We start from the raw sequence: 281,146 nt of genomic DNA on the forward strand, positions 1-281,146 counted from the left end.
CCTGGTTCACATCACCTCAGCTGCTCGCGCTTTGTGTGTGTGTTCTTAGTTTCGGGTGATAATACACTGATTACAATATAGTTCTGAACATTATATTTAATAATCTAATTTAATATCTGCATACCCAATACCCTGCATACACAATGTCCCTTTAACAACATTTAGGCCTAACCTACTTTAACTGTGTTAACAGTGTGGTATTAGTACTTTTCCATTAGTAATTTGCTTTACCACTGGTAGATATAGGCCTTCCATGTAAATAGCCCAAATTAGCTTCATTGTATTGTTACACATTTGTAGAGAAACAAGTGAAACCAGAATAGAAACTGTGTGTGTAGTCTATTATAGAAAGCCACATTACCGTTTTATTCTATATAGATATTGGATGTTATTTAGATGTAACCGCCGGCAATAATTTTTCCAACGGATTGCCTCTTTTGTAGTTTAACTCATGTCACTCTGTGGAAGAAACAAACACCTCCAGAAAATAGAATATATGTGAATTAAATCGAGGCTGACAGTGAACGGTTTCCCTAACTTCTAGTGTGTACGGGCCGATCGATGTGACTTGAACGCGGCGTATGACCTCATACGATAAGGGGGAGGGGAGGCTGCAGCTGCGCTCTGCAACTACAATACCCACAATTCCGTCCGCGCGTCAACAGCAACAGCTAGGATGTTGCGATATCGCGGGCAGCCAAAGATTGCTGTGGTTGCAGAGATTAGGCTGCTGGGTTGAAACCTCTGCCTAATGTTTTGGTAGATGTCATATTATATGGTTTCTCATTTCAAGTCGCAACAGACGGTGGCTTCAGTTTCCTGAAGACTCTGCGCTTTATATGTGTTGATAAAAGGCTGCATCGCGCTAATGCGCTAGCTTACTAAAAATCACAGCTTTAATGTAAATGGGAGCAATTAAATAGCTGGACAGGCAGCTATGTGCCGTCTAACGGTTGCTTCACTTGACTGAGGATGGAAAGATTTTTTTGGGGAACGCTATCACACGAGTTAGACGTCGGATACATCGCACCCGGAGACATTATCTTCAGAGGATAACCTGGATAACCTTACACGAAATGTCATAGCGCGTAAGTAGCTAGCACTGAGCTAGCTTGGTAATGGCTACACGAGATGGAGAAGGACCTTGTGTTATCAGCAGCAGCAGCCGACCGTGAACAGCTGGATGGATAGCTAAAGAAATACTTTCTCCAGAGATGCTTTAGCCTCCTGGGTGGTGTTAACTCACTTACATAACAGCTAGTCGCAACCGCTCTAGCTATCACCAACTGGCCTGTGTTGGCAAGCAAATGGGAAATTTGCCACCAAAAAAAATCTGTGTTGTCTCAACATCATAAGTGACAAAAAAGGCATCACTGCATGTTTTAAAAGGTTGCAAATAGACTTGCTTGAAGCGTCGAATTCTCCAGGTTTACAATCTGACCTGCGTTATATATCAGTGCAATAATCCACTGCACAGGAACCAAGCACTTTATCCGCGCGTGTGTGAGATTGAAGCCGCAAAATACTCCTGGTCAATTCGCCAACATGAGGAAGTTCTTCGATTCTCGTCGGGAGTTGGTGAGCTCTGGGCCCGGTTCTGGAGGAGGAGGTGGCAGCTCAGGGTCCAGTCATGCTGGCGGAAATTTCATCGGCAGAGCCTTCACTATCGGTCGGCACCAAGTTACTGTTGAGGAGATCATTGCTGAAGGTGAGAAGGATTTGTTTGTTTTTGGCCCCCCTTTATATAGTTTCATGAGTATGATGTATGCCCTGCAAGCCACATGCATGAGTCACGTGACCGAGCAGGGATGTATAGCCTTATTCCATCCCTACAGGAATTATGCAGCTTTGCATCTATGTTTCTTGGATACATGAATACTCAACAAAAATAAAAGAGGCCCACTGCTTTCTGTTAGCTGTGCTCTGACTAACAGTTTCCTGTTAGCTGTTTTATGATTCACAAGTGTGATTCATGGAGTTGGAGACCTACCTGGTGCCGGACAGCGGTTATTCGATGCCTTTTTAATATTAATAAATGAAGATTTGGTGTACAATGAAAGTGGTGGTAGATTACTGATGCTGAATTGGAGGCCTGTACACATTTCATGCTATTCATCATTTTAAACAATCTTTTTGTTATTCTTACATTTCTATTTGTAGTGTTTTGAACATTATGTGTACCAAGAGCATCTAGTACAGTATAAATATTGAATAAGACAATTTTGCAGTGATGTTCTTACCTCTGGATATTCCCTAACTCTGACTTTTGATTGAACATAAGCTACTAATCTTATTACCCACAAAGGCTGCGGTAATTACGTCTCCTATTACAGTATTATCATTGGTATTGATGCAAACCCTCAGCCTGCAATCATGTTCATGGGTATCTCTTGCCGATTTATAGTGCTACTGTGCCACACCATAGCATTTCACCCGTGTCAAGTTGAGGATGCAGTATAAGCCGCGATGCTTGCCTGAAATTGATGACTCTGTCACAACTAAACTCTGCAAAGTGAATTTGCGGTCTGAGCTATACCAGATGGTTTGGCCTTCATGTAAAACCCTGCAGCAATGACATGACTAATACATAACGCTATAAGGCTGCGCCATTTGTTCCTGATTGTATTGACGTACAGCTACATGGACACAGATTGCAACAGTTGTGGCATTAATTGGGTGTAAAAATGAGTGTGTCAGCTATATTTCCAAAAAGGAAAACTTGTGAGAATGTTGTGATGCTTTCATCTTTCAAATGTTGTATTGACTGTGATGTAATCTTGTAATAATCTTGTAGTGTGATATGTCTAGCATCTCTTTTTCGATCCTGCAGGTGGTTTCGCAATCGTGTTCCTCGTGCGAACAAATCAAGGGGTGCGCTGCGCCTTGAAGAGGATGTATGTCAACAACGAGCATGATCTGCAGGTGTGCAAATGCGAGATTCAAATAATGGTGAGTGGCTGAGGTTCAATATTTCTGCTTGTTCTCCCTCCTAAGCTCATGTGATTATTCTAAGGGACATCACATACTGTGTGAAGGCCACTACTAAACAAAGTGAAACTTAAAATTGTGCCTGAACTTTCCAATAAATCCACACATGCAAGTTCTCTATTCTCTCAAAGTGACTCAGTCCCTTCCAGCATGGACTTGCATACTCATCTCTTTTAAGGAATGAGTCGCTTCCTGTTTCCCTTTGTACTCCTGCTGTATTTGTGTTTGATCTCTCTCAAAGTAGCCGAGTGCTAGATTCAAGGCCGCCACGTGTTTCGTCTATGAACCTGAAGCCGGTTGATAGATAGATAGATGGGGTGACCGTGGCTAAGTGGAGAGCAGGGCCGCCTTTCAATCAGAGTGTCAAAGGTTCAATCCCCGGCTCCTGCTCTACTAGTCTCATGTCAATGTGTCCTTGAGCAAGACACTTAACCCCAAAATTGCTCCCGTAGCTGCGTCTACGGTGTGTAGATAGATCCTGAATTGTAAGTCGCTTTGGATAAAAGCATCTGCTAAATGACTGTAATGTAATGTAATGTCTCAAGACTGACTAAGAAGTGCTGAGAACACACCGAGCCTGCAGCAGCGTATTTATTCATCTGGTTCTTGGTGTGCTTTGTTTTTGTTTTCATAGTATTGTCTTGCATGTTGTGCTCTCCCCCTGCAAGCTATTGTGGAATGAGTTGTAGGTGGTTATTTGTATGAATATCATGTTATTTTTTTGAAGCATTCATTGTTGAGATTGGTAAAACGTTTTAGTTTTTCCACTATGGGGTCTTTGCCAAATTCCTGTCTGTTTGCTTGTATAACATAACATTGAACTGAATGTCTTCCTGCTATAAATTTAATGTAGATATGGATCACATGCTGATAAAATGGAAGACTACCCCTGTATTGCCTGACCTCTTGACGTGTATGTGTATAATAGACATGCATGTCATGGTAGCTTATCACAATATGTAGATATTCTATCAAAAGAGTTGGTTTTTGAAGCATTTTGTGTTGCAGGATTCCTACGTTCAGTTAGCTCAAACAAAGAATGTTTCTTCTCTGTCTGAAGTACCACTCAGGAAGGAAGGGAGGCAGCAATGGATGGTCATTTACAAAAACATGGCTGATTGTATAAACATTCAACAGAATCACATGCGGTACTTTCTAACAACTAAGGTCCTTGTTTTGCTTTTGAAACCAGCACTGACGGGCCCGAACATTTGGTTTAAAGAGGATCTCTGGTGTGTCATTCCTCTTCATCACATGACATGTTTTCTTTACCTCTCTATCCAATTTTCTCTCTCTCTCTCTCTCTCTCTCTCTCTCTCGCTCTCTCGCTCTCTTACACACATATGCACATGACAGACAGACAGACAGACAGACAGACAGACAGACAGACAGACAGACAGACGGACGGTGCTTCACCTCAGGCGCAGTACTTGACATTTTTTCATTACCTAATGGGTTGCTGATTTTCAGCTTTCTCTTCCAGCTCCCTCTGCAGGTTATGGCCTCAAACTGCATCACTAAACAATAACCAGATAGAATTAAATAATTTATGGTATTAAAACTTGTCGTATGTCAGATTTAATTTTGCCACTTCTGTGGAATCTTTACAGAATAATAAATGCAAAGTAGAAAATCATGTCGGTGTAAAATGCTTCCATTTGCTTCACCGGTCACGTTGCAACAGCTTTGCAGACGTTGTGCTTTTTGGTTCACACTTGATGAACAGCCGTTTGTTGACGCTCTTGAACGTGTGTTTGTGTCCTTGTAGAAAGACCTCGTCGGTCACAAGAATATCGTCGGTTACCTGGACTCCAGTATTACGGCTATGGGATCGAGGGATGTATGGGAGGTCCTCATACTCATGGACTACTGCAAGGGTTAGTGCTGAAAGGCCAATGAGCTTGAATTATTAAAGGAATTTGGAGTTTGGGTAACAGTTTCAGAATGATATGAACAATATCGGCGTTTTGAAAGAATAACACACCCAAGTTCAGGCTCATTCATACACCGGTGACGCCGTGTCCCTGTTCTTTGTGTGTAACTGGATATTGTTTTGCAGGGGGCCAGGTGGTCAATCTGATGAATCAGAGGCTGCAGACCGGCTTCACTGAGGCGGAGGTGCTGCAGATCTTCTGTGACACCTGCGATGCTGTTTCTCGCCTACACCAGCGCAAGACACCCATCATCCACAGAGACCTTAAGGTGACACAATTTTACCGTTGTTCTCCTGTGAAATGCTCTGCAGTGTGTAGGACAGGACAGGACAGGACAGTAAAGGCAGCAGTATTCATCATTGTCTGCAGTGTACATGTTGCAGGAGGCAGGAAACCCCTGTGTTTGGTTTGGCAGAATGGATCAAGTACTGCGCCACCTCCTAACGGGGTCCTTTTCATGTATGACCCCCATGTTGCTCTATGTGACTGTGTGTGAGTCTCATCTCTCTCCTACATATCTTCAGGTGGAGAACATCCTCCTGCACGACAAGGGTCATTATGTGCTGTGTGACTTTGGCAGCGCCACCAACAAGTTCCAGAGCCCGCAGACTGAAGGAGTGGCCGTCGTGGAGGAAGAGATCAAGAAGTTTGTGCCTCTTAGATATTTGCCGCTCTCATTCATAAGCACTCCTTTTAGTTATGGCTGCACAGAAACTTTTTTCATTCATGAGCAGATTTATTATCATTTTATAGACTAATTGAATCGTTCAACTCATACTTCAAATAGACTGCAGGGTTCTGCACAGCACTGTTAGGCTTTGTTTGATGCAAACTTACATTTGTAATGTATAAATTCTCTGCTTTCAATGGTATTCATGTGTGTCTATGAGCACATAATAATGTGTAGGCCAGTCAGTTTTTTAACTCATTTTGTCCTGTTTTATACTCACTGATCTATTCTTGTTTCTTTTCAGGTACACCACTTTATCATATCGTGCTCCTGAGATGGTGAACCTCTACAATAACAAAATCATCACCACAAAAGCTGATGTCTGGGTGAGTGAGGAGGACAGACTTCTGTGATAGTCATGACCCAGGTGCAGAAGTGCTAATGAAGCAGTAACACATGCATTGTGTGTGTGTGTATATATATATACAGTGCTGTGAAAAAGTATTTGCCCCCTTCCTGGTTTCTTATTGTTTTGCGTATTTGTCACACTTAAATGTTTCAGATCATCACATTTTTTTTAATATTAGACAAAGATAACCTGAGTAAATACAAAATGCAGTTTTTAAATGATGATTTAATTTATTAAGGGAGAAAAGCTATCCAAACCTACTTGGCCCTATGTGAAAAAGTAATTTCCCCCCCTTGATAAATCATGGATCAACTGTGATTTTTTGGAAAGCTGAGTTCAATTTCACTATCCACACCCAGGCTTGATTACTGACAGACCTGTTGAATCAAGAAATCACTTAAATAGAACCTGTCTGACAAAGTGAAGTCGGCTAAAAGATCTCAAAAAGCAACACATCATGCCGCGATGTAAAGAAATTCAAGAACAGATGAGAAACAAGGTAACTGACATGAATCAGTCTGGAAAGACCCCAGAACAACATCTAAAGAACTGCAGGCCTCACTCGCCTCAGTTAAGATCAGTGTTCATGATTCAACAATAAGAAAGAGACTGGGCACAAATAGCACCCATGGGAGAATTCCAAGGCGAAAGCCACTGCTGACCAAAAAGAACACAAAGGCTCGTCTCACATTTGCCAAAAAACATCTTGATGATCCCCGAGACTTTTGGGCAAATATTTTGTGGACTGACGAGACAAAAGTTGAACTTTTTGGAAGGTGTGTGTCCCGTTACATCTGGCGTAAAACTGACACAGCATTTCATAAAAACAACATCATACCAACAGTCAAACATGCTGGTGGTATTGTGATGGTCTGGGGCTGCTTTGCAGCTTCAGGACCTGGACAACTTGCCATAATTGATGGAACCATGAATTCTGCTCTCTACCAGAAGATCCTGAATGAGAATGTCCGGCCATCGGTTCGTGACCTCAAGCTCAAGCACACTTGTGTTGTGCAGCAGGACAATGATCCAAAACACACCAGCAAGTCCACCTCTGAATGGCTCAACAAAAGCAAAATGAAGGTTTTGGAGTGGCCTAGTCAAAGTCTGGACTTAAATCTGATTGAGATGCTGTGGCATGACCTTCAACAAGCCGTTTCTGATCGAAAACCATCCAATGTGGCTGAATTAAAACAATTCTGCAAAGAAGAGTGGGCCAAAATTCTTCCACAGCGATGTGAACGACTCATTGCCAGTTATCGCAAACGCTTGATTGCAATTGTTGCTGCCAAGGGTGGCAAAACCAGTTATTAGGTTTAGGGGGCAATTACTTTTTCACATAGGGCCAAGTAGGTTTGGATAGCTTTTCTCCATTAATAAATTAAATCATCATTTAAAAACTGCATTTTGTATTTACTCGGGTTATCTTTGTCTAATATCAAAATTTGTTTGATGATCTGAAACATTTAAGTGTGACAAATATGCGAAACAATAAGAAACCAGGAAGGGGGCAAATACTTTTTCACAGCACTGTATATACATCTTTTAAAACACCGTAGCCTCCATTGATGTAAAACATGATCACTGTATTGATTTTGGTCTACCTTGTGAACCTAAAAGTTGCTAACTGAATACATAGTTTTTAACATTACATCCGCTGGTATTTAGAGAGGAAAAGCTATTTGTTGTGTGACTTTCTGTGTGTTGTTGATATTCTTTATTAACCACCTCCTCCTGTGTTTGTTTGGTGTGACGGGGCGATCATGTGATGTCTTCTCCAGGCGCTGGGCTGTTTGCTCTACAAAGTGTGCTTCTTCACTCTGCCCTTTGGTGAAAGCCAGGTGGCCATCTGTGACGGCAGCTTCACCATTCCAGACAACTCGCGCTACTCTTATGATCTTCACTGCCTCATTCGTTAGTCCTCCTTAAACATTAATTCATGTTTTCACAAAGGTGTGCACTTGTGTGTGAATACTGACATTTATAATTCCACACTTTCTGAGTCACGCTGTCTTGTTTCTTCATGGTGTTTTTTTTCAGGGTACATGCTGGAGCCTGACCCAGACAAAAGGCCAGATATCTACCAGGTGTCCTTTTTTGCTTTTAAACTAGCTCAGCGGACCTGTCCTGTCCAGAATGTGAAGGTCAGTGTCTCTCAGCACCAGCGTCAGCTGAAATATTTGGAAATGCTTTGCTTTCCCTCATCAGCAATCGATTTTCATGTGGTATCAGTGGAATCTGCTACGGGCTGTCTGCCTGACCAACCAGTTGTCACATCTGCACTAACTCATCAGTTACAAACTGAAAAAATGCTCGTCAGCACTGATGATATTCTTTGTTATTGCCAACTGCAGGAAGTTTTCATTGTCATTGTTTCTGTACCGTCATTGATAATGCTGTCTTAAGGAAATTCCATTTCTTAAAAGATTTTTCTTTCCATAAACCAGAATTCTACAATTCCTTCTAAACTTCCTGAGCCAATCAAAGCGAGTGAGGCTGCAGCAGCAAAGAAGAACCAGGCTAAACCCAGGCAAGCATGACCCGCTTTACATGGTGTCACCATTAAAGTTGTTGTAACACGACATTTTGTGGAAGAAATTAGACACAGTCAGTATTGATACTCATTAAAAAATTTTGCCGTGATTACCAAGAAGGCCGACATGCTCCCTGTGTTGCCAGACTGACTGATCCAATTCCCACCACTGAAACCTCCATCACCCCTCGCCAGAGGCCCAAAGCAGCCCATACCCAGCCCGCGGCTGGCATCTTACCCATCCAGCCGGCTGCTCTCACCCCTCGCAAGCGGGCTAATCTCCCAGGTGGTGCAGCTCAGCCTGTGGGTACGTGCAGCGCTCCGACCTTATTCTCATATCCGTTGTAGGGAAAAGAAACTGAGCTCTTGAATAAAGATACAGGAATCCCTCTAATCTTTTGTGCACACACGAGTACCGCAATTCTCAACAGGAACAGATGCAAGTTAAGACTTGTGTAATTTAAAGCAGTCTAACCACAGTGATTATGTAATGATTTTCTCCACACTCTGATGCGCTGCTTCTGTGGATATCAGTTGCTGTACCTGTTACAAATCACTTTGATGTCTTTTATCAGCATTTAACAGATTGAAATGCTCTGATAACCTTTTAATGTTGCTTGATTTATACATTGTTGTGCATCTGTATGAGATGTTTCTCTGCGTTTCCTGAGTAATTTGTAGTCTGTGCTCTTTTTAACATCCCACAGGAGTCAGCTTAAACCTCTCTCAGCCAGCTGCAGCTCTGCAGTCACAGAAGGCACAGACTTCCGTTCTGCCACTTGTCCAGTCACAAAACAATGCAATTCCGGCTGTGGCTCCACAGAAGCAGGTACATACGGACCAATTACACTGACCAGACTAAATACAAATAAATACAGGACCTGGAGCACTAATTTAGTTACGGTGGTTTGTAACTTAATGAGTGACATCCGATTCTGTCATACATCTTTGTGTGACAGCCGTTGCAGCCAGCCGCAGCTACAGCAACAGCAGCAGTCGTGTCACCAGTGACCAAGGCTGACATCCAACAGCAAGCACAGCCAACAGTCCAGCAGCAGACCACACCTCCCTCTGTGGTCAGCGCCACCTCCCAGCAGGCAGCTCAGACTCCATCGAGCCCGGCTCCACCTCAACGCCCGGCTCGGCGCAAGCAGGCTCAGCAGCCAGCGGCTCAGCCTTCACCGAGCAAACCGGCCTCCGGTCAGACGCCCATATCTCAGCAGCAGCAGCAGATGACTCAGCCATCAGCGGCCCAGGCTCAGCCCGCCTCCACTGAGATCAGCCAAAAAGCTGCTGAGACGGTAAGTAGCCTTCTGCTCACCGTCCAGCTTCAACCAGTGCTGAACGTCTTCATCTCTGGAGAGCTGTCAGAATTGATTTTTCCCTTTTTTATTTGACAGTAATGGTTTAAGTGGCATGGCCTGGTGGTTTCTTCATCCACCTATCCATCTATTGTTTACATTGTTCCTTAGGTATCAAAATATTGTAATAATATTAACATTCCAAGTAATTTAGTTCCTTTTCTGTTTCTTTGTTCTGAGACTTTTTGCCTCCAATATATGTGGCTGTGATTGAAATAAAAAAAGTTAATAACATGGCTTGTGGATTTGTGTCTAAGATGTAAACACATGTCTTGATCTCCTGTGTTTTTGCTGTCCCTCCATCAGACTCCTCCTGCTTCTCCAAAGACAACTGAAGAGCGAAGCCACCAACGCACACCGAGTGACACCACAGCGAGCAGCGTTACTGGAGTTCCAGTGAGCGACTCCTTACTGCAGCCTCAAGGAGCTGACGGAGACGCTGCCCTCAACCAGTAAGTACTGCCATAAACCTAAAGAACAGCTCAAATTCAAGTGACCAGGTGTTTTTTTTTTTTATAATATTCTGTGCGTATTTTTACCCGTAGATCACTTGCATCTCAACCAAGCACCGCCCAGCTTGTTGAGCTTGGTGTTGGTGACGCAGATCAGGACCAAAACAAAGATAGTTCCACTGTTCTTGCATCCGGCGATGCCATCAACACCCCAACACAACCCACGTGGAACCCTTTTGACGATGACAACTTTTCCAACCTCACTGTAGAGGAATTCAGAATGGAGGACAAAAAGCCTACTGGTACTGTTATGAGTACTACCGTGTATAGTACCATGAATATGTGTCGTATTTTTTATATGTTTAAACTGTTAATAACTGAATTTCCTTCTTTTTTTTTTTTTTCAGACCTACCTTCAGAAATAGAGCCATCATCCTCAGAGGAGTTGATACCAGGCCTGCAGGCCTCAACTGTGGATGATACACCCCAAGATACTGGTATGTCACATTGTTTCCCTTTAGGTTGTCTACAAATATATTTAATAAAAAGCTATTTTTTCTTTAAATTGTTATGTAATGGTAATGTGTATTTGGATTTATTTAAGTCATTATACAATAAGTGTGAGAAAGCTTGAAACACCTAATGAAAGCAGGTAACCACAGTCTGGTGCAAACAAATACATAATAGGAATTTAATCTTGTTAAACTGTGGAAAACAATATTTTGTTTAACTTTAAACCAATTAGATGCTAGTTGTGGAAGCATTTGATGATTGGTCTTTACAAACATTTGTTCAAATTTCCATATCTTGTCCTCGACAGTACTGAGCGCTTGTTACCACAATTCTTTGGCTCAGACTGAGATTTACAGTAAAGATATCTTCATTAGTTGTTCCCCACTTCAATGCTCACTGTTGTACTGATGCCACATAATGCATTTTACTATGCGAGTCTGAAGGAATATAATGTAATGTGAACCTGTTAATGCACCTGATCCATTACTCTGATGGCTTTAAGAGGCTTTCAAAAGCAAGCTGCCAATTGTGCATCACGTAAATAAAATAAAAGGGTTTGGTCAGAACGAAGGAAACGCAACATTTTAATGACATTACTCTAATGACGTTAATGTAAAGAGTTCTGATGCTACTGCTGCTGTACTTAGCAAATGTAGCAAATGTTTTCTTTAACAAGAAGGAAAAGTTCAATAATTGATTTGCTCATATACTGTCTTAGGTAGCACTGTTGCTTAGAGTCTCATTCAGTCTAGAAATATTCAAGAGAGCGCTAATAAAGTTTGTTGGAGTGATAAAAACGCACTCAAGGAATTGCTGTGTTTATGTAGACGTGTGAATTAATTGGAAAACTGGATTTAAGGCACCCATAGTTTTTCTTTGTAATACCGGCTACAGATAACAAAGACACACTTGGTATTAATAGTTAGAATTGGCCTAAAATATGAAATACTTAAGCCAAGTTTGAACCATTTGTAATAAAATCTGCTTCCTGCCCTAATGCATTTTTAGACTCATTGTTGGACTTCGTAATGGATTTTAAGTCTTTGTTTCGTAGTTGAAAGACCATCAACTATTCTTGATGTGGATTCAGGAGCCTCACTGTTGGTTGTCCCGGATCCTTTTGGTATCCTCGACCTGTCAGATGCACCAGGTAAATACCTCTCTCCGTGGATCCATATTACACACAAATACGCATTTGTATAATCAAATTACTTATATATAAAATATATTGTCCAATTAAAATCATGATACATAGTATTTAATTCAATGTTTTAAAAACGTATGTGTTGATTATCCTCATTAATTGTTAGTAAAATGAATAAATGATGCTATAACATGGTCGTAACATCAGGTACATGATCAACAGCCAGTCTGGCTCCAAACCAGACCTGGTCTTTGAACACCCTCCTTTAGCCCGTAGTCATCTGTCTGTCCACTACACTGGCAGTATTTCACTTTGAGCCTTTTACTTTTTCGCATCAGCTGATATTGTTATTGCACTTTGCTAAAGTACGTCTCCTTTATTGTGTCTTAATTCTTCATTGCCTTCAGAGAAGCTGATTGAAGGACTCAAATCTCCAGACACATCTTCGCTCATGCTTCCCGACCTCTTGTCATTGTCCGATCCCTTCGGGGGCTCCGTGGAAGATTCTGCAAAAGGTGTGTGTGTGTGTGTGTGTGTGTGTGTGTGTGTGTGTGTGTACATATTTGTAACTAGTAGCAGTGACCTAAGTCAGAGGCTTAGTGCATGGTTCTTAGAATCACTACTGAACTAAGCGTTACCCTGTTTTCTGTCCACCTGGCTTCTCTTGACCGGCTGCAGACCCTCTCACCACAGACGACTCTCTCCTGGGCTCTCTGCTCTCTGGTCCGTCCGCCCCTCCAGCAGCGAGCAGTGCCGCCTCCTCCGTCTCTTCTGCTCCCACCTCCGCCGCCTCTGCTTTGGATGATTTCAGTCTGTTGTCTGGAGACTGTGCACAGCCTGTAGCAGGTAAGGACTTAGCCACCGATAGCAAGCTAAGGGTCTAAAGACAGCAAAGGAAAGCTAATTAGTTGTTGTAGTTCAAGCTCTGTGGCTCTTGTGTTTTATCAAATCAAGTTCTCCAGTGATCTGGACAGATAGCGAATGGTATTCCAATGAATCAATGCAAAGATAGAAGGTGCCATCATGAAACCCAAAAATATACGAATACGAATTTCTCCCTTTTTGGTTTCTGATTTTTATTTTTCCTCGAATGAGAACACCTGATCTACAGAGCTGATATTCATGCTCTGATAGGCAAACAAATGAATTTCATTTGAGCTGGACAACACTAGAGGGCAGAAAAACTCCAAAGTAAACTTCAGAAACTACATCAACTTTCAAACTCCTTGAGATGTTGAAGTTGTAATTACTTAGATTACTTTATTATTTTGTGCAGCAAGCTGGAATTTGTAAAACACTGGGTGTCAGCAGGAGATTTTTCATCATCTTAACAAATTCACCTTGACAAACGTATGACATAACTTCATACATTTTCAACATTAAATGCAAGTAAATACAATTATAAACTTCATCCACTCACTATAATGGTTTTCCTGTGTACAATAGAGGGATGGTAATAGTTAATAACTTATTTTTTTTTTAAATAGCAGAGTGCTTCTTTTAATGGAATACCCACAATGTGTGTCCCACATTGAGAGCTCCACAGCTGTGGTTCAGCGTTAGCTTCTTGGCTGGTGAACGAAGGCATTTGACTGCTGTTGACAGCGCCAGCTCTGAATCAGTGTGCACCAGCTGCATGATCCTAATTACTGCTGATCTCTCCTCCTAATATCTCATCAAACTGGAGAGCTTCCGATGTGGTTTTGCAGTAACTGCTGATTTTTATGAAAATGTTTATCATGGTGATGAAGGTGTTGAGTGTTATTGTTGTTGGCCTAAACTATTTATGGATGAAGCGTCTACTCTGCAATGCTTTAATATAATTAATCGTCTTTTTAATCAACCACAATGCTCTTTTTTCCAAACTTTTCACTCCTAACTTTTTCTGTCACAATTGTTTTTTTGTTTTGTTTTTTCAACGACCCACCTTTCTTCTTTCGTCTGCAGACTCGTCTCTCCTGATCTCAGACTTTGAGCCCCAGCAGCCCACAGCAGAGGGAGGCACAGAGGACGAGTTTGATCCGATTCCCGTCACAGGCCGCAAGAACTCCCAAGGTAAGTCTTTACGTTCTCCACCCCGGAGGTGCAGGTGGGTCACGTTGGTCTTTAGGATTAAAGACACAGTGTTTGGCTCTTTACTGGGGTTTTCCCCCAGTCGCATGCTGATTTGCTAAGTAATGAATAAAGTTGTAAAACCTACTGATAACAGGATCAGGTGCCTGCACTGTTTTTGCATCCTCAGAATGTTTTTAAACCAGTAGAGGTAAATGGGTAAATTCTGCCCTCTCTCTTTTTCTCTCTCCCTCTCTTCCCCTCCTTGACTGCTCTGTGTGCTTATCGTGACTCCTGCTCTCCCCCCCCCCTCTGTTTGCCTGTATTCGTCTCGCCGGCCAGTTTCAGGAGGCCACTCGCGCAGTAACAGTGGCGGCTCTGAATCCAGCCTGCCCAGCTTGGCCCGCCCCATGCTGCTGGTGGACCAGCTCATCGACTTGTAGACGCCCCCCCCCCCCCCCCCCCCCCCCCCCCCCCCCCCGTAGAGGCTATAACACTGGATTATAGACTGGCATAGCATAACAGCAATCAACACTGTTGTCATAGCTAGCTTCCTGCCCGCCCCCCGGCTGTCATCTCCATTCTAGTTCCGACAGTAGAAACGTCCTTCGCCTTTCAGTGCTTCTTCATACCTGTCCTCTCCGCCGCATCAACTGCATTATCTGGCTTCTCTTCACTTTTCATCTCTCACCCTCTCACTCACATCTCTTTGTTGTAGTCTCATGTATCGTCCATTGGTTTAAAAAGTGGCCAATACACTAACATCATCCTCTCCAAACATTAACCAGTACATCTCTCTCCGTCAATCAGGATGTAGTATTACAATCCAGTTTGTTTGAGCAATATTGCATTATGTCTAATAGCGAAACAATAGAAGATCATTGTTGTAATGTGCAATAGGCATATAGTTATAAGTGGTTGTAGTTATTATCGTGCACAAGTGAAATTGTTGTTGTTTGCCTTTTTGAATTCTCCCCAGATTTATTTGCACATTTTAAAGTAGGAACCATGGAAAAGTTGAATGACCGTATTGGTTGAAATACGGTCAGTTTATTTCTTCTTTAAAAGGGAAACTTAGTCATGTAGCCTGATTTGCACAGTAGCATAAATGTTACCTGATCTATCTTTAACAGTTTAAAGCCTCATAGATTAGACTGAAAAACCCAAATCTGGAAACAAACTGGCCATAACCACCATACTCCATTGTGATAAACGGTGAAGTGCCATATAATAATCTGTAAATAAACTGCTGACTGGTGCAGAAAGTATATCAGCTAAACTCAAAATATTTAAATGTCTAACAGACAAACTGAACTTTTTTAAATGAGGACCCGTTCTCATTTGCTGTTATTTTGATCGTGTTTTTGATTTCATCCTTGAGGCGAGCAATAGGTTGTTTTGGAATTAAATGACAAATCAGAGTCATTTAACAGTGTTTATAGCAGTGTGCCATATCAATAGAAAATGCATGAAATCATGACAATAATTTGAATAATAAGCCGTAATAGGATATAGTAGAAATGCAGTAGTGTTTGTCTAGAGCTAGACCATTAACGGCTGTTCAGGTAAAAAACAAAATTGGCACCAACAGAAACAGTCTAATATGGCATTTTAAAAATGATTTTCACTCACTTGCACTTTTTGTTTGAATATCAATGCAAGCATTCATTCCGCATTGTGCAATCCTTCCTACATTCCTGCCATTTTTTCACTCCTAATTTATGTAAATAGATATCTGCGACCCCTGCAGGCTCTTATCCAGACCAGAGAATTGGTTATTCTTCCCGTGTAAATATTAAGTCATTGTCATGAAGCTTTACTTGTGGAAAACATATTGCTTTACTTGTTAAATCTCTCGTATATCCATATATATATATATATATAGATATATATATATATATCTATATATATATATATGGATATATATATATATATATATGACATTGTTTTCCTGTTAATAAATGTTAATATGAATAGAGTGTTAGAGAATGAATGTAAAAAATGAATATTAGTCTTTAATAAAAAATATCTATGATTCTGACACCATAATCACTGAATAATATTGAAGAATACTATATATATATATATATATATATATATAATTTCATTCCTCTTTGTGGAATTGTGTGTTGGGAAAGTTTCTTTTTCTTGGTTATATCTATTCAACTATTGTCAGTAAATTAAAATCCTAGTCTTTGTTCAACCTGGAGATTAGGCTGAATCCCATGTCTTATTCCACCTCCTCTACCTTTGTGAAAAGAAAGTGAGCCTGTGTTTCGTTTGTTTACACGGACAGATGAAGGATTATATTTTTATTCAAAACCCTTTTCCGGAAGGCGGGAGCTTAACCTCTGAATCCTAGTCCCGTTTCATTGCTAAACTAGAACTTTTTCTGAAACGTGTACTCTGTAAAGCTTTGTCTTTTGCTTTACCTGCTTTGGTGATCACAGAATTCATATCAAAAAGCATGGCAGTGTTGTTGAATGTTATGTTCATGTGTGTCGGTACACAGTGTTATGATAAGTATGTATGTGTGTGTGGAGTCAGAGTTGTTGGATGTGTTTTCCAGTAGCCCACTTGTGTTGTTGTTTGCTGCAAATATGGCGACGGTTGCGTTGTCATTAAAATCTCTTCTGAAAGCACAGCCCCCCCCCCCCCCCAAATTCTCTCAGGAAGTCAGAGCTACATCTGAGAGTTAGATACGTTTTGGCCTACTGCTCCCCAAGTCTGCGCTCCATATTGCAGTTTAGTTTGTCTGAGAGGTAAATGTGTGAGGGGCTCTGTGAAGTGTGAGAAGGTTGAATCTGGAGACACAACACTGAGCATTCAGTCAGCTGTGCAGGGTTTAAAAAGATCAGCTCCAATCAGCAATATGTACGTTTCTGTAGGATCAAACTAAATGATTTGGCATGCATGATAAAAGGGAAGACCGCCTCCACTACTTTTTTTTTCATTTTGTCATTTTAGGAAGTGATTGTTTTTGTGAGATCTACTTAAAATAGTCCCTTCAAATCTTAATGGGTTCCCACTTGCTAGTTAGATATATTACACTAAGACAATGCAGTTACCTTTTTGAATGACTGAAGTCCTGCAGTATAAGATAAATCACCTCAAAACGGAATGTTAGAATTCAGAATCTAAAATAGTGCCAAAATCAGTACATTTGTTGTTTTTTGACGATAAAAGATCACAATAATGAATTTAAACCTCTTTTTTTCTGTCCTAATTCAATGTTATTCCTTTACCCCTCAGATTTTGAGGGTTTTTTTGTGTGTAGAACTCATGATTTCAATTTTTGGTCTTTGAAAAAAAAATGGCGAAAACTTGAGGAGTTGCTGGTTTCAAAGCAACTTCCTCGTAGGTGTATTTACTGTAGGTGCTGCATGGTTAACTAAAGGCTCACAAAAGTTTTTATCTTTACGATCCTTCCTCTGAACAACATTTGGCGTTCCTGTTTGAACCTATGCAACTTCCGAGCTTTCTCCCCGTAGCCGCCAGTGTGCTGTTGTAACCGGTGAAGCCATCAGGTAGTGAGATTAGTCCTCGGTGTGAAACAGAAGCCCCTCCTTTTCTCCGTTGTTTTGCCACAAATGAAAGCCCTCGATTATCTGATACTATTGAGTGTTTTGAGAGCTTCTCGTCTTTACGGCCCAAAACCTGCATCAGAGCTGTGGTATCGTGTGCTCCTTCTATTTTTGTGAGATGATTAAAGAATTATAAAGGGATGGCAAATAAAATACAAATGTGAATGTCAACGTGTTGAGTGTTGATTGTAAGGTTTTCTTTGTTGTCCAGGATATTGGTTGATGTAACTCAACAAAAGTACACAGTACTTACGTTAAATTACTGGGTTTATGGTGTTTAAGGAATCATTTCAGCACTGTAAGTATTTTGCACATTTTGAACTTTGCTTCAGACATCGTCTGATCTTTAAACTGTTGTACTCCACCTTTTTTACACAGTCTGTTTACAGGTCTTGGGGAGTAGCTACTGTATTTGTATGTGAAAAAAACGTTAAAGCCTTTTGTGGCACCAGAGAGCTGCACAAAGCTGCACAAACTCAGGCTGAAAATGACACAAATTTGCATTATTAGCCGCAACTAGCGTAACACCTGAATCTCAGCTGAACTGTCGGCTGTTTGAGTTGCATTGTGGGTAATGTAGGCCCCAGGTTTTGTCAAGGAAGAAGACAATATCTCTGGTTCTGCTAAGTACATTTTTATCTTTTTTTTTTTGTTTTCAGAAGAGTCCATCGTGAGTCTGATGACGTTAAAGGAGTGCTATGATAATTTGATGTTGTGCTCTTTTAATCTCCTCTCATCAGACTTGTGTGCAAATGTATCTGCATTAAGTACTTTGGGTGACATGCTAAGGGCTTAAATTATCTTGTAAATGATTTGTTTATTTTAAGCATAATCTAGTAAGGCAGATTTAATTGTGTGATGCACTAATCAAATTCTTATTCTGCTCATATAGCAGGTTAATTCCACTCAGGTAAGACCTTCATGCCCCATTAAAATGTCGATCCATCTTTGTTTACCTTCCGAGAGGCTATCATGTTAAACTAAATAGAGTAGAGTCAACAGTCAGGGATACACCTGTAACTCAGTGGGTTAGGATCATTTGTGACAAATCAGACAATATTATCTTATTGCAGATAGTTTGTCTCCAGCAAGCACTGACACGTTTTCTTTTCAACTATTAAATGTCCCATTCAATACATGTTCACAAATCTTTAATAATTCAAAAGGTATTTATCAAACATGTTTATGTAAAAAATATATATTGACCGATATATAGTTATTGGAATTCTGAAATATCTATCGCCCTCAAACATTTTTTACATCACCCATTTGAGCTTTCAAATACAGGATATGTATATTTAAAGAACATTAGAACATGTTGCACCTTTGCCATTTTTACTTGCACACATGTAAATAATACAAATGAAATACCTGATCATACATTTCTGTGGTTAATATCATAGATGGCAAAATATTTTTATTTCATATGATATGTATAAGATTCAGAAGTCAGTAAATCTTTCATGTATCTTCATATCTGAACATTCTCCCATCTTTTCCACATACAGACCTGCAGAGGGAGCTCAACAGTAACGCACTGCCAGCTGCTCAGGCTGTGGCTTCTGTGCAGCTCACTGAGGAGCATCAAAGGCTGAGGACTGCTGCATTTGTCTATGATAAACACATGTTGCCGTCAGATGAGAGCACCATTCAGCACCATACAATACCAGCTTCTTCCACTAGCCTGCCGTTCATACCTGTCAACCACGTATCCCAGTTCCAGGCCCCAGTCAGCCCAGTCCCCTCTGATGTCTTCCAGCTGGCCCCGTTTAAAACGCCAGGAACAGAAAGCAAGATGCCGCTCGGCAGCTCCTCCTCTTCTACATCTCAAAAACCCGCTGACGCCTCTGATGTGTTCCTCCAGGCACCGTTTGGAAAGAGGCAGGAAACCACCAAAGCTGATCCCGCTAACGCTCACATATTTAAGTCTGGTACACCGCAGGTTCAAACCAGCAGACAGTGTCACCTGGTCACAGGACCCTCTCCTCCTGGTCCTCAGTGTCTCGGTATCCGGGCCCCTCCTCTGCACGTGGAGGCGCCTCTGCTCCAGCAGCCGGTGGCGGTGCACCGGGTCGTCTCCAGGATCGGTCAGCAGGCCGCCGTGGGGTCGGTAGCGGTGGGGCCTCTGCATTCCTGGACCATCGGAGGAAGACCTCTGGACGACCCGTTCACTGGTGCGCCTTTCCAGCCAAGATGCTCTCGGGGGAAACCTTGATTATATAATCATCTCTGAAAATATGCCAAGTCCAAGTTTTTTTTTTTTTTTTTGTGAGCCAGAGTAGAGTTCAGTCGCAGTATTACCCAAATGTCTAATGTAGTTTAACTCTTGTCATTACAGTATTAAAACGAGTAAATTATCATTTTACCGATTATGTTCTTGTTTAAGATTAATGTTCTACCTCAGTCATGTGATTTGCTTTCAGTTTGAGCAGCACAACAGTGCATCAATCAGCACATAAACATTGTGAACTTGGACTGAGAAGTTTCTAAGATGGTGTTGAAGGATTGGTCCTGGACTGGATTTTAAACTGAATTTAGGATATCAAAAAGGGTTTCGTCAATCTGTCATTTTGGGTGACCGTGGCTAAAAGGAGAGCAGGGCCGCCTTTCAATCAGAGGGTCAGCGGTTCAATCCCCTGCTCTGCTAGTCTCATGTCAATGTGTCCTTGAGCAAGACACTTAACCCCAAAATTGCTCCCGTAGCTGCTGCGCCTACGGTAGATAGATACTGAATTGTAAGTTGCTTTGGATAAAAGCGTCTGCTAAATGACTGTAATGTAATGTAATGTAATTTTGACCAGCTAAAAAACTGTTTTATTCAAATAATGTGTAAAGGCATTTAGTGTGTTTTACTTAACTGTTTGCTGTCATATTTAACGGCCTCTGTTCAAATCTTTGTATTTCAAACAGTGTTCGCAAGTTCTAAACTTTTCTTGTTTACCCATTTGTTTACACTTGTATTACGGATTGTGCCTTTTAATACCAGTTGTGTTGTTTTTCCAAAATGGCGGCCTTTGTTCAATATTCAGCATAAGTGCTGCAAAACATACCAAACATTCTGCTGCAAGCCAAAGAAATCATTGGAAATGAATTGTAATGATGTGAAACATTTTTCTCACAGTTGAAGGACAAAACGTATTCATACAGTTATTACTTTCATATTAAGGAATGAAAACACTGTAGGCGAGTTACGCAAAATCCAAACTGGCTGGTCTCTGAGAGCTGTACTGGAACCTACGATCTGGAAGGACTTTAATGAATTTATGCTCAATTTAACTGCTTAATAATTGTATGCAGGTGCACCAGTGTTAACGGTCCTTTATAGTTCTCTTGAAATGATTTCTTACCTGCTAATATTTGTCTCTGGTCGTGGTATTTTAAATGAAACATATCATGCCTGTGCTTCAAATGTAATGACGTACAGCAGAAGGTTACGGGTCAGAAGGGATTATCAAGAAAATACCAACATCACCTCCACCGAGCAAACTTTGTAGTAAGTGTCTCACAAAGTGATACGATTTCAAATGATGCTTCTAGTTTTGCTTCATACTTTGTCACAGATGAGGACTTTTTGTAAACCATGCTGCCTTGCTAAGTATTTGTATCTTCCTATATTTGGCTATTAATACCAGACCATAGAAAGTGTTATCAGTGGAAAGTAAACTGATTTTATTAAAGGTTTGGAAACATAACGACATCCTGGTCTTTCTGCTTGTGCCTCATTGTTGATGTTTAATATTCAGGGATCCAGGTTTTAATGGCTGTACCTGAGATGGGACACGATAGACATGTTAGAATTTTAGCTACTTTTTAAGAAGAGATCAGCATGGCCTTGATGAGGCTAAGATGTTTCATGTCTTAAGTGTGTTGATAGACTTGCTGATGTTTACTTTAAGGGGATGATGAGTCCCTATTCCTCTGTATGCACCAGGAGGTTGTTGCTCCACTGCTGCAGTCTAAATCTGGGGCAGGGAGGCCAAAAGTATCGTCTTTCCAGGAAAGGTTTTTATTTTATCTTCATTTTTATTTTACCGCATTATACTGATTAAACAAAATGCAAAGCTAAAATGGAAAAAACACGGTAAACCCAGGTGTCCGCTATGTTAAGTTATCTTTATGTCAGATTGAGGCCCCAATAAACCTCTAAAACATGCAAACTACAGTTTAAACCTCTGTCTAGTTGAGGAGGAGAAAGGTAAGCTGAGCTTGTGTGAAAGATGAGCTGCTCGTTTTGATTTAACAAAAAGAATCTATGAAGAGCACATGGAAAAAGAGGAGAGTGAACCAGGTCGTGAGCTGATTTCATCAGAGTAAACATGTCAGGATTTGTATACGTAGATGGAAATAGATAAGTCTGAGGCTCTCCTGTAAATTAGTTCAAGGCTGTGTGTAAGCGGCACTGTGAGTTGCTTAACTGTGGATCTGGTTAGCGCTGTGACGTCACTGATTGCCATTATTTGTGCAGCCAAGGTAGACCGTGCCACTGGCCAAGTTGCACAGAACAAATTTTGTCGAGCAAGGTTGATTCGATCATTCAGTATATTGATATTATTTTGCCTAGTTGTCCTTTTGGATATGAAAGAATTTAATGTTGTGTTTTATGTTTGACAGTCAGAAAGACAAACAGGAAAAAAGGATTAGAAAACAAATACTTTTAAGTAAACTAAACTTTATGCAAGGAGGTGAAATCCAACATTTTGTTGACAGCAGCTCTCTTCACTGTTTGCAGATGGACTTGATAAAATGTTAAGCAGCGTAAATACCTCCTCCAGATCATGGCATCATAGTTGTTTTTTTGATTTTATTGTCTGCCTCAAATCCGACTGCCTCTGCTTCTGGCAGTTTTCTCAGACACACCTCCATGAGCTCACTGCCCACAGGACTGCAAGTCCGTCTGCATGCATCTGTGAAAGCATTTACAAATGAAGAAAGAGCTAAGAAACTAAGGAAAGCACATGGAAAAGATATATTATGATTTATTTTAGTAGATCTGAGTGGAATAAGACTCCTTTGGCTTGTTGCATAATTCTAATCTCTGAAAATCAAGTTACATTTTTATTATTTTGAGAGGTGATACACAATTTACCCAAAATGGAAACTATTTACTCCAAGCTGTTCTGAGTTGTAAATAAAGTAAACTATTTCAGGTTATTCCTCATTCTGTTAATCCATCCACTTTCTAGCTTTATGCACATTTCCTGCAGTGCCAGCCAGGAAAGCAGAGCAGCCCAGATGTGCTTTTTTTTTTCCTCCAGCAAATTATTCCAGATTTTCCATAAGCATCTAGTGGTGACCAAAATATCTTTGTATGGAGACATGTGGTGGCATCTTTACCAGGTGTAACAACCATCGCAACCGCAGCTCGACTCCTCTTGTCAAAGATGTGAAGATCACTAGTAGCAAATCTCCTGAGAGACAATTTAGTGCTTTCTCCTGTAGTGACTGTTGATAGGTCCCCAAAAATTTTTCTGAAACCATGCAGGCATAAAAGCAAACTGTATTTAATTGCCTGGTCATATACAGGGACCTGATTTAAAACAAGGCTTATATATACTGTATCATCTTTCATTGTTAGGACAAAGTTCATCACTTGTTTTTAAAGTTAAAAGCCCTGCACACCCACACAGATGTTTTCAATTCTGGCTGATTAGACTTCTGCTCAGGTTGGATTTACACTGAGAATAATATGATGTCACCAAAGAGTTTAAACAGCAATAAAAGTCCCACTCTGTCCGAAATTACTCATTATTTACTATATATAGTGCACTATATTTATCCTTATTGAGGGTGTGAATTCTGAGCGTAAACATGTAAAGTCCAGACATCACAAAGTCCCACAGCACACATGATGACTGGTCAGAGCAGGAAAAGCACAGGTGCAACTAGTGACATTAACAATGCCTCCGTTCTTTTCAAGTCTCCCTGTAAGTCATAAAAGCGACTGTGATTTGTTGATTGTGTTAAGAGGTACAGTGTTGAACATTTAGGAGATCTATTGGCATAATATAGAATTAATAAGTATGTGTCTTCAGGGTATAATTACCTGAAACACTGGCTCTAGATAGGGACTTTCGCATTTTCATGTTTCGCGTCGGCCACCGTAATTCTACCAACAACCGCTTTGCACGCACACGGGAGAACAGTGGGTTCTCGGTGTGTGGTTTTCACCGTACACTCGTGTGAGTGGGTTGCGATCTGCAGCCTCCCTGCTAGATTCCGCCAAATCCTACACACTAGACCTTTTCCACGAGCAGCTTCCTGCTCATCAAACTAGCTGTTAGCTGTCTGGAGCTAATGCATCATTCGAAGTACCAGTTAAAACTTTATTTCATTCACTGATTAATTACAGTGTGGTGGACTGCCTAGGAGAAGTTAAGTTGTTGTTTCGCATGCAGACTAATTTTGTGAATCCTGTTTTCATGTTACTAAGTCATGTCTTACAACATTTTTGGTCAAACTCTTGTTTATAGAATCTCAATGTTTTCCAAATTACTGTTTTCACAGTTTCACAACTGCTTGCAGTAAAAGCCTTCATCCTAAGTGTGTCCAGCTGGGTGCATGTCAGTGAGTGAGGGCAGAAGATCACCTGCTGAGGTGAACCTTGGGTGTAGAGCATTTAAAGTTGTGAGTAAATCCTAAACTGTCACCACTAACCAGCAGATTGAGCTCGAGTTCTGATAAAGCGTTTTACTTTTCATTTCAAACGCATCAAATAACCACACTCAAAAACTACAGACTGTCATTCTGTTAAATCATTCTCAGGGTTGTTTTCCAGAGGTCACTTTTGTCAGAAACATAAAAGGCACCCAACAGTGAGCCAAATATGTAACTCATGTGTTTTAAGAGCTTCTTGCAGACATCTTTACTGATGAGCGTCTCTGGTTTCTAACTTACTGATTTTAGGAGAACTATGTTTTGAATATCATGCATTGGGCTTGTCTCTCTGTAGGGGTCTCTTGTCAGATGTGTATGAATTAATCTTCAAGGAATACACTCATTCCCTTTCTTGCTAAGAGTTAGATGAGAGGATTGATACCACTCTCATGTCTACATGCCGTAAAGGTTATACAAGATGTCCCTATCAGCACCTCTAAAACTCAATAATTAACACACTAAACATTGTTTGTTTGTTCCATACACAAAAATAAATGTAAAAACAAGTTGTGGTTTGACAGGAAGTGACACACTGTGACTGTTTAAACAAATCCCCTGCTGGTGCTATATCTACCATATAAATGTGACAGTGGTATCAATCTTCTTGTCCAACTTTCGGCAAGAAAGCAAAAGTGTATATATCCCAAAATGTCAGTTACGTTATTCCATAACTGCCTTTCCTACTTTTACCTAAAATTGTCCTAGTCCATGGAAATCAGACATGTAATGCAATATCATATATCTTTCTGTGATTTAATTAATATTTATTTACAAAATAAACATTTTCCAAGACGACACTTGCCAACTAGATGTTCACGTATAAAAAACGACGCAGTTACTGAGCCATTGTATTTTATGCTTTTTGAACTCAATGATTATTGCTTTTCACTGCACAAAGCAGTGAAAGATTCATTTCAGATCGAAAGAAAAGTGTCTGTTTTGATATTAGGAAGAAGTGTTCTTAAAAAATGAATACATTGCTTAGCTCCAATAGCATTTAATAGCCAAAGCTGTGCTCACTACGCTAAATATTCACGTCAGAGTTCATGCGCGTGTTGAGGAAAACAGACTCTGCAGGAGTTGAATAAGCAGCTGCAGCCTCAAAAGGCAACGTTATACACTCCCTCTGTTTGGACAGAGGCACAGTGAGCGGATTCCTTCAAGTTTCCATCCTGAGCTTGGATCCTTCCCCTCAACTCTTTTGTTTTTACAATGTTCAATAGTTCTCATGATCGGGGCGTGGAGGAGGCCGTGACGGTGGAGGGGCTCTACATGGGGGTGGACCCTGAGGTGGCGGCGGTAGGGAGCCAGTTGGGGATGGGGGCGCAAAGACCGAGCTCATGTTAGAAGGGGGCAGTGCTCTGTTTGGAGGTGGTGTGTACACGGGAGGGGTGGTGGAGGATGGGGGAGGAGTGGACGGCAGAGGGGGGAGCGTTGAAGTTGGCGAGGGGGGCAAATGGAAGACATGGCTGCCCTCTGAAGGCCGCCGCCGGTAACTGTGGGGCAAAGTGTAGACTGGCGTGGAGGGATGGTTGTAGATGGGATAGCGAGGAGCAGGGTGGGATTTGCTCCGGGTGAAGTTTATGCACTTGCCCTGTGATGAAGAAAAACAAAAAGGAATCACAGGTCATTTTGTTTATTAACTTAACTGTGAGATGTAAATAAAAGTGAATCTGTAAAGACAAGAAACTGCACTGCTGAAGCTACTCTGGCAACGCGATTGGCAGGCTTGGAAGGGTACAGCTTGCAACAGATGGAAAAAGGAAATTCCTTTGTTAGTGGATGTCATGGAAAGGAAACGCCATTCCTGCCAGCCCAGCAGAGCTGACGCTGGAGGAGGCTTGCTGAATTTACTCTAAATGACTTCTGCAGACAAGAGCATTCCTCCATACAATACTGCAGTTGTTTTTTACCTTTTGTCTGCTCACTTTGCCACTTGGGATTTTGCTTGCTTGAAATCCCTTTGATGCAGCTTCGACTGCTTAAAAATGTTTAGTCCATGGAATAAGTGTGTCTAATGTTGTGCAGATGAGATTTCCACTTGGTTTCTACTCTGTTCTTTGATCCGTTGCTCTTTTATCCCTCATTTGCAGAGGTCATGAATTTGGCAAATCCGCACACGTTTGCCTGCAAAACGTTACTTGGTTCACAATGTTATTGATTGCTTTGTTTTCTTACAGCTGTACAGAGATGAAGCTGTTTTTCATTATCGCACAGAGGAAGTCTCACCTTGTCTCCAGGATGAGGTCGCATCACAGACACTCTGTCGTAGCCTTTTCTCAGGAATACACACAAAGCATCCAGTTTTCCCTGTGGAGAGGTGATCCCAGATGACGGCACAAATAACCCAGTATGTTATACCAGTGACCACTTATAACAACCAGACTATTAACATAACTCCAGTGCGGTGGTCAGCAGTGCAGCAAAAACGATCCTTCTAAAAGCTGAGTTAACGAACAAGCAAGAGTTTGTGTGTTTATTTGTGGCTCTACCAGATTGTATATGCTCCACTTTGTGCTCCAGATGTCTCTCTTTGATTCTTGGATAGGAAGCTTTATATAATGGAGCGACAGATAAACAAAGAATGTGTTTAATTAGAAATAACACCCGCTCAACACATTCCATATTCAGGGGTGAGCTCAGTTCATGTCTGGTTCTTATTACCGTCCATTCAGCTGACTAATATGTCAGGAAACACATTTTATTAACTATGTCCTGGTCACATGTCATTCACAGAAACACTAAAAGATCATATTTTTAGATTATGGTGATGGACGCGTCACCGTAAGGAAGATGTCTGTTTTAAAACATCTGGTATTTATATAATTCTGTATATTGCATATGTTAACAATATATGATCCATGTCATGAAATACATTTGCTGGCAGTTATGCATCTCTATGACAACTGAGCAAACCGAGGATGACCATAAGATGGGGTTGAAAGCCCTGGAAAAAGCTTTGATTATGAAATATCTTAAATAAAAAGTTGTTTTTTTTAAGAAGAATTTGAATGTCAAATAATGATAAAAAAAAAACTTTTAAAATAAGCATTATATGATTTGATAACAAATTACAGAATCAAGCACATGATGAGAATGTTATGCACCAAACCCCAGCAGTCCTGAGGGAATAACACAACTAGAAAGTGAATCACTGGAGCACCTTGATGGGAGAGTACCACTTCTGTTGGCGGATGGATTTGTGCGCGTTGTAATAAGGCCGCGGTGGATCAAACTCCTCTGCGGGCATCACAACTCGAGCGTTTTTAGCTTTTTCCAGTTTGGCTCCCTCTTCAGTGGAGCCTTTGTCTCCCCATCGGACCTGAACAGAAACAAAAGCTTTCAGTGCTGCTATCAGTGACAAATGGATTGCATTCCTTTAGAGTTTAAAATAAGTTCAAAATAGTAATATGGCTAAACATCTGCATCTTAGCAGTCATTGTGAGTATGTTAGCCTGCTGACTTTTAGCATTTAGCTATCTCACAGAGCCGCTCTTAGACTTGGAGACAATCCTCAATTGTTATTTTAATATTCCAAGACAAATCAAATCAGCTGATTATGTTAGCTCCAGGAGAATCTGTCTTTTTACCAATGCATCTGCATTAAATGGCTGCAACTTACTGCTTTATCTGTACATGTAACAATTACTCTTTCCTTGAATATCCAGATGTTCATAGCATGTCTACAGTTTAATTAAACCCAGTCCTCTGAAATCCACAAGAAATCTGAAGTTTGCTCCCTTGGCCCAAAATTTAATTGCGTCAATTTACGTTCCCAAGTTTCAGATCTAATATTTTTCCTAAATTTCTTTTGAACCTGTTTTATAGCATAACCCCTAAAAATGCAGCAAGAGACCCACTGCTGCAGAAGTCTGCCTCCCCAAATGTAAGAAAGTTTCATCAAAAGCATTTTTTTCAAGTTATAATTATAGTCAAAGAACCCCTGAAAAAGATTCAGTAAATGTCAAGAACAATCCATCACATCCAGAGTGAAACCAGGTCTGTCAAAGCAACCTTGGAAGTTCATAACTCAGATTAACTTCCTTGCAGCTGCCACAGAGAAGCCATGAAGGCTTTAACTTGGCAGAGAAAGTACTTAAATGAAGTCGTGCATATTTTCCGTTGCTCTGTTTGGAAGCGGTGCTGCTTCGAGTTAACAGCAGAGATTCCTCTGTGCCAGTCTGTGAAGCACTTCACACTGAGAAGGCGACTTCTGTCTCCTTACCTTTTTTCCTTCTTTTCCTCACATGAATTGAGAGGACTCTTTCCTTTTTACCACCTCAAGCTGCAAAATCCAAGCCTTTGCACAAGATTTAAGGCACCTTCATATTGTCTGAGCAGGCTCAAGCTTGCTAACGGAGTACACATCCTAGCCTCCGAGCATTTGGTAAATCTGTCGTCCTTGCAGTTTACTGGCCAGATGGCCTCATGTTGACTCTCATTGGCTCACTGAAGTAGTCACAACGACAAAGTGACTCAGTCCCTTCCAGCATGGACTTGCATACTCATCTCTTTTAAGGAATGAGTCGCTTCCTGTTTCCCTTTGTACTCCTGCTGTATTTGTGTTTGATCTCTCTCAAAGTAGCCGAGTGCTAGATTCAAGGCCGCCACGTGTTTCGTCTATGAACCTGAAGCCGGTTGATAGATAGATAGATGGGGTGACCGTGGCTAAGTGGAGAGCAGGGCCGCCTTTCAATCAGAGTGTCAAAGGTTCGATCCCCGGCTCCTGCTCCGCTAGTCTCATGTCAATGTGTCCTTGAGCAAGACACTTAACCCCAAAAATTGCTCTCGTAGCTGCGTCTACGGTGTGTAGATAGATACTGAATTGTAAGTCGCTTTGGATAAAAGCATCTGCTAAATGACTGTACTGTAATATGTAGATAAAGATGTGCAGTAGATTACTAAAGCATGTAAAGAAGCATGACACACTGGTTTGATGTTGATTCTATGTAAGAAAGACCTTGTGATAGCAACTGTGCAACATACACACTGTGAAAATAATTATTTGATTAAGATTTATATTATTCATTTTTGTTTCTTCATTTGTAAGTATCTGGAAAACATGTTGAGTAAGTAAGTTTCACTACATATTAATTGATTTGTTATCTGGGTTGCCGTTCTCTCCTCCTACCTCCATTCTCTTGATGCCTCCGACTCCACGTCCTCCGTAGTACGATGCGTCCACTGTGGGCCACCTCTTCTTGGGAAAACCGTCTTCATCATCCTAAAGAAGAAGGAAACGGTATTACTTTTAATAAGACTAAAGCAAATAGATTATACCATAGCTGATGAGCAAATCTGTTGTGCTGCACAAACAATGTAATGATTAGTGTAAAGGAATGAATGTGGGTGCAGAAAAGTGAAAGAAAAAATAAAACTGCCTACAGAGTAGTCCTCTATTACTGGAGGAGGTGGCTCATGGATGACCTGCAAGCATGAGAAAAAAAATAAAAAGTGTATTGATGTGTCCTAATGTAAACACATTTGTATGTTCTTCACTCAGGGAGGATCAAAGATGGCCGTCGTACCACGGTGCAGCAGAGAGGCCAAAACCACCACAGCAGAATGATGGTGAGCAGGAGCAGCAGGATGAGCAAAGCTATGGCCACAAAGGTCCCATCAGACTGGAGGAGAAATAGATACGGGACATCACCAAGGTGAGTCCTTAGCTCAGCAAACCTGCACACAACTTCACTGAACCTCATGTTGCTTTGTGAAAACATGTTTTGCTTTTGTGTGTTTTAAATCTTTAAATCATTTTCATATTTGTTTTTATATTGATGCAATTTTCACTTGTCAACCAAAACTAGATGGAAATGTGTTTTTTAGATGACTAGTCATCATATAGATTGCCGCTTCCATGACATTTCAACACCATTTATTAGGGTGAAATACTTGCAGAGGACATTATAGAGTGCTTTTCAAATGATATAACATGATAATGAAATGAGTCAGAGGGTCAAACTGCTCCAGTTGCAGACATGTGGGGTAGGAGCAGTTTCTTTAAACACAAACTGAAAGAAACAGCTTACCCATATAAGACATTTTTTGGGGGGTTATGCAATGATTCCATATGGCCAACAATACAATACTTGTAGCAGGAGTTACAAGGTAACAGATTTATAAGTGGAAGTTCAGATTGAAGTTCATAGAGTACATTTAGTCGTGAGCTGATGTGTGAGTTCAGCTTTTTACTGCCATCTTTCTTTACATTGTACTTACACAAGTGATTGCAGTAATTGTGACGGAGCTCGATATGAAGCTCAGGCCATTGTTCATGCTGACGTGGAGGGTGGCAGACCTGTAGAGAATGGTAGGAGAGTTGGCACATTCAGCACTCAGTCTATTACGACCCAGACACCCCCGTCTGTGGACAGCAACAGCAGTCACTTACGTTCCCTCTTTTTCCAGAACAGGAGCTGGGCACAAAAGGTAGGTATCTCTCACCACCAATGGTCTTTTCACTGTGGAAATAGAATTACATAATAACTTATATCACACTATTCTGTAATGATGTGATTTGACAGTATAGAAATTAAAAGATAAGTTGGGATCATTGGTGAAAGAGAAAATTGTCAAAGTGAAGCAAAGGTAAAACTTGATTTTTCTCTACAAGTCCTGAAACTTCAGGAGATTCAAGCTTCAAAATATTCTTTTTGTTATTAAATCCCTGGACTTCCTCTCCTTATGGAAAATGAAGCAAATGAGGGAGGGCTGTGGTTTATTTACCCTGGCTGAGTGAGTGTCTAGTGTGTGCAAAGACAGTGCTCCTCCCTGATGAGATCCACATTCCCCTTCAGACATCTGAGAAGCTTTGAGCAATAAACCAGCTGATTTTAAAGAAGGGGAAGTTGGTGTTGATGGTTTTTGGGGGGAAGGACGGGCATTTAAGTCATTGTGAACCACAAAGAGCTGCTCTCCCTCCACCCATCTCCATCTACACGGCCAAAACAAACTTGGAACAATGATGTTAATGGCTGCTGAGTGAAATCCCCAATCTATTCTGTCTATAAATAGTTTGGATTCACACACCTACACAACATTGTTGTCTTCTGTCGTTGGCTTCACAATACAACGTGGACAACAGAGGATGATGCATAGTTATTCACATATTTATTCCATTCCTCTATGGTTATGTTTCCTTTGGACAGAGCCAGACTCACTGTTTAACCCTCTTTGTGGACGTTGTGCTTGTGGTGCCAGAACTCCACAACAAGCTCTCGCATTTTACATTTTATGGCCTTTTTAAAGTTGATGTGGTAAACTTATTTGTTATTTTACATCTTTACACATCCAGCATACATATAGCAACATTAGCATTAATCTGAAGTCCTGTGTCTCACGAACTGATACGTTTTATCCAATATTAACTCTCCTTTTAGCTCTATTTTGGTCTCCACCAACCAAGTATACACAAAAAAATACATCCTAAAAAAGATTTTAAATTTGAATTAAGATTTGTTTTCATTCTAGTTAAACCTTGGTGTATGTACTTACTCAAAGTAACTGTGTCATTGATGCGAAAGCTGCAGAGAACTTTCTGTACGTCTCGGGCGTGAAGGAAACCGTTTCCTCTAACAACCACCTGGAAAGATTCTGAAGTGGGATTAAATGCACCATATTTTATATTTTATAATCATATAATTTTCCTTGCAGTAGGTTATGCATTGTGTATTTCTGAAGAATGTTAGATATAATGTATTTAATATGCTTGTATGTAAACTAAATATGATATAATATAAATAATGCAGTGTTAATGTTTTCTTCTGTGCCGCTTCACCTCCTTCACAGATGCTGGAGGGCTCTACAGCCAGGATCTCAATGCATGATCGCTTCAGGATCTGTAAGGGAAAATAACATGAAAAGCTGAACAAAAGGTACACTAGATCAAAAATATTAAATGAGGTATTTAATCATCTTTCTGTGATACTTGTGTCTTGCGCACCGAGTCAATGACTCCTTGTAGCGCATCAAATCCATCATTCACCGGGAAGACATGGTCCTTACTGTCAGCTATCGTTGAAAGCTGACAAGACATACGCCTGAATGATTAACTGGTTGTCTTGTAGTTTGGATTGATTCATTCATCAGTTGGTTAACTGGTTTATTGGTTGAATGATTGATGTACCTGGGTTTCATTGAAGTCTTTTACTCCCACACAGTACACAGTGGCGCCCAACTGGCGTGCTCTGCTGGCCTGAGAAATTGAACAAACAAGCAACAAATAAGCTTCAGTGAAATGATGAATGATCAGTTAATCACAACGGAGAGAAAAGTGCAGTTGCACTGCCCTTTTATGAGCCGAGACTTTAAAGCTTTTTCTACTTGTGGACACGCCTCCGTCAGTGATGTTTGCTGCTGATGTTACGATGTCATTGACAGCTGCTGGAACACATCTGCTGTGACATCACAGAGTCATGCGGCCACAAGCACAGCATTCCTTTTAAGCTTTTAACCCAAAGACGGCAACATCTCTGCCGTATGTAATTCAATGTGGATTTACCCTTTAAGAGCTCTAGTATTATATTATTTTCAAGTAACAATGTGAGGGGGAAACATAAGCAATACGATGCATTATTACATGATGACTATAACGTTACATTATGAATAGTTATTACTGGCATTTAGGAAGACTGGGTTTGAAAAAAGTGAGACTAGTGCATTAATATAATGGTTCATTTAGGTTAATACTATAAGTGGTTTTCAAGTCACCTCTCTTTGTGCCAGGTCAAACTGATTTTCCCTCAGTTCACCGTCTGTCAGGGCGATGATAACACTTGCTGTTCGGAAACCTGAAAGCCCGTCAAAGCTGTTTGAATAATGATACAAATTCTTCTCATCCAGTGAAATCCATTTTTATAGTATTTTTCAAAATGATTTGAACATAATTGTCATTTGATGGAAAAATCGCTGTGTTTTTGTTATTTCTGTCTTAATGATTGTACCACATGAGTTCTGATGAAGGGATTAAAAAAAAAAGTCCACTGGTAGAAGGAATGATTAGGTGCTAAAAAGAAAAATGTTCTGCTCACCATCTCCAGTCCCGTAGTATATTTGCTCGCTGGCCTGAGAGAGAAGTTTAGAGGCGTCAGTAACTATAAATTTAAATGGGCCTCATTTAAAAAGTCTAAAAAGTCAGATGCCATACTGTTGGGTAAGTAGGATCATTTTCCCATTGACTTAATAACAGATGGCTTACTCTTTGAAAACCTCTGTGCATGAAGGTGTCTCCACCTGGCTGCACCATGCTTAGCTCCTCCAGTCCAGCCCGAATCTTCTCTCTGATCAGTGACGTAGTCCAGAGAATAAAAATGTATATTGATTGAAATAGAAAGAGATGGCACAGATGATTAAATTCAACTAAATACGAGAAAACGCAACAGATGTGCGAATAAAATCGTTACGCCGTTTGAGTGAGGCTGCGCATGTATGCACCTGTCTTCTGTTAGTGCCATGAGAATCCTTCCTTCTGTTGAAAACACAATGAAAGACATCCGTAGCTGAGGACTGGGAAAAAAGAAGAGGAGACGACTCATGTATTACATTTTATAATTTTCTCTCTAAATTTGATGTTTCTGTGTGGACCTACCTGATAAACTTGTGAGCCAGGTGGTCAACAAAGTAATAAATCTCATTCCAGTAATGTTGCACACTGCCAGACCTGAAAGAGAGGAATTTTCTAAAATGTAATAAGTGTAAGTGTAGCAGTCCTAAATGACCTCAAGGTTCTACGTTTCTATGTCATGCAGTGTGTTTAATTTCATGACCCCTGTCGATCACGTTGAACACAATCAGTGGTAACGAGATAAAACCACACTGCACTTTGCATCTAGTTCATACTGTAAACATTGGAGCATGAATTGCAGTTAAAGGACTTGCAAGAAACAGAAGATGTCAAAATTGATGAAGCTGAAACTAACTGTTGTTTTCACAGACTGTGTAATACTCCTCATGAATCTTACATTCACTTTTGAGATTGTGATGTGACCTGATCAAGGACTGCATGATTATTGTCATTATTAAGAGACCGAAACTGGCTATACTGCTTGAATTAAATGATTTAAGCGATTAATTGACTGCCAAAATTGTTGCCAATTAATGACTGTTGATAGATTAAATTATTTCAGTCTGATCAAAAGTACTGCACATTTAGCTTCAGGTTATAAACAATGTACAATGTTCCATTCAAAAATGTTTATTTAGCCAAACTGTGGTCCTTTGTAAACCTCTGAAATCAAAATCGAATGGTTTGTTAATCTGTAGCTGCTTTTTGCACATTTATTTTGCTGTTGTCAATGTCCCGAACTATCAGCATATTAAATGTTCTGTAGACGTAATTGTATGAGCCCACCTACATCGTCATCACAGTGAAACTTCACATAGAGAAGCCAGTGAGTTGTAAGCCTTTGTATTTCCTTCTGAGTTCTGAAGCTTTATATTTCCACAGCTTCTCATGTGGCTTCGCTGCTCATTTTCAAAATGCCCAACAAAAAGTGAAAAGTGCCACGTCATTGATCTTAGCTTTATGTCAAATAGTGATTTTTAAATCAGGTGCACACTAAGACACAACAATCAGAAGAAGAAGAACGCAGCTTTTGAAGCGGAAGTCAGAAATCAAAAAGAATTGTGCGGCAAATATGCATAACCTCTTCTCCCTCTCTTATGTTTTCATTTATCCTGTGATGTGAGTTCCAGTGCAGAGACAGCCAATAACTCTGGATCTTTGGAACATCTGGATCTAATGGAGAAAAGGTTCTGCAGACTGAAGCACAGAGAGCTGAAGTCGGGACTAAATGTGGGCTCCTGTCAGTGAAACTTGGCCACACTTTGACAACAGGAATCCCTGCACCGCACTTTATCATTGAAGTGAATGCATCAGCACTTTGCAAATGAGTCATCGTTGTGTAAACACAGTTTTCGTCAAATCGTACTACTCCTAAGTTATAACTTTTGTTTTTGCCCACAGAACAACAACACGAAGACACATGACTTGACATGACCTGTTGAGGAGCTTCACATCATGACAGTTTAATGCACAGCGTAATTTAACCCTTATGTCTGCACTCTAGTCTGTAGAAATCTGCTCTTATGTTTGGAAAATAAAATGACACAGCCAACTAATTGATTGATTCATTGACAGAAAATTAATCTACTACTGTTTTGATAAGCACTTCATTGTTTTAAGTCATTTTCATGCCAAAGTGAAAACCAATCTCTGGTTCCAGCTTTTCCAATGTGAGTATTTTCTGCTTTTCTGTTTTTGTATGACTTTTAAACAGATTATTTTTAGTTTTGAACTGTTGGTCGGACAAAACAAGACTTTGATAGGCATGTTTCACTATTATCTGACAATGTATAGACAAAATCACTAATCAATAAATCCATAACGAAAGTAGTTTGTTGCAGGGCAGAATGACAAATATTTACAATGTTATTGATTAGTTTATTCCTCAGTTAAATAATTAAAAATTGGAAAATGCTGAAGCTATAAAATGTTGTGGCAGAAAAATTCCATATCCTGAGCCACAAGAAATCATCAGATCTGATGACTGAATGAGTGTTTCAGCATTAGTTAAAACACAATAGCACATTTTTCATGCCCATTGAATGTCTCTGGAGATAATTTTGAATGATGTTTATCTTCAAAACAATGCACCAAAACCTGAGTAAAAGTAGCAGCACTCACTTGTCCAAAACAAAGTACAGGTCGAATCCTCCATAGCAGGACGACCCTGCCTCCCTCCTGTCATGGATCTGTCCGGCACTGCCGGCCACCAGCACCACCACCAGCATGCCCAGCTCCACACCGAGCAGGACCTGCCTGCACCAGCACTGGGACATCACCCCAGGTTTAAGAGAAAGCACCAGCTCAACCAAAGAGAAGGTAAACATTAATGCTCTCCAGTTGGAGTTTTTCGGCCACTTTCCCCACTCACAACACACCGGTGTAGTCAGCCATGCTGTGCAGACAACTCTCCAAGGCATGAACCGCTCCTCTCTGGGTCAGCGTCCCATCTCCTCAGCAGCAGTTGTGTGCTGAGGAGGAGTGAAGCTGGTTGGAGTCTTTGGCTCCCTCTCTCTCTCTCCACACTAAATCATTTTAGCGCACGCTGCCCCGTGAGCTCACATCAACAAAATTGAAAAGAAAAAGTGTTAGTGGGTGATTCTATGTGTTTGACTGAATGACCCTGCAGCCTTCACCAGATAGTTTTTCTTGCTAAAATTTTTTGTTTATTTTTGTTCTTTCACTTTTCTTGCAGGTTTACTCAATTCAACGCCTAACCATCAGTGCCACTTAGTGGTTAACACATGCAACATGCAAGTCACTGTACTGGTCCTTCAGTTCAGTTTATTTGAAAGCAAAAACTTTACCTCACTGAAAACTGGAATGATAACAAGATGTATCTCTTTTTTGTTGGAACGGCTGATACAAGATTACCATCTAATGTCAAGCACAGGAAAACCTTTAGGTAATCACAAAAGAAAAGAAATGCTACACAGGGATGTATACACATGGAGGAGAAGAATAATACAAATATGATTTGAATTAATTTATGTACAATTTCCAGGTTGATTGAGAATCAGAAAAGAAAAAAAGAATGTCTTAATGGATTGACCTGAGAAAGGGGATTGACAATATCTGGATCATATATTCAGAACTTATTAAAATACATTTAAAACTCTAAACTGCATCCACAGAATTTCTCCATTACAGGAAAAATTTGCTTTCAAGCAGGAGAAAAGAAAGTTAAATTATCAACTGTGAGAGCCAAGAAGCACTATGGACATGTTACAGCCTAACATGTTGAAGAAAAGTCGGCGGTACTGTAGGTGGATTTTGTTACCTTTGGACAGAGTCGGCTAGCTGTTTCCCCTGCTTCCAGGGTTTACACTAATCTACGCTAATCCCTTGCTGACTGCAGCTTCATATGTACATAACGTACAAATCAGAGAGCGGTATCAATCCTCTCCTTTTAGTCTGCAGTAAATCGTAAGCGTGTTCCTTTTTTTGTCATTCTTCATTTAGAAGTTCAGACAATTCATTACTGCAGAGTTCAACTTTCAGTTAAACACGCCCAAATATAATAGAGTATTTTTGCAACTATACACTTTTTTTGAATAATCTCAGTATCATAATAAAGGTATATTTATGAGATTTCTGAAAGAAACGCATTGGTCTATTTGACCAGCTCATGTCTGTATTGAAGGCCAATGCCTTAGGATGAGTGAACATTTCGAACTATTTCTTTTAAGTATTAAAAATAAAGTTTTGTGTCTACTTTTATGTATGCCTGAAATATACCGGCCATTTTTAGACCTGAATGTTGCATCAGACTTAAGAAGACTCAGTTAAAAACTGATGATGATCTCAAAGCAACATTAACAGCTTCAATAGAGAGAACTGTTGACACCAAACCAACTAAACTGAAGTGACAGTTGTTTGGCCTTTCACCCAAATTAAAAAAACATGGCATAGTCCTTTCTGTCTGTGCCAACATAAAGCAGTTTATAGAGGGAACTGAATTTTAGCTTGCCATCACTGCATGACACTATGCAGCAGTAAAATACCTCAGATGGAGAGCAGAAAACAGGATTTATTTAAAAACTAATTTATTTGCTAAAAAAATGGGCAAACTACATGAATCAATCAAGGAAGGAATGAGCTTTGGGGAGGACATTAAAGTCATCACACTCAGTAAGTTGATTATTTCCTCTCTTAAACTGGACTTTAGCTTGTTCCTCAATCAGCTCCTGCACTAGTGTGTGTGTGTGTGTGTGTGTGTGTGTGTGTGTGTGTGTGTGTGTGTGTGTGTGTGTGTGTGTGTGTGGTTTGGACCTTGGAACCTGCAGGTGGTGCATCCGGTCAAGAATCAACACTTATTGAGAACGTCTTTGAAGCAACTCTCTAGCAGCCTGGTATTTAATACGAGTTGGCATAGCTGCTCTTTTAAAGTATTTGCAGGAATTCCCAAATGAATACTGTTTTTAAATAAATTGTCTTTACGTAAAGTATATGGAGCTAGACGTTGACGCTTTTCTCTTATTTCTTAATCTTAGCTGTTAATTTTGCTCCAAAATGATCCTCTAGTGTCCACCAGAACTAAAACATAAAGAAATAAACACTCGGTTCAACACTCGGGCTACTCACACATTATGTAAGCGTGCATAACCCATCTGCCTGCAGGTGAAGCACCCCTCTGGCTTCAGATGCATGGATGTGTGCTTCGCTGTGGACTGTGCGCGCTCTGCTCTCCGTCCTGTATGGCAGCGAATCACTACAGCAGAATGGAGACGCTGAGATTCTGAAATCACACCGCCGCATTCGAGGAACTTTTTTTTTTGCGCTATTTTCTCTTCTTACTATATCACCAACTTTACCGCTCGTAGATATTTAATCACAATTAGCCTGATGGAAGTCGCTCCAACATTTCTGTTGCTGCTGTGCAGTCTGCGCGTTTCTCTGGCGGCTGATTGGGAGTTGGTGGACACTAATTTTACCTACCTCGGTGATGCAATCGACTACAAAGATCCTTGCAAAGCTGGTACTGTGAATCTTGACCTACTCTATGAAGTTATTGATCTTTTGCATTTCATTTCTGGTGTATATTGAGACAATATCCATGGCCCCCTAGGCCCTCATCCTGTGAGCTAACACATTTATTAAGTTAAATATGAAGACACTTGATAATTTAGTATTTACATGCTAAAAACTGCAACAACAAAATAACCTACACATGTACATCTAAGTTAGTTAATTGACATAATGAAATGCATTTGATATTACAACAAAATAAATAAATACTTTCACAGTCAAGCTTGTGTTACTGTACATTTTACTACTATTAACTTGCTCTCTTCTTTTTATGTGGGGCTCTGTTTAATCTTGGCTAAAAGTAAAACAAAGGCATTTTGATAATGGTTGAAACAAATCCCTTTAATTCAACAGCTCTTAAGTAATGTTCAAAGTCAAGGTGGTGGTGGAAGAAGTAAAACCGCACTGGGAAATACTCCATTACAAGTAATGGCATGCAATTTTACTTAAGCAGAAGTACAAAAGTATTATCAGCTAAATGTACTTAAATATCATAAATAAAAGTTCTCACTAGGGGACAGAATGGCCCCTTTTGTAATGCTATATTATATCATTAGGTTATTATTACAAATGCATGTAGGTGCATTCTTCAGTTTTTCTAATGTTTTTGTGGTAATTTTATCTCCAGCAAAGCATCCTATTTTATGAGCATAATATTGATGTTGTGTTGCAATAACTACGAGCGTTCTCAGTGTAAAGAGTATACAAGTTGTTTTTCTCCATCACCGAACATGCCAAACAATTACTTCGGTTATTGGGGGGCCTCCAGCTGCTTGGAGTCCCTTTTCACTTGTGACTTCTGAAACTTCCAAAACACACCACTCTTCTTCTCAGAGGCAGTTGCCTGGAGACTAGAGGTCATTGAGGCCGTGCCAGCGCAGTCCTCGGCTGGATGCCGGTGAAATCCCTCTGGCTTCAGGGCATGGGGTGCACACTGCAGGGGTGACAGTCATTTACAGTCACCCTTTGCATGAGTGAATTCACTTCAAAGGCTGACACAGGGCCTGCTACGTCTTTTCACTTGGACTTTCAAAGGTTGTTACATCACATGGCTAAATGAGGTATTTAATGGGAACGACTCTGGTGAGCTGTTGTGCTCGACTAGTACAACGTGAGATCCTGATTTATACAGGAGGAAACTAAATGTTTAAGCCATAGTGGTAACAGAAACCAATGTGTGAGTAATGTCACCTATACGTTTCAGAACAGACATTTTAAAGCCTTGATTTAGATTTACTACCCTAACCCAGAAAAGAAATGGCTATTGAGATTCTAATATCTGAGTCTTGTGGTTCAGCTTTGTGTTTTAAGGCAGAAGTTGAAGGTTTTCCTATTCACTTCAACACGTTTTGTTGGAGCCCACAACCCAACTTTAGTCAAATTTTCTGTCCCAGACAATCGTTCCTGCTCATGGCATGTTTAAATTTCATATTGCTATTTGTTGTCTCCCAATTTAAGCTGCTAATGTTGAATTATCTGGAAGGAACCATCTTTTTCAGCTACTCCAGCTGCTAAGTTTCAACTCTTCTGCACTTTCACAGCTTTTATCTTACAAGTAAAGCACTCACAATGTAAGTTAAGTGAAAGTACAGAAGTAGTATCAGTAAAATGTACTTATACGCCTTATGCGGACTAACTCCTTTCAGAGTTGTATATATTTCAGCGGAATCACATTGTAGGAATATGATCATATTTAGTTATCATTGACTTGCCAACATTTGTTTTTGAAGTTTTTGATTTACATGTGTGAAGAGTCTGATGTGATGTATAACGGAGGAATACAGTTCATGAACATCAGTTTGACTTACATTTGTCATATTGTAACATATTTTATTATGGGAAAATATGATGAATATGATTTAAAAAATCAACTGGCCAAACTGATGCAACAGAAGTCTAAGCAGCATTTTTAATGTTGTTACCAGTTGAGGTGAAGTTAAATGTTTACATACTGCTCTATGGTTTAATCTAACAAGTCACATTTTAGAAGTAGATGTGTTTTGTGTTTAAAATCTTGATCTGAAAAGCAACTAGTAACTATAGATATCATATAAACTAACTGTACTTAAGAACAATACTTGAGTGAATGTATTTAATATCTTTCCTACATAGATATCCATACTCAGTCAATTAATGCTTCTGTAGAAAAGATGACATTATTATGTCGTTAAACGTTATCAAAATCCCCTCTGGGCCTCATTCAAGAGATGAGATCAATGTTTGGGAACGCCATGCTGCTAAACACACACAAAACCAACATGCAGCGATCCTGGAGTGCTCAGGGTTTCCTTACATAGTAGAGAAATATGTTTAGTTCATAAAGTGAAGCTGTTGAACGATGCAGTACTTCACCTTTTGAAGGTCTCCGATGTGGAAGGACTACACTCATGAGTTTATGAGTTGCTGAGCTTGAATATGAAAACACATCCCCAATTCTTGACCAATGCACTTTACTAATTTACTACTACTTGTGTAAATTTGGTCAACATAAAACTATGCAGACATCATCTATATGCCATTTTTATGAAACTCCTACAATTGTTCTTCATGTGTTTAATGTTTTTTTCCCATTTGAGTAGATTAAGTCCAGTACAGTGTGATCACAATCCTGTAAAGTATTCAGTTCACGTCTTCATTCTTTAAAATGACCCAGTAGCTGGACAGTCCTCCAATATGTTTCGGTTTGTGTGCTCAGGAGGTGTATTTGCTGATCAAACAGACACATGGAGTCTCGTTCAGACCTCTTTTCAGGACAAAGATATGCACTTACACACACAGTGAAGCATGAAGTTAGTTTTGGCTGCTGTTTGCAGGAGAGAAAAAAAACTACTGAACTTCAGAGATAAAGTTTAAAAATAAGTTGAAACTGGTTTTGTCTGTGTGGAGCAAATCATTTCACCCACTACTCAAATGGTACAATAGTTGGAGAGTGTGAAGTAATGAGCTAATGTGTCTACATTATGGTTCCAGGTTTACAGTATGAAAAAGTAGGACAAGTTTATTTTCCTCAGATCAAGGTTTCTACTTACAGAACACTTTTCTTGAAGACATAGTTTGCTTTGAAAGAAAAGATCAACGTCAATCTTGTATCTGTTCATTAAATATGTAGCTACAGCCAGCAAATGGTTAGCTTAGCTTAGCATAAAGACTGGAAACAGGGGTAAGCAGCTAGCCTGGCTCTGCCCAAAGGTAAAAAAACAAACAACAAATCAAAACTCACTAGTTCACTTTTTCTAATTTATTTTAGTTCTGCACATAACTGTCCATAAAACCACTGCATGGTTTAACACTCTGGGTTTTGTATGAATTAAACAAATTAGATAACGTGTTAATTAGAGAGCTTTAGAGATGCTGGTGTTTCTGTCTTTAAGCTAAACTAACCGTCCGCTGGCTGCAGCTTCATTTTAAAGTTTATTCATTGTACATCTTTAACATAATTTCATCTTTATGCATGTATTGTGTATCTGTGTGTTCATCTGTTTGCCCCAGCTGCCTTTTGGGGAGACATCGCCCTTGATGAAGACGACCTGCGCATGTTCAAAGAAGCACATATCAGTCCACACATCAACCACACAGACTCAGGTATCAAAGCAGGAATACTTTTGATAATCTATGAATGATTCTGACTGGCTGTCGATTGAGTTCAAACAAAGATACATTTTTTTACAGTCAACAGTTCCTCTTCCAATGAGGACGTCGGGTCTAAGAGAGCTGCAGACAGAACGAGTCTCCGTCGTCGGAGGAGAGCAGCCACCTCCAGGCCTGAGCGAGTGTGGACGGATGGCATCATCCCGTATGTGATCAGCGGGAATTTCACTGGTGAGTTCTCACTGAAAACAGGAAATCATTCATAAATTCTTACAGGGGAGTTGTTTGCTATACACACAGCCAGCATGTGTTCGTTGCCTTGTGTGGTTTTGACACGCTGAAACTGTCAACCTCTTATTCCTTTCAGGCAGTCAGAGAGCTATTTTCCGTCAGGCCATGCGTCACTGGGAGAAGCACACTTGTGTAACATTCACTGAGAGGACGACTGAAGAAAGCTACATTGTGTTCACCTACCGACCTTGTGGGTGAGTTCAGAGCTCATTAATAGTTTTTAAATCATTTATTTAGTTTAGTTTCATTTATTCATTTATCAACATATCTACACATAAATAATGCCTCAGCCTTGAGGCCAGCGTCTTTACTCACATGACAGAAAACCAAAGTGTTGTGTTAGTACTGTGCAAGGCGTCCATTCATTTCCATGCATTTTCACACAATGTGGAAGTCACAGAGCATTTTATCTCATTTCAGCTCATTGTTTTGGTTTTATGGCCCACAGCTTTATTGTTTAGTTCACTTTCACTGTTCTCATCACCGCTATTTTCAGCCACAGCAGGTAACTGTTTTTATTAAAAAAAGCTCTAAAAACAATATACACAACTTGCCCGGCACCACAGTAGACAAATAAAGTTGGCAACTAGCTGGTGATCATAGTCGAACATTTAGCAGTGAAATAGCCAAAACATTTCACTCAGGAGTTGGTGGAGGGCAAAATACAGCAAAAAAAAAGAATGACTATAAACCAGCTTTAAATCTCTCATGTTGCTCAGTGTCTGCTGGATGTGCAAAAAAGCAACTGTTTTCCATTATGCTCGTGCATACTTGATGTTTAAGGTGAACATACAAAACTCAACCCAGTTTTACGAGTCAGTTAATTGACTATCAAAGTACTCGTTTATACATGGAAGACAGTGGCTGTTTAAAGACTAGAGTTTAAACTTGCTAACACAGGGTGGTATGGTTTCTTAAATATTCACCAGCAGCAAAGAATGAATGTTTGTTCAGAATGCGCTTGGAGCTGAACAGTGTCGCCCCCTGCAGGTGTTGCTCCTATGTGGGGAGGAGAGGTGGCGGCCCTCAGGCCATCTCCATAGGAAAGAACTGTGATAAGTTTGGCATTGTGGTGCATGAACTCGGCCACGTGATCGGCTTCTGGCACGAACACACACGTCCGGACCGAGACGAGCATGTAAGCATCATCAGAGACAACATCCAACCAGGTACTGTTACTGTGATGACATGAAACAAGTGTGAAAACGTGTGTGTGTGTGTGTGTGTGTGTGTGTGTGTGTGTGTGTGTGCGCATGTGTGTGTGTGTGTGTGTGCGTGTGTGCGCTCACAGACGCTCCAGATGTTTCTACTAGCGTTTAGTCAGCTGATTCTCTGTGTGTGAATAGGACAGGAGTATAACTTCCTGAAGATGGAGCCGGGTGAGGTCGACTCACTCGGGGAGGTGTACGACTTTGGCAGCATCATGCATTATGCAAGGAATACATTTTCCAGGTTGGCATTCTGATGCTTTCTTATGCTTTTCTTTCCTAAAGTTTCTGTTAATGCGACTGCAAGGATTTCATCACTTTTATTTCCCAAGTGTTCTTTGTTTTCAGCCTTTCCCTGGTTCACATTAACAGGCCATTAAACAGCTTCACCGGGGCAGAGCATTGGTGATTCACTCCGTCCACCCTGCCTGTTCATTTTAACTGGCAACATACAGAGCTCCAGCCTGCTCCTCTAAGCAGGCCATCATCCCCACCAGCTTACATCTGACAATCAGTGATCAAACTCCTTTACACTACTAAGTTTAGAGTTTAAATTGATTAAATTTTTCACATGGTTTATGGTCATTTGACCTCCCTAACTGCCCCTAATATCACGCTGCATTAGCAGCTGACCTGGTGTTCTTCCCTTCATTCAGCTCTGCTAAACACACTCCGTAGGAAACCTCAGGGGATTTGATCCTTTTTTGTCACAGAAATGGTTTCACACTAGTTTCCTTTTCATTTTCTGTCTCGTGCATGTTGTTGCTTTTCTCTGTGCTTTGGTTTTTTACCTCCATCGCTGCTTTGCCGGTCTGGGTCATGGAGGCAAGCCAAGCTAAATAAAGGCCTGGCAGTTCAGGCTTTGTTGAACAATTTGGGCTAGAGTGGCCTTTTTCTCTGGCATTCAGGAGCGGGCTCCGCTGAGCTTGGCACCGTCGAAAGGCCCCATTCAGAGTGCTCTGTTTGCACATGCCTGTCATTCATGGGTGCATCACCATGGGAACTGTGCAAGCGTGAGCTCCAAACCCATGAGAGATTATCACGATCAATAAAGCATCAAGGTGTTGGACAAGAGTCGGACCTAGAAAAAAAAAGGTCTCCGTGTGAACTTTTGAAAAAGACATTTTCCTGCACATCAGTATAGTTAGACGATGTTTCTCCTCAAGCTACGTGTGACGTAATTGATGTTTTTATTTTTGAATTTTCTCTTCTCTGATATTGAACTGCTCACATTTGTGATCTGTCTGAAACAGAGGCATCTTCTTGGACACAATCTTGCCCCGTTATGACGTCAATGGAGCCAGGCCACCTATTGGACAGAGGACCAGGCTTAGCAAAGGCGACATTGCACAAGCCCGCAAACTCTACAAGTGTGCAAGTGAGCTACATTAAATGTGCAGAACATATATACAGTATATATATATATACATATACATTCAAATGACAACACCTTGATTTTAGACTTTTATCACTTATCAAAGTCAATTAGATATGACACATCATTAATTGCTTTAGTGAATGTGCAATAAAGCAAATGCAAACAGTTTACAATCTCCTCTGGTTTGTTCATTCTGGCACTTTAATGTCATTGCTCTGGTCTTTTGTGATATAACTGTGTGGTTGTTAAAGGGTGTGGAGACAGCCTGCAGGAAAGTGCTGGAAACTTCTCTTCTCCCGGTTTTCCAAATGGCTACTCAGCTTACGCTCACTGTGTCTGGAGGATTTCTGTCACTCCTGGAGAGAAGGTGAGTGGAAGCATTTATTCAATACTTGCAAGACAATTCACCAAATTTATAAAGTTAGTGATTTAATGAATTATTCAGCTTTCAGTTCATGACAAGCTCACATTGTTCAAATCAAGAAGTAACAACATCAGGAAAACACAGTTTGATTTAAATAGATGTTACATTTTTCTCTCCCTTTTTTTTTCTTCTGCCATTCTGCCCTCCTTGTGTCTTGTGTCTCTCAGATTGTTCTGAATTTTACTTCCATGGACCTCTTCAGGAGTCACTTGTGTTGGTACGACCACGTGGAGGTCCGAGACGGGTTCTGGAGAAAAGCTCCTCTGAAAGGTCTTTAACTGTGATTTTACAGTAGACCTCCTCTCTCTCTGCTGAGCATCATCCAAAAACGTGATGCCGTGTCATTCCTGTGTCATGTAGTCAGCACCTTGCAGTATGATCTTTTCATGTACTTTGGCAGGACGTTTTTGTGGAGACACACTTCCAGATTCAATCATCTCCACCGACAGTCAACTGTGGATTGAATTCAGAAGCAGCAGCAGCTGGGTGGGCAAAGGCTTTTCAGCTGTGTATGAAGGTACAACTTTGATAATGTGTGCATTTTAATATGCACTTTACATACGCTACATTCTCAGGTTTTTCCCAGGTTCAACATTTTCTTTTTAAATTTAGACAACTAAATGTAAAAAATATGGATATCTCTGGATGAAACAAATCACTTCTCACCTCCTGTGCAGCCATCTGTGGGGGAGAGGTGAAGCGGGACAGCGGCCAGATCCAGTCCCCCAACTATCCCGATGACTACCAGTCTAACAAAATGTGTGTGTGGAAAATCACAGTAGCAGAAGGTTTCGATGTTGGCCTCTCCTTTCAGTCGTTTGAGGTAAAATCACTTTAATGTGATTGTTTACATGTTAAGAAAACAAGGAAATATCTCCAGAAGAAATGACCAAACTGGGAGAATGTTTCACAAACCTCATATTCCCTCAGGTACCTTGGAGCTTTATTTTTTCTTTTGCTCATACTTTTGTTTCCATTGCCCAGTCCTTGAAAGGCAAGAAGACACCACTATCACTTTCACCTGCTTTGCAAACTTCATTGTCCTTGCTTCCACTGCAGATTGAGAGGCATGACAGCTGCGCCTACGACTACGTGGAGGTGAGGGACGGCGGCTCAGAGAGCAGCCCGCTGCTCGGCCGTTTCTGCGGCTACGACAAACCTGCCGACATCAAAAGCAACTCCAACCGGCTCTGGCTGAAGTTTGTGTCTGACAGCTCGGTCAACAAAGCCGGGTTTGCGGCCAGCTTTTTTAAAGGTCAGAAAGTAACATCAGTTAAAAATGGCCAGCAAAGACAAGAACTTTTGTTTTTCATTTTTATGATTTTTCATTTGCCAGAGATGGATGAGTGCTCCGGACCGAACAACGGTCACTGCGAGCAGCGCTGTGTGAACACACTGGGCAGCTACAGATGTGCATGTGACCCCGGATACGAGCTGGCAGCCGACAGACGCAGCTGTGAGAGTGAGTATAGAGCACGGCTTCACACACTAAAACCTGAGAGCTAGGTCAGCTCCAGTCTTCACTTTGCTCTGAGTGTATTTCCCAGTTTGCCATTTTGGGAAATACAATTATTCACTTTTCTGGAGGAGAGTAAGTTAAGAAGATCAATACCTCCCTGGTATATTTCTGTTCAATTTAAGACTACAGCCTGCAACTGGTTTAGCTTAGCTTAAAGACTGGAAACAGGGGGAAACAGCTTGGCTCTGTACAAATGTCATTAAATCCACCTATCAGCACCGGTTTACAGTCTTTCTGTTAAGCAAAGCAAACTACCTACATCTGACATTTGTTTCCACTTGAGTTCATTCATCTTCAGGCCCATTCAGCAGCTGAACTAAACCCAATCAACAGGCTCTGAGTTTGTTGAATCGAGTTCAAAAATGAGAAAACCTCACACTGGCCTGAGATCTGCAACTAGGGAAGTATCAACTTAGACAATAAAGTCAAAGGTAAATAGATGACAACTGAAAATTACATGTTGTCTGTTAATCCGAATTTTAACTCGTACAAGTGCTCAAACGAACACTTGGCATTATGAGAAGGCAGCCTCATCTCTTTTTGCACTGTTAAGACATGAATCCCTGGTATTCTCTCTTCTACCACGAGAGGGCAGTACTCACTGCAACTTCTTTATAAGCCCAGACAGCCTGTTACCACTGATTTGATTCATCTAAACCTACAGACAGGAATTACATTTCCCCACATTACAATTTGGTACATTTCTTGATTTTATAGAAATTAATATGATTCTGCAACCTTTGATCTCCACTGGTTTATTCCAGTACCACTATCATTATATCAGTTATTCTTGGTTATAACTTTATTTCTTAACATTTCTTTGTAATAAACAACCAACACATTAATAGGTAATCTTTTTTAAATGAGAATTCACAAATGCAAGCAAATGGGTGATGTAATTTATGTTTTCTAAATGTTTTTCTCTCACACTTCAACCACTAAAATCTGTGTTTTCTCCCACCAGCAGCTGCCTGTGGCGGGTTCATCACCAAGCTGAATGGCTCCCTCACCACCCCCGGGTGGCCCAAAGAATACCCTCCCAACAAGAACTGCGTGTGGCAGCTGGTGGCACCCATTCAGTATCGCATCACTCTGGTGTTCGATGTGTTCGAGACCGAAGGGAATGACGTAAGTTGATTAAAGTGATGTTTTTCCATATATTGTTAACCTGTTAAATCATCATCATTTCACAGGCCACGTCTTTTTCCTCTGTAGTGAGTAAAATTGTCCAGTGTTTACCATCAGGTGTGTAAATATGATTATGTGGAGGTGCGCAGTGGTTTGAGTTCCGACTCAGAGCTTCATGGGAAGTTCTGTGGAGCGGAGAAGCCCGAGGTCATCACCTCCCAACAAAACAACATGAGGATTGAGTTCAAGTCTGACAACACTGTCTCCAAGAGGGGCTTCAAGGCTCACTTCTTCTCTGGTAAGTCATGAGGAGTGAAGTGTTGAGGAAGGATATTAGTAAGTACGTAATGTCCAGGACCTTGTACAGTAAAAAAGAGCAAATCATCACCCCAATACAATAACCAGGCAGGCAGTTATCTTCTGTTTCTCACACAAGAAAGGAGGCGTGTAGTTTGACTGAAGCTTAAATTTAATTTTGCACAACTAAATAATTTAGTATCATGCTTGGTGTTTAAATCAAATAAATCAATCACATTCACATTTATTATTTTTTAACATGGCCGGTCTAGTGTTTGTGTTTTTTCTAATATTGTAAATATTATGTAATATTGTGTAAATTATATTCAACACAATAATACATTTTGCAGAAAATGACATACCTTAAATAAATGTGTTCTGCTTAATCAGACTACAGATTACTTAAGCATTTCTCTTTTTGTTATTGAAAAAATATTGATAGCCCAACTAAAACATCCGGAACGGCAAATTCTGTATTTTAACAATTGTATTTTAAAAGCCCTTCACTTTGTTCTATTGACAGGAAGGACTGAGCTTTTCAAAAATACTTACATAAGGCTCTAACCCAAGAGATGTTTTGCTGAGAGATGAGCCAGTATTGTGGGTCTTAAGCTTCTCATTCTGCAGATTCTTCCTCCTTGAGTAACACAGAAACCCTTTGTGTCTGCGCTCAGCAGCAGATAATGCTCTAGAATTGTTAATCTGATATGTTCTGCAACCTGTTGTGACACATCTGCACGTTGTGCAAAGGAATTTTTACAAAAAAAAATCTTTAAACATCTCAACAGATATAGACGAGTGCTCCAAAGAAAACGGAGGCTGCCAGCATGAATGTGTGAACACCTTCGGGAGCTACAGCTGTCAGTGTCGCAGCGGCTTCATGCTGCACGATAACAAGCACGACTGCAAGGAAGGTACTGTAGGTGTTTCTGCTGTTTTTTTTGCATGTATTTTCTCATTGAGGATGGTTTTCTTAAGAACTACTGATAGCCACTTATTACTTTTGCTGGATGCCTATTCAAAGGACAAAACCAGGAGCAAATGATGTGACCAGCTTTCATTGTGTTTTTCAGCGGGCTGTGATCATGCTGTAAACACTGTGTCAGGCACAATGAGCAGCCCCAACTGGCCTGATAAGTATCCCAGCAAGAAGGCCTGCACCTGGTCTCTGTCCACAACCCCGGGCCATCGTATCAAACTTGTATGTCAATGGGTGTTTTTTTGAAAGGCAACTTTTGGAGCTAATTCACAGCGTTTTAAAATGTCTCACAGGTTTTCAACGAGATCGACATGGAGGCCCATCTGGAGTGCACTTACGACCACCTCGAGATCTACGACGGGCGAGACTCGCGTGCCCAGAGTCTTGGGCGCTTCTGTGGCACCAAAAAGCCTTCTCCAGTCATCTCCAGTGGCAACAAAATGTTCCTGCGTTTTTTCTCTGACAACTCAGTGCAGAAGAGAGGCTTTGAGGCTTCATACAGAGCAGGTAAGCAAAGCAACCACAATGTTCTGCAGCAAAAAAAGCCTGGAAAACGAGTCAAATGGCACTTTAGTGACAGAATAGAATAACAAAAATGTGTCATTTCATCTATGGTGTTGTTTTCTGCTGTGTTTAGAAAGCTGCATTCTTTCATCATTTTTACGAGCTCCTCTTTTTGACCCTCTAATTTTGTGGCTGTGAATTCCCAGAATGTGGAGGAAGCCTAAAAGCCGAGGTCAAGACAAAAGATCTCTACTCTCATGCCCAGTTTGGAGATAACAACTACCCGGGCGGCTCCGACTGTCTGTGGGTGGTCTCTGCTGAGAAGGGTTACGGAGTGGAAATCATCTTCCAAGTGTTTGAGATCGAGGAGGAGGCCGACTGTGGGTATGATTACGTGGAGCTGTACGACGGCGCTGACATCAAGTCTCCGAGGCTGGGACGATATTGTGGATCTGGGGTAAGGCTAAAAATATCTGTCTCGTGTAGTAAACACTATTTGAATTACTCTTCAAAAACCTTCTCTTTGTCATTTTTTCCCCCACAAAGGCCCCAGAGGAAGTCTACTCAGCCGGGGATGCCATCGTTTTGAAGTTTCACTCAGATGACAGCATCAATAAAAAAGGCTTTCATGCACGCTACACCAGCACAAAGTTCCAGGACACGTTACACGCAAGCAAGTGACTCTACCCCAAAACCTAAATGGAGACTTCCCCCCTAACATTTGGTCAGACACACCCATCTCCAGGCGAGGAGTGAATGCATGGATTGATACCACAAACACCAACCCACATACTTTACATTCACATCTGTTAGACAGGGTGAGGCCATGCAGAAGAATTGCATCTTTACTCTTTTTTGTTATTTAGCTATATAGGATGAGAGGCGAGGACTAGTTTGCAGTGATTATTTTGAGTAAATCCAGCGACATCGTCTCTAATGAGCGGATTACGTCATAGGACAGTGTTGAGATATACAATGTATATGTGATATAGTTTTCTTGTTATTTTGTATCATAATGTCACCTTTTACTGTCTGCGGTTAAAAGTTCACTTCTAATGAATTTATTAATCGTAATAATAATAATAATAATAATGGAGGACAAAAGCAATTCAAAGCTCAGTTTCTTTTGCTAAAATCAGACCTCGTGTTTCATTTAATATTTTTCATTTATGTTTTTGAAGTAGATTAACATCCCCTCACATTATATTTTGAGTATTTTAAAATGGGTTTCTGTGCTTTATATTCTCTTGTGACACACAGCAGTACAGTATATTTCCCTTCTAAATGCTCATCAGTCATTTTTTATATATTGACCTGAAACATCAACTTAACACCTGCTGCAAATCTTGATTTTGCTTTACCCCCAGTGACTTTATTTCTCATCTGGCTCCAGTGATGTAGAAGTGTACTCTGGTGGGTGTCAGTACACTGTGACATCACCGGTGGGTGTGGTTACAGGTGGATCTTACAGGGTGTGGTCACAGGAGCAACTTGAAACTTTAAACCAGAGAGGACAGTGAACCACTGCTTTGTCAGCCTGGTATTAAAGGAGGACAGTCCCTCACAGGACTCAAACAACATGACTGGGGTCAAAGAAAGAACAAAGGGAGTAAGTCAGCACATACGTCCACTCATTAAAGGTGGAGGGATTTCACCTGAGGCGGGCATTTCCTTTTCATGCAGAAGTGACTGCACAGTTCTTCCTGCCTCAGGTGTGATCATGTGACCTCTTGATGGGGACAGTTACTCTTCAACAGTGATAAATAGTGCTTCAATATCTACATTATGTAATCAAATGACAAGCATGTTCTATTTATTTTTGTGTTGGATTAAGAGCACTGGGGGGAAAAAAAGGTTCAAGAAATGTTTTTATTAAAATGTTGGAGTAGTCAGGGTGCAAAACAGTTGGTACAGTCAACGCATCTTACACGACAAGTACAAAGTAGATATCCAAAACTGAAACCATTTGTTCACATGAAAAAGGCTATTAAGTCTCACTCTCTCAATCGTTCTGCTACCAAAGAAGCTTAACATCTCCCAAGGTCCCTGAATGCACCAAATACATCATTTGTATGATATGACACCATCTAAACAACTAAAGCATAATGTACATTTATTTAACAATGATAATCACAGTATAGAGCGATTAAGATATTTTATTGAATGTATTAGTGTATCATGCACAAGAACGGTTATTGAATCATTAAAAATAAAACAGTTAATATCAGATAGTTTCACTTCCTTCACTGAAGCACAGCTTCTCTGAAATGAAATGTGTGGCAGTAGATCCAGTCTACAAATCATACAATATGTGTTACTGTTACTTTCAGTGAGGGGGTTCCTGTTTTGTTTGTGATGCACAGTCTGACCACTGATCAACAGGTGGCGGTGACACACAAATATATGCTCTAATGCGACAGCAAAGTCAGGTAAGAAGAAGACTGCAAGCTGGCAAACACACAAGCACACTGGTGTCCTGCAAACATGATGGCCAATGCTCAAAGGAAAATATTTTTTGCAAATGTTTTATGAGGAAGGAAATGCATGTTACACCTCAAGGACATTTGGTGAGTAATGCTGAATTTAAATGTTACTTTTATTTGTTTGAAAACTCCACGTGGTCCCTTTATGACACACCTGTTTCTATTGGACAGATAGTTTTAATTTCTAATGTACATTGCAAAATCTACTCTAATTATTTACAATGGAAAGTACATTTTCCATTATTGTTTGGTCATTGTTTTTACCTCTTTGGTCCCTCTTCAGTTGTATTTAAATCACCTTTTTTAGTTTTGTTAAATCTTTGGAAGGAAAACTTTGAGTGGCTCATTTTCATGCACTTTATCCAGAAAGCCCAGGTTGAAGTAAGGGTACAGCGTCTTAGTGAAGGTCTCCCTGAAGGTGTAGAGGTGTGTCATGCACTCAGCGTTGTAAAAGGACACCAGGCCCCTCTTGTAGTCGAGGTACACACCGATCCGGACCAGCGGCTCATCCAGGGACAGGACGGTGGGGGGCGAAGTGCCAGCCATGTACTGAATCCCGTAAGAGAGGGAGAGAGTCCAGAAGCCGTTGGCCGGGAGGGCCTTGATGACTCCCTTCCTGGGCACCGACTCTCGGGCCACCCCCACGGTCCAGACTGTGCTGCTGTAGACTTCGATCTCCCAGTAGTGTCGCCCGTGGGTGAAGCCCTGGCTCCCGAGCAGCGACAGGGCAGCGTTAAACCTGGAGGGGTTGTCCTCCACGGTGTGGTTAAAGGTCTGGTAGCGAACACAGGTGAGGGAGGAGGTCAGGCTGAGCCAGGGGTTGGCCGTGCTGGAGTTGAATGTGATGGCTGCTGGAACTAAAAAATAAGAAAAGTAATTATCAAACATATAAATGATTCAATATCAGATGGGGCTTAAAGTGTCACTTCAAGTACCTGGATAAAGGCTTCCTTTCATGGATTTCCACACTCTGTACTGCAGGGGCCCCGCAAACCGGCCCTCGCACAGACTGGGCGGCGTAAACGTAGGTTTCTCAAACTTCAGCGAAGGCCTGCCAACGAAAGCAAAAGTCAGAACAGTAAAGAGAGAGAACGAAAGACGAAGCCCATCCAGGATAGAAAACCTTTCCCACACTCACCTCTGGAGCAGGACTTTGATGCTCTGAAACGAGACACGAGAATAAACACAGGACAAGAGAGACGCAGACCGGTGATTAGGTTTGTTGTATCTGAAATGGGAGAAAGCTTTTTTCCACATTACATCAATGTCTGAGCTCACGCTATCCACCCTGTGGGATCTCCCTGTGGCCTTGGGAAAGTCCCACAGCCGTTGCCTAGAGTATGGCCCCGTGCCTGAGCTAAACTCCTTATCCTCCAGATCAACGAGTGAGATCACTGGCCTACATCCTGTCTGCACTCACTGCTCAAGTCTTTTGTTATTAGAAAAGCAGCAACAGTGTTAACATTTCTAAAAAGTTACACTTCAAATAAATGCAAACTGACATGATCAATATGTTTGTGGCATTTTTAAGAATAGGGTACTAACTGAAACAAGAAAGCCACAATGGTCACACCCTGCTCAGTTACGTCTTGAGTGTTAATGATGGGGCCTGTTTAACATTTGGCACAGAAATACATGACTGAATGATGTATAAAACTAACTTCCGCTGTGTGATCTCTACTGTGTCATTAGGATAGAAATAGTCCTGGAAACAAATAAGTTTGAAATAAAGAGCTCAGCATTTCATAATCATCCCCAGAGCTGACTCATCATGCTGTAAATAATTTCCAGATGGACTGTATTCATCGTGCATGATGCTCGTATGAGCCGAACCTACCCGGAGCAGAGTGAAGGCGTCCTGCTCTTTCAGCTTGTCCTCTATCTCGTGGACGGCTCTCTGCAGACGGGAGATCTCCACACACAGCAGGGCTTTGTGCTCGTCCAGTCGGATCAGCTCTCTGCGCTCCTCCGTCTTCAGCTTCACCTGCAGCAGCTTCTCCTCCTGGTACAGGAACTGGTGCAGGTCGCTGAACTGGGCCTCAATGCGCTGCTTCAGGTCAGCGGTGTGCTCCTAAGTGGGTGAAGGATGAGGAACATTGTCATTGGGAGCAATCACTTACAGTTTTTGCAGAAAAATGGGAACTCTATGCCATGTTTTTTTTCTGTTGTACTGTAATAAGAAACATTATCACATCCATTTTACAGATACACCAATTCTTTTCTGGTAAAATCTGATTCTAAGACATTAAATAGTCCAGTAGCGATTGCAGTGTGTGCATTATGATATCTATGTGTGTTTTGGAATTGTTTCCTCTCACCTTCAGCTTTTTAACCTCGTCCTCAGCTTCCCTGTCACACTGCAGTGCCGTGTTGAGTTCAACTTTAAGGGAATCCATGGAGCTGTTTAGAGACGCCTGACCGGACAGAGACACAACATCACCATATACTGACCTGCTTCTCACTTCAAATACAATGTCACATCTACTTTTACTAGTTGTAATGGAGCAAAAACAATAGATGGATACGCATTCTAAACTGCATATACAAAAATAGACACCTGCCATGATGTAATTTACAATTTAGATACAATGTAGTAAACATTACAATTACCCTGTACTGTACTATGCACTAAGTACAATATGCATACTTCTTGAGATGCATAGAATTTTGGAAAATAAACATTTAAACTTCATCGACAGATCAACTGTAAGATCTTGACACTCTGCTGAATTGTTTACTCTAATCAGATGTTTAGTTAAGGCTCAACTCACCCGATACTTCTGTTCAGCCTCCTGGACACACACCATGGTATGGTTCCTGTGCTCCTGGGAGAGACCACACACCAGACACACCAGCTCCTGGTCCTCCTCACAGTAAAGCTTCAGCTCCTCTCTGTGTCTGCTGCAGCGTGGGACCGGAGCAGGAACCCTCTCCGCCACTCCAACATCTGCCAGACGAGGTCCAGTCCCGCTCTCCTCCAGACCCTGACAGTAGCTCTCCACTATGTTGGCAACGATGCGGTTGGGCCTGTAGCATTGCCCCGGGTACACCTTCCTGCACTGAGGGCAGGAGCCTGTGCCTCCCTGAATGGGGCCCCGGGGACCGGTCCAGTAACCCTCAATGCACCCCTGGCAGAAGGTGTGATCACAGGGCAAGGACACCGGCTGCTTGAAGAGATCCAGGCAGATGGAGCAGGTGAGATCTCTGCTGATTCTGTGTGCTGAGCTTTTGGTTACTTTTCCAGCTATGGGAGGCTGTCGCAGCTTTTCCATCGCTGCAGCAAAGTCTCCTTCCTTTGGTTTCCAACTTTTCTTGTCCGGCTTTATCCCTTGGTTTAGTTTTTCCAAGTTCTGCAGATAAACTGTCTGGATTTTCTTCACTTCTTTCTGATTCTTGCTCATTCCTTTGCCTTGATTGTTTTCCTTTGTTCTGACTGTACAGCTGGACCTCCACGTCCTTCCTCTCCTGCAGAGTGTGGCTGCTCTCCTTGGCCTCCAGTCTTCCTGTTGATTGTGGGGGAATGAAGTGGGTGGTGCAGAAGCAGCCACAGCCTCTCACATCCTCAGCAGATAGTGAATGGATCTCAATGGGCCCCCACTTTTCCCTCCAGACTGACGTCACATCTTAGCCAGGAAACTGAGGCGGACCATAGATATTCTATCCTTGGCATGTTTGTTTAATGAAGTCTGGCCAGTAAGTGCGAGAAAGTCCTGCTCCACTAAACTCTTAATCTGCTGTAGAGTAACTGCAGAAAAATGTAAATCCATTTTAGTGTGTTCGGGTGTGTGAGACCAACCACGAGTGTGTTTGAGAGTGTGTGTGTGAGAGAGAGAGAGAGAGAGAGAGAGAGAGAGAGAGAGAGAGAGAGTAAATTTGTGAGCAGTAACAGATTTCCTGTTTCTTTTTATGGCAGCGCTCTCTGCCCAGTAAGTAATTATTGTCGCTGAAGGGTAAACAAAACCATTAGGAAATTTACACAGAGAAAGAAAAGCGTCCTGCAGGCAGAAAGCCCCCACAAATACAAATACTGCAGTCATCCTCCGAGTTTCTTTTCCCCAATCCAGTTATTAAGACAGATAGTTACAGCTTTGTCCCTGAAGGCTGGAACATCTGTCTAGTAAATTAGAGTTTCTTTACAACACGCTAGTTGAGTGTTTTTATGTGACTTGCTTCAAAGAGAGAGAGCCTTGACGCATGCATCAGCATGTGAACAGTTAAAATATTACTGGGTGTTACATCAGGCTAATCACCTGGCCGTAAAGTCAATAGAGACACCCTGTGATTATACACTGGAACATAATCAAAAGTCAGGAGACTGAAACTAGGATTATGTAAATTTAGAAATGCATGTGCAAGAAAGAGACAGTTTAACATGTAGCACATTTAACATCTTATCTGGTGAGTGGAGTTTAATCAGATGTTTTGAGTCTCTTTGTTGAACTGAGACAGCAAACGGGTCAGCAGCTAACTTGTCAAGTTGTGGCCAATGGGGACATCTGGTGTCCAAACTGAAAAATTATACAAAGATGAATTATTATCCAGTACCAAAACATATTAATAAGACCAGTTAGTGATTGAAATCCATGCTTATAATTCTGTTTTTTCTGAATACAAAATCTTAAAATATTTGGTAATCAAGCTATCTATTTTCAAAATGCAGTGAAGTAAAAGTAGAAAGACCAATTATTGACTTAAGTGCAAATACCTAAATAAATAAAATTGTACAGTGTATGTATAGCAGGTAGACATGTAGTAGATCTAGTCGCACAGAGGCCCCGGGGCTCAGAACTCAGGGAGAAAACAGAAGAGTGCACAAGTGTTAAATAATGGAAAGCAAATGAGGAACAAACATTACACTCTCTGTGTGCATTGTGCATCATCCTCCAACCAAAACCCCTCTCCATTTAGTTTCACACAGACACAGTATAAGGCAAAGATGGTGATGAGGAGCTGATAAAGCTGTGTGTGAATCAACAGGTGGGGTTAAATCTGTGGAGAGGCGATGCAGGTGTGCAATCAGTCATCGCTCCAGTAGTAGGTCACCTCTGTCTCCTCTCCCTGTGGTTTAGAGCACCACCAGGACCATCGCAGATGTGACCTCTGAACTCAGTCACTGTCTGTGAAGAGCTGCTGGAGCTGTCTGTGGTGCTGAACATTTACAGGTATGAAACCCTGTGCAGCGGTGTGTCTTACATGTTCCTCAACCACAAAACATTGATTCATATTTTGTGTGTTTCTGAAAGCCTCAAACGAAGACTCCTGCTCCAATTGGGATGATTGACATAGCAATGAAACTGGCAAACTGTTTCTCCCCCGTAGTATTTTTATTTGATATAATTCTGTTTATCTTGCCTTGAGTTTCCCAGGTCTTTGTATATGTTCATAGCTTCTTACCTATCCTGCACAAGCTATTTACTTACCACATGTGAAAGTTGGATCACAATAAGATGACACAAGACATGTCAAATACCATCCAATCCAATCACCCTGCAGTGAATCAGGTCAGATGGGATGGATGTTGTGTGATGTCTGGAAAATATATGCAAGAAGAAAATGCCAATATAATCTGAAACTTTTATTCACTGCATTTCGTGAGTTAATTGATGGCAGACAGTGTAATTAACTTGTAACCTTCAGAGGTCCCTAATAACAAGGACCATCTTCAGAGCTGCTCAGACCTGCACACACATAATTAACACACAAGACAGATTAGGGTTGTTGAGTTAATTAAAACATTGACATGCCTTGACATTATGATTCCTCTAAACTTCATGGGTCAGTAAAATGTGAGTGGGGTGCAGCAGAGGGGAAGTGAAGTGGTTATAGTATTGCGTCCAGTGTGAAAAAAAGAAAGTTACATTAAGTAGTTGATAACTAAACTGCAAGAGAGTGAAGCACTAAACCCCTACAACTCGTAAAAATACAACAGCAGTTTCTGCTTTTCACTCAAATTAAAGTCAGATTGTTGGAGGTAAATTAGATGGTGAGCATGTTTAAAGGATTACCTGCTTAACATCAGCATGTTAGCCTTTCAGTTAGCGCATGTGTTAGCATGTGATAGTGTTTTATTGTATAGTTTTGTTTATTGGGATAGCTGTGGAGTGTTTATTTTGATACCTTTTTATTTTTGTTTGAACGTTTGGGGAAAAGCATTATATAACCACAGAGTGTAGAAAATGACAAACCTTTAATGTCCTTTTTGCTATGAGGCTGTTTATCCTCATCTACCCCATTGCAATAACACCACTCTGTTTTCTAGACACCATAAACAGGTTGCAATATTACATTTCAAGGCTGTGATCGTGTTTCATACAAAAGGAGGAGAAGCAGTGGATTATTTGTGACACAGCTGGAGACAAAGTGTGAATATGTGCACAACTGTGTGCAGCCATGCATGCAAGAAAATGCAACATTTATGAGGACAGAGAGAAAATCTGAAAAAGACACTCCCTTTCACAGACACACAAACACTTGCAGAGAAGGCACATCTGCACTGAACACACACCCTCAATTAAACCCTGAGCTGATGTGTAAGGCACAGGGGAGACTGGAGGCTCTCTGGAACGTGTGAGGCTAAAAATAACCTCCGTTTCTGCAGGAGTGAGCGACCTGTAGGAAGATGAGAGGCACAAGGACAGACTGAATACGAATACTCTAATACTTTCTCCAGTTGAGATATTAGTGGTAAACATTGGTTAATAATCTAATTTGAATTTAAAATGAATAAATTAAGGTTTACCTGCTAGACCCCACCTCACTGCATTGTGCACTAGCATGCACAATGCAGTGAGGTGTCTAGTCCAGTGTTGATTGCTTATCTAGAATAAAATGAGACCCGTCTTTCTCTCATGTCTCTCCTCCCTCTCTGTTGCTCTTCATGTCTGTTTTTTTTTTTGTCAGATTCCCCCCGGCAATAAAGCGCCCCCTCATCCTCATGACTTTCATAGAATTTGAGAAGAGGCACTTAAGCAGATGCAGAAACAATGTCGGGGCATATTTTGGGCTCAGGAGGCCGCTTCCTGCGTTCGTATTTGTTTACCTTCCAAGTTAATGTGAAACCATGGACAGAAGCAGGTGCACAGCACAGAGTGTGCTCTCACTGGGCTATAATGTTACATTTCAAAGTCAAATTAAAGTAAGTTTTTAGACTGGGTTCAGGAAATTATAAACCTAAATGCAACGTGTTTATTCAATGTTGATGAGAAGTGTTGTTTTCTATAGTTTGACAACAATTGGCAAGAAACCAACCAAAAATCCACCTAAAGTCACCATCATGTATTAGGGAGACCATCCCACAATAACTATTGTAATATTTATATATAAGCACAAAAATAACTAAAATGGTGCTAAAAAATAAATGAGTCAATTAAATGAAATATTTTTCTCATTTTAACTGAGCAGGATCACACAGACAGCCAAGTGCACTGAGCCATAAAACCAGCAAATCTATTTGGACAGTATGTGAGTATGAAACACAACAACCCTTTTTAATTTCCTCAGAGAGTCGCACTGTTGGAGCCTGTCTGAGTTTGGACGTATACACCTTCACCGCAGGTTTTAATATGTCTAGCATTTCTAATAATACGTGTCACGATGTGAACACCTCATCACCACCTCCTTCTGTCACTCTATAAATCCTTTGCCTCGTCTTCACTTGTTGAGAGCAGCTCAGGCTTTGATGCTCATTCTGTTGAGATCTGTTGAGGATCAGGACTCTCCCGCAGATCGCTAAAGCGTTGACTCTTCAGGTTTAAACGTTTGTTGATCTCTAGCTGTGATGATTGTATTTTTATAGTATTTATCCCCAGCTTGGTGTGTGAGCTCAGCCTTCTGAGCAGCTCTGCTCCTCCTTCAAATGGCTTTTTTTCTCTCTGTCTCTCTGCATGCTGCTGCAGATCACCTCAGAGTCTTTGAGGAGCGCGAGTGGAGAAGGATTGCAGCGATTTGTTCTGCACAACGGCAACACACATCCAGACGCAATGCAGGTACAAGAAACATTTATTGCTATATGCTTTGATTTATTTGTTGCAGGGATAGACTAGCATGCAGAATGATTCATCATTGTAATATTCCTGTATGTGCTTATAGTGTACCTATAGTACTTTTGAGCTGACTTACTGCAATCTTTGTACTTTCTAATTTATCAGCAGCAGAAAGTCATAACACTTGAGTGAGCATTTCAGAGAAAAAGCATTGGACCGTACATTTTAGTGAGGCATGCATTGTGGTTTCCAGTGTTGGAGAAGTAGCCTTCTTTACTTTATACTGTATTAATATATACATATTCAGTAGTTAAGTAAAAGTTCTGCATTCAAAATGTATCTTAAGTTAAAGTACAGAGATATTGTCGACTAAATTTAAATATACTATTGGGATGGTGTTACTATTATTGCATTAACATGAACAGCATTATATGCTGGCTGGTTAACTTTTACTAGTTTATATGCTGATTGATTGTCGGGTATTTAGACCACACCGCTATCATGTGTGTGGATCAAAATCTGTTTCCAATCTTGACTGATATCAGGTTGTGTGATATGTGGAATTTGTGTGTGTGTGTGTGTGTGTGTGTGTGTTTGTGTGCTCGCAACGGTAGCATATGTGATGATAAGTGGAGGATGGTCGCCCACAGCGTTCATTATGACTTAGATGATCTCAGGGAGCATCTCACTACTCATCACGAATGGTTTCAGTCCTTTGAATAATACAGCGCTCTGGATGTGAAGACCCCAAATCACCTTCTCCTTCAGATCTGTTCCACCAGTTTTTCAGAATTTTAAAATGGGTCACAGATGGTTTAGTTTGACTGATGTTCTTTTATTTGCTTGATATACTATTGGGTTTACCCTAACCCTAAGAATTAATTTTGTGACTCTGTGTGTGTGTGTGTGTGTGTGTGTGTGTGTGTGTGTGTGTGTGTGTGTGTGTGTGTGTGTGTGTACAGTATGTGTCTGTTTGTTTGTGTTCTTTTGGAGGGTCCATCAAGTATCAGTCTTAGTGTTTTATTCAAAGTCATCTTTCACCTCACAGTGGCAGCCAATTCTGATCTTTTATTGATGCGGTTTTAAGAAGTGTGAATTATTGAGCGACATTCTCAATGTTCTGTATGCTTTGGCGTCCTTTCATATTCAAAAGGGAACATGGGGGGATGGAGGAGCTCCCCAGATAGCGGCCCTATCTATTTTCTCTACAAACCCTTCCCATTGCAACCTCATAAAAGTGAAAAACACAGTCCTACAAAGACGGTTCCTGAGAAAACAAAGTAATTAAAACACAAAACACAAAAGCATAACAGTTACCATCCTTGGATTAGTAAATGGTTGATTGGTTGTGCTATTTAAATCATAAATTCAGAAATGTAAAGCTTTTTTATCACTGAAATATTAATCAGAATATAGAAACACTGAGTGTGCATCCATGGTGAGATGAGAAGATGTTATGTGTGGCGAAAATAACTGGAAAGGAGAGAGCTTGCATGTCCATTCTCATAAGTACTCATGTTACAAGAATATTAGATTGATTTTTTTTCCAAATTCTTTCTCTTTTTTTTCTGGAAACTAAGCACATTCAAAACGTCTTTGATATTTCTTAAATCTGTATAATAAACAAAAAGGCACCACTTTACAGAACTATATAAACTGATCCTTTCCTTCGTGCTAGCAGCTCTGTGAGGCTGTATTTCGGCAATGCAGTGCTGTGAGCTAAATGCTAATGTAGGCATGCTAACATGCTCATGTTGACAATGGGAACATGCTGATGCTAAGCAAGTATCATTTGTATTATGTTCACCAGCTTTGTTTAACATTTAAGTATGCTAAGATTTACTAATTAGCACTGAACAAATAAAGGCTACTACTAACTGGTTGATGGCAATGTCATTAGTTTTGCAGGTGTTTGGTTATAAATCAAAGTATTGGATTGAAATTATGAACTGATAATGGAACTAGATGAAAAGTTAAGGGATCGCCAAAGTTATTACACTTCATATGCAACACTGCACTTGATTACATGGAAATTAATACAATGGTTGTTGAGACAGTTCTCTTAAAACCATAAACAAGAACTTTATGGTGGCACACAAGGAAACATCTGTGGATCTCCAAAGTCATTAGAATTCATCCTCTGGGCACCGAGCATATCTTTGACAAATCTCATGGATATCCATTGAATAATTGTTTTGATATTTCAGTGGTGGACCCACTGGCGACAGTCCAACATTGCCATTCCTAGAGCCAAAATATATTATATATAGTCGTGAATATGATTTACACAATGGACTCAAATAAAGCAGAAAGGAGATGAGGAACATATAGCCTTCTGGTAAGTTTGGACACACATGCAAGGAATTTGGTGAACAAGGTTGGCTGCTATGACATGGAACATGTTTTAGCTGGGTTGTGTGTCTCGTTTTCCCTGCAGAGTGGCTTGCTTTCTTCTTCCATGCTGTGTTCATGTGGACCCTCTGGTGGGGAAAAGTGCAGAAGCACCATGAGGTCTGTCTTCTGTCTTTTTCTCTCTCGGAGGACAGTTTCTTTTCTGTCTCCCTCAGGCGGAAGGAAAGGCAGTGGATGGCGGCCTGCGGCCTGATGCCAATGGGACAGATCCAAACCCGGCTGGACAGACAGACGACGCCAAGTGGGAGAAACCACGGCTCACGCGTAAATCTCTGATGAAGTGTTGTCTCGTCAAGTGGATTATCGCCAGTACCACGCAGCAAGGGCCAGGTACAGGCGTTTAAAGATACACACCACCAGGATAACCAACAACAACAATACAGTATATTGAACATTTTCATAATTGTGTGTGACAGCAGGGGGAGTGGGACTCAAATAAAGCAGTAGGGGGGCAGGCCTTCAATCTCCTGCGCTACAGAATAAATTCATTTTAAAGCACCTACCCGTCTACAGTATAAATCTACTGTATGTTCTCGCCCTTTTTTTCCTCTATTCAGTGTTTACCACACAGCCCTCTCTCTTCACCAAACACCTCTTCATTTCAGAAGCTAATCAATCAGTGAATGGACCACTGCCGCTTTCTTTTCGCTTTCTTTCTCTCACAGACACACAGAAATGTTTGTATTTGTCTGACCGTTTCACCTCCTAGAAATTCTATCTAGTATTTAGCAGGCTCAATCCAGCAGCAAAAAATAACTGCTGTCCGTCCGCTGCGGATGACATGCTAGACTGCAGAGCCCTGAAGCTCCGCCCACGCTGCTGCACGCAGTTCGCTTGTTCATTCAAAGTGTGTTAATAAAGAACGTGTCACAAGTCCAAACTGAACCAAATATGGCAAAGCACTCCCCTGGTAGCATGCGATACACCTGACAAGTGTGAAGTTGATCAGATGAGCGGTTCACGAGCTATGTGAAGAACAGACAGACAGACAGAGACCCTTTGCTTTATAGTCAGATGATGAGCAGTGTCGTCCACTGACTGCCCCTACATGTCCCTTTTTCTTTGTTTATCTAAATTATTGTCATTGTCTTTCTGTGCAGGCTAACTGTGTGCGTGCGCTTGACCGGCAGGACAGACATTAATTTCTGCTATCTGTCCGAGCAAAATCTCATAATTCACTTATTTCAACTTATATTTAAAATGTTTTCTTCCCCCCTCTGATACTTTAATCAGCCTGGGTAACAAACGTAGTGATGAAAAGACAAAATGTCTCCTCTGCAGTTTCCAGAAATGACCAGCTATTGTCATTTACTGCTTCTCTCGGCCATGTGCCTCAAACAGGATGTTGATGAAAACAGTAACAGGACAAATGCTCTGAAGAATGACAAACCATCCCTTCACACAGGCAAATCATACAATTTGAATTTAACAATGAACTCCGCTGCTAATTTGGACTTTATCAAGGAAACGGTCTTGATCTTTTATTTAGAGGACTTTAAGTATATTTGCATTAGATATGTACTGAAACCTTTGTCAGCATTGCACTCTATAAGCTCAAATTCATCATTATTCTCACTTACTATTTTATTTTCCACCGAGATCATTAGTTCAAACAGTAATATTTGTTACGTTTTCAAGCAGATCTTCATCAAATTTATAACAACTTGATCTCCCTCTAGTGGTGTCTGAACATTATAGCTCCTGAGTGTCTCCTGCAGCTGCTCTCTGTACAGCAGAAGGTAGTCTGCACTCACTCACACTCAGGTGTATCTCATGCAGAACGACCCAATACAAATATATTCCTAACATTAAAAAATAATACTGGAAAATGTGGAACTGCTGTTTAGTGATGAAATCGATGTTGGGTTCCATAATGCAATGCATTATGTCATTTATACATTATTGTTTATGTAGTTAGGAAGGTGAGAATAACACAATTATCAGAGGATGTTGCACTTTAATGCTGTAAAATCTGAAAGCAAAAGTTTACTATGTATTTGTTTGCAGTTTCTTTGTTTTCAGTTTTGCTAGAGTTTGAGCTGCTGTCTGATTTGTTATCAGTAAAGGAAACAATGGTATTTTCCTCTGCTGCAGCAGTGTGTGAATTGTCCGAATATTTCAGCGGTCAGAATTTACAATACATTTTTTATTGTGACTGCTGCTGGGCCTCCTGCACTCTTTGATAACTGCATCAGAGAGGAAGCTAGCTGTCATATCATATTATAGAAAGTGAAAACATTCAAGCTCTCTGTCAAATCATATCAGCTGTTAAAATAGGAGGCCATCTGTGAGTAACCCACACATGGAAATATTGCTATAAAAATGTAATTTTGAATGGCTCTCATACCATTTAAATGTATAGTTTCTCAGGTAATTAGTGTTATCAATGCACATTTAAGTTTAAGTTTAGTGGAACCTGAACAAAACTCATATAAAAAAGCAGGTGGAATCCCCCTTTGCACAATGCAAGGTGTGTATGAAGCCTTTCCAGACAGGTAATTTCTTGCCAAAAATGAGATGCATAAAAATCAATGAAAGAGCTAAAAGCGTGCACTAAGAAAAAGGCTGAGAGCGAGCGAAGTTCAGGGTGTTTAATTGTGTGACGAGAACTCGTGTGATGGTTTTTGATAGATGGGCCCAGGCTCTGAGCTGTAATGTTGCTCTCACTGCAGTCATTAAAACCTGATGGTTAGACAGATTGCTGCAATGTCTGCATCTCTGCATGCTTAAGCCACCTCACTCTTGTCTGTATTTAAAAGAAGTACAGGGATAGATCAGCACTTAAGGTGCATTAAACAGTATAATGCTGCATTATTTTTATGGCAGGCAAGTTCCCACATGAGCTCATACATCTTGCATGTTCTGTAATGGCTGAGTGTGTTTCTGTCCGGTGAGGTAGGATCAGGCCACACATCAGATACACTGCAAAGGGTAACTACTTGCAGCATTTTATTGGCCTGGGCGAACCATCACCTCTGATTTTACACTCCGACTCATACAAGGCTAAGTTAACCATATTATTTTGGAAGTCCATTTTAGTACTGTATGTCCAGTGCAAGACAGGTGCTCTGTTAAAGTTACATCTTTAACTGGGATAGCAGCACTCCGAAAACACAAAACAAATTTAATGCTATGGATACCATTTGGTTTCATATGCTGACACGTTTTATGTCTATTTACATAAACCCTCCCCGGGCTATCGAAATGCATTTCTGGCCCGCTTTCTCTTCCTCTTCTAAGACCAGTATTTTACCTCTCAACAATTGATTTGCCCTCCACCCCCTCTTTGTACTTTAACCAAGTCCATTATGTTGTGCAGAGTCATCAGCTGTGAACTATACTCCTATTCTTCTTCACTCTCATTGTCCTCATTATCATCACAAAAACACTTGCTCGCTCTTTAACAGCAAAATGTGAAAAAGTACTTTTTAGACCACCAACACTCTGCATGCGTGTTTTGCGGAGCATTTCACAGAAGCTACAATTTGACCTCTGAAGGTGTGCTCGCCTCTGCAGCACAGATATAATTAACTTAAACGTCACAATTCTTAACTACAATGTCATAAACAGAACACCGTTTTTGCAGTTGTAGAGGTCACGGTATCTTTCAGCCCTGAGTGAATCCCGTTGAGTTATTGATTGCGTGTACGGCTGAACGACATAGTAGACACAAGCAGCGCCACACAGGGCAGGGCAGGCTCCTTCATTCTAAGTGCGGTTCATATCCCAGCCATCAGCGGATGTGGATCAATGCTTGGTTTTACAGCTTTGCATCCTTGAAATGACTGAGCAAATGAAGGCAGCTTAGATTGTCAATCAGAGACTGTTGTTAAAGAAATTCCTTCAGTAACCAACCTGAGACGCGTACGCCTGCACAAAGCTCAGGACGGAGTGAGAGGAGATGGAGAGAGTGGAGGGTGGAGCCCCTGAGTTGATGGAGTTGTGGGAGAGATCCTAAAATGAACTGGCCAGGAGGTGAAATGCCAGCGCATAGCAACAGAGATGGATCGTTTGCCAGTGGAGAAAGCTTTGGATCATTTTGGGGGATTGTCACTCTATGAATTTGATATTTCATTACACATGGTGGACTTTGAACTTGTTTTCTTAAAAGAGGATGCTCTGCGGACAATCTGTGTCGTCTAAATGGTCAGTGGTTTAAGTTGGGGGTTTCATTTAAGTGAATAGAACTGCTGATGCCTGTTAAAACGTGGCAGGAGGAAGTTAACATTAAGATTTTTAAAAGAGGCTTCTGCACAGGAGATATCTAATGCAAGGCAACAATGGAAGTGGATGGCATGGAAGTATTTGCCATTGCTGTTGTTGTTGGAATGTTTTATATCGTGCTCAAACAGTTTGGGGTTTGGGAGCCCTTGTCACTCGAAGGTAAGACATAAAGAGATGTTTGTATGTTCAAATTTTGTCTTGGTGTTTTGTGTAGCATTAGAACAATTATGTTGACCGTAAAAGTGATACTTAATTTATGAATTAAGTGCAGTCGAGCTGGCTGTAAAATATTAAAAGACAGTTCACATTTTAGAAAATATTTTTAAACAACACTCACATATATATACATAGGAAGAGTTTTTGGTTTGCTGTAATTGCTCTTTTTATTCATACTGGACATAAACATTTGCAGCAACCAAAAACTCTTTCAGTGCACATATTGGCATGTTAATGTTGTTTAAAAATAAAATAATATATATATATATATATATATATATATATATCCTTTAATAACGTGATCACTATGTTGGTAACCTGTCGACTTCAAACCAAATATTTTAACAGTTCTCTCTTCTTCCCCTCTCATTCCTTCATCCCCATCTCTTCCTGGTCTGGTCTTTTTCAACTTCCCATTTGTGTTTTTGCTCTTATAAAGATGGTGAGTACCTCCAGTGGTATTCCTCTGCGCTTTAGCATTAAGTTTAATTTCATCCCAGTAGTCTCTGTGAGCTTCTTCCCCTTCATTTTTTTAATTGAATGATGATAAGATGAATTCATGCATTCAATTCAGGTGTGACATTGTGCAAACTGCTGCGCAGCTTCATCAATGTTAATTAGTGGCACCTGTGACAATATAGCGAGTCAAAGTGTCTTAAATCATTCTTTACTTTCCATCATTTTATTTAAATGTCTTTAAGCTCTGTCTACAATAGTGACCTAAAAATGTCCACAATGGCGCAAAAGGAAGTACACTGTATGTCTGTTTGTTTTATTTCCTCCAACCGTCCTAATTTCTTCCTACCACTATTTCTCCAATTTCTTATTATTATTGTTTCCACTTTTTAAGCAAAGAATTAGGTTTAGAACACTACTTTTACTGAAAATGTGACTTTACACTTGCTGGGGACAGCCCAAAATTATGATTATTTGTGTCAAAAATCTGAATTTGTTCCATGCTATAGAGTAAACTGTTGATTATTCATTATTTAAGGAATAGAGAATGAGTTATTTTGGACAAAGCCAAAGTGTCCACAATTACAAAGGTATTTTTCCCTTAACATACTGCTCTTACCCACCTATACTGTATATCTGCTTATTTCCTCTAACCACTCTGAGCTACAATCCCCTCTTACTCATAATTTGTCTAACTTCTGTATTAAAAAATGTCCCATGATCTTTCCCTCTGTCTCATCTTCTTTTATCATGTTTAATTAATGCTGTTAATTCTTCTTACCCCCTATCTCACTCATTTCCTTGTCTCATCTTTCCTTCTTAAAACTCTCAATTTTTGGCTTCAAATTTGTGTTTTGTTTGTGTAAAGATGGTGAGCATTTTGAGTTGTGTGCTGTATATATGTTTTGCCTCCCATCTATTTGATTTTGTAGTATTTTCATCTCCCTCCTTCCTTTTGTTTTGTTTTTTTCTTTCTTTTCTTACCTCTATTTCTGTCCACTTTTCTTCCTCCCCCTCTTTCCCACCCCATCCTTGTTTTCTCTGTTTCTCACTGACAGACAGCTGTGACAGCGACTTTGAACTCTCAATGGTGCGTCACCAACCAGAGGGCCTCGATCAGCTCCAAGCCCAGACGCAGTTCACCAGGAAGGAGCTTCAGTCGCTCTACAGAGGCTTCAAAAATGTATGAAAACAATCAGTTCATCCCAATGACAGGAATAAAGGCAACTTTCTGGCACAATTAACAATTCCTTACCACCATTCTTAACAAACACACAGTCTCGTGCATATGGGTGTGTATGCGAGTATGTAGGTGTAGACATTACATGTATGCATATGTTTACGGGTTATCTTTCTCGAGACGTTTTATCGCTTGTGATTTAGATTCTTGAAGATGTAAAATCATCCAGTAATTCACAGGAGAAAAAGCAAAGATGACGAGATAGTCCAATTGTATTCAGCAGAAATATCGTCATCGATGTTGTTTTTCTCTATATTCTAGGGTACTTAGCCAAGTAGTCGACTAGCTGGTTGTTTAGATTTCTTAAGTCGATAAGTCGTTATTTCCAAGAAACTCATGAGCACAACTCTGGTAAACACAAGATTTAAAGTGATGCTTTTGTGTGATTCTTTGTGGAGAAACTCAGTTTTAACAGATCTGTCGTTAAATCATTAATCGATTCGTCAACGAAATGGTATTAGTGTTAGTCAGCCCTACTATTTTCTTTCTTGTGACCACTCAGATTTATGTTTCGACATAAGGTTGGGAATTACTGGTCTCAGCCAACAATTAAAATAATGCAGATCTAGATTTATATTTCCTGATTAAAGGTACCGTGTCCAGTTTTTGACCACAAGTGACGCTGTAGAGCAATGTTTTCAATGAGTGGGTGCCTGTGTTCTTTTTATCTTTGTGTTTTTCCAACACATGCACAAAGATGCAAATGCACAAACGCGGTACTTACGTGATATATACATATTTTTGCCGACTGCAAAGGCGGCTAATGCATATTGACAGCTTTGTGACAGCAAAGTGCCATTAAAGAATAGAAGAAGAGCTGAAGCTGATTTAAACAAAGCAGGCTTTAAACTTAAAGAGATTATGAAAAAAACAATAATAATAAAATAAACTTGCAAATGTTTTATGAGGTGTCTGATACCTTATCGATACACATGAGTTGTGGTGAGAAATGTTCAGTGTAAACAAAACTACAATTTAATCTCCCCAGGGTGCCTTGCTCTTGGTTGCAGATTGCTCTGTTCAGGGAAATCTGATGAAAAAGATTTTAAGAGATTTTTGTTTTCAAAATCTGATGTTCTCTGACTTGCTTTCTTCTCTGTTCTTGTTGTGCTGTTGTAGAACTTTTTTCTTTTCTTTGCACTACTTGCATTTTTCCTTGATTTCAACTAGCGTGTACCCATGTGCCATAAGGCTATTCATTACTATACTACTCTGGCGTAACTGCATTGTAAGGATTTATAAAGAAAGAGCACTAAAGACCTTTGCCATTTATGAATCTTTTGGATATCCTGCTCTGTTTTGCCTTCTAGTGGCCATAAACCTGCACTGCAGTCAGGCAGCAACTGTGTGCACAGCACCATACAATGATGGAATATCCGTAATGCTAACTTTAATACTCTGTTATTCTTATTATATAACTACTATTTTTATTATTATTTAGCTAATCTAATATGCCACGACTTAAATGATGTAAAAGTTGTTTTCTCTTAATAGGAATGTCCCAGTGGGCTAGTGGATGAGGAAACTTTCAAGACCATTTATTCCCAGTTCTTCCCTCAAGGAGGTACAGTATGTAACTAATACACTGGTATCATTTAAGCATTTAAAAGATAGACTTCCTTGACTCGGTCTGATTATTATTTTTTTTGTAAATCTTGCTAAATGTTTGGAATAGCAAGCTGAATGAGATGAGCAAAATAAGTCATGACTTTCAGTACAAAATGAGTAAAGTTTTTCAAGTCTATTACATATTCATTATATGTTCTCAGATGCAACCACGTATGCACATTTCTTGTTCAATGCGTTTGACATGGACAGAAGTGGCTCCATCCGGTTTGAGGTGAGTTCACCACTGACTGCATGTTTTGTGCTATAAACGCAAAGCTAATAATGAATCTTCTAAATTATTTTTCAGGACTTTGTGATAGGATTGTCTGTGTTGCTTAGAGGCTCCGTTACAGAGAAACTTCGATGGGCGTTCAACCTGTACGACATCAATAAAGACGGCTACATTACTAAAGAGGTACATTCATTACATTACATTACAGTCATTTAGCAGATGCTTTTATCCAAAGCGACTTACAATGAGTGCATTCAAAATTGGTAATCAAAAGAACTACTAGTCACCAGAAGTCATAAGTACATCTCCTTTTCCAAACAAGCATCTAAGAGCATGAAGCAGTTTTGAGAAACCGAACCAAAATCTGTTGCAGTTGTTCTTTATGTCTCTCTGGTTTCCTGCAGGAAATGATGGCAATAATGACGTCCATTTATGATATGATGGGCAGGTATACCTTACCCAGTGTACGAGACGACTCTCCATATGAGCATGTGGAGAAATTCTTCCAGGTATTTTATCTGTACTGTCGTGTTTTAGTCTCTTGTCTTTCTCTCTTAAGAGAAAAAGAAGAAAAAGAAAATCTAATTTAAAAGAGAAATGACACCAAGCCCCTTTTCAAAATCAAAACCCATCTGAAGGCCAGACCTCTTCTAAAGCCACAGTTCATCACTATGATTTCATGACACACGTTTGTACATTTTAGTAAGGTTTCATAGCTGATTAAATAGGAAACCTCTCCTTTTTATGTCTGACATTTTTCAGAAAATGGATCGAAACAGAGATGGAGTGGTGACTATTGATGAGTTCATAGAAACCTGCCAAAAGGTAATCCAATCATCAAACTGAACTGAAACATGATTCGCTGAGTTCATGCATCTTTGTGCACAAACAACACAATTTCTCTTGCATCTGCTTTCTGTTCTCAACAGGATGAAAACATAATGGCTTCCATGCAGCTCTTTGAGAACGTCATCTAGTTTCTGTAGAGGGACGTGGATTAGTAATGCTGCATATAGTGCTTCCAGCTGCAAGCATCTGGACCGGAAATAACTTAATCCATCTTGAAAAATAAAAAAAAACTCTGTTGTGCAACACATTTCACATTTTAATACAAATTGGCGAACACTGTTGCTTTTCCTGTCAAACTGTTCTATGCAGAGAGATGTGAAGAATTCACCAAATCACATGAAGAAGAAATGTTTCTTTGCATGACCATTTTGTTTTTGCACATGATCAAACCAGCTGAGCATGAGTGCTTGCCCATCATCTAAAAGCATGTGATGCAAACCACATTGAACACAAACAAGGGTTTTATTGTTGACCACTTTGAAACTTGGGCGAAAGAGAATACTTTGTTACTGTATTATACTGTAAAGAAAATACTCATGTTTCTAAGTTCTTCAGATTGTTGTGTAGACATGATGCCCATGGTCATTGTCATGTTGACCCAAAACCTGCTGAAATAAATAAATATCTTCACACATGCTGATAACTACTGAACTATCTTCTCTTATTACACAACACACAAAGCCTGGAATTGTGAAAGCAGTGAGATGTCCAATTTGAAAATGTAATGTAAAGAATAAACCCTATTATTTACCCAATGCAAATTTTAACACATCTTGCGAATGATTACATCAAATGTGATATATTTTAAGTGGTACAGCCGCAAACCAGCAATAAATTACATTTCTCTGGGACTTGCTACAGGCATACATGGAATATTCAATGTGTTAAGACATTGTACGAGGGATCCAGAACAAACTAACCCTTGTCCAAAGTGTGCCCTTTAGCAGATCCTCTTTTCCCCGTGACACAATGCAAAAATAGCTTCTTTCGGCTGAAAGTTCGGCTGAGTTTCCCCCAATTTGTAGCATTTTGACCGGTTTCGATTCTCTGAACAGTCATCACTCTTGTTCTTTATCCTCTGGGCTCTCTAACTTTTTTGTAGCATCACAGTCTTGATATTTCGTGCAAAACAAGATTACAATTCTTAAAGCCAGCTGTCACTGGCTGCTGTACTTGTTCAAGTGACCAGTTAACTTTGTTTTTTTCTGCATGATGAATAGTTCTATTTATGAGCAGAGACTGTTATTCATATTGGTACTTGTTTGTCTGGATCAAATGTCTTTAACATGTTGATGCACAAAGAGTAACAGAAAAAGTATAGAACCAAATTTTGTATCATATTTTTCTCATCAAAGGAACATTACAATGACTCAACCATCTCTTAAATTGTAAATAAGAAGGATACGTTTTTTAATAGTACAATGCATATTGAGATGCAAAGGTGCCACTCTATTGTTATTGTTAAATTGTTCTTATTCTATTTGTAATGTTCAGAAACACACTGTAATGATTTGGGTAAATTTGAATTTGCATTTTCAAGAGAAACTCAATCTGTCAATCAGAGCCTAATCACAATATTCAGTTTATGGTTGTAATTGTAAATATGATGGTGAAAATAGCCTACAGGGGAAAAAAGCAATTGTGCAAATGAATCTCCCGTTAAATTAACGATTCACTGTCTTATAATAATAACAGCTCTAGTGTCTTATGCCATGGGTCATCCTTCCAGCTAAAAGGCCACTTAAGGTTAATGAGGCGCAAGTTAAAGTTAATCACTGCTGAGCATTAGCCTCATGTATAAACATATAAGCTTTTAATTCATTTAAAAGGAAGTACAAATTACAAACATGTGATAGAAAATAATTAGCCAATGCAGACAGTAATATATTTGTTTTTGCTCCAGCCTTTGCATTATGTAAATAATGGGAGAAAACTAGGTGTTGCAACTGTATGTGAAATGCTGCCATCAGCCAAAATCATTCAACCTGTACTGTATTATTGATCTTGAACCAATAGCAAAGCAGGGTTTGTTTTGGGGAGGAGTTGTTGAGTGGATGTTGGTGTGGAAATGATGCTGTTACCAAAATGCTGCTCTTCTGAAATATAAGTTTTGTGGTTTGACCAAGGACAGCCGCTCCAGCATCACAACCTGTGTGACCGATCAGAAAGGTAAAACAACATTTCACTAATATTCTTTATTTTTATGTTATCAATTCCAAAGTATATGCTATCAACACATTTTACCTTTGTTATTTAACATTTGTAAATAATTTCCATCCACATGCATTGCAACAACACATTGCATATCCACGCATCTTTAACAATTTATAACAACATATGGAAATGTGCATTGTGTATCTGAGCCGGGGTAAACAAATGCATCACGAAAGAAAGAAATATGCATCACACACATAATGCCCAGCTAATCCCAGTGTTGACAGAGCATGTGGATAGTTCTGGAGGTCTGTTGTGTTAGTGCTGGTAAGCATGTGACTTTGGCTGTGCAGTGAGCTAAATCAAAAGCTTTAATGCCAGTTTGAACTACAGCCAATAGACTTGACAAACCTGTCTCTCTTTGTCTCTCAAATAAAAGAACAAACGTGCGTGGCAAAATTACAAAGCATTTAATAATGTGTGTGTGTTTGCAGAGTAAAGATCTCCAGTAATGACTGGCCAGCAGAGGCTGCTCTCACTGTGGGTTTGGCTGTTGCTCGTGGCAGCTCTGTGCCCAGGTGCAGACGGTAAGCGCGGAGGCATCTTCAAGGGTCGAGGAAAAGGTGATGGCGACAAAGCGCCTCCCTCTCAGGGTCGAGGCCTCTCCAAGCAGGGCATGAAGTGGGCTGGAGCAGCAACTGCCGGGATGCTGGGTGGCACAGGGACCGGGTATGGGCTGGGGTTCTTTGGCAGGCCAAAGCACGGGTCTGGGAATCATCACGGCCATAAGACGTCCTCCTCTGAGCAAGATCAACGGCTTTACCACAATGAAAGCCAAAGATTTCACAACCAGTCTCTCTGGAGAGCCTTTGTTAAGGCGGCTGCCCCGGCTCCCACGACCAATATCTTCCTCACACTTGGACATGTGGTGTCTTTCCTTATAGCTGCCTTGATAAGAGACATTTAACACATCTGATCACTGGGAAAACAATCAATCATCAAATCAAATGAAATAAAAGCTGCTTTGAACAAATTATGCTTCCTGTCCTTTATTGTTTAATTGTTTGAGTGAAGGGTACAATATTTTTTTCTGGGACTTTAGCAACCTCATTCTACAATTAAAATGTACACATCAAGCTATCTGTATACAGTAATAAGGAACTTGAGCTGGGTATCAACAACAATGTTTATATCAATATAAACATGTTTTGAATATTGGACTGCAACTAACAATTATTTTCTGAATCAATCTGCCTTTTAATAACTTGGTCTACAAAACATTAGAAAAATGTCTGTAAATAAAAGTGAATCACTTTTTACTTTATTAAATGTCTTGTTCTGTTTGAGCAACACTCCAAACAACAAAATATTCTCAAATATTTGAGAAACTGAAACCATCAAATTGGAGGATTAATTACATGTTTGCTTGAAAAATACTGATGAACTTTTCTAATTAACGATTAATTGTGGCAGTTTTGACCTTTTTTATTCAACAAAATGTATGGAATGCATCACTGTTAAAAAAAAGAAGCTTTGGTTAAATATATTCTAAAATCAAAAGAAAGGTTTTCTAACATGCTTGTTGTCAAAACAAATGGTGGCTGAGAGTTGAACTGCAAGTAACTTTACTGGTTTGGAAACGTACATCTTTGTTTCATTGTCTTTACTCTATATTTTGATGTTATTTAAATATTCAATTAGTTTAAAATAGAGAGTGAAGAAGAATACTGTGTTTGTGAAATTACATAATTTAGGCAGAGAGACTCTTATTGTGTTACTTATTTTATTTAACACATAAACATCATGACAAACCATATTAGTAACAATTAGTCACACAGATGTCTATACTCCCATAATGAGCTCAATGACACAGTTACAGAATATCCACACCCAAAGGGAGATAAGTGCACTTCACAGATATTCTACAGCCTAGATAGTATGAAAATGTAAAATTGTCATTTCAAATCGACAGGGAGCAACAACGAACAGGAAAGTTGCAGAATGTTAACAAATTAACACAGAGACTCAAAGAATAAAAGTGAAATGTGAAGAAAGACATAAATCACTATAAAACAGTGCATATGATCACTTCCAGATATACTGTCAATAATTGGACAGTATCCACTTAACTTTATTTGTTATGATGAATAATTACCAACAACAGACAGAATACACCAGTGTCAAAATAGTGGACTGAAATGATGAGTGACATGTATTGTTTCTGAATTTTTTACTTGGGTGAAACTCCCTTGAAAAGCCTGCAAACTTAATTTATGTAGCATTTTTCAAAACAGTTGCAAAGTGCTTTACATTACAAAATCCAGAGATTAATAAGTAATTCAAACAATCAGGTAGAAGAAAACAAGCTGGAACAGTAAAATAATCACAAACAAATTACAGATAACTTAAAAATGTACAGATAACTTCACAAAACACAAACTCACCATTAGGATGAAAAGGAGTGCAACATTTCCACCATGACAGCCAGGGGAGGCTAGAGTTTGTGATAAGCAGACGTAGGTATTTACAGACCCGCCAACACCTGACCTGCGACCATCTGACAGTGTCAACAGAAGATTCAGGTGATGAGAGCAAGATGCTGAGATGAAGCACAAAAGCCTGAAAATTCTTGAAAGTTAAGAGTACCATGAAAAAGAATCAAAATCTCCAAACCGCTACAGCACTATTCATGTACATGTGAACCAACACACTGTCAATTCCAGTGTTCCCAGGCAAATTTAAACTGGCGCTTCCAGTTCCAGTGTTAATCTTGATGATAGATGCGACATGAAGATACTGTGTCTGGTTAGTAAAGGTACAATTAAAAGCTTAGAATTAGTTCTGGAATGCCAACATTTAGGGTTAAAGTCTTGAATTGTCGTGGACCTCATCTGTTCAAAACCTCAACCAAACCTCAGCTTTCACCAAACTACATGTAGCACTGCACAGATTCAAAGCGTCAGGCACCATTTTCAACAAATGCACCTATTGTTGTCAACAGCTGCAGGCATGGTAGCACATCACAGGACACATGCTCAGCGACGCCTCTTTACTATCAAGGGCTATTGCATGCAATCCAGGATTTCACAGGCAACAATGAGCGAGTATCATGTAGCTGTTCTTTACTTTGAGGACACCTTCAGTCTTATTTAGATTGTGGTCATACACGTTTTTAACTGTTTATTGTGGGTTATTAAACCATTCTTCTTGGTCATTACACAACAATGTGGAGCCAATCAACACTAAAGATCATCATGTTGAGAAAACCCCATTGTGGACTGAAGGAATTTTCTTCCGCTTTCTCATTTATAACATATTTTCTTCTTCTTTTGGTCAGTGGTCCTTAGCAAAAAAAAGCAGCTCTATCCATTTGTTCCCATTGCCAAACTACATTATTGTTCTTTTATATTTAAAAGAACAATTTTTTTTATTTAAATGAAATCTGTATTTAGCATATTCAACCAATTGAAAAATCTGTGTGTTGAATTGTCCGGCACAGATAAAAAGAGTGACTAAATGTTAATAAGGATGTTTTTCTTTTGTTTTTTGGCCAGCAATAAAAACCTAAATGTGACATTCCTATTTTACACAATATCAGTCATACTGTCACAATAAATTGTCACAAAAACTGAACTAAAGTACCCTGAATCTGTTCTCTATGCATTCAGTGCATTATAATGTGGAGCACAAAAAAAGTCAAACAGAGATGCTAAATAAATTCTTGAAAGAGTTAACAGAAAAAGATTAGTGCAGCTTGTACAACACACAACTGATGATCTAACTGTATCATTTTAAAATAGCTGCTGCCTCTTAAAAATGTACTCCTTTTGTTACTATATACATCAACATTTGTTACCTGCAGCAATAATAGAGGATTGACTACATGAGACCCAGAGAGCTTGCTATGGAGATAATATACTTTAGCAGTATGTGGACGTGCAGATATAATGGAGGAAGTGGAAATTCATTTGGGGTATATGGTAAAAGGAAGACTAATTGCTCTCACTGGAGAAGGAGCATGCTGGACAGTAGCATGAGGAGGGAGGTGAAAAGTTGAATCACCCCGTAGCTCAGAGAGCTGCTGCGATTGGACTTGGACTGGATTTGTTGCTCAGCTTTTCGTTCCTGCAGAAAGCGCTCAGAGTACACCATGAACTCCTCAACACAGCGTCGGGCCTTCACTTGCTCAATTAGGGCGGGGTATCCAATCTCCTCAATGCTGACGGTGTCGCCGTCATCTTGGCCACCTCCATCCTGACTTTTAGGCGTGGTCGAGCTGGTCCTGTTCATACAGCGCTCCATGAACTTGTCGTAGGACTCTGCCCGTGGTGGAGGGTTGTAGACATAATCACGGCCGTAGTCTTTCTCGTCTGTGGATTTGGTGCCATACTTGCGGTACATGTAGTTGTTGTAGTACTGCTCTTCTTGAGGGTTGTTGAAATTGAAGTGTGGTCGAGGGAAGCGCCCTAGTCCATATCCAACAGCCATCCCGGCCACAGCACCGACGCCTGCCGCCATCATGGCTTTTTTGGCAAAACCTGAAGAACTGGGCTGGTAACCCATACCCTGGACAGAACGAGAGAAAGGAGACCCCCCTCCCATCCCTTGACCACCATAGCCACCACCATAGCCTCCTCCACCAAAGCGGGGACTGAGGATCTTATTATTTGGGTTCCAGTTGGTGTAACCACCAGCCCCTCCACCAGGGTAACCACCAACCCCTCCACCAGGGTAACCACCAGCCCCTCCACCAGGGTAACCACCAGGCTGACCCCAACCCTGTCCTGTATTTCCCCCTCTGACTGGGTAACCACCTGCAGCTGGGTAACCTCCTCCAGCTGGGTACTGGTTGGGATATCCTCCTGGGTTGCCAGCTCTGCCTGGATATTGGTTGGGATAGCCCCCAGCGGCCGGATATCCACCTGCAGCTGGATATCCACCTGCAGGGTTCTGGTTTGGATATCCTCCAGGGTTGCCAGCTCTACCTGGATATTGGTTGGGATAGCCTCTAGCAGCTGGGTAGCCTCCAGCAGGGTTCTGATTTGGATAACCTCCAGGATTGGCTCTACCGGGATACTGGTTTGGGTTACCTCCAGCTGCTGGATAACTCGGTGGGTTTTGTCTGGGAACTCCTCCTGGATTTGTGTTGCCTGCTCCTGGATAACTTCCGCCAGGAGGATATGGGTTGGGGTTGCGATTGGGACTCTGTGGCTGTCGAGGGTAGTTTCCTGGCTGAGAGGATGGCTTTGACTGCGTCCCACCCCTGTTGCCGGTAGAGGTTTTCTTACTGCTGCCACTGCTCCCTCTTTTAGCCCATGTCGATTCAGTGTTTAGGAGAAACACAATAAGAAGGGACACTAGGATCATCTCACCCACCTTTCCCATCTTTGCCCTAGAGAGAAAAGTGTGTCAAAGTAATGATCATAACAATAATTAACCATTGTAAAAAACTAATATTCCTTTCCTTGGTATTTAGGATGACACGTAAAATAGCCCAGTGCTGCATTTTCATTTGCAAATGAGTGACAATTTAGTTATAGTAATAGTTATAATATAACCATTTATATTCTTAAATAGGCCAAATAGCAAGACGTATTCAATCCAAAAACAGAATGTTACAACGATATTCAGGCGGAGCACTCACACCATTATTCCCTCATTATTTATTTAATTCAAAAATAAATAGGCCTAGATGATTTAAATCAATATAACAGCCATAACCACTGAGTAAGCGATGACCTGTTTTTATTTTTAAAACGGTGAGTAGCTACACCAAGCATTTCAGTATTATCCTGTCCATTCGCTTAGATAAACAGAACCATAACCCTTCATCACATAGTGAGCCGCTTTGATCTCTCACCTTCCCACAAAGACAAATCTAAAAGCAAACATGGCATATAACTGAATTATTTCCTACCGTGAACTGGCGGTTTGTCTATGCGCTTCGATGGTAATTCGGCGATAATGCGTTGTTGTCTCCTCTCTCTCTCTCTCTCTCTCTCTCTCTCTCTCTCTCTCTCTCTCGGCTCTGTTATGTGCTCTGGCTAGGGTGGATTATGGAGCTGGGGTGCGCTCGATTTTATGTGCAGCATGTACCCTGTGTAGGGACTAGAGGTGGGCACAGTTTGCTGTCACGCCCATGCGACGATCATTATGAAGTAAACAAAAAAATGTCAATAAAAGCAAAATGTAATATTTTAAGATGTGTTTTACCATAACACATCTGTCTGTATATATAATATTTGTAGTTATATTTTAACTATTGTGGATTTTTACTTTTTTACTTAATGTTAAACACAGCCTGGATTTAAGAAATACCTAATTAATTGTATAAAAAAAAATAAAAAAATAAAAAAATAATTTTTCTTTTTTTTTTTTTTTATATATTTTTGAGATGAGAAAAATCATGGAACTATCAGAATACATGTTACTGGTTCACATAAGATAAGGATGGAACACAGCAGAACTTGGAAAACTCAAAAGCTCGATCTTGAAAAACAGCACTTTTAGGGTATTGTTTTTTGGAAAGTATGGGTATCCAAGACTTTTAATATGCTGGGCTCTTAGAACAACTGATATAGGCTCTATATACACAGCTATACATAGATACAGTGAAACATTTATGAAATATAGAGCATTTCAAATTAGAAAACTGATCAAATACTCCAATATTTGAATAAAAAAGTATTTTTAAAATTCAAAAACACTCTATATCACTTCTATGTATCACTCATGATGTTCATTGAATCAATAGACCGAAGATTGGACCTTTTTTGAGTGTTTTAAGCTCTTTCTATGCCCTTTTTAGTTATTTAGTTTAAGGTCAAATCCTGCTTCGACTCTCTGTTCAGGGCTGTATCTCAGCCCCCCCTTCTCCGATTTTCACCATTGAGACATCCTTCGAACCGTAGGAGCCAATAGAATTGCCTGGAATTGAAAGCTAGATGATTGACAGCACTATTAGCCAATAAAGCTCAAAAAGGTCCAGCTCTGAAATCTGATTTGCTGAGCTTCCAACCCTCCCAAGAATCCGAGGAGTGTCGGAGAGACACGAATCGAACGGGTTCACACGGAGCACCAGCAGCTGGACAAACATGCGTTGGAAGTACGGAGATATTCCATTTTTTCGCTGAGATTCGACCAAAAGTAAGTACAATATTCGATGAAAGCTGTGTGACTTTTTGTGTTCGAAGCTGAATATCTCTGCGATGGTTTACCGGGGAGAGAAATGGAAACTATGTCCGTAATCTCCGTCAGGCGCTCGTGCTTTTTCATGCTGCATGTTCGTAGGTAGCACGTTGCTAACGGAGTGTAGCAGCCTTTTTCTCCGGTCTGTCCCAGTCATATCGAGTATGATTTATGATATTTTGTTATTTGTTTGCTTGGCTGATGGGAGATGTGTTTGTCTCATGTAGAAGTGACCTAGTTCATGTTGTTCCCAGGACGCTGAGGTTTCTGCAGAACTATAACATCACTATATTCGTTCTTCGTGGGTTCTCTGCCAGTTACTTTTAACACAAAACTCTCTAAGTTTTGATGTACTCTGCGTCCAAATGGGGGACCTACGGGTGTATCTGGTTCTTTACTTGTTTTGGTCTTGTTTTTTACTATGCCTCTTGTTTGCACTACCCACTATGCTGCAGTAATCCTGTAAATTCCCCCGCTCTGGTCACTAATAAAGGATTATCTAATTTTATTTTATCGTATTTTAAGAAGTCCATGCATTTTATACTCCACTTTTATGGACACATAAAAGTGTCCATAAAAGTCCATGTCCATGTCCATGCTTTGCTCCATTTTGGACCTCACCTCTACAATTTAACAGGTACCATTGACCCTCATTCTAACAACATATTTAACATACAAGGACTACGGCTGGGAATAAATAAACTACGGTAAGAAACAACCATTATTGCAAAATGTTAATTTCCTTCTTAAAACATTATTAGTTGTGTAATTAAAGTAATCTGAGAAAAAAAAAACATTATTATTGTTTTAAGAAAGTTACAGTTAATTTGCATAATGTGTTAATCGAAAATAGACAGAGCACGTGAGGAAACCTGTCTGCATATGTATCAGTCCCCTTCAAAATGAATGACGGAGTTTTTGATGTACTGTACATCAAAACGAGCGCACCCCCTGATCGTGTGCAACATTGGCAAAAATGTCCCAGTGAGGCTCCATACTGTTTCAGGGGAGGTCCAGTGAAAGGAGGGGAACACATATTACATTAGCTATCAAACAAAGATCTTATATAATAGTGTGGGATTTGGTTAGGTAGTTCAGAGGTTGGGAATGTCGCAAGAAAGAGTTATGTCAATTGTTGAATGTCTATAAGATCAAATAACACCAGGATCACATAGGCATCCAGGAATTCCAGGAATAAAGTGAATGATGAGGGTATATGTATTTTTAGTGGGTTTACACTTTCTGGAGCCCATGTAAAATAATGACGTCATTATTCACACAAATGTGCCGTTTTTATTAGTAGGCCAAATGGTGCTGACGATTGCTCGGCCCAAGGTCCGTCCGTTCCGTCCAGTTACTCAGAACAAGTGCACATCTAACGTGACATCGGCCCAGCGTCGTAGCTGCGCTCTCTACGGGAACCAGGAAGTGCGGGTTTGTTAAGCTGCTCTGTCATTGGATGATGTCGGTGAGCCGTGACGTCAACGTTGTAAACGGTCAAAGTACCCGTATGTACTCCCGAGCTCTCTTATCCGGTACTTCAGCGGAAACATGTCGGGGAGGAGAGAGCCTTGCGGAGGAACTGCGTTTTTGAAATGTTCACCTGAGACATAAACTGAACGTTTAATCTGTCGGACGAGTTAGCAAACTGCTGGGGCCACGTTACTATTTCACGGAAGCGGGCTAGTCGGGAGCGAATGGACGGATAAAGACAAGACAGCCCGGGATTGATCAGAGGAGATAGCCGACTAGCAGCAGGCAGGGGCCGGGTAGAGAGAGAGAGAGAGAGAGGGGGGGGAGACAGCGTGTGCGTGCTCAAAACAAGCCGGGTTTGCTGCTTGGAAGGGGATGTTATCCGTACTGTCGTATGGCAGACTGGTAGCCAGGGCTGTCCTGGGCGGACTCTCTCAGGCGGACAGTCGGGACTACAGCCTGATCACCGCCAGCTGTGGCTTCGGCAAAGACTTTCGAAAGGGGATCCTGAAGAAAGGGATGTGCTACGGAGACGATGCCTGCTTCATTGCGCGCAACAGGAACGCCGATGTTTTGGGTAAGCTCTTTTTGGCATAAAGAAACTGAGTGGCTTGCACGTGCATGTTGGACCCCCATCTGTGCTCAGGTGACCTTCAGTGAGCTGCACGTGTACAGACCCCTCGGATGAAAACACAACAGCCCCCACCCCCTCCAAAAAAACAGAGCCACAACTTTTACCCCCGTGCCACCGTTATATCAGCCGTATTTAGCTCACTTGAGCCCGGGTGATTGCTTCCAGAAGATCGATACCTCTTCAGCCATGTACTTACTTGCAGTAACAGCGACTGTGCCGTGTCGTTTGTGGGTTGTTTTGAGGTGAAACACCGGGACGACCTTTCACCTAGTTGAGCTCCAAATGAAGAATGCGCGGCGGTAATGCAAGATATTAAACACATGAAATTAGGAGACATAGATACGCACAATTAAAGGGGGACAGGGCTGGAAAAAGCATTTTTTTTACAACGTATCAGACTTTGCACGACAATGTCTTGCAAAGGTCAGAATGGTTGAGCATGGAGGCAGCCATGTTGCTAACAGCGTCGCTAGCCTGCTAGCTTAGCTGGGTGTAATTGCTTTGTTCTCACGTCTTACACATGGCAAGCAGAAATGGCGAGGTGGTAAAATGTGTAGTAAACTCCTCAGAAGTGGACCACAGGTGGTCATCGTGACAGTTAAACATTGTTGGGCTTTTTGCTTGATAACAGTAATCGATGCTGGTCCTCCATATTGCAGAGGGACATTTCAGGAGTGTATTTTTTGTTGTTGTTAGTTTCTTATTTGAGGGAACTTCCCCCTGTAGTTCATAGAGAGAGATAATGAAATTATAGTCAAAGTGTGTCAGTCAGTTGGATGAGTGAACAGGGTATTAATGGAGATACATGCTCTGAATCTCGCAAACAAGTGATGGACAAGAAATAATAAGGCACTATAAAAGTCTGCTTTTAAAATAAACGTTATAACGTTTTTATTTATTGTTATACGAATTTCCTCCTTGGTCTACAGCTCTGACTTTTTGAAACTCTCAATTTAAAAAAAAAAAAAAAAAGTAAATAAGGATGTTGGATGATGCAGAGCAGCATTTTAATTGAGGACTGCCGGCTCCTGAACCTTTACGCCATCCAATCCAATTAATATTCAGTATTATCAAAATAGTTGACTAATTTTCTGTCCATCAACTAATTGGTTAATCAACCAATCAGTTCAGTTCTACAGTGCCTTGAGGCTGCTTGAAATGCTAGTATTTGTTTGCAGATGGGTGAGCACCAAAACAACAACTAGATTAAAAATGTATTCCCCTTTTTGTTCACCAGGAGTTGCAGATGGCGTTGGTGGCTGGCGGGACTACGGTGTCGATCCATCCCAGTTCTCCGCCACATTAATGAGAACCTGTGAGCGTCTGGTGAAGGAGGGACGCTTCACTCCCAGTAGCCCAGTGGGTATCCTCACCTCTGGCTACTTTGAGCTCCTACAGAACAAAGTCCCCCTGCTAGGTGAGTACACACAGATGATGCCTTAGTGTACACACACACACACACAGTCAGCGGTGGAGTGAGTAATGCTTCCCCATGTGACCAGCCATACTCTGAGCAATAAAAAACAAAACACAGCTGCGGGATGATTCAAACTATGAGTGGGGGCCTCGCTAGTTATCATTGATTTAGGCTTACACCAGCTTCTTGAGTGACGTAATATCTGTGATATAACAAATTACTTAATTAGACTGTATTTTGGAACGCTGCCGCTTGGAACTTAAGACTATGGGGCCTTGTGGGGATTAACAGTTTTCCCTTTACGCAGGTGAACATTTTGTAACATACCAGTCGTCTGAAAGGTCAAGAATTCCTCTGTAACTGACACTGCAGGACGGTTGGACAACGTTTAAAACCGTCCACAAGACAAACATGTGACCAAGGTCACATTTCTTCTGAGACTCCATATCTCTGAATTACCGCGAGCATGTGCGCTAAATATTAACCTCCTCCCCTCTTGTCATGCTGTTTATCAAATGGCCTGCATTTATTTTGGGAAGCTGTTACAAGTTCTGCTCCTGACCTTCACTGCTTCACGGTTGGCGCCTAAGACTGCAGTCACTGGGGATCTGGGACAGGCACATTCCGTGACCCCGGTGTTTCTTTAACATAATCTCGATCCACCACCATGGAAGCATGAAATTCATGAGGACGGTGCACACAGAATCAGTGATGTTACTGATTTAGCAGCATTCTACGCTTCTAGAAACACACAAATTCAGCCTGTGCTTCTTCTCTGTCCTAACTGGAAAATAAATGTTTTTGCATTTTCCCACCTGTCATCAGTTTCTTTTTTGCTGATCATTCATCACTGTTTACTCTATATAATATCCATAACCTTACCCTTGCTTTTCTCTCCTCCCTGTAGGGAGCAGCACAGCCTGTATCCTGGTTCTGGATCGACGGAGTCACCGGCTACACACGTGCAACCTCGGGGACTCAGGCTTCCTGGTGGTTCGGGAAGGAGAGGTGGTTCATCGCTCAGACGAGCAGCAGCACTATTTCAACACGCCCTTCCAGCTGTCCATCGCTCCACCTGGAGCTGAAGGGGTGGTGCTCAGTGACAGGTCAGTGATGGATAGAAATTAAATGATTAATTACAGAGGCGATACTGGTAGCTTTACAAGACGCTACACAGGGATCTTTATACAAGTGGATCAGAGAAAGGTGAAAGTTAAGTCGTCCTTTTTTTAACGTTCTAGTTGCTGAGCTGCTTCAGATTAAAACCTCTGCATGTGGAATAGTTGGATCTGCATGCCATTTTGCAAAGAAAATGTTTAAAAGACATTTAAATTTTTGCTTCCAAACATTTGTTTAAATAACTACAAACATGCCTTGTCCTCTCATGTGGGCAGCAATCATAGCTGCTGTTGGAACCTTCAGACAGTGTTTGCAGGATAAACAATACTTTCTTTGATGTCACACTACTGGCCAAACTAAGCACCGCCTCCGCATAGCCGTCTTAACTACTTGATAATATGTTCTTAAATGGCCAGCATGGAAAATCCCCTCGTATCCTGTTTATAGTTTTTGTTTACATTTGAGTGATTTTATTAGTAAACATGCCATCATCTTTTATCATCGCAGCCTGATAAAATACTACACTTATCAACTATGTCATTCCAAAATCCTCAAGGCAAAGCATGAACATACGGTGAAAGGCTCTCAGTTTATAGTCTTTGGTAAGATGCCAGCAAGCAACAGGACCTCCTGCAAGGACACACTGGGCAGTCTGCTTCCGAGTGAGATGTCCGCTTTTAAACGCGTTGGCAGAGTGACCTCTGACTGCTTCATTCCATGTCGAACACTCTTGGCAGCAGCTCAGGTGCCGCATGCTCCTATTACACTTGTGACTGATCTTTCCGTGCATGTCCCTTTTTTCCTCCAGCCCCGAAGCAGCTGACAGCTCCTCCTTCGACGTGCAGCTCGGTGACATCATCCTGACGGCGACCGACGGTCTGTTTGACAACATGCCGGACTACATGATTCTCCAGGAGCTGAAAAAACTCAAGGTGTTTCTTTTGGAACATCAGTTTATTCAAGCATTCACACATACGGCATCTAGTATGTGTGGACATATTTTATGTCTTTTCAAATTTAATATTTTTCTCTTTTGATCTCTTCAGACTTCCAACTATGACAGCATCCTGCAGACTGCACAGAGTATTGCAAAGCAAGCTCACGATCTTGCCTACGACCCCAATTATATGTCTCCTTTTGCACAGTTTGCCTGTGACAATGGTCTGAATGTAAGGGGTAAGTACACTACGCTTCAGATGCTGTGTTTTTGGTAGTACACATATTTGAAGTGGGGATGTTATTCTAAAATATACGATAGACTGTGTAATTTTTGTATATGATTTTAAATGAAGAAGAGTCTTTAAAATTGTCAAATGTTTTAAAAAAGCATACTGTTTACGATATTTGACATAGATTACACAAGTTTAGGCTTATTTTTTGGCTGCATTCACACCACAGATCCTCACACACTGTGTGTTTTGTCTTGATGTGCAGGAGGGAAGCCAGATGATATCACGGTGCTGCTGTCCATTGTGGCTGAATATACAGACTGAAAGTGTGTGTCTTGAGTGTGTGTGTGTGTGTGTGTGTGTGTGTCTGTGTGCGCTCTTCTCTGTGGGGCGGATCCTCTCTTCCTGTCTGCCTGAGTCTTCCACCTGCAGCCCTCCCAAAAATGCACTGCATCCCGTGGGCTGACAGGGGGAGGCCCAACAACACAACACACACTCCTCGCTGCGGGGGCCGACGTCCACCTGTGTACATTTTTGTTTTCTTCCTCTGTTTTTGTTTTGGTGGTGCTTGAACGGTTGAGGGGAAGCAGGCAGCTAGGACATTTCATGTTGACCATGACGCAGGAGGAGCAGAGTACGACGGGCTGAGGCATGCCTTTCAGTCTCATTGTGGGGCATAAACACTTTTTAGGTAATGTGACTGAGAGATGGTCATAGACAGGGCTTTTAAAACCTGCTCGCCCTGATGTAAAAAGTGAAAAATAACAGGAGTAGGCGAAGGATTTGGATTCTTGGGAGAATATTGAGTTGAGTATTGAACCCGGCTAGCTGTGTTTCCAGTTGTTAGTCTGTTCCTCGTTGTAAATGTGTTTGAACAAAGCATAGAGATGGGCTGAGAAAGCTGAAGCTAGTAATGGATCGGATTTCTGAGAAAATGGGATTTAAAAGTTGGGTTTCAGTGTCTCGGGTTCGATGGAAGAGCCAACTAGTAATTGCTCCGATCAAAGGGAAACCATAACGCTCATTGGAGCTTACATGTGAACGTTTATCATGTTTTTTGTCACTTGGCTGTAAATATTTTTGTGTTTTTTAGGGCCTGGTTCTGGCCTTTCTGTTGTCTTTGCTTCGGTTGTTAAAGTAAAGAGCTATTTCTTTACTATTGTGGATGATGTACACAGGCATTCATAAATATTTTTTCTTGTATAGATGTTAATCTTGAAGTGAGTTTTATCAATCCTACACTTCCACTCGCTGAAATGAACAAGAAGAGAGATTGATTGCTGCAACAGTTATGTGGTAGGAAGGCTGGTGAAGTGTGTGTGTGTGTGTGTGTGTGTGTGTGTGTGTGTGTGTGTGTGTGTGTGTGTGTGTGTGTGTGTGTGTGTGTGTGTGTGTGTGTGTGTGCGCGCACGTGCGCGTGCGCGCATGTGAGAAGTCGTTAATGGAATGTGCTGTGTATGTTAATGTTGATATGTGTCGCCACACAAAGCTAAAGCTAGCATCTGGGAATGCTTAGAATTGCAATGATAGGTCAGGCACGAGTTTAAAGGAAAAGATGTATTTTTTTAATGTTATTTAGTTTTAGAAGTAAAGAGTTTAAAGTGCTGACATGACATATGTGTGATCGATGACAGTTCGAGCTATCTTAACGAGAATCAGGTTTGTGTAGGCGCGTGTCTAAATGTTTTTTTAAAATAATTGTTCTGTTCCTTATTTCCCCTTTAATTGTGTTTGCTGCTTCTCTTTTGTACTCCAGATGTCTGTACATGAATTGACATGATTCATATGAACATGGTCACAATGGTGTGTGTGTGTGTGTGTGTGTGTGTGTGTGTGTGTGTGTGTGTGTGTGTGTGTGTGTGTGTGTGTGTGTGTGTGTGTGTGTGTGTGAGAGAGAGAGAGAGTGAGAGAGAGAGAATTTGTGTAATGCATCAAACGACATTTATCAATGACACTGATAATACTGTTCTGCTCACGATAGTCTGCTCACCCGAGTGGTTTGGACAATGTCTTTACAGTTTAAAAGCAGGTGCACCAAAGACACATTTCCTTTGTGTATGTCATACACAACGCTTTGTTGTTACAAACATCATACAGCAATACTGTAAATTCCTTGTGCTCTGAATTTTGCGTGATGGCCAGAGGGGTGGGTGGAAATGTTCAGAGGGGCATTTAAATGTCTTTTCTATGCCTAAAGTTGTTTCATCAGTGCAAAAGCTGTATTATATTGTGGGGTTTAAGTTATATGTGACTGGTTGCAAAGTATAAGACAGGTTTATGAAACCAAAGAAGGAAAGCCATATATACACATAAAGGACATTATTATTATTATTATTATTATTATTATTATTATTATTATTAATAATAATAAAATATAATCTGTCTTACTGCCTGCGCTGTTAATTTTGCATGGTTTATCTCAGCTCCTGGCACCATTTACGTTTATTTTCACACAGTTTTTGTCCGTTCTTGTCTTGGTGGATTATAAATGGTGTATAAAGGTTCTGAACTTGTATTTACTTCAAAGATAGCCCTATACTTGACAGAGATGTAACTCATATGCAGAAGGAGGGGTGGTGAGATAGGTAATGGTGCTGTGAACTAACAGTATGGGGGTGAGCACAGTTTCAGCCTTAACAAATAGCTAGACCTGTAATCAAGAGGCCTTTCCTGTCATTGCAAGCTTGTGATGTCTCCGTCATGTTGCCCTTGTGTTCGATGTAAATGAAAGTCTGCCCCCGTCTTTCTCTCCTGTGAAGTTGTGCTCAAAGGTGCTTCTGCAGTCTGTATGGTATGATTGTCCTCTTTTCAGCAAGCAATGTTTGTGTGTATGAGAGAAACACCTATGTCTACAGTGTAACAATGCAGGTCTAATTTATGTAAATATGTTTTGAAATATGTACAATATTTAAATAAAGAATCTAGTATTTATACTAAATTTGCTTGAATATTTTCATGACGTCGTTTCATCTTTGTGAACAGATGTGCTGTTCACGAAAGACGCATCCAATCTTGCAAAGTGATTGACTGCTTTAATGAAGCACCAATGACAAAGTGTGCAAATACCCACAAACGTCTGTGCACTTATACTTGTCTTATTAGAAAATGGATTAAAACGGGTTTGCAGAGAGGCCACTAGTAGTGTAGAGTAGCAAAACACATTTACTCAAGTCATGTTGAAGTACCTGTACTTTACATGAGTATTTCCATTTTTTGCTATTTTATAATTCTACTCTATCATATTTCATATGGAAACGTTGTGCGTTTTACTCTATTTCATTTATTTTACATCTTTATTAACATTCAAAACATTAACTAATATTACACATTTGACCACCTAGGAGCAGTTTAAATTATCCCCCAAGCAGCGACAACAATAATGTGCTGCTTACATGTCAATGCAACAATAATCCAATCATTTAAAAATAGCCCACTCAAAGGGGGGGTCAAATTTAAATTATAAATTAATAAATCAAGTTATGAATGCAGGACTGTAACAGTTGTGGGTTGTGGTATTATTACCACGACTGCCACAGCCTAAAATAAAGCCCTGCTGAAGATTTTTTAATTATTCAATAAAGTAAATATCAGAGTCAATTTTATTGGCCAAGCAAGTGTGCATACAAGGATTTCTGTTTTTCTTTAATCTCAAAACACTCGCACTGACATAGACACAACAGCTAAAAACAAGAAAAACAAAGCGGAACTATGTACTCATAAAAATAGAATATAAATAATAAAGTATAATACTTAATGTAACTGGCTGCTTGTGTATATTAAAGGTTATTTTCACCAATCATGCGCTTCATTTCATCTTATTAGATGTCATTGCTACCTTTAAATGTATCTATTTAAACCTAAGCTTTAGTTATTTTTCTCGGCAGGAAAGATATTGCTGCATGGGATTATTCGATTATTAGTACCTCAAATATTTAAGGTTTGAGTCAAACCTAAAATCACAAAATTAAGTGAATAAAAGTAGTGGATAATGACAAATTACTCTGACATCCACCATTTGAAAACCTATCAAAGTGCATTTAAATTAGACCACAGAAAAGTATTTAATAACAGGACCTAAGCCTGAATATGTGATTTTCAGCAGTAGATGGCAGTGAAGAGTTAAAGGACATGTTTGATGTTTTGTTTACTCGTCTGTTCCAGCTCCTCTTCCTGTAGCCACCAGCTAACCTGCTGACAGCAGAGATTCTCAAGTGTCAGCTGACAGCTCTGTGATGCTAGCATGTTAGCTTCAGAGTTAGCGAGCCGACACTGCACTGATTTACGTATTTATCGACACAGCTACATTTGCTCTCGACCAATTGTATTCCTGTCTGACATGGACATTGATTATGTGAACAGGTGTATCATGAAACTAGCTCACACCGTCTGACGCAAAGTGGATTTGTATAACAGTTAGCACTAGCGAGCTAACAGCTAGGAAGCTAAATCCTCTTAGCAACCATAGCTAGCTGTGACAGGAGGGCGTCTTAATGGGGAGCTTTAAAGTGTCAGCTCGAGCTTCCAAGAGTGGTCGGTAGAGTGAGTTATGTGAACACACTGTTGAGGTAAGTGTTGATTAAATGGCAAGAATTGGGCAGGGCAATGGACTTGCCTCGCGGGACAGCAAAGAGAAGCTAACAGATAATGGGAGCTCGTATGGATCCGACCCAGAGACAGAGACACAGGTGGACAAGTACGGGTTCACAGGAGGGGCCCAGCAGCACCGCGGACAGTCGTAAGTGGAGCTTCATACGTGTTCTTGTGTTCGTTGATGTATCCACAGACTGACTCCTTTCCTTCTTGCACCTAAGTGAAGACAGGAAAAGGTGAACAAAAATAGATACTTTTGCTGTCCTGAAACCACCTCCATGAGGCTAAATCATCAGGTAACTGTTGGGAGAATCTGACACTCCAAGAAGGAAAACAAAACATAGATTATTCATTCAAATAATTGGTTTATTACCCTAATTTTTAGCTGTATGTATTTAAAGCAAATGTATGTCTTCTTGTAACCCCATGGCCTTGTCACAGGTTAGATAAGAAATAAACATATCTTTATTTTCCAATTTCAAATGTTGTCAATAAACTTGTGAGCCCCCAGATTGTGAACCACTAACATAGACCAGTATAATCCATATGAATTAGTTTGTAGTCTTTGTTCCTATGTCCTGTCTCCTCTTCTGTCTGGTACAAAGCTTTTTTTATGCAAAAGCATGTCAGTCAGCTCTTAAATTTGTTTGTTTGAATTTGTTTGACAAATTTACCAGGTATTTGTTTTAGTAGATCAGGACGGGAAAGTGTGTGCATAACAATATGACGGCTCCGATGTTTGATAAGACCGTAGTGAAGTGAGACATTGATGTGGTTTTGTGTAGGAGGTTGTAGGGAACTGAACTAGGGGAAAGTTCTCCCGCGGCTTCCTGTTTTCCTTGTCCTTCGCTGCCGATGGCAAGTGTTCAACCGAGGTTAGGTTTCCTGTGTGGACAAAGAAGAGATGAGCCACTGATCCCGCCCCCTCTCAAGACAGGATCCCCCTGTCATAAGTACAGGGAAGTGACACAGCCATTGTCTATTCGTATGAAAATAATGTTTTTTTCTCTCTGGGACATTGTCCCCCATCTCCACAGTGCTGAAGAAATCCCCATTGAGGTGCTGAGGCAACGGGAGGCAAAATGGCTGGAGATGCTCAACAGCTGGGACAAGTGGATGGCCAAAAAACACAAGAAGGTGTGCTTCATGAGCTGTAAATTAAATCTGAATGAGTGTTCACGTCTTTCTTTCTTTGTAAAGCCATTGTGTGCTTTGCAGATGTTCATTCATGGACATGGTGGCGGCAGTTTCGAAATGGACTTAACAATATAAATTCATGTCAAAAACTTGGAGAACCTTTAATCACTCCATTATCATGAGTCTTTTTTTAAATTTAATCTTTGATGATCAGTTGCATGTTGTACTGTCTTCCAATGTCTGTGGTCCTTTCTCCTGTGCTTTCTTTCTCTTGCTCTCTGCAGGCTCTTGAGTAACTATGCATGTGTTGAATAACAGGTGAAAGAGCGCTGTCAGAAGGGGATCCCTCCATCCCTGCGTGGCCGGGCCTGGCTCTACCTCACTGGGGGCAAAGGGAGAAGGGAGCAAAACCAGGGCAAATTCCAGGTCAGTCGTATGTTTGTGATCCCTGCTGACATCAAAAACAAAAATCCTTTTACTCAAACGCCTGGAGAGGGGCTGGACTCTCTCAAGTCTTAAAAACTTCACTGAGGAGTTGCGTTATAAAATTGCTTTTAAAAAGTGGATTGTGGGAAAAACTGTAAGGTTTAATCGTGCAAAAGCTGACGAAACAATGTGTTTTTAGGTACTGGACAATCAGCCAGGAGATCCTAAATGGGTAGATATTATTGAGAGGGACCTCCATCGACAGTTCCCTTTCCATGAAATGTTTGCAGCAAGAGGAGGCCATGGGTAAGCACTGCCATCCAAAGGCCTGTCGTGAGGGCCCATTGTGTTAATGTGGCAGAACATAGTTTCTGAATATAATTTACATGTGTTCATGTGTTCAGGCAGCAAGACCTGCTCCGTGTGTTGAAGGCTTATACTCTGCATCGCCCTGAAGAGGGTTACTGTCAGGCTCAGGCTCCCATCGCTGCTGTACTCCTGATGCATATGCCAGCCGAGGTAAACACACATTCAACCTTTCCAGAAGTTTGACAGTTAATACTGGGTACTCGCTACGGTTAAGAGGAATAGCGGGGCAAAGAGCTTAAAGAATGATACCTTAAACAATACTTCCCTGTATAATTGTTACATATAGATAATACTCATTATATTTTGTTTTGTTTATTTCACATTTTACCGTAATAAAAGCCTACTCTTGCTTCCTTTCTTTGTCATAGGATGCATTCTGGGTTCTTGTCCAGATTTGTGAGAAATACCTTCCTGGATACTACAGTACAGGGCTGGTAAGGGTCCAGACAGACACACTGTCACCTCATTTTGAAAAGAGGACTTTGATATCATAAGAAGAACATCTGAGTACAACCTGGAACAGGATTACATATTAACAGTGTACAGCATGTCAATTATCTATCTGAACCCTATAATATTGCTAAAAAAAGGAACCTATTGTCTGTTGTAAGCAAAAATACTCCCACAATACAGTAGCAATGCCCAAGAACACTGGGTTTCTGAAGACTGCATTTCTGCCACATTATCGTACTGAATCTTTGCATATTTATATTTTCCAGAATTATCACTGCGCAAGATTTATTGCCCACATAGATTCTGCCTCAGTGTTTAAAATTATTGAAAGCACCGACTGTTTAACCAGCCAAACGGAAGTTATAAAGATAAAACAGTTGGTTAACTTCACTTTTTAGAGTCATTACTTTTAATATGTACTGTAGCTGGTGGTGGGGGTGTTAGATTTCTCAGGCCAGCATGTCTCCAACCTGACACTGATATGCTAGCGATTGAATAACATAACATAATCAGAAAATGAGATTAAGCAAAGAGAACGTGTCTCTCTCTCGCTCTCTCTCTCTCGCTCTCTCTCTACTGATTGCTGTTCCATGTTGTCTCCACAGGAGGCGATCCAGCTGGACGGGGAGATCCTGTACGCTCTGCTGCGGCGGGTGTCTCCTGCGGCCCACCGTCACCTGAAGAAGCACAAGCTGGAGCCCATCCTGTACATGACCGAGTGGTTCATGTGCGCCTTCTCTCGAACTCTGCCGTGGGCCTCGGTGCTTCGTGTCTGGGACATGTTCCTTTGTGAGGGTGAGATACTACACTCGTAAAACAATTACTGATGTGTTATTTAACGTGCATGAAAAAACATTAAATCAAAGTGGTTTCCCCTGATCTCACAAATCCCCTTCACAGAGATTACTAAATGAGAATATCACTTATTGCTCATAGACGGCAGCTTCTTTTGATTGTATGACTTATGATCGTTTTAGAGGTAAAACACCAGAGTTAAATACACAATAACAGTATTTCATTTTCCTCCAGGCCCTGTCATATGCATATTATCCTTTTTTATCCATCTAAATTAATTGGTCTACAGCAGTTATGTGCGGCTCTCAAATGGTCAGATTAAGATATAAGTGTAATCTGATGTGATGCTCTTCTCAGGAGTGAAAATCCTCTTTCGAGTGGGCCTGGTTCTCCTAAAATCCATGTTGGGATCCCAAGAGAAACTGAAGGCCTGTCAAGGTCTCTATGAAACAATGGAGCTGCTCCGAGCCATACAGCCACAGTATATGCAAGAAGCCTTCCTGGTGCACGAGGTACAGTAATACTCTGTCATGGTTTAAGTCTGTGTTACCCATTTTATTGTTTTGACTGCAAATGCTGTCTTTCTCTTTGACTTTGCCCTCCTGTTGTTGTGTAACAACAGCCATGTTAAAATATAATGTACTGGAATACTTTAACTTCTAAACCCAGGCATTACTCTCATGTGATTCACTCTCATTCTCCCCTTACGTTTCAGATTATTGAGATAGTGGTGTCTGAGAAAGACATTGAAAAGGAACACCACGCTCAGCTGCGGCGCTGGAAGGAGACTCATGGAGATCTACACTGCAAGTCCCCTCCCAGGATGCACGGCGCTAAGGCCATCATGGCCGCCGAGCCGCCCAGTCGACAGGACCTGAGACAGAGGCCCACCATCATTGTGGACTCTCCCTTGGCACCCGGGAAGAGAGCAGCAGGCGCCAAGGAGAATGGAAAGGCTAAAGAGGAAAACCAGAAAACAATCATAGCGCCACAGGAGACTGTTAATCCTTACCATCCTCCCAGTGACCCCTCACCTCTCCTCAAACACATGACTATACAAGAGTCCAAAGAGAGTCTGAGCAGTGCAGAGCATGACACGTACCTGTAGCAGGGTAAGTGTCACCCGTTTACTAACACAAACCATTCTATAAAGCCTTTACTAACTTACTCATCACAGGTTTCAATCACAGTCCTCACATCACGGTGAAAGACCAACCTTTCCGTGATGGAGTGTGTCCGTAGTAGTCGTGACTGTGGCAGGTTTTTAGAAAACTGGCTATTTTTGCAATCAAGAAAAACAGTAATGACATTATCAAAGCTGCTCAGATTACTAAACAGTCACTGTAATACTCAACACATTCTTTGGTGTCAGTTCGTGTATGCCGGTTTTTATTTACTCTTCTTTTAACTACAGTCGTGGAAATTTTGCATAACTCATAAATGACTGAACTTGTGGGGATATACACTTGCTAACTCACTGTTAACAGCTACTGCTGCTAATTACCTCTTACATTTTAAATGTACCTCTTTAGATTCTTTCCTTTGGTATAAATGAAGTCAGATTTTTGTCTTGATGAGGTCTATTCTAGAGCACTTTACCTTTTATAGTCTTCCTCTTTGCCTATATGTTAGTCACTACGTTGCCAATGCCAGTGCAGAGATTCGTATGTTTCCTGCTCTGATAGACTCGCACTGAGACACACAGTTCATCAGTGTGTCTGTTAAGCACGGTTGCTTTTGACTGTGATGTCCAGCAGTTTGTCTTTGCTGCTGTTGAACACTTGAGGGCGCCCTGAGATCGTCTCAGACCAGCAGTAGTGTTTGTGAGAGCAAAAAAACTGACACAATGAAGGAAGAAGTATGAAGGGACATTTTTGTGCCACTAAGCCAAAGATTTGTAACGCATATTTTTACGATATATTTTGTCTGAGGTGTTCAATCATACTATGATACAGTACAGGATTTGGAGAGGATCAGGTTTATATTTATAGTTTTGAATGAGAAATGATAAAATGCCATTTTGAAGAACGCTAATACAATGCTGTTTTTTTTCTTTTTTGTTTTTTACAATCAAGCTAAAAATGAACTGAATCACTTTGTCTCTTTGCTATTTGAAATGTATGACCGTACATTATTTTCCCTACATTTTTGTGTAGATAATAGACTAAACTTTCAAAAAAAAAGAGAATTTGAGCAACAAAAGATATTAAAAGTCAAGGGAGCCATGAATCTTTGATAATAACCAAATGGTATGTGTTGATACTAATTGTATCTGAGATGTTTCAATGAAGAAATACTTTGAAAATCTCTTGATGAATTCAGAAACAATCAGCATTTAGCTCCCGGTCCAGGAAATTCCTTTATTAGCAGTTAAATGTGTAACTGCACTTTGGATTATTTGCTGTTATAACGGAAAATTGTTGAGGGTATATGTTGATTTTGAAGTATATGCTACGGGTTTATTTTAGAAACTACTGTTTATCTGCCATGTCTTCTTAAGCTTTTAATAATTAGATAAGAGATGTACTAATCTGTAGCAAGAACACATATCACAATGAACCAACATGCAGTGCAGCAGTTACATTTCTACAAAGAGCTTTCTATACTGTCATGTAGATGGTGCCACTGAGCTTCATCCAGGGATTCAAATGACTAGTTTTCCAGTCATTCTGTAGGATACAGGATATACAGAATGTGGTTTGGCTTCTAAAATACTGTATGTTTTTTTTTTTAAACATTCTGTTTCAGTATCTATCAAAACTATCCATCAGGGATGTCTTATTCCTAATCATTGCACCTACAAAGACTAAAGAGAACATTATTTAAGCCTCGAGCTTGTAAATGTGCAACGCATCCTGCTGTTTTCATCGGTATATAGGACTTTATTATAGATTATTTGATTTTAAATCAACTTTTCGTATCAAGCTGTTTTATGCTAAATTGCATTGAAATCAATAAAATTTTAAACTCTTAGCTTCTGCAAATCGTTCATGTTTTTCCATTTTATTGTGACATCAAATTCCACTTCTTTTCGCCTCATTTAATGTGAAACAAAGAAAAGCAGACAAGAGAAGTGCCACACTTGATTGGTCTGAACAAGCAGGAGGACTTCAATACACCCTGTGTTACCATTCAGCACCCTCACTCCCGCCCGCCCTCCCTCACCCACGCAGCAGCACCACTTCCTTGGACACCTGTTTCTCCGGCTCTTTCAGCTCTTTGAGGAATTTGCATCTCAAATAGGGCTGATTCCCACAGCACCATCCGAAGCGCCTCGCCCAGCCATTCGCCTTTGGTCTCTGAATGGAGTCTTCTGCATGTGTATAGGCCTTCTTCTTCTTTTTCTTCTTCTTCTTCTTCTTCCTTGACAAGGTTCGGCTGCAGTCCAAGAACATGACAGCTAAGAGCTCTCTCCTCTACATTTCAATATACCAAACCAGTGAAACCGCAACACTTTTTATTTATTTAAGTACGAGATACGTCCCTTTGGATACAAATCCATTACTATTGTTAGTGGAATTCTTTTGATCTTACCATTTTAATTAGAGAGGCTACACTTGATGGCAAAGATGAAATATTTTAATTTGTCACACCCAGCAATCAGATGAGATGTTTGGGATTTTTCATCGTCATCATGTCACATTCCCGCCTTAACAGTGGCCTTTTCTATTTATGTGACGGACTTTGTGTGCCACTTGTCTAAGGATGCATGTCATTAAAGCGTGTTTATATTTCTTTATGTTTCCTCTCATCATCTCTTTTGTGCCCTTCGCTGTCTGTAAACAATGTTTGCTTGTCACCCCCAACTCCACCCTTCACCTCAATCCAACCCCACCTCACCAGACCCCACCCTGCCCTCCACCTGTCTGTCTCTCCCTGCGCTGGTGTCAGAGAGGGTGTAATGGGAGACTGGCTTTATGGCTGGTCTGCAGAGGAGGAGGAGGAGACGTGACCCAGACGTTCCCCTATAACCGCTCTCTCAGAAAAAGAGCAGAGCAGTATTTGTAGCTTATGTAGTACACTAGCTCGTTGCTGGGGCAGTGCTATATACAAGAACATCATGGTACTCTCACAAGATTGAGGAAATGAGTGTGTTTGGTGCAGTTCTCCCAGTTTGGAGCGGCCATTTCTCCCAGTCGAAGTGACTACTGAAAATAGGTCAGCCATGTTGGTGTGGACGTGTTGCTACTAGTACTGGTGACAGGATGAAATATGATCCAGGCAGTCCAGTTTGAGTGATGATACACTACGTCTATGAGCTTTAAGACTTGTCTGATGCAGCAGTTTATTGTACTCAGAGACAGGATTTTAAAACTCTGGAAAGTTGTCGCGACTAAAATCATTCGACGATACAAAGTAATCTACCAGGAAAGTGCTCTTGCACATATTTGGTTGGCCAATGCAGTTAGTTGTCGAATGACATTGCATTATATTGCAGGAAAAATTGACCACGCTTCTGGGTGACACGATGGTTTAGGGGTTCTCATCTCATTGCATCTCTCCCGCACTCCCTTTTTTCCTGTCATCCCTCCACTATGACTAGCTAAAGTCATGGTATATCCAAAAAATATTGAACCATAATCCCAGCTGCCCCAATGCAGTGGTCTCATTGCAGCGACTGAAGAGGTTTCTCTTGAACTCAAATGATACTTTCCCTGTTCACATGGCTGCTAGGGTCTTCATGGTGCAAATTTTTAATCTGCCTCTCTAATCTATGCTGTACCTTTGCTGGTGGATTAAAATATATGCGTCTGGGTCAGTTATTTACCTGCTAGTACAGCTATAAAAAGTTTACATGTACTATTACTCTGTGATAAAATATTCTGGAGTCAAGAATGAATCACCGCAATTGTTTTTTTACTTTTTGGTACAAAAAAGTTCTGACTGCGTACTTCTATTTTTCGATTGTACAACCATTTCCAAAGCTCATGCCTCATGCACTGAATGTGTGTGTAAGCAGATACCCCACCCATGTGATGTCTGTTTATACACTGTAGCTGTTTATGGGGGGCAGGTGAGGTGGAAGATCTCATGAGAACATATGTGTGAAGCGTCTGGGAGATTAAAGTCTGGCTTCATGAGCTGCAAAGCTCCGATAAAGCTTTTTGGTAACGAGTCCTGAGGGTCTGCACCTTTATCCCCAGTCTGCAATCCCCCATAGTGCCCTCTGCCCAAAGAAGGATTAAAAGGGGTAGAGGTCAGGGGCACAGAACAAAAACCACAACTGTGACCCGTTGATAATAGTCTGAATGGTTATATTGGATTGCAGCTGCCATGCCTTTTCTGCAGTTTATGTTTGTATGCATGATGTGATTTTTGTCTAATACAATAAATGTATGTGTCTATGGGTAAAGTAGTATACATTCATGTTGTGTATACCCTGTACATGTGAGTGAACAGAGGTCTAAGACCTCATTGGTGCTCCTATTTGGGACTTTTCCATGTTTTGGGGGGAAAGGCTTTGATGAAAAATTTCAAGCAGCGGACCTGCACGTGTGTGACAGGAAGCAGAGTCCGAGTGGAAGGTGTCGGGGGTCAGACAGATGCTTGTACAAAGGACGGTGGACAGGATGTGTGTGTCCTTTTATGGTTCTCCTCGGGTTAACAGTAGCTGGACGTGTATCTCTAATGATCTCAGATCCATCAGGGTTCTTGACACTGTGTTGTGATTTGTAATGGGAAATGATACGCTGGGTATCCCCCTCATCTCCTTTACACTGTAAGACTTATTTATAGCTGCTACTTCAGATCCACATCCAAGTTATTGCTCCTGGGAAAGGGTCATTTTCTGTTTAAAAAGTAGCAAAATTGAATGCAGGCCTTAAGGCCATTGATTCTGCTAGCACTGAAATGTAATTGCAATGTTTGCAATACAATAGACTTCATGCAGTGAAGTTATGTGCAGTGCTTGGTGGCTTAAACGTTTGAACTTTTGTCTCTTTAAATCCGTACAATGGTAATCTGTTTCTTTATATTCAAAATGAGGCCTTCCTTTCATTTAAAGACTTGGACAAAGTCAGACTTTTAGTTATATTCTCTAACGTGGATTACTCCAAGTGTCTGTACTTTGGTGTTAGGCTGCTAGTTTTTCCTGTTTGCAGCTGATCCAAAATACTACAGATAATCTTCTTGCTGCTTTCCACTTGATTTCAGTATGTTTGAAGTTGAGCAGGCTCCTGGTTACACATTATACAACCACCAGACCTATCAGGTTTTCTGTTTTAGGGACCTTGTTGTGACCTCTGAACTGCTGAACCACCTTTTCCCCCTCTCCAACTGCAACCACTGTTGACTCTGCAAACTTCCTGCAAACAACTTGCTTTTATATTTGGAAGGTTCTTGATTTGTCTTTATGGTTCAATGCACATGTTTTTATATGTTCATTTGCCGAATCGTAATTCGCTTTGGCTTGTGCTTAAATATGATTTAATGGACGGCAACGGTGCAAATCTCCAAATCTTAAAACATATATCGGGTGCATGGTAGTAGCAAGGATCAATGGAGACAAAAACCTCTCACAAATAAAGGGTCTTTCTATTTATTATGTGCAAAAAATAGGTGTTTAGCTAAAGGCCTTCATAAGCGTGAAAAATATGATTTTATGATCTTTATTCCAGGAATAAATAACCAGGCCTGTTAGTTGTTGCCTATAAAAGCTCTCAGATCATAGTTTATTATCAATCAGCACATTTGAAAATACTGAGCAGTGCCTCATAACTTCAAAATGAACTTAGCAGCAACTCTTTGTGGTTAAACCATTTTAAATTTAACATATGACTCAAGTAGTTGAAGATATTTAGTCAGTGTATGTTTAACACAATTAAATTGTAAATCAGATGGCCAACAAATATCTTCACAGAATAAAGAAAATGTTTTCAGAACCTCATTTGTTGCTAATAAAAGAAGGAGAAATGTCCCGTGCTACATGATGAGTGGCGCTGCTCTCTTAAAGGGTTTTTGTGGCCTTGCCACATTTTTTTGGGATGTTTGTGTTGCATGTTTATCTCTTCGCCAGGGATGTTTGTCAGCTTGGTGATTCTGTGTTGGTGTGTTTGACCTAATCTGAATCGATCTGAAGTCACTTCCTGCCATTGTTGTGTCACATCCCCGCTGTCTCCTCTCTTCCCGTCCATCTAGTCCCCTCTCTCCCCCACCATCAGCCGGTGGCTGAGAGAGGATACATGGGAGAGGTGGGGGCAGTGGTGTGTGTGTGTGTGTGTGTGTGTGTGTGTGTGTGTGTGTGTGTGTGTGTGTGTGTGTGTGTGTGTGTGTGTGTGTGTGTGTGTGTGTGTGTGTGTGAGAGAGATAAACCTGGGTCCGACTGATATTGATGGTGAACAGGAGACGCACGAGTAGCCTGTGATAACAGTGAGAGCAATAGACGGATAAAAACACCCCAACAAAGTTAAGAATTGGAGATTTCTTGCCCATTGATTCCATCTGAAGCTTGGAATCAAACAGAGATCTGGTGCATGCATGCAGGAAGAGCTCCACAGATACTGAGCATCAAAGTTTCCAGCAAAAATAAATAGTTAAAGGATCATGTGGGTTATTACAATTTGGATCGCAGGCTGCAACAAAATAGTCACAACCTTATTTTTGCATTCATTGTGTGTGTTTTTGTGTGTGTGTTCTTGAGAGAGAGAGAGTTAAGGGATGTATGTCCTAACACACATCAGCAAATGACCTCATAACCTGTTATAATTGAGACTAATGACAAAAGCATATGGGCGTCAAGACCTTTGGTTTGAGGTTACAATAGCTTATTGTACTGCGTCCAGCGGAGTCATGGCTGTTACATAGTGTGTGAGTGTGTGTGTGAACTTCTGGGATTGTGGAGTGTGTTCTATGCACGTGTGTATGTGTGTGTGTACATGTCTCAGCCTCGAAACTAAACTGGAGGCTTGTGTTTCAAAAATCTGTGTTGTCCGGGCAGCCATAAAAATCTATAAAACGGCTCATGTTACATGTGAAGGATAAAAGACTTTATAAATCCTGCAGTAACATTTTAGAATAGTTCACACAGTTTGTAGACGACCTCCTGTTCTCCGACACCCATCAGTGTTTCACAGGATTTTGTGAATAATATCAGTCTTACATCCAGGAGGAGTGCAGGGAAGTTTCTCGCCTGCTGGACGTTCCTCACAGGAAGTGGGAAATGTGGGTGCAGGTTTCACTGCAGTGTTCTGGTGTTTAGACAGCAGAGACTTTATCTCTGTTATTCACAAGTGGTTTGGCTCATCCTATTTATTTATTTATTTATTTACATTTTGAGCATTTTCAGGGTGGGTTTGTTTCGCATTTGATATTGCCCTAAATTCAGTATCTGGTGTGCAATAAAGCATTCTGAGCCTTCAAAGAGTATGTGGCATGTATAACACAGACAAAAGTCAAACATTGCACTTCAAATTTGTATAAACTATAACAAGTTCTGAGCATTGGATTTGTAATTTGTGGTATTTTGTCCCATCCATATATGGGGGACAGAGAAATACAAATTATTATGTAAACCTTATGATACAATGCAATGCAAACAACCACTAACTATGGCCTTAAAATGACCATAACATAAATAAACCATAAATTGTAAATGTTTGGTTTTCTTAGGTCAAGCCTTACTTGGTGTATGACCAGTAGTTTATGGTGGCTAATGTTAGCAAACTTTAGCTAAATGCATATATTGATTTTAGGAAGAGATTCTACAGCCATGCTAGCAGCTCTGTGAGGCTGTACTTTAAGCTGCTCACGTCAGCATGCAAACACGCTAGCATATTGATGTTTAGCAGGCATATTGTTTTCTATGTTAAGCAGGCTCACATTTACTAACTGAGGGAAAATACACACCTAGTCTGGTGCTGGAAAAGAGAGCACACACATAACTCTAAAGTCTAGAGCATTAGAACAGCAAGAACATAAACATGACCAGTTTATAGTTACAGTGAGTTCTATGAAAGGCGATAGTTAACTCTCTGTACATCCATCAGCCTCTTTTCATTATGTCAAGCATGTTGTAAGTAATCTTAATTTACCTCGGTTGACTGCACCCGTCACCCAACTAAAAAACGTCTTTATTGGTCCTCATCCTGTGTCAGACAGGAAGTGGAAACATACACTGATACAACTATTTGTCCATGTTAACAACCACAGTTGTCGCAATGACTTGCAGCAGCAGTGTTACCTCACTGCTTCTATAAATGATAAATGCCTCTCGCTTATGTTCCCTTTGATTGAAACTCCTCAGCTGTCCTGCGTGAGAGAGACGAGGACACGCCCCGCCTTTCTCTATTTGTTATATTTTCACTGGTGACCCTGGAGTTTGAGCTATTTATACCTTTTCATGAAAACAATTTAGGATTTCCCTCTCCTGTCCTCACATTAAATTAGACAAACAATTCTATTCAGCTGCTGTACTGGCACAAGAAGACAACAACATCTTGAAAGCAGGAAGATTTATATCAACAGAGTCCTCCGGCTGCCTGACCTACAATTGGACATCCATGTATGTGTTAGCTGCTAATTCAGAATATCTGCTGCTGCCCTGGAGGAGGGACTGCAGTGCAGTGGGGTCAGCAGGGCCGTACGGTCATGAAAACATTGCGTGTGCATGCGCTGAGTGAGGTCAAGGAAGTGCACGTTATCATAAAGATACAAACTCTGCAAGAAAACTGCACCGGCTGCTTCCTGGCGTATCAAACGAGTAAGACCTGGACGCTTTTTCCACAAGTCTCTACGTAATTGTCATGACCCTGAAGAGCACAAGCCAAGTGGAAAATAATGGATGAATCTATGATTGAGGAAAAGAAGAAGCAGTTAATTAACACAATCTATTTGCAGCGCTTATTACATTATCATGATTAGATTTAGATTTGAGCCAATTTCGGCCGAAGGTCAGCTCACTTCAGTACCTTGTTACCAGACCGAATGGGGGAAATCGGCCCATTGAGTTAATGGCTACCAGAACTAGCTGTGTTTCTGGAGTTAGGACTTTTGGACTGAGAATCTATTCCTCGGCCAGTTTCAATACCCAGAAATCAAATAAGTTTACATGAGACAATTGCGCTGCACCATTCATTTAATCTGGCGCCTGTCAGCACAGACAACCTGTTCATTTGAATGAGGCCAGTCCGTCGTTGCAGCAGTAATGCCGACACAGGAGCTCCAGCAAGTTTCCAGGAAAACCGTTGAACCAGGCTCAACTTTTGCCGTAACACAACATGACGTCATGCGCACATTTCTTAGATTGTCTCACCAGTCTACCTGAAGCAGCAACACGCCCCTTATGCTGTTTTCCCTACACAAGCAATAAAACGTGTATCGTATCGTGTTGTATTCTGTTCTGTCATGCCCAATCATACCCATTCCTATTCCATGCACAAGCTTTCAGGAGACCCACAAACATGTTTCTCTCACACGGTCTGACATGCCACTAGCAAGTTGCCGGTATATCAGTTGTAGAGACTATTTAAGTTCTGTTTCGTCCATGCAAAAGGCTGTAAAACTCTAGCTGAAGCCACATTAGTCATGACTGGAATAGTAAGAAAAGGCGTGAATCTGTCGAGTCCTTGGTGGCCTTTGTGTCTTAACAAGCTGGTGTCAATAACGTCACCGTCTTTGCTGGAAAAAAAGGGAGAAGTTGAGCAGGCGGTAACGACCCCCAAATGTTGAATCTTTCCAGCCGTGCTGCTGCAAGTGTTACCTTTGGCAGCACTGAGATAATTAAAAGAACAGATCAGACTGTTGATGTGATTGGTAATGTAAATTGTGCTGGCTCAGGTGTTTGCCAGTGGCTCTGTCTATCATCAGGTCTGTCGTGCTGCTATCAGGTCAGACGTGTGATATCATGAATTTTCAGAAGAGCTCTGACTCAAGAGTTGGTCAGATTGCAAACAAAGCCCCAAGTAACCAGCTGTCTCGGTGCAGGGGGGGGGGGGGGGGGGGGGGTGCATGTGGTCTGTGGCAGCTTAACACACACATCAAACAACTGTCGGACCCCCACCAACCCTCACACACACCTAGGCAACAAGAACACACACGTCACGCTATTTTGGCACAGCGAGTGTCACCACAAAAACGGACCCATAAACTCGCAAACACAAAAGGTCACGATAAAGGATCAAAGAGATGCTCTGCAGCTCAGGCAAACCGTTGCTGTAGTGAGTGTGTTAGTGTCTTATCGTCCTTTGTGTATATTTTGAGAAGCAAGTACTCATACTTTCCGATATCCCAGAATAGGCAGTCTGTTACTGACTCATCGCTGATGGGGTGACAGTCAAATGAAGGATTGATGAGATGCCTCGGTGTGGTTAAATAAGAGTGCATGAACACGAGGAATGTGTTGGTGCCTTCATGGTGTGTGGTTTACAGCACATGGCCACACATGAGAAGACAGCACCAACAATAACAACAGTCAATTTGAGACACAGGTGGGCTGTTAGGAGGACAAACATGAGCTGAACGCAGCGGAAACCGCGTCTCTGGTATGCTAAATTAAATGATGGAGGCCCCGCAAGGAGGATCAAGCTCAGTGGAACTCGTCACTATTAAAAACCAGAAAGATGAAGAATTGGGATTTTTGTCTTGCTGTGCAACAGATACGTCTCAATCTGCAGCAAGATTATTTTCTTTTATTCCATGTTCCTTATCCTGCCATTGTAATACTGCTCTATAATGGCTAATGAGGGGATTTTGGAAAGAAAAGTGAGTGGGTGGATTGATGTTACTCATCAAGGCCTTATGTTTTATTTAGCTGTATATTCACATCCCTGTCAGTGAACACAGCTAAAAAAAGACCTCAGTCCCACCAGAGCACAGATAGGAAGCTTGCTTTATGCCTTTTTTCCTGTTCTGCCAGACGGACAAAGAGCCGAGCGAGAGAGCACAGAGTTCAGGATGAGGCACACAAACACCATCCCATCAGTTTCATTTAACGAATGCCAAAAGATTGCATCACAATAACATGCAACAACAAACGGTTCTCGGAGAGTAAATGACGTTGGTGAAAGCAGAGGAAGACGGGAATCAATCCTCATCTTCATAATCAGAGGAAGGCGGAGATGAGCGGGGAGGGCAGATGAGGGGGATGGAGGGGTGGAGGAAGGGATCAGCAGAGGAAAAGATCGTTGAGTGATACAGTAGTTGTGTCTAAAGGTTGTTGCCCGGCGCCACTGCTGCCTCTCTGCTGAGAGACGGAGCAGAGTGGAGACTGAGCCGACCCACCTGGGCCAACAAATACACCCAAGAGACAGCAGGGACAAGAAAGAGAGAAGAAGAGTGTTACTTACTCTTAATAATGCGTTCGCCACTTTGTGTTTCCCCGTCAGTAGCTTTAAAGTTGACAAAATCTCTTTATTCCATACTGTCTGACAGAATCACACTTATATTCTGTTACAACTCTTCATTAAAGCAATGCTGAAGGATGTTTAGAGTTAAATATTTAATCTATCTTATGGTGGCACCATTCAGTCATATCAAAAATGTATAGCGTCAATTTGGACACATTTCCCCCAAATTCACCCTGATATATTTGATATTTCTGGAAACGTTCCTCAATAAAAGTGAATATGAAGTTTTTGCAACTTAAAACAATGTTTGGCTGCAAGTTTAAAACGTTCACAATTGCAAATAGTGATACAAATATATCACATCACTATATTGGCCCACAGTGTTGCTTGTCTGTATGCATTTGAGTTTTACAATACAGTTTTGATAATAAAGCCAAAGCCAGGAATTTGTTTTTATATATATATATATATATATATATATATATATATATATATATATATATATATATATATATATATGCACCATATACATATTAGATCTTTTATTGTGTAGTTTATATTCATGTATGTCTTTGTTTATATTATATGCTACCCCTGCTCTAAATTAATCATTTTATTGGTTTTATCAATTTATTTTTTCAATTTAGGTGTTAATTAGTCACCTACATTTTACTATTATTAAATCTTGCCAATTTGACTTTAAAAAGTTTAAATATAATTACAATACTTTAACCAAAGAGCATTCAATATGTTTCTAAGCATTTTGTTTTTGCTTTAATGCTTGGTATGATTGTATATTTTGAATTAAAGGTCTGAGGTTAACGTTTTGTTAACCTGCAGTTAACACTCAACACATTTTGGCTCTATTTTGTGGTTTTACTCGTACGAACATGTACAGGCATGAGAAAAACAGACATTGAAATGTAAATAGTGCAGCTCATTTGTATTTCAGCAGACTGCTCCGGTGCCAGAAGGACTCTTGATTGATATTGAAATTGACTACTTCTTGGAAGTCATGCCCAGACTTGACTCATGGGCTTCTGTCCAAACATGTCTAATTAACTATCTTTCCCTAAAGTAAATCCATTGTTGCAGTTATATCTGTGGCAAGTTGGAAAAGATTTATACTTAGGACAGTTTTATCTCACCCCTGAGTTCATGTAGTCCATATATTTACAGCTTTATGCATAAAATGTGAGGGACAAAGAGGGGATATCCAAACAGCTACTAGTGTTATCGACAAAAAAATACATGTATTAAAGGGACTACCCTATGCATTATGCTGTATACAAACAAAAATGAATGGAGACAGAGGGGCGTGTACGCAGTGAGAGAGTGTGTTCTTCAGAGCAGAGAGGAGGAGGGCAGTGGGAGGGGAGGGGAGGGGAGGAGGGGCGTGCTGGGAGGGTTCAAGTCTGGGTGGGGGGTATATAAGGGTGGGCAGATTTCACATGTTGCGACAGATATCAGAGTGCTGATAACTATTGTGGATCTATCTGCACCAAACAGATTGTTCCTTTGCTTAAAAAAAAAACGGATAATAACAAAAAATGGAGATGGAGCCATCTGAAGGGCCTTATGAGTACTACGACTACGAGGAGGCAGAAAACTCCACCATGTGTGACTATTCTGAGTGGACGCCGTCGTACTCCGTCATCCCTGTGCTGTACATGCTTATTTTCATCCTCGGCCTCTCCGGAAACGGGGTGGTGATCTTCACCGTGTGGAGGGCACAGGGTAAGCGGCGTGCAGCTGACGTCTACATCGGCAACCTGGCCCTGGCTGACCTCACTTTTGTGGTCACTCTGCCCCTGTGGGCCGTTTACACCGCCATGGGCTACCACTGGCCCTTTGGGGTGGCCCTGTGTAAGATCAGCAGCTACGTGGTCCTGCTCAACATGTACGCCAGCGTCTTCTGCCTCACCTGCATGAGCTTCGACCGCTACCTGGCCATCGTCCACTCCTTGTCCAGCACCCAGCTGCGCACCCGGGGCCACATGCAAGCCTGCCTGACAGCCATCTGGCTGCTGTCTGGTGTCCTGGCTGCTCCGACTCTGGTCTTTCGCACCACCAAATATGATCCAACCAGCAACCGCACATCCTGTGCCATGGACTTCAGCCTGGTGATGACACGGAAAGATCAAGAGAGCCTGTGGATCGCTGGTCTCAGCATGTCCTCCTCAGCTCTGGGCTTTCTCCTGCCTTTCTTGGCGATGATGGTGTGCTACGGCTTCATCGGCTGCACCGTCACCCGCCACTTCAACACTCTGCGCAAAGAGGACCAACGTAAGAGGAGGCTGCTGAAGATCATCACCACGCTGGTGGTGGTGTTCGCTGCCTGCTGGATGCCCTTCCACATTGTGAAGAGCGCTGATGCCCTCTCCTACCTGGAGTTGTTTCCCGCCACCTGCAGTTTCCTGCGCTTCCTGCTGCTGGCTCACCCCTATGCAACCTGCCTGGCCTACGTCAACAGCTGCCTCAACCCCTTTCTGTATGCCTTCTTCGACCTGCGCTTCAGATCCCAGTGTCTGTGCCTGCTCAACCTCAAGAAGTCCTTGCATGCGAGTCCCGCCAGCTCCCTGTCCTCTCAGAAGACAGAGGCTCAGTCTCTGGCCACCAAGGTGTGACGACAGCTGAGGGCCCAGATGCATGCTGGGGAAGAGGTGAACAATGCAGAATAAAGCAGGTAAATCAAAACTGTACAGCGCTGGGTGCTTGCTCACGGATCAGGTCCTCGTGTCCGTTTCGGAGTGTCATCTTTGCTCCTCTCTGACTATGTGGACTACTGTGGCCATTTGCCTGAAGTCAGGCTTGTGGTTTTGGGGTCTGACCACACTCAAACTCCAGCCTCACTTTCAGGAGTAAGGGGTGTGAAACTGAACTTTTTACTACAAGGGACCAAGCATAAGCCAGACTTTTTGAAAAAGTGGAATGTATTATAAATGGAACACATGCTTGTGTGGTTCTCCTGTGGACTTTTATGCAAAATATACTGAGCTTTTGAACTCCCCAATCCTGTCGTTAAATCACTCATTTGCCCCTGCTGTTCTTGTTTTCATTTGTAAGCATACTCTGGTGTGTTATCAACCAGACTACCCCACTCTCCGACTCAAACTGTAGTATCTGCATCACAGCCAGCAGTGTTACGCATGTGTGTGTGTTTGTGTGTAGAAAGGGTGTGTCAGTTGGTAAGACGTGTTGGAGTCTGATAAGAGTGTTGTAAGGAGAGACGGGGATAGTGGGGGGGGGGGGGGGGATCCCAGACAGACAGACAGATGGCAGCTGACAAATGTTTTCAGGCTGTTAGAGGGCCCAATTAAAAGGTGACTGCTTTGACAGTCTGCGGTTGTGTGACTGTGTGTGTGTGTGTGTGTGTGTGTGTATGTGAAGGAATGAGTTTGTTTACTGATCAGAATGGCAATGAATTTGTTCCTGACAAATAAGCATTTTGTGAATACACATCATTTTGAATTGATTGTTTATGATTATGATTTGTAATAAAAAAAGTGCTTTGAAAAAACACAAACATTCTGTCTCCCTCTGTCACTTGTGATAGCTTGTTACGTCTCGCTGGAATGTATTTTCTCCTATCCAGTGAATGTGCTTCTTCCTGTTAGTGCATTGCTGAGGGCAGGCAGTCTCCCTCCTATTGTGTTTCGCAGGGCCGAAATCAAAGCATGTGTCTGGAGGAAATGCAAGTTTGACTTCTGTTTCTCTCCTCCAGCATGTTTGTTTCTTCTCCTCCTTACAATTCACTCAAACAAACAGTGAGAACAAAAGTTTCTAAATTGGATCAACCACAGGACATTTGGCTTTGTTCCAGAGAAGTTTAAGTCTTGAGGGTTAATTACCACAAAATTAGGGTTCTTTCTTCCTGTTCCAACATCTCAGTATACCCCTTAATGTGTCCCTGTGTTGTTAGTTCATCATAATTAAGCATAGCTGAATGTCTTGTTTTTAGCAAACACACACCACAGCAGCTTGCTGAGCTTTATATTAGAATTCAACAACTTTGACTGTAAAGAGCTTTTTACAGGATGTAATCAGCAACAGCAGGGAGACAGAAGGGTTGAACTAATCCTTGGTTACTAATTTGTGGTGGGACTCCACTATCTGCCCCTGTGTATTACCTTTGACAGAGACGCTTAGTTGTAATCACCTACAATTACAGTTTGCTACAGTGTGCCATTAAGTTAGGGTTTGATAAAGGTTCAGGAAATGTGACAAAAGCCGATGGACAAAAGTCATCTGCATCTTAAATTTCACAGGTGAAATCTGAAAGCTTCCTTGTCATTGTAGGAGAGAGAAATCCAGCAGCTGCAGCGACATTCACTCCGTCTCCTTCATCGCTGTCTCAGCTCTATAATCTCATCTGAGCCAAGACACAAACACAGACTTTACACAATCTTTATTTAATATATCTTGATTTAGTCTACAGAAGATGAGGAATTTCCTGGAAAGTAGATGCATGCAACAACAGTAACTTTAATAGTGGCACAATCCATGCATTGGAGAGTCTGTGCAACATGTTTTAGTGGTGAAACAGCGCACGGTACAATTTTAAATTCCATGCAGCAGCAATTTTTTACAGGACGACTAGTCACATTATCCTCCACCTGTCAGCATCAAAGTCAAAGCCTGGCATGAAAGATAATCTGGATAGATTATTGACATGGGTTTTCAAGTTTTATGAAGCTAAAGTGGATCATGTTACCAAGATTTCATGGCATGAATTTAGCTAAAGTTACACAACAAAGTGCAAGAGAAAAGGGGATTTATGGCCTTTGATTCTCTCTAGGCTGGGTGTTTGTCTGAGATGACGGTTCAGAAATGATTACACAAATGTTCTCATTCCTCTGTAATAACAGATGTGAAAATTGAGTGTGTCTTTGCTGGAAGTAGGCTTGCCGCGGGGAATACCGAAGAACAGTCTTCCTTCTTTTTTCTAAGAAATGAAAAACAACTAGAACAGCTTTCCTGAAAAATGCTTTCACCGTTAAATTATAATTGAACCTTTACAGCCATGTGATTAAAACAATGTTGTGTTGGTATTTTCTGCAAGGAGGCCACAGTAGTTCTGCCTGTGCAAAGACGAGCACCAAATCAAAAGCTTCATTAAATGTCAAAAGTTAACAAACTCAAACCACTAATTATATCCATAATAGTATCTTGTAGACACCACAGTTAACGCCTGACACAACAGTCTTACTAAATGCTTCTTACAACATAAATCTCTCTATATTTGTATATTTACATCACACTACACTATACTTAGTTCTCATTATTTGCTCTGTCTCCAGTGGAAATGAAGAAACCAGTTCACACTTTTCAAAACAAAACCACATCAGAATTTGATTTAATGTCAAATAGGTTTTCACATACAAGGAATTTGCCAAGAATAACAACAAACATAGTCATAGAAAATAAAAATACAAAGCAAGTACTGCACAAGTCAAGAATCATAATATAATAGAAAATAGAAATATGTACAATAAATAAGTATTTTAAAAAGGATATGTACAAGTTAAAGTGAAAAGAGGTGTGCTGTGTTTGAAAGGAAGAAAGTGGAATGTGCTAAATATTTACTAAAGAATCTATAAAAGTTCACAAAATAAATAATGTATGCAAGATGTGTGTAAATTAAATGCATTGAGTCAGATACAACTGGGGGGTAAGTTATTAAATATGTTTGCTTGGTTTGTTTTGTTCATTTTTTATTTCCTAAACTGACCCTTTAAGTCTGAAACAATAACAAACAGCGATATGAAACAATCCTCTCTGTCTAAGGAGGTGATCTTTAAACACAGCGCAATGCAGACTCTAAAAAAGCCAAACCCCAAATCTTCACCAGACTGGACAGTGTCCGTTTGCAGGTAATGCATATCAACTGAAACTAAAGGCAAAGGTGAGAAGGCCGAGTTTCTATAGGGGTGCTCACCTTAACTCATTCATTGTCATATCAATGGGTGACAATAGCCTTTGTGTTGTTTCAAATCAGACTTGCAGCCAGACCTCCTGTATCACAGCAGCAAATGTTCAGCTGTCATAAATCACAACCAAATAAACCAGGTCATGCAGAAAATAGACCGAGGAAGTGTGCACCCTTTTCTCCACCTTCCTCCCTCCACAATGGTGGCTGAGCAGCACAGCCAGCAGACCGGACCTGAAGCCTGATCTGACCATAGTGTGGTAGGATGAGATGCTGACCCCTGGGGCGTCTTGGAGGACCCTCAGCTTCCTGCCGCCCGGTCCCCGCAGCGCTCCTCCCTGCATCGTCCCAGGAGGACGACAGACCTCACGGACAGGATAGGAGTCAGCAGGCCAGGCAGGAAAAGAGAAGTAGGGGTTCCTGACCGGGGATATCCTGTCTTTCAGAAGCATGTCTCTGATTTTAAGGGCCCTCTGTGAGCTAGATAGAGATGCATGCTCCGTCTGGGGTCTTGGAGGACAAGGGTGCTTGCTTCCGACACTGTGTGACAAATGGGAGCTATAGAAGAAAAAAAAAGGACAATAAAGCTTAAAGCACAGAATAGTGGAAAACATGTGACTCAAACACCTGAAGTGAGAAATCAGAAGTCTCTTTCTCCCTCACTCTCTGCTCTCACTCCGTCTCTCCTGAGATGGCAGACATTTCAAAGGCGTTCACACAAGACGGCCATCGTTAGTGGAGACACGTCGTTTCCGATGGCAGAAAGGAGCGGAAGGGCCCAAGCTTTGGGTGACTCCGGATCTCGGGTTATGTGGGTCTCAGAGAAGATCATCCTCTTCACAGGGCACAAAGTGTCCCTTCATTCCCTCCTCTATCCTCTCCATTGTGCATCCTTCCCTCCCTCGGGCCTAAATGGATGCCCTGTCATCTGCAGCAGGACCGAGCCAGTTCAGAGACTCAGCTGTACTGATTGAAGCATCACAGGTAAAGATAGCTGCACATGTCAGCATGAAATTACACAAGGACAACGCCAGTCTTCATTGATTTAGGAAGTAACTGCAGTGCAGATGGCAATGTCAGACTGTGGCATTTAATCTTGCAACATATTAGACTGCAGTGATTTTTCTAGACTTGTGTTAGTGATGCAAACATAATGCAAACTGTCCTCTGTTATTGCAGTCCCATCTTGAAGGTCTCAGTAGAACAATCCACACTACATACATGATTTAATCATGTTGATGCGTTTGCACTGTGGATTGTGGCTCAAAAGACTTAGTATTAATCAAATAAAGTGCTTAACCTCAATTTCCCATCCAAAGATGTTCTAATCTAAGACATATTAAAAACTGCTTTAAATGAACAAAGAAAAAGAAAACTCTTAGTAGAAATTAATTCCCTCTACTTCCTACACATTCAAGTAGATCTTTTATGTTGAGAATATTTGCGAAGTATTCAAACTCTAGTCTACAGTAAAAATACATTTCCAGTCATTACAGCTGTACAAGGTGATGTAGCACCAAAGGTTAAGTCCTTATACTAAAACACCTATTGAAATAGAAGTAAGTGTAGGGATGTCAAACACTGGAACTCAAGCTCTAGTCTACAAAGTGACAATTTCTGTCAGAGTTCAGACAGCTGTAGCAGTTTAACCCTTTACTACACACCCACACACTGAGTCATGACATATCCTGTAGCAGTTCATACTGAAATGTTAGAATTTTACAAATAATTGTACAAGATTGTATTACTGTAAGTTACTAGAGTACATGTTAAGGAAATACTTTTAAACCACTGATGAATACACACAGAAGCACACAGAGGACCTCTCTGCATGACATTTTCCTGACAGGTGGCATGTTGAAAGGAGGCTGAGGCACAGGAACCCAAAACACCAGGCTGGTGTGAATGCTGAGTCATTAGCCATGTAGAAGATAGCAACAGAGCCCTGGAAGTATGAAGAACATCACTGTTGTTCCAGTTTTCTTTAAGCCACATTACATGGGATGAATAGTGGGTCTTTGTTTTCCCCATCAGAAAGAGAAGGAAGGAATACACGTTGTATTTTGGGGCATCCTCTCTAGCTGGTGTGTGCTGGTGAGTCAATAAAAGTGGTAACATCGCTTTCCTTTATCAATTGATGTCTGATTTATAAAGATAGTCAAATACTGACCCCTAGTGGCAATACCGGAAACATTCTGTCCCCGGAACTTTGAGATCCGAGCTGCTGCTACCTTCGGAGTTATTAAGGAGCAGGACCGGGTTAGCCGATGGCCTTCAGAAGCTAACCGAAGCTAACTCAACCCACCACAAGTCAAATTAATCTCCTTTGTTTCACAGCCTGGTCTGTGTTTAGTCCGCATGTTGTCTCGCAAACAGAAGCGGGTGTGGAAATACGTGGAGGAGGGCGGCTTGCTGAAGCTGAAGTCGTACCTGCGGAAGCACCGGGACCTGGACGTGAACTTCTCCCAGGGCAAGAGGGAGAGGAGCCCGCTGCACCTGGCCTGCTGCCTGGGAGACGACGCTGTTCTTCGGCTGCTGCTCAAACACGGAGCCGATGTTCTCCGGAAGGACCGTAAAGGAGACACGGCGCTACACATCGCGGTCAACAGGGCTCTTAAACACGGGAAATCAGGTAAGGAGAGACACGTAAAGGAGCTGTTGTTGAATTATAAACGTTGGCCGCCATTTGTCATAGCTTTACTTTTTATTTTTGTTTTCCCCACAGCGTTTGAAGACCTGGTTGAGCCGCTCAAAAACAGCTGTCCAGAGGCTTTGAATAACCCAAACAGCGCTGGAGTCACACCTCAAGATCTACTGAACTGGAGGAAACAGAAAAAGGTGAGTTAGACCTTCAGTTAAGGATCAGTGGTATGGTCAGATTCTATATTTTAGTGGCTGTTATTAAGAAATGTATGTCTGCAACTAATGACAGTTATCACTGTAGATCAATCTGTTTGTGATCATTTTGAGTAGTAATTTTGTCTGTTAAATGTCAGGAAATAGTTTTAAAAAAACAATGTTATTTAGCAGTGAAAGAGTTGGAACAGTTAGTTTATTAATCAGTTAGTTGGTCGTCAGAAAAATTATTAGCATCTAATGTTTGGATTTATAGTTTGTTTTTCCACACTTTTATTTTCTTTTGTTTAAGTAAAGTCTCTTCTCTGTCATTTGAACAAGTTATCATGGTTTTAACCTGGTATTTTGGTGCATAACGTTAACAATAAACATAGTAAATAAAAAATAAAACAGATACTACAAAAGTCAAGAATCATAAATATAAAATAGAAATGAACAATAATAAATATATCTCTGTTTTACGATGAAAAGAGCTGTGAAAATGATGGACATCTCTTCCAGGTAGCCATTGGTTTTCCATTCATTTCAGTTTGGTATAATGATCAACTCTCAGTGAGGGTTCAGAGGTTTGTTGTTTAAAGACAGATTAATCATTAAATCTCTCTCAAGCAAGTTTCAGTTCTCTGTACATTGTTTTTCATATCATGCACAAATGTATCAAAACCATCGTCTGCCTGGAAGGTCTCATTTTTGTGATGTTTATGTAATTTGGGTGATCCCTTTGCATCAGGTGTCGGCAGAGTAACATTTGATCTGTTTGTTAGTGTTGGATCATATTCACACATAATTCCCTTAAATTCCTCAGACTGCCGAAAACATGAGCCGCCCATCTGAAAGAGACCCTGAGAAGGAGTGGATGGAAAAGCTGTTTGGTGAATGCGAGGATGAATTCTGTGACACCTTTGGAGTCTATGATGGTACATTTAAAGTCATTATTAAACACAGAATTCTATTTTGACTTTCCCTTCATAATAACACTGCTGTTTTTCTTCTCACAGCTGATGATTTTCTTCCCGTTGATGATGACGAGCAAGACTTCGGGGACTGGGCTGACCGCATTAGAAAAGAATATTTTGATAAAAAGCACGCCGAAGCTCAGAGACTGGCAGCGTCGTCTTCCGGGTGGAAAAAGAAGGAGAAGAGTAAACAAGAGAGAGAGCAGGAGGCGCAGAGCCAGAAGGAGCTGCACGAGAGGCTGCAGAGGGAACATGAAGAGTATCTGGCACGAGCGGCACGCAAAGAGGAAGAGGCCCGGCAGGGTAAGAAGCGCAGGTACGATGAAAGGTGCGCTGCAACTTTTAGTGGTGGCTCCTCGTCTGGCGTCGTGAAGCTGAGCTACGGCGATATCCCCTGGCCGGCTCCTCGGGGAACAGTACAGGAGATGCTGGATGTGATGCTGCACGGTGTGGACAGGAAGGACGTGCCGGTGTTTCGTAAAATGCTCCGGAAGCAGCAAGCGCTGTGGCATCCGGATAAATTTGCTCAGCGATGCGAAGCTCGATTGGAGGAGAAGGACAAGCAACGGATCCTGGACACAGTTACAGCGCTGTCGCAGGAGCTCAACAGGCTGGCCCATAGTCTGAGGACTTAAAGTCAAGCTAATAGTATCGTATACTATGTGCTTCTCTGGACAACTCTATAATAAAACTGAATTTGTACCAAGAATGCAAAAAAAAATCCAGCACACTGTTTGACAACATTTTGGTCCTCATATTTTCTTCAGGTGAAATTCATCCAGACACACAGCACCAGGATGTAAATGTGAACGTAGCCCAGGGATTTATGCAAATTAAGGAAAATACATCAGGTGGTTTCACAAACACACCAGGGAGCAGCTGAGGGTTAAGGGCCTTGCACAAGGGTACACAAGGATGTCAATGATGCTTGAAGCTAGTCTTCTTTATCCTTATCCTGAAGTAGACCACTACTGTGCTCCTAATTTGTGGTAAAAAAAAGGAATACAATAAACTCTGCTGTTATTGTGAATATTTGCTTTTGTTCCCTGACATATGAGTGTGTACCTGCAGGATTGAAAGAATAGAGATTTTACCCACAGAGGACCAATCAACAGATTGAACACCGAGCAGTGACATGCTTCTGTTAAATGCCTCATTTATTGAAAATAAAATGAACATTATTCAGCTTTTTCAAACCCTGAGTAACCTTTGTGTTGAATCATAGTAGCAGTATTTTTTACTCCTATTGCACGCAACATAGTTAAGAGTCTAAACAAAAAGATGCTAGTACGTGTGATCAGCTGGTCTATGAAGACTTGCATTAATAATTTATCACGAGGGAAGATTTTCCCTTATAAAGCAAAAATTAACACATAATTCTGAAACACCTTAAATAAAGGATTTCACACAAAGAGCAGATGGTCGGTCCGCTTTCAGTGATGAACCAGAATTAGAAGATGCGCTGGTTGCCAGGTTTGTGAGCAGACCACCTTTTAAAAAAAAAAAAAAAAAGAAAGAAACTTGTCATTTACAAGCACACGATCAGACGAGACAAAGGAATTAACTGAAAGTTTATTCTTGGGCTAATTCCCAAAAAGAGCAAAATGTGACCGAATAACACATTTACGACATAAATAAAATGAGGCTAGAATAAATTATATAAAATAATGTGCAGTGAATGGTGGAATACAAAATATTTTTTTACATCTGTTCACATTTTTTTTACACAGTGTCCTTGTCTTGTGTGCTTTATTGTGTTAAGCACATGTTGACTCGAAACTCAAACCACTGCTGTTTGTACAGCAGGGCGTGAGAGCTGAAGATTAAGTGTCTACAGAGTACAAATTAACGTCAAACAAACATTTTTCGACAGATATCGTATAAATTGTTTTTCTCCTCTCTAGCTGTCAGATAAAACCTCTTTCACGCGTGTCATTTTGTGATTCAAGAATCAACGATTATTACGGAGGATGCGACACTATCTGGCAACCCGGAGACGCAATCTGTCAATTGCCGGCGCGACGTAGTGAGAATAAAGGCCGTAGCCTATTTCTGACTGTCTTTTTATAACGTGTGATGCTACCTTCAGCCCCACTTGTCTACATGGAGGGTTGAAGGATTTATTTTATAGTTCGCCTGTTGCTCGTTTCTTTGCGGCCCCGCGTTGCGTCGTCGCCGTGTGGTTTTATTGCGTCGTAATGTCAGGTGTTCAAGGTAAAGAGCCCACAGAATGACTCGATGTACAATTTGCATGAGGGACGTTTCTGTCTTTGTTTTCATATTGTTTATTGTATAGAATATTAGACGGGCATTTTGGACGGAGACAAAGCGGAGCGACACCCGGACCCAGAATGAGGGAAATGCCCCTTCATTATTAATAGACAATAACTAATCCTCGACGGGATGTTGATTGGTTAACGGGTTTAAAGCCACGCACCGACTCGTCGCATTGTGTGATGTCCTACATTCGCTCGTAGTCGACGGCTCGTTGTCCGGCGTCAGAAGGCTACAGACCGGTTAACAGGCGGCGGAGGAGATCTGTCTGGCTGATAAAGATGGTGTTTCGGAGTGAGGAGATGTGTTTGGCGCAATTGTTTCTGCAGTCCGGCTCTGAATATGACTGCATCAGTGAGCTCGGGGAGCTGGGGCTGGTCGAGTTTCGAGATGTAAGTAGAAATGATGCACAAACACTCTTTTTTTTATTTTTTTTAAATTTAGCCTATCTATTCTCCCACCGGTTTAAAAGTATGTGGGCTTATGTATTATCTGTATTGTTTTAATAGAGAATAAATTAATTCTACCTTACATGTGCTTTTCTCTCTGGGTGCATGCTTGAGGGATGGGGGTGAATGTTGGAACGGCCTCCTATAAATATACCCAAATGTTCTTCGACTTTATCCATCCAGCTGAATGTCTGCATTATGACCGACTTTCCATGTTAAACGTGTACAATGGTTTAAAGTCAAATTGCTCCACATTTGCACTTGACTTGGGGAGAGTATTATTACAGTATTTAAAGTATGATGAACAAGAATTAACAATACTAAAACTGGACTAAAACTTTGTAAAGATGCCATGTTGAACCTTGTTATTGCACATGCACGGACTGATGCAGTATAGCTTGCAGCTCACCTGACCTGTGATGCTTCCTCTGGTTTCAGCTCAACCCAAGTGTCAGCTCATTCCAGCGGCGCTTCGTCAGCGAAATCAAGAGATGTGATGAGATGGAGAGGATTCTGGGTAAGAGAGCACCTGGGGTGGTTCATGTGGGTGTAGCCTTATTGAGCACACATATATCATCAGGGGATGTAAGCAACTTTTTTTATTTGTGGACAGGCTACCTGCTGAGGGAGATTCAAAAGACTAATATAGCCGTTCCAGAGGAGGATGAGAGCCCGCTTGCTCCTCCCCCCAGACAAGTCCTTGAGATCACGGTGAGTGTCTTCAGCCACATTTTACTGTAAAAGTACCCTCTTTGTACACTTTTCATCGTGCATATATACTGTATCATCTTGCTTCCGCTCTGATTCTTGCATGTTTTTATAACTGCACCCATCCAATTTTTTTTTATCTGATATTCTAAAATTGTGTTTTTTAAACATTATATATTTTACTTTTTTGTGTCTGGCTAATGTAACAATGCAGGTTTTGTTTTAATAGTTCAAACCCCCCATCAATCAATCTTTATCTACAGTGATAATATATATATTTTTTTACTGTCTTCTGATGCCGGTCACATTTACTGTTGCTTCTCGTCTGCCTAAGTTAACTGAAGAAGTCAACTTGCTGCTGAATGCAGGCTTAAGCTGGTGTTCAATGTGTGGTGACGTGCAGGAGCAGCTTCAGAGGCTGGAGATGGAGCTCAGCGAGGTGGCCCGAAACAAAGAGAAGCTGCAGAGGAACCTCCTGGAGCTCACCGAGTACACACACATGCTGAAGATCACACGGACCTTCATACACAGCCGCTCCAGAGTAAGTCTCCAACCGTCTCTCACGTACCGCTTTTGTTCCAGTCCCACTCTGTGTGCATCTCAAGGCAATATGCTTCCTCTCACCAGCAGTGCGTTGTTTTCTTCCCACGGATGTGTTTTGTTTGCCGGCGTCACAGAAGTGAAGCTAGAGCCGACTTTAATTAAAGACACGGTCTCAGTGCAGCCATTACAAGCAGCCCCTGACTCACCCAGGCTGCTGTGTTAAAAAGGAATACAGCAAAGAGCAACAATGGTGTCTATGTGAGACAGGCCTTTGTGAGAATAAACAGCACTTTCCAGTGTGTGAACACCACATAGGCTTTGTCTTAATAATCCTTATGAGCAGTTAATGTAAGCTGAATGAAACATGTTCCCTTTTATAATTAGCATGAGGCTCTTGGTCCCCAGTATGAAGAGTTCCCCACGATGGAGACGGACACGGTGACGGGGTGCACTGGTATGCAAAGACTCGGAGCCAAGCTGGGGTGAGCTACAATACGTGTCATTTACATCCACACGACAGGACGGCATAATGTGTTCTACCATTAAGAAATGAACTTTAAACCTAATCTGATCTCCTCTGGCTGTAGGTTTGTTTCTGGTCTCATCCAGCGGGTGAAGGTGGAGGCCTTTGAGCGCATGTTGTGGAGAGTGTGTAAGGGTTACACCATCCTCAGCTACGCAGAGGTGGACGAGAACCTCGCTGATCTCGACACTGTGAGTAAAATTGCGTACTTCAGGATTGATTTCGAGAAAGATAGTGTAACATTTGTCATAATCGATCAACAATTGCTGTTTATTATTTAACCCTTGAAAATCTGTTTCTTCTATCAGCTTCTTGCTCTGAGCAACGGGCTTACATGAACACACTTATTTGCAAAAGATAGAACTCTTTTGGTTATTTCACACGGGAGATTTCTGCATTTGTGTGTTTGTCCTCGCTTTTCTCACTGGTTTGCTGTTGGCAAGGCTCAGTTGGAAAAAGGTGAAGTCACGTATTTACTTGAGTATTTACAATCAGTTTAGAGACATTTGAATCAAAATGTGATGATAGGTGATAGGTGTGGGGTTGCTGGCTTTTTGTGCTAATGCTGCTAATGTAAATCTGATCAAACCACAATTATATATTTGGGTTATGTTTGAAGAGCCGGTGAAGCACCGATGCTTACAAATCTCCTCAATCTTATTAACAAAGAGCAATGGGGAACATATAGATATAAATAGATATCATTTGCCAACTGTTGTAGCTATAATGTAGCTATAATGTAGCTATAGCTAATTAAAGTTGAGGCTAAAATGAAAAGAAAAACTAGCTGTTCCCTGCTCTTCACAGCTGATGTCTGAATTCAGCCAAAGATCATTTGTGAGTTACTGTAAAAGAAACGTTATATAGTTATAAATATTGAAAGTTGCAAGGAAATAGAGAAATAATTGAGAGTTTTAATGTTTCTTAAGGGCTTTTGCTTAAAACTCCACGACCAGGACTTAGCTGGCATGTCAATAGAATTATGCTGCGCTAATGATAACATAAGCGATACACCCTACTTGTGTACCAGCAAAAAGAAAAGGTATTGTGGTCGGGATTCATGTAAAAGTCATTTTTCTTTATGACTTTTTGTGAAGTGATAACTTTCCTGATCTGTGTTGTTTCAGGGTGAGATCAGCAAAAATGTAGTGTTTCTAATCTCTTTCTGGGGAGACCAGATCGGACAGAAAGTACAAAAAATCTGTGATTGGTAAGAATACCATCATCACATGACTCATGAGTTTAAATTCCCGCTGTATTCTTTATCAGAGCACATGTCCGTCTCTGTTGTCCTCAGTTACCACTGCCATCTTTACCCGCACCCTGACAACGATGAGGAGCGGGCAGATGTGTTGGACAGCTTGAGGACTCGCATCCAAGACCTTAACAATGTAAGACCGATAAAGACATTTAACATGCTTGCACGTTCTCACCGAGTTTGTAGTAATTGCTGTGTTCCTCCAGGTGCTGCACCGCACTGAGGACTACCTGAGGCAGGTTCTGCAGAAGGCCTCGGAGTCAGCCTTTACCTGGGTTGTGCAGGTGAAAAAGATGAAGGCAATCTACCACATCCTGAACCTCTGCAGCTTCGACGTCACCAACAAGTGTCTGATTGCTGAGGTGTGGTGTCCCGTCAGTGACCTGGCAAACCTGCGGGGAGCGCTAGAAGAGGGCTCGGTGAGGAAAAAGAATAACTAGGGCTGACTATTTTTTGGGGGGTGACAGAAAACCGCCACTATACTTGACACAACTGAAAATAACGCTTGCTTAAAATGTAAAAGAAAACATTTTCTTTGACATCTTGAACTTATTTTCTTACATTTGATTTGACGCTCCAAAGCTTACCACAAAGCATTGATATTGCAGCCGATCAGGTTAGATTTTTTTTGGAGGCCAAAATACTGTTTGCGATTAATATTTGACTAATTGCATAGCTTTAATAGTTAATTAGATTTAGGGATCGTTATAAGAATCAGTGTTGGCCTCTTAATGGAATTGACACTGCTTATCAGCTGTTAAGCACTCAAATTGTATCACCAAGAGGCATTTTTAAGTATTTCCCATTAATACTGGCATTAGGCTTTTTGGATGACTCCCTCTTCTGAACCACTCCATCTGTCATGTGTTTTTTTTGTTCCGTTATTGGCTGTATCATTTGTTGTTGTTGTAGTGTAGTGTTTATTGTAATTTGCTGTACAGTATGTGTTGGCAATTCGTACTGCTGCATATTTGATTTTTCTCAGATAAAATGTCTCACCCAGAATGTACGAGAGAAAAACTTTCTGGTCAAAGAATCACTAAAACCTGTGAATATTTGACAAGAGACAGGAGTGAGCAAAGGGAGCTCCAAACATCATCAATGTGTCTTTTTCTGTGAATATATAACGCTGGTTACTCATTTCAGAATCGTCCTTTACATTTTTTTGTCTTTATTTTTTGAACAGAGAAAAGGTGATGCCACTGTACCGTCCTTTGTGAACCGCATCCCAAGCACTGACACTCCGCCCACCTTGTTAAGAACCAACAAGTTCACTTCTGGCTTTCAGAGCATTGTGGAGGCCTATGGGGTGGGGGACTATCGTGAGGTAAGCCCAGGTAAGAACTCCCACTGTGTCATACAAAGAATAAACTATAAAGTGTATTTTTGTTTGCTTTGGAGAAGGTCAGAGTGAGTACATTGAAGCTGTTGTCTCTCATTGGCAGCTCCCTACACCATCATCACATTCCCCTTTCTGTTTGCTGTGATGTTTGGCGACCTCGGCCACGGGATGGTAATGAGTCTCTTCGCCTTGTGGATGGTGCTGACGGAAAAAAAGCAGAAGAAGAAACGGTCTGATAATGAGGTAGGAATGAGTTGTTCCCTTTGATTGTTCCACTCATCCATAATGCAGAGACTTATGATTGTAAAATACTTTTGGCTGATAGTTGTGTGTCTGTTGATCTCAGATATGGGCGACGTTCTTCAGCGGTCGTTACATCATCCTGATGATGGGGCTTTTCTCCATCTACACCGGGCTGATTTACAATGACTGTTTCTCCAAGTCTCTCAATATATTTGGCTCTGGCTGGAGCGTCAAGGCCATGTTTACAAATCAGCAGTGGACGTGAGTTAGCAGTAAAATACTCTCACAAACATTTTTATATTTATTTTGTCTGTACATATGTGTTTTAATGATTTTTTCTTGAATTAATACATTTCTTTTTTTACATGGCAGCAATAAAACCCTCCAAACAAATGCTTTGCTCACGTTAGACCCCAACATCAGCGGTGTTTTCAGTGGACCGTACCCATTTGGCATCGATCCTGTGAGTAAATGCACTCAGACATTACTGTCAGAATGTAATTGACTCATTTTCACTGAGATGCTTTTTAATATCAGATATGGAACATGGCGGTGAACCGGCTGTCCTTCCTCAACTCCTACAAGATGAAGATGTCAGTTATTATCGGGGTAATCCACATGAGCTTTGGAGTGGTGCTGAGTGTCTTCAATCACCTGTGAGTGGCTCGAGATATAAGTCCCTGGCAGCAACCTTACATCACTTTTATTAATGTACATCCATCGGTGTCAATTAGCATGTTAACATGTATGTATATATGTGTATGTATATATATATATATATATATATATATATATATATGAGTTGTATCAGTATTCTGTGCTTTGTGATTGACTGATAGGTATCTTTATTAAAGTGCCAGCATCTTCTAAAATAGCATTACAACTGTCACTACTCTTGTTTTTATATTTGAATGACTAGACATGCTAACTAACTAACTAACCAGCATCGATTGAGTCACGGAAAAAATATGAATAATATTATCAGCATTATACTTGTTTTCCAAAGAAGTCTGATGCAGCAACCACAGCGGGAAGTAATATCTTAAGATGATATGTGAAATTTCTGTATTTTCAGTTGTTCAGTTGGTACACATTCGATTACTCCCAATTAGTTATGAGCGTTACCTCTTGCGTACAAAATGAACCATCTTTTAGTCGGTGGTTGGCATGACATGTAACCCCAGTTATTCATATTTTAGGATTTTTTTCAAGAAAACTCTGATAGTCAATGAGTGGGTACCGGACTATGTGTACTTTTTCATATTTCCATAGTACTTTCCAAGAAACTATTAAAAGTTACAGTTAATCAGCTAATCATAAATGTCTTTCATCTATCTGTAATATAAAACAATAATGTCCCCCACGAAGAAGGAAAAAAATAGAAGTAATAAATAACAATAATACATAGATATTAGTAAATTAAATGAAATAATAAATATAGCATACTGTTGAGTGAAAATAAAATAGTTGTGATATTAATAGTAAACTATAAAGGCATATAGTATAGTAGGCCTCAGGTAAAGAGGACCATAGGGAAGGAACACCATTTTTGTATTAATGCTTAAAAACAATGTATTGTTTTGATAGGCATTCAGGGGTCCAATCATTAAAGCCACTCTCTCATCACTTTCTTTATTCCCATACTTTGTTCTCTCCCTTCAGGCACTTCCGACAGAAATTTAATGTCTATCTGCTATTTCTTCCTGAGCTGCTCTTCCTACTCTGTCTCTTTGGCTACCTGGTCTTCATGATTCTCTACAAGTGGTTGGCATTCGGTGTACGAGACTCCAGCGCGGCTCCCAGCATCCTGATCCACTTCATTAACATGTTTGTCATGCAGGGGAAAGATATCACTCCTCTCTACCCAGGACAGGTACGTGTTTGACGACGTTATCTGAAACACGATCCGCTCTGGATGCATTTTGATCCTCGTTAACACATTTTCTGCTGACTTGATTCCACAGACTGGGCTGCAAGTTTTCTTAATCGTGATAGCTATACTGTCAGTACCTGTGATGCTGCTAGGAAAACCTCTTTACTTGTACTGGCTGTACCGTGGAGGCAAAGGCCTGCGCAGACGCAGAGTATGTGAGATCAGCCATATTTCAAATATATTTTATATGTTTTTGGTCATTTGTCAATAAGATCAACGCTGTTGTGTCACCTCAGGGTTATGAGAGAGTGAGGCGTGTGAGTGAGGACGACAACTCCACAGCACCGTCATATGAAGATGATGATGATGAAGAGGAGGGACTTGATGAAATGCCAAGCAGAGAAGCTCTTCCCAAAGAGGTCAGAGATCCACCAGTACCTGAATGACCTGACATTAAACCAGTCCGTCTGTGATTCATGTCTACATTTTGCCATTTGTCTGAATGGTACTTAGGACTTGTGTTTGCGAGATGCGCTGTATTTGCACATTAGAATATACTAATATTTACTGCTTTGCATGGCTGCATTTACTGAGTAGTGGTTGTGGTCATTGTATTGTTGCCGTGTATGTGCTGATTTTTGTCATGTCGCTGGTTTTGCAACAACTTGCTAATAAGACTGCAGTTGGAAACATACAGAAATGTGTGCTAATATGTGCCGCGCTTATAAATAAGTAAATAAAATGTAAGAGAGAAATTAGGCTCAGAAAATAATTTCTGAGTTATTTTATTATCATTACCCATTATCATTGTCAGAATGCTGTATTAAATCAGTATGAATAAAGTGTAATATCTAATATATTTTTTTGACCTTTTTTGCAGTTTGACTTTGGGGATGTGCTCCTGTACCAGGCCATTCACACCATAGAGTACTGCCTGGGCTGCATCTCCAACACTGCGTCATACCTGCGTCTCTGGGCTCTCAGCTTGGCTCACGCCCGTAAGTGCAGGCACAACGACTACTTTGCATTTCTGCACCTTAGATATGAATTCATTTTTGTGTGTCTTTGTGCATCCTTATGTTTGTATTGCTTTTCAGAGCTGTCAGAGGTGTTGTGGGGCATGGTGATGCGCCTGGGTCTGAGGATCACCACCAGAGTGGGGGTGGTGTTTTTAGTCCCTGTGTTCGGCCTCTTCGCCGTGCTCACCGTGTCCATCCTGCTAGTCATGGAAGGCCTATCGGCGTTCCTGCACGCTCTCCGACTCCACTGGTGAGTCTCATTGTACCTGACGATCTGAATGATCACATCACTCTTTAGTTCAGGAGTATGATAATAATACTGAGATATGAGACTTGGCATTGGATTGGATTGTAACCAGATGATTATTTTGTCGATGAATTGATAAATTATTTGGCTCTGCTTTATTCAATTTCCTGTTTGCATTCACCTTCTTTATCATTAATTAAAGAGCCTCTAATCGCTCACTTGAACACTTGATTTTCAGGGTGGAGTTTCAGAACAAATTCTACCACGGGACCGGTGTCAAGTTTGTGCCCTTCCACTTCTCCCTCCTGCCCTCGGTTTTTGAACAAGATGGCTTGCTTTAAAAAAAAACAAATGGACTCTGAGGTGTTGCATATGAGTGGAAGCAGACTTTAGAATTGGGAAGGGTGCCGGAAGCTGGAACAATTCACACTGTGATGACGACAACAAACCTTGAAGACAATGGACTGAAACTCCCTCTTGTAGCAACGTTTTTCACCATGATGATTTTTAAAATGTTAGCGGCTGTGCTGACTGCCTTACTACTGTACCCAGCAAACCTCTGAATAAACAGAGCTTTGAATATCCTCTTCTACTAATACTTTAATTGTGTAGGTGGGATATCACTCAAAACTACTTGCCACACCAGTTGGGTGAGTTTAAACATTTTATTTGCATTGTGCTGTGTAAACTGGCTTTGTATTAATTACACCATGGTATTTAAAATAAACAGTTATACAGTGCAATGTAAAGGTCCAACATGATCAAAGACCATATCAAGCATCCTGATGTAGTGCCATAGAGATTTATTTCTGATGATATGGGGATGCATTTGGGTCTTTTAAAATCCCCCTCCACACGGTGAGAGAAAACCTGTCGGCATCAAAATCCCAAGAAAAATAAAAACTTTCAACCCTTTTTTGTGAGGCATATAGTCACAAAGCACTTTGCAAAATGATTGTACAATGAAAAGTTTTCACTCATGACTGTGATGATGCCAAATGAAATAATCTTCAACTGTTAGCTGTTTGCTTATTTAATTATTATTGCATTTATTTAAGCATAACCTCCCCTGTAATCAATAGAAAAATGTGAAATACTCCAGAAAAAGTCAAGAAGCCCTCGGCCTTTCTTTGATGATACTGCTTGTTGCGTTTGTTAATGATAATTAATAATGGTATTTATTTAAATTATTGTCTGTATAAGAGTCTAATATTTTACCATTTTGATGTGTTCAATAAAGGTTTCAAGAAATGCAAGCAAGTAAAGCATTCATGTTCTGTGCGTTTTTCCCCTCCCTCATCATAATAATCATCGGTCCATCACTCTTAACTTACGCTGCTAGAATGTGAATTCTCAATGTTCCAGAGTTCTGGGAAAAACCTTAAAATATCCACATATATTTCTTTTAAATGTGAAATGTAAGGCATCTTTGGAGGTGCCCTCTGGTGGCTTTAACCTCACAGTGCAACAAGAAGCAACGTACTGTATAATGAACGCCCCTGTGAAAGAATTTGATTCTGATTTCAATCTAAAACTTGACTTTAGTTACAAACGTGTGTGTTGAATCTAAGAATATCTGACCATAATGATTATAGTTTAATCTATGAATCACGATGTCTTTGAAAATTTGGAATTAAATCTTTTGAAATCTGACTTTTCAAACTGTTTCAATTGGTAAAATCGATCTCTTAGTTGCTTTTTTTTCTCAGATGTCTGAAAGGTCTAAATTAAAAAAAAAATGCAAATCTTAAATTTTTTGTTTTTACGAATTTTAATTTAAAAAAATTGTCATGGTCTATTGTTGACATGAATATCAAACCCTTTTTCTGAGGCAATATTCATCCTCCAACTCTCCTCTCCTGCAAGGATGTAGGAAACAGCAGTGAATGTCATGTGTGCACACACACACACACACACACACACACACACACACACACACACACACACACACAGACCTGCACCCATATGCTACAATCCTGTAATAAGGACGTCATCATGATCTCTCTCTCTCTCTCTCTCTCTCTCTCTCTCTCTCTCTCTCTCTCTCTCACTCTCTCTCACTCTCTCTCTCTCTCTCTCTCTCTCTCTCACATCTACAGGCTTTACTATTACACGCAGTCAAATTGCAGGCTCAACCGTTATATAATTTCATGTAATAATGTGTCTGTTATCAGATTCTAGCTGAAGCCACGTAGATATTCTTCAAACTATCTCAGGACACTGACACAGCTTCACCAAACAGCTGCAAGCTAACAGTAGCTTTAGCAGAGGACACAGTGCAGTGCAGCGAGCTAACAGCTGTACAGCTGTTGACAGGCGGCTACCACACCGACACGGCACCGACTCTCCGTGCATCCCTGCAGAGGGTAACGTAACCGGCCGAGAGGAGCAAATGAACGAGTTGGTGAGGAGCTTGCCCTCCCCGACTCTCCCGGGGCTCCAGCTGCCGTGCTTGAACACCGGTAACCACAAAGGCTGGCTCTATAAATGGACCAACTACCTGAAGGGTTACCAGCGGCGGTGGTTCGTCCTCAGTAACGGCCTGCTGTCCTACTACAGGTAACGATTGTTGTATAACTATAAAATATAACTTTAATATAGCCGGACTCAATATGACACTCCGTAGTACACTAGTATTATACAAAAGTTTAGAATCATAATTAAATGATGTGTTGCAAATGGGATTTAAAAATGCAAAATATAACTTTTTAACGACCGAGGAGGGATTGCTCTGAATGATGCCAGTTAAGCAACCACAAAGGTTTTAGCCATAAGATGAAAAAATGCCGATTTATGAGTTGTGAATAATAAGTATGTTAATTGAACAGCTAACCTACAGTGTCCTTCGGTATCCTAACCTATTTAATGTGGATTTCATCCAAGATTAAAACGTTACCAAGCTATATAGCGTTAAATTATATGTAGGTAACAAAGATGACAAAGAAACAAACTACATACTGTAACCTATATAGCGTAATGACAATGATAAATACTAGAGGGAGAGGAGACAACAAAATAAAGGAGGAGAATAGTGACTCATCTGTTCTGTATATTACTATACATTTTAGATATGGCTGTTATCCCATGTACAAAATGTATGATTTAGAAATAACGTGTGTTTTGTATGTTAGATGTCATATAAACCATAACAGAATGCTAAACTACCTTGTAAAAGCTGTCACTATAATAATATATGGAATCTTGGAAAGGGAAAGGGACCATAATCACGTACGACTAAAGATCAACGTGTTAAGCTACAGTACATATTGTCTAAAGCCTCTGGAGAAATGTAGGCTACACTTTGTCCAAAGCATGACAGCAGAGAAAAGTCTTCACAGACTTATTGGGATGCTCTGCTATTTCAACAGTGAACTACTTTGAAATCTAACAAAAACTGAGCTGCCCCATTTTGCTCATCTTTTCTCCGACTCTTTTGTTTGTTTCCCTCAGGACTCAGGCAGAGATGGCGCACACCTGCCGGGGCACCATTCCCTTGGCCACAGCACACATCGAGGTGGGTGACACCTGTCACCTGGTGTTAACCAGTGGAGGCCGAAGCTACCATCTGAAGGCCACCTCTGAGGGAGAGTGTCAGCGATGGGTGTCAGCCCTGCAGCAAGCGAGGGCCAATTCCACTCTGCTGATGCACCACTCAGGTTAGATTGGTATCTTATATTCTGTGTAGTACGACCCATATGAGTGTCAGTGTTCATTTTGGGTGTCCAGTTCCACTAATGTGTGGTGAATGTTCACACACAGTACTGTCGGGATGCAAAGAAATTATAATGTGACTTCTAAAAATCGACAGCCCTTTGATGCAGGCAAACTAGCCTGTGTCTTTTTTTGTTAATAGAATTGTTGTTAATTTTAAGAACTCGCAGAATGTCCCAAATATGTACTTGTATACTAAACATGGTTCACCCTTGAAAGTCCAACGTAGACAAACAAATTTAGCTTTTACCTGAATGCACGCTCATGCAACCAAGACCCAGTTACCTAAATGCATATTTTATTTATTTATTATGTAAACAACAAGCCACAAGAGGGCAGTGTTGTTCCATGTGTTCACAGTCAGCTGGGGCACCGTTAACCTTCTTATATAAAGTCTATGGTGTTAACGCAATATTTGCATTTAATCATGTCATTTTAATTTACTTTGCCTTATAATATCCACTTTTTACCTCAGGACACTATCACACAATATGATATGATATATTTGTATAGACATCTGGCTGTTATTTGTTAAAAAGAGAAAAAAAAGGAGCACCAGTATGTACAGTGGATTTTTTCCTCTCTCTTTCTCTCCTTCTCTTCTGCACAAATGTGCACAAACGCACATGCAGCTGCCACCTCCCTCCCATCCCGTCTCCTTTCTCCCTCCTTGTCTCCTTCAGTATGACGACAGTGAGAGCTGAATGAAATGACCTTCCTTTAGACTCCACCTCCCGTTCTGGTTGCAGGAGGGGTAAAAAGAGAGAGGGTGTGAGGATTTTCATTGAAAATATTTTTCACCATGCACTGTGGACAATAGAGAGACACGAGTGTAGCCTTTTCAATGAGAGTCACCTTGTAAGTAACCTTTTAATTATTTTACTGAGAGCAGAATACAAATTAGGATAGAAGCTATGAGCTTGCACGCTTGCTTGCATGTGTGGGTTTGTAACTGATGCAGTGAGTGTCTGTTTATGGAGTTCATTAAGTTGGGCTGCATTTTGTTTAAATGTCTGTGTAAATAAGCCAATTGCATTTCTCACAGGACAGAATTTTCCCTAAAGTTGACAAAATGACACCGTAATTTTCAAAGTCACTGCAGAACAACAGAGCAGTATTTAATTTAATTTATTGGTCTCTTTCAAATGTGTGATTTTTCTCCGGATTATTACTGTAAATACAGCTGCTATCTGATTCATTCCTAAGGGGAGTGTTCCTTTAAGCACCCTTTACTGCTGAGTAAAAGCTTTGCACCTGCAAGATACAAATCAATGTTTTATGTTTGTCTGCCCACATTAGCATACGGAAACCATGACTGACGTGTGAGGTGTTAATGCTGTATCTACTATTGTTTAACAATGGACTGTGCCTCATTGGGAGTGATTACAGCCAAAATACTAAGCCATATTTATGGAGCAGAGCCCTATTAAAAGATCTTACAAAGCCTAACTTTCTCCCTGAGGTTTTCCACAATTCAAAAATGTTGTTTTACAGTGCTGTTACTGTTTCGTCTTGATTGTTTTGAACTATTAATTTCATTATAGATTTCAAATCTGACCACGGCCGTGCATGTGAATATCCTGCTAATCTATTCTTGAACAAACATTGTCTGACTGCTTGTGTTTTTATGCATGTGTAAGCACACACAAAGATCCTTGAGATGTGTGAGTGAGCCTTTGGTTATGGACTGAGTGGCAATAACAGCAGGGCAAATTAATTGGCTGGAAGTGGATTAGAACAGCCGTAATTAAGTGGATATTGCCAAAGTGATCTGGCACCTCACGTGTAAAAGCTATGACATAACCACTACACGAGTACCATTTTTATAATAGGTACAAGGTAGATATACAATTCAAACCTCTCTAACAACCATTTACTCCCGGGGTGAACGTTTAACAAATATCAGTGTGAATTCAAATAACTGCTTTGAGGGGGAAACAGTGTAGCTCAGGTTGTGCTCCAGCAGGTTTTCAGCATATTACAGTCAGACTTTGATTGCTTCATCTATATTGCAGAAGCTTACAGTGCATCCTCTGATTTCTAACGCCAATTCTCTCTTCCTACACTGTGTCCATATTGGCACTCCATCTATCACCTGTGGGTGTGTTTTCATGATTCAATGATGAGTCACCAATTTGTCTCAGTGTCCTGCGTGAGAAATAACCCATTAGTATACAGAGCAGACCAGTAAGCCTCTCCCCTACATGTATCTTATTATTCCATGGATGGGTTTCATGGCTGTAAGAAGAGGTGCACTTCCAGATTCTTTGCTGACTTCTATATATGGGTCATGAAACCATTACAGATGCCTGAAGGAGAAAGTCCCCTCCTCCTGAGACTTTGTAATTCCAGGTTGCTCTGATTTATTTTATTTCTTTTCCCCCTCTAATAGAGTAGTAGTAGTTTGTCTCCTGGCTTTGGTAATCACTCGCAATGCAGACTCTGGCCTAGATTCACTCAACGTGCTCGGGAGTTTTTTAGATTACACACACAATCTGTTTCTTTGAGCAGAGAAGACATGTTTTGACCTAGAAAAGTTCCATTTCCATACGACTGAGGCAGTCATTTGCATATTAAAGATGGATTTATTTGTGTTGACATTTATAACTGACTAGAGCATGAATCCAGCAATTATCTAAATTTGTACTAATGATAGTAGAACTTTTTAGGTGTCTCAAATCTTTTAAACAATGTATTTTTTCACTGCTTTAATAGACCACAGCTTGCTCTTTTACCCTCTCCAACCCACATACTCTTTATCAGGTCCATTATTACATGCGCTACTCAAAGACTCAGCATGTCTTTAAAGGTCTTTTTAAAATCCCAAGGTCTAGTACCGAATGTCTCATTGCATCTACAGTTTCTCTTTGATGTCACTGCAGCCACAAAAAGGTACATCATAGTGATTTAGCTTCAATAACCAAGTGGACCAAGTAGATATAATACAAATCTAAATTATAAGCTCTGCTTCTGAAATCTCTGAGACTGGCTCAGCTCATGCCAAAGAGGGATGGTAGAGAGAGAGAGAGAGAGAGAGAGAGAGAGAGAGAGATAGGGGAGGGAAGGGGTAGTGCGTCATCGTTTGTTCTCCCTTTTCTGCTAAAAATAGCCTAGCCTCCTGATTGCAAGGGCCTATGTTTCCAGGGCAACGGTGTTCATTCACAGCTTTCCCATCTTGTAGAGGGGAGGTGTGTGTGTGTGTGTGTGTGTGGGGGGGGGGGGGGGGGGATTAGGGTGTGAAGTGTTATTATCCTCCTCCATCCGTTCCCCACAAACATTAAGTATTAAAATAGATTTTCCAGATGTCTAATGAGACATGCACTGTTTACAGTGTACAAACATACCACCATGAACACCCAATCTTTTCAGACGTAATAACCTCTGACAATATCATCTTTGGTAAAGTATGTAATTTGTGCACTGCCTTTCTTTTTCCTTTGTCTTTGTGTGAAGATGACTCAGGAGATGAAGGCCCCGTACCTCAGGAGGACCGAGCCCTAACCCAAGGGGTGCTCAAGACTCTGGCCAGCAAGCTAGATGACCTGAGCACCTGTAATGAGCTGATAGGAAAGCACGGCGCCGCCCTCCAGCGCTCCCTCAGCGAACTCGAGGAACTGCGCGGATCCACTGACGGCACAGACAGAGTGAAAGCTGTTAACGAGCGAGCCACCCTTTTCCGCATCACCTCCAATGCTATGATCAATGTGAGTTTTGCTTGATGCTATAGCCAGTAAACCGGAGACTGATCGGTTGTCCCTTTTTAATGAGGGGATGCAGCTTGGAGGGCTCCGTCTGCTTCTTTTGACGTGTGTTTGTGTTCACACCTCAGGCTTGTCGTGATTTTCTGGACGTAGCAGAATCTCACAGCCGAAGGTGGCAAAAGACCCTGCAGTATGAGCGAGAGCAGCGTCACCATCTGGAGGAGACCATCGAACAGTTAGCCAAACAGCACAACAGTTTAGAGAGAGCTTGGAGGGAGAACCCCACATCATATACAGGTGAGATGCCTCACTCTCTTTAGTGTGAGAGGCAAAGTATAGTCTCACAGAATAAGAATATGCCCCTCTTCTGGCCAGTAGTAAAGATGCATATCTATCACATAAATGGGGCTAAGTCAGACTTATCATATCTTCATTTTTTGTGTATTTATTTATATGGGAAGTAAAAAGAAATGTCAAATATTTAAACTCCCAGTACAGTGAAAAGTGTTTTTGTTTTTTGATCAGATTGTCATATATATCTTATTAAATGTCTTCCAATTAGTGTGGTTGAGGGTCTTCTTGTGACAACTGCTTCTCTTTGTCTGCACTAAGTTATGTACGTTACATTACATAACTAAAACGATTGCAACTTAGTTGTAATCAATTCAGCATCTACTGTAAATCACAGTTACAAAGGTCAATACTGACTTAGTTGTCACTAATATTTTTTTTGTTTTCATGGCAACATAAAGCAACTCGCAGAGCTATAAATATGTCAAATCACCTTGCATCCCTTGCAAACAAGTATGAACTGATAATTAAGTTTTTTACTATTTACTATTATGTATTATAGTATGGTGTCCCTTTTATTTGGCCACCCCTTGTAAAGCAGCACTGTAATATGCTGCTGATACATGTATATTTAAAACATTCAGATAACTGTCCTGTGTTTGTTGCCGTAGGTGTGGAGCGGTCTCAGGAGGGGGACGCGAGTGATGACAATGACGAGGCAGAGTTCTTCGATGCGATGGAGGACTCCCCTGCATTCATAACCGTGACCGCTAGTGGCAACATACAGCACAAGTGAGACATCTCGATACAAACTAATCTCAGAGCTGTGTTCTCGTTCAGCTAACGAGCACCGTTACTTTGAACTGTATTTTAAATGATGTTGCTTTCTCTCAGGCGTTCGGGGAGTAATCAGAGTATGATGAGCGGAGGAATGTCCAATGACTGGACTCACAATGAGAATGTAGGTCCCAAGCATGATCAGTTGTCTCACTAGTTGTTTCTAAACACACCCATATGCACTTAAATAAAAAATGTATTCAAAATGTTATCATATTTTTTTCAGGACACCTCAGGCACGAACCACATGCAGCTACGAAGAACAAGACGCAGTCGTATTCCTGACAAGCCAAATTACTCCCTTAACCTGTGGAGCATCATGAAGAACTGTATTGGCAAAGACTTGTCCAAGATACCCATGCCTGTAAATGAAAAAAAACATACAGTACAAATTGGTTGTCATATACTTTTTGAATTCGTGTGACTTACAAGAAAACCTTTTTCTGTCTGTGTGTGATTGCAGGTAAACTTCAACGAGCCGTTGTCGATGCTGCAGCGTCTGACGGAGGATCTGGAGTACAGCGAGCTTCTGGACCGGGCCTCTCGCTGTCACTCCTCTCTGGAGCAGATGTGCCTGGTGGCTGCCTTTTCGGTCTCCTCCTACTCCACCACAGTGCATCGCACAGCCAAGCCCTTCAACCCTCTGCTGGGGGAGACTTACGAGCTGGACCGACTGGAGGAGTATGGTTATCGCTCCATCTCTGAGCAGGTGAGACAAACATTTATCCTTGCAGGTATATTTTACACACACACACACACACACACACACACACACACACACACACACACACACACGCAGATAAATTCATCCCGTAGTGAAGGACGTCTGTATTGCCTCTGCTCACACCAGCTGATACCATTCGCCATCAGGTCAGTCATCACCCACCAGCTGCTGCCCACCATGTGACGTCACAGCGAGGATGGACCCTGTGGCAGCATATCGCTATTGATAGCAAGTTTCGTGGGAAATATATTTCTGTCTTGCCATTAGGTAAGAAACAAGTGAAGTGATGCGTTAATGCCGACAATCAGTATAATAAATACCTCTACACATATGACCTGTAAATACACACAGCGTATTTGTGAGAACACAAATAATCAACCGTATTCAAGTAATGTAAAACTGTGATTTTTTTTGTTCACCATTTTGATGTTTGTGTGTCTTCCTTCTTTTCACTGTAGGAAATATTCACCTGCAGTTCCACTCAAGCGGAAACCACTACGTGTGGAGCAAAGTGACTTCAACGGTGCACAACATTATTGTGGGGAAACTTTGGATTGATCAGGTGTGCTCCTCTTTAACTGTCAAAACCACAACCTGTCTTGAGTGAAATGTGAAAAACGTATAGAATAGAACTAAGAACTAGAGACCTTCTAATAACGTGTGTGGGTTTGTGTGCGTGTGCATGTTGCTGAGGAAAGTCATTTGGGTCATCATACACTTTTAAGTCACATCTGTTTTTCTTGTTTTCCTGTCTGTTGCTGTTGGCAGTCTGGGGACATTGATATTGTTAACAACACCACCAAGGACACCTGCCGTCTCAAATTCTCCCCCTACAGCTACTTCTCCAGAGATGTCCCACGTAAAGTAAGTCTGTTGTACTGTCCATTCTGAAGAGAGTCGTTTCAGATGTTGGAAACCGACAGCTAGCATATTTGTTGATCGTCTTCATTCAGATTGCATTGCATTTACACAGTTTTACACTGCAGCTACACAAGCCAGTGTCAAGAAACACTGTTAGCGTAATATTGGTTCTCAATATGTTTAACCAATCTTGTATCCTCCATGCTCGGTGCTTAGCAGTGTATAATCTTTAAGAGATATCTTATTCCTGGAAAATTAACCTAACAGTTTATATCATCTCTTCTGTTTGATATAGTCTAATATGCACAATTGCTACATGATTCAAACACCCTCAAAATCTAAAGCCCAAATTAGAATTTAAAAATGAAGTAAAGCAGTACCCAGCTGTGAATATGTCAGTGCCTTGCAGTCGGAGCCTGCATGTAACTGATCTGTTCCCGTGTGTCATCTTCTCTGGTGTCTCTAGGTGACGGGAGTGATAGAGGACAGAGAGGGCACGGCCCATTACATTCTGTCAGGAACCTGGGATGACAAGATGGAGAGTGCCAAAATAGTGGACAGCAGCCAAGGATGCGGAGGCTCTGAAGGCAAACAAAAGACAGTTTATCAGACTCTTCAACCCAAACTGTTGTGGAAAAAATACCCTCTCCCGTATGTTTATCTTATCGAACACATTTCTAACTTGAAGATTGAATGTGTCTGATATGACACCTTGAAACACCTTCACCTCTTTGAGATCTTTCCTCTTTTTCTTTGTCTTTCTCGTTTATCTTTCACTCTTCAGAGATAATGCAGAGAACATGCACTTTTTCTCCTCCTTGGCTCTGACTCTCAACGAGCCAGAAGAGGGTATTGCGCCCACCGACAGCCGTCTGCGGCCAGACCAGCGGCTAATGGAGGCGGGTGTGTGGGATGAAGCAAACACTCAGAAGCAGCGTCTGGAGGAGTGTCAGAGGCTGGAGAGGAAAAAAAGGGAGGCGCAAGCCAATCAGGCCCTAGAGGAAGGTGAGAACAAGGAAACCCACAAGAACAAGGAGGATTAAAGTCGACTTTTTGTTACTTCAGTTGAATGTTTTAGCCTCACCGTGCAGAATGGTGTATGTGCAGTTTGGTACATCGGAAATCTATAGTTTTAAAAGATTATCTTACAAGAAGGATTTTGTGCCAAAAACTAAATTTGCATCTGACAAGAATAGAGGTTGCTGATCTTCATCGATCATTTTTACTGTAGACTTGAACTGTAAACTGTTGTTTCCCGAAGTGGAACAGTCAAAAGCTAAGCTGCACCTTTTAACTGCAAGATTACAGTTTCAGTGGGTATATATCTGAAATCCAGTAATTTGGATTTAGCTTTCCCCTGACAGAGTTCTGACTGTTTTCCTTAAAGAGTACAATAGTTAGAGAGAAAGGAGATATTAAGACTGTGATATTATAGAAAATGGTATACATTCGAGCCATGCCTTAAGAAAACATGCCGCTGTGTCTTCAGGGCAAGACACCGAGGGTTACCAGCCACTGTGGTTTGAAAAGAGGGCAGATGATACAACAGGAGAAAGTACCTACGTCTACCGGGGCGGCTACTGGGAGGCCAAAGAAAGACAGGACTGGAGCCAATGCCCTGAGATCTTCTAGGACAAAAGTTCCCTTTACACCGTGCATCAGACAGACTGAGAGGTTCCTCCTAATGTGAGGATACGCTGTGACATATGAACAGTGTGTGTGTGTGCGTGCGTGCGTGCGTGTGTGTGTGTGCGTGTGTGCGGAACTGAATGATATATGCTTTACATATGCTTTACAGAGAAAGGATTTCTGCACCAAGACACATATTTCCATTGTGTACGGGGATAACTTGGGGGAAAGGAGGGCCGTGGAAGTTTTGGTACAAGCACTGAATGTTCTCTTCAAAGTGGGAACAGCATGTTCCTCATGCTGTGCTCTGACAGAGACACCAGGCTTTTAAAGGACTGTAGCAGGACTACGCATTCCTCTGCGCTTAAAGGCTTTTTCATAGCAGAACTTCATTTATTGATCCCCCTAATTTCTGGGATTTTTTTTTATTATATTGCCCAAACTGTATCTTGAAGGATTTACAGGCATTGTCCAGTCTGACTGGCAGCTATAGCACTGGGACATGAAAACCAAAGTAGATGTCATTCTCTTTGGATGGACAACTGACTGAACACTACACCATGCTGTTTTATAGACAACTGCTACTTCTACAAGATCTTGAAATTGTTTGCATTAAAGGGACACTCCACTATTTACTAGTATGAAGATTACTACACAGCCTGTGAAAACGGTTGTGAAGGGTTTTCACAGGCTCTACTCTCTGCTGGAGTTTGAAAAGTTAACCAAGCTGGGAGGGTCTAACTAAAAACACCATTGATTTGTATTATGGGAAATGTAGGATCCAGCATTTTTGGAGCTTCACTATTAGTAAGGACTAAAAGTGAGGATGTCTTGATCTCTGCTGTATCTATTTTGACTGCTGTCTTTTAAATGTGTCTCTCACAAGTCCCCAAACTTAATGGAACAGTAAATCACTGGAGTACCACTTCAAATATCTCAAGACTGAAGACCCACTGAAGTACAAGTCTGCTTAGCCTGGGGGATATATACTTCAGCAAGGAATTCTGTTGGTGCTCAATGGTAGGTTTAGCCTTAATTATGTAATGAAGCACTAAGTCACTAACCACAACCAATCTCTGAGATTCTGTACAGATTATAGCAATCCGGCAAGCTATGTATACGTCAGGGTAATTTTTATTTTGTTCCAGTTTTATTCAAATGATCAGGGCTCATCATCTTGATAAGTAGCAACAAACGTGTTTCCCCTTATTTGGATATGCCAGCAATAATATAATTGCACACAATGTCACTTGAGAAGAAAATACTTTTTGCAGCACAAAAAGTACGTTTTTCTCCATTAGCTGAATGATAGTTATGTAAAGAAATCAGATTTATACACATCAGTCAAGGACCAGAAACACAATTAAAGAAGATTACATATGCTGGTGTTTTGTGTGTACATTGGTAGTACATTTACATACAATCACAAATATTAACTGGCCTATTTATAGTTTTCAGCTTGTTGTGTATTATAATAGGGCATGAGGCACATGTATCATTGCCTGGTTGCTTTTGGCCTGTATATAGCAAGAATATAATAGAACTAGAATTGCCTAATGTATAATCACTGTATGGAAATTTTGTTTCACTTTACTTGAACATTCACATTGTGGGCACTGCTTAAACTCTGTCTGTGTGTACATAAGCTTAAATGGAGTTGAGATTGTATACCTGTTATTGAGAGGTTAGGGAAATTCTGAATACGATATATAATATTGATGATGCAAATAAGGTGTTGTTTGAATAAAGCACAATGTTATGTTTTCCTGCAGGTAATGATACATGCTACATAATCTCAAAGGTTTCCATGGCATCATATAGCTATGCATGGTTTTAGAGTGCTTAAGCACTTCTGTAGTGGAAAGCCTCTTCACCCAGCTAGTAGTTTGTGGACACTTACTGAAACATGATGTGAACTCACCTTTTGTGCCCAAATGAGCCCATAAATGTTATATTTTTGAGCTCAAATAAAAACGTAAATCTGACACCTGCTGTTGTTTACTGTCAAACCAATGTTGTTCATGTCGTTTAACTCACAAGGGACAGATGACACAGAAGACGTCCAGAGAAGCCTGTCATGATGCCCTGAGGCAAACAATATATTTATCTTGGGACCACTGCTGTCATGAATGCAAAATAAACAACAACCAGAAAACAGAAATGTCTCAGCTGACAATAAATAAATAATATGAAATGCTAATTCAGTTTTAAGACTTGCTAAAGGAAATGTGGATATCTAAACCTTCCAAAAACTTTAACTCATCATTGCTCTCTAATACATTACAGGTTCTATTCCAGAACTATATATTAACAACATAATAATATTTGTGGTACCTTTGAAACTCCTCAAAGTTCATAACAAAGTCAAAAGCATAACAAACAGAAAACAGGCTTTAAGAGATGATGCAAAGAACAAGACAGGTTTGGTTCATCTGGGCCTTTGTATTATCTTTTGTTTGATTCATTTATTTTCCTTTATGGCAAAGTTGAGCTAAGAAAAAGTCAACTTTCTGCATTTATCTGTGGTATATGTGATGATTTAGACTTGAACTCAACTGTCACATAACCCACATCACAATGTTTATGGTGGATGTTTCAGTTACGTTTGCTATGCACCCTGATATAGCATGGTTAACAAACCCCTCATTTAGAAAGTAAAAGTATGACTTGTAAATATATATTGATTAAAGACTGTGCAGGACCACTGAGTTGAATGTGGTGGTGATATTGCACTGATGTCTCCGATTTAATTAACTGTCTTTTAATTATTTGCATTTGAAACATTAAACCCTGCTGGCTAACGTATTAACTCATCCTGAACACTTCATGCTATCCGATACGATGACAGGAAAGCAATTAATTATTGTCATTAGATGGTTCGTGACCATGTGAGGCTTCACACCCTGCCCAGCAGAGAGAGGTACGTTCAGCTTGCACTATGAACTTAACCCCGCCCACAAATAATGAGTGGCATCGTCCTTTAAATAAACCATCCAATCACACTGAAGAGCGTCCGCCGCCTCGGCTCGTCTGACAGTACGGTGACCGAGTCAGACTGACTGGTTTTGTTGTTTTTAGGCTAGTGATGCTGCCCGTGCTGTCAAGGTACACGTCGAAGAACAAGGTAAACACGACGACGCGCTCATTGTGACAACACGCCACTGACCGCAGTCGTGGTGTGACTAGCGTTCACGTTACAAACGTTAAGCTACCATCGCGTCACGCGCCAGAGTGACTGTTTGTTTAACGTTAGATAACAAACACAACGTTAGCTTAGGAGAGGGGTCGCTAGCTAACGTTAGCATGACAGGTCGAGCGCAGAAAGACGGTGTCACGTGACAGTCCGTAGCAGAGGTCGGTTAACTTTAACCTTTTTATACTGTCAAAGGAACTGTTGTGCTCGTGGTCCCCCCCCCCCCCCCCCCCGCCGTCTGTCTGCCTGCCAGCCATGATCCAGCATATGTCATTTCGCCTGAGTGGGGTAAGTTACACAACCAAAATAGAAACACGTGTCTGTGGGCGGTGCTTAAAGAAAATGCAGGTTTTACTGATCAACAAAGACTAGCTGTAATTCCGCAGAGGTGACTAACAGATGTGTCGCAGGTTGTTTTCGCGATTTTTCTGAACGCAAGGCGTGTCTGGTTTGATCATGCATTTCAAATGGAAGATGAGAGGCGCGGACTCAACATGTGTTTTCTTTGTAGAGAGGACAATGATACGAACATGATCAGCGCCGATGGCTTCTCAAAATGCGAGGCGACTCTGCAAGAGAGAGGAGGCAGGAGGAGGAGGCCACCCGCAGAGATGCTCCATCTGCTGTCAGCTGTTATTGTCTGGCTGGTGACGGGAACCACCATCTCCAGCCTCAACAAATGGATATTTGCCGTGTACAACTTCAGGTACCCTCTGCTGTTGTCGGCGCTGCACATGCTGACCGCCATAGTGGTGGACTATGGGCTGATCAAGCTGCAGGTGATCCGCCACAAAGGGGTCGGGGAACAGGACCTGACCCCCAGCGCAAAATGTAAGGTGTTCCTGTTGAGTCTGACATTTTGTGCCAGCATCGCTTTCGGCAACATGGGTCTGAACTATGTCCAGCTGTCGTTTGCACAAATGATCTACACCACCACCCCGCTCTTTACCTTGGCCATCTCCACGCTTATCCTGGGCAAGCAACATCACATCCTCAAATACACGGCCATGATGCCCATCTGCCTGGGAGCCTCCTTCAGCATCATGGGAGAAGTCCAGTTTGATCAGACTGGTTGCTTCTTTGTTTTTGCAGCGACCATGTTGAGGGGCGTCAAGTCGATTCAGCAGAGTAAGTGACACTTTCTTTTGTCTTTGCTATCGAAAGTAGCCTTTTATAAGTTAAATAAAACATTTTTTATTACTGGAAATTTCATCTCATAGCTCAGACATCAGAGGTTATTTTAGTGTGCCCCCCCCCCCCTCTACACCACAGCAGTCTGTGGTCCTGGAACTTTTTAGTGATTCACTCCTCAGTCCAGTAACACACTCAGACATTAAGGTGGAAAGTCACAGTGGCATATTTTCTGGTTTCTTAGGGAACATGATACAAACATTGATAGTTGATGAGTAAGAATGGGCGGAGTTTCACATCCTGGAGACATGTTGCTTTGTTGTGTTGTTTTTGAAAGGGTGATCGTCTGGTCAGTTTTTGTGAATGTGACCTGGGAAAGAGACGGGATTCCTTTCTTGAACTGACGTCACGTGGGCTGAGTACACAAGTATCTAGTGTCCTCATTATTTAATGTTCTGTGCTCTCAGGGAAGCATTTGTGAAAGGAATTTCTTTAAAGTTAGTCTCGGCGTCCAGAGGATTAGGTTCTATAATGTCATTAGTCTCAACAACACTGTTAGAGGGAGAAAAAAAGAAGGTTATGAGATTCTAAAAATATACAGCAGAGGCCCTGTATTTAATTGTTACATAACACTTAAGCAGATATTCGTTTTTTTGTCAGAAGGATGTAATGCTGCATACAGAGGAGCACCTCATGGTTACTGGGTCAGGCTTGTGACTATCGGGTCATTGGTTCGAATACTCCAGTAGAGCTGCTCAGTGTCAACAGTATGAGACTGCAGACATGTTTAGAAAGTGGACAATTTTCTCTGTTCAATAAGGGTAAATGCATATACAGACAAGGAAAATGAATTTCTGCATTTAAAGCAGAATTAGTAACCGAGGGCCAGCAGGTCGAACCTGCTACTCATTAGTTTTATTTTTAATCATGACTAAACATTTGAGTCCATCCTGAGGTGCCAAACTAGCCGGGGGCGACATTGTCTCAAGTTTCAACACGCTATTTTCATCGTCTTTCACATGTTGTTGTTGTTGTTGTAGTAGAAACAGTTTCCCTCCATAAGTTCACTTTTCTCTAACACACTTTGGTAGTCATATTTTGTTATAGGCCCAGACTCAATGCATTGTTATAGGTTCGGCACTCTATGTGAATACTATGAAGTGTTTCCAGTGAGTGAAGTGTGTTCAAGCTGCCTTAGCTCCTTCTGAAACATGAAAAGATTTTATAGCTCTCTACATGTCAGACATTAAGGTGTGTTCTGTTCAAGTTTCCAAGCAGGGGTTTTTCATAATTTTCTGTCAAGAGCTTGTTGTAAACTTTTGAATGAGCGGATAAGTGAATAGGATGGAGTCTGTCCTTCTTATTTAGACTAAAAAACACAGGAACCTTGTTATGTCACCTGAACAGTCTAATACTGCATATTTGAGTAGAAACAGGTCTTGTCGTTGCTGAAACAGATGTTTCTTCGAAGTAGGAAGTGCAGTAAAAGAAAAACGAGTTGTGTTCTCGACATCTCTCTTTGTTCTTTTGCTTTACGGTCATGTTTGTAACCACTGCATACATGTCTGTGTTTACTTCAGCGAGAGAACCTCAAGCCTAGTTTTATACATGACTCAAGTCTATGTCAATGAACACAAAGTCATGTTTGTAACCATCGCATACCATTCTGTTTCCTCAGGCATCTTACTCCAGGAGGAGAAAATCAACTCTGTGTTCCTGCTCTACCTGATGTCCATTCCTAGCTTCTGCATCTTGGCCGTGGCGGCTCTGGCCTTAGAGAACTGGGCTCTGCTGGAGTCTCCGTTTCACTACGACCGCCACCTGTGGGTCTTCATCCTGCTCAGCTGCCTGGGCTCCGTCATGTACAACCTGGCCAGCTGCTGCGTCATCACGCTCACCTCCGCCGTCACGCTGCACATCCTCGGCAACCTGAGCGTTGTGGGAAACCTGCTGCTGTCTCAGCTGCTCTTCGGCACCGAGCTGTCCGCCCTCAGCTGCGCCGGCGCCGTGCTGACGTTGTCCGGCATGCTCATCTATCAGAACTCCGAGTTCATCGTCAGCTTCCTGGAGGCGCGCAGGGCCAAAGCGGAAAAGTCCGAAGGGGTGGATTTTCACGCTGCGAGTGGAGAGGATGCGGACAAAGCTAGTGCATCCGAACCGACTTGTCATTATCAGCAGAGAACGTACGAGAAACAGGAAGACAAGATGGACTGAACAGACAAGAAGGAGAGAGTAAAACTTTGAAAGATAAAGTGATTCAAATCCTGGCTATGTGCGGGTGAGTGACTTTTGTGGAGTCCGCGGAGAGCTAAAGGTAGCCTTTGTTTGTCAGGGTGATGATGGATAACTTCTCTCCTTCATCTGTAAATCACCCATCCATAGCCTTTAGTGGTATATGCATGCATGAGCACACTAAACTGTTTGATACCTCACAAGGTATTCACACTGTCACTCATACTACACTGTGAAAACGTTCTCATTGACAGAGGGCTCTAAAGTGTGACGTTAAAGGCTTAGAGAGACCTCCGCCTCAAATCTGAACGGGCACAATTTGTATAAAAGATATTTATTAATGGTACTGTTACCTGACATTCACCTGGTCATGGTAAGGGACTGGGTTTTTGGCAGCTTTTTTTTTCTTTTTTTTTGGCATTTGAATCACGAAGCTTGTTAAATGAGGACGCTTAAACTTTTTTCGAGGCAGAAGTTAACAAGGAGATTTTGTCTTTTCCTCTACTGAAGCACATTCTTAAATCTGTGTATTTTGTCCTCCCCTGTGAACCTCAGTGTGACTTCCCACTTAAGGCTTAGATTTTGTTCTCGGGCGACTCCCTGAAGAATTACTCCAATTATTTCAATCTTTTACAACGGCGCGCTCACCGCAGCTTTCCTCGATAATTAGGTTCACAAGTTCTCTAAGGAGTGTCACGCAGCTATAGCTGTCTGTTCCCTGTGGAAGAGAAGAGGAACGAGAAGACTGAGATGTCCTTTAAGGTTGCTTCTTAAATCCCAGCCAATGTCCTCTGTTAGGTTCATTGTTTTAAGTTAGCCCATCATGAAAAGCTGACCTCTGCTGGACAATGTTATTTTTTTTTCTCTCAGTGTTTGAAAAACATTTTATTAATATGATTTTATTTTTTTTTGTGACAAAACACTTTTTATTCCCTTTTTTTGGTATTTTTGTGGAAGAACATATTTATTTTTGAATGACTTTAGCAGTCACTGGCTTTGTTATGCTGTAGCTTCTGGTCCTCAAGTGTCTTGTACATGCATACATGTAATATTAGTACACACTAGTCTCTCCTGTCCTCTCTTTTTAGAGGAAAGTCATAAATACTATGCAGAAGACTGCATGTCGCTGCTCCTGAAAGCGTCTCACATGATCCAGGATGTCTGTTACTGTGCACTCCTGCCTACATTTACGGTTTGCCAAATGTCTTTGAAAGCTTTTTGTGGTCCCACTGTGTCGAAATACTGACTTGATCACTTCTCACATACAGTTGAGCTCTCACAAGACAACAAAGCCATACGTCAACCGTTTGTTTTGACACTCGCCACAATTTCCATAAGAATAAGTACAAGTAGGATTTTACGCTGAAAGGTCTTACTTAACGTATCACTGATGTAATATTTCAAGGGTGCCATTTATAAAATATCATTCTCCAAAGCATCATATATGACCCCAAGGTGCTTTTCGGTCATTAAAAATAGTGCGAGAAAGGTATGAAACGGTTTTAGGTTGCAGTTTGATAAATGTTTAATAATTCTCAATTCCAGGTTAAAAGATTATGTACAGCAGATCACTTCACTCATTTTACATTATTGAATACCTCAGCTGTTAAATAGGACTTGTTATGCCCTTTTGTTTGTATATTATTAACTATTATTGGACTGAGATCAAGCAGCTTTTCAGTAACTACAATTAAACTGCAGCATGTGAACAATGGATTTTTTTCTGTGTTAGGTGGGTCACAGATGTCGACATATTTTAAAACACATTATTGATAATTATGATAATGATCAGAAGATTTCTGTTCGGTTTCATTCAAACGATCTCAAGCTGGTGGAAGTTTGGCTGCTTGTTCTCGTGGGTCACATGTTGATTGTGAGTGTGGGGCAAAAAAACTGTTGCACTTAAAAGGTACGAAGAGGCTTCGTACATACTGGTTTTAATTGTTTGTAAAACTAGTTTGGTGTAAATAGATGTTTTATGATAATAACGTATTTTATAGTCGTATATGGCTGGTTTAAACTATACTGATTTAAGAATGAAACATTTGCCTCATGCCTTATTTGGACATACTGTAGATAAGAACAGAGTGATTTTATTTGTCATTTTATCAAATGTTCTGGTTTATACTTTGAATGCCAACAGCAGGTGCAGGTGCTTCTTTTTAGGGGCAAATATATGGGTGATTCATGTACACATGATCTGCAATCGCTTGAATAAAAATAACAATGGACAAGTACATGTTTTTGGTATTTTTCTGATGCTATAAAAGGCTATTTTTACCTTTTTGTTAAAAGGTAATTTATTTTTGTTTTTAACTTAATTGTTAAGTAATTTTCAGTGCACATGTAAAACTAATATACAACGGGAATATACAACACATTGTGATGGTGAAAATCACACAGATAAAGTTGCCTTCAGAGCTGCAACTAAAGTTTATTTTCATTATCGATAAATCTGTAGATTTTGATAAAGCATTTATTCTGTAAAAATGTAGAAGACTTCCATTGAAAGTTCACAGTTAAGACTTTTAAATTGCCATTTCTTCTAAACAACTATTTTTTTAAATTATGTAAATCAGCAAATCCTTACGTTGGAAAGCTTTAACTAGTTAAATGTTTTATCTTTTTTTCTTCACAAAACACGTCAATCTACTTATCAATTAATAGTAATGGAGTCAGCATTCCCTTCCGGAAACAGTAACTGACCTTATTTTGGCCTGTAAAAGTACATGTTGTCATACATTGAGGCTCTTTTGATGTAGTTGTGAGTGTTCACCACTTGGTGGAGCAGTTGGTCTGCTTTTTGATTTGTTAGATAAAATAAGATAAGATAAAATAATCCTTTATTAGTCCCGCAGTGGGGACATTTACAGGATCACAGCAGCAAAGTGTGTGTGTGTGTGTGTGTGTGTGTGTGTGTGTGTGTGTGCGCGGTCTGTTCTCTCTTCTAAAGATTCCTCTACTTCTGTAAACACAGTGCTACTGGTCAGCCTTTTGCCTGAATAAGGCAGTGCTCCTCTCCCCCCGTTAACTCTTTGTTTTCCAGCCAAAAGAGTCGCCTGCTGCACCCTCCAAATGAAGTGTTACCAAGCAAGAATCAGGATTTTCATAAAGTTTCACACATCATCCGGGATACAGTGACAAGAGGAGGAGAAACTCTCATTAGGGTGACGGAGACTTCTCCTCCTCCTTCCCATCTTGGGTGGTTCTTGAAAGCAACCTCCACTTGCTCTCCAAACATGCATCCTTACGAAGCGCCGTGGTGTGAGGTGTGATGTCAACGCTGAGCTCTCACTGCTCCCCAGATCAGTCTCAAGGAGGATCAACGAGAGGCTGAAAACTTCTAAGAAGCTCAAAGACGTCCACCAGACACACACGTTTGCATCCTGAAAACAGGTGAGCGATTAACAGCCACAAATCAATGTTATCAATGTGTGTTTTTTCACAATTTTATCACTTAATTCTTCCTGTCTTGTGCTATTAGGCCCGACTGTGACTCCTTTTTCGCTGCGTCCAAGCACATATTTTTATGCTGTTATCAGATTCTTTTAGGAATGGTCTTGTTCCACTACATTACTATATTTGTACGTGTTTTTCCCCCTTCTGTTTCTACGCATTGCTGGTTGCTGAGATACACTACTTGAGTAAGACAAACATCTCTTTGCACGGCTGCTCGGTTTGTGTCTCTTAAGACTCACACAACTGTTTGTGTTTGAATCACTGCAATGTGATTTTATGCTCTGTGACATTTGCTCATTGTTTAGTGTAAATAACTAAAAGTGTCTGGTCTGGTGTGTTTTTGCACCATCCAGTAGATTTGCTCCTCAAACATGGAGTCAAAACCTGATGTTGGATCAGCATCGGTGACCAGCGAAGAACTGGCTGCTGTTGAGGATGAAGAGGTTCTCAACAAGATGGTGAGCTTTAAGTTAGTTTGTGTCTCTTAGCATCACTTATGTGCATCGTAGAAACAGCGCTGTAAGAAAAGCAATAATTTAAGTCTTGTGTATTTGCTGTGCTGAAGATTTTCTTTCATCACTCTTTTCTCACTTCTTGCTTTGTAAAATTAGGTAACCTTTAACCCGGTCATTAACGCTAACCAGTGGTTTGTCTTTTTTAGTTGGATAATGCAACCGAATATGAAGAGAAGCGAATGATACGTGCTGCGTTACGGGACCTGCTCAAGAAAAAGAGAGGTAAAACCTCATACTTGCTCCCCATGCAAGTTACCATAATACTATCTCCATATTCTAAATCCTTCGTCTTCTCTCATCAGATAAACGGGAGCAGGATCGGGGGTCGAGGCAGCAGGACTTGAGGCAGCAGGGCCTGAGCAAAGGAGGGAAAACAGGCGGGGCTGTCAGCATAGGCAGAGCATCCATGACCCAGCTGCCACCAGCAAACAGTGCGTTTATAAAGACCCTGTGATACTTCATGTTTCATTTAAAAGATTTGAGCTTCTTGCTGTCGGTGTGATTATCTGCATCTTTTCAGGGCCGTCAGGTCAGCCCTCTCCATCAAAAGGCAGGTGAGTCTATGATTTGTTGAATTTTGGCATGTTTGGGTTCATTAACTACATAAAGTAGATTTAAAAAAAATTTAATCCCAGACATGCCCTCATAATTTGCTTATTTTTAACGACCTTTTATTAAAACAATCTAGACTTTCCTTTTGGAATTTAAGTAGCCATATCTACAAAATGTTTCATGGTGTGAGGTGAATCCTATTTTAGTGTGGTGCCACTGCTGAAGCCTGCCAGCATCAATGTTCTAATGGGAGCTCTATTGCTGCAGAACAAATTCTTCTTGTGTGTTAAGTAATCCACCCAATAAGGAAATAAAAACATTTTTCCATATGCAAAGCATTTCCCAAATTAAAGGATGAGACAAGCCATACTTTCTGTACATGCGGTGTGTACCTCCCTGTCTTTGTCTCTTCTCCTCAGCGAGGCCAGTCCCGCTGTAGCCTCAGCTCAGAAATGTCCTCCTGCTGCAGCACCCAACGTTAAAAATGTCAAACAGATGCTTCTGGACTGGTGCAGAGCCAAAACCGAGCCATATGAGGTAAACATGCCCCGACTCTCTTTGTCTTTGAATTATTGCCCACTGGAGCTATGCATAGCTCTGCTCCTTATGGCCCTTTTTTTTGCCACTATTTCTTCTAAACTTTTGTCCACCCCTCTGGTATGAAACAGGGGGTGGACATCCGTAACTTCTCCTCAAGTTGGAAAGACGGCATAGCCTTCTGCGCCTTGGTGCACCGCTTCTTTCCCGACTCGTTTGAGTACTCAATCCTCAACCCCAACAAGCCCAGGGAAAACTTCCAGCTGGCTTTCAACACTGCAGAGTGAGCTGTCATTCCTTATATGAAGAGGCAGATGCATCTTGTCTGGAACAAACTCAAGCAGTGCAGTGCGGATTTAAAGAATGACTTCACAGTTCTGTGTCATAGCTTGTCTCAAGTTGTTTATCTGTGGCACTCACTCTCTCTGTCTGTCCGCAGGAGGCTCGCTGGCTGCCCCCCTCTGCTGGACGCTGACGACTTAGTCCGGATGAAGGAGCCCGACTGGAAGTGTGTGTATACGTACATCCAGGAGTTCTACCGCTGCCTGGTGGAGAAAGGCCTGGTCAAAACCAAAAAGCGACCCTAGAGTCTGACAGCTTTCATGATTGGCAGTGATTTTAAATTAATGCACCTATAAGCATGAGCTGAGGTCTGAGAGATAATATTGCTCACCCTTTTCAAGTAATTATTTACATTTTATCTTTATTCTTAGAGCTGATATTTAGTACTTAATGTATCTGGCTGACGCATTATGTTACTGTAAATGCAGAGTGCCTAATCTGCAGTATTTATATGGGACTTGAGGGTGTCTGTGCTCTCAGTGGACAGCTGGCTCTTACGATCAGTACATTCCACTGAGATTACACATCTGCATTAATCCCCATCAGAGCCATAGAGAATCTGGGAACAAATGTTATCATGATGCTGTTGAGAGCCTGAGAGTGTGAGTATTGCAGACAAATTTAATAAATATCCATTCCATTATACATACTGTTGTTGTCTAACTATAACTGATGATTCAACTAAATGGTGCTGTAGATACTCAAGTGATTGATTTGCCTGATACATTATTCAGCAGCTCCTAGCGTTTTATTCAAAACTATTCGGCCAGGACGTTATAAATGGGTAAGATTTGTGTTTGCCTTGGGCTTTAAATTTCAATATCGAACACAGCAGAGCACAATGTAGTGGAATTCAGTCTCTGCATTTAACCCATTTTAGCATTAGGAGTAGCAGGCAGCTACTATACAGGGTTAGGGGGTTCAGTGACTTGCTCAAGGGCCCCTCCGGAGCTCTGGCTCTCGAGTCAAGTTCCCACGCACTGAGCTACTGCTGCCCCACAAACACAAAACCTGTTTCGCACTTGGGGCATTGAGTTTAGAAGACATGGGGTGTTTACTGACAGGAAGACAAAATTTGTAGGATCCAGTGTTTGGTGAGCTGGAATATTCCTTTTATACTAATAATTCCTTAAATGATTATTATAATTTTTGTAATTTTGGCATATTGACACATTGCACAGTTCATCCATCCATTATGTCCAATCACAGCTGACATTGGGCGAAGACACCCTGGACAGGTAGCCAGAATATGGCAGGGCTGCACAGTTCATGTGCTGAATAATTTATGTCCTTTACATAAGCGCTACAACTAAAGCTACAATAATAATAATAATAATAATAATCACAGCTTATCTTTTCAAGAAATCAGGAAAATCTTAAAACTTAATAATGAAATTACTACATTTAATCAACAAATTTTTTACAGAGTCACTAATGTAACTTTAGGCCTATAAGCTTCATTGATTGCATTTCACAGATAGGTAGCTTTGCCAGACCGAAATATAAATATTGGCATGCTGATCAATTCCCCCCACCAGTGACGCACTAATGCCAGATTAATGCGTCACTGAGAGGACAGATGCTCAATTATTTCTGGCCGGATTCGCTTTGGCAGCTGATTTTTGTTTTGCTTTTCCTGCTCTGCCGCCCCCTCAGGTGCACAGAGAGGGGGGGGTGAAAGAGAGAGAAAGTGTGTGGGGGAGGGGGGGTGTTAGAGAGAGAGAGAGAGAGAGAGAGAGAGAGAGAGAGAGAGAGAGGGAGAGAGGGTGAAAGAGAGAGAGAGTGAGAGGGGGGGTGAGAGGGGGGGAGGGTGAAATAGAGAGAGAGGGGGGTGAGAGAGAGACAGCGAGAGAGGATGAAAGAGAGAGAGAGTGAGAGAGGGGGGTGAGAGGGGGGTGAAAGAGAGAGAGAGGGTGAAAGAGAGAGCATGAGAGAGAGAGAGAGAGAGAGAGAGAGAGAGAGAGAGAGAGAGAGAGAGAGAGAGAGAGGAGACGGTGAAAGAGAGAGAGGGGGAGAGAAAGAGTGAGGGAGAGAGAGAGAGAGAGAGAGTTGCAGGCGTGACGGGTCGTTGAACGGCCGGTGTTCCGGAGGTGCAGGCGGGATGCTGACCGAAAAGTGCACAGCTGTTCTGCTATAGACAGCGACGCTAGGATGAGGAACAATCAGCTGTGTTGTATCTCAGTGTAAACATCAACATGAGAGAGTCCGGACGCATCCACCGTGACCGCCTCCTGTCTTGACAGCCCCGCGGCGCGGTCCGCACCGTGACGGAGACGTCCGCTCAGGCTATACCGACAGGTCGCATCCGTCCTACAGCCTGGCTGGGTCGGAGACTATAAATCGTGGTTAGCCTTTGTGTAACATCTCCGTCGCGTTGATTGGCGTGCGAGACAGAAAGCGGACTGATGCTGTTCCCCTCCGTGAAACTGAGAGATCACCTTTGCGGTTCACCTTGGAAATGAAATAATAATTTAAAAAAAACGCCTGAACGGTAAGACGGATGTTTTCATGAGGACGTTTTCACTGCAGCTGCGTGTGTGTGTTTTAGTTTGCATGTAACATTGTGCTTTGTGGTGTTCTTCACGAGTCCAAGCTCGCACCTTTGAAGATAATGAAGCTGTCATTCAGGCTCATGGACTATGAAATGTGAAAAAGGGCCCACTTGTACTGTGCTGCTCTCAAAGTTGCCTTTTTCACTTTTAAAGTGAGTTAATTACAAACCTGCTTATCACCGTTAGTCAACGCTCTGTTTAGGACAGTGGTCACATGAGATGCTCTGTTACTAAGATATCCTAATTTGCATTTCATGAATGATTAAAAGAGGTGTATAATTTCTGTGTGCAGAGATCACATAAACAAGATGGTGGGAGGAGAGGCCCCTGTCCTCCTATCATGTCACACGTCCTCCTCCTTGTGACCTACAGAGTCTGTTGACATTGTCTGATGTGCTTCTTGATCTGCAGCAGTGTGTGTGAACTGTGCCCTGAGACAGGGATCAAAGGTGTGACACTAAGCAGTAACCCGCTTCACACTGAGATGCCATCTCATAATGAACAATTCTGTCTTTGGCTTTGTAAAAGGGTCCGAAGGCTAATTAATGTTGCTAGGCAACAAGGATATATTTGAGGAAGGAGGTACAAAGTTAGTTCCTTAGCCCAATAATTGAGTACATTTACTCCATGTGACAATTTTAACAGCAGATTCAAATTACTAATACAAAATCAAATCCACAAAATTAATTATGATGTATTAAGCTACTCAGCAATATATAAAGTTGTTACCACCTTTACCAGCTGCAACAGAAGAAATAAAGCTTGCACATTAATGCATCCATTGTTATAATCCAATGCTATATATATGATTCTGAAATGGGCCATTCTGCAGAATGAGTACTTTTACTTTGAGTATGTTTTGATGCTAAAACATACATTTACCTCAAATGCAAGACGTTTACTTGTAACAGAGATGTACTTCTTCCGTCTTTCCCTAAGCCCCATCGCCTACTCATGACAACGTCATGTGGACAGGTGCTCAATATAATGTGATGCATTCGCTCAGCTTTGCTGTTGCACCAGTGTAAGGACTCACTGACTGATTGTTGGGTGCAGTCCGATTAAAGACACGATAAAGGGCAAAGAATGCTCCCTGCAATCATTGTCTTGCTTTAATGTTTGATTTGTCTTTGAAGATAAATGTGTAATAATTATCCACATGCTGCAGGTTGATGCAGCAGAAACAGATCAGCACTGACCCTTGTGGACCCAAAGTGCAACCTGGACCCTGCGCGTGGATCGGAGTCTGTCCGGCTTCACCGCCACAGTTCGCAGTCCAGGAACCACCTCTCATCAGCCCATCAGAGGAGCCCCAGAAACAGTGTGGATTGAGCACCATGCAGGCTGCAGCTGCACCTGTAAAAGTGACAGACCAAATGCAGTCAACGCAGCCAAACTCTGGAACCACCCCAGCAACACTGGTAAGCATAAGCCGGCCAAGACCGACTGCTCTCGGAACTAAACCTGCTCCAAAATCGACCAGAATCTCAGTGGACCCCCCCAAGGAAATAGATTTAATTCCAGTTTGTATCCCAGGACCTCAGAGTGCCAATGTCCTGTCACATTCCCCGACAGAGTCCTCCTTCTGCCGTCACAGTCCTCAGAGTCCCCGCAGCCCTCAGTCTTACACCAGCCAGCCTTACCTGAGCCCTAACCCTGGCCTGCCCCATCCCAATCCCAGCCTGAACTCTAGCCTAAGCCCAAAACCCAGCCTCAGTCCTCAGCCTCAGAGGACCCCCTCCCCTGGGAGCTCCACCCAGAACCAAGTGCAGTCTGAGAAGCCAGGTGGAGAAAACAATGACTTCAGGTGAGACAATTAATAACACCTTTACATGTCACATGAGTGAAGCTGCAACATTTTCTTATTCATGAAAGTGCTCTTGAAGTTTTCAAAACAGTTTGTGTTCAGAAATAATATGATTTTAAGCGAACATTGTCAAAAACAAATAAAGGTAACTTTTTCCTGGGATAGTTTATATTACTGTTCATTGATTGATGTTCAATTTAATTTTAATTAAATTATTTTAAATTAATGGAACCAATCTCAAATCCTCTGGTGTGCTTTTGAAAAAGTCAGTACTGTAAATAAATGATTCGTACTAATTTTGCTGAAATGTGCAAAAAAAAAACATGTGGTCCTTTATGTTAATTAAATTGGGAAACAAGTCTCTATATCTATTGCTTAAACTGTTTACATGTGATAGCAAAAACCATGAATCCAAATAGCAACCACCACAAATAAATGATTGATGTACTGATGATGTGGTTTAGTTATCGATTATCGAATCGGAAAAAAATAAATTGGCAACTATTTTGATTACTTATTAATAATAATTAAAGTCATACCTGAAGCAAAATGGCTAATATTCACTGGTTCCAGCTTCTCAAATGTGTGCAGTTGTTGCTTTTATTTGTCTTCTTTAATATAAGACTGAATCATTTTGGATTCTGAACTGTTGGTTGGACAAAATAAGCCGTGGACTGTTTTTAACATGTTTCTCAATTTCTTTACATTTTATAGACAATATGATCAATTGATTCTTGAAATGGTAGCTGCAGCTCTAATGAGTTGCTTTGCCTCTGGTGTTTCTGTAATAAAACAGTATGGCTGGTAGTTTAATTTCAAAAGACTATTAGCTCCAGCTCTTTCTTTTTCTCTCTTCTAGCATACACACACACACACACACACACACACACACACACACACCTTAGTCATCATTGAGGTAACTGTGCCTACCTTTATATATATATATATATATATATATATATGCTGTGTGTGTATACAACATATAGTACTTAAATCGAACGCAGCATTTTTCACTGTTTCTAATCTCTGACAGGGTGTACATCGTCACATGGAACGTGGGATCAGCTGTCCCTCCAGATGACATCACTTCTCTGTTCGGACCAAATGTTTCAGATGGGAGCGTTGACATGTTTATCATCGGGTAAGCAAGTATTTCCACCAGGCTCAGCAGTGCCAGGGAGACAGCTGCGAGTGCCCACTCAGTCATCTGTGTTCATTTTGATGCGTGTTACCCATCACTGTCCTTTTTGTTAATGTTTCGTTTTTTCACTTGTTTATGACATTTCTCTGTTTCTCTGGCACCACACAGACTCCAGGAAGTCAACTCCATGATAAACAAGCGACTGAAGGATGTTATTTTCTCAGACCAGTGGAGTGAGCTTTGCATGGACAAGCTGAGTCCTTTTGGATATGTTTTGGTCAGTAAGGAGTTAAATCTCATCTTATCTGTCATACTGTAGATTTAGTTTTTACTCCTATCCTTTTCTTTTTCATTTTAAACTCTAGTTTACTGTATTGATATCATGTTTTTCATCTGTCCCATCGCTTTAGGTAGCGTCCCAGCGTATGCAGGGAGTGCTGCTGCTGGTTTTCTCTAAATTCTGCCATCTTCCATTCCTCAGAGGTGTGCAGACTGAGAGCACACGCACAGGACTTGGGGGATATTGGGTACGTGTGATCTGCTCTTAACTTTAGGGGGATGGAGGTTTTGAAAGGTGGTGTGTGTGCTCCCTCCTGCCAGCAGGCACGTGCATGCGTGGGTGCATATGTCAGTGTGTGACCTTCCTGTGCGTGTTGATGTCAGCATCACCCCTGGCTGCTGCTGGTGCAGTCTCCTTCTCTTTGAGGTCAGTGCAGCAGCAGGCTGTCTGGCTTTCTGGTTTTGTGACTCGGTCAGAAAAAAAACATCCTGACTTTGTCCCTGAACACAGATACGGTTGATGCACGCTGGCTCAACGTATTTATGAAAATATTTAATTATTTACGCTAATGGCCTTGCATTTATATAGCGCCTTTTATAGTCTTCAGACCACTCAAAGGGCTTTACACTAGAAAAGCTTTGTCTTTCCGATTGGTGGACAACCCGCTCTATCTCCTGAACCACAGCCCCCCTGAAGGGATGCCTTTCCCAACCTGTCTTCTCTTTACCCTTTTTTTCTCATTCTAAGGGGAATAAAGGGGGTGTCAGCGCGAGGATGACAGTGTTTGGCCACCCAGTGTGCTTTCTCAACTGTCACCTGCCAGCTCACATGAGAAACCTGGAACAGCGGATGGAGGACTTTGAAAGCATCCTGCAGCAGCAGCAGTTTGAAGGAGGCACTGCCACTGGTGTGCTGGACCACGAGTGGGTGATATCATTTTTTATGTATGACTTTGACTAGTTTAGCTGAAGATTGTCCATCTATAAATATTGCATTCAGGCATGCATAGAATACTCTGTTTTAGTTTTTATTTGCATCTAAATGCCATATTACATGATGAAAAGCTCAGCTATCTTAAAAGTCTCAGTATATGATCTTTTATGTGTCTTGAGTTTTAAGCCACACATTTTATTTGACCAGGAATGTTACTGATTTCTTGGTAGAACAATAAACATGAAGTAAAATAGATTATTCAAAAATTATTCCCTGTTAGAAGTAAAAGAAATAGAATCTTTCCTTTTTTAAATTGAAATGTGTTCTTCTGCGGGGGTTTCTTTTCTGTCCCCAGTGTCGTTTTTTGGTTTGGGGATTTAAATTTCCGTATTGAAGACTATGACATCCATGTGGTAAAATGTGCCATCGACAGCAATAAACTGCCACTTCTGTGGGAGCGAGATCAGGTGAGGCATTGTATATCATTCGCCCCTTGACTTTTTCTTGAAGGCTTTACGACACCTGTTTGTCTTTTGGTCATCAACTACGACCAGCAGAGAGCGCTGTGGCACAAAGTGAACAAACATCCCCTTATGTCAGGGTGAATGACAATCATCCAGGTGTGTGACCTGCTATTCCTTTCCCATGATTTGTTTACGCCACAGCTCAACATGGCTAAAAACACAGAGTCCATCCTTGAGGGCTTCATTGAGGGACCACTCAAATTCCCACCCACCTATAAGTTTGATGTGGGCACTCATACTTACGACACCAGGTTCGTCGAGTCACCTTTATCGTAAACTTCCCCTATCATATTTTATTGTTCTAGAGGCCGAGGCTTGTTAAATTGTTGCTGCCCACCATGACAGTCTGTTCTTTATTTGCTTCTTTTCTGTCAGTGCAAAGAAGAGGAAACCTGCCTGGACAGATCGCATCCTCTGGCGCCCTCGTCGTACCGGCTCCCCAGTTCCTACCCACAATGCAGCACTGCAGCGGGGTCTCACCTCGTGGTTGGGCGGTGCGACTAAAGTGACACAGCATGTGTACCGAAGTCACATGGGCTACACCGTCAGCGACCACAAGCCTGTTTCTGCCATGTTCTCACTGGATGTGAGACAATATTTCCTTAAAATACACTGTACCAAATTTTTGAATGACATCTCTCGTTGTATTGCTTGCTTACGTTTTATTCAACTGCCTTGTGCTCTATTTTCTAGTTCCCATTCAAGGTGGATATGCCTCTGGTGGAGCTGCATTTAAACAAGGAATGGTGTAAAGTCTCAGATGCTACAGTCAGATTCACTGTTGCATCGACTTATCAGCGCAGCTCATGGGACTGGGTAGCAATATACAAGGTAATTCTCTGATTGTTTTTGCTCAACAGCTCAAGATAAATTCTTACAATTTGATGGCTGGCATCAGTGTTTAAAATTATGTCCATTGGTTACTTCTGCACAGGTTGGATTCAGACATCACAAAGATTACCAGGCATACATATGGGCCAAGGGAGAGCATGCAACACAGGTGTGTCAGACACTCAAATTCACACATTTAATTTGTGCAGCAGCAGAATTCAGGGTTCATTTCTTTGCGTTCATTTCTTCACCAGGTGACATTTTCAGAGGAGGATTTGCCGAGAGATGACTGTGAATACATCCTGGGTTACTACAGTAATAATATGAACAGCATTGTTGGACTGTCACCGCCAATACAGGTAACAAAAGTCAGATCTCACTGCTTCTTATGATGTTTTCATGATTGGATGTATGCACATATATATGGTAGGTATATGTATGTGGACACCCAAGCATTACAGACATGTGGCTCGGAACCTTCACTCTTCTGGGAAAGTTTTCTGGGAAAGGAAACCTTTCAGCAAGAAGAACCTCCAGCAACCTTGCTCATAATACCCTTATCTTCTCTTGAATTCTCCATCCTAAACAGATCAACATTCCAGTCCACAGCCCCACCGCGCATCGCTCCGACTGCTCAGACGCCAGCTCAGAAGATGACAGCACTCTGGTTCTGCTGGCTCCAAACTCCCGCAGCCCGAGCCCCAAAACCGGAAAACACAACCATCGCCATCGTCGCAGCCGCAGCCCAGCTGTTTCTGCTCTCTCTACCAAACCCCTTCCCTCCCTGCAGGGCCTCAGCCTCTGTCCTCGCTCCAAAGAATGCCAGACTCGCAGCCGCTCCCCTTGCTCTGCTGCTAAGAAGGAGCGACTAGTCTCCCCTGACGCCGTGGTGTCCCCCGCCATCAGCCCGCTCAGTCCCCGCAGCCCCGTGTCTCCCGGTGGCGGGGTGACTGCACCGGAGGCCCTGGTTGCTGCCATCTTAGGTGAACATAGACCAGCTCAGATTAGCCCCACAGGGGTCAAACAGATAGGGAAGACGGGGGAAACAGGCACTGCATAGACTATAAACAACAATTTTAAAAAAGGAGGCGCTGTACAAGGAGAACAACGGCAATATCCATGCATTAAGTGTCTGATCCCACGACGTCGCTGTGCTCGTAGAAGAAGCACATTCAGTGACTCCTCATGTAGTTTGTAAACATTCCACATCGTAGCCATGCAGTTCTGTTTCTGAATCTACAATTATGGCATACACTATGTGTATCTTGGAGTCAAAGATGTGTCCAGACTCCCGACGCCAAGTGCTTTTATAGACTCATAAGCTACATCATACGTAAACAAACCTGTTGAATGTGAAACCAAAGTCAGAGTAAACCTGACCAGTGATTACTGACAGCAATATTGATCCATATAGACAGTCTCATATCAAAGTAAGGACCCTGGACCAGACGTATTGACGTAGTGTCATATTTTACATCAGAGAGAGTGTGTTTGTGTGCGTGGGTTTGTGTAGGCCTATGTGTTAAAACAAATGTGTGAAACATTCATTTTGGACCAGATGATGGTTTCAACTTTTAACTCTATAGTTCTTGGTCTGTATTCATAAAATGAGTCTGATGTATCAAAGAACAGAGATAGAGCATTTCACCACCTCAGTCAATCTGAAATGTACATGTGTCCGTGTGACTTGAACAGTAATCTTAGAACGATGCTCTTTTCCTTAGCAGCTGCTCTATAGAGATCAGTGAGTGGGTGTTAAGGCTAATGTGTTTGTTTTGCTTCAAGAAGGATATGTGTCATGTGTTTGTGTGAGTGTGCAAATAAAGCAAGTAAAAAAACATGTTTATTTTAGAAAAAGTGTGTATTTGTGTGAATATGTGTATTTACTACAGGACAGCAGCAGAAGGAAAACAACTTGTCCAGCATGAAATCATTGATATGCTGATGTTTCATATAGACAAATGCCATGAAAGAATCTGACAATTTTTAAATAGGAACAACATAACAAACTGTCAATCTCTTGGAATATCCATGCAATTAGTTTTGACAGAGAAGATCTTTAGGTTAGACGTGGATGAGCATGCACAGCAAAGGGTTTGCCCTGATGTTTCTTTTCAAGAAAATCACTCTGGGTTAGAAAGCGATCAAAAAACAAAGATATACACAAGAGAGAAGAAGACAAAACACATTGCACACACAAAGTGAGATCATCAGTGTTTAAAATTATATCCATTTGTTACTTCTGCACAGGTTGGATTCAGACATCACAAAGATTACCAGGCATACATATGGGCCAAGGGAGAGCATGCAACACAGGTGTGTCAGACACTCAAATTCACACATTTTATTAAGACAAAACACATTGCACACACAAAGTGAGGTCATCCACTTGCATGCCATCTGATGGGCAGCCAAAAACAAGGCTTCTAATCCCAACTGCATAGCTCACAAGCTGGCTGCAGAAAGTTAAGGAGGCAAACCTAAATCATCATTACAGATCCCCTCAAACAACTGCCACTAAGGGTTTGTTCCTCTCCACATACTGAGCAGAAATTAAGTTTAATTCCTATGATGTTTGGTTGTGAAGGAGTTGAATACTGATGTGAGATGTGAAATAGTGGGTACTCTCACCTCTTCAGGCCTCTAAAACCCCTTAAAACAGGCAAAATATGAGATACTTTTACCTGTTTGGGCCCTTTACAATCCTTAGAATAAGCGAAACACTTGATACATTCACCTCTTTAGGCCTGTAGAAATATCTAAAATAAGTCATGATACTTTAATGTTTGCAAGCCTGTGAAATTCCTCAAATAAAGTGTACAAGATACCTTTAATTCTTCAAGCATCAAAAAATCCCTATAAACCTTAAAATTAACAAAATTCTTCTGTATTATAACTTTATATCGTCTATTCAGTTATATTTGTGGCCTATCTTATCATCTATTTTTTCAATGTAATTTATTTCCAGCTTTGTTTTTTACTTATTGGTTATGAATGTCATCTCAATGCTTGTCTTTGTTTATGTAATGCATGCAATTGCTACACTGCTTTGCCTTCAGGCTCCCATACATTCTTTAAACAAGTTTATACTTGCACCTTTCCATGTCTCTTGTTCTCAAGACCCTTCAGGACTTTTAAAATCTTCATGTTGCATTTGGGCTAACTTACAACAAATGATTGCAGTGTAACTGTATTTCCAATTTACTCAAAAACATTATGTCATTTTTTTCATTTGATCTCACTTTTCAAATCTTTATCTACATTAATAATTTTGTATTTGTTTTTATTGCTTGTTGTTTTTTTACTTGTCATCCTAATGCTTTTCTTTGCAAAGCACTTTGAATTATCCGTTTTGAAAGGCGTTAAGGGCTTTGAATAAAGCTGCCTTGCTTTGCCTTCAGGCTGCTGCTGCTGCTGCTGCAAAAAACAAACAATTGAAATATACGTTCACCTCCTCAAGCCTCTCAGTCTTACCTTATGTAAAACACTTTATTCTTCCACCGTTTAAGGGCGGTGGAAGGCTCTAAATGTCTTTAGAATTGAGACAAATTCGAGAATAAAACATTTCATAACCTGTGATGATGCATCCAAATCAGCTTTATTGGCCATTAATGTGTACTCATACAAGTGATTTAACTGGTTTTATGTTGCTCTGTGTACATACTCAGAAATAGACGTGCAGCATACAGTTAAAACAATAATATTTAATTTGCAATGTTCAAAGCGTGCAAAGAGTGCTGGAATAAGGAGTAACGTAACATGTTGCTTGTTTAAGTTGTCACAAACTTTCCAAGTTACAATATTGAGCAGCTTAACCCGGACTCAAGGTGACACAGTTGTCACAGAAACTTGTAATATCCTGGAAAGTTCTTCATACAGATAAAAAAAAAAAATTAGCTGCTCAATTGATTTAGCTGATTCAATTATTTTTTTATTAAAATATTATCTGTTGTTGAATTCATATTTAAACAAATGTAAACATTAAATCAATTATTAGTCAAATGTATTATGAAAGAATGTTTACACATTAGTAAATAAAATGTACAAACAAGATTTAACTATCCTATTTTGGTCCTGTTTAAAAGTAATTTCATTATTTTGTTTTGCAGTATGGATAAGAATTACCTTGTTCAAGATGAAGCTCATCCAAGGAGAAGACATATTTGTCATGTAAAACAATCCTGAAAAAGATTGTTTTGGTTAAACCTAACTAGAGAAGTTATAATTGTGACATGTGTTGTGGAAATGCAAATAAAAAGGCATATCTTTGTTCCTAAACAAAAAGTTGATGGAAATTCAAATGAGGAGCACATTTATGTGTAAACGCTCATTGTGACATATAAATAACATTTCACATCTTTGGCTGTAGGGGGTAGTATTTAGAAAATATGTTCATAAATGTGTTCCAGACCATTTAGTCTGTTTTATATCTCCTATAATGTTCCTTTAAGGAAAATGGGTTTGGTTTTTTTTATAGGCGGCGATCGCCGGATATTTATTTCCCCCTAGCTAGAGCACGCCCATGTGCACCACGTGGTCTGTGCTCAGCAACAACATTGGCTGCAGAGAAAAGCCTCGAAGGGTCTGAAGAAGTTGTTCAGTCATATAAACACATCTGTTTTGTTCCAGTCTGCGCACTTCACCCCTGTAAGCCGAAACTTTGAAGCTACGTACTCGCATAGTGTGCGTGTGAGCTGGAGACCCAGGTGAAGGCTGTAACAACTGTCCGGTTTCTCTACCCCGTGGTATCTGACGGCTAGCTTCGTTAGCTAACAGCGTGTTTATTGGCTAAAATGAACGGACATCAGAACGGTTTCCATAACAACTCGCTCATTGATGAAGACTGCTTCCTCTTCACGTCTGAATCAGTCGGAGAGGGACACCCAGGTAACTGCATGTTTCCTCTCTCCGCATCATAATTAGCCCGATAGCATCCTGTTAGCCTCTGAAACAAGGTCATGCTGCAAGTTACTGTTCGCTCAGCGTGTTGTTGAGTGTCAGCTGTCCACTAAGTCGCTGTTCATCCTCCTCTGTGCCTCTGTCAACTGGTATAAAGTGCACCCACTTGGTGTGGAAGTCTCACCTCTGCATTTAATTCAAACAAGACACACTCCCAAATTAACTGCATACTATTCACAGGCTGGGATGTCGTTATTGTGTCCATTGTGGACATTTAGTTTCACCGTCGTGCTATCAACACTGCTCACTGTTCAAGCTAACACGTTAGCGTGGTTGGTGCCTGTCACTCACATGTAGCTTTACGCTGCTGTCCTAGCTAGCTAGCTAGCATATGGTGTTTTGCTGCGTTTGCATATCACCTGTGATAGATGTGACTTTAATAATAGTGGCTTCAGAAAGAAATGTTACTTTAGCAGACCCACAGAATACAAACATATGAGACTTTAATGTCCTCTGTGTTATTCTGTCCGGTGCCTGCTGTCAAAAAACAATGAGTAATAAGCCTCATAATGGACCATTAAAAAGTAGTTACTTGATTTCCTATGTTGAGAGTTACCCATTGTAAGCTTAATAAGTGCACTTGGACATAGAAAGTAACAGCCATTCGTAATGTGTGCATTTGCCAGTTTATATAACTGGGTGTAACACATTCACATACTTAATAGTTGCTGTGCCTGAAGTGATTTCCACTAATTATATGTTTCAATGTGTTCCTTTATACCAGCACAGCTTTTACAGGGGGCGGATCAGCCTGAATAGTTGGAATAAATATGAAAATAGTTTTTCCATGCAAGAAAAAATTGTTTGATTCATTAATAAACGTTCATTTTAAGAATTGTTTATTCATCTATAAACTAATTCTTAATGTTTTTATTTTTAGTGGAGTGAAGCTTGGTGGATTATCTGATTGCCAAATTTAATTATATATTAAACAACACATAAGTGTTGACACATTGCCATGTTTGTATGAGTGTTTAAAAGAATTCTGAAACATTCCCGTGTGTTATTCCACAGATAAGATTTGTGACCAAATCAGTGATGCCGTGTTGGATGCTCACCTCAAACAAGACCCTGACGCCAAAGTAGCATGTGGTAAGTCTTTAGAAAGCAAAGCAGGCTGAGCATAGAGGCTGGTGTTTATTAAGTATTCAATTACACTTACATATTGCATATTTTGTTTTTGATATGTTCTGATGTGTGTTATGGTTCCTGTAAGGTATAGGCCCATTTCAACCACATTTTACTGGGAACTAGGGAGCTTCTGGAAGCAAGCTCCCTGTTGCAGATGTTATAGTGTTCTCTGATTTCATAGAGGAACATTTTTTTAATGACTTTGATGTGCGCACTTGAATACACTAGAGATGATGAAAGGCTTTTAGGTAGGGCAACTTTCCTGTTTGCTATGACAACCTGTTTAACCAGCGACAGCCATATCAATGAGAGCTCAAAGCCTTTTAAGTGGAACAGTAGATTTCTTCACCTCATATACTGCAGGTGAGTTGTTTTATGTTGTGCTGGACATCATGCAACATAAGCTTATGATTTTAGTGATGGAGCTGCAACAATTAGTCTTCTAATCAATTGAAATAAAATGAATAACCAATAAGTTTGATAACTGACATGTCCTTAATTCCATTTCCCCTCTTTGTTCTTAATGATCTATTATACTTAGTCTCACCCTTACTCCTCACACTGTATGACATTGTGTCCTCAGAGACTGTTGCGAAGACGGGGATGATCCTGCTGGCGGGGGAGATCACCTCCAGGGCCAACGTTGACTACCAGAAGATTGTCAGGGACACAATCAAACACATAGGCTATGACGACTCCTCCAAAGGTACACTGATAACACTTAGAAGATCTTGCTTCAAACTTCAGCATTACTCTGTGCAATGATTCAAGTTTGTGTCAATGTTTATTAAGATTTACACACAAGATTGCATTAAATCTCCCAAAGGGTTTCATCAGTTCTATGAAAGTAGTAGCAGGAACAGAATTGTCAGAATATCTACGTAGTGAGAATGATCCCTGATTGCATTATAAAAAGTAGAAAGTCAATAACCAAGAGTTGGCTATCATTATGCACTGTGAAGACTGAAACAATTTAAATTTTAGAAGTCTTTAGGGTGTGAGTGATCTGAGTAGTGTCTGAATTAGCTGTTTTATTTCCCTATATTGTCAATAAGTGAAGGTAAAACCAGTTAAGCAATTTTGACAGGATGCACTGGAATTTATGTACCTTTTCCAGGTGATATCCTGTTGCGAGCTTTGAAGTTAAAGTTAATATTTGAAGGGGGCTTGGTGAGGGTTGACAGGTGAAACCGGTTCCTTAGGTTCAGTCGTCTTGTTCTACAGGCTTCGACTATAAGACCTGCAATGTGCTGGTGGCTTTGGAGCAGCAGTCCCCCGACATTGCTCAGGGTGTTCACCTGGACCGAAAAGAGGAGGATGTGGGAGCTGGTGACCAGGTCGGGGCGTTCATATATTTATGTTTGTGTCTGATCCACAGCTGGGTACCTGTAGCCAGAAATGGGGTGGTAACCAAGTTCTTGATGTGATGTTATTTTTGGCCTCTATTCATGCTGTGATTTGTGACTGCACCTGTCCCAGGGTCTGATGTTTGGATACGCCACTGATGAGACAGAGGAGTGTATGCCCCTCACTATTGTTCTGGCTCACAAGCTCAATTCCAAGATGGCTGAATTGCGGCGAAATGGAACAATGCCGTGGCTCCGACCCGATTCCAAAACTCAGGTAGGACAAGGAAACGGTACCTCCACGTCCACACAGTCCATCTGCTTTATTTAGAAAATAAAACCCTGAATCAGAATCTCCTTTATTGGCAAAGTATGTGTGCTCTGTCAAGCAATTTGACTAATATTTGATTTCAATGTGTTTTCTTTCCAATTATACATTTTTAAAGACATCGTGCAGAGACATAGTTCAACTACTGTAGATGAGCAACGTCAGTGATTACTTTGATTATCGGTTGATACTTTTTGTTAATTCTATAGGTTATAAGATGTCAGAAAATGGTAAATGCCAATTTGCAAGTACAGAGTGAGGCCAGAGTGATGTCTGAGTTTAAGTCCAAAAACCAAAGCTATTCCATTTACAATTAAATACAACGAAGGCAACTCTAAGGCCTGGGGGATTTCAGATGGATTTTTAGTAAAAACTAAACATCATTTTAGACATTACAATGTAAAGAGCATTAGATTGTAATTCCTTCCACCTTTTTTATTTTTATTTTTTTCCCCTCAGGTGACTATTCAGTACAGACAGGATCAAGGAGCCATGGTGCCGTTGCGTGTCCACACCATTGTGGTCTCAGTGCAGCACGATGAGGCCATATGTTTGGATGAGATGCGCAAATGTCTGAAGGAGCAGGTGGTGAAAGCTGTGGTTCCCAGTGGCTACCTTGATGATGAAACCGTGTACCACCTGCAGCCCAGTGGGCGCTTTGTCATTGGAGGACCGCAGGTGAGACAAGAACGTCTTTAAACTGTGTTTAAGTCACGGCAAGATAAGTGAAATTAACCGATTTCAGTGAACACATGTTGTCCAAGTTTTGACATCTTACTATGTTATCGTACATTCACAAGACAAAGATTAAAAATGCTGTCCTTAAATGCTTTGGTCAAAATGAACAAAATCATGTCAATCAAAAATCATCTTTCTTAAATGTGCATAAACCTCAAAGTCCTGTGTTTCTTCACGCAGGGTGACGCTGGTCTGACTGGGCGTAAGATCATTGTCGATACTTACGGTGGCTGGGGTGCTCATGGAGGCGGAGCCTTTTCTGGGAAGGACTACACAAAAGTAGATCGCTCTGCTGCCTATGCTGCCCGCTGGGTGGCCAAATCTCTGGTGAAAGCTGGGCTCTGCAAGCGTGTGTTGGTCCAGGTGAGCGTACAATAAATCACAGTGTTTAAGGGATAACTTGCCCCAAATCTATGTATTACAGTAGTTGGTAGCAGTTTTTTTTTTTTTTTTTTTCTTGCTAGTTTTTAAAATGTCTCTCCTGTTTCAGCTAAATTCATGATGTGTGCACAATCTGTTTCAGGTATCCTATGCTATTGGAATTGCCCATCCACTCTCCATCTCCATCTTCCACTTTGGGTCCTCCCAGAGGAGTGAGAAGGAGCTGCTGGATATTGTGAAGAAGAACTTTGACCTCCGTCCAGGAGTCATCGTGAGGTATCCTGTGCTGTCTATTTTTAGATGTTAGCTAACAAACATGCAGTTAGGATAACATATGCTTCAGATTTCTGTAAATTATTGTTTTTTTTCAGGGATCTTGACCTGAAGAGGCCAATCTACCAGCGCACAGCAGCTTATGGTCACTTTGGCCGTGACTGCTTTTCATGGGAGGTGCCCAAGATGCTGAAATACTGAACCCCTCATCCTATCTTTGAGTGGGCCTTAGGTGTACTACAGATACACCTGTCTGTCTGTCTGTCTGTCTGTCTGTCTACTCCCCCCGCCCCCGCCCTCCCTTTCTGCTCACACACACACACACAGCCACGTCACCACAGCCTCTACTTCATAAAACCATGACCTTTCTCCACCTGTTAGTTTTAGTTTACTACACATCTTTGTGAGACAACAAAAGTATTTCAGTTGCAGCTATTAAGTTGAACAAGAATGTTGGATAAATTGTGCGTACAGATTTGAGCAGTGCTGCCAGCTTCTATTCATCTTTGTGACACTGCTAGTTATGGGCGGATTGACTTAATCTCTGCAGTATATATTTAAACCATATTTATAGCAGATTTCCAAAACAAGCATATCGGTATTAACCAGTATTGAAGACATTTCTGGTATTCCTCAGCTTTTTAAATTCATAATCTCACTGAAGTTTAGTTATTCAAGTGATCAGTGGTTGGAATCCTATGTTGCTTTTTCTTCAATGACAACATGTTATTTCCAAGTTTAGCATTGCAAAAACATCAACTGCGTCCCCCTCATACCCTTCCCCTCTGTTTTTGAAATTTTGATGGAACAAAGAGGGCCAAACCCTTCTCAATTTATATGAAACCTGCTCATTTCCTAAGTTGTGCTGTCCCTTCAGGCCATTTTTTTCCTGACGTTTTACAGAGAAGTCAGAAGCTGCTAATGACCTTGTGGTTATGTTGGGCTGCACGATGAAATCACTCCATTTTTTATTTTTTTATTTTGTAGGTTTAATGTAATGTGAATGTTCCATATAATGTTAAACGTGTCAGTTCTACTGACCAAGATAAAGGCACGGTGCAGTACTCACTTAACCCTACCTGAGACTGACTCTGGGTGTAGCTACAGAGAAACCCGACTCAGTCGCCTCGGGGGCTGCCTTCATCACACGGCAAAATAATATTTTAATTTGGAGAATGGTGTTTGACTGTTTGTGGGACCTAACAGTTTGACTAGCAAGGAAGGACAATCTACAGATGTGTGCCACAAGATTTTGTATCTAAAAGCTGTTTTCAACTCAGTCGCACATGTTTAGTGTTCCGACACGTAATTATGAGTCCCACTGCTCTTATTGGTAAGACCCGCCCTGTGAAGCTGGTTTAGACGGAGACGATTATTTAAGGTTGGGCATAGACCTCGAGGATTTAGGGTCAGGATAACCAATTGCTCAGATCATAAGACCCGAACAAATTGGGTACCAGTACCTCGTCGAGCATGGACGCCTGGCCAATCCTACTGCTTGAACGCTGCACAGGCCGGGTTTTGCAAAGAAGAGCAGTGTGATTCATAATAAGGCTGTCGTGGCACCTTCAGTCTCACCTGCACACGATGTGAAAGGTGGATTGGCATCGAAGAACATGACAAGTAGAGCCAAAGACCGACCAAGACAGTACACAGTCAGCGTAGTGAATGTAAGACATCGTATTACTGCTCTCGTCTTCTCAGAAGGGTTAGTTGTGTGCACATGAGGACGTGGGACCATGTAAAATGAGTCACAAACATAACGGAATATGTTTCTATTATGTTTGTGGGTTTTGAATCTTCCACTGGAACTGCACGGCAACATTTGCTCTTACAGTCACCAAAAGTGGAAAGGCCTCTATTTTTATGTTCAATGTGTAGGAGTTCCAAAATGAATGTTGAGCTTGCAGCTGAAGCTTTTTCTTTTTAATTTATTAATTTACTTTTTAGTAAAGTAGTTTTTAAAAACAGTCTTTACATTATACCCAATGGAGGGCAGAAGTCTGATACTTGCTGACTAGCCTGCTTGAAACGATCCTGATTTGTTGTTGTCCCTGCCATTGTTCTTTTTAAGGCTTTTTGTCAAGAGCTTAACGAGGAAACTCAGAAAGATGTGTGCCAGGGACTCAGGTCAGATATGACGTTTTGAATACACAGTATATGCCTCCATTGCTTCCCCAGTTGCCCTCCTCCTTGACATGTATCTTCACAATATAGTTGCAGAGATAAGCCTTAGCCAGCTGTGAGGTTGGTATTACAGTTGGTACTTTGTCTGAGCTGTGTGCGCAGTTAGTGTGTCTAAAGATGTCTTCATTGTGTAGCTAGGTGGCGCTGTGTCCTCACATAAAATGCTGAACTTAAGGTTATTTTTTCTACTCTGACAACACTGATATCTCATCTCGAGTCTGGCTCCTCTTTGCTCACCTTGAGTGTACTGCAGAGAAAGCTCAGATAGGATTCGTCAGAGTGGTGCTGAAAGCATTTTAAGTCTGAGTGGTCGTCTGGTGAGATGACTCAACCTCCCAAAGATATATATATATATATATATATATATATATATATATATATATATATATATATATATATATATATATATATATATATATATATATATATATATATATATATTTGTTTCTACAATATGATTGCATCCTCTAGCTCATCCACAGAAGAGACAAATGATCGGTTGGTGTTGTACAGAGAAACCGGCCTGTTTACATGGTCTCCTGTGGAGGGTGTCGAGATGCTTTTTTTTGTTGAATAATTTTTTTTAAATGATTAAAAGTGAGTCTGTTAGTGTGGCGGCTGAAAGTGAAAAAGTGCCTTTCCTCATTTTCTGCAATGCCCTTATCCCCTGCCCCAAATATCGAACTCCTTACCTGCTGAATTGTGTCCTGGTGTCTACCCAGAGGTTGCTGAATCTCCCTCTTCAATAATACATAATGAGGAGTCTAATTTGTTTGTTTCTCTCTGAAACCCTTTAAAAATAAACTGCACTCTTCTTTGTGCTCATTGGCTTGGCTTTTGGCTGTTCATTTTGCATCATAAAGCAGATTCAAGTGATTTCATGTTAAGGTCTCAGTGTACATTGAAAAATTATCATTTGTATATGAAGGTTCTGGCCAACAACAAATGACAATGTTGTATATGGAAACCAAAATGGTAAAACAAGATGGCAGAAGTAGGTATCATTATGATTAAGCTCTAAAGATGATCACATCCTCGGGTAGAATATAAATTGACACAAAACCTTGAGACACACCTTTACGCTCAATGATTTACGTTCTCTTATTTATGTTAAAACTGCAAATACTAAAGTTCAGGTTCAGAAACCTCACCATGGAAGTTGGGCTTTTACTATCACCAGGTTTGGGATTAAGACCACCAAAGAAAGTTACCTTCAAAAATACAGAGTGCTGATGTGAAACTGTATTAGAATGCCAGTGTATGACGTATTCATATAGAGAAGATAAATACATTTTTTTTTCCTTTTTTTTTAAATGCTCCTTTATTGGCAGAATAGAAGACCCATCCAGTGATGTTTACTTAACTACATTAAATGTAGTGAATGAAGCCTTGAAACTTTTTATATAGTGGTTAGTACAAAAGAGTAAAGAAGTTTAAAATAGAAAATTCTCAAGTATACAGAAGTCCTGGTTTTCTTCACTCAATGCAGACAGTAAATACTGAGCAAATTCCAGTAAGATATCAAATCAGTATCAGAAAGAAATGCTGTAAGGCAGAATGTCACAATTGTCAAGCAGTATGAGTAATATTTGCAGTTTGGTGTTGAAAGATCTGAGTCGTCCATGGGCACACCGAGTTTGACTCATTTTTAGGCCCACCCTTAAATAGAAACATTTGGAGACATTTTATGTGAGGTTGTGTGTTCTAGTTTTAAGATAATTTCTCACAAAAATGACATAAAATTCTACCTACCGTAACATTTTAAAGTGTGTTGAGAGGCTTCCAGGCAAATTTCTGACAGTAAAACAGAGTCTGCATAAAGAAGACAAATAGGATCACTACTTAGCATTCAGAAGCCAACCAAGTTCACTGCTTGATAGTCTTTTACTTACTCCACATTTGAAGGCAGTCGTCATGTCTCTGCACCTGTAGGTTGCCAAAGTGCATGGGTCTGAGTGCAAAAAAACAGCGGCATTAGAATGTTAATGGATATGTTGAAAGACAGCAGATCACTACTTTTTTGATAACCAATAAATCGTCCTATATCAAGTAATCCTTTGCTGCTTCCAACTTCTAAAAAAATCTTCTAAAAAATGATGGTCTTCATCGGTTTTAAAGTGGAGGATGGATGAAGTAAGTTATTTGCAGATGAAGCCCTGCACACAACACAGAAGGAGAGGCAGACTGACCTACAAGAGGAGCCTCCTGCCCCTTACACATCTGGATGAGAGTGCAGATGGTCTGAGGGGTGGCGTGGCTCAGGATTGCATCCAGCACCGTCTTGCTGAACTTGCCAATCACGTCCTTGCACTCATCTCGGTAGGTGGAGGGCAAAATATAACAAATCTCCCCCAGCAGCTTGATCAAGGCATCCTGCAACAAGTGACGGAGAGGAAGTTGCATTGTGTCACCCAAAAGTTGTCAGTGCCATCTGGAGGCATTTAGGTGTCTATGCACATGTGTGTCGGTGGTTGTGCAGGACAAAGAGATACTGTGTTTCTGCATATGTGTTCTTTCATTGCGTGAGCGTAACTCACCTCGGTCCTTTCTGTAGGGAGCAAGTCCTCCAAAGTCTTGATCAGGAAAACACAGAAGGTGCATTGTGTTGTGGACTGCACCTGATTGATTCAAACAGCAGAGGGAGTAAAACAACACACACACACACACACACACACACACACACACATACGGCACATATAAATACATATTCTTTTCAAATGTGTTCCTCAAACTTGTACTTTACTGACATTTTCACTTTTCGCAGCAACCTGAAGGGCCTCCATGACAAAATAGCGGAGCATCTTCTCCTCCTTGTCACAGGAGCCACAGAGTCCAATGACTTTGCAGACCTCTGCTGGTTTCTGCAGCGAAAGAGATGTGTTGAAGATAGACATCTCATCAGGAACACACCGACAGCAAAGACTACAGCATGCACTCGTACTTTTTGTTATTTCTTATTCTGGGGAAACTCAACTAAGACGATTAATTCAGAATGCAACTTACTACGACACCAGCAAGGAAGTTGATGACCAGTGGGAGCATCTTCTCCACCTCTTCTTTGCAGAGTTTAGCAGTACTAGCTGGTCCAGGCAGGTGGTCACACAGATTTTCAATGCCATCCATCATCTTTTTCTGAAAAGAAGCGCTGAATTAGGTGTGTGTGTTCTTTAAGCAATATAATATTAATATTATTGACATAAATCAGGATTTTTGATTTTAGGAGACATGCAACAGCTTTCACTCTTTCAACCTATATCAAAGGTCAGAGGATTGAGTGAACAGTTTAAGTGCTATTATTGATAACATACTACAGTTGTTCTTAATTGAATAAATAATTTCCTGAATTGTCTCATATGTTGTTCAATGAGTTAGTTTTCTTTTCTTAATGGTTTTCTTAAATCACATAGTTTGGACTGGAGATTACAGTACCTGCTGAAGTTGCAAAACATTAAACAGACAATAAGATAGTGGCGTACCTTGTCAATTGCATTACCTCTTTGAGCAACAGGTGCAATGCAAAGCCAGTTGCATTATGACTGGTCAAAATTACCCTTTAAAGGAAGAGTTTTAGCTTCCACCTTTGAGGCAAAAACTTACACAACAAGCATAAAATATATATTAATAAACACCAAATAGTCAGAAAATAACTTAATTTATTGTACTCAATAATTCATTATAGCAAGAGTACATTTTATTGGACTTCATTTTTTATTTAATTTATTAGTTTCTTGTACTTTTTCATGACAAATGAAGCAGTCACCAGTCCCCGCCCCCTCACCTGTCAGCCAATCGCGTGCCTCCTAGCAAGCTCATCAACGAGTTGTTAGCTAGCTAGCTCCAAACAACAACAAAAAAGAGAGAAAACTATCTTTTTGAGTTGTTTCCTTCTCCGAAGAACATCATCAGAGTCACAAAGCAGCCCGAGGTAACTGAAAATACAAGCGAGCCTCTGCCGTCAACAACAACGTTCACTTTAATAACAAATAAAATTCCTTGTCTTTTTCTTTCTTTGTGCCTGGTGTTTATTTACAGTCGCGGATATTTGATTACTTCCGCATTGTTGAGGCTGAACGTAACAGGAGCTAGCTGGCTAAATTGAAGTCTTTGTGACATTAGGAACTAAGTACATTTTAAAACCTTGCTTGAATGGAAATACAATTTTAAAAAAATTCAGAATTAGTTGAATTTGTATTTGCTATTTCACCATATATTGGTTCCTTTATGTATTTCTCCATATGATCAAAGTTATCAATTCCACAACGTCTTTTATGTCTTTAACACTATTTATTTAATTATATTTATCATGCACCCCTAGTGGTATCTAAGCATGCAAATGTGGAAGTTTTATGTGATTTGTTTTGTGGTGCTCATAGCAAAATTACATTTTACAAACCACATCTCTGTGTAAAGACCTTGTTTACAAGCAAGGTGTGAAATTTAATTTAAAAATTTTTTTTTTTCTAATCACAGCTATGCAATCCAAACTGACGTTTTTTTCCAGCAAAATAGAGGTTAAGGTGAGTGGTAAAATGTCTTTTTATGATGATATGCGGTGCAAAATGGTTAAAGAAAATCATAGAAATTAACCAATTTAAGTTTTCTTTTTTTGGACTCAGATGAGATTTCTCACAGACCCGATGAAATTCAGAGGAAAGAGGATCTTTGAGGTCAGGTGAGAAACCCAAACTGCCTGTGAAATTTCATTTCAACTTTTTGTTAGACAGAAAATAGGAAGTGGCTTTGCACCAAAAAGAAAAGGGGACCTTCACTTGTTGTGCTTGAATGCCCTGAATGCACCACTGAATGTGAAGAATGGGCCTCAACTAATAAAAGAACAGGTGGAATTTAAGGTGTTTTTTATTTAATGAAAACTATTCAGCCCCAGATCTTAGCAAGCATTTGAGATAGCACAGTGTGTATTTTAATCTTGACTTGTGAATATAGAATCAATAATATTAGTCCTCTAGAATGTCTTTGCTGCTTAGTCCACTATTGTACTCACCTGGAGGTCTGCATTGGAAAACAGGTCAGCAAGGAGTTCAAATATTTGGGTGCAGTCCTGGCAGACGTCCCCAGTCTGGTTATAAAGTAGAAGTCACATAATGAAAATTAATCAACACTTTAAACTGATTTAATTGACATTGTCATTTAATTGACACACACTGGGGGCCTCATTCTTGGTTGTTGCATGCATGAGATTTGTGAAGGGGGTACTTATTGTGTACAACACTGTGTATTGTGTTTTATGAGGAAGACACTCGTGTGGCTGCACCAGTTCTTCTAGATTAAAAAGTGAAACTGTAAAATAGACATGTGAAAGGTTTTTTTTCAGTTTTAAATATTCTTTGAGTGGAACTGTGCAAAATTGAAGACACTTCCTGTTTTTGAAGAAATGCAAATCTCAGTTCTCACTGTGACGGTTGACCTCCCATTCTGTATCTATAAACTAGCTCAACCTATGACATGTATTTACATATATGTAATCATAACATGCACTTTTATACTTGAATATTCTTTTACTTTGATACTTTAAATACATTTTGATGATAATACTTCTGTAATTTTACTCAAGGATTTTAAATGAAGTACTTTTACTGTAATGGAGTATTTTATTACCGTATGAGTACTTTTACTTAAGTAGAAGATCTGAATATTTCCTCCACCACAGTAAAATATGGCATTAAATGCATTATAACACACACTTTTAGCACTCAATATACAAAATACTTTCATAAACCATTTCTATGAATGAATGGAAGATTCCTGAATTTCTTGTAATTTAATATATTTTTTACTTGAAGTTATATTTGTTGTTTGGTAAGTCGTGTCTCAGTGCATTCTTAATCGGTAAGATAAGGTGTATACACATTATACTTTGAAGCTGCACATTGTAAAATATGTGTCGTTTGTTGTTCATGTTTTGAATGCAATATATAACAAGAAATCTAAATAGTAAACTTACTGCTCTCAGGGCATCTGGAACATTTTGCAAACCATCGATGTTGAAAGCCGAAGTCAGAGCTGCAGGGGGAAATATTCATCAATAATAATCTTCATTGTAATGTCTCATCACTTGACTTTTTACTCTTCACTTCATAATTCATCATCCTAGTACAATTAATTATAGTCTCACCACAGGCTTCAAAACAAACGAAGAGAAGCAAAGCGATCTTGAGCGAGGCCATCATCTGTTATTTCCAGGCTTTAGTTGAATGTCCTCCCTCTTGAGGTCTGCACAGGGAACTGTGTGTGTACTGAAGCTTATATTTGACAGGGCCCACCACCAAGATATGATTTGTTTTCAGCACAGAGGAACTGTTTTTTTTCTCTGTACCTAATATTAGTCAAGTTTCATATTCAGTTCCTCACACCAAGGTGCACATAACTTTAGCATATTAGCATTCAGCCTCAAAGTGCATATATTATTATCATTATTATTATAGATTACTGCAGTAAATAGATTATTTGACAATTATATATCATCTTGTGAGATAAAAGCCTAGAAGACGTTCAAATCAAGGACTAAAAACTATATTAAATACCTACAATTGTACATAACATGTTATGATGTTGTCAGGGTTGCATGATATGTAGCAGCAAAGTGCTGTCCCATTGGTATTTACACCATTTCAGGCCCTTACAGCCTCTCACACAATTGTTTTTAGTTAAGTCCCTGAGGGTTCAGGGTTTCAGGCTTTAGAGGGGACATTGGGATTGGGCCTGTGAATGTTTTTTAGGTTTTACAGGGCTGCTTTTCTGGTGCCACCCTCAGGCTAACCTTAGCGTTTGTTGTCCACATGGCAAGGGTCTGATAATAACAAATCCATCTCCAGTTTTTCTTGTGTGTACTGAGTGGTATAGCCTCAAATGGTCCCAGCCTGAATTACCTCAAGTGCCCTGGATTAACTGTGTACGTTTTGGTGCCTAAAGACCATTTATCTTGATTTGGAATGTCCCGGAATATGTCTCTTGACTTATCTTTATGACCAGTACTTTATGGTCGAGCAAGTGTGTCATTCCAGTAATTCATATCTCTGCAGCAGCTTTCAGAGAATTGTGCCAATCTTAAATTGTATACTATACAGTAACATAAACCAGCTTGAGGTGACTATGTTGGCTATTTGTGCACTTAGCCAACGTAGAATTGTACTTCCTGTTGAGCGTACAGTTAGGTAAGCGGCCTATAACACACTTTAAGAGGAAGTACAAACAAGAGGTGCTGAACGACACTGATAGTATATCACATTGTTCATGTGTCGCTGACTGTTTCAAAGTATTTGCCGTCACAATGGTTGTCTTGGAATAATAGTCGGCGAAATTCCGTGACAGCATTGCAACATGTTGTTCCACTAGTAGTTTCTTCCTTCTGACTTTCCAAGGTGCTTTTTGTTTGTGTCAGCTTTGCTTGTGTAATCTTTTTGATATTCTGCACATTTATGCTTCCTTCTTAAATCTGAATATGCGACAGAAGACGTTTAAGAAGAGCTCCAGGTGAAACATAAGCTTTTCTTCGATTAGTGTGTTTTACCTGCAACATGGAGATGCTGGAGCCTCTTTGTCTGTGCTGTTTTCGACTGTTAACGATCCCCATGAAATATAAACCAAACTTTACCTTTACAGTCTCACTCTGGGCTGTAAATGTCTGTAAATGTCTGTAAAAGTACAAACATCTCTTCTATATTTGTACTTGTCCGCTTATTGTTGAAACAGTCCACAGGGATTTTGAAACACAGAGGAAATGAATAGCTTAGTTAGATATGTACACACAAATTAAAGCTTTATTGACACTACAGGAAATATTTAGATTTTATCTCTAACTCCTAACTTGACATTTCAGCAGATTTTGATTCCTTAAATGCTGACTAGTTGGTCATTCACCAGAAAACAAAAATCCTATTACCTTTACCTAGCTCTGCTGGCCATCTTCCCAAACTTTTCATTCAGATCAAAAAGATGAGAAGGAAAAAAAACTAGTAACTTCAGATCCTTGCTTGGCTTAGTCACTTGGATAAATGTAATGACGGCAAGGAAATATCTGTATTTGTGTGTAACAATCATGACCAGAACCTAAATATCAGTTCATTTATTTAAAAAAATTTGAATGTAACTAAGCATTTGAGAGTGTAAATTCAATTCAATTTATTTTGTACAGCCCAAAATCACAAATTACAAATTTGCCTCAGAGGGCTTTACAATCTGTACACATACAACATTGTCTGTCCCAGGACCCTCACATCAGTATAGGACAAACTCCCCCAAAAATCCCTTTAACAGGGAGGAAAAAAGGAAGAAACCTTGGAGAGAGACAGAGGAGAGATCCCCTATCAGGATGGACAGAAGTGCAACAGATGTCATGTGTACAGAATGAACAACATCACAGAGTTACAACACATTCAATGCATGTGACAGAAATTATTCATATAATGAGAGTAGTAAGCAGAATAATGATGGAAGAATTATGACTACTAATAAATGTTCTAGTCTCTGTAATAGGATGTAATGGTCAATGGTGTCAAACGCAGCACTACGGTCTAAATGCTAAACATGTCAACATGTGAATCCAAAAATTGGTGAATAAAGGGAGGACAAACAGATGTCTCCAATTAGGCTTATTGCTCTCTGAACTGAGTTGGTCTTTGTGTGAAAAAAGGAAATATACATGAAAAAAACAATGTGACCTTTTGTTCCTCAAACTGGCTTTTAGCAAGACATAACACAGTTGTGTTTCCACTCGGGTCACATAAGATGCATTGACTTCTGTTTATTTAATGGCATGAAAAGCCAAAATATTTGTTAATGCGTCGGTAAAGATGATAAACCTGTTTAGAAAAGAGTTCCCTGTTGTAAGAACAAATACCCAAACACTTCTCGGCTGTGCGTGCAAGCTGATGCTCATATTTGCTAACCTCAATCATTTTGGCTTTCACCGGGATGAGTGGAACTCAGACAGGAAGTCTATTAAATGAGAAAGCTGCATTTTTCTTTGCTCTTTTACTGCCAAGTTTGTCTTTTGTCCATGGATGTTTGCTGGAGAACTGATGTTTAGTGCTATTTTATATTCATTTGCTTTTGTGCAAATTGTGTCTATGTTCATGAGGCCTCAGGTTTGCACATGGATGGACACATAATGTTTTTTGAAAGTGTTTAATGAAAGTGATTGGAGTCTAATGAAAGTGATTGGAGTCTAATCACAAATAGTATAAGATTTCCTGCATGCTGGAAACTCTTTTTAGTGTAATCAGTCTGGTGGAAGACACCTTGAATGCATTATCTCTGGTGCCAAGTACACTGCTTCCTTATTATTTTCATTGAACAATTTCTAAACCAAGGGACCAGCATAAATGACTCATGCATTGTCCAGAACAGCTCTACTTCCTGGACCATGGGTAATTCCTCATAAAACTAACAGGACTATGAGGCATTCTTACAGCTCCACCTCACTAAATGTTCATCTGCAAAACCTGGTGTTTTTCAATTTGAATATATTATTGGTTATGATATTCTTGTCCTTTTGATTGTACAGAATTGTTTGCTTGCGAAAGCAGAATTTGCCAGCACTCTCTTGTCAAATACACAGAGACAGCTGTCTAACCAATTCACTGGAGAAATAGGATTTCTTGCTAAACTCTGAGGTTGACTAACAACATTTCAGCCATTGCTGTTGGTTTCAGTTTTTTATGACATCCTTCAAAGAGGGAACTGGAGACGATTAGTGCAACTGTCCTCTGGATGTTGCAAACTCGATGTTCTGACAGAAAAGTGACCCTGGACTTTGTTAACGAGCAGGCAAACTGAAAAAAAGTGATGTAAAATATTCTTTCTTCTGCATAAAATCGTTTTGTTCATCATACATTTCCTTTACATATTAAACTAAAGTACTTTCGATCACTTGTAGTCACTCACTTGCATGATGTGCAAGATTTTTATTTATTTTTTTATGTCTGTACAACCTCTTCCTCAACTTTTCTACAATGTCTACTGTAGCAGATATATCCATAAGAGTTAAAAAAAGAAAAGAAAAAAGAAGGCTGTAGCGTGCACATCCAGTCCCGCAGCCGGGTAAAGCAGGAGAGGTCGTCCACAGTGTGAAATCTGCAACGCATGCCTCACAAAGACCTTGTATGTCAAAGCTTTGCATCAATACAATGTTTGTAAGTGTGCAAATTTACCTTTTAAATAATTTCAGCACCTGACTTGGTTGAAATGAAGGCCGAGGATCAGTGGGTTGACGGCTCAGTTTGCAGGTTGTTGAAGATTCAAATCACTCGACTCCTGATTCAAAACATAGTTGGAATAAATAAATCCAAAATCCAACAAGATCCTGTATAGTCTCAGCTGTGTGTTTGTCTACAGCTGAAATGTGTAATTAAATACGTGATGCTGTACGTGATGCTGTTTTTTTCATAGATAATTAGACTTTTTAAGCTCTTCTGGTGTGTTTTGGACTGAAATAGTACATTATGTAATACTCTCAAAACCTGTTATTCATGTTATCAATGACGATCAGTTAGTTATTGTAAGTCAGGCTTCTCATAGCTTCTGCTTTTGTTTTGTTGTCAGTCACAATTTTGCGTGACAACTATGAAAAAGCCTTTGTATCTACAGGAGCCACAGGGCTCCCCGCCCAAACACACACATACACTTTCAGGGTAAGCTTATATTTGACTTTTAATCTATAATTATTTTTCCTCATTGCTCAGCCATGGCGCACCCATTCAATACTTATTTACCTGTGATGCTTTGTGGCTAACAGCTTCATTTGATACTGCTGCACTGGTGGGAATTCCAAACCTCAACCTGATTTGAAGGTTTTTTTTGTTTCATTCAGAGGCTAAAGATAGATAAACTTTTATTTGTAATGTGCATTAGTCAGTAAGAACAAGTTTTCATTCCTTCCCCTTTTCAAATAGTTTCTCAAGTCCATCAGGTTCCGTGTGGTAACACAGAAGGCCAACAGCCACAGCACGGCGACATCAGTAAACAAGTGACACAAAGAAAACTGTTCAAATGCTGCAAATCTATTTACTGTTTGCTATCAATAAAGGAAGAAACAAATGGAGTAAAAAAGTTATTACAGAAAAATGGGCTAAAAAACTATTTCTCCAGTGAGAAAACACTGGGTCCAGTTATGTCAAATAATGTCAAGAAAAAAATACAGTGTGTATGAAAATATCTAAAATGCTCCTTAAACACATCAACATTCAAATAATAATAGTGAACAAGAAACATATTTATTCAAATAGCTTTATACTAAAATTCTTAAAAGCCAACTACAAATGCTGATAATGCCATTTTACTATTATGACTTACTGTTACCACTATCACTACCGCCACTGATACTGGTAATTATAGGTTATTTTTCAAACGTGAAACCCAACAATAACAGATAAGAGTGAAGGATTTCCTTGAGCAGACAGAGGAGGAAGAAGGAACTGCTCTTTACTGACAGGAGCCTCACCTAGACAACCCTATTCAGGCCTCGCCCCTCGAAACAGAATATAAAGACGACGGCAACGCCGCTAACTCCACATCTCCAGCAGCATCTGAAAGCTTCACCGACACAGGTAACGAGATGAGCTTTTTGCTCTGGATGCTTTGATATTTTCGATGTGACATGGTGCTGAAGAAATAATTTCTGTGCATGCCTGTTGACAAGTACAATGAATTCAGCTTTGATACTGACTTTTATTTATTTGTTTTAGACATGCTTTTCTCTGCACTTCTTGTGCTGGGCATCTGCCTGATTCCTGCCCATTCCAAACCTGCAGGTAGGCAACATCCTTTAGTCTGTAAACACGTTTCTGATCTCCACCTAAATTTGTCTGTGTTACACACTGGTCAAGTTATTTTGTCACAGTTGATGAACTATTTGATGAGCGTGTTGTTTCCTTGCAGGAGAATATCTCGGCAGCCCTCTCCTTCAACAGTGTTTTGAGGATGCAAAGAAAATTGTCGATGATGCGTACAAGTACTCCAGAGAAGAGTGAGTTCCTTTTATGTATTATTTTATCACACACAGTAAAATAGTAGATTATCTTTTAAATTAATTCAGCAGAAATCTACACTGAAAAGCTCTATTTCTTTGTCACGCACGCATAATTGCTAGAAAAAAGTACAGGAGCTCCAAAAGAATCCCACAGTTAGTAGTTCATTTTTTGACTGTGTGATTTTTTTTCATCCAGGAGTCTGAGACGAGTCCGCAAGGAGATAGTGCGTCCTCACGATGCTCTTCGTCTCCTGAAGCAGCCTCGTGGTGACACTCGCACAGCTGTGAGATCCGCAGACTACATGGCACAAACCCTCCGTCTGCTGCACGAGAGGGTGAATCATGTGCACAAACGCTCACTCAACGCAACAGGTAAGGCAGGTCAAACAAAGTGCTCAGATTGTTTTTCTGACAACTTGTCCTGGTCCTGGTTGAGGGTCTGATATTGATTGATTTGTACATGTGACATCGACACATCCTTGAAATGCCTTTCATAATTTTCAGATTTGCTCACCACTGAGGACCTGAGAAGACTTGGTGAAATAACTGGATGTTCACCTCGAGTCAGCCTTCCATCATGCCGCACCACGCCAAACATTAACAAGTATCGCACAGCCAACAGCGTCTGCAACAACTTGTAAGAGAAAACATTCAAGTGACATAACATGCTGTTTCAAAAACTCCTTTTTTTAATTCATCTAGCAGTTTATTTTCTGTATTTTGACTTCTGTAACATGATCTTGGACGTAAAAAAGATTTTACACGCAAAACATTTTTCAAATATAATATAAAACCTCAAATTTAAGTCCTTTTCTCAAACAACTTAACTTACCAGGGACATTTTAACATTGCCAAATGTCTTCATTATCAACTTTGGCTCACTATTTTGACTCTAGAATAACAGTTTCCTACATACACGTAGGTAAAAAGCACTTTGTTCCAAGTAGAAATGTGATGAATTAATGAAAACTTGTCGGGATTGAGATTGAGTGTTGCTAACATTCAGAGGAAATGTTTTTGAAATACACCTGAACATCTTGGGCGGTACACCGCAGAAGATGTGCTCACCTCCCTGGGATTTCTCAAGCAGCGTTTTCAAACATGTCCCCTGTTTTACTTTTAGAAATGACCCTCGCCGCGGAGCCTCAAACACCCCCTTCGCCCGCTGGCTACCTGCCGAATATGAAGACGGCGTCTCTCAACCAAAAGGCTGGAACAAAGGCCGAAAAGTCAACAACTTCTTGCTCCCACTGGTACGACCATGAAATATCAGTAACACGCTTTGACTAATACACGTAAATGCTGATTTAAAATGAAAATTTTAAAAATATTCTACTCCACTTTCAGGTGCGACAGGTGTCCAACAACATCCTACGCACAACAGACGCAGGCGTTGTCAACGACACAGAGTACACTCACATGGTGACCTTGTTTGGTCAGTGGAACGACCACGATCTCACCTTCACGCCCTTCTCCCCCAGCATCCGCTCCTTCAGCAACGGACTCAACTGTGATGAGAGCTGTGAGAAATCTGAGCCATGCATCCCCATCGCGGTTCGTGTGAAAACTCAAACCCTAACACAGAGATGTTGTATTCACTAAAAGATTCCCTCCATAAACATTGGTCTTTTTCCTACAAACAGATTCCTTCCGGCGACCCCCGCTTGCCCACTGGCCCAGAGAGCTGCATCCCTGCATTCAGATCCGCCCCTGTTTGCGGGACGGGAAACTCTGCCTACAATTTTGGTGGAGAACCCAACAAGAGAGAGCAGATCAACTCCCTGACAGCCTTCCTGGATCTCGGCCAAGTGTATGGCTCTGATGAGAAGCTTGCCCGGTCTCTTCGCGACCTCAAAAATGATGGCGGCCTGCTGCGCGTGAACACAAAGTTCACAGACAACAGGCGTGAGCTGCTGCCCTTCCAGAAACTCGAGGTGAACATGTGTGCCACTCGCAAAAATGTCACCAACGACAGGAACGCCGAAGAGGTGCCCTGTTTCCTTGCAGGTTAGTCATTTTGCAAGTTCACTATAACGACTAGCTTTATGAATGGTTAAATAAATTAATAATTTATTCTTAAAAGTCAATCAATAATAAGCTCTAAGGGTAGTAATAACAATTTGGTGTTGCTATGTTGTGAAAAACTGATGTATATCCTGCTCTCGCCTCTAACCTGTTGTCTTTCTAAATTTCTAAAAAACCAACTATAACTCCTATTAAGCATCCACAACTGGATGCTGTTTTATAAATGGATAATGAATAACAATATGTGATATAACAAAGTTGTAATAATGTAAAATTCATATTAGAAGTCATAATTGCTGAAAATTACTGTAGATTAATAAAAACTTAAAAATGTCGTTATACAACCACATTTTTGTGTATTACAAACCATTTATTCTACATTTATTGTACTTATAAATACTAAATATAAGTATTGTAAGCATAAGTACTACTACAAGTATTGTAATGATTTATCTTGAGAAAACAATGACCCTTTACTAACATTTATAACTGCAGACTGCATGTTTATCAGAAAACTAGCTGCTAAAACAGAATCATGTTTTTGTCACTTCACGACTTGAGGCCTGCAGTCATACATGTTCGTAGATCATTCAAAAGAGGTTTCACTACAATTATCATCAAATGTGCATTTTAATAATCCAGTGCTGTTTTTTTTCTAAGCAAATTAAAAAGAGAAGGCGAGTTTTATTAGAGGACATTTAGCAACTCAAATGTTCTTAATAATGTGTAATTGCTGATGTATAAAGCATTATGCAATACTGAATTAACCATGAGTTAATCTATTATCTACAACTCATAAACTCCTAATAGAAAGAGGTGCTAAAGACATGAATCAGAAGAGGAAGTGAACACTATTTGATGTGTACATTTCTGTCTGTAAGGTGATGTCCGCGTGGACGAGAACATCGCTCTGACGTCCATTCACACACTGTTTATGCGCGAGCATAACCGCCTGGCCCGTCAACTGAAGAGACTAAACCCACAGTGGGACAGTGAGACACTCTACCAAGAGGCCCGCAAGATCATGGGTGCTTACACACAGGTAAGTAAACCAGAGAGTCAGTCCGAATTCATGATTCTATTTTTATATCTCAACAGCATGTGTCATACACTCCACTGTCTTTTACTCAAAATAGATCTCTGTCTCTCTCAGGTGTTTGTGTTCAGGGACTATCTGCCTCACATTGTGGGTGTCGACGCAATGCGAAGACAGCTCGGCCGTTACCCCGGCTACAATCCTAACGTGGACCCCAGCATCTCCAACGTCTTTGCAACAGCCGCTTACCGCTTCGCCCACTTGGCCATCCAGCCATTTTTAGGCCGCCTGGATCAAAATTACAGGGAGAACCCTCGGCTCCCCAGTGTCCCCTTGTTCAAGGCCTTCTTCACACCCTGGAGGATCGTCTTTGAGGGTGAGTTGTACAAAGAAAAGGGCAGCAACTTATCAATCACGCTTTCTCAAACTGTCACCCTAACTTTTATTTTATCTCTTCAGGTGGCATTGACCCTGTGCTCCGTGGTTTGATCGGCCGTCCCGCTAAACTAAACACTCAGGATCACATGATGGTGGATGCTCTGAGGGAGAGGTTGTTCCAGTTTGTGATGCATCTGGCTTTGGACTTGGGCTCTCTCAACATGGAGAGGGGCCGTGACCACGGCTTGCCTGGTACAACCTTTTACTCTGATTTGTAGCCTTTTGTAATGAGTCTTCTCTTTCTTAATTGTCCTCATCCTCTCCTTGCTGACTTGTTTGTTATTCCTCAAGGCTACAACGCCTATCGCAGGTTCTGTGGCCTGTCTCAGCCCAGGAATCAGGCGGAGCTGGCTCGGGTCTTGAACAACAGCAACCTGGCTCGCAGGCTGCTGCAGCTCTACGGTACGGCCGACAACATCGACATCTGGATGGGAGGCGTGGCAGAGCCGTTCGTCCGTGGCGGCCGTGTTGGGCCTCTGTTCGCCTGCCTCATCGCATCACAGTTCCAGAGGATCCGCCAGGGTGACAGGTCAGTATGTGTGTGGATGCATAAAGTGATGCTCACACAATCTCAAAAAAACATTTCAAACACAGTCTCTGTTGACACTAATCTCTTGTTGGAAATATCAGGCTGTGGTACGAGAACCCGGGCGTCTTCACCCCGGCTCAGAGAAATGCTCTGTCCATGGCCTCCATATCCAGGATCATCTGTGACAACACCGGTATCACGTCTGTCCCCACTGACGCCTTCAGCGTCCTCACTAACAGGAACCGGCTCGTCAGCTGCTCCAGCCTCCGACGCGTGAACCTCTTAGCCTGGAGGGAGAGACCATGTACAGGTAAAACAGCACGGCGCCTAACTTTTTCACCATGGGGGAAGACTTTCATTTGTCACCTACTGTATTCTTCATTCGGTTTTTAACCTGGTGTGTTTATTTCTTCACTATCACTTGTGTGGAAATGGTTCTTTATATGTGGTGTTTGATCTTGCAGGGCCGGGTGCTAGCTGTAATGAAGTCAGTGGAAAAGAGGTCGGTTTAAGTACTAACAAGCGGTAGCCAAATTTTAAGAGCACAATAAAGCCAGAAAAAAAATCATGATCATGACACTTAACTTTTTGACATCTTGGTGAAGGTGTTCTTCACTCCAGTCAGGGTTTACTGATACTAGCACATTTTGAACAAATCTTGAAGCTACATTATGAGGCTGAATAAGTTTAACTTCTATATATTGATATACAGACTGTGAACCAGACAAATCAGACCGACCAGCAGGACCAGCAGGACCCCGAGGGCCTCGAGGACAACGAGGTAATCTATTCAGTTATCGTCTGTTCAGCCTTTTGTCCCTTGTAAACGAAACGTACAACATCATTAAGACACATTTACCCACATATAAAACAAACAAGCTCAGCCTCGGCATCTTCATATCTGGTCAACTTAAATGAAGTATATGAAATATAAATGAACATAAACATACTTCATATATACAGTAAATCTACAGGACATCCATCTTTTATACATTTTTTTAACTTTAACTTACTATGTACAATCAGGTGATTAAGATTTATTATCATGTCCCAGGTCCACTTATCTTTCATTTAAAACAACAACATTGTTTTCATGATGATTTTATGAAAGAGATTTATTTAACTGAACAATGTAACATGTTTTAGAAGAGTATCATATATGTTGTATAAAAACGATATTCAAAATAACTAGTAATTATGTAGAAAAACATTTCCATCTAAAATGTAGTGAAGTAGAAGTATACACTTTACTCAAGTATCTCATGTGTGTGCTTAAGTAAGTTACTTCCCTCCACTGAATAATTCATAATGTAGCACCAGATCAAAAATGAATTTGATGTATTTCAAGTAGATTCAAAGCAAATAAGTGATCTATACGTGTGTTCCTCTGCAGGTCCAATAGGACCCCCAGGCCCTCCTGGACAGCTAATACTCCACTCCAATGCTACGCAGCAGCAATATGCCTTCTCCGTCCTTCTGGGCAAGTACAACCCATCCTCAGAGAAAATCATTCATTTCCGTGAAGTCATCTACAACAAACAGCAGCTTTACAGCATCAAGACAGGCCTCTTTACATGCGTCGTCCCCGGTGTCTATCAGTTCAGCTTCCTCAGCATTTCCTTTGTCAGTGTGGGAGATGTGGACCTGAAGTGCAATGCCAAGCTGGTGCTGCGCGGTTTCAAGGTTTACCAGGGAGGTAACCACTTGTCATCAGGTGACACGGTGCTCAAGCTGGAGGCGGGAGACATAGTGTGGCTGGAGGCCAGCAAGGGGACCACTGGCCTGAGCACCAAAAGCTACTTCTCGGGACACCTGCTCTTCTCAGGGTGACACAAATACTCTCCAGACCGAACCACTAGCCTTCAATGCACCAGTGTTCTGTCTACTTCAGGATCTGATTTTATTTCTGATTTTATCTCCCTGCACTGATCTTTTATTTCCATTAATCATATCAAATATCTATTATTAGTAATTTCCTTTGTTTGGGGCACATGCAGCTGTATGCGTTTTATATTTTTCTGACAAATGAACAAATATTTGATAGTTTTAACAAGCTGCCGAATGAACATGAAATTTGTGTCAGCAAATCTGTTCAACTCTGTTACAGCGTTCAATCTATTGTACCAAAATGTAGTCGGTAGCAAATGTTGATGGTGGGATTTCCCAGTTTTGTTAAGAAAAGTTTGGCACTTATGAAATTTAAGCATGCCTTGAACTGTGTACTGTGCCTCTCTGTGTGGCTTTTTTTTACTTTTAAATGTATCTGTTGTATTTTCAGTTCTATGAATAAACTAAAGAAACTGAGCCGCATTAAATCTGTGTTCGTGTGTTCATATTTCTGAGACTTCACAAATTCTTTCATGGAAATATTTAAAAATATAGGAATTGCATGTTTGTCAAATGAAAAACTTCTGCGGAGATGATGATAAAAAAAAGATCAAGCTGGGATACTTTGTATCCCAGAATATATTCAAACTTAAACAGCTCAGTTTATAATATTATTGACTTCAGTTATCTAAATGGAGCAACAGAGGCCAAAGTGCAATCATCATTTTAATGTGCAGAGTGTCTCCTGTAGATGGAGCCGTCGTTCTTTTTTTAATCAGAGTAAATGTGTGATTCATGTAGCGGCATAACTGCTTTGTTCTGACAACAAGGCCTTGAAAGCACTGCATCTGAAAATATAATATTTCCATCAAATTTGCAGTTCTCCTATTTTCATCTCTTTAGTTAATTCTTTAGTAATCGTCCTCCAGTTAAACACTTCCCGGAGTTAGTCAAGAGACGATTTGTCATAAATATACAAGCGTTCCCTCACTCTATTTCTGTCCCTGCATGAGAAACTGACTTACTTACCTTCATCTTCAAAATGTCACATTTTATTCATAAGATGTGGGGAAAAGACATTAATGCCTTTGTTTATTGTCTACACTATTTATACTATGCGGGTCACTAGAGGCTAGAACCTACCCACCATGAGCTGGATATGAGCAAGGTAGACAAACTAACACACTAACATTTACACCTGCGGTTAGCGTGTTGTAAGTTCTCTAGACCACCTGGCCTGCATGTGTTCACACTGTGAAAGGACACTGGAGGTGAACCTGCAAACTTATTCAACATGTTTCTGTGCAGAGATTTGAACTCATGTCCTCGCTGAGAGGTGACAGTGTTAGTCACTGAGATGATTGATAAAGCTCTTATGTTTGTCTATTAAACATAAAGCTACAGCTAGAAAAACTGGAAACAGCTAGCCTCTCTCCAACCCTCATCTTTAACGCTCACTACTAAACAAAAACCTCACTCGTAAATCGTGAGACGTTATTACAGGGAGCTATGCACCAGACTATTTACACCTGGGCCCAGTCCTGGGCCCCCTTCTCTTCTCGCTCTACACAACATCTCTGGGTTCTGTTATTCGCTCGCATGACTTATCCTACCATTGTTATGCCGATGACACCCAGCTGGTCTTGTCATTTCCCCCGGTGACACCCAAGTGGAGACGCGCATCGCTGCATGTTTGGCTGACATCTCGAAGTGGATGACGACACACCACCTCAAGCTCAACCTAGACAAAACTGAGCTACTGTTCCTCCCGGGGAAGGGTTGCCCGCACCGGGACCTGTCCATCACCATTGATGATACCGTGGTGACGCCAACTCGGACTGCGAAGAACCTGGGTGTGACCCTGGATGACCAACTGTCATTCTCGGCAAACATTTCATCCGTTACACGCTCCTGCAGATTCCTGCTCTACAACATCAGGAGGATTTGTCCCTTCCTGACTGACGAGACGGCGCAGGTTCTCATCCAGGCTCTTGTCATCTCCCGCCTGGACTACTGCAACTCTCTACTCGCCGGAGCCCCGGCGTCGGCCATCAGACCTCTGGAGCTTGTCCAGAAAGCTGCAGCTCGCCTGGTGTTCAATCGCCCCAAGTTCTCCCACACAACTTCCTTTCTCCGTTCTCTACACTGGCTACCTGTAAGAGCTCGCATCCAGTTTAAAACTCTGGTGCTAGCCTACAGGGCAGTGAAAGGAACAGCTCCTTCCTATCTCCAGCCCATGGTCAAGCCTTACACCCCCGCCCGACCACTTCGCTCTGCTGCCTCGGGGCGATTGGTTGCCCCGTCGCTCAGAGGTCCTGGCAGCCGGTCACGGCTGTTTTCTGTCCTGGCCCCACAGTCGTGGAATGAACTTCCCACTGACGTCAGGACAGCGGAGTCGCTGCCCATCTTTCGGCGCAGGCTGAAAACCCACCTCTTCAGGAAGTGCCACCCTGAGCCTTCCACTTAGCACTTATTGTATTCATACTAGCTTGTTGCACTTATTGTATTCGTATTACTCATAGCACTAACTGTTTTTCTTGTTTCTGCACTGTACTTTGGCTCTGAGTTATGCTCTGCTTCATGCTCTTAGATGCTTGTTTGGAAAAGGAAATGTACTTATGACTTCTGGTGACTAGTAGTTCTTTTGATTACCAATGTTGAATGCACTTATTGTAAGTCGCTTTGGATAAAAGCGTCTGCTAAATGACTGTAATGTAATGTAATGTATTTCTTGGCTCTGAGACTTCAATAAATTACTGTTCCTGGCCAACAAATAGTCTTAATAAAGAGATGGAACATGTTAATCTTTTTAAACCTTTTTCCCAAAAAGTCAAACTATTCCTTTAAATAGTGATACATTTTTCCATGTGTTCACAACTTGTTTCCACTGCCGCCAAGTGGCCAAAAAGAAATCTGAATTTGACTGAAAATCAATCATCATGTCACATGGTAACTTCACCCTTTTACAATCAGAAAGTTGTCCCTGCAGTTAGGTTTGTTATTTTTTTGGGAAACAGAGAGCCACATAAATCCCTGCAGATAATGACTCCTACAATATCTCAAATCAAAGTAATAAATCTCTTTATCACTGGAATGTATCCCTGCTTCTCTGTTTGTGGAATGGAAGGACATACATCTGCATGAAGCGTTGCACAATGTAAAGTTTTCTTGGCTGTGTCCTGATAAAGCGCTCCTCCTTCTGGCTGCAGAGTCTACAGTGCATGTGCAGAGTGCCACGTAGTCCACCAGACTGTGTGCGTGTGTGGTGGCTGAGTGTGTGTGTGGTGCAAACCCTAGTTTGGTGCTCCAAAAGTAATGGAAACCCAGTATTTATGAAGGAGGAAAAAATATTTGAATTGTCTGTTTCTGTCGTAGAGATTTGCGTTGCGATGAACCGGAGCTTATTTGTGTAAGCTGAGCTTTTTCAAATGGGTAGATGGTAAGATCTACTACTGGAAAGAAATGTAAGAGTGTAAAGAGATGTCAATTAACAGAAGCAATGGATGTAATGAGGTAGAATTTGTGGGGTTTAAGTAGAGGATTCTGACAGAAGAGAGAGGAAGAAGGCTTGTTCTGGATGTTTTTGAGAGATATGTGTGGTCCTGTTTGGTCAAAATGATGACATGAAAATGAAGTTTTAAATGGGAAAAAAAATCTGAACTGGAGAAAACAATTATTTTTTCAAACTGATACTTCTCAAACTGGATTTCTAACAGCCCTTGTTTGAGAAAACAAAGCCACTAAAACTGCAGCAATGGGGGTTTTATATCATATGCAAGAGCACATTTTAATAAAATATGCCTTAAATCTAGAAGGCGGCTGCTGTAAATGTTTAAATGTAGGGTTCACATCTCAAGCGAAGTGGCAAATGTCTGCCAGATGTTGACTCAGTGATGGCATTGAATAATTGGAGTTGGTTTTATGGTAAATTTAGCATCATGAAAGGAAGGAGCTCTTTTTTTCCTTCTTTGCTCAATGACGTGTCTTACGCAGGAGGTCTCGACACTATTTTCCTTCCGTATTTTGCAACCCAGACCTGAATGTATTCAAATTCTTTTAACACAACCGAGTGCCCAAAAAAAATCAGGAATGGGAGTGAATTCCAGCTACGTGGACAAAAGAACTCAGCTAATTCCTTGCAGATGTGTCTCTTGAGCTTTGTTAGGGGAACACTGTGCTGCCCTCGCTGGAGAGAAGAAGAACTCTGCATGGAGAAAGTTCAATGATTTACAAGAGAAAAACGTCAGTGACCTAGTACAGCTGGTTTTGTCTGTCTGGTGTTCCAAAGAAGAGACAGGAGGAAACACAAGAACACATAGTTTTCACTCTCTGTATGCAGATTCAGAGGAGGGTATCTTAGTCCTCCCCCAAGCAAAAACACAGTCAGATTTTGGTTAGAAATAGGGTGCATTCGTAGGTGTTTTATGCTGGAAACAAATCCTCTGTGAATGAAAATAAAACTGCGTCTCTGAAGACAAAACAGGAAACATTTACAAAAGAGCAGCCACATTCATAGCTCATGACTCTTTTCACTTTTTAAATCCCCAGAAACTGATTATTGTTCAACCAAGTCTCACAAAGTTTCACAAAAGCATCTTTATTTGGAATAGTGAGCCATTGGAATCCTGTTTCTTAATCATTTCAAACATTTCCCACTTATCTTTAACTCTTGAACAACTCACATAAGTCTGCAGGGAGGATAGATTTTCAGGAGATCATATAACTCCGCTCTGATTGGCCCTCAGAGCTTGCACAAGCTGAAATGTAACGTCACATGAAAGTGAGATGAAATGCGCCCTCGGTATCCAAGAACAATACAACTGGTTGAGCTGTCAATTACAGCATGATATCAGTTTACCATTAAATAGAACCCATTCTCAGACCATAAAGTATTTTTAGTCCAACTTGGGTTCTTGGTCTCTTTCTCAGCTACTGTTTGGGCAGAATAGATTTCCACTGGAATCATAAATGCTCGTGTTGATGTATAAATCACTACCACATTGGGTCTTTATTGCTCAAGTTTTATCTGTATGTTAAATATTCAACCTAAATATGCAACAATCGAAGTTGTAAGGTACCATGTGGAGTTTTTGGCCACTAGTGTTGTGGAGCAACGTTTTTATGAGACAGCCCCTGTTTTGTTGGTTTTCGACCATGTTCTCGCACAGCAAGTGGGTGATATGATACACGTTAGTGCCAATGGTTTCACACCACTCCACTGATCTACAGGTGAGATACAGGTGGTGGTAATGCACCGAGAAATGTAGCAATGTGCCCAATAAAGACTGTTAACTATCAAACATGACTGTAAATAATACAGGTTTCAACATTTTTATAAATTGTAAATGTTTTATGAGGAAGGAAATGCATTAGACCTCAATGAGACACACATTTTGATGAGGAACAAATTTAAACAACTTTGTTTACGAGAAAACTACATATGGCAAATACATTGAAAGTTATTATTTATTAAGAGTTTAACACTCAAAAGCATCTGCTTCATCAGAACTGCCCCACAACTCATCAGATTTTGATTCAATATTGCTAAACTCTGATTGGGGCACAGAGTTTTTCACTATTTTCCACTGTTTTTCACTATTTTCCACTTTAGTTCTCTTCAAGACGTTTTGGGAAATACGCTTATTCACTCTCTGGCGTAGAGTGAGATGAGAGGATCAATACCATTGGTCTGTTAAATATGAATCAACAGCTGGCAGCCGGTTAGCTTAGCTTAACAAAGACTGGATGCAGCTAACCTGGCTCTTTCCAAAGGTGATAAAACTATTTTTTGCTAACTTTAGTTTTAACATTGTTTGTGCTTTTCCAGTATGTGATTCTAGACATTATTCATTCTTTGTCTAAGGAAAGACCATAATCCCTCACTTCCTAAACAACTCCCTCAGGCAGTATGCAGCACTCCAATGTTATATGTAGTCATCTGCCCCTAGTGTCGGGATATAGGACCCTATGATTGATCTGTTGTCACAGGGGATCTTTATATTATTTGACTTGCTGCTTTTTAAAGATACATAGCTCTTAACCAACCTCAAGTTGTACATGTTAAAAAAACTCCCTTTCAAATAATCCAAATGATTTGCTTTCAAGTCTGTAGCACTCAAAAAATGTTGTGATTTGAGAAACTGTAAAATCCTGTTGAGCACTTGCTGTGGTTTAGCAGCAGCCATCCTGTGGTCAGTTGTGTAGATGCTAGAAAGATTTTTTTGGTTTGATAGACAGAAGAAAATGGAAACCCTGGATTAAGTTTCCCAAACTATGCATTATACCTCTGGTGTTAACAGCAGGGCGGTGATTTGACTGGGCTGCATCAAATGACTTAGATTCATCAGGAGAGGAGCGTGGGGTCTCCAGTCTGCCACCAGACGCAACAATGCAGATATCAAGTATCACGGCAGCCTCATTTTGTTTATTGCTCAGAATAGACTAATTATGACTTTATAGAAGATTACTATGGGATGTACGTGATGAATCGTTCACATTGTCAGCAAAGCTTAACGAAGACAGGACTGGGTGGAGGGGGATTTGTGGCAGATGGTTTCCCAGAAAGAAAATGAAAATGTTGCAGGGCCATCAAAGAGTGATGTTTAGGGTTTGTGAAAACCTCCAATGAGAAAGTGGAGTGCAGAGACTTCTGGTAGAGTGTGTTGCAATGAGGTTGTGAGTTCATCCAACAGTCAGAGGAAAAAGCTATTTATCATGACATTCTGTTGGTTTGTCAAAGAAAAAATGAATACAATATACAGCAGTCCCTGGAAATGGGTTGTGTTATTCATATGAACCCCAATCCTAATGAAGTAGGAAGAAAGTTTACATCTTTTTTAATGTCTGTTTTTGGTCTAACTGCTATGATTCAAAATATGCAGAAATTCTTTGTGAGGAAGAAAATATGTCTCACTGCCTGTTACTGACACACATTAACCACTTTTCAAAGGGCCAGACTGAGCAGTTATCAAACACACTTGGCTGCGAATGATCACACATCGCGTATCCATTCAGTGGTTATATGAGCAACAGCACCAGCCTTGTGTAACAGATTCAGAAACGCCAAATGCTGAACTCCTCCTCCTCCTCCTCCTCCTTCTCCTCCTCCTCCTCATCGTCTCACTGCAGGCTACAGGAGCAGAGCGATATGAGTTTATACGGATACATTTAAACTTAGCTTTTCCTCTCTTCTCAATGAATATCCTTCAAATAGTGATGAAGGATATTTAAGTCAAAAACAAGTGGCAACCCCAGCTCATTTGAAATATTTGCTTTGCCACATTAAATCTCTTTTAGTTGAGTTCATAATGGGATTACGCATATTTAGCACGCCACTTAACGCATATGCGTGCGTCTATTTTTTAGTTTTTCTCCTGCAAGCTGTCCAGTCTCAGACAAATTCAGGGACCCAACAAGGAAATAACCAAAGAGCGGCTCTCCGGCAGACGCTACAGTGGTCACACAACGGCAAGGTTTTTAGCATTTTAAGCCAGGGCTCGGAGTATCAGCCACCGAGGCGCAGGGGCGCCGCTCAGGAACAAGTGCAGGCGCGACCTGTCACCATCATTCGTGATGCGGACGCGAGACATCCGGACACCTCGAGCCAGCGTGTGGCCCAGCAGCAGCAGCCTCCCCGGCCGGCGTCCGACCTGCACCCCCCCCGCGGGCTCCCGTCTCCGCTCCAAAGGCTCGTGAGAGGGCACGAGCACCGCCAGCATCACAATGACCGTCTCGGTGAGCGCACGGGGACGCAGGAGACGCAGAGGAGCAGCAATGAAACCCAGGAAAAGGTCACTGTCAGTCCGCCTCTGCCCCGGAGGGAAGACATGATGCTCGGCGATGATCCCTACGACCCCTACAAGTCCACTGATAGTGACAACCCATATTACAATCATTATGACGTTTACGATAGACCGAGCAGGAGATCGAGACCCGGATATGGCACAAGGTATCATCAGTATGGTAAGAGTTGGGTTCTCAAAACAACATTATTGAAAATAGATATGAACAATAAAGTGTTTTCATGATGCTTAAATGCTCCCGGTCTATTAATTAATCCGTGTGTTTGTCTGTCTTGGTTCAACATTTCTGCATCTATTTGCCATCTGTTACTGTGTTTGTCTGTATATTGAACATATCATATTAATTTACTGATTGATTCATATTTTATGTACCACTTTTTTTTGCCGTCATATTCATATCTATTGTCAGTATTATAATGTTGTTTGTTGTTTTAGGTCTGCCTGATCTGGTACCGGACGCGTACTACATTCAAGCCTCCGCTTATGCCCAGAGAGTCCCAATGTACAACCTGAGATGTGCAGCTGAGGAAAACTGTTTGTCAAGGTAGATAGACTGCTGTCAGGACTTATCCACAGCGAGGAAGAAAAACAGGGTTTGCATCCAAATCTGAGTGTGATTCACAGGGCTTTGAGCCATAACAACCTAAAGTGTTTGTGGGTGAGGGCTGCCCAGTGGAACCATGAAATGAGATAAAATTAACCGAATCCTGCCACTGATGGTGCAGACGGGTGGAGTGGTGGATTTCTTTAAAGTATAATCATAGTTTGCCCCGAGGAGAGAAAGCCTGAATGGTAAACACATTATCGAAAACTAACCCAAACAACCTCATCCCTCCAAATTGTTTTTCCACCCACCATTTACACACCGACTGCATTCACTCAGACTCTGAGAATCTGCTCCACTCAGAGGGGGGGGGGGGGGGGTCTTGCAGGAAAAACAATCTCAATGAAGTAATTGTGTCCACATATGACCTTTTATTTTCTGCAAACTTATGCTCTACTTTTGCTTTGTGGTTGCAGCTCAGCCTACACAGCCAGCATTAGAGACTATGACACCCGTATGCTGCTGAGGTTTCCTCAGAGAGTCAAGAACCAAGGGACGGCGGACTTCCTCCCCAGCAGGCCACGTTACTCCTGGGAGTGGCACAGCTGTCACCAGTGAGTATAAGATCATTTCACCGCTGTCCACCTCACCATCACACACAGAAAGTGAAAATGTCTCTAACTTGTGGCTGCTTTCTTGTATCATTTGTTCTCACTGGCCAACAAGCTGACATGAATTAGAAGCCTTCACGTGAAGATTTCATGCATGCAAACATAAACCAGATCCGGATCCAGTTTTGGAAAGACGTGTCTGAATCAGATATAGAACATTTAAATGTTACAGGTTTTTAAGAGTTTGAATCGTCACACATTGTAACTCTATAGTTGTTTTAATTTGTTCAACACATCAGTTGTTTCCAAGAGATAATATTAGTCACTACTCTATTTGTCTTGTCCAGTCTGTAGTTGTGGTATGGCACCCCCTGTTGAACCACAGCCGGCTTTACTTCTGGCTGTTTAAAAGCTCTGCTGAGATTTTGATATCAGAATTGTCATCTTAACATCTGTATTTTTAGCCTTTTAAAGAAATGTATACATTTCTATCTCAGCATAAAGGCAGTAAAACCCGCTTTGTACGTTCGAAAGATGATGTGACTGAACTTCATATGACCTCATCATTCAGTTGCTATACAGCTGCAAAGCCAGACATTGTAAAATAAAGCTGTGTGATGAGGATAATGAGCCTGAATGGAAAACCGCTGGTGTGTTTGTTCCTTTATTGAGCTTTTGGAAATGTGCCAGTTTTCCTTGATTCATCAGAAACTACCTCAGTCCATAGTGATGTTGTGAAACAACCAGTCCTCTGTGCTTATCCCCAAAATTGAGCTCATTTGGCAAAGATCCAACAAGCTCTAACTGTAGACTGTATATATTTTTGCCAGTGTTTTGAAAGTCAACTTGTGTTAAAATCCAGACTGTTTTGTCTCATTAAACAAACTGACTTTAAGATAATAGAGTGAAAGCAGATTCAGATACAGTGTAGTCCTACATGTACATGATAAATACATGTGATGTTTGCAGTCACAGGGACTTGCAGTCATTTGACTGAACACTGGGAAATGTCCAACAAAATATTCTTAAATGTTAATCAATAATTGTGCAAATGTAGCTCAGGAACAAGACGGTCTCAACATGTCAAACAGTGTCTGGCTGTTTCAATAAGTCCCAGATTGTTTTGGAACTCACTTGGTGTAGATTAAGATGTAGATTATTAGTTGTTGAACACTGCTGCTGCTGATCCACAGGCACTTCCACAGCATGGATGAGTTCAGCCACTACGACCTGCTGGATGCCTCCACTCACCACTCGGTGGCTGAAGGCCACAAAGCCAGCTTTTGCCTGGAGGACACTTCCTGTGACTACGGCTATTACAGGCGATTTGCCTGCACCTCACATACCCAGGTGTTAATGATACCGGCTAAAAAGATTAAGAAATGTTGATGTTACTGACTTTAAAGCTGCTCTTATTTCATTTTTATATTAACGCCTGATTACATGACAGTCTGTGAAAGGAGTCGTTCGTACTGACAAACCCACAGAAAATTAGCACCAAACTCTACAGTTCTTCTCTCCTCTGTGTTTAGCATCTTTCAACTCTCTGTCTTGGTTTTACTGCCCTCTCACCACTCTCACCACTTTCATCTGCTCTTTTCTGGCTACAGCAGGCAGCTAAAACCTCTGATAAATGAATTGATTGCTACCTGCACAGCACCAAAGCAGACAGACAAAGTTAGCCACTAGCTGGGGAACATAGTGAAGAATTTAGCAGCTATAGAGACAGAATTCTCCCTCAGGAGTTTTTGGAGACCAAAAACAGAGAAGAGTGAATGTTGGATTTGTTCTTGCTATGTGTAAATATGCAACCTTTTTGCAAACACATTTGCTACATCTACTTTATACTTTATGATATATCAGCCTTCTGTTTAAATTTCTTTATGCTGCCCCCAAGTGGCCAAAAAACAAACAAGTTAATGTAGGTTTAAAACCAGATACACCCGAAGGTCCCCCATTTGGACGCAGAGTACATCAAAACTTAGAGAGTTTTGTGTTAAAAGTAACTGGCAGAGAACCCACGAAGAACGAATATAGTGATGTTATAGTTCTGCAGAAACCTCAGCGTCCTGGGAACAACATGAACTAGGTCACTTCTACATGAGACAAACACATCTCCCATCAGCCAAGCAAACAAATAACAAAATATCATAAATCATACTCGATATGACTGGGACAGACCGGAGAAAAAGGCTGCTACACTCCGTTAGCAACGTGCTACCTACGAACATGCAGCATGAAAAAGCACGAGCGCCTGACGGAGATTACGGACATAGTTTCCATTTCTCTCCCCGGTAAACCATCGCAGAGATATTCAGCTTCGAACACAAAAAGTCACACAGCTTTCATCGAATATTGTACTTACTTTTGGTCGAATCTCAGCGAAAAAATGGAATATCTCCGTACTTCCAACGCATGTTTGTCCAGCTGCTGGTGCTCCGTGTGAATCCGTTCGATTCGTGTCTCTCCGACACTCCTCGGATTCTTGGGAGGGTTGGAAGCTCAGCAAATCAGATTTCAGAGCTGGACCTTTTTGAGCTTTATTGGCTAATAGTGCTGTCAATCATCTAGCTTTCAATTCCAGGCAATTCTATTGGCTCCTACGGTTCGAAGGATGTCTCAATGGTGAAAATCGGAGAGGGGGGGGCTGAGATACAGCCCTGAACAGAGAGTCGAAGCAGGATTTGACCTTAAACTAAATAACTAAAAAGGGCATAGAAAGAGCTTAAAACACTCAAAAAAGGTCCAATCTTCGGTCTATTGATTCAATGAACATCATGAGTGATACATAGAAGTGATATAGAGTGTTTTTGAATTTTAAAAATACTTTTTTATTCAAATATTGGAGTATTTGATCAGTTTTCTAATTTGAAATGCTCTATATTTCATAAATGTTTCACTGTATCTATGTATAGCTGTGTATATAGAGCCTATATCAGTTGTTCTAAGAGCCCAGCATATTAAAAGTCTTGGATACCCATACTTTCCAAAAAACAATACCCTAAAAGTGCTGTTTTTCAAGATCGAGCTTTTGAGTTTTCCAAGTTCTGCTGTGTTCCATCCTTATCTTATGTGAACCAGTAACATGTATTCTGATAGTTCCATGATTTTTCTCATCTCAAAAATATATAAAAAAAGTTTTTTTTTTTTTTTTTTTTTTTTTTTTTTTTTTTTTTTTTTATACAATTAATTAGGTATTTCTTATCTTTATTCGAGCTGAGGCCTGCAAATAGGCCTCGTTTTTAAAAGGTTTTACGCTCACAATCTAACACCATATATAGCCTGTTAGCTAGAGTGGAACTAAGAAAACAAGTGCTCTCGTACTGAAGCAGCTGTCCTTTAGTGTTTCCTTTTTGCACGAGCCAGTGGTGATTAAACGATTTCCTGTTTCTCCCGTCAGACGATCCCACCTGCCTGAAAGCCTGATCAGTTGTTTGGCAGACTATTTATTTTTTTCCATCCTCTTTTCCATCCTGATTTTTATTTTCTTTCTTCTTATTTTAGTCTTATCATAAGACATCATACTGTACTAAAACATTGAAATCTTTGTTACAGTTCTATACGTAAAAATATAATATCCATATATTGTTTCTTAAGAAGTGTGTTTGTTTAAATAATGCTTTATGTGGATGCTGTCCAATGTGCAGGGCCTGAGCCCAGGATGTTATGATACCTACAACGCAGACATCGACTGCCAGTGGATTGACATCACAGATGTGAAACCTGGAAACTATATTCTCAAGGTTTGTTAGAAATACCAGATGACATTTGTCGTCCTCGTCGGACACTAAACCCCTTTTAAAGAGCTGCTTGTGTGGAATCCCATTGAGTCCATACTATTTATTTAGCTTGTGTTGCTTTGTTATTGATCCTTATATTTTGTTTATATGTCGTTCCCCACAGATCAGTGTTAATCCGCAGTATCATGTCCCAGAATCAGACTACAGCAACAACGTTGTGCGCTGTGACGTTCGCTACACTGGGAATTACGCCTACGTGTCAGGTTGTCACATGTCATCGTGAGTATCATGTTTTAAGGGACAAATGTTTCTTTAACATTTCTGGCATTGTCTAGCAATCCTCATGGTGTTTTTTCTTTCTTTCAGGTATTAGATAACATAACATCATTCACAGGAACTCAGCAAAGATGTTCTGTAAATGACAATGCAGAGGACTGCATATGGCAGCATCATGAAATAAATGTAAAATTGTGATACCTACATTTTTTAAACACTCCCAAGTTGGAAAGAAATGGTAGGAATCATCTCACGCCATCGTGATGGATAATGCTGAATTTGTTTTTGCTTGTTTTTCTCCATACTGATAAGTATGTTATCTCATCTTTTCATGAGAATATTTTACATTTCTTACTTCTATTGCATTGTACTGTAATCTTGAGTTTTATACCACTTGGAGGATAGTTAACGAATAAAGTGTGAACCAGCTTACCCTCATTGTCAAATCCATATCAGTTATATCACACTTTTAAAATGAACCAGCTGTAAAGGAAATTTATTTGTTATATTTATATGCAACGAAAGAAACTCTTACAAAGATTTTGTTGAAACTAAGTTGAATAAAACTTTGTGATATTGTATCACTTTTTTGGGGCTGACCAGATTGAGGTGACTTCCCTGTCTTACCTTTGTTTCTTATCTTTTTCTATATCTTATTGTCTTTGCCACACACACACACACACACACACACACACACACACACACACACACACACACTGAATCACAAACACACAACCACCATATAAAAAGGGTGGATACAAACGGTTTAAATGGCTGCAAACCTCTGATTATTTTCTTTACACATTATGATATTTTTTGGATGAATCCATCAATTGTTGATAAAATGTCAGAAAATATGGAAATGTGCCCGTCACAAGTTTCCAATACCCATCGTAACATCTTCATTCAAATATAAAACTGAGAAAAATCAGCAAAGGCTCACATTTGAGAAGCTAGAACGAGAAAATGTTTGGCATTTTTGCATATGTTATTTGTTCATTTATATATTTTGTATGTATTTTACACAATATATTAATGTAATAATATGCTTAATAATTACGGGTTAGTGTAGCTGTTTAATAACTAACACTTTGGGCTCATTAATGTGGATCTGTGTTGCACAATATTAAAATATTAAAAGCACAACCTGCTTCTCGTAGTTTTACTCCGGTGCAGCAGGAGGCGTCACTGAGACTTTGTTCAGGTTTGAATCCAGTGATTTTTATCAGGCTGCCAAAGAAATTGGAGTCAACCACCAGCAGTGTGTGTGTGTGTGTGTGTGTGTGTGTGTGTGTGAGAGAGAGAGAGAGAGAGAGAGTGTGAGTGTGTGTGAACCATAGGACATTATATTACCTAAAAACTCTTGTAAAAATGCACCCAGTCAGAGTGTCGATCCCGTCGTTTCGTTCAGAAAACAACTCGATCGAGAAAGGATACACGGTAAGCTGCTCCATAATAACCTCCGTCTGTCCGTGTCGTCCGCTCTGCTGCTGTCATCACTTTTACATTTTGTACTCAGATTTATTTATGTCGCTGCTGTTCAGATGCTACAAAGTCTCACATTGACCGTGTTCACGTGTACATTGTTAAACATGTCAATGTTAAAGAGCACGCCACGTTTACTCTACATTTAAATGTAACGTTTGGCAAGACTTCTGGATTTGTGTTTTAAGCTGTTATGAACCAGCCCACCCAGGACCCCCAGCTGTCTGACATGGAGTAACGACTTATTTAAATAAAGCTGTGTGACATCATTCATTGCACAGGGAACCTCAAATTAAGTGTATATGAATATTAATCCTAAATGACTACCAGAAATGTTGTGTTGCAACGAGACAGAATTTAGAATTTAGTGTTGGTCAACCTCCACAAATGTTGGAGCCTACATTTCCCATAATGCATTCAATAGACTTTTTTTTGTTAGGACCCCCAAACTCTCATGCCTTTCAAACTCCATAGCTCCAGATTTAAATGCTCAGACTTTCTGTCACAGATATGTCCCATTTGCATTACTTCCCCTCTGTTTCTGATTATTTACAAAAAGCCAGGCAAAGTTTCATATTTACCATACAGACATGAAAGTGGTATTAATCCTCTCATCTAACTCCAGGCAAGGAAGTGAATAAACTTCCTTTAATTTCTGTATTGGTCTCAACCATCATCAGTCTTTTTGGGATGGTCTACAGTAATGACAGCATTTCTTTGCTGTGCTGTTTTCTCCCTGAGTTGTTAATTTTTTAATAATTTTACTTGTTGGCTCTCTGTCTTAGGAGACACAGTATGTGGTTGTGTTGCCAGTACTGAACTGCAGTAACAACACTGCAATCATTTATAAGTGGATTTCCTTATTTACATAATGCTGGCAATGAGAGGGCCATTTTACGGAAGAATCCAGCAGAGTGACAGAAGTAGAAGTCTGTTTAGGGATGTTAACAGTAATTCTGACAGATCTAACAGCAGCCAGATGTTTCCTCTTGGTAACTAGCTGACTGTAACTGACGGCTCTGCAGTCAGCTGGTCATTGTGGTCAGTCAGTCACACACTGACTGTAAGCACTGGGAGGGGCCCTTTTTGCCTGATGTGCTCTGGTGATAAATCATGATTCTCTTAACTGACTCCCAACAGCAGAGTTCACCCTTTTTGTCAAAAGAGTAGTACAACGTTTTCTTCTTTCTTTCAGGTCTTTAGAATTGACGTGCTGATGAATGGCAGACAACACGCTGTTGAGAAACGCTACAGTGAATTCCACGCTTTGCATAAAATGGTGAGCTTCAGTGATGTTGAGTATTAACAAAGTTAACTCTTATGAGTTCCAATTTAGTGTTTAAGTCCTTAACATTAGTCCTTAACCATAAGTGAAATATTAGAATCTTTACATATTAGCCACCATGTTTATTTTCACTGATATATGAAAACATTTGAATATCTGTGCTTTATTGCATAATGTGCTAAAAAAGGAGTAGTCAGTTAATCAATCGACAAACTGCTGAAAATGTAATGACAACCATTTTATTAAACAATTATCACTATCAAATGAAAATGCTAGACATTTGTAGATGGCAGTTTCATATTATTAACTGAATCCAGTTTTTTTTTGTATCTCTGTCAAATAATGCAATTTTAAGATGACACTTTGGGCTCTATGAGCTTCCATCTTCAATTATCGGAGATTTTAAAGAGTAAACAATTAATTGAGTGGTAAGAAACGTATAAATACATCGATACAATTTTATTTATGTAGCCCATTTCATAAAAAAAGATACAATATAATGGGCTTCACAAAACGTGAAAAACAAAACATTGCCTACTTAGCTATTTACAAGTACTAAATTCAGAAGTTTGAAGGCGTGCTTAGGAAATCACAGCAGCAAATAAATAAATGATCAATGGGCTCCCTGGTGGTTAACCACGTTCACCATACCAGGTCGTTTGAGGTTGTAGAGTTACAGATGAGTTCCTCTTCCTGTCCTGCTGAACAGTCCACACGTATACTATATACTCTTGTTTGTCCTGTATATTTTGTAATGATGTTTTTAAATCCCTCCAGCTAAAGAAGAGCATAAAGCCACCTGAGATCCCTTCCAAACATGTTAGAAACTGGGTTCCCAAAGTGCTGGAGCAGAGGAGGCAAGGCCTGGAGCTCTACCTGCAGGTACTCTGACACACCTTCACTCCACCTGCTGGAACTGAAACATAACATTTCTTTATGCATAAATATCAAAGTATCGCTACGTATTGATACTGATTAAACATTTTAGTTGTGTCAATTTTCCCTGTGGTAGTAAAAATGGTTTAAAATATTGTATCAAAGTTATTCATTCCAGTATCATGACTACACTAATGTGGAGTCACTATAATTTCTTTCTTTCTTTCTTTTAACAAATACATATTTTGTGTCTAACTCAAAGTAAACACACAAAACAGATGTCAGGAGATGATACAAACTGTTCACCAAAAAGGTCCTTCAGGTCACTTCAGCGACGCTGCTTCATGTGCACATTGCAATTTGCTTTTGTTTTGTCTGTTTTGTCAGACTATAATTATGGAAAATGGAGTTCTTCCAAAGATATTCTTGGATTTCCTCAATATCCGCCATTTTCCTTCAGTGCCAAAAACAGAAAGCTGTGGGTGAGTTGACTCTATGATATAAAAGACCGATTTTGTGGCATTTGAATGAAAAAGATCTGTTGGTTGTGGCTTAACTTGTATTTTCCTTCTCTAAGGTCGTTTGATACAGAATCGGAGGAATCAAGGTGAGTTGTTTTTCAGTGAATATAACTAAATAGCTATTGTATGAAACAGCTGGTCAGATTCTTGTTCAGCAACATTTGCTACCGGTTAAAACTTGAATCCCTATTTGCTCTGCACTTGCACTTCACCCAGCATGTCAGTGACACCACCTACATTTCTGCATCCTGTTAATTTATATACAGCCCACAAACCTTCTGACTTCTCCTTTTTGGATTCTTCTCAGTAAACTTTCACATCAGCCAGTCTTGCTGTTTCTGAGAGACCCCTACCTGCTGCCAACAGCTCACGGTGAGTTCAGGCTACTTACACCTATATCGTAATACCATTTCAGCAAAAGGTGGGGATGAGCTTCTTACTCATCTTCCCTTCAATGTAAAAAACTTTCTTTTCTTCTTTCCTTTCAGATGCATTTTCAAATGTTGTGATTGAAGGTGTGGTCCACGGAGTTTTCTACCCAGATCTTCAACCAAGGTAGAGCTGCGGAGCCGTCTCTGAGGGCCCGTCACTACAAAACAGATGCTTCTTGTTTTCACACCATGTTAGGTGTGCACCACGGAGGATGTGACATGTGGAGATACACTGAGCCTCATTTACATTTAGCAAAGCATAAAACAAAAATCCATACATTTAGGTTCTTTTCTTTCGAAAAATAACTGGCACCAGCACCATCAGTTGTTCTTAAAATAAGCAATATTGGCCCATATGGATTTCTGAGCTATAAAATGTAACCATATATGAAACAGTGAAACATTAACAGTGGCAGGTTAACTTGATTCACGCATTAGAATCAAAGTAATTAAGTAAAGACTCAAGACTTTTTTCTGTTTATAGCTAATAAATAAACTTTTTTTTTTCTTCCTTATTTCTTAAAGTATTGAGGGAAATTTACAAGATCAGCTGGAAATAGAGAGAAGAGGAAGCTCAAAGTAGGGAGAAGTTTGAAAGCTTTTAGTAAGTGAATACCAGAAGTTGAAACTGAGGGGAACCAGAAAGGAAATGCTGATGCCAGCTGGACTGAAGGTTAGTTTGCCAGACACAGAGGGGCCCTGTAAAGATGAAGCACAGGGCTGGAGTGAGGAGCTGGATCGTGGCCTGCAAACAGGGATGTGTTCCCTCCCTTTGTAGCACCAGCACTGTGGTCTGTGAACACTGAGCCATCTGAGGGGGAGCGTGGAACAATTTAGAGTGTGTTTGTGCATTCTGATGGAGTTGACGGCTATGTGCCACATGTAAGGGTGGAAATGATTTGAGTTGTGATGTGGACCTCATCTGTTGAGCATGAGATGTTTGTGAAGGAGCAGCTCAGTCTGGAGCTTCAGGTTTTGGGCACAAAGCCTGAAATGTAACCACGACAGACAGACTCCCAGATTTTTTATTTTATTTTCAGACTTGTTAACTTCAGTCCCAACTGATGCAGACTCAAGTGACATCACTTGAGGCAATTCATCCGATTCGACGCAGCTCCCTCTGGAGCAACAAAAGGCTCAATACACATTTTTCACATATACAGTAGTACTCTGCGAGACCTGTATACAGACTTTGGTGTGTAAAATAAGTGGAGTTCCCCTTTAAGAGAGGATTAGGGCAAGCTCGAGGGTACTTCTCCATTTATTATTTATGTCTCATTCCTTCCTTCGCTTACATTTCAAAAAATGTTTAACGAAAGATGCAATAATGAGATATGAGGACTGATAGCTGACAGTAAAGCAGGAGAATGAGCTGGTTTGTTGATGCCCCACAGCACATGAAAAATGTAAGTACTAGTCTAATAGGAATAAAAGTATTCTAATAACACTTAAAGGCCAGTATCTAACACTAATGCCAGTCCTTTTAAGTTTAATGTTGAAATTACACAGATTATAATAATAATAATAATAATCATGAAAAGGGAAGCAAAGTGTGTTTTGTTTTACAGAGGATTTTTAAAATGAGAGACGGTGATTTAAAAGACTAACAACCAGTAAAACACTGTGCAATATGTCACTAAAATACAGATTGTCTTTATATTGTTCCTTGTGAAGTACAAACATCTCCCGATGTGTACTCTTGAAGATACTTGTAGCGTTTGTGAAACAATATGTTGCATGTCACTATTTGGGCAGTAATTGATGACACTTGTCCAACCAGAGTTAGTTTATGTGACTGGACCTCCAGTGGTGACAACTACATATTTATACTGAATCAAATGAATCCTGAGCAATTAACCTCAACTAAACAGATGATGAGTTTATGTTTTAACAGAGTGAATCATTTCCTAGAGATCCGTCTCATAAATTTATATTTATTTTTCAACATTGTACTGTTTGTGCTCTTGAACATGTGAAGTGCCATAATGTAAACCTACAGTGAACACTGGAATTCAACTGTAGCACTTTAAGATGGGCGACATGTTAAATACTGACACCAATAAAAATCATTATTGCCACTTCTTTTGTCAGTTTTAATTCAAATAACATCAACTGAATTGACACAAGCTTTTATTAGAAAAGTCTGTCAGTTGACATGCTAACAATTGTTCTGTGTTTCAGTCAGTTTTTATCACATTAAAGGGGTTAGCATAAAAGATCAGAGAAGTATATTCCCTAAAAACAGTAAACCTCAACATATCGGTCTTTGTATTTTTGAATGTGCTTGTTATGAGTCGGACAGAATTATTGACATTCGGAGTTATCGACCAACCTGATCCTGTTTGTCAGTATGTTCACCAAGATCTGTCCCCTTAAAACTCAAAACCGTACAGTTTGTTTTCATTCAAAACAAAGGAAAATGTATAGTTTAGAGTATTTAAATTACCATCCTCCAGCAGATCATATAATGCATCGATCATATAATTTTCAATATGTTGTCAATGTATTTTTGGTCACGTCACCCAGCCATAATTGTAATTATAAAATTCTTATGCAAAAATTAAACAAAAAGGAAATGTAATCTTGAACAGCAACTCATATCTGTCAACAGTATTCTGCATCCATAACAGAAACATGTCCTTTGCATAAAGTCAGGTTCATAAAGAAATGCTATGACAAAATACTGGCTTTACATTTGGAAATAATCTAAGAGACAGAATATTTCAGAGGCATAGAAAATAAAAATAAAATCCTTTGATTTCTGTCCCAGTAACAGTCCAGTAGTAACAACACACACACATCTGTTTGGAACGTGTGATCCAGCAAGTCATCACATCATCTTTGGTCCCTACGACGGCTTTAAAGTTCTCCGTGACCAACTTCGTCTTTCAGCCGTTCGTCCTGGTTGGCTTCTGCCTGAGGTTCTTTCATGTTGGCGAAGGCAATTTCTCTTGTCAGCTGTTCCAGAGGAGGGAGACCAACCGCCAGGTTTCTCATAGCAATGGCTGTCATCAAGAATCTAAAAGAGATGGGGAGGGACTTAATAATGGGATACATTCCCAGATGAATTTAGGTTTTTTTTGTACATTTTCTGTGTAAATACAACTAAACCTGGTATGTTACTGTGTTGTTAGAAGACAGCGCTCACCCCCTCCGTATCGTGTAGTACTTCTTCACTGCAAAGCGCTCCAGTCGCTCCAGTGCACCGGCCTCCCTGCGCTTCTTCACCTCCTTCATGCGCCGTTGTCTCCTCAGGAACAGCTGCACAATCGGGTCAGTCGCATTGACCGCCGACCCTTCATAACCATCTGCAGCGATAAGAGGCTGCAGCTCAGGAGGAAGAGGCTCGGTTTCTATGGGAGGAGACACAACATTCCTGTCAGCATCCAGTGATATTTTTTTTATCATGTTTGCATTGGAGCAACGCACTGTATTTTGTCATACAATATTCCACTATTAAGTGCTCCCCTTCATAGTGTTGACTGCCTAACATTTACCTGTCCCATTGCGAACCCGCTCCTGAAGCTCATACAGCTTGGTGAAGTTCTCCTGTAGCGCCGCCTCTGTGGTGTTCACGTAGATGTACATATAACAAGATGGGTCTTCAGACACTGTGTACACCTTATGGTAAGCCCCAGCTGGTACCTACACACATACACATTATGGTAAACACTTTGAGCGTGTCCAGGTTAAACAGTTTCATGTTGATGGGGATGATAGTGTGCTGCCGTACCTTTATCTGCTCACCGGGCTGGAGAGTGTAGTTCTTCTTCTCCTCCACTATCTCAACATTCACTTTGCCCTGCAAAACACTGACGCTGGTGTTCCCCAGATCTTCACTTACAAAGTTTTCCAAGTGGAGACCTGAGAGGTAACATACTGTAAGTTAGCACAAAGGCGGCCCTTGTAGCAAACTACAAAACATAACGATACTGTTCCGTATAAATGAAAAGGACGAGAAGAGATTCGTAACCTGGGAAATCAGCGATGAAGACAATCTCAGTCTGATTGTCCAAACTGCCCTCAATCTCCTGAAACTTGGTCCTCCACGGTGAGAGGTCCACCAGTAGAGGCATCAGCCATGTGCTTGGTCGGAAAGGTGACCAATCGGCCCTCACGACGTCCACACGGGGATCAAAGATCCTTAGAGAAAAGTGCAGAGCAAGTTTAAAAACACACTCTTACTATTATTAGAATATTTTATGACATTATTAATTTGATACATCTGAATTCATTATACTGATAGCATCTTTTTCTCAAGTAAAATAATCTCTCATACCTTTGCTGGAAGCGTTCGTTGATGGACACCCAGATGTCAAAGTAGATTTCAGGATCAGAGATATTATAGCGGGGCAGGAAATGATTGAGACACGTGGCATACTGCTTCAGCATGTCTCCGTGGTCTTTCCAGCGACGGCTTTGTGTGAACACCTTCAGTACACAGACAGTGTAATTATTTCATAATTAGTAGTCGGCTAAACTGAAGTTAAGAGAAAATCTGAATCTCAAAGGACAAGTCAGGAAGTGGTATATTTAATGATACTGTTTTTTTCTTCAACATGTTTGTTATCTAACCTTTAAAGTGTTTTATCATGACAATTAACCTTACATGCTTTGCATTGTAGCTCTTGCGCATTCATACTCATCATCATGACGGTCTACGCTGCTTGATTATGAAGGCAAATCACTGTCAAAATCCGAGAGTGCAAATGAGATCCACGCGCGCGCACAAATCAAACAGCCGCGCGCGTATTTTACTTTGTCGAGCGCTTTTACATCACTCCGCTCGCGAAATTCCCTCGAAACTTTACTCTGCTCGCTCGCAGTTTTCTTTTTGACAGTAAGTGGGCGGACCCAGTCTCCGTTGTATCTCTACATCTAATTGGTTCTTGATCCTCGTCTTTGGATAGACCGGATATCACTGTGACACTGTCTGTTAGAGGTGGTTTTCAATCCACCACTAAACACTGCTCCACTACTCAGAATGTTCTACATTTGTCTGACAGGTAGAGGCATTTTCAGACTGTAGAGGCTGATGAAATACAACTTATGTTAATAGCGTTTTGAAATACAATAATTCAAAATGTGTTTCTCTTGTAAATGGAGTCAAGTTGCTCAGATTGATTTAAATTCACTCATCATTCTATTACAGACAATGTGTGTTTGACAGTCAAACCTCTTGTGACAAACAGCTCAAAGACACTCTTTGATCTTAATTGATTAAAACATGATGTGATCATATTTAATCATACTGGTGTGTTTACAGAAGAGATATAATGTAGTTGTATATAATATGAGCAACAATTTGGACCTGCTCAAGGATCTGTAGCCAAGATTAGGGACCACTGTTTGTATATTAATGTTTGCCCAACTTAAATCACTGACAAGTAATTAGTGGATGAAAAAGTATTCAGATCCTTCACTGCAGTAAACGTACTAATACTGATGAAACAATCCATTACGAGTAAATACCTGCATTCAAAACCTTAGTCAAGTATGTTATTATCAGCTAAATGTACTTTAAGTGCAGAAAGATGTACATTATTACTGCACGGGTAAATCTGAAAATCTGAGTCTGTGTCACAGTGATATCCGGTCTATCCAAAGACGAGGATTGTAACCAATTAGATGTAGAGACTGGGTCCGCCCACTTACTGTCAAAAAGAAAAACTGCAAGCGAGCGAGCAGAGTAAAGTTTCGCGAGAGGGAATTTCGCTCGTGGAGTGATGTAAAAGTGCTCGACAAAGTAAAATACGCGCACGGCTGTTTGATTTGCACTCTCGAATTTTGACAGTGATTTGCCTTCATACTTGATACACTGTTAAGATAAATTGTACTGCTCACATACTCTGTGTGTCTGACAGTGTTTTTTTCCTTGTAACTCACCCCGGGGTTCAGATATCCAGTGTCTCCAGTTTTTCCATCTTTGTAGGTGATCTTAACATGCTGATGGCTGCGGGAGTGAACCATCATGTCCCATGAATAGCCGTACAAACCGTTGGTCCAGTTGTTGTAACCCTGCAGAAAAACTAATTATTAGGATAAGTCCATATAGAAATCACTCTGTACATTTTTTCACCCTTTCACCAGTTTTTATTTAAGCTGTATATAAACCGAGACTTTAAATTCATAAAGAACCAAGAACATATGATGAGTATCTACTTCTTTGGGGCTTTCACCTTTCTGCTGACACCAGTCTGAGCTGTTGTTTGCTGCGGATCAATGACTGTTGACTCTGATTGAGCAATAATCGGCCTGGTGACTCAGAGAGGGTTTAAAAGGCTATTGCTGACAGCAAAGTATAATCTTATTAAACCGAATGTCTCTGTGTCAGAAGAACACTATGCAACCATTGGTTTGTTGGATCAAGTCAGCTCTAAAAGTCTTTTAGGAAAACGAGTGGATGGACTAATGTACCTGTGTGATGAAATGGGAGTAAGGCAGGAAGAGCTGTTCAGTTATGTAGAGAATAGTAAAAATGGCTGCCAGCTTGTGCTTTAATCTCAGTTTGGGAGCTTTGGCGACAGGCGGGGTCTCCTGGGGATCGGTGCTGGTGCTTCGGGTCGAATTGTAAACACAGGAAGTACTGGGCTGAGGGTCCGGTGAGGTGAATGGCAGGACTGACTTGAGGAATGCTGGGAAACGGGCGAAAAATCTTCTTGGCCAGTCGGTGTAGCAGAAGAGGGGACTGGTGGCCAGCATTGTGTAGGAAAACATCCCTGTTGAGGATAAGCAATAAGATAGAGGTAAAATGATGCCCCACAAATTAAAAGTATGAATGGCAACAAGAAAGATGTTTTTTAATGCAGACTCACCAATGCTGAAGAGCTGAGAGTTCATACAGTGGAAGTAGGAGACAAAGAAAAATGCATACGGTCGAGTGGCATCAAAAAACAGCAGGTAGCCGGCTGTCAGATCCAGAACAAGACCACCTCCGTGCACCACTAGCAGATTAATTAACTCCACAGGGAAAATCACTCTGAAAAACAATGTGTGAACAGCAAGATAAGAGTGGGAGTACTGAGATACAGTCAGTGATAAAAAAGTCTTTGAACAATAAAACCTACTTGAAAGGATCAAACAGCCAGTGGTGAGCCAGGTATGACATCGAGTATCCCTCCACCCAATCTGCATCCAACTTTTTGAGTCCAGCGAGGAAGTATACAATAAATATCTTTGAGGAATAAAAAACATTGGCATCATTAGACCACCTGTACCAAAGCCATGTTCATGAAGAATGTAAGAATTAACAATATTAGCTGTTAAGAGTCACTGGTGCACAAACCTGTGTCCGCAACAAGGTGTAATTCCATAGAGGCACGTGAGCATTTCTTATAGAAGGCCTCCGCAATCCATCGATTGACCTACAAATAAGACACGGGCATTAAGGTCTTCCTCTGCTCTCACATATAAACGGGCCAGAAATGCACAAGCAAACACACACTTAAATCAAACATCATCTCACCAGTATCTATTGGCATCCATAAGTGTGAGCTGAAACCCGATGAGGCCGTACAAGTACGAGTGATTGTTCCAGGCCGTTTTGTCCAGAAAGAAGATGTACCAGTACGTTGAGATGAACATGAGGCAGGAGAGACGGTAGAAACAGCCAAGCATGATGCCCAAAGCACCTTCAGTGTGAAACATAAACAGCAACTTCAGTTAACAATAAAAAACAGTTGATGTTACTATTAATTATTCTATTTTTACACATAGTCCAAAGGGAGTCCTACTCAGCCAGTAAAAATATCTGTATAACGTCTTCTGTGGACAACTGAAGAACTAAAAATAGAAAGGCTGCGTTACAAAATGAAGGTGTGGAGTTTGACAGATGTGGGTCTAACCAAAAGATGCTATATAGTATTGCATTATGGGAAATATAGGCATTCAGAGTTTGAGTGACTCATCAGGGTATTGCGGAATATCTGTTTGTTGCAAGTCCCCCAACTTCAGTTGGGGGACTTGTAATATAAAATCTGTGCAGTCTGTGTAGTGTAATATAAAATGTGCAGTGTAATATAAAATCTGCTGAAGAAATTTGGGCAAAATCCAGACGCTTGTCAAAATTAAATTAAAAAAAATGCAAATGGTTAATTAACTAATCACAAAATAAAGAATCAGTAAGAACAATTTGCATCATAATACATACAATTACATGCTTTGGACATAAACATACATGTCTATTTGTCTTATGTTGAATGTTTATTTTGTCTTTGATAATGTTTGCCCCTTTTTAAACATTTTGTGCATTATAAGGTAAATAATGAAGTTATAAGTAATGTCAAGAATTAAGTGGGTTTGATATTCCTCTCTGGTGTGAAACTAATGTTATGTAATACAGGAAGTGTCGAGATTAGGAGTAGAACATGGATTTGTCAGTATCAGTATTTATTCACTTTGGTTGTCATTGTGTTTGTTGTTGTTGTATTGCATTCTTGCTTCAGTGAATGCCACATTTACATTAGTTGTCAAAATCTTTGTCAGACTCAAACATAATCTTTCATGAGTTAGTTGGCTTGACGGGAGAATAAAAGTGAAAAACTGCAGGTCTGGTTTCATGTGCTTTCATCTTCACTGTAGACAGCCACCCCACAGAGGCTGTCTCCAATAAAACGCTTGCATCCGTTTAGACTAAAAAAAGACGGGGTCCCCTTTTCCTCACCAAGCCTCAGTAAACACTGAGGTGTGGGCATTTCAACCCGAAACCTTTTGGGACATAAGTTTCTGACATTAAATAAGGAGTGTGACCCACCAAAGAACATCACCACATACACCAGATACATCCAATCCAGCGGCAGCGGCTGCAAGACATTGAAGAGGGGAAAGCGGCACACAGGGGCACCATCCATGTACTTAAAGTCCAGGTGACTGAGGCCACGTTCCTGCGTGATGTCGATAACCATCAGCAGACCTGCATGAAAGACACACAGTGAAGTTGGAAGGGCACACGTGTTTTAAAAGCTCCTATAGGAGCTATTCCAACCCTGTTACAAACACCCCTTAAACCCAGCAGGCAGTCTGGTCTGAGTAAATGATATCTTAATTTACCAAACAAGCAACGGAAGATGCCAAGGGATGCAGGGTCAGTGGGGCGGTTCAGGAGGGTCACCAGGCTGTACCAGGAGGTCAGGTCCTCCTTCCTGAACCCAAAGATCTTCTCCATCTTGCTTTTGGTCTGTGGTGTATCGTTTTTTGGAGCTGTGTCCTTCTTTGCAATCTGCTCCTCTCCATCACTGCTCACAAGAGCACCTAGAGGTTTAACAGGCCCATGAACGAGATACAATGTAATATGTTGTTTTACGACAGAGCAAGATATTGTGTAGAGAACACTTTGTCAACGAAATTATTGTGCATTTATTTACAAACCATGAAAATCCTTGCAGGATTTACAAAACATTCAGCTCTTATACATCAAGCCCGACTATGTTTAGATTACAGCGTCTCCTTGGTTAAATATTGGTCGAACTGGTTATTACATTGGCTAAACACCACACCGACACACTTGACTGTCACTGCTAACAAAACCTCACCTGCAGTCGCGTCTCTCGCCTCCATGCTACGAAGTGTTCAGAGATAAACGGATTTTGATCGGGGACATGGGTTTTAAAATAGCCCTGTCTCCCTGCCCCAGGTGGACGTTTACTGCACACGTCTATGAAAGGGACAAAGTTACGTGTCACAGTCCCACACACACACTGACGAGACAGGGCAGGGAGGGAGAGGAGGGAGAGGAGGTGGATGTTTCGGGAGGGATTGGAATGTTGTGAAAGAGGTGCTCGTCGTTGATTGGCTGATTCTTCCAATAAACACGCCCACTAAGAAGCACAACATAACGTCATATCCGGCGCCCACTTCACCACACCTCCATACTAAAATTATAATGAAAACAAATGAGTAAAAAAAAAATATGAGGAAAAAAACCCAATAAATATACATTAAATTAAAAAAAAATTAAAAACTTGAAAAAATGTGAATGATCGTTAATAATCAATATGTGTCTGTTGTATAGTATGTGTAATTTATGTATGAATCAGGTATATTTACATATTTTGTGCCATATTTCCTCCCTTTTAATCTTCCTTTCCTCTGAAAAGAAATAAAGAAAATAATACATATCTTTAAATTGAAAAATTACCTTAGAACTGCATGGGCAAGGCTGGAGGTGTCTTGAAAACCCTCGTCAGCATGTCACACTGTCACCATCTGTGCTCTTTGCTACACACTGTTTTTTCAAAATCACAATTCACCACACATATACATCTTGTGACTGTTCTGATGACTTTCCTGCAGTAATTCAAGCTCCTGTCGTGACTACAATACCACGGGATACCACTGGAGGGCAGTCATGTATTGTATATTCATATCTTTTTGTCAGCGTTTTGTTTGTTGACCCAGAGAAAAAATGAGGGATTTAATCTCCGGATTTTAGTAAGAGGCCAGTCACATTATTGAAGACAGGTGGCAATGTCAGAGCTGTCGATGTTAAATGCTGTTTACTGTGCAGCTAAGAGAGAGAGAGAGAGAGAGAGAGAGAGAGAGAGAGAGAGAGAGAGAGAGAGAGAGAGAGAGAGAGAGAGAGAGAGAGGGCAACCCTCTTCCATGCATCGTTTTGAATTAAACATATGAGATACCCTTTTGTAAAACAACTAAGGTGTGTCTATTCACAGAAGAAAGAAGAAATGTACTGAACTACAATACTACAACACCAGATAACATTTATTTCTGCAGGGGGATGGGAAAGGGATCTCTGCTGAATCTCAATACTCCATAGAAGCTGGTGGTATGTTTTGGCCATTGCAGATGGTTGTAGACTAAACACTTCATGCAACTCAGGGATTAGTTTAGCCTCCATTCAGTGTGGTCTTGGTCTACCTGAGTCGGTTATTCAGATGTGAGAGTGTGAGAGGTTTTGAAGTGGTCTGAATGTTCAAAACAAGAAAGACCGTTGTGCACTGGTTGCCTTGGATGCATTAACTATCTCATGCAATACATAATGTGGATGTACATAATAAATCTTTTCAACATCACTAGTAAGCTTGTTGTTTCAGGTGTTTTCATTAAGTCTATGTAATTTGGCACCAATTATAGGGAAAACAGAAACAAAGCTCAGCTTAGTTAGGATTTAGTTAGTTGTGTTCAGTTTATCAGTTTAGCTTCCAGAAAAACAATATGCTTCTTCATTTAAGACCAGGTAAATAATCATTATTCGTTAGTTGTTGGAAACATTCTTTACCTTTTCTTTACTTCTGTCTTTTTCTTTATGCATAAATCTTGCAAAGGAGATTTTGGTCTCAATGAAAAAACCTGATTAAATGTAAATATATTTATATACACTAAATATACATTAAATTACATAGCTATTTCCAATTGAATTCCTATATTAAAATTGAATGTATTAGTTATAGATTATTTGTGTTATGTATGCTCAAATTAAGGCTGTGTTTAGCCAACAGAAATCATAAGTTGACTCTCTCATTACATGAAATTGATCATGCTTGGTTGTCATATTTTCACACAAAAATAAATGGTGACTGTTCCACCCTTCCTGCTTTCAGTATTTATTTAAACATTTCTTAAAGTTATCTTATTAAATAAATCGACAAACAAACAAACAAAGAAAATGTAATTTAATAGCCCAAATACATGTTTTTTTCTTCACACAAATTATTAAATTATAATTTTCCTCTCAAAATATTTAGACACAAATAAACAAACACGTACTGATATTTGACAGACATTTCCAGGTTTATGTAATCCCTCCGTCTGACGGCAAGTGGCGTCTTTGAGAGAGAGCAGCCGTTTGTGTCCTAGAACGCTACAGTGAACTAGTGAGAGAAGAAGAGTATCAAAAAGCAGCCACAGCCTATTAGGTCAGTAGCACAACATCTCCTGCCTCTGTATCTATATTTGCGATAATCTAGAAACATGTAACTGGAACCCAAGAGGGTTTTGCGGTCTGGAGGCTTGTGTGGAACAGAAGCTTGTCAGAAGCATCACTGTTATTGTTTTCAGACCTGTTTTCGTGTGAGAATTCGTAGCTAAGCTAGCTCTTAGGTTAGCTCCTCTTCAACTAGCTAGCTCTTCGTCTGGCAGACTGTCTGACCTGAGATAATCGGTGTTTACCGTCCAAATTAACCCCACACCTCTCCCTCCGTTTGTCCGGTGCTAAGCATCAGGTAAGTTAGCTCATGTTGTTGTTTTTGTTAAATATACTGTGCATCTGGTTTCCATATGCTGCAGGAGGGAGCCTTGGTAAAGGTACAAGTGTACCTTTGCTAATGATACTATATAAAGTACAAGTAAATCTCTATACCATGTGGGTAAAAGATGTGTTTCAATGCCATTTGCACATTTTTGAGAAATAGTCAAAATGTGGAATTAAAGTTAATACAAGTTAATACAAATGCATTGTTATATTGTAATGCAGTCTTCAGGAAAAGTGAATGTGCTCAAAATTAATTGTCAATCCTCTATCAACAGATAATAAGCAACTATTTTAATAATCAATCACGTCAAGTCATTTATCAATTAAAAAATTACAAATGTTTGCTTGTTTCAGCTTCATAAATCCATGGATTTGCAGCTTTTTTCAGCTTTTGTGTTTTCTTTATTGTCTGACATTTTAGTTGTTAGTTGAAACCCTCTAGAAAAGTAACATAAAACTCCAACACAAGCACAAAACACAAGCTTTATCACAATACTGCAAAGGCCAAAGTCCCTAACAGTATCTGCTCTAATGATTTTAATATTCTATGCAGATCTGTTGCAATGTCAAGATACAGGACAGCAGACTTGTTATGTTTTTTAAAGATTGTTTTGTTTGTGTTACGTCTCTTTGGAGGTGTAGAGATGGGAAGTCTGAGCAGTAGGTTCCAGTCCCCCTCTCAGGGACCAGAGGAGGCTGCAGAGGGCACGAGTACCAGCCACAAGCATGGATGTGAGTGTAAGAAGAGGAAACGAAATGCCCAGTGTGACTGTGACAGTGAGCAAGAGGAGGACGATGCCATACTAGATGCACCTCGCAGGCAAGTCTGGTTAAAAAAAATAAAAAATCAATTCAGTGTCAAATATCTTTTAAGATATCAACATTTTGTCTTACATTTGTTTTTGTCTCTTCTCTGTTGTTTGTTTGTGTTTTCCAAACTTGAGCAGGAAGAAATTGAAAAGCACGTCACGATACATTTATCAGACTTTGTTCCTGAATGGAGAAAACAGCGACATTCGCATCTGTGCTCTGGGACAGGAGTGGAACCTCCACAAAGTGTACTTGTGCCAGGTAAAACAGCAAACAGACAATCGGCCATATATCCTTTTATGTTAGTTATATTTGCCTGTCCTTTAATATAGTTTCTTCTTCTTGTTTCTCTCCCTCCTAATTGCATTGTGTAGTCTGGGTATTTCTCCAGCATGTTCAGCGGCTCTTGGAAAGAGTCCAACATGATGGAGATCAACTTGGAGATCCCTGACCAGAACATCGACACTGAAGGTGAGACGACCACAGAAAGCAGCAGTTGACTGTGTTTGTTTGTTTATGTGTTTTACTGATATAACTTTACTGTTGTGTGTGTGTGTGTGTGTGTGTGTGTGTGTGTGTGTGTGTGTGTGTGTGTGTGTGTGTGTGTGTAGCTCTGCAGGTCGTATTTGGATCCCTTTACCGGGATGATGTCCTGATCAAGCCCAGCAGAGTTGTCAGTATTCTTGCAGCTGCTTGTATGCTGCAGCTGGTCAGTACATTTAATTAACACAGCTATTGTGTCATATATTAAATTACCATCTTTATTTTTGTAAATGCACTCAGTAACTAATCAAATCCCTTTTTTGTTGTCTACAGGATGGCTTGATCCAGCAGTGTGGAGAGACCATGAAGGAAAACATTAGTGCGAAGACCGTGTGTGGCTACTACGCTTGTGCCAGCATCTATGGCTTGGATTTAGTCATGAAAAAGTGAGATTTTATTATTTGGAATCACAGTAATTAAAGGGTAAAACAGTATCTTATACTGTGTACTCACTTCACACTGTACATGTGTTTGTGCATCTCTTTCTGCAGGTGTCTTGAGTGGCTTCTGAACAACCTGATGACCCATCAAAATGTCGACCTGATGAAAGAACTTGGGTGTGTGTGTGCGCTCGGCTCACAGTTCTGTAGTTTTTACATCATCTTCTAGCCTATGTCCCTTCATTAGGTACCTTTTGTATCTGTTCTGATACTGAATGTATCACATCTAATTTCATATCGGCATAAACCTCATGATTAAACTGTGTAGCTCAAATAGCTTTAGTGATGTGACCTATTCAATAAGGAAAATCAGATGGCTGTGTTTAGTAATTATGTTTCAAATCATGGTGTAAAAATGTTGTCTCTGATCAAACTCACCATTTGTCTCTGCCCTGCATTTACAGGGGAGAGGTGATGGAGCAGCTCATCCAGTCCTCGGACCTGTTTGTCATGCAGGTGGAGATGGATGTATACACGGCTTTGAAAAAGGTACATGGAAATATATATTTTTGTATTACTCCCAGTGACACGTGTCTGTAGCATCAGACCTGTTTCTAAGAGCTCTCTTTGCCATTTCTCTCTGCAGTGGATGTTTCTGCAGCTCAATCCTTCATGGGACGGCCCGATCAAACAGCTTCTGGCAGACGCTGACGCCTGGCTTTGCAAACGCAGGACAGGTAGAGTAAGGCCACATGTTTCATATGTAATATTTTTCATTAGTAGCCACACGCAGATGTTTCACTCTGTTTCCGATTGACTTTGTTCTACAGACCTGTGTGAGAAAGAGCCCTTCTTGAACACGGAGGAGGGCGAACATTTTCGTTCAGTGTTCAGATACGTTCGTCTCCAGTACATCATCAACGATCTCGCATCTGCACGCATCCTGGAGAGAGACAATATTTTGCCCCCTGGTAAGAAGTCTGACTCGAGTTCATCATGAATGTGTTTCTTCTTTGCTCTGGAAAAATAGATCTTTAATTTTAACTGACCAGTCTAGGAAAAATAAGCCCAATTATGTACATCAGTGCTCTATTTCTACTTTTGTTCTTAATTCAGTTGCTTAAGTTGTTGTTAGTGGTTTAAAGAATCAGGCTTAACGTGTAGACGAATTGTAAAGCAGATTTACCGTCGTTCATCCTCACATTTACATCTCTAGGAATTGTGTTTATCCGCTGTTAATATTTTCTTATTTCTTATTCCAGATTGGTTAACGTCGGTGTACAAAAACCAGTGGTTCGCCATGCTCCGGACAGAATTTGACAACGATAATGGGTGAGAACCTGAGACTGAACAATTGTAACATCAGTGGACTATTTAATTTCACCTGTATTTTTTACCAGCATCTTATTTACAAGTACAAAAACTGTACACAGAATATGATTTTAATGTCTGTCATAAGTCCCCAGGAAGCTAACAAAGATGAGTTTGAGCTGAGCAGTATGAGGTGCGGAAGAAAACTGACTAAAGATGGAGACGTAAGTCAGTCTCACTTCTACAACAACTTTTGCTCCTGTACAATGTATTGTTTTAACATATGTTTTCCTCTCCTCAGTACTGCTGGCGGTGGACAGGCTTTAACTTTGGCTTTGACCTGCTGGTGACCTACACAAACCGTTTCATCGTCTTCAAAAGAAATACGCTGAGTCAGCCATGTGGGGGCGCTGTCAGTCTGCAACCTCGAAGGCATCTGGCATTCAGGTGTGTAGCGCAGCCAACCTTTGAATATTTATCTAAGTGATACGTACAGCTGGGTCTGTATCCTAGAGTTAATAAGAAAACTAAGATAACAGTTGCAGGTATAATATGGAAAACTATAGTCTCAAACAAAACAAATATTTAGTGATTTAGCATTTGTTAAACTGTAGTTCAACTGCAACAAAATTGAGATCCTTTTCCTAATTTCATGTGTACATCTGAATTTGAAATGATGAGTAGTTGTTAAGTTCTGTGATGATTAAGTAATAATCATTTGTAAATAGTATTGTAATTATTAACTCATTATAGTGCTGAAATTACAATAGAAGGTATGTTATCTCTTTTAGACCACAGCCACATTTGTAAAGCTGAGCTTGTTTGATTGTTGTAAATAACAGTCGTGTATTTTAACTAGGTGTTTGTTAAAAGGAATAGTTGACATTTTGCAAAACATTTACTTTCTTCCTGACAGTTAGATTTTATCCTTGGACATAGTGATGCACCGATTGCAATTTTCTTGGGTGATTGTGATTTCTGATTCTTTTTAAAGTCTTTAAAGTTTTAAAGTTTTTTGCAGATTCCAATTTTAATAATATTACTACAATTGACAGCAAGGCTCCGGACTAAGTTTTTTCACCACTGTCCCTAAAAATAATTTCAACCGTTCCAAAGTTGGTGTAAACAGTCAAAAATTCAAAATGTCATAATTTTACTTTGTTATTGTCATTTATGGCATTTTGTTTGCATAAAAACACACAATTCAAACAATTAGGAAATAAATAAAAAAAATTGTTTAATACTTGCTTTGATTAAAAAGAATCTTGGTTAGTAGTTTTAATTGCATATTATAAGCTGCTTAGAGCAGTTAGTCAGTTAAACAGGTCATAATTTCCTCTCTAATATCTATATTACATTATGTTGCAGTGAAAAACATTTTTAAACAACTGTATTTATTAAAGTGTGATTACTCTGAGCAGCATGCATGAGAATAAATTCTAAATTATTATATTACAATATAATATTAGCTTCATATTTACCTTACAGATATGTGAATGATGTAAATTTTCTTATCTTAAGTCTCTGCAAGAAAACAAATGAGCATGTTTCAAATTTTCAAATCATTCCTTTTTAAAACAATGTGTATGTATCCGCAGCTTTAATCTTGAAATGTCTCTAACCTTCCTTTGACCATCTTTACGTGTTCAGGTTACGTCTTGCCTCCTTTGATAGTCGAGGTAAGTTGGTCTGCAGTCGCTCAACGGGTTACCAGCTTCTCACCCTTGAGAAAGACCAGGTCAGTTAACCTGTAGACGGCTCAATTGTCTTGTCATTCATTACCTTATATAAGATGCTGTTTTTCCACTTGCTTAATATTCTTCCCTTCAATGACTCAGGAGTATGTGGTGATGAACCTGGACAGCCGGTTGTTGACATTCCCCCTCTACGTGTGCTGTAACTTCCTGTATACATCACCTCACTTGGACCACCGTCCAGATTCTTCAGAACAAGAGAGCACTGCTCGCTGCGTGTCTTGATGCCTGTTCAGCAGCCGTTAACTGCTACTGTTACTCTTGTCATGCCGAGACACTGACACAAGCTTGTGCGTACAATCCATCACCACATTTAACATCATTCTGACATTGGACATACCATCTGCATGCTATGTAACACAGTGAGATGTTTAAGGGGAAATGTTTTGGACATTGAGAGTAAGCTGCGCATACATGGGGTTTAAAGTGTAACAGAGACAGTGGCCTGGAGAGATTAGGACACTTTTGTCTTCAGAGCAACTTCAAACTTTGGACCTCTGCAATGAACTCTCTGCACTGGGATGTTGGACAAGTTCTCAAGATGGAAAAAATAAAAACTCACTTATATAAATATATTATCACCTTCATGGGAACATCATCAGAGAGCTGCTCTGTTGGGTGAAATTGGACCTTTCATGACTTGTATGGGAAGATTCAAGTCTGTTGCTCATTCTGACCATATGTAAGATGTAGTCAGAGGTGTGCTACATTCAACAGACATCCACTTTGTTATTGTGAAAAACTGAAAGATGCAGTAAAGGCAGGAGTTTTAGCCAGTGTCCATCACTCTTTAACCCTTGGAAGTCCATCTCAACTCACTCTTAAGTTGGACATGTATGTGTGCTATTCTACACAAGCTTCTGTAAATGCTTTAGGATTTGAAAGTCCACCACCTCTTTTGTAAATTGGAGAAAAAAACATCCCCTCTTCCTTGTTATACCCAGTATGAAGTACTTTGTAAATAACATGTACTGCAATATTCAAGTTATAAAACAGCATTGCATTCAAGTGCTTAAAGTAATGTTACAAAGCCCAGGTAACCATGCTGATGTTACATACCTCTATGTAAACCTACATCGTGAAATCAAAAATCCAGGTTAAATCTTTTTTTTTCATGAGACATAAGCCTTCAGGAGTTTTTGTGCGTTATCCTCATTTACACAGTTTACGCTTGGCTGTCCGTTCATGGACACCAGCTTTCTGATATTCACAGCATAATATTGACAGACTTCAGATTTTGAGAATCTCTGTATTGTTTACCAGCTAGATCGTCAAATGTCCATTTACTGCTGTTACCAGAGTCCACTGCCTCTCTTTTGCAGTTCGGTTTTACACATCGCCACATGAAACACCTTTGCAGTTTTGTTGTTTTACACTTCCGTATTAATGATTAGGTCACTATTTGTTTGGCAGTTTTGGAAATCTGTAACCTCATGCTGTTTTTCAAACCTGTAAAGTAGACATGTACTGATAACTAACTCTAGTCAGTAAGACTCACCTGTATATCTGTAACTGTTACAAAGTTTTAAGGTGTTTTTATTTATTATTTTTACTTCATTTGTATGGATTTATTTTTTGCAAAAGAAAATATAATTCTAAACAGCCAATAAAACTGCCCATTCAGGTAGGCTGTGGTGCTATCACATTATCCTGTCTCTTTTTCCAACATACGTCTTTTCTACAGCTGCCGTTATTAATGTATTTATGTTTCTTTAGATATAACAAAAGTTCTTGCTTGGTTTATTACTTGGTGACTTTCACTAGGACATACTTATGGCGACATAATAGAAATTATTTCGTAACTATGCACCATTTCCTCTAAAATCTAATCTGAAGTTAGACAAATTGTCTCATGAATGTGATTTGAAGTTAGCTCATGCATGCGATTTTGAAGGGCTTTAATTTTGAAATGCTAGATCAGAATGTCCTGGTTCTCTCTGAGTGAAACCTTGAGATGGTCTGCTATTAACCTGAGGTGAAATGATTTTGTAACTATGCCCCATTTCCTCTAAAATGTTATCTGAAGTAAGACAAATTGTCTCATGCATGCGATTTTGAAAGGCTTTAATTTGTAAATGCTACATCAGAATGTCCTGGTTCTCTCTGAGTGACACTTTGAGGTGGTCTGCTATTAACCTGAGGTGAAATAATTTTGTAACTATGCACCATTTCCTCAAGACAAATTGTCTCATGAATGTGATTTGAAGTTAGCTAATGCATGCGATTTTGAAGGGTGACACCTTGAGGTGGTCTGCTATTAACCTGAGGCGAATTACACTGGTTGCCCATTTCATAGTTCCTCTCTGCTGGGGGCAGCCTCTTGCAGAAGAAAGCACACGGGTTCACCGCGTTATCCTTGGGGGAGCGCTGCGAGAGAACCCCTTCTACCCCCACTTCGGAGGCATCGACCTCAACGATGAACTGGAGTTCGGGGTCGGGCAAGGATGGGGTGCAGAGGCAAATCGCCTCTTGAGGGCCTGGAATGCTTCCCCTGCTTGAGGGTTCCACAGGAACCTGGTCCCTGGAGAGGTGAGGGCATGGAGAGGGGCAGCAGAACTGTAGTTTCTAATAAAACCTCTATAAAAGTTAGTGGAACCCAGAAATATTTGTAGTTGCTTTCAGTCCGATGGGACCGGCCAGTCAGTGACAGCACTAACCTTGGCACCATCCATCTGGATGTTTCCTGGTGACACGATGAAGCCCAGGAAGAGGACGGAGCGTTGGTGGAACTCACACTTCTCCACCTTGACAAACAGCTGATTCTCCAGCAGCCACTGCAGAACCCTCCGGACATGCTGCTCATGTTCCTTCTCGCTTTTGGAAAAAATCAAGATGTCATCCAGGTAAACAAACAAGTATATTCAACATGTCCCTTAGAACATCATTGACTACAGCTGGAGCGTTAGTGAGACCAAATGGCATAACCAGGTACTCATTTCTCAGATCGAGCTTAGTGAAGATGGAGGCCCCCTGCAACAGCTCAAAAGCAGAGGAAATTAGTGGGAGGGGATATCTGTTCTTAACGGTGATGTCGTTGAGGCCACTGTAGTCGATGCAGGGACGTAGTGTCTTGTCCTTTTTTCCCACAAAGAAGAAACCAGCTGATGCTGGGGAAGAGGAGGGACGAATGATACCAGAGTCCAGGGAGTTCTTGATGTACTGGCTCATCGCCTCCCTCTCCGGGCCAGATAGCGAGTAGAGGCGTCCCTTGGGAGGGGAGGTCTCGGCGAGGAGGTCGATGGCGCAGTCGTAGGGACAGTAAAGGGGTAGGGATGTGGCACGGGTCTTGTCGAACACCTCCCTGAGGTCCAGGTATATGAGGGGAACCCCAGAGATGTCTGTGGTATCTGCAAAGGAGCCAGGAGGCTTGGAAGGCACATTAGGAGAGGCAGATAGGAGACAAGATGAGTGACACCCCAGGTACTCCACCCGACTATGGACCCCGTAAGCCAGTTAATGTTCGGGTTGTGTTTCTGTAACCAGGGACAACCTCTCATAAGCTCTCATCTGCTCCTGAATCAATAAATACTGCCAGTTCCAGAGAAGTAACAGGAGAAGATAGGAGAGCGTGCGTCAGGGGTCTGGGAGAAAGTGAGGGGGAAAGGGTTCGGCTCATCAGCAATCCTCCTCTTACTGGTGAGCCAGGTCTTTTGACGGGCATCTAGCCAGGAAGTGTCCCAGCTGCCCACAGTACATGCACCTCCCCTCCTTTAGTCAGCGCTGGTGCTCCTCTGAGGAGAGACAAGTGCGGCCTAGTATGGTCTCCTCCCCTCCACCAGGAGGCGCTGTAGGTCCGGCGTGGCGGTTTTATGATCTTTGAAAACAACAAAAACAATGTCTTATGATGTTATTGTATGTCGTTATAATGATAATTATGTTAATATGCATTATAAACATTGTTTTATAGAAAGTGTAACTGATATATTTTTTTCTAAATTTGGCTGCAACTCATGTAACTGTTAAAAAAAGCATATCTCAAATATATTCTCTGCAGTTTTAGACGGCTGAGGAGCACAAGGCAATGACTGGCTTCCCGCCACAGAAACCCCACCAAGTTTAACCGTCTGAATGACCTGGTCATGGTATGTGGCCCTTCTTCTACTGCACATAAGTAATAGCGATACTCTGTAGTGCATTCATTTGAACCATGTCTGACCTTGTTTCCAAACGCAGCTGAACCCAGAGGAGAGCTTTGAGTGCAAGAGGAGGTTTGTCAGCCAGATTAACCTGGCTGACAAATTCCACCAGTTGGAAAAAGTGAATGCCCTGTCTGTGGCCACATTGCTGGACCCTAGGTTTAAAGAGGTTGGGTTCTGCAACCAGGGACATTGTCAAGCTGCGGTGGAAAGGCTGACTCGAGTGTGCTGATCTTATCACCAGCGAGGCGCCAGCAGAAGCAAATTCTGTTGAGCCAGCACCAACAGCGGGGAGCTCAAGTCAACACCAGGATTACAACCTCTGGGCCTTGTTGGACAGTCATGTGGAAGCACAAAATCAGGGGACCAATTCAACTGCCACCGCCACTGTGGAAGTGCAAAGGTAATGTATTGTGTAGATTGACTATGTACTTTTGAGATCTGTCCCATGTGAAAGAATTTTTTCAAAGGCTGGGGAAATTGTCAGCCAGAAAAGGAGCCGCCTGAAGCCCAGCACAGTGGAGAAAATATTATTTCTAAATAAAAACCTGTGAAAAGTACAATGTTGCACAAATCACTGCCACTTTCACCATGCTCATGTTCATAAGCACGTTCCACTGCCACTTCTATTACATCTTGCCTCACTAATATAAGCTATAAAGGACAAATACTATATATAAATCTGTTGGCATAAAACTTTAGGGCCATAATAATATACAAAAATGCACTATGTTGTATATGTTTGTCTATAGTCCAGTGGGTAACACACATTCATGATTAACTTTTCCGTTCTGTGTGGAAAGGATCGAATCCCATCATGAGTTTCTTATTAACCAGCATTTAATTTTATTGCAATGTAAAAAACGACATAAGCAACATCGATAATGGTTGTATATAACATCAAATCCATGAATGAAAACAAAGCTTTAATTGACTTTTACTGCAGAAATGTGAGATTTAAACATTGAGGTGTTGTTCGAGTGCTTCGGCCACACTGTTAAACGGCTGCTTTAATTCCAGTCTGCCACTAGATGTCGCTGTTCTTCAAAGTGAAGCCCCGAAGCTTCGAATCCTTTTCGGTGCAAATAGGAAGAAAGCCTCAATGCTTCACAAGGCTTCACCCGCCCATCCCTAGTTTCTAGTCAAACGTAATTGACAATGCATTTTAGTTTAGGGGGAACATCATTTTTAGGAGACAGGGTTGGTTTGAACCACTAGCAGCTGTTGTTTGTCAAGCATATTAAGACACCCAACACATAGTACAAAATCAGTCTTTGTGCAGATGCTGTGTTTTAATACTTAGGGCCCTGAGTCACTCAGAGTCCTTCTCAAAAACACTTAAATACAAAGTGAGCTATTGTGTGCGTTACACAACCTGTAGGTCAGGGGTATTCAATTCAAGTTCAGCGAGGTCCAGTTAGAGAGAATTTTCTCCTCCAAAGGTCTGGAACACCAAATGATGTCTTATGATTTAGTCCCATGTATATTGAAGTAGCCAACAGTTGTATTAACGTCTGTATGTAGTCACCATCTGACTGTCAAATCAAACAAAGAAAGTTCAATTGAATAATATCCAAACAATATTTATTGTCAGATTTCAAATTGAACTGGATGAATTATATACTCAAATAAATGTTCTCTTATTTCAAGTAAAATGTAGGCTGAATAACAAAAAAAATATATTTTCATCTTCTAAAAAGAGAAATTTGTGTGCAGGGTCTCTTCTGTGGTTATTGAAACCATTTGTTTCAGCTCTATCCTCTCTGTTAACATCATTGTTGGGAAGTGAATTAATGCGTTAGGATTCTGATCATATTGGGCTCTTAGATTGTTTAGTTTGTGTTCCTTCATTTCAGATTTGAGTGGGTAGGTTTACTCAAAAGATGTGTGCTTTGTCTAGTAGTGGCACTTCACATTATCGCTTCCAAACTCACTCCATAGTCTCTGAACATGAGATATCCTGGTTTTGAACTGCCCATAGGAAGAATGAAGATATACGAGCCTGTCCATTGACTCTGGTCTTTCTAGTGTACACACACACACACACACACACACACACACACACACACACACACACACACACACACACACACACACACACACACACACACACACACACACACACACACACACACACACACACACACACACACGGATATAAATAGCAGGGTGTGTGATACAGGTGCATATTTGAGCAGAAGCTGCTGAAGGTGAGTTCACACACTGCACATGATTTGTAGAAGTAGTTTGCAGTTTCTCTTGTTTGTTACCATTTGCCCTGGGTGATAAATCTCGATATTTTTTTAAGCAACTGAAATGTGAAAGTTGGCATCAAATGTCTGGTTAGATTCATAACCCTGGTTACTCTTTTTGTTTACTCTTTCATTAGAGAGTACCTGATTTAAATCATAATTTTGGCAGGTTTGGACAACATTTAAGAAGTTATCTTGTTAAATGAATATAGAGTGCTATAGAATCTGATAAAACTGTAGAAAGGCAAAGTCACAAATCATAGAAACAAACACGAGGACAAAATACCGGAACACGAAGCACACATGGGGAAGCAACAAAACCAATCCGACAACCAGAACATGGAAGCAGGGGAGTTTATATGAGAGGGGTTGACAGAGAGAAAACCCAGGGGCAGGTGATTGGGAACAGGTGTAGGGAATGAGGGCAATCAGGAAACACTCAGAGACACAGGAGGGAGCCAGGAGGAGACCAGGGGCGGAGCTACACAGACAGAGACAGAGACACAGGAACACAGGAGCCAAAGCCCAATCGTGACAGAAACAGAATCAGAATCAGCTTTATTAGCGCATACATGAAATTTGACTCCGGTTTCCACTTTGCTGTACATACACAAGTTTACAATAAACAAGAACAAAATATATATCAAAAAATAAAACAAGGGCAACAAAAAAAAGTTGAAAAGATGTAGGTATAGTTGTGTATTGCGCACTTTTATTTTAAAAGTACTGCTATATGAACAAAAGTGCAATAACATTTAGTTTGCAAACACTTTAAACAAATAAGGTTCTTTTTAACAGCAGTATTCCTTTACACAGTAGCAGTTATAATACAGTTATAATGATTCTGATCATAGATATTCAGCCAGTGTTCACAGCTCTATTGTCATGTGTGTAATATATGCAATTTGAAATATACACCTTGAAAACTACAAACATGTCATGTTTTTTTCTTCTTTTTTTGTGTTTGTTAAATTCTCAGTAGTGATAACTAAATGATATGCTTATTATACATATTCCAAACAAAAAACTGTAAAAACTCTTTGGTCAGACACATATGCAACGCTGATTAGCGTGTAATATGTTTGGTATTTGTTATAAATGTACATTGGTACATAGAGGGTGATAAGAAGCGGTACTTGGAGGGACTTAGGACACAGGGGAATGTAGGTGAGGCATGGGAACCTGGAGGGAGTCTGTAGGCAGTAACGTGCTTGTGGAAGTTCTGCTAATAAAGAGTTGCAGTTGAGAGCAGTTTGTTCTCAAGTGCTTATATGTTTATTTAAAAACACGACAATATGTATTTTAATATTGTCACGTTTGATCCTGTAACGAGACGATGCGCGCGCGCGCGCGTGTGTGTGTGTGTGTGTGTGTGTGTGTGTGTGTGTGAGAGAGAGACAGGCAGGACCGACGTTGACAGGGTTTCCATACCGGGCTGTCACCCGGGGGGGAGGGAGAGACGCCACACAAACACAGCTGTTCACCGCTCGCTGCCCAGTTCTTATGTTAAAAATGTCAGCTTAATAATAAAAAAAACTGCGTTAACGCGCGATAATATAATTGTCGGCGTTAATTAATTAATGCCGACAATAATGCGCTAATAATTTATTAAGTGGAGAAATGCTTAACTTGAAACGATATCATGACATCACATGGATGTCTCAATTAATATGAGGAGATCTGGATATTTATTTGTTGTTGATTTTCATTGCCCTAAGAATCATTATTTGATACAGAACTGGTTGAATTGCAGGAACTTTACACTCATCTGTGGTCAATGGACGGGTTTAGCTTAACAAGGGGGGCCAAACAGGTAATCAAAAAAGAGCTAATAGATTTAGAAAACTATAAAGGCTAGAACATCCCTGACAATGCTGTAAATTAACTGACATTTGGATGAGAGTGAAGAGTGACACTTTTTCTGTTGTCCTTTTTGTGTGTGTTTTCCAGAATGATGAAGACTCTGATTGTCGTCTTGCTCTTGCTGAGCTCTGCCAGCCTTCCTGTCATTACACAGGGTACATTATAAATGTTGAATTAATAATGTAAATTATTGTGGCAAATTAGTTAGGAGATCCCTATCAACAAAAACTAAATGTGATTTTAGGTAAGGCTAGTGTACTAATAATACAGAGTTTATTTATTCCAGACTTATTTATTTTTTTTCATTCTTATTATTCAAAGTTTTTTTTTAAAACATGGCACCCCTTCGTTGTGATTTTTTTATGGGTAAAAACAACAACATATATTTATAAATATATTCATACAACCTAACACAATAAACATATAAACCTTTTTAAAAAAGGTGCATATATTAACTAACATCAATATTAAGTGAAATAATGCAAGCCTAAAAAAGAAATAGATATAAATATTCAAGTAAAATAAACAATGAATAGAAAACAAATAGTGAGAGCTGTGTCCGGGTTCTCGGCAGTAAGTCGGACTCGTTTCCGGCGAGGGTTGGCCTCTGCCAGGGCTGCGCTTTGTCACCAATCCTGTTTGTGGTATTCATGGTCAGGATATCGAGGCGTAGTCGTGGGGAGGAGTGTTTACAGTTCGGTGGGCTGAGGATTGCATCGCTGCTGTTTGCAGATGATGTGGTCCTGATGTCTTCATCGGGCTGTGACCTCCAGCACTCACTGGATCGGTTCGAAGCTGAGTGTGAAGCGGTTGGGATGAGGATCAGCACCTCTAAATCTGAGGCCATGGTTCTCAGCAGGAAACCGGTGGATTGCCCACTGCGGGTAGGGAATGAGTCCTTACCCCAAGTGAAGGAGTTCAAGTACCTCGGGGTCTTGTTCGCGAGTGAGGGAACAATGGAACGTGAGATTGGCCGGAGAATCGGAGCACCTGGGGTGGCATTGCAGTCGCTTTACCGCACTGTTGTGACGAAAAGAGAGTTGAGCCGCAAGGCAAAGCGCTCTATCTACTGGGCAATCTTCGTTCCTACCCTCACCTATGGTCATGTGGACTGGGTCATGATCGAAAGAATTAGATCGCGGGTACAAGCAGCCGAAATAGGTTTCCTCAGGAGGGTGGCTGGCATCTCCCTTAGAGATAGGGTGAGAAGTTCGGTCATCCGTGAGGGACTCGGAGTAGAGCCGCTGCTCCTTTGCGTGGAACGGAGCCAGTTGAGGTGGTTCGGGCAACTGGTAAGGATGCCACCTGGGCGCCTCCCTAGGGAGGTGTTCCAGGCACGACCAACTGGGAGGAGACCCCGAGGGAGGCCCAGGACCAGGTGGAGGGACTATATCTCCAAACTGGCCTGGGAGCGCCTCGGGATCCTCCAGTCAGAGCTGGCTGATGTGGCCCGGGAAAGAGAAGTTTGGGGTCCCCTGCTGGAGCTGTTGCCCCCGCGACCCGATCCCGGATAAGCGATCGAAGATAAGATGAGATGAGATGAGAGAAAACAAATAAGCTTAATTTTGTTAAAAAAGTCAAATGAGCTCAACTTGGTCGTATTGAACTGTATCTTCACATTGCTTCTTTTGATGATCACTATTTCTAACTGACTCTAAAAAAAAGTGGGTAATGTTACAATTGCAACTGGCATTCTGTGACCTGTCATGTCATGGCATGATATGACATATTCCATTCAAAAATATATTTTTTTCTAGATTGATGTAAAAGTTGCAAGAAATAGAAGAAGTAGCGTTCATACTAAACTTTTTTGGACTTTTGACCTTTGAACCACTGAAACAGATTTACATTTGAATGTTGATGCACCAGATTAACCGCTCAGTTTTCCAAACATCAATCAACAATAAATGAAATTTCCACTGTGCTGCAGATGCGGCTGTACATGCGGCTGTAGAGCCAGAGATGCAGGAAAAGATGGTCCCTGCGCGTTTCGAACGTTCAGGAAACCTTGGTAAGACTGAGTCTACATCCACAATAGATCAGGTCTGGGAGTGGAGAGCGTCATGACCGTCCTCTCAGTGCAACAGTCCAGGAGTTACTGCTTACCTAGTTAACAGGAAACATTCACAAGTCCTCGTGCCAGTTTTATACTCGATCAGTTGTCGTGACAGCAGAAACAAAACAATGTGTAAACAAGAACTACTACACATTGAGCGTGTCTGTATCTAAACATAGTATAGAACCTTTTACATCCGACATCATAAAAAATATGCGTTGCAACGGAAGAGGTCTGGTTGTTGCAGGTGAGGTTTTCAGAATCGATATTCCAACAGCGGACTCAAGTTCTACAGAATTTCGACAGGATCATGACCTTTTCAGATCAACAGGTTTTTTAGGTTAATAAGCGACAGTGGTGGTGGAGGTGACTTTCAGCCGAATGCGTCTGTGGTTGCTCTTATGTTATTGGTTGACAAAGATAACAAACACAGGTGAGTGTGTCTTTAAAAATGTATTAAATGTTTTTACGAGGACACCTACATGTTCTGTTCGTCACTTTGAGCAATTGTGGACACATTCGACCAAGAGTCACTAGCTAACACGGTCACTCGCCAATCAATCCACACTGACAAAAAAAACAACTAAACGCTTACAGTACATTTTTGTTGCAATTAGTGAAGCGTATTCTGCAAAGACTACTGCTGTACATGTGTTTTGAACTAATTGTAGGCCTTTACCAAACACAGAGTTAGCATGGATTGGATGATAGAACTCCCAATGGGGATTCCCAGTCAGAATTCATTCGCACAGAGCTTCTCTGGTTCCGAATGAGTACATCTCAGTTCACTTATGTGACAAATTTAGATGATCCTAATAATACAATCTTGCGTAGGTGTGACAGATATGCAGCCAAGACAAATAAAAGCTTAGTGTCTGTCGCTCACAGTATGAAAGTCACATTTGCTTGACACAGCAATCGTAATGCACAATACTGACATATGAAAACCTGCTTTTTCAGGCTACAAACCTCCCAGTGGTTAAAAACAGGTGTGTGTGTGTGTGTGTGTGTGTGCGTGTGTGCGTGTGTGCGTGCGTGCGTGCGTGCGTGCGTGCGTGCGTGCGTGCGTGCGTGTGTGTTGGAATAAAGCTGGTTTTCGCCACGCTGCAGTCACAGGTGGGTGGAGTCTCTCACATTGAAGAATATTATTTTAGTTTTCTTGAATCATGATTTAATTGACTGCAAATCTTCGCCGTGCTGAATCTTCTGATCCTTTAGTCCAGGACTGGACAGCTGTGTTGTCATGACAACGGAGAGCAGCGAAGGACAACGCGGGCCAAGGTCTGTCTCATTGTGACGCAACCCACCAAGAGCCCTCGTCATCATTACTGATCAACCCTACTTCCTGTCAGGTTCCATGGTGATGATGTGTCTGATTGAACGCTTCAAATAAACACATGAATCAGCTCTACACGTTTTATCAGCTATATTCAGTCAAAAACAGGCCGTGGTTTACGCTGACGTTAAATTTCACCTGCTGTCACGGAGCAGACGGACTGCAGCTGAGAACACAAGCACATAAACATTACGTCCATTTGTGATGTGAAATATTATAGAATTGAAAGATTAATTTTGGTGAAGCAGCTGGTTCAGTGTTGACAGATTTACAGACGACAGCAGGAGTTCAGGTTTCATTCTGAGAATGAATATCTGGTTACACTGAAAGCTACACACCTGCCTGTGTGTGAATGAATATGAGACAGAGGAAGACAAACAGGTTTGAGGGAGATACAGTATGGTGTGAGGGCATTGGGAGAGAGGAGAAGGATGGTCAGGATACAAGGTGGTTACAGAGGAAGAGGAGGAGGAAGATGGACTGAGAAGGTAAGAGGATTATAAAGAAGAGAGTTGGTATAGATACTAATGAGAGAGTTATACAGTAGATAAATGATACAGAAAGGAAGGACTTCAGAAGTAAATGCAACTGCATACATTTCACAGAATGCAATTCTTTCTTTCCTACTGGCCAGGTTTAATACGCCAGCTGAGGGTTCAGTGGCAGGTCCTCTAATGTCCACTAGATACTGCTCTACCTCAACACTCATTTCATTGAAAACTTGAACAGGAAACTTCTCTCTACCAACCCAAAACCAGTACAGTTTTTACACAAGTTCAGCTCTCAAGAGATCATTAATTAAAAGGAATTTTAATGTGAGTCTGACTGCAGATTGTCTGAACCACTGAAGCATTAATGGTGTATTAAACCTTAAAGAACCATATGTGTTTTTAGTTTTTTTTAAGTCCCTCAGCCTATCACTAGTGTGATTCATTTTCTCACAGAGGATGTTATGTGACGGAGAGTTGGGGCACTTCAAGGCTAAATGGATGGAGGGACTCTTTGGCACAGCGGTGCTTTAATTTCATATATCTATATATATATAGATATATGAAATTAAATATTTCATATATTTCATAAATATATATATATATATATATATATATATATAATAGAACATGTTTATTTATTGAGATGCCCCTAAGAGCAAATCCTCATAGGAATGATGTTGGGGTGGATTGATGGGTCTAAAATACACCAAACTTTTACCAAGGAGGCCGTTGTTCATGTCCTGTGTGAAACCAAAAGTCTTATGTTACGTAGCTTATGTCCTTAACATCAAGTTACAAAAGTTATGAACACAATCTCTTCCTTAACCTAACCAATTGTTTTTGTTGCCTAAACCTAAAGTTGTTCGCAATGTTAATCCAACGTTCGTAGATGCAGTTTGGCCTGCCTGAAGCATTAAGGCTATACATAGGGCTGCACCGTGTAACTGTTTACCACTGGCAAATTCACTCAGAGCATTTCACTACAAGGAAGCTTAATCAAATAGCTTACAGTAGCTTAGACTATACACTAATTTACCTTAGACAGACTGATAAATGCTGCCCTGTGCTTTAGGATCCTGGTAGTTGGTCCTCTGCCAAATCCGTTTAAATCTTTTATTAAAAAGGTGTCGCAAATTCACATTGCTGCTGGTATGACTAGTTTTGATGCAAAAAAAAAAGATTTCAATATGTGAGCATGCTGACATTAGCTAATTAATACTACACAAAGTACATGCTGAAGGTCATTATTTTTGCAGATATTTGGTCATAAAACAAAGTGAAAACTACAAATGTTAATTTAAACCATTGATACTAAATACTTTCAGAATCAGCAGTTCCTCCCAATTTGCAACTGTATTGGGATTGTATGGCTGACAGAGATGGCTGCTGGCAGCAAGCAACCCAAACAAAAAATCAATGTGATCTGAGTATTTTAATATATCTTTTTAGATATATAAATATCTGTTGATATGAAAATGGTCTCACAGTGGGTCCTTGCTGATTGACTCAGAGCGGTTGTTGTAAAAATAGTAGTGGAGCCTGGTTGAGAGCCTCCTGGCCTGCAGTTTTATGTGACCCGAGGATCCTGTTACAGGTGAAAGGGTCTCCTGCTGCTGAGTGACCTGCTTTAGCACTAGAACCGCCGAAGGGTCCTTTCTATATATCAACAAAGTTCAGTAATTCACTTTAGCTTTTATTTAGCTTTGGCCTCCAATGCCCGTCAGCTGTCATTCTTTCTGGCCCGGGTCCGCGCGCCCTTTCAACTTAAGTCTGCGTTTTCCATAGCGTAAGGGCACTTCCGTATCAGTTCCTGAGCGAAACGTTTGTCCCACGTTGATGACGTTTACGCAGGCTTTTCCTTTGTCACACGTTGATGACGTCTGAAAGCAGGAATTCTCATTTCGCGGTTGTAAACAATGAGCAGTTTCGCTGCCTGCCATCGGGACATGCAACTGAAGAAAAGTGGGAACAGTTGGAGATCGATATCCTTGGTTTAAATTAATAATTAAATAAGTAAATGTAAACTAATATGCAAAGCTCCTGGCTAGCTCCAGTTGTACATTTGCAAATGTTTTATATCAGCCATGTTCTCCTGAAGGAGAATCTGTTTGTTTTGTTTTTACATGAATGAATGGCTGAGAGGTTTGTATTTACAGTACATTGTTTGCATCATGTAATAAATATGATATGTGATATGAATTGATATGTTCCAGATCACTTTGTGTTTTGTCTATTTGTCTTTTCTCTTGTGGGTTATGAGGCAGTGATGGCCTTTCAATGTCATTTATAAATGCTTTGTAAAGCATAGATAGTCCACACTTTAGATGAGGTCACACAAAATACTTAATAAATGACTAGTAGCTACCTGTATTAATCATGAATTGCAGTATTAATACACATTTATAAAGCATATATTAACATAGTCCCTAACCATTAGTGCATATCTAAATCATTATATATATATATATATATATATATATATATATATATATAAAAATGCATGAATAATGTGCATCTAAATAAGTTCTTAATCATTTACTAGCACTTTATAAAGGATGTTATTAATCATCTACAACTCCTTAATAATTGGTTTGTAATATATATAATACTTAATTTACAAATAGGGAATCCATCATTTATAAAGTATGAAAACACAATCATGAAACACATAATAGACAAGCTTATTAATCAAGAATAAAACATGTATAACTGTTGTTGTGAATTGTATACTAATGAGTGTTAATGTAGGAACAATGCTTTATAAATGATGAATTAAGTGTTTACTCATACTTAACTAATGCTTCATAGTGTGTAGTTATTATAAAGTGTTACCAAACATGTATTAGGCTGAGTCATGCTGCACGTCACTAAGCCTTGTGACTTTATTTGTCCTCTCTGTGAAGAAATAGTTGTTTACAAGCGTTACTCAACTTCAGCTGGACCTCATGTGTTAAAAATAATGATGAGCAGCTAGACACGAGGTGTTTCGTCCAACATATTCTCCCTGCACCTCGTCACATACCTACGGACGCCTGGTCAGTGGTCCACGCTTCAAACTTTGATGCTCTTTGTATCCCTTTGGAATCCGTTTTGGGCATGTTTCAAAAATAAACTTCTGTGTTCAATAAAAACGTACAGTTTCTGCTCGTCACATGCATAGTTTTTTTTCAAAATAAATTACAAACATAGGTTTATGTAGTTTTAGGTGTACTTGGTTAGGTTTTGGCAATACAACTACTTAGTTAGGTATAGGAAAATATTGTGATTTGGTTAAAAAAAGTAAATTTCTTGCATAAAGTTTGTTACGCTTGTTACGTACGTTAGTTAAGTACATAGCTTATGTAACAAAACTATGATTAAATAAGTATGTTTGACCCATTCATCCTCCCTAAGTCACCTTTATCACTCTTTATACGATGTCAGTTGCTTTGACCATCTAACAATGACTCAGATGGGTAAGTTGAAAGCCCCGTGTCTCATACAGACACTGATCTCACTAAAAATAAATCAGATGAGCAAGAAACACAAGCAGTCAGGTGACCATTTTATCCTGATTATCAAGATCAATTTAGTTGGAGGTACACTGGAAAGAGAGAAGGGTGTACAGTACTACATTACACAGTAACATTTATAACAACTGCATTCCATTTTCATGAGCAGTTCCATGACCCTGCTTTTGTGCATGCTCACTCCCTGTGATGACTTGCTGGATCACTTGAATAGAACAGAGCCGTTGTTCATTTTATCAGGATCACTTGTGCTTTTCTGTCAAAATGTCTGCTGGGAAAAAGGTATATTGTCCCTTAATATTTGCACTTATAAGAAGGATTTAAACCATGGTGTGACACAGTGTAGTAGTGTGTAAATCACCACCCCTGGGAGATTTATTAACTTTCAAAATTGGTAAAGGATGGCATGGCCACCATGTTACCTCCTTTACACCTTGCATTTAAAGGTGTTTTGGGTGATCGGATCGCAATCGGATAGATATAAATCATATCTAGATACAATCTGGATCAAAATGCATTTCAGTGCCTGGTGTAAAGGGGGCCTGTGTGAAACTAGCTGCGACGAGGCCCCATTCATCCCCGGTTCTGATGTTGCTGTGATGCTTGTTTAATGTAAAGAACCTTGTTCGGACCTGGCATTAACATGCGCAATAAATGTGTTACGTTTTTAGAGGTTTAGAGATTCTTAGTTGGCTGAGCACTCAATGTGCAATTGTCCCATCATCAGGTGAATGATTCGAGCTCAGTGGATTCAGAGGTATTATTAATTTTGCCCAGAAGCTGACATTTAGACCGCATGAAGGAATTCACAACAATGCATCTTTGGTGATCTGATCACAAATGGACAGCTCTGGAAAGGTGTGAATGCACCCAAGACGCATTGAAGTCCGATTACTCAGATCACATTCGGAGGGGGTCTGGGCCGCATATGGCCACGATCTTTTAGCAGTGGTTACGCGAATGTGTCCCATGCCACATTGCGGGACCGCATTCTCAACTGATGTCTTCTACTATTAATGGAAGTACGTACTAATTTGTGCGCCAATGGAGTCATATTGGTTCTTAACATGCATAATCACGACATTTGAAAATAGAGATATATTATGAGTGCATCATACATCTTGGGCAATTTGGGTTGCCTGGAACACGCCAAGGAATAGACCAACTCCATGGGAGTTGTAGTTTTCTCCTTCAGTTTTTATGTCCAAAGATTTGTCTCTGACCCTTGGTGAGTTTCATGTCAATCCAAACCTTGAAGTGCTCCAACTGTCAGTCACCTAAACGTGTTTATGAGAACAACCTTTACTGTAGGAGCCCTGGATGCCAACAACGCTATGCCAAGAACTGCTTTACAATCTTCATACTGATTGGCTGGTTGCCAGAGGGAGGGTCATCCGGAGGCGGAGCTTCTACTTGGACCCTTGTCAGTATATATGTCACTGCTGTGTTTCAACATGCAGAATGCCTCTGGTTAGCACACTGCACTGGTCTCTGATGGGCTCAGACAGGCTTACAGCTAACATGTTTGTTGATGTTGTTGTGGCACCTGTTTAATAAAGATTGATTTCACTTGTGTTTTCATCCAATTCAAGTGGCTTCTCTGCATTTCCAGGCTGCTCATGTTTGTCATGGCCTCACCCTGCCTCACACTAAAATTAGCGCTGCAGCTCTGGATCTTTTAACGTATGATGTAAAAATAGCAGAGAGGGAAGTCTGCTCACCACACAGCAGATATACAGGGCAGACTGAGTGTAAGCTGATTAAAGTGCACTGCAAAAACAGACTGAGGACAGATAGATAGACAGGCAGGCAGACAGATAGACAGAGAGATAGACAGGCAGTTCACCTTAATGTAAACTTACTTACTGGTCACAGCAGCGGATGTAAACAGACAGACCTTGAGAGAGAAACAGACAGAAAGACATCAGGTAAGTCGGTTTTATGATTTCTCTGAATTTATTGAACTTATAACTTCACATATATATATATAATTATTTGATTTTTTTTATTGTGTAAATTTCAACAGTGCTGGTGGTGTTGGGAGGAGTTCTAGTTATAGTAGTGTTTCTAGTAGTGTTTTTGTTTTTGAAGGAGGTTTGTTAGCAATCTTTGTGCTAAGCTAGGGCTAGGCTAAACTCTGTTGAGGAACTGCTCTATAATTTGCAAGCTGAGGGTCATGTGAGTGACAAGAAGACTGCCCGTTTGAAAATGCAAACAATCTGGAGGTGTAAAGTTAGAAAGAAGTGAGTATACCAGAACTCTGTAGTCCGCTCCATATCTTTGCATCCTATAGGCCAGCGGCTCGAGGCTACATTAGCTGCCGCTAACAAAACACATCTGAATCTCCGACCCAACCGTCATTAGTCGAGTTGCATTGTGGGTAATGTAAATGCCATGTTTTGAGAAGGAAGAAGAATGTTTGGGATTAAAAAGACATCTTTAGTTCTGTCATTTTAAGTATTTTATGCTGAAATCCTAACTGTCAAACATTTTTATGAAATGAAACTAAGTCAACCCTCGAGCCACCGAGTCTTTCTGCTAAGCTAAACTAAACACAGAAATCTGGACATTAACCACACTGCTTTTATGAATGGAACGTTCCAATAGTTCCGAATATTAGCTTCTTGGGTGACTTTTCCAGAGTCAGATAAGAAGATGGATATTAGCTTGATCTCTGTGAGTTCAGTACAGATAGAGGTCCAGGGCATGTTTGGCCTAGCTTAACACAATTTAGGGGAAGCTGCTAACTTGCGCCTAAAAAGATAAAGGAAATCCACCATCCAACAACTCTGATTATTCGTAAAAGATTGTGTATCCCAGGAGCAGGGCTACACTCGTATCCATATTTTTAAGAAACACTTCAGATGTTGAGGTCACTGTTATTTGAGTCTCAGCACTTCAGGGGTCTTCTTCATGATCATATGCAGAGGCCTGAGGCATGAGCTCATTTCCTAAATTTGAGTCACAGTTATTTGGATAACTCAGCCTCATTATCAACACAGACACTGCTAAGTCCCAGAGTCCATCTTCCAGACAGGCAGGGATTTAAGACTTTGACCTCAATTTTACACAGAGTTCTCTGTAACACCATCACTTTTTTATCTTTGCATGGTAAAACAATTGAGAGCAGAAAGTGTATTGTTGGTGTGTTCAAAGACATCCTTACATCAAGAGATTTAAGTCAAACAACAAACAACCAAATGCATTTTTACAACAGCCATGTTTGTCTTTTTCTGACTAAATATTGACAAAATCATTAAATTGTATATTTAAATGTAAATGAAAATGGTTTATTAAATGTAGATGTTTCATCACAAGTCAATTGAGTTGGCAGAAATTTGAAAGTTAAATAATTATGTAGTGGTGCACTGCAGAATTTAAGTTTAAAACATAAAAGAAATACTAACATGAAGAGAATGTGAATTGCTTACAGTGTTGACATTATGTCAAAGACATCTTGTGTTGCAGAGATATCTGAAATGAGCATGCTAACCAGATAGATATTGTTTGTGGCGTTTTCCAAGATCTCACACATTGCACATTTAAACATGTTAAACCCACCAGTAGTAACAGCATCTCCATCTTTGCAGACTCGGCGCTGTGGTGTTTTATTGGTGTTGTTGGTCCTTGAAGTACATTGCTGACCTGTGTTTAATTATAGAGTGACGCCTGTTGTGTTGTGTCACAGTTTGACCAGTCGGTCTTCAACAAGACACCGACTGCACTGAGAACTGGACCCACACTGGATTAATTCATTCATCTATCTTTCTTGTTTTGTATGTATCATATGTCTGGTGGTTTTTCCCCAGCACTTGAACGAGACAGCCATAGAGAGAAGTGACACTGTAGAAATGCAACATAACACCACGAGTGACACGTTCGTTGTTGTTTCTGATGTTTGTTGCTTGTGTGTGTCTTATAGTCAACAGGATGTTGTCAAAAAAGGATGCAAAGAACTCCTTCAGCAACGGGCCGCTAAGAGACCAATGGGAGCAGAAAGCTCAGAGCGTGGCAGACCAGTGCAAACAGGAAGCCGAATGGAAGAAGAAAAGTTCCTTCAAAGAGTGAGGATATGTGATGTTTTTTTTGTATCACAATACTGATCAAGTTTAGCATCATACAAAATGAATCTCACCTCACAGTAAAGAGCTTGAAAATATTGCTAAACTGTGGACACAATCACATTAAAAACTGCTCTTGAACTGACTGTAAGATTCTCAGGTTTTTGCTGTTGTCACCTGCAACTGGTGAGTTCACACTACAAGACTTTCAAAGTCATCAGCTCGCTGCACTGTTGAAACCGCTGGTTTTGTAATTGGGAGTTTTGAAGTCATTGTGGTTTTCACACTACATGACTGGGGACAGGGAGTCAATGATGTTATACCATACATGCGACAGGATTGTTTGTTCAAGCAATCCGCGGAACTTCCCTTGTAGTGATGCTTGTTTGATGTTGTCACCGGCACAGGCGTTCACAGAAAACCCTGTTTCCACCAAACTTTTGTGCAACATACACAGTCATGTTCCTATTGATACAGTTTTCAACTCTCATTGGCTGAAGCTCCCCGACAGGTCAATATATTTACTAGATATCTGCGTCTGCAATGCTTCTGCGAGTGTCTCGGCTAGCGTCTTTGAACAGTTCACAAATGGCGTTTAAGCGCAGATTTACAAGCGCCGAGCAAACGCCAATTTGCCTCTGATCTGGGTCTTTTTTCTGGGAGTTCCAAAAACTGTTTGCAGATGGGAAATCAGGCCTAAAATCTTTTGTTTGAAGTAGGCACTACTGACTGAATAATGGAGCTAATTGAGGGGAAACACTACCTAAATGGCTGATTTCAGGTGGAAAAAGCATGTTCATCTTCTAGCACCATAGACTAGGCACAATCTATTCAGTTTTCAGATCCAGAAACATGTTGTCCATCATAATTCAATGGAAATGCTCTTTGATGTGGCCCATACTTGAATAAATATACACATAGACAACTGTGGTGCCGCTACAGAAGCATTGCATTCACTGCGTAGAATCAAGACACTTGTTCGGTCAATCACTGCTCTATATATATATATATATATATATATATATATATATATATATATATATATATATAATACACACAGGCAGGTCTAATATGACGGCCTTGGTCCAATGGCCATCACTACGTGTTCTCTCATTATGACAATATATGAGTTGATTTCATATGTTTCTTTGTTCGTTTTTTGAATGTGCAGATCTTTCTCAAAGTGGAATTATCACTGGTCACTCGTTTCCAATGGAGACTTCAAGAAGCTCACCACCAGCACAGATGAAGCGGAAAACAACAAGCCGAAAATCAAATTCAAAGTCGTCGCCCCTCCTCCCAAACCCAAATACCAGCCTGCTCCTCCTCCGCCTCCTCCCAAGAAAGCAGCTTCGCCCAAACTTCGCAGGCCAAAACGTAAAGTTGAAGTGGATGTGTTTAGGCTGTGCTGGAAAGACTCCTGGATGAGCCTGAAGCCTCCCAAGTATCTTTACCTGAAGGCCAAAGAGACAAAAACCAAAATCCCAGGGTTCACAACCATAGAGCTGGCAAACAACAAGGAGTACAAACCAAAGGAGTACGGATCGAAGGCCGAATGGGCGTCTCCTGCTGATGAATGGAGTGACTCCTGGAAACAGGTACCAGGACTGACATAAACTGATGACTTTGTATTAATAGACACTAAAACTAATACCATTGGTCACATTTTAGTCATATTATGGGCAAAGTGTGTGAGTCATGGCTGGTGCTGGGAAGTTTGAGTGTTTTTTTTCTAAGTATTGACTAAGTTATGAGTATTTGGTGTTGCTCAACCTTTAGGCCAAAAGAGTTAAGGGAATACTAATGTCGCATTTCCACTGCTTTGACTTGAATCGCTTGGAACCGTTCTTTGTTATTTTCCATTGGTAAAAGTTGTGGATAGTACCTGGTATCTGCTTTTTTCTTTGGTATCACCTCAATCAAGTTTCGAAGCTAACTGTACTATTGGTGAGAATCATCACTAGAGCCTCACGGCTTGGCTATTTTTTTAAATCTAAGTTGAGTGGAAAAAAATGTGCGGCTAAAAACGGTGGATTTGTGCAGGATGTCCCGTGTCACGCGTGACACGGGACATCTTGCACAAATCCACCTCAACTTAGATTTTAAAAAATAGCCAAGCCGTGGTTAGTTGACAAATTACAGACGTTTCTCTGCTTGGTCACCAACGAAAGGATCCAGCAAGAGAAAACAAGAGAACGCACTGTGTCTGTGTCGCGTTGAAGATGATGTCCCAGCAGTTTCATGGAACGTCACTATGACAATTAGTTAAGAATACCGCCTACCTTGAGGGGGTACTCTCTGCAGAGGAAAAAGTACCTGTATCAGGAGTTCAGTCGAGCCAATCTGACAGAATGTTGGTGCGTATAAACTAGTCTGCGTGGTTTTGTCAGAAGTTGGCTGAGAACCTGTGGCAGCTGAGCAGGTGCGTTTGTCCCGTCCATCTATCAATCAATCATTCCACATCTGTCTCACGCTGATTCATCCATGACCTCCCCAGATCACAAGAATAGAGACAACTGGTCAATAGGTGCAAAATGACCAAGCAACACTTTGTTAACCATCTTTTGTCTTCATTGTTCCACTGTCCAGGTGAAGAGTCCTGCCCAGTTGGAGCGCTCTGAGGAGAAACAATTCCAGTGGGAGATTTTGTTTGAAAGAAAATGGCATTGCAAAACTGAGATAGACGTCTTTTCTCTTCCTGTCTGGGCCGGTACTTGGAAATTCATAAACTTTGCCTTCAGCCAGGAAAAGAAGGAATGGGATCGTATCTGGCCTGATTACCAACAAAACCTCAGCAACAAGTTTGATGAAGTACAACAACTAGAGGAACAGGTGGGGATTGAAATCAGTTGTTTTCTTGTTCTTTTTTTCCTTTTCAAATGTGTTGGCCATTATAAGAAAAAAACACAGATTTACATGTCAGGTTAGATGCTTCATGATCGCTGAACAACCAGGACACCCATTTAGTTATTAAAAATGTGTGTTGTGATCTTCAAATAGGAGGAGCTCTCAGACTGGGAGGATTCATGGAAAATGTCCGGTACTGAGCTTGAACCAAAAGACATCGCAAAGGACGAGACGCCAAATGCAAGCTCTGAAACCACAGAACTGATGAGGATCAACAATGTTTTCATGCCCGGATGGAGTGACTCCTGTCTGCTCTCTGCTGCTCCTCTGGAGGAAGAAGAAGAACGGCACAAGAACTGGAGCTTCTGCTGGGGATTCAGGCTGCAGACCAGGTGTGTTGGTGTTGGTTGTCCCAATGACCGTAACAATAATCCTCCACTTTAACCAATAGATGTTGTTAGGGCAAATTCCTGAAATGCACCGTGGAAGGTTACGTGTTCTTCACACCTACTTCACACTAGCAGGCCACTATACTGGTGCACATCAAAGCTGGTCAATTCTAAACATTGTTTTCAAGTCTCGGTAGCTCTTAAAAGTTAAATCATATTGAATAGTGAAGCCATTCACTGCAACCATTGAACTTTCCCACATTTGTTTGAAGTACTTTTACATAGTTGAGTTGGAGCTAACGGTTCAGCTGCTAATAGCTTCTAAACAAGACACAATTTAAACAAGTGTGTTTGGTTGTCTTCAGGTTGTCGCAGTGGACATTTAAAGTTAAACTTTTCTCAACTTGATACTACAGCCAACCTGGTCTCACTCCCAATGTGTCAAGTACCAATACTTGGTCAGTGACCTTCGCCTTATGATAGTGACGCAACGAGGCACCCTTTAGCATCTGAAAGAGCACTGGGCTTTTAACTAACTCCAATGTAAACCCATCTTCATCATTATTAGACAGTCAGAGCAACTGGCGTAGTATAAAGAGCAAGAAAGTCAGCATAGGATGGACCGATCAAACAAACAAAGAACTTTCAACCAGGAAACCACTGTTGGTGTCCTGTGTCAACATAAAAGTGCTCGTTGTACAGAGGGAACTAGAAAAAGTGCAATGTTTGCACTTGCAGTAAAAAAATGAATTAGCATGAAATAGAAATACTCAAATATAGTACAAGATTGTATTAAAATGAACTCGTATATACAGTATAAGATATATATATATATATATATATATATATATATATATATATATAGAATCCAAAAGTTCTTTCTCGCTCCTGCAGTTTTTAGACTCAAAGTACTCAATTGTTGTTCCATCCATCAAACTGATTTGCTCAAATTAAAACCCAAACTACGACTATATCCACAGGTGGTGCCAGGCTTCGCTGCAGTCTCATCATCAACACAGCGCCATGCTGACTAAGAGACGTAAAGACTCAAACCTCCTCCTCACGTCACAGCTGGACGATGAGATCACAGATAGCACAGAATGGACGGAGGCCTGGAGGACTCCTAGAGGATGGATCAAACCAGAGGAGGACGAACTGGACGAGATGATGAGTGACACAGAGGAGGAGGAGGATGAAGGAGTGGACAATGACGAGGATGGAGAAGCAGATGAGGAGGAGGATGAAGGAGTAGATGAGGAGGAGGAGGAAGATGTTGGCAAAAATGAGAAGGACAAAGAAGAAGACAAGGAAGAGATGGATGTAGAACTACAGGTGAAAGAGGACAAAGAAAATAACAAGAAGGAGGTTGAAGAAGATAAGGAGGATGATGAAGGGGTAGATGAGGAGGAGGAGGAGGAGGAGGAGGAGGAGGAGGAGGAGGAGAAGGAGGATGAAGAAGTAGACAGCGAGGAGGACAAAAAAGAACATGTAGAGGAAAACGAAGCAGTAAACAAAAAGAACAAAGATGATAAAGTACGTAAGGAGGAGGAGGAGGAAGAAGATCCAGAGGAAGAGGAAAGTGAGGAGGAAGATGAAGAGGGGGATGACAAAGAAGAAGACAAGCATAAGAAGGAGGAGGAGGAGGAGGAGGAAGAGGAGGAGAAAGAAGTCAAGAACAGGAATAACGACAATGAAATGCATAAGGAGGATGCAGATGACGAGGATGGAGAACATAAGGAGGCAAGGGACAAACAAGCACACAAGGAGGAGGAGGACAAAAACACAAACCCAAATGGGGTGGAGGATAAAGATGAAGAGGACGAAAAATCAGATAAGGAGGACAAAGATGAGGAACGAGACAAGGAGGACAAGGAAGAAGAATATGAGGAGGAGGACACAGACGCAATAGAAAAAGGTAAAATGGACGAAGTAGATAAGGAGGGGGAGGAAAAAGATGAAGACGTGGATGATAAGGACAAAGAAGCAGACGAGGAGGAGGAGGAGGAGGAGGAGGAGGAGGAGGAGGAGGAGGAAGAGGAAGAGGAGGAGGACGAAGAGGATGACAAGATGGATGAAAAGGAAGAGTTACACAAAGTAGAAGTGAAAGAAGTAGACAAAGAGGAGGAACAGGAGGACGGAGAGGTTGACGAGAATGAGGGCAAAGTTGTCAGAGAGATGAAACATGAAGTGGATGAAGATGAGAATAGTGTAGATACAGGGGGGAAGGATGAGGAGGAAGAGGAGAACAAGGAGGATGAAGAGGACAAAGACCAGGAGAAAGACTTTGAAAATACAGAAGTGGATGAGGATGAGGAGGACGAAGAAGTAGACGAGAAGGAGGAAAAAGTAGCCAGGGAGGTGAAAAATGAAGTAGAGGACGAGGATGGTGTGGATACAGGGGAGGAGGATGAAGAGGCAGAAGAAGAGGAGGACGAGGAAGATAAAGAGGATGAAGCAGACCAGGAGAAAGAGGTACACAATAATGAAGTGGATGAAGAAGTAGACGAGGAGGAGGAGACGGACAAAGGGGATGCTGAAGCAGAGGAGACGGTGCTCAAAGAAGAGGAGGAAGACGGCCGCGAGGACGCAGACAAGAAAGAGGAGAAAGACAACAAGGGAGACAAAGTAAAGAAACGCATCAAACGCAAACCTGATGTCCCACTCCATCTGCAGTTCCATAAACTGAACACCTCCTTCTCCTCCTGGAAGCAGTCGTGGATGGTGGCGGTGGCTCACAGAGAAGGAGATGAGTATGATGAGGAGGAGGAGGAGGAGGAGGAGGTAGAGGAGTGGAAGGCTTGGAGAGAGTCGTGGAGGATTTGTCGCTGGAAGAAGCCGGACGAGGACGAGGTAGTATGTTTCTCCACCGAGCACCGGAGTCAGAGATGCATGGGACTGAAGCACAAAGAAGACGGTATGCCAAACAGTGAATGGACTCTCAGCTGGAAGATGACCAAGACTGCGGCAAAGGATGCAGACACTGAAGAGGAGGAGGAGGAAGAAGCAGAAGAAGAAGAAGAAGAAGAAGAAGAGGAAAGCTGAAAATTCTGAAAATTGATGATATGAGAAGTACATTGAGATTTTTTTTCAAATGTTGGAGCCCAAAGAAGTTAAAGTTACGGTATTACAACCTTAATACTTTTGGTTCTGAATCTCTTCAATTGTGTCCATATAATCATAGGCTATACAGCATGATGTTCATTTAGTAAATGATGGTCCATTTAGAGTCAAATAGACCCTAAAGCAGGGTATGCTTTAGGGCGGTGCTACCTTGTGATTGACGGGTCGCTACCACTACAAGAACCATATATGGCATCACTACTCCTCAGTCCAAATATGGTCACTTCAGTTCAATGGTTGCAAAAAACAAGATGGCGACAAATGCCAACCTCGAGGCTTTAAAACCGTAGTCCACCAACCAATGTGCGACAAGAGGAGAACAAAGCTTCTTATATTAGATTCCTTTGACTTTATTTTTACAAACAGTCGCCAGCCCACGGTTTGTGTGCTTCATAGCTAGTAACTAGAGCACACTAGGGCCCGTCATACAAGCGTGCATTGGGGCCCGTTGTAACTACCAAACACCACTGGACGTACGGGTGTTCCACATGAGGATAACCCGCCGTTATTGGTCAACGTCATCTAGGACGCGGCTCCAGCCTGAGAGAGTCCGGAGGGAGCCGGAGATTCCGGAGGAATGTGCATGTGTTTTCTACTTCAAAGGGCAGCCCTAAAGACTTTGGATCAGTTCTGCAATAACTGTTTTCACATGGTTTTAGCAACAAAACCAGGGAGATTGTCTTCAGTTTTAGTGCCTAGCATTAAGCAGCCTAGCATTAGCCTAGCCTAGTCTAGCATTAATTCTTGTAGTCTCGCACTTTTGTAACTTTCCTTTATTGCTAGAAAGCTAAATGTTTGTGCCACTTGTGGCTGGCTTCAAGAGTGAGTCAATCCCCATAGACCTCCATGTTGAAATGCCTTTGAAAGCAGAGATAAACATGTTTACATGCTAAATACAGCAAATGCAAACACGAGGTTGTGACAGTGTGGCAATATGAAGCACTTTAAGAGAGATATATTGAAGAAGAATGTGTCAAAATATGTAGAAAGTGTAATGTTAGACAAAGTAATGTTCAGCGGCGGAGTTGTGAAAGAGGATGCGGAGATCAGTGTTACCAGTTTGTAAAATGCTGTGTATCTTTACCACTTTAAAAAGATAATGTGTAAATATGTCACCACATTTAATAAAGTTATGAATCGTATTTTTAAGGGACTAAAGTCAGGAAGCCAAATGTTTAATGATTAATAAAGTGGTTTCAAAGAACCAGCTCAACATTTTGCATGAAGCATTTTCAAATTTTTTTTCTGACAGTGAGACGACTAGATGAATATCAATGTTATGTCTGTGAGCTGGAGTCAGGCTGTGCTTAGCCTAGCTTAGCATAAAGACCGAAAGCAGGGGGAAACAAACAACAGTGAGCGCAGAGGGAGGATGAATATACCGTTGTTCGGCGAGAAATAGTTCCAGCATGTAACTCCCCTTTACACACCAAATGTAGTTTCTTCTGTATCTGTGGGGATTAAACAATCAATATAAAGTATGTTATAATGCATGTTAGAGGTGGTATTTGGTGCTTCGTAGGGGCGACTGTGGCTCAGGAGAAAGAGCGGGTCATCCTTAAATCCCTGTCTCCTCCTGTCAGCATTTCAAAGTGTCCTTGAGCTAAATACTGAACCTCAGGTTGCTTCACAGCAGCCCACTGCTCCTAAATGCTTAGAATGAGTTAATTAAATCCAGAGGTCAAACTGCATGAATGTACCTGTATGTGATGATTAAATTAAGTTTGCTTGATTTTGTGACTGTAATGAAACACGGGAGCCTCTAAAGGGGGCTAGCAGAGCCCCTAATTTCTCAAAACTAATGCTAAATTGTTGTCTGTTCAGTCAACCGATGCTGAAAATTTATTTTGAAGCGATAGGTAAATTAAATCCAGTGAACTGTTTTTTATGAATCAGCCACCAGATGGAGACACAGACCCAGCGTAGTCCATCTAAATAATGAAAAGGGATGTAACAAATAAATCGAAATATAGTCACTTTACTGCAAAGTCTCATTCAATCATTTTTATCCCCAAATAAAATAATTATGTTCTTTAGCTTGTTGACATCCGACATTCTGAGAAATGGCAGGTATTAAATCTAAATCTAATACAGCATAAAACAAACTGAGTCAAATGTATTTTGAAGAGATGTGGCTCGTAGGACTATAATGTGCATTTCTTTGTATTTAGGATATTATTATGATAACTATGTTTTTTTCATTCCATTAAGAGTCCTTCTTGTTGGGCCATGTTTATGAGCGCCTGGTTTTATTTTTTTAATGGAGCAGCAAACTTGAAAAGATACATAATTGGCGTGAGGGACAGGGGGTCTTCCTCCTGAAAAAAAAAGATTAACAAAAAAAGAAAAAGTCCTACACTTTTAAGTAACGTAGATTTTTAGATTGGGATCATTTTTAAAATCCAGCATTCTCTTGCAATACTTTACCGACCCTTACTGTGAGCTAAATTGCACGTTTGTTATCTGTGATTGACAGCCAAAGCATGCTGTGACAAACGATCAGCAACGGGTTTGACTCAAAGGGTGGTTTCAAAAAATGTAGGGTTTCTGAATAGTAAAATGATTATCGATATAGGCAGCTTAAACCTAATCACAGGATTGGGGACTTATTGATGAAAAAGTGGGGTAGCAAAACCATAACTTTGCTCCATTGTCTTCAGGCGCCTATGGCCGCGATATTACACTTTACTAAAACTATTTATTAGAAATGTTTTTTACATCTTTAGTAAATAAGATCAATTTCATTCAGAAATGTACCTTTTTCCCCTGATCTTTTAAAGCCTACATGGTTTTTATATGCATTGATTAATTTCATTTTTAGAGGCTAACTAACATGTCTTAGGCGAGTTTCCGTTATGTTGATTCTAGCTCTTAGACGAGACTGAAACTTGTATATGTAAATATGTATCTGAGTCTTATGTCACTGTGTTATAAAAACAGAAGAAAAAACAGCGCTACAAACCAATATCTGATACTCTTATGAAAATGATCAATGATTGGAGGTTAGAGTTTTGGAGTTCATGATCTAAAATAGGGCTCTAATAGTTTGGAAGATTTGCCGAAAGTCAGTGCTGTGATTCAGCTTCAGTGGCCACCAGCAGTCAAGAAAGGAGACATCCACCGCGTCTCTTTGCATCATCACATGAAGTTAAAGCTGTGCTTTCACATATCTGCGTCTTCCTCTCCCCCTCTGTGTCTTGCAGCGGTCTGGCAGCTTTCACATGCAGATTTCCTGTTGTGTTCGGGTCCGGTTTTCCCTCCTGCTGCTGACTCTCCTGCTGTGTATTAGCATGAGATCAGACTGCATTGTGATGCTGCGCAGATTACAAAATACCCATTTCCACCTCTTGATTGTGCCTCTGTGGTCAGAGCAGGGACAGATTAACCCGGGCTGAATGGAGGGGAGGAGGGGTTTCTTCTGGTTTTACTCCAAAAAAAACACAAAGTCTAAGGATCCAGAAAAAACCCTCCTCGAAAAAAAGAAATTCTACAATTCAACAATTGTCTGAAAAAAGGTTTATCTTTGCTAACTCATCTATCCTCAACACACTGATGAAGCTGCTGCTCACTCAGCTCAGGATGAATCAACACAATCAGGAAAACTCTGGCACATTTACTGACTTTATTCTGTGACTGGTTTATTACATTTAAGAAACAAATAAAGCATTTATAAAAAAGGAAGAGGAAGAAAGAGGAATACTAAAGGCAAGTAATTCATCATTAATAAGCAGAACAGATTGAAAAGGGTGAAAAATTAACCCCCAAGATTATAGAGTGTCCTTCCCTCTCTTGATTAAATTGAATATTTCTTTGCAGCGTCAATCCACGTAGAAAGAAGTTACATTTTCCCTCAAGAACCAAAAACCACAATCTGGTACTGATCCGGCAAAGACAGAGATGTGGTTTCGATATGATTTATTTAAATGCCTTTAATGGTGCTTTTTAAAAATGTTGAAAGACGTGTTGAGAATACAGTTGAGTTATTACAAGCGTTAAACAACCCTAATATGTCTGATATTGGTGTCTGGGTGTGAGATGAGGTACAGTGTATAATACAATAAGGTACACATTAATGTCAATTGAGTCTATGAAGACATCTGGAAGGCATTTAGAAAAACTGGGTCCTGTTTAACTCAAGCCTACCTGGCAGTAGAGGTGAACACACTCTGCTATTTATAGAAACATATGTTGTATTTAATGGAGGTAGATGTTCAGATGTGTTTGTGTGAGTTATATTTGATTGGAACATTTCTTTCATGGAAATAAGAAAACAAGTCTCTTAGACACCTGGTCTCTATTTCTTTAGAATTAATACCACATTTATTCCAAAATATGAATAGAGGGCAAAAATAGAATATTATTTCTCCAAAAAATGCCCTTTTTATGCTCCAAGGAATGAAATTCTGCCAGAGAAGTACCGGCCCTTTATTTATTCAGTTAAATTAAATTTCACTGAGACTAAAATGCAGGAATCAGTCTTTTTAACTGTGTTGTTTGTAACAGTAGAGAGATGTAATGAGGGGAAAGTATAATATACAGTGTAATGTTATGGGACAGTGTTAAAGCAGATGTGAAAGATATGTAATTAAAACAAATGAAGTACAAAGGTTTGTGTTATTGTCCGCAGTGGAAAAGAAGGGACTTGCTGGATGACTCTGGGTCATTAACATGTGAAGGCATGTGATGGGAGAGTGAGGGCATTATACATGTGTATGAAGAGGGGGGGGGGGGGGGGGGGGGGGACATTGGAGGTGCAAGCTGGGATAGAGGGAGAGTCCCTATAGATATATACGTATACCAAACTACAACAACTAGAATACAAAATACAAACACAAGATAATAAACCTCATATATTAGACGTGATAAGTATTCAGAGATCACAGAACATGATGTGTGTTGTCTCCTCTCATCTGAGGAAAAGACTACAGAACTTTTGTGAGGCCTGTTATTTAATTTTGTATATGTTAGTTCACAGCATTACACACACACTTCACTTTCTTCGTCTAGAGATACAATCACACTGAATTGAAGGCAGTGACTTCTGCATTGTTGTCCAGTGACCAATTACGGATCATTTTACAGTCTTTTATTATTTAACAAACTAAAGGTTTGCAAGTTCCTTCATGTTTCCTTCAAATGATCTTATTTCTTCAGCAAAATAAAAGATTTTCTGAAAAGTTAATTGTTGCTGTTTTCCTTAGCTTTTGCTGATTAATTTTGTAATTTGAACATTTGCAAAAATGTTATATGTGAGTTCCTTTTTTTGTCACTTTGTCATAGACATTATTACACAATTAACAATTCCATTGGGGGGAAAAATAGATCACAATCAAATGAAATATAAAATACAGGTAAATTTAATTAAATATAAAAAATAAGGCATCTAAATAAACTAACAAAACAATATCATTAAAACCCAATACAGCTTTATATATTCAGCTTTTTAGTGTGGCATAAGGGCTACAATTTAACTAGACAAATATTAATAACACCTGACATATCTATGCAAAATCATCCAACTGCAAGTAGAAGGTGCATCACAAAGTGTGTTATTTTCATTATTATTGTCACATTCCTTTTACTTTTGGGAGAGTTTCCTCTGTTGTTGATTCCACCTGAACACGTCAGACACACGGAAACAGAGAGCGATCGGGAGTAGGCGGGGCTCCCCCCCCCCCCCCCTGTATGAGAGTCACCTGGAGAGACTGGAGGCTTCAGATAAACTAACAGAAGCCACTGATCGCTGATTCACGTGAGTCCTGTCTGTCTCTACCGGAGTTGGACACCGGGGACAAGGACGTTATCTGTGGACACTTTCACTTTCTTCTGACTTGTTTGGGAAAGAAACACAGACTCTCGGTTTTTTGGAAATTATTTTGATACCCATTTGTGTTCGGAACGTTTTTTAGTTTTGTTAATCCAGGTGCAGAGTTGAGCTGAGACGGTGAACGAACAACTTCCGAGTTTGTTGGATTTCTCTCTCTCTCCGGTATAATGAGTTGGATGCAACTGATCAGGTTCGTGTGAATATATTGAATTACTTTTTATTTATTATTTATTTAAACTATGTTTACTAACATACAATGTTTTTTTTATTTATTTTAAGTTATTTGTTTTTTGCATTATTTTCAGGATGGTGCTCTGTGCAGCGACCTGTCTCCACTCTGCTGCTGCTCTGCCTGCTGCAGGTCTGTGCAACACACGTGTACACACACACACACACACACACACACACACACACACACACACACACTCTATTATGTGCTCGGTGCTGATTTATTTTATGTGGAAGAAACTATGAGTTATTTTAAAGATTTGTTAATGCCAAAAAATAAATCTGATAAGTACAGTGAAGTCTGTTAAAACCGAAACACTGTCTCGAGCAGAGCCTCTGAATTGAACCAAATTAAAGTCAAACCCTAAGTATTAATTACATTGGAAAACACATCATACATCATTTAGGTTTTATTATCTTTTGAATTTGGGATCATGTTGGTCAAATTAAGTCTTTAATTTGAATTTGATAAACTTTGCCTCTTTACCATCGGCTGGCGTAAAGTCAGTAAGCCTGACTTTATGTTTTGGAGTAAAACATAGAGCACAAATATGTGAGTTTAAAGGACCATAACAATGTTTACTGCAGATCATTTATCATCCCATTCCAACTTAATGCTCACTGGTGGATTTCACAATTAAAGCGGATGTCTGATCATCGATTTACTCGCTGTGCAGAAATGGAAATATACAAAGAATCAATTGAAATTAGGCAAACACAACATCAGTCAGCTATGAATTATAGTATGTGTGATTTGTCTACTAATACAGAGAGTAAAAGAGAGGGAGTGGAAGACCATGATCCATTATAATATAATGGTTTGTGGGATCCCCCCCCCCCCTCTTCTTGACATCATATGTTGGAAGAAGATGTGTCATCACATGATGAGGATTTTCTGGAGAAAATCTGAATTTGTTCCCTTTTATCTTTCTCAGGCTGTGAAGGAGACAACTGCAGCAGAGGCCACCAGACCCCCTCTTCGTCCCCATCCTCCTCCTCCTCCTCTCCTTTATCACCCTCTTTATCTTCTTCCGTGGTGGTGAAATCCCAGCAGCCCTCCCAGGACTTCCTGGGCCAGTTTACCCAGGTGAGCTCGCCAAACAGCGGGGACCGTAAACACCGCGACGCCAGCGCCGTCCTGCCCTTCATCGGCCTCACGGGCAGTAAGTTCACACTTCACCTCTGTATGCACAGATGGAGGCGGTCAGCCCCAAAAACTAATGAAGAAGAGAGCCACATGACCCAAAACAGACTGACTTGGGGTGTATGCACTGCATAAAAGAATGTTACAAAAAAAATAACAAGCTTGTACATAAATTAGTAAATGCAACAACTTTCCCATCTTTTACACCTTGTTTTAAGAAAATAAGATTTAATGGTCTAAAATGATGGTTTTGATCATTTAGACTCTAAATGATCAAAACCATCATGAGATTTGTATTTGCAGTATGTATCAAAGGCAGTGAATGGAACTTTTATACTTTATTGCAAGAGCACACAGTTTGAATTTCTGATTGCTGATGTAGCGATAATATTTATTTCCAACAATGGATTCAGATAAAATATTTAAATTAATATCCACAACACAATATAATGTCACATTCATTATAACAAAACTATAAAAAGTCAGATTGATTTTTTAATTCTTCGTGAATTGCTTTCTAAAATTCTGTGGGATAAAATGTCTGTCTCTTAGAACTAAAGTCTCTAAAATGAGAAGTTGTGACGGACTGACCAACGAGGCTGTTGCCAGTTAGTTTTAGTGTTTCTCTGTTAATTTCAGACGTTTGTTCAGACTCTCAGTGTGTGTCTGCTGATGTGAAGCAGAGGACAGGAATGTGCTGCCAGATGGAGACTCTGGTTTATCTCACAGGCGCAGATACAGGCAGGGAGAGGCTCAACCTGAGGTCTGAGGGCCCTGCGGTGGCCTTCAGCTGGTCTCACTGCTCTCTGGACTGTAGCAGACACAATAAGACTGGTCAACAAATAAAATCAAAAAAACATATAGACTATAGTTAAATTAGAAAAAGAATAAAAACTGATCAACAACCGGAATAAGGGGGAGAAGCTAAAAACAAGTAAATTAATAATATAAAGAAAAGAATCCTGAAATATGGAAGCTTCCATTTGAGTTGGATCCGGGTTTGACGCTGCAGGCTGGAGCTAACTGAAGCAGAGGATGTGTTGAGTGGTTTATTTGAAGAAAATGGTCAAATTGTTTGAGGTGCTGTCGGTTGGAACTCAAACATCCTTTCTCCCTGCAGGTGCTGAGCAGAGTCGTAGCTGCTGTAAGAACGGAGGAACCTGTATCCTGGGCAGCTTCTGCGCCTGCCCTCCGTTCTTCGCGGGGAGGAGCTGCGAGTACGACCAACGCATCAGGTAGGCGATGCTCTAAATCACCATCACACAGCTATTGTTTCCTTAGTTTAGTTGTTACATATTTTGCCTGTCTGCCTGTAGGAGCTGTGGTTCCATTCCTCACGGCGAATGGGTTCAGAAAGGATGCTCCTACTGTCGCTGCGGTTACGGCGTTTTGCACTGCTTCCCCGACGTCTTCCATAAAGACTGTGGTAAGATGCACACACATCTGCACTTTTCTGTTGTTACCTGGATCAATCATTTTCCATCAGTTTTGAGGCTGTGTTGAAGGGTTGGAACGTTTTTTTTTTGTTAGCATGTGGTGACATGCAGATTCTGCTTATAAAAACATGCTTCCCCGTGGTGCGTTCATGGACGTGCACAGACCAAGTCATTCACTCATGTGAAGATAGTTAGTATTTATCCATGCTGCCCACTCTAAGGCGGTGATGTTTTTCACTTGAATGAACAGCAAAGGTGTAGACGACGGCCGACATTCAAAAGCAGCGTCGTTCACACTTTTCACCCCAAACGAAAAAAAACAACAACCCGGGTGTTCACGGTAAACTCCCACTGAGTGTAAACGCACCTCTGAAGGAGGACGAGCCCCGCCCACTCATTTACAGTTCCAAGGTTTTCATTCCGAAATGCAAAATTCCCCCACGACCGTCGGCTCCTACGCAAACATCCTACAATGAGGACACGTTACTTCCACATTAAGCTGTACCAAGCAGCAGCAGATGCTAATAGCTTTTTTGAACCTGTTTTTTGCCTCTTAGGCTGCATTCGGATGTTCTAACCCTCTGTTTGGCTGAGCTTGTTAGGGCTGTATGCTGCTTGACAAGAAGATCTGCAAACACTATTTGGGCGTTCTGGAAAAACAAGTTTGTCATATTTGTTAATCATAATTTGATTTGTAATTATATTAATTTCCTACGCTGGAATTTTATTTAAAAACTATTATCTATTCGTAAAGATCAGGATTCTGTCAATTAATTAATTTTTTAGAAGGGTCAGTGCATCAGTAATACACAGCCAATGACAAAGCATTTTACACTTTTGAGTTACATCATCATATTTATCATAATGTATTATTTACTACAATTGCAAAACTTTGGTGTATACCCATGCCTACATATTATACAGTGTTTCCCATGGGGTTCTTTACAGTGAATAGCATGTATCTCAGGAACTAAAGGGATGCATGTTAACACAACATGAAATGAACCCTATTGAGGTAAAGTGCAGCAAAAGGAAGTACAAAAATAGATGCAATGTAGACAGGTAACCTTAAAAACCTTTAATACTAAAAACAAAATGAAGCACTGAAAAACAAACAATAGTAGCCTGAATGCTATAAACACCTTTTCTGTCTCTCTATTCCCCAGATGACTCGGAGGAGGTACAATGGTATCGTTCGTCAGCTGTTGGTACAGTTCGGCCTGGCTGTTTCCTGTATCTGGTGCTGCTTCCTCCCCTGCTTCTCCTCCTCTGATGTTTAAAAAAAAAAAAATGGATTCTGGACACCTCCACTAGGATTCATGTGAAACACTGAGCTGTGAACTATGCAAGAATTCTCAAGCTGTTTCATCAGAACTAAAGATCGGTTTCCAAACATCGTCTTACTACAGAATATCTGGATTTTAAACCCATGAGTTACACTGTGTTCTGTTTTAGGGGGACCCTCTGCAGTGCTGTGGTTCAGGGGGACCCTCTGCGATGTAGTAGTTTAGGGGGACCCTCTGCAATGTAGTGGTTTAGGGGGACCCTCTGCAATGTAGTGGTTTATGGGGACATATAGATGGTCCTCTGCACTAAACTGAGCTGTATATTGCCTCGTCCCGTTCAGACTTCAACACATCTGAAAGATGAGCCCATGAAATGTGAGGGGATCTTTTTGAGGACTAAAGGTTGAAAGTACTTGAACCGTATCATTGGACCAACTATAACATTTTCAAGAATTCAGTAAACTGTTTCTTCAAACAAGGAAAGTTGCAGTTGCATCTGAACTAATACCAGTTTTCTCCTTGCTGGTCTTGTCTCAAGAGATGCTTAGCAATGTGTGTAGATATCTTTAAAATACGTCAATCCGCTTGCAGATTAGAACATTTCAGGCTTCTGGTTTATAACTTGTCAGCTTCACACATCAATTCATGACTGTGTCTCTTTTAACAGTTTAACAGTGAATGCAGCAGCGACTAAAGTCCAAACTCTGCGTCTTTAAACCTTTCTGTTCGGTGAGACGTCGTCCGTGTGTCTATGGTGTCTCGAAGAACAAAGTGTATATGAAGGAAGCTGTACATAAGATTTTTATGAAAATAGTTTTTTTTGTAATTCTAGTCTCTGTAGCTTAATGTGATTTTTAGTTTTTTTTCCTTTTGTAAAAGAAGACATTTTCTTGTTTTTAAATTTGTCTTCTGCTTGTTTGCACAAATTGTGAGTCGATGTGACATTTTGTCATGCTTGTTATGTGTTTATGAAATTGTTTAACACAATGCCAATGACATTAAAACAAATGTGACAGTGGGAGTAACATGAAAGTGAACTTTTTAATATTAAATAAATCACTAGGTTTAAATGAGCAAATCCTGTTTCAAAGTAAGGGTTCATTGTTAATTTTCTTTATTTTTAAACAATCTTTCCCAAGGGAGTGAGTTGTAATTTTCTCTCTCAGTTATCTGCAGGTATTTTCAGTGGGAGCTCTGCCCGTTTCTTATCTCCAGAGTTTATTGATGAGGTTCGTATTGATTATCAGCTGTTCTCTTATCTTAAACAAACACATCAGCTGTTGTTCTGCAGGCTGTCGGCCTGCCAGCTGCTTCAGTTCACAGCTCTGAAATTAACCGGCAGAATAAAAGTAATTTGTTAAAATGAATTAGCTCAAAGGATTGTTATTGCATGTTGTTATCTCATGTTAATGCTTTCTCCAGTATTTCTAACACTGTACTGTTGAATCTAGAAACATGGTGACACCACTAAAAAGAAGCTCCTCCAAAGGGTCGCCTGGTAAATGTGAGGGGTCATGAGGTGATCAATAAGGTAGGAAAGAGGAAAAAGTTCGGCTTTCATATTTGAATATGTGTTGTTATTCAAGTTAAACCAAGTGAGAAGTTTAGCAGGGAAGTATCTCTTTAGTGGAACAACTCACGGAAATCTGAAACTAGGCACTGCCTCATTGAGGCTACATACAAAATGGTTGACAACCTCTGTTTTAATCTTAATGTGTTCTTTTTTGATAAGTAAAGGTGCTATTTTTAAAATGTTAAATCTTACAGTTGAAGTAATGAGTAATTATATCTGTCAAATAAATGTGAAGTAAAAAGTACAATATTTCCCTGTGAAATGTAGTAGATGAAAAGTATAAAGTTACATTAAATGGAAATACTCAATTAAAGTACAAGTACCTCAAACCTACTTGTGTAAATGTACTTAAGACCCTTTCCCATTGGACAAAAACCCCACTAATATCTGGCTTTTCTCTTCAGTGGGGAAAGTTACAGTCTGTTTATTCCCGGGACAAATGACTCAGAAGTCACAGGTATTTATCGCCTCCCGCTCCGATTGGCAGTGGTCGTAACATGACATCTGGGTGGACTCGCTAACTTTCCGATGTAATGATATGTTACGCGTGTTGAGTTGAATATATAATAAATAAAATCAATAGGGATTTGGACAATTATTGTAATTAATTTACTCCTCAAAGTCACTAGACTCTGAGTCAGACAACAGTAATTTTACCGTGGTGATCTAGGAACATACTTAATTCAAACTCGACAAACAAAATGAAACTCATCAAAACTGCTTCGGTTACTCTTTCCGCTGATCACCAATTCTGGTGTGATTGAAATAAACCCTTAATTCACTGAGTAAGATGTGAAAAGAAACAGCCTCATCAAAGCCACAACATTCCATTGACAGAAACAGTAATTTTATCACACTGATCATTGTAAAACACAATTAAATTCACACGCGAAAGAAATAAAATAAAACCAGTGGAAGTCCTTCAACTGTTCAAAAAAAATCACCAACTCCGTGTTGAAAATTTGAAAGAGTGACTGAATAAGTAACTAATGTAAAACATAAATTCCTGTTGATCCTTTTTCCGATACGTTGGTGGCACCAGAAGTCTTCCTACGTTTTAGCATATATGTTTGCTTAGGGGGAAACAAAGCACTAGTAGCTACGCTACTGAAGAAGAGTACAAGGAACGAGGGAGCGGAAGAGGGTAACAAGAGGAGGAAATGTGGATGCATGTCAGGGCTTTTATCAAAGAAAATATTTTTTTTTCCTCAGTTGAATCCCTCAGTAATCAGACTGTATAGCCTATTCTTTTGTTATCCATATAACAACTTGTTTAAAGGCAGCGTTCTGATTGGACAGACAACATCTCTAAAGAACAAGCGGAAAATGTGATTTAACCCTGCACAGTGTCCGCTGCCTCCCGAATGTTCTGTTTGCCGATCTCCTCAGGAGGAGGTTAACGGATCGGAGGGGATTTAAGGAGCTGCAGGTGGATACGGAGGAGCTTCCGGAGTCTGTGCAGAGGAGGAGCAGCAGGAGACGGGTGCAGATTTAAAGGGATTATAGGGAATGTGAATCAGAGGAGAACAGTTCAATGATTTTATCCCACGTCCTCCATGTCGTCCCACTGCGACACCCTCATCTCCTCATGCTTCATCTATCAGCACACTAATGAACCCAGAGAGAGAGAGAGAGAGAGAGAGAGAGAGAGAGAGGAAAAAGCACAAAGCACAACGTTCCATCGTCAGACTGCAACTCCAACTCCATCTGCTGCAGCTCAGAGAGGTGAATTACACCATAGTTCCAGTGTTGAGCAAAGCAAATAAACTGGCAGAGAGAGAGAGAGAAAGCTAAGAGATAAATATAATGAGGAGGAAACTGTGTGTGAGTGAGTGTTTCTTATCTCTCCAGGTTCCTCAAACAACTTCACTAGCTGATAGCAGCAATCAGAGAGAACACACTGCAGATATCTGCCAGTACGCACACACACACACACACACACACACACACACACACACACACACACACACACACACACACGTATTTTAAGCCTTCCTGACATTGTGTCAAGCATACACCTTTAAAGTCATCTACAAGTAATTATAACCTTAACTCTGATTCCAAGTGTTATCTCTCAAATGTCCTCAAACTCCTCACAAAAGGCAGTAAAAAAACACACACACACACACACACACACACACACACACATGTTTTTCTAGCGTTTGTTTTGGTGAGCAGCCCCAATCGCTCATCAGTGTCACTTGGCCCAGGCAGCCAATCAAACCAAGCAAAAGACGCACTTTATTACTTTACTTTTGATGCCCGTAGATGGGGTATAAAAGGACAATGGCAAATGTACATTGATATCAGTGTTTTTTATTCACCATGAACTACATATGTTTTTCATGACATATTTTTTATACATTTGATAGGCTGGTTGCACAAACACTTCCGCTTATCAGCGATCCCGCCTGCCTTTTCAAAATAACCTTCCGTCTTCACAGAAAACTCAGTTAGGTTTAGGCAACAAAGCTACTTAGTTAGGTTTAGGAAAAGTTTGTGAAATACATAGTTAGGTGTATGAAAAGTTCGTAGCTTGTATGCAAGTTACGGGACAAAAACATAAAAGTTAACTTCTCGTGTCACACAGGGATCAAACAGCGGTCTCCCAGCTGAAAAATCTCTCCCGCCATTAGTTGGAGCCATGTTTTAGCAGTCTGTATACCTCTTTGTTCATGATCACACGGCTAACATATAGAACAATTTTGTGGGATATCTACTGAATTCACAGCACATTATTTTTCATATAGGTATAGCTACGAATGCTGGATGACACCAGCCTGAAATAGTAGACGCATAGAAAATGGCTGGACCTGGGATATCACTAGCTACCTCTGCCAGGAAAACTCATTTAATCAAAAACCCCTATTGTAAACCCCTAATGCTCCCCATAGGGGGTCTGTGGCAGTCTGTATAGCCCGCACCATAAGACCTAACCTTCGTTTCTCTTACGCTGTATGCTTTGTAGGTACCCAATGCATGTTTTACACAAACGGCAAATACTGTCATGTCACCCGGTGTATTGAGCTCTCTATTGTATAGTCTCACCTGTTATGTCTCGTTTCACTATAACCACCGCCCCTTGTAAAAAAATTCTACAGCTAGAGAATGTTTGAAATACATACATGACCAGCGGAACTGTCCCTTAATGACATCCTGCTTTATTAACCCCTCCCCCCACACGCCAGACATGCTACTGTCAGCTGTTTTAATCTCTGTCGTGCTGTTCAGCGGTTTGGATGGATTTGAATAAGTCCTCGGTGTGTTCTTGTGTGTGTGACATGATATCAAAGTCTTGTCATGCCTTCCATCTGACTCGCCCGTTTAGGGTTGTTGCCAGCAGCCGCAAGAAGTCACACATAGAAACGTGATTCTCACACACACACACACACACACACACACACACACACACACACACACACACACACACACACGCACACACACACACACACTTCACTGGAATACACGATGAAATAATGTGAATACTTCTTTTGATCATTTGCACATGTTAAAAGTACTATTCAGAGGTTTTTATCACAAAGGTGAGAAGTACATTTATGTACACTGTGTAGAACTCAACAGAAGATGAGTTCATGCTGACTACAAATTCCAATAAAATTACCTGAAACAAAACAGTACAGGTGCTCTATTAGTTCCCACCTCGGTTTTTTAACTCCATCATGTTTCAGTTCATCGTGTCATGTAGTTAAATGTAATTTTTGTGTTTTGAGTAAGGTATTATTTACCAATTTGGAAAGTATTACTTTTTAAACCAACATGTTCACAAACTTAGCTTTTTGTCTGAACAGTAACATTCAGGCCCCGATCACATCAAAACGTGTTGCTAGAAACAGAGCAGATTTTAGACGCGCTTAGATGTTAAAACATTCTCAATTGTTCGTCACTATTGGCACGGAGTTGCTCGATTTAATTGGCCCAGAGTTGCTAGATTTGATTGGCCCAGGCAGCCAATCAAATCAACAAAGAGGCATGCTTTACTACCTAACCACTTTCTTCCAGTTTTGATGCCGGCAAAGGTTGATATAAGCTGTTTTTACTTACAATGTATTACATATCTTTTTCCCTCCTCCTCATCCAACAGCAAGAGCTTGACGTCTGCTTGATTACATTTTTTACCGTTATTTACATTTGATCGTCTGGTTGCCCGACACGCTTTGCACAAGAGGCATTTTTGAAGCGGCCGCTCCTGTTGCGACGTGTCTTGGTGCGATCGGGGCCTCAGCGTGTTTTCAGCTGTTACTTAGTCAAGTTACAGTTATGAGATACTATACCATAATTTAAACATATATAATATTAATAATAATATAAATATTTATGGGGATGGGCTTCCACGGCAGAGTGTGAAAGAACACACAAACACGGGCCATGTGTGCATCAGGTCATTGCTATGACATTAGGTGATAATGCTATTAGGGTGCATTAGTAACTCTGGGAACACACTCGGTGTGTGTCACCACTGTGACATTAACAGTCAGCTTATCTCCAGCAGCTGTGGTGTTAATGAGACAGAGAGGGAGAGAGAGAGAGAGAGGGCGGGGGGGTAGAGAAAATAGCAGTAATGCAATTCAAACCATGTCCATGGCAATTGTCAGACAAATACAACAAAAGCAAAGCATTTTTGGGAGGACCATTCATGGATCCTTTTGGGCATAATCATCTTGCATAGGTATCGACTGAGTCTCGGCAGCACCATCTAGGCTACACAAGACAGTGTCCTCCTTTACAAGATCACCCAAGATGTCCCACCAACTGTCGAGGAAGAAGAGAGTCCTTACTCTACCAGATCAGAAACGGATCGCTTCCTAGAACAGCAACAAGCTGTTGGTTCTGTCCTGGCCGAGGAGAGAAATAAATGGTCCCCCATGCCACAATAATCACATACCACCATTCCAGAAACTTTTTTTGCCCCACTGAGCACTTTAACCGATGCACTTAATGGAGACTAACACCAGATTCTCCTCTGTTTCAGATTTTTGTTCAGGACTGAAAAATAAGGAGAGTGACAGCATCCTGGCAAAGGTGACAAAGGACAAGATACAAAGAGATTCAGGGAGCGGTATGACAGGCATTTACTGCCCATTGTTTCCGATGACTCATTATTCCGAAACCACATTCGTCAGAAAAATGTCCCATTGGACCGGAAATCCCATTTGTCCGACAGCCCCTTTATCCCAAAAACAAACGGCCATTGTTCCGCAGGCCCATTACAAACTCAACGTCAACATCAAACACATGGCTCATGGCTAATTATGAGGCAGAATGTCAACAAAAAAGCCAATTTTCTTTTCTTATTACGGTGAAGGCATGACCGGCCCCAATTAGCTAGAGCTTCCTTTGGGTTGACTTAGTTGGATACAAGCATGAGGAGCGAGATTGGTTAGGTTAGGAATATCAGAGTAAGCCAATCAGAGGCAGATGATGCCTTCATTATAGAGGGAAAAACTATTGTGACTCGGAGGGTCCCATGACGTCATTCTCATAGTAACATTACCATGCCAAATCAAGTGTGTCGTGATAAATTCTTCCTACCCATCTCCCACCCTGTTTATATGGCCAGATTGTTAGCATGTCAGGTTATCTAGCTTTTCTAACTTAAGTGAATTGCGTATTACAACTTTACAGTAGTTCACTGTCCCCTTTGCTGCTGTAAGACTACCCGTTCCCCCGTTGGGGGAATAACAAAGGATTATTTTGTCTTAAACGTGGGCACCCTGTGGAAAAAATATTACTTCATTACCAAGGTTGGAATTGAAATGAAAAAGGAATTTATACTACCAGTCACAAAGATTGATAGGATAAAAATGTAGTTTATTGTTTGAGTTATGGAAAAGAGGTATAGTTTTTTATTGTTCTCTTCTCCTTTTTTTGAACACATATTTGTTTGACAGTTTGTTATATATTAAATGTTATTTATTTATTTCTTACATGTTCGAAATAAATAAATACTAATACTAATAAAATGTTTGTCACTTTCCACCCATATTTAACAACATGAATCCCATTAGTACATGACTGAATGAAAATGATTGTTCAATATTTGCAAGATAGGCATATTGTTTGATTTTATGGACGGCCGAATGGTGCGTCACTACCCGTTAAGCCCTAAGCCTATTTGTAGGCCTCTCCTCGATTTTTGCAACCCATAGTAAAGAGAGTGATTTTCGTCTAAATATAAGGTGTATTTTAATAGTTTTTATATTTTAGAAAGCTGACCCTTGTGAAACTTGTTCTGATTTGTAAATATCAGTATATATGTTACTGGTTAAGAGAACATTAAGAAGGAACACAGCACAAATTGAAATTCTTTATCTCCGATTTAAAATTAATCCAATTTTGATAAGATATTGTTTTTTAATGTTGTAGTTGAAAGCTCAAACCTCTCCCAGATCATAGCCCAATGGGTTGAGAGTCTCTCTGCACAATGTTTTCTTTGATAAAGTGAAGCATTCAAGAGCTAGAGAGGTCTGAGTGCAGAGATTTCAGCCGAGGTCAACCAAAATGTCATTTGGTTCCAGCTGTTCCATTGTAATTTTATATAGTATATAATTATATATTTCACTTCTTTTATGACTAATAGTGTTCAATCTATCATATGCAGCAGTTTGGCATCATTTAGAGAGCCTGGATCCTCTCTGAGCCTGTTTATGTCTGTCATCCATGGGATTTTCTCATCTGGCTTCCAGTCCATGTCTGCTAGCTCAGCCTATGGTTGGTCGATTTCAGTCAATGGACCCTCCTTAGAAGCGTCTGAGTCCTGGCTTTTTAACAAACACATCGGGATTTTGATTGACTGAAGCGTTAGCCAGTAGGGAGTAAAACCGTGGTGCGTCACCTGAAACGTGCACACTACATCGCCGGAATTCGATCCCATCCCCCCACGGTGCCTTTGTTAGACGGGCCCTTGTTTCTGCACGGGGACATTTCAGAGACGCACCGGAAATACGTAGAAATATTGTTGACGGAGATAAGCGGAGATTTACAGCAGAACAACGAAAAGGTAAGGAGCTTTGGATGATTTTGAAGGATATTACGCATTGTGTTTCTGGTGTTTGTTTGCTCACAGCCTTGTGAGGGTTTACCGGAGAGACGATCTGATGGTAGTTCTGGAATCTATGTCGAATGCTTGTGCTTTTTGCTATCTCGGTTGCCTATGCTAACCGTTAGCTTTGTTATGCTAACTCGGAGAAGAGCGAGTTATGGCTAGAAATACGTGATTTTGTGATAAGTCTTTTATTTGCGTACACTATTTGTGTAGAATGGTGTTTGGAGTGTGTAAGAATGTCTTAGAGTGTTTGTTTTACCCAGATTTAGAATTTTTTTTTGGAATTCTTTTTTTTCCTTCATATTCATAAATACATGCATAAATGGACTTTTTTGGACGGTAAATGCTACAGCGGACCCGAATTTGGGTCCGTCGGGCTTAAATGTTGCTGCTGCAAGGTGTTGTGGGGCGGCACTTTCTCCTTTCAATTCATTCATGATCCAGTGTGCTAAAGGAGATAAGAAAGGAAACATTGAATCACCTTTCCTCAACATTTAGAGAATTCAACCAGCTCTTGATCATGGCTGACACTTCCGGCTCATTTCACTCAATTAGGAACCATAATAAGCAAAACAGACTCTTTGGGTACATCCCAAGTCTCTTAATTGCATCCCTGTTTCCCTCATAATCATTTATGAGGGAATATTGCGTCTTTCAGAATCAGAACCATTTATTGCCAAGTAAGTTTTCACCTTCAAAGAATTTGTCATGGCGGAAGGTGCATAACATACGTTTTAAGAGATATGAGACGTCCTTTCCTCAGCTGCGTCACGTGAAGCGACGTCTGTTTCTGATGACGGCGGCACAGCTGGAGCTGCTGACAGCACACACGGGAGAAGTTTCCCTGAAAGGCTTTTTGTCAGAAAGGGTGTTATTTCAGTTCAAAGAAGGTTTGAAGTCCTAACCCTAACCTGAATAACCGACCGCTACATTCACACACAAACAATAGCCCCCACCACTTGCCAACACAGTTACTTTGATTATATTTTCATAATTTATTTCAGACAGAAATAAAGTTTATAGAAGAAGAGTTAATTAGCACAAACAGAGAAAAGTCATCCTTAAAACCAGATACACCCGAGGGTCCCCCATTTGGACGCAGAGTACATCAAAACTTAGAGAGTTTTGTGTTAAAAGTAACTGGCAGAGAACCCACGAAGAACGAATATAGTGATGTTATAGTTCTGCAGAAACCTCAGCGTCCTGGGAACAACATGAACTAGGTCACTTCTACATGAGACAAACACATCTCCCATCAGCCAAGCAAACAAATAACAAAATATCATAAATCATACTCGATATGACTGGGACAGACCGGAGAAAAAGGCGGCTACACTCCGTTAGCAACGTGCTACCTACGAACATGCAGCATGAAAAAGCACGAGCGCCTGACGGAGATTACGGACATAGTTTCCATTTCTCTCCCCGGTAAACCATCGCAGAGATATTCAGCTTCGAACACAAAAAGTCACACAGCTTTCATCGAATATTGTACTTACTTTTGGTCGAATCTCAGCGAAAAAATGGAATATCTCCGTACTTCCAACGCATGTTTGTCCAGCTGCTGGTGCTCCGTGTGAATCCGTTCGATTCGTGTCTCTCCGACACTCCTCGGATTCTTGGGAGGGTTGGAAGCTCAGCAAATCAGATTTCAGAGCTGGACCTTTTTGAGCTTTATTGGCTAATAGTGCTGTCAATCATCTAGCTTTCAATTCCAGGCAATTCTATTGGCTCCTACGGTTCGAAGGATGTCTCAATGGTGAAAATCGGAGAAGGGGGGGCTGAGATACAGCCCTGAACAGAGAGTCGAAGCAGGATTTGACCTTAAACTAAATAACTAAAAAGGGCATAGAAAGAGCTTAAAACACTCAAAAAAGGTCCAATCTTCGGTCTATTGATTCAATGAACATCATGAGTGATACATAGAAGTGATATAGAGTGTTTTTGAATTTTAAAAATGCTTTTTTATTCAAATATTGGAGTATTTGATCAGTTTTCTAATTTGAAATGCTCTATATTTCATAAATGTTTCACTGTATCTATGTATAGCTGTGTATATAGAGCCTATATCAGTTGTTCTAAGAGCCCAGCATATTAAAAGTCTTGGATACCCATACTTTCCAAAAAACAATACCCTAAAAGTGCTGTTTTTCAAGATCGAGCTTTTGAGTTTTCCAAGTTCTGCTGTGTTCCATCCTTATCTTATGTGAACCAGTAACATGTATTCTGATAGTTCCATGATTTTTCTCATCTCAAAAATATATAAAAAAAGTTTATTTTTTTTTTTATTTTTTTATTTATTTATTTTTTTTTATACAATTAATTAGGTATTTCTTATCTTTATTCGAGCTGAGGCCTGCAAATAGGCCTCGTTTTTAAAAGGTTAAAATGAACAAAGCAACACCAGTTTGAATCATATTGACGTATTAATAATAAAGTAATATTAAATAAATAATAAAGAAACAAAAATGTTATTTCTAAAACAAAAGTGACAAGTGCCAAGACAAGATTTATTAATATTTCCTGGATTGCAGACGATAAACTCTTTAGGAAAAGCAACATGTCTCTCAACCCTTCTTGCTGTGTGCAGATGCCGTATACAACATGCTCCAGCAAGAGCAGGAGCGTTCAAGGCGCAGAAGAGTCAATCTTCAGCGTGCTATCGTGTATTTAATAGAGGTAAGCATCATACACACTTCAAGTGTAATGCTTTATGAGTGGTTGCACAAATAAGAATTAAATGTAAAATACAATGTAATCACATTTTAGAAAAGTTAGGTGTGGGAAGTAACTTTTTCCTGTATTTTGTAGATGGAGACCGACATGCACAGCTAAATCCTCATGTGCCAGTCCTTGCTGTGTTCTTTGATGGTCAGAAAGACCTCATGGCAGACAACAGGCTGGGGCGCCAACCCATGGAGGCCCTTTTGAGGATTCTGCCATCAAAGAACACACAAGGCTGGTCACATGAGGTGCATTTACTTTTTGCCATTTACTGGTTGAAACACGGCTTATCATACAGTGTGGTGTCCCGGGCCTTCAATGTCCCCAAGTCTACAGTCTGCAGACTGGTGGACAGTGGAGTGGAGAAAATTGCCCTTCGCCATGAGGTCATCAAACTACCCACAGCCCAGCTGGCCAACAGCCCAGTATTCTCCAGGTGTGTGGGTGCCATTGATGGCTGCCACGTCCACATAAAGACCCCCCCAGGACTGGATGGCCAGGATTACCTCAACAGAAAGCTCTTCCCATCCATACAATTGCAGACAGTATGTGATGGGGAGGGCCTCTTCATTAACACCTTTGTGGCTCCGTCCATGACACCAGAGTCTTGAAGAACACCAGGATCTACAAAGAGGTTCTGTATTCTCCCTCAGGTAAGTCTAATTAAAGTTTTTAATACATCAATGCCCATCAATTACTGAAAGAAATAGTAATTACTTTCACACTCTACAGGATACTTTATTTTGGGGGATGGTGGCTACCCCTGTAGCCATCATCAGCCCATATAGAGAACCGCTGCAAGGGAGGGTGCAGAGCCGCTTCAACCAGCTGTTCCATCATTGAGCGGGCCTTTGGGATGTTGAAGACTCTGAGATCGCGGTTCTTCAGGGCTCTGAAGGTCGGCCACCCCTTTGACCCCTCAGTCAGCACCGCTTGTGCAGTGCTCCCTCATAGCGGTGGACATCCTTGAGCCAACTGAGGCTGTCGGGGACACTCACTGGACGTGGTTCCAGGGGGGACGAGGCGGAAATGGCCAGCGACACCAACTGCCAGGGCAGCTTTTCGCTCCACTTGTGCAACCTGTGGAGTTAAAGAAGCCTGATTTGTGGACCTTGGGGACATGAAGGCCTGGGACACCACACTTTATAAGCCGTGTGCCTTTGAAGCGCCTCTTTTAATTAGTTATGTATATTTCTAAGTTGCCTTAAGTTTGTGTTGTTCATTACTCTTCTAAGATACACTGCCTGGCCAAAAAAAAAAGTCGCCACCAAAAAAAAAGGTCACACACTCTAATATTTCGTTGGACCGCCTTTAGCTTTGATTACGGCACGCATTCGCTGTGGCATTGTTTCGATAAGCTTCTGCAATGTCACAAGATTTATTTCCATCCAGTGTTGCATTAATTTCTCACCAAGATGTTGTATTGATGATGGTAGAGTCTGACCGCTGTGCAAAGCCTTCTCCAGCACATCCCAAAGATTCTCAATGGGGTTAAGGTCTGGACTCTGTGGTGGCCAATCCATGTGTGAAAATGATGTCTCATGCTCCCTGAACCACTCTTTCACAATTTGAGCCCGATGAATCCTGGCATTGTCATCATGGAATATGCCCGTGCCATCAGGGAAGAAAAAATCCATTGATGGATGTGGCGGCGGGGTGTGTGTGGGCTCAGCTGCAGAGGGGACAGAGTGGGGGAGTGGTTCAGGGAACGGGGCCGGGAAGAGACTTAATTAGGCCCAGCTGAAACGCATCCTGATTTTGGCCTCACTGTGTTGCATTTAAACCCCACTAGTGACGGAGGCGCGAGAGGGCTCGGAGAGAGACACAGACTGGTTGTGGCACAAGCATGACGGTGGAACACACCAAACTCCCGCGGCGTGTGCTCGGAGGCAAGGCAGGAGAACACACGGCCAGGTCCAGTCTGTTAATATATAACAATAAAGAACGTTTGAGAACGCCTTTCCGAGTCTGACATCATTGTGCTCTCAAGACCCACCGGGGTAGCAAGATAGCGCTACACTGGCGCCCAACGTGGGGCGAGCACAGGGAGATGGACGCCGAAGTACCGGAGACGCCGACACAGCCGATTGTGGTGCTGGGCCAGATGCTGGGAGGGATCGCGGCCATGCAGCAGGACCTAGCCGAGATGAACCGGCAGTTACTGGGGGCGCTCCAGGCCCATGCGGAGCGGCAGACTTACGCCCTGGAGCAGATCGCGGTCCAGACAGTGCCAGGCCCGCCGGTGCCGGCCCCCTCCTCGTTGGCCGGAGTGGTCCTCCACAAAATGAGTGCCGCGGACGCCGTACAGTCATTTCTGGACGCGTTTGAAGCCACAGTGATGGCGTGCGGCTGGCCCGCGGTGGAGTGGGCGGTCCGGCTCCTGCCCCCGGCAACCAGGCACAGCTACACGGACGTGCGTAGAGCTGTCACCGACAGACCGGGCCTGTCTCCGGAGGACCACCGGCGGAGGTTTCGGGAGGCCAGACTGGGACCCGAGGACCGGCCCTTCGCGTTTGCTCAGCGGCTGAGGGACGCCGCAGCCAGGTGGCTGAAACCGGAGAGTCCAGGTGTGGCGCAGGAAGTTGTGGAGAAGGTGGTCCTGGAGCAGTTCGTGGGGGCCCTGCCTGCTCGTACGTCGGCGTGGGTCCGTTACCACCGCCCCACGACGCTGGGAACCGCCATCACCCTGGCAGAGGACCACCTAGCGCTCCATCCCAGCGGCGGCCCGGGGGACAGTGGACGCCCGCTGACTCCAGCCCGGCCGACGACGGCACCCCGGAGAAGGCTGCATCCACAGCTCCTGGCACGGCCCCCACGGTCGGCACCCTTCCTTCCCTTCTCCGATGCACCGACCTCTGCAACCACCGGCACTCTTCCCAACCCACAGGGGGTCCCTCAAGTGCCAGGGCAGGAGTGTTGGAGGTGTGGGCAGCCCGGTCACTTCCGGAGGGAGTGTCCACTGATGGAGGTGGGCCAGGTGGTTCGGGTTGCCGGCCCTCCAACACCCTCCCCCGGTCCAGAGGCGACGTACCGCGTTCCGGTAAGGATCCAGGGGGGTGTACATCAGGCCATGGTGGATACTGGCTGTACACAGTCTATGATTCACCAAAGCCTGATTCGGCCCGGGGCATTGGTGGAGGCATTGTCGGTGAAAATTAGGTGTGTGCATGGGGATGTTCACGAGTATCCCATAGTGTCAGTAGAGATTAGATACAGGGGAAAAAAACATAGTGTAAAGGTTGCGGTTAGCTCCTGCCTTACGCTACAGACGGGGAGGTGGAACCGGCGGAGCCTCCCGTGGAGACTCCACCGGCTCCCGAATTACACTCCATGGAAGATTTTCCACTTGAGCAGTCTCGGGATGATACTCTACGCCCAGCCTTTGACCAAGTGATGCGAATTGATGGTCAGTTGGTGCGCCCTGACGCAGCACAGTCATATCCGCACTTTTCATTGATTAGGGACAGGCTGTATAGAGTGAGTCGTGACACTCAGTTAGATCAGGAAAACACCCAGTTGTTGGTGCCGAAAAGCCGTCGGGAAATTATTTTCCAGGCGGCTCACTATAACCCGATGGCTGGCCACATGGGATATGAAAAAACACTGGACTGAATAATGACCCAATTTTATTGGCCAGGTATCCGGGGGGATGTGCGCCGTTGGTGCGCATCCTGCCCGGAGTGTCAATTGGTAAACCAGCCGGCCATTCCGAGGGCGCCGTTGCGTCCTCTACCATTAATGGAGGTCCCATTCGAGCGAATCGGCATGGACCTCATCGGGCCATTTCACCGGAGTGCACGGGGATATTGCTTTGTGTTAGTCGTAGTGGATTACGTAACACGATATCCCGAGGCAGTGCCATTGCGCAACATTTCTGCAAAAAGTGTCGCGCAGGCTCTGTTTCAGGTCATCTCCCGAGTCGGAATCCCGAAAGAGATTCTGACTGACCAGGGCACCTCGTTCATGTCACGCACACTGAGAGCACTTTACGGATTACTGGGCATTAAATCTATTCGGACCAGTGTGTACCACCCACAGACCGATGGTCTGGTGGAGCGTCTGAATAAGACTTTAAAATCCATGATCCGTAAATTTATAAACGAAGATGAACGTAATTGGGATAAATGGCTTGATCCTCTGTTGTTTGCAGTGCGGGAGGTTCCCCAGGCCTCCACGGGATTTTCTCCTTTCGAACTACTGTTTGGCAGGACACCAAGGGGGGTGCTCGACCTGATTAAGGAAAACTGGGCGGAAGGTCCGAGCACCGGGAAAAGTGAGATCCAATACGTCCTGGACCTGCGAGCAAAACTCCACACACTGGGTCGGATGTCACGTGAGAATTTGCTCCAGGCCCAGGAACGTCAACAACGGCTGTACAACAGAGGGGCCAAGTTGAGACAATTCACACCGGGAGAAAAGGTACTTGTATTGCTTCCTTCTTCCAGCTCTAAACTTCTCGCCAAGTGGCAAGGGCCCTTTGTGGTCACACGGCGAGTGGGGGATGTCGACTATGAGGTGGTGCGTTCTGACAGGGGTGGAGCTACACAGATCTACCACCTCAATCTCCTGAAAGCATGGAGAGAGGCGGGGTCTGTTTCTCTGGTGTCCGCAGTGGCTGAGAGAGAGGAGCTGGGGCCCGAGGTTTCAAAATTCACCAATCCCACCTCGCTCCTTTGTGAAGGCCCTCTCTCCGGGACCCAGAAAACAGACATCGGCCAGTTGCAGAAGCAGTTTGCTGACGTGTTCTCCCTCCGGCCAGGACACACAAACCTCATAGAGCACCAAATCGAGACTCCCCTGGGCGTGACGGTGCGGTCACGACCCTACAGGTTACCTGAACACAAAAGAAAAATGGTTCAGAGGGAATTGGCGGCCATGCTGGAGATGGGGGTAATAGAAGAGTCCCACAGTACCTGGTGTAGCCCCATTGTTCTTGTGGTCAAGAAGGATGGATCTATACGGTTCTGTGTGGACAATCGCAGGGTGAATGATGTGTCACGATTCGATGCGTACCCAATGCCCCGGGTCGACGAACTCCTGGACCGACTGGGCACTGCACGTTTCTTTACGACACTGGATTTGACCAAGGGCTACTGGCAGATTCCTCTGTCGCCAGAGTCCAAGGAAAAATCGGCCTTCTCCACTTCGTTTGGTTTGTACCAATTTACCACACTTCCCTTTGGGTTGTTCGGGGCCCCAGCCACATTCTAACGCCTCATGGACCGGGTGCTGCGTCCGCATGCTGCATATGCTGCCGCCTACCTGGATGATGTGATCATCCACAGCACCACCTGGGCGGAGCATGTGCAGCGGGTGGGCGCGGTGCTGGAGTCCCTGAGGCAGGAGGGGCTCACCGCCAACCCAGGGAAGTGTGCAGTTGGACGGAGGGAGGTACGGTATCTGGGGTACCACTTGGGCAGCGGGCAGGTGCGCCGTCAGGTGGACAAAACCGCGGCTATCGCAGCCTGCCTGCGGCCCAAGATTAAAAAAGAAGTGAGGGGGTTTTTGGGGCTGGCGGGTTATTACAGGCGGTTCATCCCGAACTTTGCAGAGCTCACCAGCCCCTTGACCGACCTGACCCGAAAAGGTGCCTCAGATCCGGTCCAGTGGTCGGAGCAGTGCCAGTTGGCGTTTGAGAGGGTGAAACAGGCTCTCTGTGGGGAACCACTCCTTCATACACCTAACTTCTCTCTTCCTTTTACTCTGCAGACTGACGCGTCGAACAGAGGGCTGGGGGCCGTTTTGTCCCAGCAGGTACGGGGGGTTGACCGCCCGGTGCTATATATCAGCCGGAAGCTGTCCGAGAGGGAGGCCAGGTACAGCACGGTGGAGAAGGAGTGCCTGGCCATCCGGTGGGCGGTCGACTCCCTGCGCTATTACCTCCTGGGGCGCTCATTTACCCTCTGTTCGGACCACGGCCCGCTCCAATGGCTCCACCGCATGAAAGATACGTCTGGCGGTGGGGGTATGTGGCGGCGGGGTGTGTGTGGGCTCAGCTGCAGAGGGGACAGAGTGGGGGAGTGGTTCAGGGAACGGGGCCGGGAAGAGACTTAATTAGGCCCAGCTGAAACGCATCTTGATTTTGGCCTCACTGTGTTGCATTTAAACCCCACTAGTGACGGAGGCGCGAGAGGGCTCGGAGAGAGACACAGACTGGTTGTGGCACAAGCAGGACGGTGGAACACACCAAACTCCCGCGGCGTGTGCTCGGAGGCAAGGAAGGAGAACACACGGCCAGGTCCAGTCTGTTAATATATAACAATAAAGAACGTTTGAGAACGCCTTTCCGAGTCTGACAACATCATTGCACTCTCAAGACCCACCGGGGTAGCAAGATAGCGCTACAATGGAATAACCTGGTCATTCAGTATATTCAGGTAGTCAGCTGACCTCATTCTTTGAGCACATACTGTTGCTGAACCTAGACCTGACCAACTGCAGCAACCCCAGATCATAGCACTGCCCACACAGGCTTGTACAGTAGGCACTAGGCATGATGGGTGCATCACTTCATCTGCCTCTCTTCTTACCCTGATGCGCCCATCACTCTGGAACAGGGTAAATCTGGACTCATCAAACCACATGACCTTCTTCCATTGCTCCAGAGTCCAATCTTTATGCTCCCTAGCAAATTGAAGCCTTTTTTTCCAGTTAGTCTCACTGATTAGTGGTTTTCTTAAGGCTACACAGCTGTTCAGTCCCAATCCCTTGAGTTCCCTTTGCATTGTGCGTGTGGAAATGCTCTTACTTTCACTATTAAACATAGCCCTGAGTTCTGCTGTTGTTTTTCTTCGATTTGATTTCACCAAACGTTTAAGTGATCGCCGATCACAATCAATCAGGATTTTTTTTCCGGACACATTTCTTCCTCGAAGACGATGGGTCCCCACTATCCTTCCAGTTTTTAATAATGCGTTGGACAGTTCTTAACCTAATTTTAGTAGTTTCTGCAATCTCCTTAGATGTTTTCTCTGCTTGATGCATGCCAATGATTTGACCCTTCTCAAACAGACAAACATCTTTTCCACGACCATGTCTTTCGACATGGTTGTTTAAGAAATGAGAAGCAACTCATTGCACCAGTTGGGGTTAAATAACTTGTTGCCAGCTGAAAGATAATCGCCCATGCAGTAATTATCCAATAGGAGGCTCGTACCCATTTGCTTAGTTAAATCCAGGTGGTGACTTTTTTTTTGGCCAGGCAGTGTATATTAAAATAATTTGCATACTGTATAAAAGTGTTCATGCCCGTTTGTTCCCAACATCTCCTAACACATTTAGGAAAGTCTGCATTTTTATGACAACAATTTAGTTCAGCACATCTTTTACCGTTTGTGATGATAAATGTAAAGGTGTATAAATATACATGAAATGAAAAGCTGTCCTTTGAGAACTCTGGAAAAGGAATGTTTGAAGAGACCTATGACATCATTGACCTAAAGCAAGACGTTTTTCCACAACTTAAAATTTATTTACAACAGTGACAAAAAATTATATATATAAAAAAAAAGATATTTTTTTCAACCAACTCCTCAAACAAATATAAAACTCTTGCAGTGTTGGCTTGAGCAGCCTGAAACCGCTCTTCCTCCTTCTGGGCTTCCTCTTTTAAAAAGTCCATCAGGTCCTCTCGAGTGGCCCGTCTTTTTCTGGGCGGGAAACAGATAGAGGCGGATGGCTCATCATCCTGCCCGGTGGTGGTACAGCTACTTGTGCCAGGCTGTGCAGAATCCTCTTCATCACATGCCTGGCCACAAGTAGCTGCCCGAGCTCCAGAGGATGATGAGCCACTACCACGTCAGCCACAGGCTCATGTTTTCCTCAATACATGAGTCCATCAGGACTGGGGGCACAATAGATGGCCGCCTCCCGATGGCCTCATGCATCAGGTAAAACCATGGCCAAGTAGCTGCGTGGCCTCCTCTCCATCTGTCCCCGTCCCAGTGGGTAGATTTTTTAGTTCCTGTAAAATATAAAAGGGGATTTATCAGTGTGATGTGGACACTAAAAGCACTGGGAAGGGATGCATTATGTCACAAGTGCTTTACATGGAAGTGAACTGAGCTCAATAATAAATATCTCACCTTATATTTTCATTTTAGGTTGCCCCACTTTTAGGCCACCTGTGTGGAGGCGAGTTTCCCTCCAGTCCAACAGTCTTTATGATCTCTCTGTAGAGTACAACAAAACATGTCAACTTATGGCATTCCTTGTATGATCCCAGACACATCATATTGATGTTTCATAGAAGGGCATCTCTTGTTAATTGGCTGACAGATACAAGATCCTATTCACCTGTGAAACTGTTATTCAAAGTCTATGTTATGAGCATTGTCTATTGTCACATATACACCATTTGATTCACATGCAAAGTGAAGGGCAGAGCCCAAGTGTGGTGACAATAAGCTACATACATATTACAGCACACACATAGTAGGTACGTGGACACTGGTGAAAGTGCGGCATTGCATTGCATATCGCATATTATTTCACTCGCTATACAGAACAACTAATATGCTACTGTTTTACCATGTGGATGATAATGGCTGTTGAAATGATCAGCTAAACATAAATGCAGCCATGTGTACGCCAGGAAATCTTTTACCATAATGAAATGGAGTGAACAAGCGTGTGTTTTTGTTTAAAAAACAAATTCTGATACACAACTTTTGCTGAGAAACACACTCAAGAAGGTGCCGTTATGACACAATTTAACGGGTTGTGGATAGAATAAACATAAGCACGTGTTGCATTACTGCAACGTTATATTTCAAAACCACATCAGATAACAGGCACTTATACTTCTGTTGCTTCTCCTCCATCTCGTTACAATTTTCCAGATGTCAAAAGGAGGCGGATCACGTCGGCTTTTTAAGCTCCACGACTTTCGGGAAGGCTGCTCTCATGGTTCCTCTCTCACGGCTCTCCGAGATCCCTCCTCACTCACCAGGTGATTCTTCAGCAGACCCTTGTTACAGGGAATTAACAGAATACACCCAAATGCTCAACACTCAAACAGGGAACTGGTGCAAATGAAGAATTTATAATCACAATTCTTAATGTGAAAGAAGGGCAGAGAGACTTTCGGTCAGGGGAATGCAGAGACTGAGCCGGAGGATTGAGCAGAACAATGCAGGGAATCGAGCAGGGATGCCAGGGAGAATGAAGCCAAAAAATGCCAGGAAAGAGTCTTTGAATCAAGTGAAACAGAAGTGGGATTGAGGCATGCACGAGAAACAAGAATTAGCAAACTGCACACTCCAAGAGATTCAAACCGCTGGCACGAGTCTGACCGAGTAGCTGATCTGACAGCGTGTTGAGTTGAAGCCCACACTGTAAAAACTGTGATTGCCGTTAATTAATATCTCTTAAATAAATAATAGTAATCTTTACATAATAAAAAAGACTATTTAACAGATACACCCGAGGGTCCCCCATTTGGACGCAGAGTACATCAAAACTTAGAGAGTTTTGTGTTAAAAGTAACTGGCAGAGAACCCACGAAGAACGAATATAGTGATGTTATAGTTCTGCAGAAACCTCAGCGTCCTGGGAACAACATGAACTAGGTCACTTCTACATGAGACAAACACATCTCCCATCAGCCAAGCAAACAAATAACAAAATATCATAAATCATACTCGATATGACTGGGACAGACCGGAGAAAAAGGCTGCTACACTCCGTTAGCAACGTGCTACCTACGAACATGCAGCATGAAAAAGCACGAGCGCCTGACGGAGATTACGGACATAGTTTCCATTTCTCTCCCCGGTAAACCATCGCAGAGATATTCAGCTTCGAACACAAAAAGTCACACAGCTTTCATCGAATATTGTACTTACTTTTGGTCGAATCTCAGCGAAAAAATGGAATATCTCCGTACTTCCAACGCATGTTTGTCCAGCTGCTGGTGCTCCGTGTGAATCCGTTCGATTCGTGTCTCTCCGACACTCCTCGGATTCTTGGGAGGGTTGGAAGCTCAGCAAATCAGATTTCAGAGCTGGACCTTTTTGAGCTTTATTGGCTAATAGTGCTGTCAATCATCTAGCTTTCAATTCCAGGCAATTCTATTGGCTCCTACGGTTCGAAGGATGTCTCAATGGTGAAAATCGGAGAAGGGGGGGCTGAGATACAGCCCTGAACAGAGAGTCGAAGCAGGATTTGACCTTAAACTAAATAACTAAAAAGGGCATAGAAAGAGCTTAAAACACTCAAAAAAGGTCCAATCTTCGGTCTATTGATTCAATGAACATCATGAGTGATACATAGAAGTGATATAGAGTGTTTTTGAATTTTAAAAATACTTTTTTATTCAAATCTTGGAGTATTTGATCAGTTTTCTAATTTGAAATGCTCTATATTTCATAAATGTTTCACTGTATCTATGTATAGCTGTGTATATAGAGCCTATATCAGTTGTTCTAAGAGCCCAGCATATTAAAAGTCTTGGATACCCATACTTTCCAAAAAACAATACCCTAAAAGTGCTGTTTTTCAAGATCGAGCTTTTGAGTTTTCCAAGTTCTGCTATGTTCCATCCTTATCTTATGTGAACCAGTAACATGTATTCTGATAGTTCCATGATTTTTCTCATCTCAAAAATATATAAAAAAAGTTTTTTTTTTTTTTTTTTTTTTTTTTTTTTTAATTATTTATTTTTATTTTTTTATACAATTAATTAGGTATTTCTTATCTTTATTCGAGCTGAGGCCTGCAAATAGGCCTCGTTTTTAAAAGGTTAAAGTTTGGAATTATATTGAGCTGAATTCAACAAATTTCAATGATGTATTAATTCGATTTTACTTAATTTTGTTTGAATAAAATCAGCTGTGAATCACTGAGTAGACTATAATTATATTTTATTAAGAAAGTCAACGATGCGGGAAATTTGATGAATTTTACTCATTGGTTGGTCTTTGTTTTTAATCAAC

The 281,146-nt window shown here is 41.0% G+C and overlaps 24 protein-coding genes and 3 long non-coding RNA genes across 44 annotated transcripts; 21 read left to right on the top strand and 6 right to left on the bottom strand.

The window, feature by feature from the left end:
* Positions 1-663: 663 nt before the first annotated feature.
* LOC137868972 (AP2-associated protein kinase 1-like) lies at positions 664-21,355 on the top strand. Of its 2 annotated transcripts, none has more exons than XM_068706032.1 (20): positions 664-1,708; positions 2,831-2,949; positions 4,757-4,865; positions 5,048-5,190; positions 5,447-5,568; positions 5,897-5,978; positions 7,783-7,915; positions 8,042-8,145; positions 8,449-8,531; positions 8,681-8,841; positions 9,242-9,363; positions 9,494-9,835; positions 10,202-10,347; positions 10,441-10,649; positions 10,755-10,844; positions 11,915-12,010; positions 12,412-12,519; positions 12,683-12,850; positions 13,952-14,059; positions 19,149-21,355. In XM_068706032.1, the coding sequence occupies exons 1-20, from the start codon at positions 1,546-1,548 to the stop codon at positions 19,853-19,855; spliced, it is 3,315 nt and encodes a 1,104-aa protein (XP_068562133.1). In that variant the 5' UTR covers positions 664-1,545; the 3' UTR covers positions 19,856-21,355. The 2 variants fall into 2 exon arrangements, with proteins under 2 accessions (XP_068562133.1, XP_068562134.1); XM_068706033.1 differs by lacking the exon at positions 19,149-21,355 and adding an exon at positions 14,399-14,526.
* Positions 21,356-23,943: 2,588 nt separating this feature from the next.
* On the top strand, positions 23,944-35,395 carry LOC137868980 (uncharacterized). The gene is made up of 6 exons (XR_011102254.1): positions 23,944-24,264; positions 29,466-29,536; positions 29,798-29,951; positions 32,086-32,171; positions 34,990-35,160; positions 35,261-35,395. It is a non-coding gene; the product is annotated as an uncharacterized lncRNA (long non-coding RNA).
* Positions 25,058-38,609, bottom strand: LOC137868974 (anthrax toxin receptor 1-like). Of its 5 annotated transcripts, XM_068706041.1 has the most exons (19): positions 36,231-36,757; positions 35,981-36,115; positions 33,884-33,955; positions 33,730-33,801; positions 33,494-33,575; positions 33,327-33,360; positions 33,007-33,086; positions 32,423-32,491; positions 32,240-32,320; positions 32,075-32,135; positions 31,792-31,890; positions 30,689-30,758; positions 30,517-30,595; positions 29,823-29,918; positions 29,680-29,721; positions 29,426-29,518; positions 27,458-27,616; positions 26,524-26,604; positions 25,058-25,888 (listed from the first exon to the last, which is right to left on the bottom strand). In XM_068706041.1, exons 1-19 carry the CDS (start codon positions 36,251-36,253, stop codon positions 25,511-25,513), a joined length of 1,806 nt encoding a protein of 601 aa, XP_068562142.1. In that variant the 5' UTR covers positions 36,254-36,757; the 3' UTR covers positions 25,058-25,510. The 5 variants fall into 5 exon arrangements, with proteins under 5 accessions (XP_068562142.1, XP_068562143.1, XP_068562139.1 ...); XM_068706042.1 differs by lacking the exons at positions 35,981-36,115; positions 36,231-36,757 and adding an exon at positions 38,444-38,609; XM_068706038.1 differs by having other exon boundaries at positions 35,981-36,756.
* On the top strand, positions 37,864-52,048 carry LOC137868973 (bone morphogenetic protein 1-like). Of its 3 annotated transcripts, none has more exons than XM_068706037.1 (20): positions 37,864-37,990; positions 42,377-42,469; positions 42,557-42,706; positions 42,843-42,960; positions 43,757-43,935; positions 44,113-44,218; positions 45,228-45,352; positions 45,604-45,719; positions 45,944-46,046; positions 46,177-46,293; positions 46,454-46,599; positions 46,836-47,031; positions 47,113-47,238; positions 48,260-48,423; positions 48,541-48,721; positions 49,509-49,634; positions 49,794-49,921; positions 49,993-50,206; positions 50,410-50,660; positions 50,750-52,048. In XM_068706037.1, exons 1-20 carry the CDS (start codon positions 37,921-37,923, stop codon positions 50,882-50,884), a joined length of 2,844 nt encoding a protein of 947 aa, XP_068562138.1. In that variant the 5' UTR covers positions 37,864-37,920; the 3' UTR covers positions 50,885-52,048. The 3 variants fall into 3 exon arrangements, with proteins under 3 accessions (XP_068562138.1, XP_068562135.1, XP_068562137.1); XM_068706034.1 differs by lacking the exon at positions 37,864-37,990 and adding an exon at positions 38,609-38,837; XM_068706036.1 differs by lacking the exon at positions 37,864-37,990 and adding an exon at positions 38,609-38,837 and having other exon boundaries at positions 48,263-48,423.
* A 10-nt stretch (positions 52,049-52,058) lies between these two features.
* Positions 52,059-56,131, bottom strand: trim69 (tripartite motif containing 69). Its single transcript, XM_068706043.1, has 6 exons — positions 55,458-56,131; positions 55,005-55,100; positions 54,524-54,757; positions 53,825-53,847; positions 53,622-53,737; positions 52,059-53,543 (listed from the first exon to the last, which is right to left on the bottom strand). The coding sequence occupies exons 1-6, from the start codon at positions 56,085-56,087 to the stop codon at positions 52,999-53,001; spliced, it is 1,644 nt and encodes a 547-aa protein (XP_068562144.1). The 5' UTR covers positions 56,088-56,131; the 3' UTR covers positions 52,059-52,998.
* Positions 56,132-57,766: 1,635 nt separating this feature from the next.
* Positions 57,767-72,531, top strand: LOC137868979 (calsenilin-like). 5 transcript variants are annotated; one of them, XM_068706049.1, is made up of 10 exons: positions 57,767-57,848; positions 60,582-60,671; positions 63,236-63,410; positions 69,035-69,159; positions 70,711-70,780; positions 70,986-71,056; positions 71,132-71,239; positions 71,461-71,565; positions 71,819-71,881; positions 71,986-72,531. In XM_068706049.1, the coding sequence occupies exons 2-10, from the start codon at positions 60,666-60,668 to the stop codon at positions 72,031-72,033; spliced, it is 771 nt and encodes a 256-aa protein (XP_068562150.1). In that variant the 5' UTR covers positions 57,767-57,848; positions 60,582-60,665; the 3' UTR covers positions 72,034-72,531. The 5 variants fall into 5 exon arrangements, with proteins under 5 accessions (XP_068562150.1, XP_068562151.1, XP_068562148.1 ...); XM_068706050.1 differs by lacking the exon at positions 57,767-57,848 and adding an exon at positions 60,088-60,147; XM_068706047.1 differs by lacking the exon at positions 57,767-57,848 and adding an exon at positions 60,353-60,434.
* Positions 72,532-75,825: 3,294 nt separating this feature from the next.
* On the bottom strand, positions 75,826-80,095 carry LOC137868976 (calcium-binding protein P-like). The gene is made up of 2 exons (XM_068706044.1): positions 79,977-80,095; positions 75,826-79,451 (listed from the first exon to the last, which is right to left on the bottom strand). Exon 2 carries the CDS (start codon positions 79,442-79,444, stop codon positions 78,062-78,064), a length of 1,383 nt encoding a protein of 460 aa, XP_068562145.1. The 5' UTR covers positions 79,445-79,451; positions 79,977-80,095; the 3' UTR covers positions 75,826-78,061.
* A 2,690-nt stretch (positions 80,096-82,785) lies between these two features.
* LOC137868981 (protein phosphatase PTC7 homolog) lies at positions 82,786-90,007 on the top strand. Its single transcript, XM_068706052.1, has 6 exons — positions 82,786-83,297; positions 84,592-84,771; positions 85,679-85,877; positions 86,699-86,822; positions 86,937-87,066; positions 87,325-90,007. The coding sequence occupies exons 1-6, from the start codon at positions 83,096-83,098 to the stop codon at positions 87,381-87,383; spliced, it is 894 nt and encodes a 297-aa protein (XP_068562153.1). The 5' UTR covers positions 82,786-83,095; the 3' UTR covers positions 87,384-90,007.
* Positions 90,008-91,248: 1,241 nt separating this feature from the next.
* tbc1d10ab (TBC1 domain family, member 10Ab) lies at positions 91,249-97,802 on the top strand. The gene is made up of 9 exons (XM_068706053.1): positions 91,249-91,794; positions 92,687-92,786; positions 93,105-93,212; positions 93,412-93,518; positions 93,617-93,731; positions 93,950-94,015; positions 94,640-94,829; positions 95,187-95,341; positions 95,545-97,802. Exons 1-9 carry the CDS (start codon positions 91,640-91,642, stop codon positions 95,935-95,937), a joined length of 1,389 nt encoding a protein of 462 aa, XP_068562154.1. The 5' UTR covers positions 91,249-91,639; the 3' UTR covers positions 95,938-97,802.
* Positions 97,803-108,583: 10,781 nt separating this feature from the next.
* On the top strand, positions 108,584-110,624 carry LOC137868983 (apelin receptor B-like). Its single transcript, XM_068706054.1, has one exon. The coding sequence runs from the start codon at positions 108,661-108,663 to the stop codon at positions 109,735-109,737; it is 1,077 nt and encodes a 358-aa protein (XP_068562155.1). The 5' UTR covers positions 108,584-108,660; the 3' UTR covers positions 109,738-110,624.
* Positions 110,625-115,277: 4,653 nt separating this feature from the next.
* nfkbil1 (nuclear factor of kappa light polypeptide gene enhancer in B-cells inhibitor-like 1) lies at positions 115,278-118,067 on the top strand. Its single transcript, XM_068706055.1, has 4 exons — positions 115,278-115,671; positions 115,765-115,877; positions 116,701-116,812; positions 116,894-118,067. Exons 1-4 carry the CDS (start codon positions 115,398-115,400, stop codon positions 117,484-117,486), a joined length of 1,092 nt encoding a protein of 363 aa, XP_068562156.1. The 5' UTR covers positions 115,278-115,397; the 3' UTR covers positions 117,487-118,067.
* An 804-nt stretch (positions 118,068-118,871) lies between these two features.
* On the top strand, positions 118,872-128,589 carry atp6v0a2a (ATPase H+ transporting V0 subunit a2a). Of its 2 annotated transcripts, none has more exons than XM_068706056.1 (20): positions 118,872-119,517; positions 120,013-120,091; positions 120,188-120,285; positions 120,686-120,823; positions 121,210-121,307; positions 121,413-121,539; positions 122,476-122,558; positions 122,646-122,739; positions 122,813-123,025; positions 123,793-123,943; positions 124,052-124,191; positions 124,295-124,452; positions 124,564-124,654; positions 124,729-124,847; positions 125,854-126,064; positions 126,156-126,275; positions 126,361-126,483; positions 126,945-127,062; positions 127,162-127,333; positions 127,569-128,589. In XM_068706056.1, the coding sequence occupies exons 1-20, from the start codon at positions 119,407-119,409 to the stop codon at positions 127,669-127,671; spliced, it is 2,547 nt and encodes an 848-aa protein (XP_068562157.1). In that variant the 5' UTR covers positions 118,872-119,406; the 3' UTR covers positions 127,672-128,589. The 2 variants fall into 2 exon arrangements, with proteins under 2 accessions (XP_068562157.1, XP_068562158.1); XM_068706057.1 differs by having other exon boundaries at positions 121,231-121,307.
* Positions 128,590-129,417: 828 nt separating this feature from the next.
* On the top strand, positions 129,418-141,069 carry osbp2a (oxysterol binding protein 2a). The gene is made up of 14 exons (XM_068706058.1): positions 129,418-129,889; positions 130,781-130,986; positions 134,495-134,745; positions 134,871-135,039; positions 135,705-135,825; positions 135,928-135,994; positions 136,097-136,234; positions 136,334-136,579; positions 136,741-136,861; positions 137,053-137,156; positions 137,363-137,458; positions 137,922-138,106; positions 138,240-138,460; positions 138,945-141,069. Exons 1-14 carry the CDS (start codon positions 129,723-129,725, stop codon positions 139,085-139,087), a joined length of 2,235 nt encoding a protein of 744 aa, XP_068562159.1. The 5' UTR covers positions 129,418-129,722; the 3' UTR covers positions 139,088-141,069.
* A 1,037-nt stretch (positions 141,070-142,106) lies between these two features.
* Positions 142,107-147,877, top strand: slc35e4 (solute carrier family 35 member E4). 3 transcript variants are annotated; one of them, XM_068706061.1, is made up of 3 exons: positions 142,107-142,208; positions 142,789-143,405; positions 145,087-147,877. In XM_068706061.1, the coding sequence occupies exons 2-3, from the start codon at positions 142,808-142,810 to the stop codon at positions 145,620-145,622; spliced, it is 1,134 nt and encodes a 377-aa protein (XP_068562162.1). In that variant the 5' UTR covers positions 142,107-142,208; positions 142,789-142,807; the 3' UTR covers positions 145,623-147,877. The 3 variants fall into 3 exon arrangements, with proteins under 3 accessions (XP_068562162.1, XP_068562163.1, XP_068562160.1); XM_068706062.1 differs by lacking the exon at positions 142,107-142,208 and adding an exon at positions 142,498-142,565; XM_068706059.1 differs by lacking the exon at positions 142,107-142,208 and having other exon boundaries at positions 142,595-143,405.
* Positions 147,878-148,687: 810 nt separating this feature from the next.
* smtna (smoothelin a) lies at positions 148,688-151,690 on the top strand. 2 transcript variants are annotated; one of them, XM_068705513.1, is made up of 8 exons: positions 148,688-149,036; positions 149,453-149,557; positions 149,761-149,836; positions 149,917-150,045; positions 150,135-150,168; positions 150,586-150,703; positions 150,835-150,986; positions 151,143-151,690. In XM_068705513.1, exons 2-8 carry the CDS (start codon positions 149,471-149,473, stop codon positions 151,288-151,290), a joined length of 744 nt encoding a protein of 247 aa, XP_068561614.1. In that variant the 5' UTR covers positions 148,688-149,036; positions 149,453-149,470; the 3' UTR covers positions 151,291-151,690. The 2 variants fall into 2 exon arrangements, with proteins under 2 accessions (XP_068561614.1, XP_068561615.1); XM_068705514.1 differs by having other exon boundaries at positions 149,456-149,557.
* A 1,348-nt stretch (positions 151,691-153,038) lies between these two features.
* LOC137868989 (inositol polyphosphate 5-phosphatase K) lies at positions 153,039-160,937 on the top strand. The gene is made up of 13 exons (XM_068706063.1): positions 153,039-153,536; positions 154,766-155,404; positions 156,438-156,545; positions 156,714-156,822; positions 156,956-157,072; positions 157,573-157,748; positions 158,114-158,225; positions 158,424-158,533; positions 158,658-158,868; positions 158,976-159,113; positions 159,217-159,282; positions 159,368-159,472; positions 159,703-160,937. The coding sequence occupies exons 2-13, from the start codon at positions 154,770-154,772 to the stop codon at positions 160,171-160,173; spliced, it is 2,358 nt and encodes a 785-aa protein (XP_068562164.1). The 5' UTR covers positions 153,039-153,536; positions 154,766-154,769; the 3' UTR covers positions 160,174-160,937.
* Positions 160,938-163,662: 2,725 nt separating this feature from the next.
* mat2aa (methionine adenosyltransferase 2Aa) lies at positions 163,663-170,791 on the top strand. Its single transcript, XM_068706064.1, has 9 exons — positions 163,663-164,000; positions 165,087-165,164; positions 165,787-165,909; positions 166,428-166,540; positions 166,683-166,826; positions 167,337-167,555; positions 167,796-167,978; positions 168,139-168,272; positions 168,368-170,791. Exons 1-9 carry the CDS (start codon positions 163,907-163,909, stop codon positions 168,468-168,470), a joined length of 1,191 nt encoding a protein of 396 aa, XP_068562165.1. The 5' UTR covers positions 163,663-163,906; the 3' UTR covers positions 168,471-170,791.
* A 954-nt stretch (positions 170,792-171,745) lies between these two features.
* On the bottom strand, positions 171,746-176,714 carry LOC137868991 (prosaposin-like). 2 transcript variants are annotated; one of them, XM_068706066.1, is made up of 10 exons: positions 176,590-176,714; positions 176,419-176,477; positions 175,459-175,533; positions 173,460-173,588; positions 173,225-173,317; positions 172,994-173,074; positions 172,646-172,829; positions 172,349-172,407; positions 172,209-172,268; positions 171,746-172,115 (listed from the first exon to the last, which is right to left on the bottom strand). In XM_068706066.1, the coding sequence occupies exons 1-9, from the start codon at positions 176,642-176,644 to the stop codon at positions 172,218-172,220; spliced, it is 786 nt and encodes a 261-aa protein (XP_068562167.1). In that variant the 5' UTR covers positions 176,645-176,714; the 3' UTR covers positions 171,746-172,115; positions 172,209-172,217. The 2 variants fall into 2 exon arrangements, with proteins under 2 accessions (XP_068562167.1, XP_068562166.1); XM_068706065.1 differs by having other exon boundaries at positions 173,204-173,317; positions 176,590-176,712.
* Positions 176,715-181,986: 5,272 nt separating this feature from the next.
* On the top strand, positions 181,987-188,785 carry mpx (myeloid-specific peroxidase). Of its 2 annotated transcripts, XM_068706068.1 has the most exons (16): positions 181,987-182,020; positions 182,159-182,224; positions 182,352-182,439; positions 182,639-182,814; positions 182,947-183,079; positions 183,566-183,695; positions 183,790-183,996; positions 184,086-184,449; positions 185,349-185,509; positions 185,621-185,879; positions 185,963-186,133; positions 186,233-186,470; positions 186,572-186,780; positions 186,935-186,972; positions 187,183-187,251; positions 187,864-187,954. In XM_068706068.1, exons 2-16 carry the CDS (start codon positions 182,161-182,163, stop codon positions 187,870-187,872), a joined length of 2,316 nt encoding a protein of 771 aa, XP_068562169.1. In that variant the 5' UTR covers positions 181,987-182,020; positions 182,159-182,160; the 3' UTR covers positions 187,873-187,954. The 2 variants fall into 2 exon arrangements, with proteins under 2 accessions (XP_068562169.1, XP_068562168.1); XM_068706067.1 differs by lacking the exon at positions 186,935-186,972 and having other exon boundaries at positions 181,994-182,020; positions 187,864-188,785.
* A 6,618-nt stretch (positions 188,786-195,403) lies between these two features.
* Positions 195,404-201,874, top strand: loxa (lysyl oxidase a). The gene is made up of 7 exons (XM_068706069.1): positions 195,404-196,259; positions 196,535-196,643; positions 197,120-197,257; positions 198,448-198,604; positions 200,902-200,997; positions 201,158-201,273; positions 201,361-201,874. The coding sequence occupies exons 1-7, from the start codon at positions 195,605-195,607 to the stop codon at positions 201,365-201,367; spliced, it is 1,278 nt and encodes a 425-aa protein (XP_068562170.1). The 5' UTR covers positions 195,404-195,604; the 3' UTR covers positions 201,368-201,874.
* Positions 201,875-202,492: 618 nt separating this feature from the next.
* On the top strand, positions 202,493-207,946 carry snx24 (sorting nexin 24). The gene is made up of 7 exons (XM_068706071.1): positions 202,493-202,710; positions 203,951-204,034; positions 204,818-204,922; positions 205,304-205,398; positions 205,494-205,523; positions 205,745-205,809; positions 205,926-207,946. Exons 1-7 carry the CDS (start codon positions 202,642-202,644, stop codon positions 205,994-205,996), a joined length of 519 nt encoding a protein of 172 aa, XP_068562172.1. The 5' UTR covers positions 202,493-202,641; the 3' UTR covers positions 205,997-207,946.
* A 35-nt stretch (positions 207,947-207,981) lies between these two features.
* ggcx (gamma-glutamyl carboxylase) lies at positions 207,982-215,807 on the bottom strand. The gene is made up of 15 exons (XM_068706070.1): positions 215,399-215,807; positions 214,917-215,117; positions 214,621-214,779; positions 213,334-213,499; positions 213,154-213,232; positions 212,936-213,042; positions 212,684-212,847; positions 212,286-212,587; positions 211,755-211,886; positions 210,148-210,299; positions 209,842-210,011; positions 209,602-209,732; positions 209,366-209,513; positions 209,017-209,221; positions 207,982-208,887 (listed from the first exon to the last, which is right to left on the bottom strand). Exons 1-15 carry the CDS (start codon positions 215,421-215,423, stop codon positions 208,728-208,730), a joined length of 2,301 nt encoding a protein of 766 aa, XP_068562171.1. The 5' UTR covers positions 215,424-215,807; the 3' UTR covers positions 207,982-208,727.
* Positions 215,808-217,721: 1,914 nt separating this feature from the next.
* On the top strand, positions 217,722-224,516 carry gmcl1 (germ cell-less, spermatogenesis associated). Its single transcript, XM_068706073.1, has 15 exons — positions 217,722-218,044; positions 218,710-218,897; positions 219,025-219,144; positions 219,258-219,354; positions 219,495-219,592; positions 219,700-219,812; positions 219,918-219,983; positions 220,271-220,355; positions 220,453-220,543; positions 220,637-220,777; positions 221,069-221,138; positions 221,266-221,341; positions 221,419-221,564; positions 222,768-222,855; positions 222,956-224,516. Exons 2-15 carry the CDS (start codon positions 218,718-218,720, stop codon positions 223,094-223,096), a joined length of 1,512 nt encoding a protein of 503 aa, XP_068562174.1. The 5' UTR covers positions 217,722-218,044; positions 218,710-218,717; the 3' UTR covers positions 223,097-224,516.
* A 6,700-nt stretch (positions 224,517-231,216) lies between these two features.
* Positions 231,217-234,198, top strand: LOC137868637 (uncharacterized). Its single transcript, XR_011102234.1, has 3 exons — positions 231,217-231,277; positions 233,053-233,133; positions 234,139-234,198. It is a non-coding gene; the product is annotated as an uncharacterized lncRNA (long non-coding RNA).
* Positions 234,199-240,278: 6,080 nt separating this feature from the next.
* Positions 240,279-250,149, top strand: LOC137868999 (glutamic acid-rich protein-like). The gene is made up of 6 exons (XM_068706074.1): positions 240,279-240,442; positions 242,437-242,578; positions 243,747-244,173; positions 245,165-245,407; positions 245,576-245,814; positions 246,792-250,149. Exons 2-6 carry the CDS (start codon positions 242,445-242,447, stop codon positions 248,851-248,853), a joined length of 3,105 nt encoding a protein of 1,034 aa, XP_068562175.1. The 5' UTR covers positions 240,279-240,442; positions 242,437-242,444; the 3' UTR covers positions 248,854-250,149.
* A 4,709-nt stretch (positions 250,150-254,858) lies between these two features.
* Positions 254,859-260,147, top strand: tdgf1 (teratocarcinoma-derived growth factor 1). Its single transcript, XM_068705515.1, has 6 exons — positions 254,859-254,948; positions 255,064-255,119; positions 255,922-256,149; positions 257,251-257,365; positions 257,447-257,556; positions 258,733-260,147. Exons 1-6 carry the CDS (start codon positions 254,926-254,928, stop codon positions 258,837-258,839), a joined length of 639 nt encoding a protein of 212 aa, XP_068561616.1. The 5' UTR covers positions 254,859-254,925; the 3' UTR covers positions 258,840-260,147.
* A 17,602-nt stretch (positions 260,148-277,749) lies between these two features.
* LOC137868639 (uncharacterized) lies at positions 277,750-280,118 on the bottom strand. Its single transcript, XR_011102235.1, has 3 exons — positions 280,058-280,118; positions 278,297-279,180; positions 277,750-278,175 (listed from the first exon to the last, which is right to left on the bottom strand). It is a non-coding gene; the product is annotated as an uncharacterized lncRNA (long non-coding RNA).
* Positions 280,119-281,146: the final 1,028 nt, after the last annotated feature.

This window comes from Cebidichthys violaceus, unplaced genomic scaffold, assembly GCF_023349555.1.
Source record: "Cebidichthys violaceus isolate CVI_PGR_0920_01 unplaced genomic scaffold, fCebVio1.0.p SCAF_12, whole genome shotgun sequence".
NCBI lineage: Eukaryota > Metazoa > Chordata > Actinopteri > Perciformes > Stichaeidae > Cebidichthys > Cebidichthys violaceus.

Coding starts and splice junctions, on each gene's coding strand:
- LOC137868972 (XM_068706032.1), top strand. CDS start 1,546: ATGAGGAAGTTCTTCGATTCTCGTCGGGAGTTGGTGAGCTCTGGGCCC. Junction 4,866..5,047: donor ACTCATGGACTACTGCAAGG/GTTAGTGCTGAA, acceptor ATTGTTTTGCAG/GGGGCCAGGTGGTCAATCTG. Junction 9,836..10,201: donor GCCAAAAAGCTGCTGAGACG/GTAAGTAGCCTT, acceptor TCCCTCCATCAG/ACTCCTCCTGCTTCTCCAAA.
- LOC137868974 (XM_068706038.1), bottom strand. CDS start 36,279: ATGCCTTGGAGAGTTGTCTGCACAGCATGGCTGACTACACCGGTGTGT. Junction 32,321..32,422: donor AAGACTTCAATGAAACCCAG/GTACATCAATCA, acceptor ATGTCTTGTCAG/CTTTCAACGATAGCTGACAG. Junction 31,891..32,074: donor CTCCAGCATCTGTGAAGGAG/GTGAAGCGGCAC, acceptor ATCCCACTTCAG/AATCTTTCCAGGTGGTTGTT.
- LOC137868973 (XM_068706034.1), top strand. CDS start 38,705: ATGGAAGTCGCTCCAACATTTCTGTTGCTGCTGTGCAGTCTGCGCGTT. Junction 43,936..44,112: donor CAGAGACAACATCCAACCAG/GTACTGTTACTG, acceptor GTGTGTGAATAG/GACAGGAGTATAACTTCCTG. Junction 47,239..48,259: donor CGACAGACGCAGCTGTGAGA/GTGAGTATAGAG, acceptor TTCTCCCACCAG/CAGCTGCCTGTGGCGGGTTC.
- trim69 (XM_068706043.1), bottom strand. CDS start 56,087: ATGAGCAAGAATCAGAAAGAAGTGAAGAAAATCCAGACAGTTTATCTG. Junction 55,101..55,457: donor AGGCTGAACAGAAGTATCGG/GTGAGTTGAGCC, acceptor CTGTCCGGTCAG/GCGTCTCTAAACAGCTCCAT. Junction 54,758..55,004: donor ACGAGGTTAAAAAGCTGAAG/GTGAGAGGAAAC, acceptor TCACCCACTTAG/GAGCACACCGCTGACCTGAA.
- LOC137868979 (XM_068706046.1), top strand. CDS start 68,845: ATGGTGAGCATTTTGAGTTGTGTGCTGTATATATGTTTTGCCTCCCAT. Junction 69,160..70,710: donor TCTACAGAGGCTTCAAAAAT/GTATGAAAACAA, acceptor TTCTCTTAATAG/GAATGTCCCAGTGGGCTAGT. Junction 71,240..71,460: donor ACGGCTACATTACTAAAGAG/GTACATTCATTA, acceptor GGTTTCCTGCAG/GAAATGATGGCAATAATGAC.
- LOC137868976 (XM_068706044.1), bottom strand. CDS start 79,444: ATGGGAAAGGTGGGTGAGATGATCCTAGTGTCCCTTCTTATTGTGTTT.
- LOC137868981 (XM_068706052.1), top strand. CDS start 83,096: ATGTTATCCGTACTGTCGTATGGCAGACTGGTAGCCAGGGCTGTCCTG. Junction 83,298..84,591: donor CAGGAACGCCGATGTTTTGG/GTAAGCTCTTTT, acceptor TTTGTTCACCAG/GAGTTGCAGATGGCGTTGGT. Junction 84,772..85,678: donor GAACAAAGTCCCCCTGCTAG/GTGAGTACACAC, acceptor TCCTCCCTGTAG/GGAGCAGCACAGCCTGTATC.
- tbc1d10ab (XM_068706053.1), top strand. CDS start 91,640: ATGGCAAGAATTGGGCAGGGCAATGGACTTGCCTCGCGGGACAGCAAA. Junction 92,787..93,104: donor TGGCCAAAAAACACAAGAAG/GTGTGCTTCATG, acceptor GTTGAATAACAG/GTGAAAGAGCGCTGTCAGAA. Junction 94,016..94,639: donor GATACTACAGTACAGGGCTG/GTAAGGGTCCAG, acceptor TTGTCTCCACAG/GAGGCGATCCAGCTGGACGG.
- LOC137868983 (XM_068706054.1), top strand. CDS start 108,661: ATGGAGATGGAGCCATCTGAAGGGCCTTATGAGTACTACGACTACGAG.
- nfkbil1 (XM_068706055.1), top strand. CDS start 115,398: ATGTTGTCTCGCAAACAGAAGCGGGTGTGGAAATACGTGGAGGAGGGC. Junction 115,878..116,700: donor ACTGGAGGAAACAGAAAAAG/GTGAGTTAGACC, acceptor TAAATTCCTCAG/ACTGCCGAAAACATGAGCCG. Junction 116,813..116,893: donor CACCTTTGGAGTCTATGATG/GTACATTTAAAG, acceptor TTCTTCTCACAG/CTGATGATTTTCTTCCCGTT.
- atp6v0a2a (XM_068706056.1), top strand. CDS start 119,407: ATGGTGTTTCGGAGTGAGGAGATGTGTTTGGCGCAATTGTTTCTGCAG. Junction 120,824..121,209: donor TCATACACAGCCGCTCCAGA/GTAAGTCTCCAA, acceptor TTTTATAATTAG/CATGAGGCTCTTGGTCCCCA. Junction 121,308..121,412: donor AGACTCGGAGCCAAGCTGGG/GTGAGCTACAAT, acceptor CTCTGGCTGTAG/GTTTGTTTCTGGTCTCATCC.
- osbp2a (XM_068706058.1), top strand. CDS start 129,723: ATGAACGAGTTGGTGAGGAGCTTGCCCTCCCCGACTCTCCCGGGGCTC. Junction 135,040..135,704: donor GAACCCCACATCATATACAG/GTGAGATGCCTC, acceptor TTGTTGCCGTAG/GTGTGGAGCGGTCTCAGGAG. Junction 137,459..137,921: donor CCAGAGATGTCCCACGTAAA/GTAAGTCTGTTG, acceptor TGGTGTCTCTAG/GTGACGGGAGTGATAGAGGA.
- slc35e4 (XM_068706059.1), top strand. CDS start 142,745: ATGGAAGATGAGAGGCGCGGACTCAACATGTGTTTTCTTTGTAGAGAG. Junction 143,406..145,086: donor CGTCAAGTCGATTCAGCAGA/GTAAGTGACACT, acceptor CTGTTTCCTCAG/GCATCTTACTCCAGGAGGAG.
- smtna (XM_068705513.1), top strand. CDS start 149,471: ATGGAGTCAAAACCTGATGTTGGATCAGCATCGGTGACCAGCGAAGAA. Junction 149,558..149,760: donor AAGAGGTTCTCAACAAGATG/GTGAGCTTTAAG, acceptor TGTCTTTTTTAG/TTGGATAATGCAACCGAATA. Junction 149,837..149,916: donor CCTGCTCAAGAAAAAGAGAG/GTAAAACCTCAT, acceptor TTCTCTCATCAG/ATAAACGGGAGCAGGATCGG.
- LOC137868989 (XM_068706063.1), top strand. CDS start 154,770: ATGCAGCAGAAACAGATCAGCACTGACCCTTGTGGACCCAAAGTGCAA. Junction 156,823..156,955: donor GTCCTTTTGGATATGTTTTG/GTCAGTAAGGAG, acceptor CCATCGCTTTAG/GTAGCGTCCCAGCGTATGCA. Junction 158,869..158,975: donor CTGCCATGTTCTCACTGGAT/GTGAGACAATAT, acceptor TCTATTTTCTAG/TTCCCATTCAAGGTGGATAT.
- mat2aa (XM_068706064.1), top strand. CDS start 163,907: ATGAACGGACATCAGAACGGTTTCCATAACAACTCGCTCATTGATGAA. Junction 164,001..165,086: donor AGTCGGAGAGGGACACCCAG/GTAACTGCATGT, acceptor GTTATTCCACAG/ATAAGATTTGTGACCAAATC. Junction 167,979..168,138: donor GCAAGCGTGTGTTGGTCCAG/GTGAGCGTACAA, acceptor AATCTGTTTCAG/GTATCCTATGCTATTGGAAT.
- LOC137868991 (XM_068706065.1), bottom strand. CDS start 176,644: ATGATGGCCTCGCTCAAGATCGCTTTGCTTCTCTTCGTTTGTTTTGAA. Junction 176,478..176,589: donor CGTTTGTTTTGAAGCCTGTG/GTGAGACTATAA, acceptor TTCCCCCTGCAG/CTCTGACTTCGGCTTTCAAC. Junction 173,318..173,459: donor ACTTCCTTGCTGGTGTCGTA/GTAAGTTGCATT, acceptor CTTTCGCTGCAG/AAACCAGCAGAGGTCTGCAA.
- mpx (XM_068706067.1), top strand. CDS start 182,161: ATGCTTTTCTCTGCACTTCTTGTGCTGGGCATCTGCCTGATTCCTGCC. Junction 182,225..182,351: donor TGCCCATTCCAAACCTGCAG/GTAGGCAACATC, acceptor GTTTCCTTGCAG/GAGAATATCTCGGCAGCCCT. Junction 182,815..182,946: donor ACGCTCACTCAACGCAACAG/GTAAGGCAGGTC, acceptor CATAATTTTCAG/ATTTGCTCACCACTGAGGAC.
- loxa (XM_068706069.1), top strand. CDS start 195,605: ATGGGATTACGCATATTTAGCACGCCACTTAACGCATATGCGTGCGTC. Junction 196,644..197,119: donor GAGGAAAACTGTTTGTCAAG/GTAGATAGACTG, acceptor TTGTGGTTGCAG/CTCAGCCTACACAGCCAGCA. Junction 200,998..201,157: donor CTGGAAACTATATTCTCAAG/GTTTGTTAGAAA, acceptor CGTTCCCCACAG/ATCAGTGTTAATCCGCAGTA.
- snx24 (XM_068706071.1), top strand. CDS start 202,642: ATGCACCCAGTCAGAGTGTCGATCCCGTCGTTTCGTTCAGAAAACAAC. Junction 202,711..203,950: donor CGATCGAGAAAGGATACACG/GTAAGCTGCTCC, acceptor TCTTTCTTTCAG/GTCTTTAGAATTGACGTGCT. Junction 205,524..205,744: donor ACAGAATCGGAGGAATCAAG/GTGAGTTGTTTT, acceptor GATTCTTCTCAG/TAAACTTTCACATCAGCCAG.
- ggcx (XM_068706070.1), bottom strand. CDS start 215,423: ATGGAGGCGAGAGACGCGACTGCAG. Junction 212,588..212,683: donor CTCTCAGCTCTTCAGCATTG/GTGAGTCTGCAT, acceptor TATCCTCAACAG/GGATGTTTTCCTACACAATG. Junction 209,514..209,601: donor AGCCCGGTGAGCAGATAAAG/GTACGGCAGCAC, acceptor GTATGTGTGTAG/GTACCAGCTGGGGCTTACCA.
- gmcl1 (XM_068706073.1), top strand. CDS start 218,718: ATGGGAAGTCTGAGCAGTAGGTTCCAGTCCCCCTCTCAGGGACCAGAG. Junction 219,813..219,917: donor TTGGATTTAGTCATGAAAAA/GTGAGATTTTAT, acceptor CTCTTTCTGCAG/GTGTCTTGAGTGGCTTCTGA. Junction 219,984..220,270: donor GACCTGATGAAAGAACTTGG/GTGTGTGTGTGC, acceptor CTGCATTTACAG/GGGAGAGGTGATGGAGCAGC.
- LOC137868999 (XM_068706074.1), top strand. CDS start 242,445: ATGTTGTCAAAAAAGGATGCAAAGAACTCCTTCAGCAACGGGCCGCTA. Junction 245,408..245,575: donor TACAACAACTAGAGGAACAG/GTGGGGATTGAA, acceptor ATCTTCAAATAG/GAGGAGCTCTCAGACTGGGA. Junction 245,815..246,791: donor GGATTCAGGCTGCAGACCAG/GTGTGTTGGTGT, acceptor CTATATCCACAG/GTGGTGCCAGGCTTCGCTGC.
- tdgf1 (XM_068705515.1), top strand. CDS start 254,926: ATGAGTTGGATGCAACTGATCAG. Junction 257,366..257,446: donor GAGTACGACCAACGCATCAG/GTAGGCGATGCT, acceptor GTCTGCCTGTAG/GAGCTGTGGTTCCATTCCTC. Junction 257,557..258,732: donor CGTCTTCCATAAAGACTGTG/GTAAGATGCACA, acceptor TCTATTCCCCAG/ATGACTCGGAGGAGGTACAA.